Source organism: Mastigoproctus giganteus, chromosome 10 (assembly GCF_048544385.1).
Source record: "Mastigoproctus giganteus isolate SK-2022 chromosome 10, ASM4854438v1, whole genome shotgun sequence".
Taxonomy (NCBI): Eukaryota; Metazoa; Arthropoda; class Arachnida; order Uropygi; family Thelyphonidae; genus Mastigoproctus; species Mastigoproctus giganteus.
In genome coordinates this window covers 73,853,107-74,141,464 of record NC_143584.1, presented here as the reverse complement: position 1 = coordinate 74,141,464, position 288,358 = coordinate 73,853,107, and the positions used below count along the sequence as shown (strand labels likewise).

General features: G+C 38.2%; 1 protein-coding gene across 1 annotated transcript; it reads left to right on the top strand.

Annotated features, from left to right (window-relative positions):
- The first annotated feature begins 93,543 nt into the window (after window positions 1-93,543).
- Window positions 93,544-261,496, top strand: LOC150079086 (beta-alanine transporter-like). The gene is made up of 11 exons (XM_090382827.1): window positions 93,544-93,968; window positions 198,508-198,611; window positions 200,783-200,937; window positions 202,199-202,367; window positions 210,354-210,480; window positions 212,163-212,287; window positions 240,276-240,490; window positions 244,011-244,189; window positions 247,133-247,311; window positions 254,599-254,661; window positions 261,271-261,496. The coding sequence occupies exons 1-11, from the start codon at window positions 93,579-93,581 to the stop codon at window positions 261,386-261,388; spliced, it is 1,824 nt and encodes a 607-aa protein (XP_090238953.1). The 5' UTR covers window positions 93,544-93,578; the 3' UTR covers window positions 261,389-261,496.
- The last annotated feature ends 26,862 nt before the right edge of the window (window positions 261,497-288,358 follow it).

Below are 288,358 nucleotides of genomic sequence, written 5' to 3'. Positions count from 1 at the left end.
CACTCAATTAAGGTTATTGCGGGAACGCTTAACTTTATATTTCGCAATACGCGCAGGGCTGTTTAGGTCGCACGCGGAATGTAAGTGTCACAAAGCCACGATGTGTGGAAATTACGGGAATTGATACAAGTTCCCGAAAATTTAATGACGTGGCCGTCCAGCGTAGCAAGCGATTCTTTGAAGCTCGAGAACTGTTAGATTCAAAGCCACGAAGTGTAACGTACAAACGGACTTAATTCTCGCTCCTGACAGCTGCATTCCGACGGAGTAGTAACACTTCTGTCAACCACTCACAAGTGCGACAGGCAAAGTGCGAATTCCAGTTGAGAAATGGGGAGCACCGCGCTACCGTTGGCTCCAGCGCATGCTTACTTAGCTGTGTAAAGAAATGAGTAATGGTCCGATGCATGCCGACACGAAATCGTTCAACAAAAACTCACGACATCTCGAAGAAAACACCGCTCACTTGGTTTCTGTTTTTTAAACGGAAAAAGAATTTTTTCCTCACTTTTTTGCTCTCTCTAGATGGTGATATTTATCCCTCAGGACAGCTAAAAATTATTCGTCTGCAAAAAAAAACCAGAAAGTAAAATAACGTCGTACGAAAGGATTCTTAAAAGCTCTCAAGAATACTTAAATATACCTAAATTTACTAATTCTATCAGTTAAATTAACTTAAATGGAATTAACTCTCAACAGCTATTGTTTCTTCGCAGTTTATATCAACTGGTTAGGAATCCCAAGTAATTTTTGGGTAATTGGCTCGTACTCAAAGTTATAAAACATGATTGTTGCTTTAACCATAATATTTGATAGCTTTCGGTTGCATGAGACATTGGCATCAATCTTGATTCATTTGATTTTATTAAGAAAGCCAAACGGTAAAACTGTTTATATGACTCCTACACGTTCTCTCATAAATAATGCGTTATTAATGTATTATTAATTATTGGATGCTTAAACAACAACTTATGCACGTCCATGACCAGGCTGTTGGGTGCAGACACATTAAGACATGTGTTTATCCAGTCATACTCTACGTCTGGACTTCAACTGTTACGACGTATATTAAACGGATTTTCGCGAGAGAATTCTGTCTATTGAAGTGGGTCATATGGAAATTTCGGCTTCCCCCTGCACCAAGGACCACCCAGATGGCTACAGCTCTCAACATCAGACGTCTCCCTGCCATTGTTCACTAGAGAAGACTCGTCTTTGCCGTCAAAATGATGGTTGGCATTATTTCTGAATCAGACTTCTGGAGTAACTGAGAATGAAGGATCCAAATCCCAAGCCTTAGGGCCACTCCAATCCTTCAGTTCGCTCCAAACCGGTTAAAGTTATCAGATCGGTTCTAACTCGTGCAAATGCTGCAGTACATACAATCATTGGAGCGACCTCTACAAGTTCGCAGTCAATAAGAAATATAGGCAGAATTCCCGAAGACCTGTCCATCACTACCATGGATCTATTACTCCAATGTTGAAACCTTTCTTTAGTCATAATGCTGTTGTTGTTTTTTTTATTCTTCTCATCTTAGTTTATTATGTTGTGTTATTCCTTTTATGTAAACCCCTGGCTTGTGAAGGGTGTCGTGTACAGCCTTCTGTATACAATAAAGAAGTTCTTTTTCTTCTTCTATTATTTGCTTGGTAAGAGTAATCCTGGCATATTACGGCGCAGACCACAAAATCTTTAGATTATACGCAGATACAAGTAAATACAGTAATACAATCACAAATGTACACAAGTGGACGCTCAAATTCTTCCAAAAAGCAGAGAATTATTGAAAATTAATAACTGCTTGCTTCTTTGCCTACAGCTAGGAAACTTGGAATAGAGCACGTTCTCGAAGAGGTCCAGCAAAGAGAGAAAGAAAGAAGATTGCTTGCAATGACCGTGAGAAGAAATAGAAAAAGGGATTTTCGGCAGAATCAGTTATACCTATTGACTGGACAATGAAGTTATTATTCCTAATGGTTAAGAGTCTGTGTGATATTGTGATTAATTCATCTGAGTGTAATTCATCTATATGTATAAATATACTGGGGCTAGGACAAAAGAGAGTATGAGTAATCATGGATAGTTGGAAATAATCAGGATTATGCAGTTGATTATATGAAAGTTTAAAAAGAAAGTGTTGTGTTCATTTTGCATATGCTTTGTGTTATTCATTTAAATGGAGTAAATGTAATAAATGTCCGGTCACATTGACAAGGCTGGCTAAGGAAAATTCTAGGAAAATCCTAGTGAGAGCTGTGCATCTGCCATGGTCACTTTAATAGGCTCTTGGACTAAAAGATCCTTTCAGGCGCAAATTGTTGGAAAGGGCTCGAATGTGGATTAGATTCAGGAGATCCACACAGATAGTTTCAGAGCTGCGAATTTTGAGGCCTGACCCTTTACTCATACCTTAGTGCCGAGAGGGACATGATATTGAAAAGGAATGTGTAGAGCTCAAAGCAGATGATGTTATGGAAAATAACCTCCATTTTTTCTTCATAGCTATTTTATTATTTCTGGCAGAAGAGGGTGATGATCTAACTGCTCTAAATGCTGCCCTGGTTGTATGATTATTCTTCAAGGAATACGTAAATTGTTACATAAATACTTAGGTTGATGATGTGATATCTATGAAGGAACCCGAAGAGCGAAAATTTACTCCAAGGCCGTAGATAATAAACACGACTGAGAATGTTACCCAACAGATTGCATCTATGGGAGGAAGAGCAGTTTTCTGTCTGTCTCTGAAGTAGAGGATATGGCAATTTTCTATGTTTGTCTCCCATACCATTCTGTTAGAAGGTCAAGTGATCTATGGAGGTCTAGAGCATTCTTATCATCCATGATGGCAGCGTATCTCTTATGATCATAGGTTGAGCAACGAACCTTGGGGGGATAGCACAAATTTTCACTACATCATTCACGAGATGCAGAACGGCAGGGGTCCTTACCGGACGCCTGTAACCCTAATGAATGAGTTGAAAGTGTAATCTTTCACTACAGCTTTATTCTGCCTTCTAATAAGCCAATTTTTGATCAGCTGAAGAGAGAGATAATCTCCCTTGGATTCTGATATACCAAAAAGGTCAGAAGAATCCTGAACAATTTCCTGAAGAATTTTGAAAAGTCTCCAGATTCTGAAGACTTTTATGGATTTTGGATTTTCCACTTGTCCTCAAAATCAATGTTTCAAAGTTTGCTCCTTTTTTGTATTACTTATTTTACACACTCTTATTCCATTGGTGTTTTCCCCTTCTTCATAAAAATGTAGTAGTAGTAGTAGTGGCAAATGATGCAAGAAAGCAAAGTTATACAGTATCAGCCCCCCCCCCCCCCCACACACACACACTTCACCCATCCTTATCCTCCAAGAATTTGTCTAGTTCTTCCTTGAATACATAAATTACAAATGGAAATCTATTCCAACAATCAACCACTCGTCGGCTGAAGACAAGCTTCTGTACCTCCATCTTGAGGCCTTAAACACCTCAATCAGATCAACGTCTGGTGCTAGTTTCCAGCCGTTGCAATTTGCAGACTTAAGCCTTTCTTCGTATGAGCACCTCTCTGTTCCTTTCACCAGTCTGGTTGTCGTTCTCTGCACTTATTCCATCAGATCTGCATCCTTCCGAAAGTGAGACCTCCAGCCTGTATACAGTACTCAATATGTGGCCTCGCGGCCTTATACTAAGCGATAATCACCTCTTTAGCAAAGTTTCTGTATATCATTGACAAAACTCCATGAGTGCACCTGGCAGCCTGTCTGCACTGTCAGACAATTTTTATATCTGACTGCACAATTACCCCCCAGGTATTTTTCATTTCTATTATCCTGAGTGTAGTTCCACACAGCTCATAAGTTACTCTGAGATTACTGCTACCCATATGCAGTACCACGCATTTGTCAAGGTTAAACTTCAACTGCCATTTCTCAGCTCATCTACCTAATTTTTCTAAATCTTCTTGCAGTAGCATGCTATCATTACTGTCGTTAAACACCCTGAAAACCTTTGCATCATCTACAAACTTTGACATTAAGTATGATATACCTTCTTCAGTATCATTAATAAATACTGAAAAGATCCTCTGAATATTTTCAGAGAAATACTGAAAAAATTCTCTGTTTACTTCCACTTAACAATCCCTTTATTCATGGCAATAACTTTCCCTTAATCCTTAATTCATGATTCGAACATTGTTATTGTTAATAACATGTGTGAATTCTTAATTCTTTCTCCTTTTCCAACAAGACAGTGATTGGCTTGTCTTTATTTATTCAAAACAGCCTAGTTTAAAAACAATACTCAATAATGCTTACTAAAGCCTATGTTTCAGCCTCACTCGGGTTTTTGAAAGACGTGATCTAATCCACAATTATTAAGGCGATATTAACATCGTTAAATGTTTCGGGATGACTGTCCACACAAAAGGACAAGAGTATGGCTGAAACTAATTTAATTAAACAGCACCATCAGTAATTAAGCCCCGTCACTCTCGATAATTGCTTATTCAAAGTAAATTGGCAGAGGGAAATCTGCTATTTAAAATTACTGGGGAAGTGAGTTTTTGGTTCAAGTTATTGGTGTTTTAATTTCTTTCTATTTTATATTTGTGGTAACTGTGTGTTCGCGTTAAATATTTGTGCGCATTAAATAATTGTTTTGAAATGTCTGTTTGAATTTTAGCAAAGCATTTGACTCGGTCCCTAGCAGAAGATATACACGTGTAATATACATTTCTATATTATAGATTTATTTAATTGTATTATTTTATATATTTTTTTTTTTATTTAGTTATGTTTATTATTATTGGTTGTATAACGGGCCACAAAAACCTTAATTAATGGTTACTTTTCAGAATGGGCTTGGGTTAGAAATGGTGTCCCTCAAGGATCAGTGTTTGGACCATTCCTGTTTATGGTTTTCTTAAATAACAATGACGAACGGCTAGAGAGCATGATGTCACAATTTCCAAGTGATGTAAAGATAGAGAGGATGGTTAGTGATGAACACCGATCGACACTCCCTCAGGACGACTTGGAGATGCTTCAGGAGTAGTTAGATGAGTGAACTAGATTGAAAGGAGGATTCAGTGTCTGTCTTATGATTGCTAGTAGGGATAGGGAGATAAGAAACATGATTTCAGGGGGTATCATGAATTCAAATTAGGGAGAAGAAGAGTTATAGACTGGATTCTCGGGAGTTTTCTTTTAATCAGCGAGTTGCTAATCATTGGAATAAGTTGTCTGGAGAAATTCATTGGAATAAATCTGGAGAAATCCAAAGGCCAGTTGAATTGGTATCTACAGAAGGAGAAGGCAAATACACAGAGGCAGAGAATTTTTGTTTTGCTTGTGCAACAAAAGTCTTTCATCCATGTACCATATCGTCAATAATATATTAAACCTCATAAATCATCCTTTAACTCTTATTTGAATAAAAATCATTTGTTGTTTTTCTTCCTGCTGTGCAAGTTCGTTCTCAGGAATTCCAGTGTGTCATGAGATCCAGCAGAATCGAATTATCTGATGTTTTCTGTAAAATGAGTCAATCGATATTATATGTTTCATGATAGAGTGAGATGGTGATTTATTTCATATTCCTGTGGCAGTTGTGGCACTTACAGTATTGATAAATTATTGCTATTAAGTTAGACAGATTGCTAATACTGTCTAATGTTAACCTGATCGCATACAGCCAGGGACTGCATTCAGATGGAAGAAAGACATACACTGTGCAGGTGGGAAGGATTACAGCAGAACCTACAGATATTTCCATTTTTGGGCCGTTAATATATAACTGAAGAAATTCTGAGTGCACCAAAGAATATTTTCATGTAACTTCCGGATATTTGGGTTTGTGAGGGTGTATTTTCCCCCATAACGAAGGTGATTAGCATTAAAAAACATGTATATATATACTATGGAGATTCTGCATCTTCTGTGCTTTTAAATATTTTATCGAGGCGAACATTCCGATTTGGCATTAATTTCTGTAATTTGATCCCTGGTAGTCTGACTTTATTAAGCTTGTTTCTGTAATTAATCTTCCATTGCTGATCTAAAAGACATGGCCAGATGGGGAGGAAAGAAAGGCTTCGGATTTTATCTGCATGGTTGAACAAGAGAATTTTTCTTCCAAAAGGTAACGGAGGTTTTTTCTGTACATACAGGCTCTGGACTGCAGATAATGTTCTGAAAACCCCAAGGCTATCCTATGATGATGGTGTGCTGGATTGTATTGAGCCAGCAAGGTGCTCGCTCTAGAGGTGTCATAAACAGGAGCGCCAAAATCTAATCGGGATCAGATTACCGTTCGATACAGGTGGAACAAGGTGTATCGATCAGCTTCCCAGGTCATAGCAGGGATGACTCTGTTATGGCTCTCTGCCTAAAGAAGAATATTTAATCGAATATGCATTCAGTTAAATATCTGGAATTTAGTAAAGGAATGTCAGTAGTGATAAATCCTACAGTTCAAGAGTAGAGAACACTTATTTTACTCAGAGTGGATGGCGAAAAATGCGAGTGATGGCGAGTTTCATGAACTTTGAACTGTGGGCACTTCAAAAGTAATTTGGAGTGCCGCAGAGGATAACGATTCTCTCATCTGAAATGATATTTATTAATTCGCATTACAGAACAAATGCAGGGGGAACTGGCGAATTAGAAATGTGCAAAATTATAATTTCTGCAGCTCTTTGAGAGGGGAGATAATAGCCACTTATTTTCGTACATCGCTCTATTTCCAGGGAGAACTGACATAATTAGTTACAGCTGCTACATTCCTAGAACGTTCTCCAATTAGCTTCATCATAAAGCACAAAGAAGAGAAGAATTAAAACCCTTTTACACATTTCCTCCACATAATAATTAAATAAAAACTTACTGCCAGTATTAAAATGCTTTGGTAATTTCTTTCTTTACCCTTTGGCTTACATTTGCAGTCTCGCAAATAAGTGGTCCAGAAAATTTTACTAAAGACATCTGCTTCGCTAAGCAGAAATTTTTCCAAGACCTCATTTCCGTTGTTCGGTACACCTTCTGTTTACTCTACTTTTAAAATTTGCATTAATCTCTTCTCGCGGTGCCGAAATCAGAACGGATAGCGGTTAACTGATAGAAGAGTGGAATCGCAGAAATATCAAAACAAAGGACGAGAGAAAGAGAGAATAAAAGAAGTACAGTTGGTAAACATTAAAAATCAAGAAATAAAAAAATGAGAATATGTAGATCAAAGTGGAAAAAAATGGAGGAAACCAAACGAAGAACTACAACATAATTTGTTGTTATCTTGCACAGTTCTGAAAGTTTTTGGTTGTGCAACACCGCTACTAACTAATCCAAAGAGAATATTCAAATAAAGCCAATGACAAATAAATAAAGCCAGTTACTATACTTGTATCACTGGCTTTCCTTGAGTGCAATTTCTTATTTATTTAAGATAGGAGTGATGTACAAACCGTTCGCAAGACTTTATTCAAGCAGATGCTGATATTGTTGGTTAGGATTTCAAGAAGAGTGGAATAAAAACGGAATACGCCTGTTTCGAAAACAGGAGTGCTTTCTTATTAGTATGGAAATCGTATAATAAATAAGTCTGAAAGATAGCAATCTTATTCGGCTGTGGTGGAAAAAAAACCCTCATATTATTCCCATAGTCAAAAAGTGCCTATCCAATTCTTGCTTCAATTTTGTCAAACGATCCACCTCAGTCTCCGCCGTAGGCAACTTATCCAATGTTCCAAAACATGCTGCCCAAAGATAAACACTCATAAGGCCTAGTCTGCTATTCTTCCCCTAAGATTTTAAGATTTTATAATTGCGTCATCTGGTTTTTCTCCTTCTCATTCACCATGAGGATATTCCTCCTAATTCCTTTTATTAATCACTTCATTTAAATCCCGTTAGAAGTTCTCTTTTATTGAATGTAGGTTCTATACATTAGGTTGCTTCTAAAATGGGCCAACAGCAAACTCCACCTTCCCCCAGCTCTCAGATCAACGCAGTTAGCAGAAGCTCTTCAACTACGCAGGCTCCGGTCCTACATCGCAGAAAGAAGGCTGCTGTTCACCATCAAGATGGCCACCGGTAAAATTACAGAGCCGAACTTCTGGGATCACTGCTCTTGGCGCATTCCTCCCCCTTATCTCCCGTCTTCAGCACAGCTGCTAGCAAACCGTAACCGGCTAGTACTAACCGACAGATTCCTGCCAAAGCAAATGCTGCCCTCACTCCAAGCCATCGACGGGGACCTCCAAGAAGTGGTCAATAATAAAAAATACAGGAAGGGTATCCTCGTCGAACTGAAAATGTAAAACTGTGCTTTGTTAATAATCTGATGTATATTTTGTAAATATGTTTTGTAAACCCCTGGCACCACCATGCCGTGACGGGACTAATTGTATGTCTATCATTGCTGCAATTAAAGATTCTATTCTATTCTATTCTATACCTGGATACAATATTTCAAATGTGGTCTTATCACTCTCTTACGCAGAAGGATAATGATCACCTTCGTGCTACTTGAACAATTCAAATAAATCAAAGATTGCAGACAGCTTCAAGGGCACAATGTGTCCTTGATGCCGTCTGCTTATAATGGACACGTTAAAACTTTGTCTTTATGTATCGCAATCCTCAGGTCTTTTACATGCAGTGGTTCCTCTTCCTTCTTCCTTGCATTTTTCGATGTTCTACTTCAATTGCCATTTCTCAGCCCATCTGCCTATTTTTTTTTTTTTTTAGATCTTGTTGCAATAGCTCACCCGGATCACTGTCATTAACCACCCTGCTAACCATTACATCATCTGCAAACTTAGACATTAAGCCTGATATTCCTTCATCAATATCATAGATAAACATCGAAAACAACAATGGGCTCGGCGTCAAACCCTGGGAGATTCCACTAAAAACATTAATCCACAAAGAGCAGTGTCCATTGATAACCACTCTTTGTCTTCTCCCACTCAACCATCCCTTTATCTACAGCAGCAACTTGCCATTGACGCCACAATCCTCCAATTTGTTCAGTGGTCTTTTATATAGCTTGTTTAAGTATATAGGATTGTCGATTGTCTCACAACTTTGATCGTGCAAGGGGGCCTATCGAATTGACACGTTCGGACGAGGTTTACTTTCTGCATCTTTGCATTCATGTATGAGTATAACTCCTTTTTCCCTGTTCTTAGTTCTCTTCCCCAGCTACCTTTCATGCTCAGATGATTTTGCAAGCCATACCTCGTCAATAGTTTTTTACAACTGTATCTGCCATTGCATTGTAAGAGTGGACCTTACATGATCTGGTGTATTTGAGTCTAGGCGAGGGAAAGAGTAAGTAAAGAAGGTTTAATTTAGCATCAACTAAGATTTAGTATAAATTTAAGTGTTCTAAATGATAATGTCACTTAGAACAAATCGAAGTCTGACAAAGAGGGCGATTAAGAGCTCAGGCATAGATAATGGTGACTAAAAGGTTCACTTAAAATTGACAAAGGGACACCACACCAGAAATAAGGGCCAGTAAGGAGCCTGGCAAAAACCAAGCAACAGGAAAGGATTAGTGGACACGCCGAATCAGTGAAGACCCGTGACAAATTGTGGAAGAGGGTTGCTCTAAGCGATTCTCTGGGAGGACTGGAAGGAAGAAATTTTAAAGACAATAAGAAATAGCAACAAAGAATACGCTATTCTTTGTAAGAAAATATGCGGAAAATAAAAGTTAAGAGAAAGGAATTTGACGCGATTGGTGGAAGAGATCAGGCGGTGAAGGACGAACGAATAGATGAGAGAGAAATTAACATGTGATTTTGGGGGAAAAAACATAGTGGATGAGACATAGAGAAGTGGGAGACAATGGAAGTGGTAGTCTGAGTATAGGCAGCAACAAGATCGGTGATGCGAGAGAAGTAAAAGAAATTAACGATAGTGAATGAAAAGTTAAGATAATTATGTGCTTTCAGTGAGAAAGAATCCCCAAGTAAAGTGATGTCCTTACGGAGAGATGGAAACCATTCGAGAAGTGAGAAGCTGGTCCTTATTCGTCTACCACAATCCGCCAGCAGTACATCTTGCTAAACTGGAATGAAGGCCAACTCTTAGATGTAATAATCGCCGATCACCAGAGGACCTTCAGAAAAGTGGAAGCAGCAGCAGTAAATACCAGAGGAAACACCAACTTAGGACAAAGCAAGAGCAAGATAGAAATAAAGTGGACTGTTACTTTCATGCTATATAGTAAACAATATAGCATGCTATATAGTAAAGCCACAAAGTAAATTCCAAGGCATAGATATACACACAGGGTGTCTCAAAAATATTGGTACAAACGTTTAGGGAAGGTAGGTGGTTGTTGTTATTTTTGGTTTTTAGGAGCATTAGCAACTAAGGCCATATTGCTCCGGGGATATGCGGTGGTCATTCCCTGACCTTTCCGCATCCTCCGTATTGGTGGTCACGGGCTCGAACCCCGGTCTGATCAAGAACCGTGTGCTACGCACTGCTGCTCCTGCCCACCTGGCTACGGAGACGCCGCACCTAGTGTATGGATTAGCAGAAAGCAATGGACGAGCCGCTCAACAAATTTGTGGAGAACGCTTCCCAGACAGACATGTACCCGACCACCGTTTGTTTGCGCGTGTGCATCAAAATTTGTGCGATTATGGGTCATTTAGAGGTAACAGGAGTAGTGCGGGCAGACCACGTTCGACGCGAACTCCCGCCATGGAAGAAAGTGTGTTGAATGCCATCCAGAATAATCCTACTACCAGCACACCTGTCGTTGCCTCTGCCTTAGGAGTGTCTCGTTGCAGTGTACAGCGTGTCTGGCACGACGATTCCTTACACCCCTTTCATCTCCAAAGGGTTCAGTTACTGCTCCCCCAAGATCATCCTGCACGTGTGGCTTTTGCACAGTGATTTCTCCAAGAAAGTGTTCAAGAATTGAATTTTCCAGCCTATGATTTGTTCACGGATGAGGCTTATTTCACTCGGAAAGGCTTATTCAATCAGCACAATGCTCATGTGTGGGCTCACAACAATCCACACTGTGTGCGCCCCCATGCGGCACAAAATCGCTTCGCAATAAATGTGTGGGCAGGTATGGTCGGTGACTGCTTAGTCGGCCCATACCTGTTACCATCCCACATGAACTCCGTTAAATATCGGATCTTTCTTGAACAAGTTCTATCAGGGTTACTTGACGATGTTCCAGCAAATGTGAGACGCAACATTTGGTCTCAACATGACGGGGAACCTGCCCATTATGGAAGGTGTGTTCGTGACCATTTGAACAGGCGTTTTGGGCGTCGATGGACCCGTTGCCTGGCCTCCACGCTCGCCTGATTTATCGAGCCTTGATTTCTTTCTGTAGGGGCCCTCAAATCTATCGAGTATGAATCGCCTGTGGAGACGGAAATGGATCTCGTGGCGAGACTCGTCTGCGCTGCTGCTACTGTCAAAGAAACTCCAGGTGTATTCGACCGTGGTCGCCAATCAATGCTGCGTCGGTGTCACGCATGCATCGCGTCTCATGGTGGAACCTTCGAGCATCTGTTGTAACATCATGAAATGCATCCATCTCGTACTCCATTGTTAATATTATGTCAAATAAATGTTTGCCACTAATTACTGTCTTGTGTCATTTCTGCTTCTTGTGCCTCTGCTACTACTTTCCCGTGACGTTTCCGGTTATGGGTTCCTATGCGATTTACATTCCTTTAGATGTTACCTACCTCCTCTAAACGTTTGTACCAATATTTTTGAGACACCCTGTATGTGTGGGCCTGAAAATGGGCAGTATAGAAAAAAGGAGTGTGGCAGCGAAAATGGAAATTGTAAGACAGCATAAGTGAATGTACTAGGACTAAAGTACTTGTATGTTTGTATATATGCATATATTAAGGCTCTTGTATCCCTGAGTAATAGATTGAGTGCTTTAGGTAAATGAAATGACTAAAAATGAATAGCAAGTGCTTAAAAAACGATACTCACCTTGTATAAATCTGCAATAAATTTTTTGGTAGATGGTGGTTAAATTTAGGTTGGAAGGTGCATTAAAAAGAACTAAGGCGCAGAATGGGGTGAAAATATTTTAAACAGATTTTAAAATTAGCGCAAGGAAGTAGAAATGCAGATCTCCAATCCCTATTTGGTTGTCGTAAAGAGGTTAAAGGACATAAGTGAAAAAAGACCGGTGATGCCAATAGTCGTTACGAGGGACTTTCGTGGAATAGAACGTCATCAGTTGGAAAATGGGAGAGAAGTGAGCACGTGTTGTATTTAAAGTTTATCTATACTCTCGCGATGCTCTTTTTGACACGTGGGAACTTTAGCCGCGAGAGGTTCCAAGCCGGTGAGAGGTTGAAGGGAAGTTTAGCGTTAATAATATTGAGATCGGAATGGTGTCGGTACCATTCAGTGGTGAGGGCTTCGTACTGAAGAATTCTGTAGCTCGATCTAAGTTTAATAATGGTGATAGCAGAGTCGACAAGATGGCAGAGTCCACAACCCCCCCCCCGTTAGGATATCGGGGGCGGTGGTTGTGGATTTGAGCGTGGATTATTAACTCAGTGCAGGATTGACCTGTCCTGAAACTGTTGAAGTGATAGTATGCGCGGGTATTGGAAGTTGTCACCCACAAACAAGTTCCCTCGGGGGGAGGTTGTCGCTGCTACTAGAACTCCACAAGGTGCCATGACTACAAACTGGGAAAGCACCATAAACAATATTCTTGACGTGGTCTTTCAACCACCGGCTGAATCACAGACTGATGATCAGAAGAAAATGTGCCAAGATAATGCGACCTACAATAACCAAGCAATGGAAATGCCTTTCACCAGGGAGGAGCTAACTGCAGCAGCAGCAGCAGCATCAACTATCAGAGGAAATAAATGCCCAGGGCCAGACCTGCTAGAACCAGAAATTGTTAAAAAGACAGTAGAACATGCCCCTGACCTGATGCTAAATCTTTACAACAAATGCCTCCAGACAGGAGCCTTTCCAACATCTTGGAAGGTTGCCAATGTTAAACTTATCCTAAAAAATCCTTCCAAGTCGCCTATCCTCCCAGACTCTTACAGGCCTATAGCCTTGCTCTCCGTGGTCAGCAAGCTCTTCGAGCGCCTATTACATGCTCGTCTCCAACATCACTACAATACTGCAGGACTAGCAATGCCCAACCAGTTCGGCTTTCGACAGGGTCATTCTGCCATAGATGCCCACCAGCACCTCCTGGAGAAAGTGGAGAACTGCAACAGAAAATACTTCTTGGTGATCTCTGTGGACTTCGCTGGGGCATTCGACACACTTTGGTGGCCGAGCGTCCTGGCCAGACTCAGAGCTGCAAATCTTCCCAGTAACCTCTATCAGACCTTACAGAACTACCTATCCAACAGATTCATAGTAGTGAATGCGCCCTATCAGACCCTCTCTAGAAGCATCCACCGGGGCTGCCCGCAGGGTTCGGTCCTGGGACCATTCCTATGGAACATCGTCTTGGACACCTTCCTCGTCTCGGACCTCGCAGAAGTGGATGCTCAAGCATTTGCCGATGACCTCATTCTCTCCGTCTCGGCGAACTCAAGGGCAAAACTGGAAGAATCTGCAAACCTGGCCTTGGAGCTACTGCAGAACTGGGCAAAACAGAATCACCTGAGAATATCACCAGAAAAAACCAACTCAGCCTTGCTGAAAGGGAACTTGGACCTAAGACGGCCTCCTCAAATTAAGATAAACCAGAGGACAATAAAATTCTCCAAACAACTCAAGTATCTAGGGGTCATCCTTGACCACAACCTATCCTTCAAAGACCACCTACAAAACATCCGAACCAAGATTAGGAAATATGCTGCCCTCGTTGCTAGGGTGGCTCGAAGGGACTGGGGCCTTAGCCGGCGTACGCTACATATCTTCTACAAAGCCATATTCATACCTATCATCACATATGCCTCTGGCGTATGGTATCACAAGGCTACTACCGCAGTCAACCGACGTATCATCAACTCAACCCAAAGGTCGATTCTACTATTTACTTCTCGTGCCTGCAGCACGGTGAACACCCACGCTTTACAGGTCTTGACCGGAGTCCTCCCCCTTGATCTGGAGATTGTGGGCAAAAGTTTACTTTACCATCTTGCAAAGGGCACCTCAAGGACCTGTCTCGGACATACAACTGACCCAGCAAATAACCGCACCGCTGAAAAGAAGAGGCTCTACGCTCACCTGCTGCAGGTGTGGCAAGAGAGATGGACAAACTCCCATACAGGGGAGATAACCAGAAAGTTTATACCTGACGTCGGCAGGGTCTACCCTAAGTTCCCAACGTGGTTCTCACCTGGACTCCATGCAGCATACCTTCTCACCGGACATGGCGCCATCAATGCCAAACTTTGCCTTTTGGGAATTGAAGAGGACCCTACCTGTGTTTGTGGTGGTCTAGAGAGCTGGCAACATCTAATGTATGATTGCCAGCTTTATGACGACCACCGCAACATCTTAATAACAAAGATCTTATATTGTCCTAGAGGACGGGAACACAACATACTGGAAACAAAACAAGAGTACCTGGCTTTCTCCTGCTACGCCCAAGAGCTGTTCGCAAGAAGACGAGTGCTCGCTGCAATGGAGCAGAACTGAACCCTATACATGACAACCAGGAATAACAACTGAACCTACTTAATAAAGGACAAGAACTGACTTACTAAACTGGACGGGACCTTGTCCCATGAGTGATATCCCAAATGGGAACACCAAGGCCACTGAAGACCAACTGCAGCTTGCTGCTCGCCATCTTGGCTCTCAAACCATGCTCCCTTGCATGGTCCTATCTTTTCCTCTCTCCCCCGGCAGGGGGAGGGGACGGTATCTTCCGTCCCCTCACCTCCTTGCCCCTCCCCTCTTCGCCTGGTGGGGCATGGGCCTGCCCCGCCGATTATCTGGGGTCGCCTTCTCTATCGTCCCCATATTTCTGTCTTTTCCCCCCAGCCTTCTGTCTCCCCCCACCTCTACCTAATACGCAAGTGTACCCCACATAACTTAAAATTTAATAATGACTAAATTTAATTCCGTTCACAGTAAACTCATTTGGCCTTTCTACACAATTTTCTTAACCCCCACTGAGCGAAAATTTCATTTTATTATATATACATATATATATATATATATTTTTTTTTTTTTTTTTTTTTTTTAAGGTCCTAGCCACTGAAATCTCAGGAAATTAGGTGGCAGGACCTGCCAGAGTAAATATTTCAATACTAGTGTACCTGGTCTGCCTCCACGAGGCATAGTGTGGACAACGTTAGGCCCCAGCAGGGGTCTAGCGGCTAAATGGCCAGAAGAACAACGATACACAACACTACACTCATACAATATCCATACACTTTTAAATCTCTGGCCTTTACAGTGAACTGTTACACAAACAATGAAAGCAACGCGGAGATGGGAGAAACCCCTGGTGCCGTTAGACACGAACACACTATACACTATACACTACACTATATTGGAAGTTGTGGAGGAACCGAATTTGGTGGTAGTGCTGCCGGTGTAACAGGTGTCGCAGTTTGGTTGGTATTTTATGAGATATATTATATTATTGAGATCATTGATGGGATATTTGTGTGTATCTTTATAAGAATTAAATAGGGAACCTAGTTTATTGTAAGTAGAGAAGGTGAGGGAGATGTCGGTATCTTTGAATATATGGCGGAACTGTGCTGCGTGTTCACTATGGTAAGGGAGAACTATGCGAGTATTTGTCTTGTTACTGTGTCTGGTGGGGTTATTAATACTGTTTTTAACTGTGGATATTGTGTGTTGGATGAGCTGAGGGGGGGGGTAGCTCCTTGAAGTTCATTGTGTAGAACGTTTTGTGAAGAGTTGAATTTGATAGCGTTGTAGATTTGGTTGTGTAGGACGGCCTTTTTGGTACTAAGGGGATGATGTGAAGCGAAATGTAGATATTTAACGGTGTGCGTATTTTTCCTAAAAATCTTTGTATTTAAATTTGTGCATGTTGTATAAATAGTAAGATTAAGAAAATTAATCTGATTGTTTGTTGCGATTTCGAGGGTAAGGTTTAGCCTGTCATGTATTGTATTGAATTTTAAAAAGATATTGTCTATGGTTGTTCTGTTGCCTATTATTAGGATATCGTCGGCGTAGCGTGTGTATAATTTAATTTCAGAAGGGAAAGGCTGTAAAATTTGATTTTCAATAGTGGCGAGATAAATCTCAATATTATTAACGCTAAACTTCCCTTCAACCTTTCACCGGCTTGGAACCTCTCGCGGCTAAAGTTCCCATGTGTCAAAAAGAGCATCACGAGAGTATAGATAAACTTTAAATACAACACGTGCTCACTTCTCTCCCATTTTCCAACTGATGACGTTCTATTCAACGAAAGTCCCTCGTAACGACTATTGGCATCACCGGTCTTTTTTTAACTTATGTCCTTTAACCTCTTTACGACCAAACCGAGGATTGGAGATCTGCATTTCTACTTCCTTGCGCTAATTTTAAAATCTGTTTAAAATATTTTCACCCCATTCTCCGCCTTAGTTCTTTTTAATGCACCTTCCAACCTAAATTTAACCACCCTCTTAAGGGTATTTAGGAATAGGATAAGTGGATTTTGTGTTAAAACTGAATTTGAATGGCTTCAAGAGTATAATTCTTTATTATCAAACGGCATACAGGAATAACTCTAGTTAATAGAGCTCAAGAAATACCCCAGTCCATCTAGTCCCCGCCTTCATCTAATTCAAGAAAAACATGGTTAAAGAGAATTTGACCCAAGTTATTTTGGTTGGTTTTTACAGAAACTAACAACTTTTGCATTTCATCAAATTGTTAATGTAGGATAATAGTTAGAGCCATCTGTGGAAACTGAACCACCTGGATTTTCATTAATATTCTCAGTTACATTCGAAAATATAAGAACTTATCTTTAATATGTCTAGAATTTTTCATATTTGAAATAAATTGGTTGAACGTGTAAACATTTAATTTTCGTTTAGGAATTGTATTTTTTTCTCTTCTCTTCTTTTCTCAGCAACCTGTTAGCCAGTCGTTTTACAAACCTTCCATTTTTTTGGGTTCTCCGACGCTTCAAAAGTATAATTTTATTGTTAGGTGCGGAAAATAAACTCAGTACAAGCTGTTCCGAACTATTTTCTTCGTAGAGAAACAATTCAGCTTTATACCGATCCAGCTGTACAGGATGGGCATTTAAGTGGTGAAATCAGAGCATATATGCTCTGACTTCACCATTAAGTATGTTGCCCTCATGTTGATTTCTGATTGTAATAGGGTTTTAGGCGCATCAAAAACTTAGGCCATATTGCGCCGTATATAACGTCTATAAATTGCATGTTCTGTGGTAGATTTGACTTTTTATGGACGAAAAGTCCAAGGTTCCGGGAGAAAAAGCCATGCTAATGTCAGCTGAAACCGACTAGCTCAACCATATTGCGAAAAACACCCATTAGAATTCCTCGAGTCATTGACAGGATTCGAACTCTGGTCCTTTTCCACCCGATGTTGGGAAGACGGTGATTATACCAATTGTGCTGTCCACAAGGGCTTATTGCCCTCCGTTCTCCATACATTGCTTGGATATTCATGTTGTGTTAGATATTTTCTTCCAGTTCAAAGACTGGACACTATGAGTCTCGGATCTCGAACATCACAAACATTAAAACCTCTTTCATCGTTTTACGTGTTGGTCCGCGTGATCATATATGATACTGGACGATCAGAACGCTTCCTGTCAAGAATACACTTCCTGTTTAAGAACGCTTTATTCTTCCATGCCGTAACGTTTCACATTTGGGAGCATGAGTATTAAACTGCTGCAAAATTTGCGCTCTTGTGTATTCACAGCGATCATTGATCGCGATCAAGAGACTAAACTTAGCTAGTTTAAATGAATTACGAAGATAGAGTGTCTAATAATCTCCTAAGTATCGTTTCTTAAATGTAGAAAAACAGCACCTGACAAAAACCCAATAAAAAAAACTATGCAGTTTTAGGATTTCTTTTAGAAAGCGCGTACAGATGTGAATAATTAATCCATAAATAAACCACTTCAATCAATATAAGAAGTAAGACGTAAATGGACTTCAGGCGATGAAAAGGCGCAATAGACCAGTTCATTCTGATGCTCGACGTAGACAGAGATGGTAAATACGGTTAAATAAAGTAAATAAAGCGTGGGGATTACAAAGGTTAACTCTACATGGGAACCTTCAGTTTAATTTGGACTAGCAACGATGTTGGAAATGTTATTGAGAGCTGGCCAGTTTCCAGGGACTGGAAAATATTAATTAGCGACATAGAATTGCAATGTCACTATGTTTATTGAAAGTTACCGCGTCTCCATTGGGCCAACGGGGACATTAGTCGTGAATGGGTTAATGAATATGCGGTTGTACGTAACTGTTCATCGGCTGCAATAGCAGTGCTTTCATCTAGATATCGCCATTCGATCTTGAAATCCCCTGACCTTCCTTTTTAAAGTATTCTACATTTTTATTCGGCTAACAACATCATTCTTTTACAAAGATTTTAATTATTCTGCAAATTTATTAAGGCGTGATCACAATCTCTCCTGATTAATGAAAGTTTGTGACGTATATGAATCAAACGTCGTACGCGTCATTTTATTTCCAAGTGGAGTTCGACTGTAATGTCCCTGGCACGCTAGAAGTACTTGGAAAGTTTCCAAGTGATTTTACTCTGTTTTGTCACTTCGTTATCCTCGAAAGATCCTGTTACATCTAGCTTTCAACAAGATGGAAGACCATCCCATTGTGGGAAAAGATTGCGTGTATCCTTGATCATTATCTAAGGTAGAGTGATTACAGCAGAACAGAGATAATTTTACTGCGCTTTTTTCGATACTTTTCTGGACATTGAGGAAAATGTATTGCGTCCATTAATTGGATGAACTTTTAGAAAACTCGAAGAAGAAGCGGTTTAAAACAATTTGGTGGAAACAACTGTATCTTAAATCGGGTAGTTAAACCTGTTTTATCGGCGCGAGCACGTACATACACTTACCAATCACAAGGTTTTTAATAAATAAGGTGGTCAACGAGTAAATGCAATAGCACACGCGTTTCAGTTAAATGTAGTTCGAGTCCACGTAGTGCGGCACATAAAGCGATCGAATTCGGATGTACTATCAGAAGGATTTTGATTATGGGGTGCTACAAACAGGGCATTTTATTTAATTAGAGTATAACTGGGAGGGGTTGTTACAAGTACTGTTGAGAAATGGTACAGGACTACTCCTGTAACGCTTCTCAACAGTGCTTGTAACAACCAATAAATCAGTATTTATTTAACGATGTACAACAACTTGAAGATGATGTGAAACAAAGTCCTTAATGGTGCCATCGATTCCAATGGGAAATGTATCACTTTCCTTGTTTGGCAACGCGAAACCTCCCAACCAATCCACTGGTTAAAATGTTAAGGTTCTCTCATAATCAACGTCATAACAAAGTGAATTTTTCGAAACAGCAAACCGGTCTGCGACATCTATCGAATTCGGACGTATCTTCAGAGTGATTTTCTGAATCTTGATGGCTTAGGAAGCAAGCAGATTTATTTTCCTTTTTTCAAGTAAGAATATTGACGTTACTACAAGTAATGATACGTTCTTTCTAATTAACTTTATTTGCTTATAAAATACTGGTAGATAAACTGTAAAAAAGTTACATATTAAAAGAATCGCGAATACTTTAACATTCCTCAGGATTTTTACAGCAGCTTCCACCAAGTTAGTGCAATGATTAGATCAAATATCGAACTTGGATTACTAAAAACATAACTATTACTAAACTTAAAGCATTGGGTAGTAGCAAAAAACTGTAGAAAAGTGTTCCCTAAAACTGCAACGTTTATTTTTGCTGCTTCCACATTATTACTAAATGGAACTGCAAGAAGAATATCAAATGTCTGCTCAATCTGTGGAAATTAATTCCTCTGTTAACACCAGCATGCCGGTAATCTGTTAGTAACTCTGAGGAAATCGCTCCCCATTCATTAATTTATTGAGTAAAGCGGCACCTACCAAAAAAACAAAACTGGCAAACCCGCCATACATATAGACATGGTACAGTAGAGTATGCAATTATTAACAATATTCTTATATACATGAGACATTACAATCATTAATCAATTCAATTATCACAATACAAATCAACTATACTGTGCAATGGTCATCCCCTCAGCTACAGCACAAGGAGCTGGACAAGCAGGCTACAAAAGAAACCGATGAAGAGACACTGTCCACAGATGAGCAAAAGCATCACATCCTAGAGACTGATCATCGCTGATAATCTCCAAAGATGAACAGTACAACGAATAGCCATCTACTAGCAGTTAAAATGCTCAACAGAAATTACTCATATTAATCAGCAAAACCAAGCTGGAAGAAGGTGTTATTGCAGGATGGATTAAATCAAAGAAAAACAACAAAATCTACTTTTTCCAACTGCGTTGATAGGAGCAGAGGTGGACAACAACCCATGAAGGAAACAGAGTACCAACATCCTGTCCACCTCTGCATAGAACTTTCTCTGTTTCTCTATAAAATATAGCATACTGTTCCATGTATAAAAGAGAGTACAGTCCATTCATCCATTGCTCAACCTTAACTCCTCCAATTGCAAAAGATCCTTCTCACGAAAACTGAATTTGCAAAATTTTGAAAGGCAATCAAATTTTCCCTTGTTTTAATAAGTACTGGTTCAATCCCATCCACCAGACAAGTTAGATTATCAACATTATTCAGTAAATCCACACGCAAATCAGCATATTCCAAACAACTAAACACAACATGTTCCCATGTTTCCAGATCACAACACGTACGATTACATCTTTGTACGATTCGAAGACTATTCAGTTTAGCAAAAAAAGTCACGAGGTGCAAGTCAACGTAACTAGGTACCCAGATCTGGCAGCCACCCAGAACACAGAAAAATAGTTAACAGTGTAAGTAGAAGGAACGGTATATCTAAAAGTTCCATACTTCACTCTTCATGTCCATCTCAATATTCAACTCGCAACATTTTCTAATTTTGCTAGTAGAAAATTTAATTCCGGTCGAAGTCGTAGTTGCGCTTTCGGGTCTTCCTTTCTACAACCACTGGATTGGCAAAAAATTCCCACTCCAACACTTCTCTAACCAGGTGATTCTACTCATCATCTGACAGACAATCGACCCATCCTCTTACTTCCTTTTTAAGACTATTAAATCAACTGGTTCCTGACATCTGCCAAGTCGTTCTCGAAACCTGTGCTCAATTTAGGGTATTTTACGCAGCGGTGGGTGCCGGTAGCGCAGTTTCTACCAACTCAGTAAATGTAAGTACTTATGTAATACAGTATTTTGTATTCCTTCGCTGCGTGAAGTGCATGTGGTAGGTAGTGGTATTGTGGCTATTAGATGTTTGATCACTTCGTGATCTACTGACATCCAGCTGCATACGAGCTATTGTTTAAATCATGCGTGTTGGATGGCCAAAGATGATTACTGCATAGTTCACAGAACATATGCTTGCAAGCGTGATCTATAATATTCGTGGTGGCACGTAAATCGTCTCCGTGCAGCCAGTGCGTGTTAAATTTGGGAAGATGGAATAATGATATTTGAGCCTGTTGTAAGACTTGAATGTGTCTGACAAAGTTCAGCCTCCCACCTATAAAAATCATGTCACTGATAGAGGCTCCACCAATCATAGTGGCATAATGTTTTGTGGAAGGCGCCACCGGTGGTTTCCCACATCTGCACCATGGTACTTTGTGAAGAATTACAGAATCTCTGTAAAAGCCAGAAAAAGTTTGGTGGTGTCTAGTTTCTGACAGAGTAGTGCTATGTTCTGTCGTTCTGTCTCTGGCTGCTTAGCCGCAGGGCCCCTAAGGGAACCCCACGTTGCCCGCCACCACCACTGGGAGATAAGCCAGGCTGCCCATTATACTCTGGCTGGCCTCCGCCAGGGTTGCCTGAGCCTCCTGACAAAGACCAAATAAAAAAATAAAAAATAATAAATAAAAAAATAATAATAATAAAAATATATATATATATATATATATATATATATATAAATTTTTAAAAAATAAAAAAATAAATAAATTTTAAAAATAATAAAATAAAAAAATAATAAATAATAAAAAATAAAAATAAATAAATAAAGTAACAGATAAAAAAAAGAAGAGAGAGGGGCATATAAGAAGAGAGGATTTGAGGGAGAATGAATTTGGGTGGGTTGACGGGGGAGAATAAATCCATCCTAGTTTAGGCGAAGTATAGGAAAGGGTGTGGGTTTAAAAGCCACAGGGGACAGGATCCCCTGTGTAATTTCCAATGGCATAGTGCCTGTAGATCCCGCACTGTGGTCAGTGCCAGCAATCCAGCCCTAGATCGGTGCCAGCAGTATATCCTACCCATTTCGGGTTTGCGATGACTTTTAAATCCCGCACTCCGAGGAGTGCCAGCATCCCGCACCTTGGATGGTGCCTGCAATAGATCCTATTAGGGTTTGCATGATCATGACTGCGTTGTTCTGGGGGGATGGAGAGTTATCCCACGCCGGTCCGGTTTAGTTCTTGGGCTCTGAGTTCTGCAATCTTAGCTCGCCTAAGTGCAAATGTTCCCTGCGTGCGTAGGTGGTAATGCCTTATAGGTATCTTCCTCGAGTAGCAGAGTGAATTCTTGATTGCGAGGGTTTCTCTGTATTGTGGTGAGGAATTTAAGCCTAATGTTGTCGTAGCTGGGGCACTCATACATGAGGTGCCCCCAGGACTCCTCTTCGCCGCAGTGGCAACGTGGATCATTCTCGATTCCCATGGCGGTCAGTTTTTGTTGGAAGGATCCATGGCCGGTGATGATAAAGGTCACATGGAGGCCAGGCGAAAACCAGGGTGGAGGTTCTGGGTGAGTTGAACTTATACATGGAAGGATTCGTTTTGTGATGGCCTCTTTTGTTGTAGTGTCCCAGTCATGTTGCCATATCTCTTGTAGATGTTGGGTTATCCGTTGTCTTTCCTGCCTGGTGCCGTTTGTGGTGTCAAATTGAAAATTAAGCAGTTGGTTTGGAATCCCTTCCTAAAATAATAAAAAAGCCTCTTTTAACCACTTCTAAGTATAGTGGCTGACATCCAGTTAATACCTGCAGAGCAGGGGTGCTGACGGCACGGCACGCCCTGCAAATTGAAAGGAGCATGAACCTCTGGATTGAATCCAGCTTACGTTCATTTCTTGCTAGGATGGCTTTTCGGTACCAAATGGAGGCACCATAACACACAATTGGCATGTACCGCTTGATATATGAGAGTAAGAGCTTTGTGCTTCAGCCCCCAGTCTGCCCTGCTGATCTGCCTTATCATAGCACTGTACCTTTGAATTTTGTTGTGTTATATGAGAGTAAGAGCTTTGTGCTTCAGCCCCCAGTCTGCCCTGCTGATCTGCCTTATCATAGCACTGTACATTGAATTTTGTTGGCTAGATACTTTAGGTGGTGGTGGAAGGTAAGCCCCGAGTCTAAGAAGATACCTAGGAGCTTGATTTCAGTGTGCAGCCGTATGGGTGTAAAGTTTAATTTTATTGTAGGTGGTCGTGTGATTTGTAGCCTGCCTTTAAGGAGTATGGATTATGTTTCTCACCTGAAATGGTAAGTTGTGTGGGGCTGCCCAGTTCTGGAGTTTTACCAGTGCTCCATTTGCCATTTTCTCCAGGGTCCTGGTGTTAGCATGTACCAAAAGGACAAGATCATCCGCGAAGGCCAAGGGCTCAACACCTCCCAGGTCCATGCCCAGGAACTCATCCAGGACAATAGACCAGAGGAATGGGCCAAGCACAGAGCCCTGCGGACAGCCTCGATCGATGTACCTAGTCACTGTCTGGAATCTGTTGGTAACTTGGATTTTTCTACCAGTTAAATATGACCTTAAACTGTTGTATAGGTTGTTGGAAACATTTGATTGCCGAAGCCTCCGAAGAACACTGGGCCACCATAGTCGATCAAAGGCTACAGCGAAGTCTACCACGATTACAAGGTAGTACTTAAAGGCTGTGTGAGTAATCTGTTGATGGCATCTTCTGTGCTGCAACCTGCTTTGAATCCACAAATTGCTTGTCACTTGGAAGTTTTTGTTTTTCATATCTGGTGGTTAAGCGAAATAGGAGCAGGCGTTCTTGTAACTTGGCCATTAGAGAGAGCAAGGCAATCGGGCGGTAGGAGGTTAGAATTTGTGGTGACTTGTCGGGATTTTTCAATATGAATTTCAGGGTTGCCGTTTTCCAGGATGTTGGAAAGATGCCTTCTGTCAGGCACCTATTTAGAATGCTTAGGAGAGTAACAGGATAGTATTCTGCAAATTTTTTAACCACATCCACTTCCAGCAGATCCGCACCAGGTGTTTTTCCTACTTTCATTTTGTTTATTGCCAAGTCCATCTCAATGTTAGTGAAGGGGGATTCCACAGAGGCAGGATGATAGTTGTGATTTTCATCTACTATTTCTTGTTATTGTTGAGTCATAGCTGCAGCTTCAATGGGACAAATGGTGTCTAGAATATTGTTAATGCTATCCTTCCAGGTGTAAGTAGAGGAACCATCAATCTTTAGTGTCGTATTGAGTACCTCTCCTCGCGGCAGCTTGTTTGTTACGATCTTGAAAACGATGCTCCAGAGGTCCTTATTCCCAGAAGTGAATACCAGGGTTTGCCACGTTTGCTTTTTACTTTTACGTAATAGCTATGTTTATTCATTTCTGATAATGCGGTAAGCCTCCCTGGCGGCATCTACCTCATGGGGAGGTAGCCTTGATCGAGCCTGCAGGAACATTTTTCTTGAATGGTGGACTCTTCTTTTGAGATCCTGTAGTTGGTGATTCCACCAGGGAACTGCATACGGGTAGGGCCTTCTGCGTGGGATGGAGAGATCACATGCAGATCTTATGGCAGTGGTAATAATCCATACGCAATCGTCTTAAGGGAGTGCTTCAGGGAGTGGAGTGTCTTCAGGGAGTCTTCTTGTTAGCTCAATCCGAAAGCGTTGCCAGCCTGCCTTTTTTGAATTGTACCATATCATATCTCGTGGGATCGGAAGGGTCCGTTCCACAGAGCGAACCAGAGAAAATTATATCACCGTGTGGTCCGGCGTGGTCCAGGCTTCTTGTACAGTCCATTTGGCTAGTTTGTTGGCAATGTCTGGGGTGGCTGCTGTAACATCTATGGTGCTCTCCCAAAAGGGGGCCTCTGTAAGTTGGAAGTTGATCTGGGCGGTTTATTACTTGGAGGCCTGTGGCTAGGAAGAATTCTTTTAGTTTTGCACCATTTCTTTGCGCAGATCTGTCAGGAGTGCGACTATGCCAGAGCAGAGATCTGCAGTTTGCATCCAAGGCTATTAGTAATCGTCTCCCCCCCCCCTGGAGAAGCTGAAGAGCCGTTTGAATGGTTGAGATCGCTGGGGTGATGTCTTCACCAGGGTGAATATATATTGTTAACAGGAATAAGGACCCTAACTGAGTTATGATTTGTGCACAGGCACTGTCTGCAGTGCAGAGTGGTGTAATCTTTGTTGTGCTGATTTCTGGGTTTCTGATGATTACTGCTGCCCATGGGTTTTCGGTTTTACAGTAGACCATTTTATAGGATGCAGGGTAAACTGTAACCACACCTGAGCGAACATACGGTTCCTGTAATAAGGCCACATCAATTTGGTTTTCCTTTATTTTCACTTTTAGTTGGTCAGCTACCAGCCTCGCTCTTTGCGCGTTCAGTTGAACTATTTTTATTTCATGGTGGCAGTTTGTAGATGGGCCTCTATCCATAATTTATTTTCATTTGGTATTGGCTTTTAGGTATACCATACAGTTCCCATCCCTGATTGAGTGTTGATGAGGAGCTTTCACTGCTTTGCAGTTTGCACAGACTTACAGCTGATCTTTTGCTGGGCAGTCTCTGTACTTGTGCCCTTTCTGGGCACAGTGGCCACATGTTCAATCGCGCTGGTTGCATGTGTGTGATGTGTGGCCAAAGCGAAGGCACTTGTAACATTTCGTAACTGAAATATGCTCCTTAAACCTATGGCTTCCCCAGCCTATGAAAATGCGACTCTGTGTTTCTAAGATTTTTCCATGCTCGCGTGGAGAGCTGGATTACCCAATTGACATTTGAATGCGTTTTAGATTTAGTACTGTATTTTGGGCTAACGTCTTCTTCCACAGTGTCCTCAGGTAGGTGCAGACAGGTTTTTGTGGTAAATTTCCTCTTTGAGTTCTTCTGGGGTTACACCTTGCTGTATGTCAAATAAGACAATTGAGGGTCCTTTTTTTCTTGGAAGCCTCTGCCTTTAAACCGTACTTGGTCATATTTTCATTACTTAAGATTGTTTGTGCCTCTTCTCTGGAGTTGGTTTCAATTACCACGCCTGGGTGTCTAGTCTTCCGCATACTTTCGATCTGGATCATCTTCATTTGGTCTTTTAGATTTTTTGTTAAGGTCTCATTTAAAGCGTGACTTGTGTCAAGCTGTGCGTCGTCTGTCGGCTTAATCAGGATTATATGTGATTTTGTCGTTCTTGTTAGTGTTTTGGTTTGGGGTCCATCTGGTTTATGGGATGCGACTTTACCACCATTCCGCAACGCCTCCGCGAAGGTAGGGGGCGTTGTTGCATTTGTTTTCCCCCTTTCTGAGGGCGAACCTCCCATTTCGCTTGTAGTTTTTCGTATTCGATGTAGAGGTTTAAAATCACCGTCTCCATCTTACTGAATATGGTAATGAGGTCAGTGCGGATAGCAGTAGTAATTTTGTTCGATTTTCCCACATACTCCTCAAGCCATATTGGCTATCATGGCTATCAGTTCCTCTGATAGCCATAATTTGGTCAACTGGGATTCCAGTTAGAGGGGGTAGAGTGGGGTTCGGGTTTGCAGCTGGTTCTGGTACTTCGTTTTTTTCTTGATGTGCATCTTTGTTCACCTCTTTGCTGGTCTCTTCAGTCACGTCCGGGTGCGAGCGAGTCAATTGTTGTGAATCCTTGGGTTCACAACTGCTTCTCTTTCCCTTTTCTGGGCAGTAGATTTCGCCTAATCGTAGCTCTTCGATAGATAAGTCCGCATGAGTGGGAGAGATTTGATCAGTTGTTGTGCTGTCTCTCTCTGCGTTGTTTTTTCCAGCACTTGAAATGCTGCTTTTGCACTGGCTGCAGTAGTATCTAGCTCGAGCCGTGGAACTTATCTTTTGAATCGTAGAACTTCCAGAACAGCACTCCCCGAGGGTTCTTTTGCAGGGGCCATTACAGATAAAAAAAACTTTAATATTTTTCCGCAGCAATCACAAGTTTGTTGGCTTGCGCGACCAGGCATAATGATTATTAAAAAGAGGGAGAAATTGGCAAAGAACAAATATTTAAAGTAGCACTACAGTTGGAGCAGAAGGCTTCTGCAATTTTTATTATTTTTATTTATTAGAAAAAGTACTGCAAATTCTATTTAGTTTCTCAAGTTCCTTATTTTTAAAGTGTTCAACTGCTAGGCAATAAAAGCACTTCCTACTATTAGCGTCCGCATGATTTTCCCTTCTTTAAGTGCCCCAGCAGGTAGCCGATCTCCACTGCAGTGAGACAACGTATACAGACCACCTGCCGGTTGACCTGATTAAGGTGATCTCTAAAATGTTGGTCAACGTGACCTAGTGCTGTAATGCTTGGCTGAACAAAATAAGATATGTATTCAAGTTTTTAAATTGAGAATAAAGTTGTTTACCTGATCATTTAGTGAGTACAACTTGCCTCAGGAAAAAGAACACCAGAAACTGATTCGCTGGATATCAGAAACTCGACAAGACGTTGAGCATAATCCTTTAAACTATTCATTGAACAGGAGCCCGAAAACACGTGACCGCACAGTGAAAAACTTTGTAAAGTCCCGGCTCCACCAATCACCATACTTTTATCTTACAGTCGCTAGCGGTTAAAGGTTAGCCGGAATTAGAGAGGTTACTTCTAATTTTCTACAGATCGATGTACGCCCAAATTTCAGGAAGTACAAACCCGTGCTGTTGAAACCTGCTCAAACTCGTGCTTTTCAATGTTTATTATTGAAATTTGGACGTATTACTTGCCCTCTGGTAACCCAATCGATCAGCTCATCCGTTATGATCAGCTCGTTGAACTTAAATTCCCACTAAACTCAAGGTTTTATATTGGACCCTCATCTGTTTAATTCTAAACGGTTTCTTGACCGGGTTGGAGTCTACTCACAGCGAATGGCCGCTAAGGTAACTGGATCAGACGAAAAATTTGAAGCATTGAAACTGACGCTGGTCTTTCCCACACTGTTCTTAACGAACAGCACTCAAATCGTTCAATTACCAAGCCTTAATAGAAGGAGATGATACCCTCAACTTTAAGTGGTCGTACTTAAGTGACTGGGGTTGACTTCATTTTGACATGGGGGCTGTATATGACATCGCTGTCGATCCACGGACAGCAGGAAGTGAGGTGTACTTATGTCACTCGTAAAAAATGGAAAGGTTTGTAAACCTTTCCATTTTTTGGTATAATCGTACGTTTGATCTTTGGCAATTAACATTTTTCGCTCCTCACTACCTTTCTTCTGATAAGCGGGTAACTCTGTTCAAATCCGAAATCCACCAACGCCGAACTGAACGAAAAAAATTTCTACTCTTCATTTGTTTCTTTCTTAAACTGTTTTTTTCCCTTTCATTAGCGTTTACTGAAAATAACAACTTGCAGAAATTAAGTCGAAGAATAACAAATTTCTTAAATTATCGTTCCGACAGGGCCAGCCCAAGCTACTGGATCCTAGTGCAATGTTCTAGACGTATTTCCCACAAATAGGTCTTGGGTGACCGGCGCATTTACTTTTAAAAATCAGCGCTTAGAGCAGGCGACGTCAGAATAATGGAGTTTTCTTAGAATCAGCAGCAGCTGGCTTATAAAGTGACAGGAGAGGAGGTTAGTATTTATCTTATTTTTTCGTACTGTCCATTATGTTTAATTTATTCTTGAATGTGACATGTTATTTAGTTGATTTCCAAGCATTCAATTCAATCCAAAGGACATTATTCAACATCTAATCTAGGACAGGGGCATAAAACTCGAACTGGCACTACGTGGGTAGGCAGGATCGGCATCCTCCCTACACCGAGTGGAAATGACCTGAGCTCGAGTCTCGTCGATACTGGGGAAGAATTTTTATCGGCCTTTTTCACAATGTGACTGAGTTTAGTCAGTCTCATTCGAGAGTAGCATGGTTTCCCCCCCTCACGGACACTCGGGTTTTTCCTCCAGCTAACAGAAAATTCGCCTCAGAACACACGCAGTTTATCGACAATAAATGGAGCAATTTGGCCTTAGTCGCTGATGCACCTAAAACCCTACTACAATAACAACAACATTACATATTGGTTTAACGATCTTTCGCGTCCGGTGTAATCAGAAAAATCCTAATCCCTCCATCTGAGATCGGCTAACTACAGCCCTGATTTTGAAGAGACCTGTAGAAATTACTCCAGTCATCGATGGGATTCGAAACCAGACCTCACCGAACGAGTAGCCAATGGCGAAACCACTATATCATCATGAAGGGCACGATGATGAGATAATTTTATCGACGTTTCACACCATGGTGGAGTTGGTTGCACGGTTTTCAGCATTTTAAATCTAGGAAACCATAAATTACGAACAATTCACGGGTTAAATTTGCTAACACGTCATATTCTTTGTCGCCTTTGGTGAAAAAAATAACAAAAAATGCAAAACAAACAACCTCTCATATGGATTTTACCTCTAAACATTGCATAAAATAAAGACGACATAGGATTACTCCACCTATTCTCTCTCATGTTAATCTGCAGAGTCTTTTTTTTTTCATCTCCCATGTGTGTCTGGATTATTTCTAATATCTGTTAATTTTTTATAGGTGCCGACAACACCTGTTTCGGCCTTGTCTTTAGATAACAAACAACATTTTCTGGCTAGCCATAAATCATTTCCGAGGCATTCTTCTTGTAGAAACCCGGTGTTTTCTCAGAAAGAAAAATAAAAAACCTCTCGTTCGCTAGTTGTTTGTTTGCCACGCAAACACTGTGCTGTTATCGTGTTTGGCGAATTAGTCGACCTGGCGGTACAATACTTCCTCTTACAGCCACTCATTTCTCAATTTCTTTAAGCAGAATTATATCTTTGGAAGAAAAGTTGATAACTATTAAATTATTCAGAAGGCTGTTGCCGTGTAGGAGTTGACAGAGACCACCTGTTAGCATAGAAGAGAAGGCTTGGTCGAATACAGCTTGGACCTTGATAAAAATTACAAGGATGGTGTTTTATTCTGAAATCTTTTTGGCGGAAGTGTTGGTGGTGGTAGCAAACGATGCAAGAAAGTAAGCTTGTATAGCATCAGCCAAAAAAAAAAAGAAAAAATTACACACTTCACCCATCTATAGTCTCCAAGAATTTGTATTGTTCTTCATTGAATTTATTCAAACCATCCACTTCCTCAATTCCAGATGGGAGCCTGTCCCAACAATTAACCACCCGCTGGCTCAAGGCAAACTTCCGTACATCTATCCTGAAATCTCGCAAGATGAACAATACCATTCGCAATCATTTTCATTCATTCGTTTATTGAGCAAAGCGGCCCCTAAGCAAAACAAATCTAGCAAATCCGCCATACATATATAAACAGTATAGTACAGAATACTATTATTAACAATACAAATTTCACATTCACATTACAAATCAACTGCACTGTGCAATGGTCATCCCCTCAACTACAGCAGAAACAGATAAAAAGACACTGTCCACAGATAAGCACAAGCATCACATCCTAGAGACTGATCATCACAACGACCTGGACAAGTAGGCTACAACAAAAACCGATGAAGTGAGCACAAGCATCACATCCTAGAGATTGATCATCGCCGGTATTCTCCAAAAGACAAAGAGTTCGACGAACAGCCATCTACCAGCAGCCAGAGAGTTCAACAGAAGTTACTCATATTAACCGCAAAACAAAGCTGGAAGAAGGTGTTATTGCAGGATCAAATCCAAGAAAAACAACTAAGGCTTCTTGCCAACTGCATTGGCAGGAGTAGAAGTGGACACCCACCCATTAAGGAAACAGAGTACCAACATCCTGTCGACCTCTGCAAAGAATTTTCTCTGTTCCTATATAAAAAATAACATACTGTTGCACGTAAAGAATAGGGTACAGTCCACCAATTCATCCATTATTCAACCTTAACTCTTCCAATTGCAAAAGTATATTCTTTCTCACGAAAACTGAATTTGTAAAATTTTGAAAGGCAATAAAAATTTCCCTTGTTTTAATAAGTAATGGCTCAATCCCATCCACCAGACGAGTTACATTATCAACATTATTCAGTAAATCCAAATGCAAATCAGCATATTCCAAACAATTAAACACAACATGGTCCCATTCACAATCAGCTTACTCAATCCATTCAAGGCTTTAAACAGCTCAATCAGATCTCCCCGTAGACACATAGACTAAATTTCAGTTGCCATTTTTCAGCCCATCGACCCACTTTTCCTAGATCTTTTTGCAGTAGCTCACCCTGATTACTGTCATTAATAACCCTGTCAACTTTTGTATTATTTGCAAACTTAGACATTAAGCATGATATACCTTCATCAGTGGCATTAATAAATTTTGAAAACAACAATGAGTCCAGCAATGAACCCTGTGGGCTCTCTTAATTTGTCCACGAAGAGCAGTATCAATAATAACCTTTCTCTGTATTCTCCCATCTAACCGTCCATAACTTATCGATAGTATGAATCAGAGCTATAATGCTCAATACGTTTAATTCTTTTCGTTTTAATTTCTGGAGAGTATCATGTGGAAGTGTTTTGCATATCGTATTGAGGTAAACTTTTCTTATTCATTTACAAATAACTTATCCATAGCAGTAACTCGCCCTTAATGCAACATTGCTCCAGGTTGTGCAGCAGCCTTTTATGTGCAGCAATATCAAAAGCCATCTTTAAATCCAAGCATATGATATCAAAATAATTTTTTTGCATCCGGTTCCTTTGAGACTAAATCATAGTATACAGTCAAATTGGTCAGTCAAGATTCCCCCCTAATAAACCGTGCTCTGAATGCAGTATAATTGCATTCATGTCCAGATGGCCCTGCATTGCTTCTTTAACCAATGACTCCATTGTTTTCCCTGAAACAATCATTAAGCTAACAGGTGTGTAATTAATCATGTCGCCCCTTAATCAATTTGGGACATAATCGCACATCTCCGGTCCATAGGGACCTCACCTGAATCTAAGGATGCTCTCATAATTATGGCGATGGAATATCTAATATAATTGGATAGATTCCATCTATCCAATTATATTAGATATTCCATCTATCCAATTATTCCATGGCGCATTTTTTATGTTCAGCTTCAAAACTTTCTCTTCCACTTTACTTTCAATTATCACAAAGTCATTTAGCTCCCTCAAACAGTTTGATACACTTTTTGCAATCACTCCCCCTAAAGAAGTCTTCATGTGTGAACGTAGATTCAAAATACCTATTCAATTTGTCAGCAACCTGAGCAGGGTATTCAACAGTTAACCCATTTACATCAAGTGGCCCAATGTGATTCAATCCCATTTTTCTACTGTTAACATAAGCGCAGAAGTCTTTGCTACTTTTCCTTGCATTCTTGGCATGTCTAACCTCCTTTGTGACTTGATTACAGACTAATTTATATATATACCACAGGTTTCTGTATCGTTTGATAATTTATTTGCATCCATGCACTTTTCTTCTCTGCCACCTCTCTCAATATTTCATCTGACATCCATTTAGGTCTAAACCAGAATTTCTTCGTTGGTACGAAAAGCCTATCAGTAATAGTAGTTGTTGAGTTTTAGGAGCATCAGCGACTAAATTACATTGTTCGGTGTATACAGTCTGTAAATTGCATGTATTCTCTGGTTGATTTTCTGTTTGCTGGACGGAAAAACCCGTGTTTTCGGGAGGAAAACCATGCTACGCTCGCCTAAGACCGACTAATTTAGCCACGTTGTGAAAAACGCCCATAAAAATTTCTCACATCATAGACGGGACTCGAATTCAAGTATTTCCCCTCCAGTGAGGAGACGACGGCTATTATTTTACCAACTGCACATCGTTTTAACTCAAACTGCCCCACAGAATTGTTGCTATAACTTTGGAACAGACGCCCTGAACTTTTTCAAAATTTCAGGACGTATTAAAATATTCATAGATATTCTATCGACATGTGATTTCATATCGATTGGTTAACCCATTTACTCTGTACATCTGCCCAATCCTTAATAAGAATCCTTGCCACAAAATTCCACTACTTTTTTGGCTATCCATCACTTGGTTAAGTTCACCAAGCTGATCCTTCCAATGTTCTTCCTCAAATCCATTTCTCATTACCTAACAGATCAACAACTACTAATCACCTGGCCAACAAACATAGTATCCTGTTCGCATTTGAGCGGAAAGAAGACCTTGCCACCTGCTACACAGACATTAGAGCTTTTGATGCCGTTCGAGTATACCCTGCTCAAGGACCATTCCACATAGGCAGAGACATACTGTAATTCATTTTATCCTTACTTGTTAGTCTGTCAAATGCACTTCATGCTGAGGAGAATTTTTTCAAACGAATATCTTCAGGAATCTCTCAAAGAAGGACCCTATCTGGTCTCTCCTCTACTGCTATAATCTCCCCCATTTATACACTGGTGTGCAAAATTTAAGGACCAGTCCGGTTTTCACCTGTAGCTTCTCATAAGAGTGTCCTGATTATGGGAAAAGCATATCAAAGGAACCTCGGAGGGTACAGAAATGATGAAGGAAACAATACCGACAAAACAACGGAAACAAAAAGGTACAGAGGGACTTTATTCAAACATGGCAACATAGCACAGGCTGCTATGATACAGATTCACCACTGCCAAAGATGGAATAAAGGGAAGAGAGGTGGTCCTCAGCTGGAGATATGGCCACCCCTAATATTGATGCAGGCTTCGCACCACCTGTCCATACTTAGAACAATGTTGTTGATAAGTTCTTGCGGTAACATCGTCCATTCCTCTGTCATCGCCATCTTCAGCTAGTGAACATTTTCTGGTGGGTATGGACGTGCCGCTAGGCATCTCCCCAGAGCGTCCTATATGTGGTCGATGGGATTTAGATCTAGAAAGTACTGGAACGGGCAGGCCAATCCATACAAACAGTGTCCTCACTTTCCAAAAGCATATCAACAGCTGCAGTGCGATGTGGTGTGGCGTTATCATCCACAAACACGAATTTGGGGCCAATGGCACCTCGGAACAGACGCACATGGGGAAGGATTACCTCAGTACAGTAGCTTGCACCGGTTACAGCACCGCCTTCCAGTATCTGTAGTTGTGTACATCCATCCAAGATAACGCCTCCTCCGACGAGAACACCTCGACCGCCATATTGATCGCTTTCAGTGATGTTTGCGAGGTGATACCGTGTGCAAACTCTCGCCAGATTAGCTGACATCCAGAATCGCTGCCGAGACTGAATCTACTCTCATCAGTAAAGAGTACCTCAAGTAAAGATTTTGTGGTTGTAACCTTTAGAAATAGTGTTTGTCCTTAAGTTCTGCACACCAGTGTATAAATCTCAAAATACTAAAATTTACTGGAGACTTGAAATCTAACATAGATAAAAACCAATGCCGATCTTGCTAAGATCACAGAAGATATCAACGGTATCTGTATCTCTTGTTTTTCTAATCGTTTACTTCAAACAGCCTCGATATCAACGCAGCAAGTCAAAATGCATGCTACCTACCTAGAGAGAAACACATATACCACTTTACTCATGCTTGAAGAAGGCACTGTTCCAGCCCTACTCACTCACTGTGATTTACTTGCCATCTTAGATATCAAACTGAGATTTAACTGTCACAGTGACAAACTCCTCACTCGCGCTGCATACCTAAAGTGCTAAACAATACCTAAACTGCGTCTCAGATAAGGCCACGACAGTGTAATAATTCGCAAAGTTTATGGTATACTGTCCACTTTACGCCACAGAAATCTGGGCAACGGCAGCATTAACGGCCATCAACATATTTTTGTAGCAGACATCTAGCGCCTAAAGTGAGCAGTCCACAAAACTATGATCCCATCCCGCCTTCATAGTACAAGTCACCGCCCTAGCCCTTCATATTCTTCGACTCCCCTCATTTATATGTTTATAGACCTCATTTTATTGGTGGAAGCGGATTCCAGAACGGGACATGAAACACAGGCCAACAAAGCGCTACAAACCCTACAGGATTGGTCGAAAACACATATGTTAAAGATTTCACCAACCAAGAAACTCAGTATTACTAAAAGGCTCTTTAAATATCAGACGACCACCCAAATAAAGATAGAGGAATCCACCATTAAACTAACAAAGAAAATAAAGTATCTAGGTATTATCCTGAATGGAAACCTGTCCTTTACACCTCACCTCACCTACGTGAGAGAGAAACTGAAGAATTATGCAGCACTTGTAGCAAGAGTATCTCGCAGGGACTGGGGACTCAACAGGAAGACCCTGTGCCTGTATTATAAAACAATACTCATCCCGGTGATCACCTACGGATCGCCAATCTAATTCAGGAAGGCCGGAACCGCGGTCAACAGAAAACTGCTGGATACTATCCAAAGAAACATACTTCTAACTGTAACTAGGGCCTGCAAAACGGTGAGCACCCACGCTCTGCAAGTCCTGGTGGGAGCTCTTCCGCTGGACCTCGAGGTGACTAGATGTGGACTCATGTATTTACTGTCCAAGATATGCCTGCCTCTATCTATGACTTTACCTTGGACCTCCTTGGTGGAAAAGGCCCGGGTTCGAATCCCGTCGATGACGCGAGGAACTTTGAGGGCTTTTTTCACTCTGTGGCTGAGTTAGTAGGTCTCAGGCGTAGATAGCAAGGTTTACCCCAGAAACTGGTGTTTTTTTCGTCCAGCAAACAGGCAAATCGACCAGAGAACACACGCAACTTACAGACAAAATAAATATAAAAATAGATGTAATCATTTACAGGGGACCCTAATATAATAATTTTTTTTTTTTTACCTTGGACCTAACCAACAGCCGGACGACAGAGAAACAAAGAATGGTGGCCCACATGTTGAAGCTTTGGCAGCACAGATGAGAGATGTCGCCAAAGGGTCAGGTTACAAGAAACTTCATACCAATAGTCGCAAAAATATACCAAAAGGGCCCCCCTCGTGGTTCTACCCTGGGCTAAATACAACCTTCCTCCTGACGGGCCACGGCTCATTTAAAGCAAAACTAAACGCACTCGGAATAACAGAAGAGTCCACACGCACCTGTGGAGAACCTAAACCTGGCAGCATATTATACACGACTGTGAATGCTACGAAGAACACAGAAGTAGACTTATAACTGAGATCCAATACTTGTCGAAAAATCAAGAGCACCATCTCCTGGATTCAGAAGATGAATACAAAGCCATCAGCCGATTTGCACTTGACGTCTTCAACAGACGACGAACAGAAATAGCCATCCGAAACGAATAGATAAGCACAACAAATAATAAATAAAGTCAATTTCAAAATGAACATCAACACGGAGGAAATGACGCCAAAATACCAAGGACAAACGCACAAAGAGCAGACCCTTACGGCGTAATATGCAGCAGAATAAAGGGAGCACCAATACATGGTATTACTGAAACAGCATCGACCTAGGAACCAATGGGAGTGGCACCGGCCAGGATGTGGTCACTCCCAGGATGAACCCACACCAGATAGGACCCACGCACTTAGACATCGACTAAGCTCACCAACGAGTGAGCATCGGACTGCACTTGCTGGCGGACACTGCAAATTGCCGCTATGGCGAACTGGGCAGGGCTCCTTTGCCCGGCCCACTTTCTTTCCCCATCTCTAGCGGGGGGAGGGGACGGTTTGTCTGTCCCCTCCCTACCACCCCTTCTTTTCCTTCTGGTGGGCATGGGCATGCCCCACCGATATACCTGGGGTCGCCTTCCTTATTGACCCCATATTTCTGTCTTTCATCCCAGCCTTCCGTCCCTCCCCCCTACACTACCTATATCGCCAGCGAAAAGCGAATGCCCCACACAACGAAAAATTTAAAATGCCAAACTCGACACAGTTGGAACCTCTTTCAGCCTAACTAGATTCTAGCATTTATCCCCCCCCCCCATTTTTTTATATATAGGTCCTAGTCACTGAAATGTCAGGAAATTAGGTGGCAGGACCTGCCAGAGTACTTATCTAAAAATACTGGTGTACTTGGTCTGCCATGTGTGGGCAACGTTGGGGGCCCCAACAGAGCTAAACGACCAGATGAACAACAGAACATAACACTACACATATCCATTATCCACACACTTTTAAATCTCTGGCCTTCCCAGCGAACTGGTACACCCACAATGAAAGCAACGCAGAGATGGGAACCCCTGGTGCCGTTAGACACTAAATATACTTTACCCCCTCATTTATAGATGAAAAAAATCCTCATAACATTTCATCGAATTCGTCATATTTCCTCATTCCGTAATCTCTATGGCTAAGAGAATTCCTGAAATCCGCTCTATCCGGTCCTGCCAGTTCTTCTCGGATCGCTTCTTCCTTCATCAGATGCTTAAACAAGTACAGAATATCGATGGTGACATAAAATTTGCTACCAATCGCCCTTAACAGAAAGCGCATCCTCAGGCTTGAAGACTCCCATGCCACCCAATCACGTATCGAAAACGTCTGCACAACACCAGTTACGCCCACTCCATCATCACTGGAATGATTCTAAACAGGACCTACAGATTTCCTTGGCGACAACCTTCATGTGATGGCGAAATTCCAACATCCTGTCTTTACCCACAATTATCTTGATATCATTCCAGACCACGGCTTTCTCTTGATGAGAATACAACATAAATTATCTCAACCGCTGTGCAAACCTCATTCAGTTTGATAAATCACTCAACAGCTAGATCTTTCCGAGGTCGAGAGGAGTGTATTGCCAAAGTTTGATAATTCACGTTGTGGCGATACACTAGACCTCGGAAAGGTCTAGATGTTGAGCTCATCTTGGCCATCCCCCTTTCTCTTCTGAAATGAGTGCATAACTTTGTGTATCCTTCATCTATTCTCTTCCTACTTTGTATATACAAATCAGTTTGTTAATTTTAACCCGTTCTTTATTCATATTTTTCTTTTTAACAACAAGTTCAACCAAGTGTGGAATGGAAGGCCTGCAATAAAGATTCTGTCTCTTTCTCTGGAGCGCAGTATGGAAGTTTTTAACTTCTCAGATACCGTATTTGATAGTCGAATGGGCCTGAAATATAAGGCGGTGTGCACATTACCTAACTTGTCCAAATATGCTACCTTTTTAGTTTCTGTTGCACATAATTTAATTCTAAACCGTGTAAAAACAAAACAGCGTGATAGCCACAGACGTGACCTGAAACGAAACAGTTCCCCAACCTGAAAGTTGCTTGGAATAATCAGAAGGCACGCTGAGTATTCTGCTTTTCCAACCCACCCTTTCAAAAGAAACAGGGGCACGCTTTGGACATGCTGATAAAGTAAAAGAAAACGTTGCACCACCCACTTGGTTTCTCGCACACCCCGATATCTGATAAGCCTGTCCCACCTCAGCATGAAATAAAACCCGCACGCAAACCCTTCATCCCGGTTACTTCATCACGCACTATAAACGATGTGGGCAATTCAATTGCGACAGTTTCCTCCCACCACCCCACGCACACGTGCATTTCACATTACACAGAAGTTCATTCGCTGCTGTATACGAAAAGAGACCCTCGGCGCATTTGGCCATCATTCATTACTTCTATTTGATGCGAGATGATTTAAGTTCAATATTATTTCCTCGGTCATCATATCACTGTAATAAAAATCGATTACGCATTATTACATTATTAAAAATCAATTATTATAGATGGAGTCCAAAGCTGTGAATTATACTGTATTTTCTGAGTCTTAATACACTACAAGCAGCAGAGAAAGGCGATAAATCACATTAATGGATTCTGCTAAATATGGCAGGCTAGAATGTTTAGTACACGAAGTAAAAGATGTCACTCCTTATCATCCAATATCCATTAAATAATAAGAGTCAAAAACAAGAGCACCTGAGTTGAATACCAAAATAGTCGTACTCTCGCTGCTGAAAAAAACCGTAATAACTCACGGGAAAACCATACTCCTCCCGTGACGCCAAACTTCCACGGAGGGCTTTGGGCTCTAATAATGGGATCCGGGATTCCTTCATTGTCACGATGCCATTTCAAAGGAATGTTATCTGTTTTCATTCTACTTAAACCCTCTTAGTCAGCCAGGATGTACAGGAGTGTTTCATTGGAATAGATAAACGGATTTAATAATAAAATTAAACTACAGCCTTCATCTATATATTATGATGAACCTCACTTTGGCTTGCTTTATTCTTTCGCATTCGTGTGGTTGGTAAACCAACGGAAAGCATGCTCCACAGACGAACTTCGTACCCCAACGAAGAATGCCTCAAACATTCTTGAGTACTGAAATTGATGTTCTTTCTCTACCGGTCCATAATAAAAAAACAAATTACTGCGTTAACGGTTCCCAAGTGTGTACTTATATCTGCGTGAGTGTATTGTGTCTGTACGAGTGTGTTCTGAGGCCTATTTGCATGTTTAACAGGCTGAGAATTCTGGAATTACACCTGAGATCGGCTGACTACAGTCTCGACTGAAAAGAACTTCAGAAACTCCTCCAGTCGTCTAGGGAATCGGACCCAGACCTCTCCGAAAGAGCGACAAGCGTCTAAACCACTATAGTGACACGAAGCACTAGAACGCGCCCAATATAAATAAAATAGCAGCGAGGGATTTTCTATAGACTTCATAAATAGCATCCGAGAAACAAGAAAGAGGTCATTGGTCGTGCACTTTGGCGTCGTTGTAGCAGTAATTAATACCTCATTGATATATGTATGTAGTGATAATGAGCTGCGATTGCAGTGACTCTGCAAAACATCGGTGCCAGCATAGCGAGGGATATAATTAACTCAACCTAGCGAGGTTCACCTTTGAATGACGGTAGTGGTTTAATTAACTCTAAATGAGCCCGATTTTACATCATTATCTTCTGTCAGGCTGCTTTTTCTACCTTCACTGCCTTACACCTTTCACTGCAATCTATTGGTAGAGAGGCTCACCTTTCACTTAAATGAACTTTAAACAGTCCCAAAACAGATCGATTGATAACCTTCAGCTGTTCGCTTATAGTACATTAATGTTCCATTCAGTAAATTGAGGAAAGTTGGCAGAAGGCAGTACGTTGAGACAGGAACTTCTCCGTAGGATAGTGGAGATGTAGTCCCAGTCTCACTGCATCATTTCACTTAGATTAAAACTGCATTTAAACAGATTAAGCCCTTTCAATGTATGTATTTATTTGCGTCATCTAATCCCATGTGCCCTCTTCTCCCCTAACAACAATAATAATCTTGTCTATATCGAAAATAAATCAAAATAAGAACTTATTTAAATAAAACAAAAACATTTCTAGTCCCTGAAGCATCTTACAAACATTCTTCCAGGTGTGGGTTCATCAAATTATCCGTCTCTCTCTCTCTCTCTCTCTCTCTCTCCTGAAATAATCATTACAAGAATTAAGACGAACTAGATGATAGAAAACTTGCCTGTTAGGAACAGTTAACTATTTATCAGGTTCTACGCAATTAATTGGTCGCAATCAATTCTATTCCTCGGTGGGAGGAATAGAATTGATTGGGCTCCGACATAACTTCCATCATGCAATGTAATCAATATCTTTTGAGGTTATGGTGGACATCCTGGCGAGATCTACATTTCCAGGGTACAGCTCTAAAACGGTTTTCGCAAGAACGCCACTAAATAGTCCACCGGACCGAACCTATTCTATTGGTACCTGTCTAGGATGTACCTGGACCAGACAGTGTATAATCTTGCTACCTCCATTTGTCAGTTATCGGAGGGAATCCGATTAGTGTGTATGCGTGAGGCATTGTATCGGAATGAAGGTAATGTGTTCTAAACCATTTAAATACAAACCCAGCTTATTCACTCAACATTTGACCTTTTCCATTTTTATTTTCTCCTTCCTGCTCATGCATATTCACCTTGCACTGTAGCGCTTCTCCTCCGCATTCAGCGTACATCTGGTGCCAAGCATACATTTAGAGCCTGCTCTATAAAGTGCATTTGCACAACACATTGTACGTACTGTCAATTGTTTCTTTTAGGGACTGTCACGATGCAACATTTTAAAAGAACCCTTTTTCTAAACAATCTATCTGATTTCGTTTTCGAAACTTATAATTTCGAATTTTTATGCAGATGAGATAACACTTAATTTGGCCGATCTTCTCTTCCCTGAAAGAGAAAAATGCGGCGCTCCTCTGGAGTTTAATAGCTTTCATTTTTATTTCTGCCTCATAAATATTTACATATTAATGTAAATGAACCCAGCTGCGAAAACTACCAAATTAACTACGGAGAAAATAATTCATGAAAAAAATCCATTTCCAGCCGCTAACTCTCCCACACACAGAGAAAACTTTGAAATCAAGTGGCGTATATATTAAGGGACTATTATAAAACCAAATATGAATTGCAAATAATTTTAAACAGATCTCATTTATAAAGAAGGCTGATTACAATAAAAAATGAGAGGTGCTCGAAGAAATGAGATAAGAAAACTTCGGCATCGGCTCGAGCTGTTTTCATAATTATCGGCCGCGATCATTTTAAACTCAAAGCCATTAATCGGAGTTTCATCAATTATAAACGATGAAACTCCGATTATTTGAAAATATCGAATGTTTGAAATTATTCGAAACTGCCGATAAGTTTTTGAAAGTGAAAATACCAGACCTAATTCAGATAAGTGTGTCCTGAGCACATGTCGTTTTGATTTCCACTTTTATACACTGTTCGGTTGACATTTAGGCATATCTTTCAAGACCCTCAACGGTTTCTTGCATATTGTAAGAAATCTCACTTTTCTGCCACCGAGTGTGCGACGAAGGCAGCGCGACCTTTGCGATGGGGAAGAAATAAGACACGAAAAATGGAAAAAGTTGGTGGGGCGAATCTAAATTGGTTCTTGAAGTCGCTGGAAGTCTCCTTCGCGCTTTGATGGAAGGCATGCGCGTCTGGTTTCATTATATTTCAGTCCTTTCTTCACCCCCCCCGAACGTTTCTAAGAAGCTTCGTAGTTTGTTTAACGTTCCGTCGGGCACTATATCATCGGATGCATCCCTCTTCAATCGATGCTAATGAGTTCTTTGTTAAATGGAGAGGAGCCACCTAGAAGCATTTCCTTGTAGCTAATCTGTACATGTGTCGCAATACAAAAGGACTCAGAAATATCATTTCAATGAAGAACGCTTTCTCCATAGTGCATCTCCCTGTTTATGCTGCAAAAAAAAAAAAACAAAAAAACTTTTCTGTTCTCATGAATAAGTGCATAATGGATGTTTTTGTTGTTGTTTTTCATCTTCCACCCCACCCCACACCACCCGCCTAACCAATACCGTCTCTAACAACTTCCCAATTTTACATTTGGAGTTAAAGTGTCCGTTTTACTTCCTTTCGATTTTCCCCTCAGCAGTTTATAATTTTCAGTTACCATGGTAACTTAATATGCCAGTTGATGTTCTCAGAGTTCATCCGCATCTCGCTAAATGTAAGTCTTCGATCGAACCCTTGCAGAGAGAGAGATGAATTAATTTTGAAGCGAAATTCCCCTAAGACAAGTGTCCTCTTACATCTTATTCCAATTATTCCACGAACCTAAAACCGTTTCAATCGGTAATAAAAAAGAAAAGTAAGAATAATCTGTTTCCAATATTCTGCATGTTTTCCACAAGCTTCAGGCAACACATCGGTGTTCGGAGTTATATCTTCTTCTTTGCGAACTTCTTCTTCACGTTAGACGTGAATTTCATAAAGATTCATTGATTTTGTAGAAGATTTAAACCATGATAAATAGTAATAGTTCTAACGAGTGATTTTATTTATTTTAATTAATATCAATCTGTTTGGGAAGCTTTTGGCAATAATGAAAAGATATTTCATGTTCAAAAGAAATAAAGCGTTCTTTTCAAATCACTCCATTTTTTTTTAAATGGAATACCCTGGTCCAGAAGCAGTTATGAGTCAACGCAAGCAACAACTTCGACACAATTAAAGTTCACCTCGCTGATAAATCCCGCTGATAAAAAAAGAGAAATCATTTAAGAAACCCAGCTCAAATTAATTGCATTCAGGACATCGTTACGGATCTAAACCATATTTTCGACTGATTACACTTCAGAGTGCAGAGGTCGCTCCGCGAGACAACAAAAGCGAAGACAAATAACCACAAATGATGGAGGATAACAATCTGTGTAATATTCCCGAACAAGAAGCTCGAGACAGCAGCACTGACAAGCTAAAAACTGATCGAATACCATAAAACCAAGATACCGAATGGGCCATTTCATAAAGCGCACTGAAAACCACGCGACTAGAAGAAAATGATCACAAACGTATATCGGAGAACCATACCCTCATTTACGACACAACTATTGCCATGAATCAAAGGTAATAGAACCTATTTTTCTTTGAAAAACTGAACTCTTTTCCAAAGCAGCGAAACTTTAGTTTATCTTCAAACCAGTCTCGATATTTTTCTTCACAATCGCATTAATGGAGTGTGTGAATCACTGAAATGGAAACTTCAGGCGAACTTCGTAATTGTTACAAACCCACCACATTCCGAGTAAACCTCGTTGTCTATCGCTTTCTTTATCACGATCGTGTTTCCATATCGGCTACATGCAACACCACCATTAATTTCCAAAATGTGCTTTGACATACGTCAAATTACTTAGACTTCAATGATTCATTGAATTTTAAGTAATTCAAACGGGTGATTCGTTGACTGCTATTGATATTTGGGTTAGTATATAATCCAAATATAAATAATATTATATATATGTTATTTAACAGCAAACTACAGATGGGTGAAATTGTATCAATGAAGAATGAATTAGAAAGGAACTCGAATTTCTCAATTCAAAAGATAAAATCCAAAACCATCAGAAGATCACACTTTTCACTTTAATGTCCAATAAGTGGGAATGGGTGCACGTTGCTTGTGGAAAGCCATCCTTACAGATTCTGAACTTCAAGAAATCCTTCACAAATAATTTTCAACAACAGGAATTCACGTAGTCCATTGCCAAGTTAATTTGCTGCAATAACACTAACAATTTCTTTCTTCCTGTATAATTAGCGCTGCTTTTCACTGAAGGATTGTTTTTCTAGCTTCAGTTAACCATAAGAATAATTTATATGACCCTTAGTTGGCAGACAACTCTATTCCCTTTGGCTAATTCATAATACGCTTAAACTATTAATTAATTTTAGCGCTGTGCCGATAAGAAGCCATTTTAGAAGAAGGAAGTCACGTCGTGTTTATTGTGTAAGAACGGTGACCAAGATTATCCCAATGCCTGTTTTGATGCGAGTTGTCCAATGCATTCAAAAACGACATAATCGAGTTTAAGCGGCAACGTTTGTTGAGTGAAATCGAGCACGCCGGGCTCTCTGGTTTCCTTTGTGTCTGTGCAGATTCACTGGTCAAACAAAATTCCAAATAACACCGTTATAATTAAGAAATTTAGTCATAATTAAAGCCCGCACATCCATTTCCTACTCTTAAAGAGGTATTCAAAAGCAGTTGTTAATTAAGCCAGCTGCACGTGCCCAGATAAATGGAACGATGGTTAAAGTTTGCGAAGCTTTCTCGCTGTGTCCTTAATTATGCTGGGCAAAGAAATCCTCAGTCGTGAAAGGTTAATAACACTCACCGAAACGGTTTAATAATGTTGAGGAAAAACAACATTTTTTTTTTTCTTTCTGTTGGACTCTAAAAGAGGAAAAGCTTGCTTAACAGTAAACAGATTTCTTCTCGTTAACACTGGGGTCTAAACGCTCACGTTCTCATACCAGGACTGAAATAGTGAATCATTTAACTGACACTGGATTTTATGTCTTTATAATTAATTGAAACTAATTTTCCTCTTTCATCTTAATGCGGAAAACACCGTATAATAATAAAACTTCTCACAACAGACTGCAGCACTAAATATCCGCTATTATGCAACATCATACGATACATCTCAGTGATGGAAACAAACGTCAAAACAGGACAAATCCAATATACTAGAAGAGGAATTAGAACGTAAGATTTCTGGAAGATATAAAAGATTTCTTCGAGAGATCAGGGAACTGGTGGAGATTTACTTTACTAGGAACGGGTGCAATGAGATTGGTGAGGGAATAAAAAGGGTGGTCTTACCAAGAAAGGCTTCAGTTCTACAAATTGCAGCGTCTGGAGACTAAGCACCTGAGAGGTGATCTGATTCACCCTTTGAATGGATTGAGCAAGTTTAAGGATTAAGGAAGGATAGTTGCAGAATAAATGTACAGAAGTTTGCCTTCAGCCAGGGAGTGGTTGATTGTTGGAACAAACTTCCACCTGTCGTTGTGGAAGTGGAAGTTTGAGTAAATTCAAGTAAGAACTACACAAACCATTGGAGGGGATGGACAGGATGTGAGACATTTTTTTTTTCTGGCTGATGCTTTATAAGCTTGAGTTCTTGCATAATTTTCCACTACTAGTACTAATACTAACTTAAGAGTTCTTAGAACTTCTAAGTTACTTTAATAAACTCGACTACGCAGGTTCTAGCAATTTCTGGCTTTCTTAACTTTTATAAGTGATTAACGCCTTAGGTTTAGTTCCTGCAAACTTTCGGGGGTTGTCATCCGCCGCGAGATTGCGGACCATTCTTATCACCAGCTTGTCAAAACGAAACACTTCGGCTTTAACAGACTCCTTCATGCAGAATAATTACGGGTGTTTCCTTACAAGTCTTATCGTGGCCACTTCACCGGATATAATACCATCGTACACACTGTCGGATGTGAACGAATGGTCCAGCCCATGTGGAGGTAGGATAAACTGCGCTTATCCTGTAATGATGTAGAAATTAAACGTTATGTCAACTGCCTCCTTAGCCACACGTGTCCACCTGATTTCCTAATTAATGCCGCGCGCAGTTCTGTGTTCGAGTTTATGCTGTCGCCAGGCGTAAATCAAAACGTGTAGAAAACTCCTCAGTTCCCTCTTAATGTTTCCTGCAGTGCCCGGTTACTGGCTTTATGACATATTACTGCAGCCTTGTATTCCAGGATGACCTGCGCGTACTCAAGAAGCTGAAAACCTTAACACGGACTCGTTTAACTTAATTGGAATAAGGAAATAGGCATGGGATAAATTCAATTGTTTCTTTTTTTATTTAATTCATTATTCGGCATAAATATTTTAAAATTAATGTTTAATGTTAAAATTAATATTTTCGAAACAAAATTAAGAGACTGGTGTCAGTGAAAATTAATAATTTAGTTCTGATCATTTTTGTTTTAAATTTAAAATATTAGAATTGGATGAAACGACAGAACGAGCTTGCGAGTTCAAATTTTCGCTCCATCTTGGTTTTCCTGGTGATTTAAAACTTTCTCCTCTGTTTCTTGTACAACACAGCATGCCAATTTGCAATCAAATTGAAATTAAACTTGCGCTAACTATTTAAAAATTGTAACTCATAGACTCCAGTACAAAATATGAGTTATACAACTTAAGTTCTTGCATCCTACAATTTATTTCTTTTATTAAACCAAACGGAAACCTTAGAACACTTTTTTTTACAGCATGACCTCAAAGACTGTGGCAGGTCCACTCAGGCCTTTATTATCTCACTATCCCAGTGAGTTGGACTGCTGAAAACCTCAATATGAAACTTGAGATAAGATGACAACATCTAGTGAGTGGGACTGCTGAAAACTTCAATATGAAATTTGAGATAACTTGAGATCAGATCACAACAACATCTAGTGAGTGGGACTGCTGAAAACTTCAATATGAAACAATATGAAATACGAGTATAAGAGTATAACAGCATGTTTGTGCTAATAATGCAGCTATCATCTATCCACAGGAACCATTCAGCTATGACAACAGCCTACCAAGAAGCTACAATATTGTCTAGAATAGCCAACAGGCTAGTTGTTGGTTATAATACTACCTTTTGTATAACAGGATCAATTAACTTACATCTTTTGATCGCGAAGCTGTTGCAAGTCGAAACTGAATGAAATCACTTAAGATTAATGAATTAATTTCTGTTTGAGGCTGGGTGTTCAAGAAATAATCGAATAAAAAGTAAATGTCAAGGGATTAAAAGAGAAACAAAGGGAAAAAATCAACTTTTAAAAACGCCATCTTATACTTCATTAACTGCTCGCTCTGCTCAACAGCGTTGCTTTTTTTTTAAAACAGTTTAATCACATTTTTTGCTGAGGTTCAGAATGGTCAGAAGAAATAATGACAAAACTAACGAACAGAAGCTGAAGAAGTCAATCACTTAAATAAAGAGGCACTGCGTCGAAGTGCGTGCTATAATACGATAGATGGATTTTTTTAACATTCGTCTTCAGAGAAAATAAATTGGCATCGTTTTAAGTTAATTTATTCTTACCTTCTTCTCTCACTTATTCTGTCTACGAAATATTTTTTTCAATTCATAATGAAGAATTAAGAAAAGAAAAACAAGTTTTCCGTCAAATTACAAAAACTCTTAATGGTTCATTGGAAATTACTGAAGTTTCTGCAAAGTTTTAAACGCATCTACAACAGTCACAAGAAGAGAGGCACGACATACTCACGTACACGCAAGAATCCCTTTAAGTTTCCGCCTGGTTAAGACAGAGTATTTAATGTCGTCCATTAGCACGCTACAGAAGAGGGGGAGGATAATAACGATGCACCTGTAAAGACAAGGACTGTCTCTAAACTGCGCTTGAAGAAGCCAAAATGAGTATGTTTTTGCTTTTCTTTTTTAAATAACCAACGTATCGGATGGAGAATGGGACGAAGAGTCAAAAATATACTGGGATCCAAGTTTGTTCCTCATAAATGCCAGCAACAGTTTTCGATTGAGATAATCGCATTTTTGACATTAATTGTTGAATTTTAGTTTTAGTATGTAGGCTCTTTTAGTGCTCACCATTTCGCACAATCATGATTCATTGATTGTGCATAATAACTCATGATCTCTGCCACGCCCTTCTTTCTGTGGAGCATCTGGTAGAGTTCTTCATTTCTAAAGATGTCTTTTAGTTAACACGTTATTTCGTAAAGCTGTACTTCAACACGAAATTTAAAAGGCTTCGCGTGCCCACATCATTTTTAGTTAACTAGTACGTCATCTATTACAAAGTGTTTCAAATGAAAAACTACCTCCTTTAAACCTTGATATCCGTTTAAACTAAGTTCTTGTATAAATGGTTGTAACCATTTATACAAGGTTAAAAAAATTAAGCAGATACAGCTAACAAAATACTACTTTATTTTGCATATAGACTCGGACTCTCTTTTTCAGGATGCATCTTGTACGTGTATACCGAAGTAGCTTTTGTAGTAGAAGAATGTATGAGTAGCTTTCATCAGTGTCCCACATCATTAACTAAGCTCAAAAAAACAAATCACGTGGAGTATAATTGCGTTATTAATTACGTTAGTTTCTTTAAAATTGCCCACGTTAAAATCCTTTTCTAAAATCTATAATTTATTACAAGTATTATAAATATGTAATGTATAAAATATGGCACCCTGGCAGAACTATTCACTTTCGGAAGATGTTCACCCTCCCTCTTTAAAAACTCTGCTTTTTCACTCATTAAAGCAGGAAAACCGACAACAGAATGAAAGCAATTTACAGAAAAATAGTGATCCTCATCGCCTTGGTGTCTTTTCCGTTTGGGACAATTTATGTTTTTTAAACGAATGGATTTACACTTCCACCTTTGTCTCCTGCTTCATTTCTGCTTCTTTACATGTAAAAACACATTTCAGTTTTAATTTTAGAGTCTTAAGCTCCGACTACACCTGCCCCATATTTGTGGGATTCATCCAAGCCTGATTCCTGACCACTCTCAATTCTACAAATCAAAGCTACGCATTCATCACTTATATTTACCGTGCACTTAGTCTCGGTTCATCAAACCGCGTGCACAACTAAATCATGTAATTCCGTACAAGGAAACGACTTCCGGCCGATTGCGAGAGTGTAAAGAATTCCATCAATCTTCCTCAGAAGTTGTAGCAAATAGGAAATGGTGCAGGAACCAACGTTGCGAAGAACTGAAGAATGAGGTCTTAAAGATAGACTCCTAACCCCGACTCTTCACCCAAGAATCGTAACCGAGGACCTGACATGTGTCCAGCTTAAGATTAATACGAATTCTTCCCTCCGTAACCATCTGTAATATTTCTTGCGCATATGTCCGGAAAATTGACCTTTGACCTGTTATTACTCTGTGTAATACCTCGGTGGAAGTGATCCTGGCAACACGCTGCTTTCGTATTGATTAATTTCGGCGGCTGAAATCCCCCATGAAGTTAAAGAACACAAGAGAATCATAACAAAGAGAATCGGAGAAAGTTATTTCGCTGTATACGTGTGCTGATCCTACTGGTGATTTTGCTGAAGCTATTGTTCAATTCAAAATTACTTTTATTGAGCGGTACTTGCACATACTTTATTATTTAGAGTATTTTATTATTACAATATTCATTTAATAGATGACTTTTTCGATGAGAACATCTTTGAAAAAATATTTAAAGATGCTGTACGTTTTTTTCTGAATTTGAGGAAGAAGAAGATCAATAACTTGGTCTAACCTGTTCTACAATTTAAAGAGGTGTCTTTTACAGTCCCTCAAGAAACCTTGAAAGTCAGAGCATGTTTCATAAGAAAGTCGACCATCATCACGTTTTATCGCCTAACCAAATAAATTGCTTTACCATTTATTGTAAAAGTAAATCTTTTAAATAATTTTAAATGTTTTTAAATATTTTTTTAAAATAATTTATAGGAATACAAAACATAAAACAGATTGAATATAAATAATACTGCAAGAGAATAACTGCTGGTGATGGTGGGATCAAGAACGCAAAGGAATCGCCACCCAACTTGCTGATTTTAAAACCTCCGAGCGGGCAGAACATTTCTGAAAACAGTATAGCATAGACCTGATGAGTCCCAAGACTGCAAATGATGCTTGCAGGCCAGATAAACCTAGATGGCGCGAATCTTTATACCTAAGTTTAGTTTAATCTAAGTTTAATCCTTATACCTTTATAACCTAAGTTTGGGCAGCGGTGCCACAAAAATGGGCTCCAGCATCCACTCCATTTTTAAGACATATTTCGATGCAATCAAAGTCGGAAAAAGTCCAAGGGTTGTGAGAGCTGTGAAACGAACCAATTTCGTAATTTTTGGGGGATTCTCTTGGTGTTTCGTTTTTTTCTCATGGCTGTCACGAATGGCATCAGTGCATTATGTTTGTAAATTGCATGAATTCTGTAGTCGGTTATCCTGTTTTGTGGAATGAAAAACCAGAGTTTTCCGAGAAGAGGAGTAGATCATGGAAATCTTGCACGAGACCGACTAACCACTACAGAATGAAAAAATACCACAACTCCCTCCAACCCTGACGAGGTACGAACCCAGGTCTTTTCCATAAGGCCTTGATGCGACTGGTATAGTGAAGATGCTCAATGACAACAGAAAAAAAGATAATTCTTCTTTATGTGCTATGAGAATTTCTTTTCTCTGTTATGAACTGCTTAAATAGTGATCGTAATAATTTTAAATGAGGAGAGGGTGTCTCCGCTTTTATGAGAATCACAGTTGGTCGGTCTCAGGCGATGGTTTCTGGAAACGCTGGTTTTTCGTCCAGAAGATACGCGAAATTTATACAATATGCAGACGCCTCATAACTTTCGTTGCTTTGGCGCTTAATGCATACATTTTCATATACTTCAGAAACACACACATAATTCCATTCATTTTTACTAGCATTATTCCTTAAAAACGCAACATGTGAATATATATGATGCTTGAAAGCGTGAAGTGTTTTATCGTATAAACAGTATGCATAAACTAAGTAAAATCCGTTAAATCTATCAAACTTCTTTCTCCATCTCCTTCCCTTGTAGACCTCAAAATATCCAATAGTAGAAAACTGGTGACCTATCATGTAGCTGCGGAAAAATGCTGAACTTTTCCTGATGACGGCAAACGATAGGAGCACCCAGGGATCTCCTACATAAGCATTTATTCCAATCCAACAGGCCCGCTTTCCATTCTGACAGATGCCACCGCCTGTAAAAATATGACGTTCCTCACGCGAACGCCGCGTTATACATCACAAGTGACTGCTTGAAATCAAGAACTGAAGGCCTAAAGATGCCGATCACGAATAGGGATCCAGCGCCTCTAGAAATTTTTCAATTTAGAGAAACGAGAACAACTTGAGCTGCTGGGCTCCTTCCAGGCGGAGAGATTTGTAACGGAATTTACTTCGCAGTAAACCCCTCGGAATTATTCCATTTGTGATAGAGTTGGGATCATTTTAATACCATCAGGGCGTGTGAGCTGAATTTGAGAGCTTCCCTCTTTGCCGGATCACTAAAGAAAGTTATTGCAAGTTAGCTGTGGAGAATAATCGTGAAACAAATCCATCCTCCTCAGCACTTCCTCTGATTATCATTTAATTTTGAATAAAGAAATTCCATCTTAGAAAGGCGTCCTTTTTCTAATACAGTGTATTAGACACAAGGTAAGTTTCATAGAAAATTAGGTAATCGTGCATTTCGGAAGATATATTAGTAAAAGAAAGCAACGATTTAAAAATGGTTGCTTTTGACACTGCAATCAAATTTTACTGCCTAAATTCTTGAGCGTTTCTTTCTCTATGTGTGTTGCAAAGCGATTTCTGTCACATTTTGACTCAACTATTTAAACTATTATTAGATTATACTAAGTGAATAAGGAAGGTTTAAATTCATATGGCGTCTCCACCATAGTTTAAGGACAGATGCCACACATCAATTGGCTGTTTTAATTAAGTGAATATTGTTCAATTTAAACACACCAGCTGCTGATAAAATTTTGCTAATTGTACGTGTCAGTAGTACTCACTGCATTACATTTGAAATTTTTCAGACAGTAGGTATACATGATGTAATTATTCTTTATTTCTCGAGCTATACCATTCATCACGCACATCTTGATTCTATTCATATTTCAGTCAAGAATATCATCATCAATAAATCATAAAGATATGAAAATTGCATTATACCACGAGGCGTATCGATTAGGAAAGGGCTGCATCGGTGAATGTCGCACGGTCTGGATTTGAGGTTATATAAATTTATCTAAATGTCATCCTAAATATCATTCCTGACCACGTTTTTCAATTGCGCAATAATTCTGCGGGCACTCTACAAAAGCATCATCAGTTTCTTTCTCCTCCATCAGAATCATCATGACATTCCAATCAAATTTCATTGTTCTTGTTACAATAGGGTTTTACGAGTTTCAGCGACTAGGGCCATATTGATCCGGGTTATACTGTCTGTAAATTTCGCGTTCTGACATCGATTTTCTCCTTGCTGGACGAAAAACCAGAGTTCCCAGGAGAAAAACCGTGCTGTATTCTGAGGTCGATTTTCCTGTTTGCTGGAAGAAAAACTCGAGTTTCCAGGAGGGGAAAAAAACATGCAACCCTCGCCTGAGACCAACTAACTCAACTACGTTTTGAAGAAAGCCCATAAAAATCCATCCGGTCATTGATGGGATTCGAATCCGGATCTGTTTCACACAGTAAGAAGACGATGACGCTTTATGCATTGTTCTGTCCCCAAGGGCTTTGTTTTCTATAAATTTTTGACTGTTAATATAGAGTTTTAGATTCAATATTATTTTTATATATAAAAGAGATATGTTATTGATTATACTGTATTAAATTAATGAATAAACACTATTTTTCTTAATTTATTCACACAAGGATCTGACCGTCGTGTTCGACTCCAAAATATCATTCAAGGAACATAGTAACCTGATACAACAGAAGATGATTTCTCTTCGATGGGTCGCCAAGGGACAGCTGCTCAATAACAGTGGTTCACACCTGCTAAAAAGATATATTGTATTTAATCTACATCTTATTCCTACATGACTTGGAGATATGGGCCTCGGCTGGCAAATCCAATCTTTAAAGAATCTTCGAGGCGGAATTCTGGCTATTAAAATTGTGGCAGATTTTAATAGCCAAGCGCCGACAGGGCTAGCCAGATGCGTAAAGTGCCTGCCTAGCAATCCAAAGGTCACAGGTTCAAATCCCGCCTCTGATCAGAGTAAAATACAAAAACCGTGGGAGGTGCATTATGGCCACAGAAGCCGATGCGCTAACAAAGATGATCTCCGGTACAACTTATCTTCAAACGCAATGATACAGTATTTTGAGTTGACCGTGGTTCTAGCCCACGTGATTGCTAAATAAGGTGATGTTCTTGTATTCTTTGCAGACTGTTTTGAGGGTTTATTGAAAAATTTAGGAACATTAATATCAATTTGCGACGTTAATGTTAATTAGTTAATTACATTAATATCATTAATGTAATTAACTAATTACATTTTATATTCTATACCCTTAATTATTATCTGAGAGTAAATAAAGATATCCGATTATATTTAATTACATAATGATTGTAATTAACCGTAATGATAATCAGTTTCCTCCCCCTCCAAATGCAACATATTTTGTCATCAAGGTCTGAATTCTCTGAAATTTATCGATCCCAGGTAATATTGAATTTGTTATCTAAATGAGACACGGAAACTCCGGCAGAGGTTAAACAAAGGAGAAAAGCATTTTGGATTACTTGTTATTATGCAGAGAGACTGAAACCGTTTAACAAAATCAAATTTTTTGAAAGTTTGTCTTGTTATACATATCTACGTGTACTACAAATGACCCACCATGAGAAAAAATAGCCTAAAAGAAACTATATTACGTTTATCTACACTTACTGTTAGATGTCCAGAAGGTTAATTTGTTGAAATCTGTTTGAAAAGTGAAACAAAATTTAGTACAAAATATAATAAACTTCACATAATAAATGTATAACAGCGCCCTGACTGATTAAGGCTAGGAATTGAGCAAAATTTCCGATGGGAAATCTCGTTGAAGGCTATGGAATGAGAGGTAACACATTAAAAATTACTTTATATCAATGCTCTATGAGATAATCATAAATGGCCATTTAAGGAATCTTGACTACTGTAAGCATTAAGTTCATTTCCGAGCAATTTTATGGAGTAATTTATAAAGATAATTTCCCTGGATAGGTCCGAATAAACTCTAACAGCTTGGCCACCTCTGTCCATCTCCACAGAATCAAGCTACCAAAAGGATACAAGGCTGGTTGCAATGACTCTCCAAGGGCGAAATCCACATTGTTCAAACAGCAAATATAGTGGTCAAATATGCAGAGAGGTTTGAATGTACAGTCTTATCTAATATTTATATATGCAATTAATTAACGAATGATTGTATCCAGTATTTAGTGATGTTATTAATTAATCTACCAGGGTATTGCGTTTATGAACTAGTGTTATGGGCAATTTTAAAAGAATTTGGGTGCACATCTTTAGTGAGAGATTTGTTTTAAAAAATGGTTCAATCAACGGTTAAAGGAAAAGTTTCCATAAAATAAGCGGAATATTGTCCGACACTCTTGCATAATCGTTCTTTAAATGGTTAAGTGCATACAGTGAATCAGTCTAATCAATTGCCAGAGTATAAAGTAATTCATTGTGCTGAAATTTTAAGCCACAAGTTGAAGTAGCTTATATGTTTTTAGAATGAATAAATCCAAAATAATCAGCAAAATTCTCCACATTGTCGTGAGGAACGGATGTTTTGGTATAATTAGAAGAAAAGAACATTAAGGAATTAGGATTTCGACTCCTACTTGAGTTAATGTAGTTCCAGAAAGGAATTACGTTAACTCAAGTGGTCTTTATTATTAGTTGGTGGTTAGGAAAATTATGTACAGGCTTCCTAGAAAAGAAATACGTTTCTTTAATTTCCTATGTGCTTTATCAAAGCCATTCTTATCAATACTTGATTTAGTTTGCTTATATACAGGGATGAGTATTGGGCGGAGGATTTCTGCACATCAATCATAGTCCCCTTACCCACGAAGATGTCACCAATATGCCAAGACAACAGAACTCTAAGTCCTATTACCCTTGTATCCAATATTGTGCTTTAAGTTATCAAAGTTAGTATGGAGAGTCATATTGAACAATTTCTGCATGACTCACAGCGTGGTTTTCGCAGAGGTACGAGAGATGCTACTGGAACGTTGAGAGCGTTGGGCGAGAAAATATATAACAGGGGAAGAAACCTCTATGTGTGTTTTGTGGATAACGAAAAGGCGTTTGATAGAGTAATCTGAGAGAACTGTTCCCATTACTTGAGAAAATCCAATGAAAGAAACCATAGACTGATCTATGGAATATATAAGACAAAATGTGGTGATAAGAGTGAGGGGAGCACTAACAGAAAAAGCTAAAGTTAAAGGGGAGTAAGACAGGGATGCTTACTTTCACCTGGTTAGTTCAATCCTTTTGTCGAAGTGATAATACAAATTTGTAAAGGAGACACTCGAGAATAAGAAGTGGGGGATCAAAATAGGTGAAAAGTACGTACAGGCTATTAAGTTCGCAGTCGATCAGGCCATACTAGCAGGTTGCCCTGCTACGTTGCAAACAATGATCAATGAAAACGCTGAAGCTTTTCAATGCAAATTATCAATGAAAGCGCTGAAGTATGGAATGAAGAAAACCGTTATGAAAATTAAGGCAATGATGATTGGTAAAAGGTTAATTCTCTTTTGAATTTAGATGGATGGAGTAAGAATGGAACAGGTAGAGCACTTTAGGTATTTGGGGCAGTTATTTGCACAGGACATTTCATGTCAAACTGAAATTCAACCCAGAATTGCAATGGCAAAACAATCTTTCGAAAATAAACTGTCTTGATTACGCAGAAGAAGATGTCACAAGAAATTATGAAGAAGATAATAAAGACATATATCTGGTCAGTGACACTATATACAGCAGAGACATGTATTCTAACAAAGAGAGACAAAACGAGATGCCCTGCTGGCGCAGAATGGAAAATAATTAAATGGATTGAAAAAGTTTGGAATGTGGAAGTCTTAAGACGTGTCCAAGAACAAAGGTAAAACATTTAGGTAGAATAAGATCAACTAGACTAAAATGGGTGGGCCACGCGATTCGACATGGTGATTTGCTTATCGATACAATAGAGGGGACTGTGGAGGGAAAACGCCCTAGGGGTAGATCAAAAAAAGGCCTTCATCAGGACGTTGCTGGATGAAGCAGCACTTCAAAACTTTGAGGAATTAAAACAAACGGCACGGGAGAGACAAAGATGGTGACAGCTCATCAGAGGAACTGACCAATCACAAGACTTAATTACTGATGATGATAATTTTATGGAGTTGTTCCTTCAGTTTTAATGATCTCTCAGGTCGTTATTGAACACTGTTCATTAATTTTGTTTCCACTCTCCTTGTATCTGGCAATTTAATTTAATGATTTTTTTTAATTTTTACAAGAATTTTCGACCCGATCTCACCTGATATCAAATAATGCTATATTTGATATAAAATGCAACAATGTAAAATTTTACAGTGATATGTTTATTCCATAATCTCAAATCGAGAGTGCTTTCTCAGTTAGTGTGCTTTAAATCATTACTGTTCAGCATATTGAGAAGAACCTTTGAACAGCTATCAAGGTTTGTTGGTTTCGGAAACGTTGGTTAAATGAAAGTCCTCCAAAATAAAGTGATAAATGCATAAATATAAAACTTGGTTCGAAATAAATTGTTATTAAATAATAAATTCGTATAAGTGATATATAAATTAATATTATTTATTATTGATATTAATATATAAATAGTAAATTTAAAATAAATTTCGTCTGAAGCACTATAATAAATTCCTACTAATTTCGGATAAATTTTTCTGATAAATTATGCCAAATTTCAGATAGATTGGTATATCGAAGCCTTCTATTGAATTATTATTTAGAGAAAATTTCCGATATCCTATTGTATTGCCGTTTCAAAACTTCATTCTTCGTTTCTCTTTGAGCTTAAAATATTTTCGAATTCATCAACATAATTAGAAATTTTAATAAGAGTACTGGGACAACTTCGGTCTTAGTGTAATTAAACTTTTCTTTTTTTTCACTTTTGGCATACATCTTTCCTAACCCTTGAGCTGCTGTTGCCATTTCTTCTTCCGTTATCATGAGATATCCGACCTCATCTTCACATTCTTACTTCTCCCAAATTGCTATCCTTTTTAACACTGTTGTGCAACACACTTTGCCACTCCATCATTGATTCCGTCTAAATTAATAAAATCATTGTCATCATGTAATACACTGCTCGACAAAATTAACAGAATAAAATGTTTTTCATGAATATTTTATCGTGAACAGTGTGGCAGAAGATGAATATTTGATATAATAGGCAGCACTCTGGCATGCAAATTCTGAGTATCCAATAGAAATCGATCTACCATCTTACAGAGCCGCACATTACGCATATTATTCATGCACCTAAAAAAAAACATGGGTTGCGATCACATCATCCCCGATTTTTTGCTTGCTCAGTGGGAACAAACTTAAAAAAACCACTTCCATATTAGTGCAACCGAAAATGCTTTGATCTTCCCATTTGTGGACATAATATCCATAAATTGCGTTTGTTCTCTGGTCGATATGACTTTTTCTGGATGAAAAACCTCAGTTTCGAAAAAGAAAAACCTTTCTGGTCAACGCCTGAAACCGGCCAACTCAACCACGCAGTGAAAAAGCCCATAAAAGATCCTCGGATCACTGACGAGATTAGAATCCGGGCCTTTTTCATACGGTGTCCGAGAACGGTGATTATAATTACTACTCTTCCCGCGCAAACAGCATTAAACTTTTGCTGCCATTTTCGGACCATACTTTCCATGCGCATACCATTATACCCTGCTAAACTTACAAGTATATATAGCACTTTAAGTTACAATTATCAATACTGGCCACTGTATTTTCTCCTGTTATGTCCTTTTCGTGTAAGAATAATCAAAAATAAATAAATAAATAAGCACTATTCAGTTATTTCTGCTGTTTTCAGCTGCGTGTAACTGACCGATTCACAGACTATATGAAGGATGTGGTACTGGGAGTTAATAAAAAGCACTTGATATTGCCATCGTCAAGTGCCTTTTATTAACTCCCAAATTTCAGCGAAAGGCTATGCACATTCATTATCTTAACAATAACAGTGCCTGGATGTAGCTTTATAAACGTTTTGGAGGCCAATACACTATGTAGATGCCAAAAATAATTCAACACTCCACACAGTGTACTGAGATTCATCGATATCCCTTCCTTTCTGTAATTTTAAGTAGATGGTAAATGAAACTTGTACGCTTCTTTTGATTCGGATCAGAAATATGCAAAGAAAAGTGAGTGAGAGAGAGAGAGATGTGCGTTACTAAGAACTGGAGTACGAACAGGAGTATAAATGTCGTCATCAAAGTTTTTTTATCAATTGCTTAAGACACAGTTTGATCAAAAACATGATTTATCAATCAACTGTGAACTAATCAAAGTTTTGCATCAATATATATATATATATATATATATATGAACCTAGTATGAACAAGTAGGTGGTAACTAAGGGATGTGATATCAATCCTAGCTGACTTTGGTCCATGGTATAACCTAGTAGGGAAACATATAATTGTTATAGGCAAAATAAAACAAATAAATAAGGATAATTACTAAATTCCCATGTCAAGCCAATTGCAGTATAGATTGGTGGATACACATTACAAAGGACTTTATCGAGGGCTAACCCTTGCAATGTGTTTACCTACAATTAGCGAGCTATCAGTTTCTGTTGTCCTCTGCTTGTTATACCTGATGAATCATAAGGTATCATAAGGATATATAATTCGTTAAGATATACTAGATTATAGTATGAGATATTTAGATAAGGTGGGGGGGAAACAATTTTAAGGTGGTTAACAAGCTAGATGACTTTAGCCCGACCGATAGCCCAGACCATGAAAACAATGTAAAAACCAAATAATGGTGATAGTAGAGAACCAATAATGCTTTATAAACTTGTTATTTGATGATAAAAGATAGTCAGCTATGCTAAAGAAAGGAGAACGGAAACAAGGTTATAGGAAGGTGATAGTACCTCAATCCCCCTCGAATTGCTCTAATAGTTCTTGAGGTATGAAATGTAGAAAAAGATAGTGTATAGTTAAAGTGAAGGACCTTATCTAAATATCTCATACTATAATCTAGTATATCTTAACGAATTATATATCCTTATGATACCTTATGATTCATCAGGTATAACAAGCAGAGGACAACAGAAACTGATAGCTCGCTAATTGTAGGTAAACACATTGCAAGGGTTAGCCCTCGATAAAGTCCTTTGTAATGTGTATCCACCAATCTATACTGCAATTGGCTTGACATGGGAATTTAGTAATTATCCTTATTTATTTGTTTTATTTTGCCTATAACAATTATATGTTTCCCTACTAGGTTATACCATGGACCAAAGTCAGCTAGGATTGATATCACATCCCTTAGTTACCACCTACTTGTTCATACTAGGTTCATAGTTATTAAGACTGATGTAATGTTTTATCTAGACATTGATGGCATTAATCAGCTCTTCTCACCTTTATTAGGTCTTTGATTTTTTGGTTTTTGCTATAGTTTCCACTGTTTGCATCACCTTCACAATTGAATATTTTACCTTTCAACTGTTAACTATTTGCCATATCTACTATATATATATATATATATATATATTTTAATTATCAGATATATATATATATATATATATCTGATAATTAAAATAAATATGATATTTAAAATAAAAACATCAGCCAGTAGTACGGCAATAATGCAGAGCGAAACAAAACGCAATTTTTACCTCACATAATATATATATATATATATATATATATATATATACAGCGAAAAATCCGTGAAAACAATTCTGATATCTTTCCAAAGCTTTGGAAAGATAGCATTTGGAACTCGACACCAGATCCACTTAGGAATCTGAACGTTTTCATTCCAATTTGATTTTTTTCTTATTTTCATTGCGTTTATGAAAAATCTGTGTGCACAAAGTACATGATGCTACACCACATTGCTTTACTGTCATGCGGGGAAGCCAGCTAAACAACCGCTTTCAACTATAATTGTCACTGATTTAGAGAGATCTGGATTTCAAATTACGTTAGTAATTGGAGAAATTCTTTAAGACCTCTTCAGCCGGGGTGTTGTTAACTGTGTATTATTAAGGTCACTCGATTTACATAATGCGCAAATCAGTCCTTGCACATTAACCGTATACACAAACTGCATCGGAGCAATATGGCCTTAGCTGCTAATGCTCCTAAAAACCAAATAACAAACAAACAAACAAACTGCACACTAACCGTACTGTACTAACAGTCGTCCAATAATGGGTGAGGAGTTGAGCTATAACTATGGAAGAAAGTAAATTTTTTCTCTACACAAATCTGCCATTGTAGTATAATGGAAAAGGAAGTCACTTAAGACTCAACTAAAGTGAATCGGTTGACTCTAAAACATGTAGTTGTAAAAGCGTGATGAAATTAATATTATCCAAGCTGATGATGTGGCTAATAAGACAAATATAATTATAGACTCCCTTAATGGTTACATTATCTTCTGGACTAATATAGTGTGTAAAATAAAGTAACGTTATCAAAATATTTACGAGATATATAAAACCTGTAGAGTAGCTTATAATAAACTAGTCAATCGCAACTTCCGGCACGGATTACCAAGAAATATTAGAAACTTGTTGTGGCACGCGCTTAACGACATCATCCATCACTGTCGATCTTGTTATTCGAGAAATTACATTCAGAACAGAAAAGACAAGTTGTGGCACTAGTGGGTATTTTATCTACAGAAATATCGACTTTTGAGAAAATTAATAGCGTCCTCATAGCATTTCGTCCACAAGCCACCCCCTTTTATATGCACTTTTCCTTGAAAATTATGGAAATAAAAACTTTGACGTTGATGTACGAGATGCGATCAGAATGTGTAAGACTTTTTTTCTTACCTCGCAGAGTTTTCTATTCCAAGATATTTTACCTACAGTTAATGTGTTTATTGTGTCTTTATATAGATAGCCAGGGAGACGGATCTCTCAGTTTGGATTTTAAAAGGCAAATTTTAGAGTTTTTAACATGTATTTATTTTTTTACATACAATTTATATTCTTATTCGAACTAAAAATCTATTTAATAGTGTTTCTGGAGATTTTTAGGTTCTTTCATCCAAAATTCTCAGACCTGTTCTATATCTTGCAAAATGGATTCTTCTGCTCCTATGCTTATTTTCGAGGATACTCCGATTTCTACGAAAAATGATATATCTCTTTTGGGGATTACCCTGACTTCTAATCTCTCTTGGCATAAGCACATTACAAATATTGCTTCCTCTGTATCTGAGTTTTTTTTTTCTTTCGCTCTTACTTACTTTTCTTCTAAACAGCTGCTCACTCTGTATAAATCGCAAATCCGCCCTGCCATGGAATATTGTTCCCACATTTGGGGCGGTGCCCCCAAAACCTCTTTCAGGGTTCTAAATTCCATTCAGAAGAGGTTAGTTATGTTAATTAATGACTCATCTCTAACAGAGTCTCTCCACTCTCTATCTCACAGACATTCTGTTTCTGCTGCATGCCTTTTCTATAGCTACGTCCATGAGCACTGCTCTTCTGAGTTGGCTTCTATAATTCCTGTTTGTTTGTTTGTTTAGTTGGTTTTCAGGAGCATTAGCAACTAAAGCCATATTGCTCCGGGATATCCGCTGGTCATTCCCTGACCTTTCCGCATCCTCCGTATTTTGTGGTCACGGGCTCGAACCCTGATCTAATCAAGAAGCGTGTGCTATGCACTGCTGCTCCTGCCCACCCGGCTACGAAGGCGCCTCTATAATTCCTCCTCTCTCTTCCAAAGCAGCCCGAATAGGTGCCGTAACAAGTCCTTTTACTGTCCAACTTCACAGAACCAACTTTTTTTCTTCCTAATTTATTAGTATTAGTATTAGCAATGGTCACATGGTGCGAGAAAGCCTATGGCTTATGCTGCACCACACAAAAAAAATAAAAAATTAAATTAAATTAAAATAAAAATAAATAATAAGAAGAAGAAGAAGAAGAAAAAGAAGAAGTAAAACGTCGATCAGGAACACCCACAACTGGCGAACCCCGGGAATTGATAACATCCACAACTACTGGTACAAGAAGCTCATCTGCACACACAAGCACCTAGCAGCGCAGTTCACTCGAATGATAAGGCACCCGGCGACAATCCCGAAGTTTCTCACTGAAGGAGTCACATATCTGAAGCCAAAAGACGAAGATACAAGAAACTCGGCGAAATACAGGCCAATCATCTGCCTCCCAACGATGTACAAGATCCTGACCAGCTGCATAACCAAGAAGATATCAGACCACTTAGACAGTCAGAACATAATGGCCGAACAGCAGAAAGGATGCAAGCGGAGGAGCAAAGGATGCAAGGAGCAATTAACCATAGATGCCGCAGTTATGGAGCAAGCCTAAAAGAAGCACCGCAACCTATACACAGCCTACATCGATTACCGCAAGGTTTTCGACTCCGTACCTCATAGCTGGCTAATAGAGACACTGAAGATCTTCAAAGTCAATCCGATAGTGGAAACTTCCTAGGAGCAACAATGGCGAAATGGAGTACCACCATTAAGTTCGAGAACATCACAACCAGGCCAATCCCCATTAGATGAGGAATCTTTCAGGGAGATGCTCTGAGCCCACTCTGGTTCTGTCTACACTCAACCAGCTATCCGCCATGCTTAACGGCAGCAAGTATGGATATAACCTCAAAGAACGAAGAAAGAACCTGTACACCTTACCCACCTGATGTACATGGATAACATCAAGCTGTACGGGGCAACCGAGAAGCAACTCCAGCAACTACTCCGGATCACCAAAGAATTCAGCAAGGACATCAGGATGGAATTTGGTCTAGACAAATGCAAGACCCACACACCGCACCAGGGATAATTAGTTGGCCGAAACTATTGACTGATAAAGAGATCGAAGCTATGACAGAAGGAGAAACTTACAAATACCTAGGGACGATGCAGGCTGAGCAGTTAGCGCATAAGTAAATCAAGAAGTGCCTGACCGAAAAATATCATCAGAGACTCAGAAGCCAGCTGAGAGCAAAATTGAATGGACGGAACACAGTTAAAGCCATAAACACCTATGCAGCTCCAGTACTAACATACACCTTCGGGGTCATAGATTGGACTAACACCGAGCTTGAAGATATCATGCGAAATACAAGGGCAATGATGACCAAGAGCCACCAACACCACCCAAAGTCAGCAGTGGAGAGACTAACAATAGCTCGGAAAGAAGGAGGAAGGGGCCTGATAGACCTGATAGAGCAACAGAAAACAGCAATAGTTAACCTGAAGGATTACTTCGAGAACAACACAGCACCACTCCACCAGGCCATAAGGAAGATAGATAAGTGGTAAACCCCCCACTCAACCTAAGCGAGGAACCCCCCTCCCACCCAGACCGTACAAGAAACGAAGTTAGAAAGATGGGCAAAGAAGATACTCCATGGCAGACACTACAATGACCTCCATCAAGATGACATCGATAAAATTTGCTTCCAGTGCATGGCTCATAAGCGGGACGCTCTTTCCCTAGACTGAAGGATTCATGCTGGCCATCCAAGACCAGGTAATCAACACCAGAAACTATAGAAAATACATCGCAAAGGAGCCCGGAATGTCAGACGACACATGTCGACGATGTCGCCTAGCCTCAGAAACGATCCAACAGATCACCGCGGGGTACAAGGTGATCACCCAGACTGAGTACACTCATAGGCACGACCAGGTAGCCGAGATAATACATCAGAAGCTAGCGAGGAAATACCAGTTGACCAAAGAAAGTGTACCATACTACAAGTAGGAACCCCAGGCAGTGCTAGAGACCAGAACCAACAAGCTGTACTGGGACCGCGCCATAATAACGGATAACACCATCCCGCACAACAGACCGGACATAATCCTTGTGGACAAGATGGAAAGGCTACCTACCTGATTGACATAGCAATGTCCAGAAAATCCCATGAGGAAAAATTAGGAAGTACACGAACCTGAGGCATGAGGTCAAGGAGATGTGGCATATGCAAGAAGTATCGATCATCGTGTCAACCACCAGTATGGTACCATGATCTGGTTTGTCCTTCCCTTCTTTGCATTTATATATGTGAAGTATTCCCTACCCTCCCCTCTTTCTGCAGCGATTTCTCATAATCTGCCTTTGCCAGCCTAACATTTTAGTGGCATTATTACAGATCAATTTGTAGCTGTTATAGGCTTCAGTACTTTTTATTGTTCTGTAAATTTTCCATGACGTCTTTTTCTGCTCGAGTAATCTGGCAACTTCATTATTCGTCCAACTTGGAATCCTCCTCGTGGAGTATTTTTTATGATATATACGCATTCAAGGCTTCTGTGATTAATGTTTAAAGGAATACCATAATTAAATTGTATTCGCTCTCTGTGAGATATATACAGGGTGTCTCAAAAATATTGGTACAAACGTTTAGGGGAGGTAGGTAACATCTAAAGGAATGTGAATCGCATAGGCACCCATAACCGGAAACGTCACCGAAAGTCGGTAGACGGCGCTGTTCATCAGTTTGCGAGAGGGAAAATTTCTGGTTTATTCATTCAAGCAGTAGTCGCCGCACGAAGAGCATGCATCGATATACGAACTGTGAGCTGACAGACATGTACCTAGTGTATGGATTAGCAGAGGGCAATGGACGAGCCTCTTAACGAATTTATGGAGAACGCTTCCAAGACAGACATGTACCGGACCACCGTTTGTTTGCGCGTGTGCATCAAAATTTGTAAATATTTAGAGGTAACAGTAGTGCGGGCAGACCACATTCAACGCAAACTCCTGCCATGGAAGAAAGTGTGTTGAATGCCGTCCAGAATAATCCTACTACCAGCACACGTGCCGTTGCCTCTGCCTTAGGAGTGTCTTGTTGCAGTGTACAACGTGTTTGGCACGACGATTCCTCATACCCCCTTTCATCTCAAAAGGGTTCAGTTACTGCTCCCCCAAGATCATCCTGCACGTGTGGCTTTTGCGCAGTGGTTTCTCCAAGAAAGTATTCAAGACTTGAATTTTCCAGCCTATGCTTTGGTCACGGATGAGGCTTATTTCACTCGAGAAGGCTTAATCAATCAGCACAATGTTCATGTGTGGGCTCACGACAACCCACACTGTGCGCCCCCCATGCGGCACAACTTCGCTTAGCAATAAATGTGTGGGCAGGTTAGGTCGGTGACTGCTTAGTCTGCCCATACCTGTTACCATCCCGCATGAACTCCGCTAAATATCAGATCTTTCTTGAACAAGTTCTACCGGGGTTACTTGATGATGTTCCAGCAAATGTGAGACCCAACATTTTATTTCAACATGAAGGGGCGCCTGCCCATTATGGAAGGTGTGTTCGTGACCATTTGAACAGGCGTTTTGGGCGTCGATGGATTGGCCGTGGTGGACCCGTTGCCTGGCCCCCACGCTCACCTGATTTATCGAGTCTTGATTTCTTTCTGTGGGGGGGGGCCCTCAAATCTATCGTGTATGAATCACCAGTGGAGACGGAAATGGATCTCGTGACGAGACTCATCTGCGCTGCTGCTACTGTAAAAGAAACTCCAGGTGTGTTCGACCGTGTCCGCCAATCCATGCTGCGTCGGTGTCACGTATGCATCGCGTCTCATGGTGGAACCTTCGTGCATCTGTTATAACATCATGAAATGCACCCATCTCGTACTCCATTGTTAATAAATGTTTGCCACTAATTACTGACGTTTCCGTGAGTGACGTTTCCGGTTATGGGTTCTTATGCGATTCGCATTCCTTTAGATGTTACCTACCTCCCCTAAACGTTTGTACCAATATTTTTTGAGACACCCTGTATATATCCAGTTAATTGAGGCCATGTAGCACCTTAAGGCATCGCAATTTCCTTTCCTGAAATTATAACACATTCCTTTGTCTTTAACTACTGCTACCTCTCTCTTCACCGTCCACCGTAGAACTCCGTGATCACTTCCTGCTACTGGTTCCTGTACTGTCAGCCCGATTATGTCATTTGGTTCATGGGTCATGATGAGGTCTAGAGTATTGTTTTCCCTGACATGTTGATACGAATAACAATCATCTAGTTGATTTTAAAATTTTGTCCCCCATGTGGAGTTTTCCCCCCATTTGCTCCAATCAATTAGAGGAAAATTAAAATCACCCATAATAAGACATTGATGCTTACTTGCCCATTGCCTTTGCATGTAGAGGCTCTCATCATACTCTTCACAATCACCTGGCCTATAGGCATCACCTCCCACTCTCATTATACCTTTGCTTCCAACTATCTCACACCACACAGATTCTACATTAGCATGCGAAACGTCTGAATCCGGAAAGCTTTCGTCGCGCTCAGGCTGCTTTTGATAAGAAGCATGACCCCCATCACTCCGCTATCTTCCCTAAATACATTACCGTACTGAAACTCGTTATCCCCTATCTCCATTTGGCATCACGTTTTCGTAAGCCCTGTTATGTCAGCGTTACTTGACCTAACGAGCAGTTAATTAAGACAATGTTCTTGTATAGTTAACTACTCTGACAAACCGTTTCAAATTATTTAAGCTCGCTTCCCTGGTATTAGCTGCTCGCTCATTTGAAACGTTTCTGCCCTCAGAACATCTTGCTATGTTCTATTGGGGTAACAAACAAGAACTGTTGAGGTATGTGAAAGCGTTAATTTGACCAAGATTATCAGATAAACGCGTATCGAATATTACCCTTGCCCCCCCCCCAAACTAGCAGTTTCCCTGAACCTTTAAAGTATCCTCAATAATACTGGCAAAAACATTTGCACCAATTTGGTTTAAATATATCCTGTCTCTACAAAACAGATTCCTTCTACCAACAAGTGCGGGCCAAGCTGAAAGAAATTTTTCCCCCAAGAGCCTTGCAGAGTCCTTCAAGTCATGAGTTAATCACACAAGGCTTTCAGCATATAATCCCTCCAATCGTGCCTGGGCAGAACTGGAGACATCGACATTGTGACCTAACTCGCGGCATTTCCTCAGCATGGTCCTGTATTTGTCTAAAAAATCGTCAGATAATATATGGTTAATGTTATTAGTCTCCAAATTAATAATAATATTCTCTTTACCCAACTTAAAATCTGACATTCTGTTGGTGGCATCATTAATAGTTGCTCCCGGCAGACAGACATACCCTGGTTCTAGCCCACATTATCTTTATTACAAAAAATATTTCCCGCTTCCCTGACAATGGAGTCTCCTAGTAGAACTAAGTCCCTTTGAACCACAGTAGTTTGCACCTGGTTATTCTGTTCTGGGACCCGAATCGGGAGTGCATCACTCGGTATGTTGCTAGAGTCTTGAGTCGCTGACGACCTCCGAGTTCCATTATTCTCGAGGGCAAGCGCCCTTCTTTTCAGCGACTCAAATTGTTCTAGCAATGCACCAAATTGTCATATTCATTCAACTTCCATTTTCTGGAACAACCTTCCTTCCTGAAAATTAGTCTACAGAAGTTCAAGTCTAAAAGTCAACAAATATCTTCTTTCGTCTTCTCAACCTTCAACTCATGCACGGTACTAAGTACTGTAGGTACTAATACCTCTCGTGTTTCGGGTTTTCATTACATGCCATTAGTATTGCGACTCGAAACATTGCAAAATCTTATTCGTAATCTTAAAGCAGGTTATTCTTAATTTTAACAGAATTTATCTTATTAATCTTCTTCTATATGAGTAGTGAGGTCACTTTTTCCCACTTAGCATGCATAAGAAAATAAAATTTCAGTTTAGTTAAATATTTAGAAAACAAATTATTCTTAACATACGGTAAAAATAATTAAATTTACAGAAAGCGAATCATCTTTGTAATTCAAATCTGCAGCTAGAAAATGCCATATACTAGCTGATTATTTATGGCTTACAATTATTGCAGGAAACCAATAAATCCAGCGAATTCTGTGTTTAATCAAGCAAATACAGCTCGCTAAGATATAGAGATAGTGATCCATATTTCGTATTCGTATATTCGAACGTTTATAAAACATTCGAAATTAAAAACGTGGATAAATATGATGAATCCACTAATAAGATGGATTCTGTTGTAGAACTATAAAGTAACCAATTCATCACCGACCCGAATAGGAATAGTTTGCGAGCCATTGCAAAGGAACAACCATGCTCGCTTTTAACAATCTTTCTAGTACAAAACCGTGTAAGATCGATAAATCTCTTTTAAAAGAAAATGGCAAATTTTGCTAGTACACAGTGAATTCCAAATAAGCCCAACTTCTTTGTTCAAGAACACTAGAAGGCCTATTAAATTATTAAAATAAAGTTTAATACATCGAATATTACAGCAGCGTCCTCTGGAATCGTGACCTCATCTGTGCATATTTATCAGTGATGAACAAACTAATTTATAGGTTTCTCTTAAATAAACAAATGTTTGTGGCCTCCAGGGATTTAAGCTTTTGTTACAAAGATGGATGAGCGATTTCCGTCATTTCCAAGATCTAATTATAACGAGGAGACTCTGTCCGGTATGTGAGACAATGAATATGGATGGATGGATGGGATGGGAAGCAAATAAGAGCTTCTGCGAGTCTCTCTATCGAAAAATTGCTAAGCATAATAGATGATCCAGTTAATTTCAACGTTGGACAACAGCTTATATCAATGAACGCTGCATTAGCAGGGAATTAGGATGCTGCATTAAAACGACTAGATACTGTATTTCTTCTCAAGGATTTATTGGGTATTTTAAGACACTCGTTGAGAGTATTTAAAAATGGAGTTTTGGATTAGATGCGTTATTCAAAATTAGAAACATTATTAAGAAAATAAAGTGATAAAAATAGAAACAGAAAGAAGAAATTTACCGAACTATAGATCAATCAAAATGAAGATTCATTATCTCAACAATATAAAAATTAAAAATATGATAAATAAGGACTCCTAAAAATAAAAAGAACCTTATTTGAAAACCATCCATCCAGCAAAATGCAGCTACTCGGCAAGACGAAATAAAACCAGAAAAATGGCTGTGGATTAATCGAGATATGTTTTTAACAGATTTCGAAAGATACGCCATTTCGAAAGATACGCCACTTAATAATGTTTATTTTGTGGGGAGCTTATTGAGCGATTTTCATGTTCTAGCTATGGGAGAAACCGAAATAGCTATGGGAGAAACCTGTATTTCATCCACATGAGATGGGTTAATTACAGTGATAGTTCAAAGGAAAACAGCAAAATTTAATAAATAATTCTTTATTGACCCCCTGTGGTAAGAACCAGATCACTTTTTAAAGTCTCCTTTTGCAATAGACGTCTTCCATCGCTTACATATGGTCAGAGAAGAATTCCTTTTGCAACTTGCTGAGTCAAGCACGGGTGTTTGGATCTCATTATCAAAGTGGAAGTATCCCTTCACCCCAAATTCTCTTTGAGTGATCCAAAACGATGACAGTCGCTTGGGACCATGCCAGAAAAATAAAGCAGGTGTAGCAAGACTTTAAAAGTAAATGATGGCTCCATATATCTGGATTAGATTCGGTTATGTTAGCTAAGCAGGACAACGCATTGGTTTCAGTTCCCCCTTCATGTAACTGTCAAAAATAATCTCATTTTTGTTCCAAAATACGGCTGGCATCACGCCTCCTACAGATGCCATGGCTCAGAATTCCTTCAGCTGGAAATTGGAATAAAGCGATACTCTACTGGTCTGCTTACTATCATGCTGAGAGTGTACACAATGATCACTTCCATTCACTGTAGGATATAGGTAATCAATCCCTTTCAGCTTCATATAGAGCCGGCTGAACTTGTCTATAGTTTTAACGAGTAACTGTATATTGAAAATACGAGTGGCTGCTGGTGGCAGGGGTTTAAAGAGAACGTTTTCCTATAGTCGTTAACCCATAACCACGTTGCAATAAAGGCAGCTAAGCGTGCAAATGTCTCTGAGACTTGTCCTAAATTCTACACTTCGAACAAGGTCACGCTGAAGATTTTGTTGCGGCAGTAAAATCTTTAGAGAAATTTAATTTCCAAAGTACGCACTTCAAGTTCTTGGGAACTGGACAAAAGTAACAAAAGTAAATACGCAAATCACTAGACTGATTGCAGTGTTCAGTTGGAAAAAAAAGTTAAAATTCAGTTCGGCTGTCGAAGCGTTTTTTTTTTTTTTTATTGTTATTGTTTTTATTTATTTATTCTGTGTTTGTTTATTCAAGCGTACATTTAAATAACGGTTGCAGTTTTCATTATGGAAATTAATGAAAGGAAGAAGATCATTAATGTGATCGCTTCAGGGTTGTCTCCAGGAAAATAAGAGTAAATAGATTGACGCATCTTCATCCATCAGTAAATCTTGTCTGCTCACAATAAAAGTCCTAGCGCTGCTGTAAATAATAGCCCCGATAGTACACTTCCAAGTGGCAACCCAGAATTTATTCTTCTAGCGTAGATTATGTGGTTACGCTGTTGTATTGAACGAATATAACTCTATCGATTAATAGTGACCATAAAGAGGTTATCATGTTACCTTTGATATGGAAATAGCTCTCAGGCAGCACCAGGAGAGCATTTATATTTATGCTGTCAAATGCTGCTTCTAGGTTTATGTACACTACCGCTAGTTCTTTGCTGTTTAGGTTTTAAGGGTGCTATTGGTTATGGCCTAGTAATTTGGTCACAGTAGAGCGTTTAGGGATTACATAGTGACACTGTGGTGGCCGAGAAGTGTTCTGTTAGTATTGATTAGCAATGCTTTTTCTAAGACTTAAAATAGTTGATGAGACGGGCAAACTGTAATGTTTAGGCATTGTTGGGTTATTGGTCTTTGGTGTGAGTTTTATTGACTTATTCCCTGTCTCACCAGGGAAAGTTTGTCTTCTCGTACTGAATATTGTTTCTAGCACGTCAATCATAAACGGGCTGAGGCATTTATCAATGATGTGTGGCATGCGATCAAGCCCCGCGTGGCAGTTGGCTATAAGCAGTTGACTGCATCAATTATTTGCTGTCTGCTAATACGAATTGTCTGTAGCTCCAGGAATTTTTTTTCATGTACTGGCAGATCTCTACCTAATGATTGGATTGGATTTGAAGCATCTGGCGACAAAGTCTAATATTTGGATCGAACTTCCAAACTGATTTTCAGGCTGATTTGTATAGGGTTTTTTGCCTATTTTAACTAGAACATTGATTAGTCTAAAATGCCCTCTATATTCGTGACTGATGTGTGGGCCCTACCACCCACCATTGGGAAGAATGTTTGTGTTTTGTTGATAGGTGCCCGCCCAAACATAACTGCAGTCGGGGGATGCTTCTATTTCGGATGTTTCCCCACTGTCTACAGCTAGTGTGACCAGTGTGAGATGTTCTTTAGAACTGATTGCCCGACAGCGACCATCTGCCCCCACATAGAGTACTCTAATCCTATGCCTTTAACCTCCTTCACACACTCAAGGCATTGCCCATTCCTCTCCTCCCCATGACCCAACCCAAAAAATTTCGCCTGATGGACCCTAACACCCACTAATGAGAAAGAGACCCTCTTATGTTTTTAGCATTGTTGTAGCAGCCTGTTTTGTTAGATCTTTAAGGAGCAATTATTTAAATCTAACAATCTTTGATTGTTTATTCGGATACCTATTTCAAAAGCTGGTGTATTTTTGTGGGTAGAGAAAATTGCCATCAACGACAGATGTTCTTAACTTTCAAGACTTGGGCAAGGTAACTTCCGCGTGGTAGGATATGGAGCGATTCGTTGTGACACCATAAGCTTGACTCCATTGTTACCATTGGATATTTATTTGAGCTTCAAGGTTGGGCTGTGCATTGCATTGCAAGTAGTCATAAGGCACCAGCGTAAATATGAAAAATATTTACGTGTCTTGCAAGAGGCGAAGACTAATGAAGTTCTTTACCCTCATATATCTACTAACACCCTCAAAGATCTCCAATTGAAGGGGCCTTTAGAAGGTTTTCAACTATGACCGAATTTTAACCCAGACCTCTCCAAAAGAATGACAAGTAGCGAATCCACTGCACACAGGAACGCAATCTGAGAGCATCTCACAATTCATCGTTATGTCTAGACCGCGCCATCAGGTTTCGAACGCACTGACTGGAAAGACATACCGATGCGACATCCTATCAATAGTCATTTATACCAATTGTGAAGGTAATTGGTGTACAGTGATGAAGAGGCCTCTCCCTTTTCTGACTAAACTGTTACCTTGAATATGAAGTTAATTTTTGGCATTTCAGCGGCACTGGATCAGACAAAAGTGCCGCGTACGCAAACATCCATCGTATGGTGTACAATGTCTTCTGTAGTATTTATTTTCAATTAGGTGTTTGTTGCGATCAATGAACAAAAGTCGTTAGTGGGGAAAAAGGCATTGATGTACAGAAAGGAGTAAGTAAGTGAAAAATAGATCTTGGGCCACGTCACTGGTCGCGAATTCTATTCAATCATGTACATACTATTCCCCGACTTTCATAGCGCATATAGATAAAGTCCTCGAGTATGCACCATGTTTGCTTAAGCAGCAATCTCCATCTCATTTATTCCAATGATTGAGAATACACCAAGATTTTTATAAAATAGAGATTTCTGTATTTGAAATAACCTCTTGATGCAAATATATCACATCAGTTTCTTCCACTGTGCGAAAACAACTAGGTTTCCTCTCCCTGAATGTGCTAGTATTTTTCTCAGCAACTTCTTATCAATATACAAACTGGTTGGTTGCTGAGAACTGACATCGCAGCAACTGAACCCATAAGGATTAGCGTATCAAGTTCGTGTATCGAAGGTCTGTTTGGCTGCGCTGATGGACATGCATTCTTGTTTGAGATCAACTAACTCGGCCATGATATGAAAAATGTCAGAAAGATTCCTCGCGTCACGACAGATAAGAAGTATTTCTGCACCTCGGAAAGCGGCGGAGCAGAACCCAGACCTTTCTCCACTCGATCTCGCTGCATACCATGCGTGCAGCAAAGATCCTCTACAAATTGAAATGGGAATTTCATTAGAATATTGCTTCTACGTCTGGGATGCTTCTTCAAATCTCTTAAAAATGTAAGTTTTTGCGAACTGATATTTTTAAGAGATTAACCTGAACTGTCTTGGTAAAAACTAAAAACAATCCACGTATGAACCAAATAAATATTTTGTAGAGTCTAAACTGTCCTTGACAGGTAAAAACTCAAGTATTGATTTAGGATATATCTACTGATGATAGCTCAGGCTTCTCCAAATTCTGAGCATTGACATTGTCCATCAATATATTTTTAATTTCCATTCCTCTTTCCTGCTGAAACCATATCGACAGCTGGACAAAGACGTACACCCTTTTATTATTCAAATATTCAGAAACAGGGAGTCAACACGCACACGTGAATGATGATTATCACCTTACTGACAAAGGGGGCAACCACGCAACCTTACAAAGTCGGCAAACTACACGCATTATTGCGATTGCTTCTATACTAGGTTTAGAGGTGATGAACGGTGCCGAAGATTAAAATTGTCCCCGTCTGCTCCCCCACCTCCAACAGCATTTCTAATTCCAGCCAGCGACATTGTATAAACATTTATGCTACGCTCAATCATGTAACTCTGAGAGGAAAAACAAAGGAATAAGGTCGCACTCACGCGCAATTGCAATTTGCATTCATCTCTCGCGTCTACCTTTAAGCTTAAAATAGCGGAACTAAAAATAAAATTAAATCTCATCAATTAAAACTGCCTCACTTCTCTAACCTTGATGTAGTAATCGTCGTAATTAATTATTTTATAAACAAACTCGCACTGGCCTAAACGATAACACTAATCTCCTTAAATAGCGTGCTGTAATATCTTAATCCGAGACTTGTTTTTGTTGTTTACTCAACACCCGTACCATTCGAGCGATTTCGCTTTCGTGCTAAGATAAAGATTAATCTCGAAACCGATCAAAGAACACCCCCCGCTGGTTTACAATCTAACGAATTCCACTATTCTGCTCAGATGGGACGCCATTCATACATTCAGCGAACAGATTAGCTATAATCCATTGACGTACAAACAGCGGCGTTCAGGTGCTAAACAGACCCCCACTAAGCTAGTCAGAGCGCCATCTATTATCACTCCCATCCGCGATCACGCATGCAAAAACCCCGCAAGGTTAATTTCACTCACCTCGTGCCATAAAAGATCTTGCGAGTATTCATTACACAGTTTAGCATTACCACTGCATCGCTCAAGGATGGTAGCTGCCCGGTGATGGATTATGAGACGCTAGCTCATTAGCCATCCCTCCTTCTTCTTTACTTGCCTCCACCTTGTTCTTTTTTCCCATCCAGACCAAACTAATTACAGACTCGTGCAGAAACTTAATTCCTTCCGTCTTCATTTGTAGTTTGTCCTTCTTCCTTTACCATTGCCGGGGTGTTAAGCCTCCCTCGTATTCCAATCCCCGTACGGCCCGTAATTGCCCATAATTGTTTTCCTACAGGTGTTCTAATATTAATTTCTTGCTCCTAATTCTCTGGTTATCGGATATGTGACAAGAAGAATGCGTGGAGGTTGTGCGAGCATCCTCTACACGCGCTACAAACCTCTCCATAAATCTCTCTCTCTCTCTCTCTCTCTCTCTCTCTCTCTCTCTCTCTCTCTCTCTCTCTCTCTCTCTCTCTCTCTCTTTCCCCTCCCATTCCCTCAACATTCTTTAATTATACAGAAGCGCTCCATAACTTACGACAAACCAAATGGTACATTACCCCACAGAGCAATTTAAACTGGCTCAATTTTCACGATGCAATGACTACATAGCTGTAATATTATTTCCTTAATTCATCAATTAATCGGTGATGAAAACATTATCTTTACCTTGAGTCACCACGCATTTATAAACGCGATCCACGTCATATAACACGCGAACCGTTCAAGCAATACGAATTACAAACACATTTTCATTTGTCTTGATGTAAAACGTTTTCGCATTATTGATCCTCCAACAAAGCTCTTGTTCAAAGATCTACTTGGAAACGTCTTTCTTCCAGATACCTGAACAACAAGAGACACTTTATCCTGCGCACTTTCAGATGAAAGTTTAAAGCCGACCACTCGCGTAGTTCATATATAAAAATGGATCTTGCTTCAATGAAGTAAAAACAGAAGGTTCGCAGGTGATCAAGCTTGGTCACAGTACCTAGGAGTTCAGGGAAGATCTACGTCCAAGTTTCTGAAAATTTATTGTCATCGATCAGCGAAATCCATTTTAGTGTGTGACAGTCAATATTCTTCCCATAAAAAGTGTTACATTCATACAGAGGTCATATCAATCGCAATGATAGAGACTTTCATATTTCTCCGATTCACCAGAAGATAAAATGCTTTAGTTTCTTCATTATTTCTTTAACTTATACATTTAAAATCGATAATGTGCACGCAGTTAAGAAATATCAAATTAAATTATAATAAACAGCAGTATGTCACCGGTCTGAATCGTGTTAATCGAGACATTTACAAGGCACACGCGTTTAGATGAAGTCAAATATTAAAATTTTCTTCGCCTGAAGCGCAACCAAAAAATATTGCAATAATCGTATTCTTTTTGGAAAAAGCGGAGCTAGTTTCTGCTCTTTGGTAAGTTTCGTTTTTTTTCTCTTACATTCTTCTTAAAGAATTTTCTTTAACAATTTCCAAAAGTATGTAATTTTTGCGATGTCTACGTTCAGTTCTCTTTGTTCGAATACACTCGAATATGAAATTTGACCAAAGATGAATGCATTTTTAATGGGATGAAGATACCCAACCCATATCACGTTTCCAATATTCATGCTAATAGCTTCCTAGGCAGGATTTGTTCCATCGGCATAGAATATTCTTTTGACGTCGTAAAAATGGATGTATAAATTCCTCCTCTTCCATTCCTCATCCGTTTCCAATATTCGCCACCACGTCAAAACCAATAACTTCATAGCGCTCTGATTTCTGTATTTTAAACTCTTCGCAAAAATGTTTCATTCTTCTATATTTTAAGAAAAGCTCGTGATGACACACGCGCAGGATAGAGCACAATATATCACTTCGCCATTTGTTACTGCTCCTTCAGAATAACTATATTTCCAGCGCAACACACAATGAAAATGTAACAATTTATTCGAATACCAGCATATTGTTACAATATCTGAGCCGTTTATATTGTTGCTTCTGCATTGTTATATAACAATTTACTATTCTGCTTATTGAGTTCTGTTCTGCTTATATGGGAGGGATGGGATAAAATCCTTACGGAGTAGAGAGCTTAAGATATTTAAGATGAAGTATTTCCATTCTTTCTTTACCTTCAAAGAATCTCAGTATTCTAAAACTTGAAGGCACATCCTCGCAGTACTGTCTGTGCAGACGCAATTTAATGAGAAATGTCTGTGTACAGCAGCGTTGCATTTCATTAGCCAGGCAGATTCTATGGCGCCTAAAAGAACTTTGCTTTTAATATCTTCATAATCCAAGCACGGAGAATTATCTAAGCGGCCACTGTCATCCTTCTTACAGAGATAGAGAGAATGAGAGAGGAAGCGAAGTGCACTATTCTCGATCTCTAGGACTGTTAGTACTTTTGCGTGCGTAGTGCTGTGTTCGTATGAAATACCGTCCTCATTCGTAATGCTGTTCTTTTAATGCACCGACTTCAGAAATAAAGCTGCTTTAGTTTATGCAGTCTTTTAATGCACGTTTCGCATAAAATTAAATATATTTACTGCATGAATTTTCGTGGCTCAAATCCATTCAAAAGCGCTACCACAATAGAAAACCAGACAGAAGACACTGTGTGAAGCCTCTGACGTCAAGGCTGGTTATCAGACTACAAGCCACCAGGGCCTCAACACTTCAGATAATCCGACACTTTGTTCTGCCATATACTCCATTCGTTTCTCTAGTCTACGCATGACAACAAGCATAATATTCAGTGCTTCAGCTAGGATGCACGATGTACGATTACTATGTCATATATATGAAAAAATAAATATTAATTAGAATTTCTACTAGTCCGATTTTAGTGAAATTTAGGAATCTTGGACAAATCGTCCTATCAGAGCGAAATATAAAATGTCATGCAAATCCATTCAATTGAAGTCCAGTTATTACATGCGGACGGCCAGACAAAGAAATAATAATTTTATTGGCCCAATTTTAATTAAAATTGGACCAGTTAGTTCGTTCATTTAGAAAATTGCATGGATTATGGTAGGGTTTCCTGTTTTCTGGATGAAAAACTCTAATGTTCAAAGGGAAAATCCGTGCAGTCCTTTCCAGAAGTCGACTAGCTCAGCCACGATGTGAAAATGGACCTACCTTAACGTTTTGTAAGATGTAAAATCTTACAAAACGTTATGGGGGAGCGAAACCCTACGTCAGAATATTACTAAGATCACTGGCAAGGATTAAATTAGACAACGTCTATACAAGGGGAGCGGTAGGCTGAAAAGCTATTACCAAGCTAGGTACACTCAACTCTCAGCTCACACAAACAAACCAAACAATAGAAACTAGTAGCAACTGCTATTAGTAGAAGGGTCAACTCTGGTAAACAATAGCGCGGTGGACCATATGTTGTTGGGACATTTCTTTAATCGATGACTCCTGAAGAGGATAATAAGGTGGTAAAAACGGAACAAATGCTGGGAATTAGATTTAAGGCTGTCTGGCTGGCAATGATGGCAAGTTTTATAGATCGTGGGAAATTAGTCTGCTACAGTATAACTATAAGCGACTGACTTCAAAGGTACAGACAGCCTGAGAAATTTTACAAATTTCTTAAAATAAGAAGTTGGATAGAGCACTAAATAGACAGCGTGAGAAAGATTAAAATTAGCGAATAAGAACAGAGAGAAAGTTGATAAAATGAGTAAGATTGGTTAAACTAAAACTAAGGCGGATTTGACATATGTAGGCGGTACAGAAAAGGAGATGAACAAAACGTGAGTGAAGAGAGGGGAAGACGGGGGAGTCACAGAGTTGAGTTTTATGTGTGCGTTTATGGAAATGAGTTAGAGACACAGAGTTGAGTTTTATGTGTGTGTTTATGGAAATGAGTTAGAAGACTCAGAGTTGAGAATTTGGGAGTGTTTTGCGAAGATGAGTTAGTCACAGATCCCCGAGTTGAGTTATGTGAGTGTTTAGGAAAATGGGTTAGTGGGATTCTAAGTTGAGTTTTTGTTGGTGCTTGGGAAAATGAAATAGTCAGTGGACACAGCAGTCGAGATAAGTAAAATAAGTTAATAACATGGACAGTTGAGGGTTCTGTTGTGATAAGAAATATGTGTCAGTTAACAGTTGAGTGTTTGGTCGTGGTGGGGAAAGAGAAGGGTAGCGCCCTGCGAAGTTTTCTTCTAAAAAAAAAGTTCTTAATAGGTGGAGCGGAAAAACGAGGGTAGCACCCTATGAGTTTTTCCTTGTGATAAGTTTTAATAAAGTGGAGAGGAGAAGGGGTTAGTGTGAGATGCCCTAAGAGTTTTCCTTGTGATAGGTTTTAATAAGGTGGAGGGAAGGGGAGCGAAATCCGCAGAATCAGTAGCTCGAGAGAAAGGAGCGAAAATGCGAAATTAGTAGCTCGATGAGAAGGAAGCAAGCAGTGAATGGATGGTAGCCGGAATAAGGTGGAGAAAGAACGCCAGTCCCATGCAGCCAAGAGTTCCTAAAAAAATTATCTGTAGCAAATTCAGGTGAAAGCAGATGAAGGAGATCCTCAGTGAACCAAAAATGGAAGTGTGAAACTGCCCCGGAAAGCAAAGGAAAGAAAAAAAGATAATAGTAAGTACTGTAAGTTAACAAGGACTGTTAGTGAAACAATATATTGATTAATTAACGAAAAAAGGATAGCACTAGAAGTAAATTGATAGATAACTTATCTCTTAAGTAAATTATATATATACTAACAGAGCTTAATTAATTAAAAAAGGTTATTGTAAAATGCAAGAGAAATGAAAGATAAGTAATAGATTAAATTGCTGTTCAAATGATTATAATATGTTAGAAAGATAATAAAGTTTATAGTGAGAATCTTGGAATGTTCTAAAGATAGATAATTGAATATAGCAAATTTTATATGAGAATATTTGAATGTTCTAAGGATAGATAATTGAATATAGTGTTTGTATTGATGAAGAACTGTTGATCTAACTGAAAGACTAATAACAAATAGAGACTTTAGGAAAGTTATGATTAGTCTTCAGTGTATTGTAACAGAATGGCGAGAACACAGAGTATAATGATGAAAATAGCATATTGATTGTTAATATAAGAATAATATTTGCAAGGTATCCTATATTTAACCTTGTATGCATATTACATGTTTTTTTATTCAATTGCATATTATTTATAAGTGTAAATAAACTATGTCATGTTATATATTAATGTGTGCGTTGTTTGTCATTCCTGAACACTCAGCCTTTCCGAAGGGAATTATACACAATTGAGAAGTTCCCACGAATCTGGAGTTCTCCTAGGAAGTAAAGTCAGATGCGTAAGTGGGGGAAATAAGAATAAAGTGGACAAACACATAATAGGGAACAAAACGAAATATAAATAAGAACAATAACAAAAAATATATAAATAATCATCTTTGTTTTCCACCCCCCACAGCTTTATAGTAATGCCTGCCAGTTTCCAGTGGAAGCATCTCAATAAAACAGATGCCCATAGAAAAGAAGCCAACGATGGTGACTGCGCCGATTTCCAACTAGAATAATGTGAATATTTGTTCTTTGACCAACCAACAACAGCTACGAGCGCATTCCAATTCGTTTAATTTAAACTGCAAGTTAGCAATTACCTGTTCATCACAATCAAAGAGACCATAATTTTTACTTGGCCCCAACCTTTAACTGTCTTTGCGTGTGCTTACTCCCATTCCATCCGCTATTTTGTAGCTAATTGAGAATAATTAGCCATCCCTGCTGAGACGTTCCAGATACACCAGACCAGAATTATAATGCCAATTACTAACTACTCTAATTAAGAAATCGGAGCAACATACCACCGAAATCATGCTGTAAGCTTTGCCCTGCAACTGGAATGAATAGAAGTCTTTAACTAAAGCCAATTCTTCCCAAGTTCTTTTGTTGCAAAAACTTCCTTTTTCCATACGACAACAAATGTCATTAAATATTTGAAAAGACTAAAGTGTAAATGCAACAGACAGTGAAACCCTTCTCAGTGGAATTCGATCGCTAACTTCTGTTTAATGAGCGCTCTAATCCGGCTAAGTAACATTTGTAGTCTAACAATTAACTTGACAACAATACGTGGCACTCGCACGTGTCAGCTTCTATGACTTCGTGCGTGGTCATTAACACGTGCATGAAGAAAAGTTAGCGCGAGCATGACTACTCAAAATGCCACAGGCGTTTATTTCGTATGAAATAAACGCCTGTGGCGTTTTGAAGTACTTTTTTTATCTTCCAACGTTGATCCACGTCCGCACAGATTAACTCACTTAGCCAGAAATGCATTTTACAGTTATTAAAGACAAGTTACTGGATGCATCGTCTCTGAAGTGGCACACGTAAGAAATCCTGGGGAAACAAATCTTTCTAATACGTTTCCTCGTTTTTTTGTGCATAAAAATGAAGCGATATTTCATTTAAAACTGTCTGTTTGAATTAGAAATCGAATGTTAATTGCAGTCATTCATCTCTTTAAAAATTACTAATTTTTAATTTGCCAAAAGCACAGCGATGTTTGGGAAGAGAAGTTTACACGAATGCTTTCGACTTTTAATTAGTTTACGCAATTTAGTAAAACAGAATTAATTTTAAAAATAATTATATAATTAAATGTTGCAATTAAAAGTACGTTGCTGGAATTAACGTTAATTAACTGTCTTTAAATCAATACAAAGGTAAAAAAAAAGAATTTAAACAGAAGGCGCTTGCAGGAAAAGTAACTTAAAATAGTTATATATTTCCCTTTATTAAATTTTCTATAAATAACGAGGAAAGTGGAAGCGACAAGAAAATTGAATTACTTTTCTATAGATTCTTTCTTAATTGCTGAAGAGAGAATGCTCCTAAGAGAGAGAGAGAAATCCAAGACCATGTTATCTTTCTCGTTGATGAAAAACAAATTCCGGGATTTTCTTTGTAATTGTAGCATCGATATTCTCTGGCAGGAGAAACATAATCAATTTCAGTTCCACTATCGAAGGATTTCTGTTACCTGATATGGTGAGTGTCGCATAGAAAGAACATTTATTTTTCGTTTAAGCGCTTAGCTGTTGTTAAATGAGATTTAGTTTTAATAAAAATGGAACAACGTCATCTGACAGAATTGAGTTTCATAATAGTTCCTGGTAAGAATTGCTTTGCTATCTCTTGGAGAAATTAGATATTTTATACGTATTTCTTGACAACAGAATGTTGTGACACATTGTTTGCTGTGCATCCTTCCCTCGGCTACTTGGGACAGGTTCTGGTTAGATGTTTTGGGTGGTAAAATATGAAGTGTTTTTACTCCCATTTCTGAACTTAAGTTAGTTTATTTGTGGAGATGTCATGCCTTGTCAACCGTTTTGAGGGTTACTGCCATCTCTTCCACGAATGGCCAGAACCTGACCAGTGGGACGGCGTTTGGATGTCATACATAGATCACTTTAAAGGTGTCTTTGGGAGCTCTGGTGGAATGTTTTGCGTATTATTCCCCGTGGATAATTTAATAAATGCATCAGTATCTTTAGGGCAAACTCGATAGCTTATAATTCAGCTGTATCGATGCTGCATTCGGTGGGGAGTGATACAGAGATGGCTGCGACACCCAGACTTTGACCCATCAGCATATATTTTTTGCAAAATGCAGGTAATTTTGGAGGATAGCAATATGGAGATATGTTGCACGTTGACATTTGCAAGGGAATGTTTTCCCCAGTTTAAGAAATAATTTCACAGGAAGGTGTAATAGTACTACAGATAAGGTTAGAAAGTCTAGGGCTACGTATGAGAAAGAACTGACTAAGAGAGCAAAGAATGGTTACAAGAAATTTTTCATATTTGTGAATACAAGGAAGAAAAAGGCGAATCAGATCAGCCCTTTGTGCACTGGGTGTAGGAAAGTCTGGGACAACCCAGCTCACGTTGCGAATGAATTGAATTGGTACTTTGTATCTTTCTTTACTGAAGAAAGGACCTTCGTGCTAAGAAGAGGATATGCAAGTGAGGCTGAGTCATATGAAATTAGTGATTCTGAAATTACAGATGGCTGTTTATTAGAAAACGTTTCGAGCATAAAGGCAAGTACTGCTCCTGGGGTCGAGGGCATAAACCCAGTAATTTTGAGGGAGCCGCGTCATTGAAGTTAATTATAAAGACATCTTTGGACTCGGGGAGAGATTCCTTTGGATTAGAGAAGTGCCGACGCACCACCAAGGCGGTTCTAAAAGCGAAGGATTTCTTTAAAGGATCATCCAAAGCCGGGCAACTCGCATGGTGAGATGGGCAAAAAAGGCGACCATATGAGGAAAGACTGTATATGTGGGCTACAGAGCTTAACAACCATGTACCTCAAAAGTGACCTGATTGAGGTTTATAAGGCTGAGAAAGGGGTTAGTAAAATGAACAAAGGCGAAATTTTTACTGTTATAGAGAATTTCAGAACTCGGGGACATAATTCAAATTATAGAGGTTGAGATTTAGACTAGATTGCAGGAAGTTTTCTTTTAGCCAGCGCGTGTCGTTTGTTTGCTGCAAAAGGTTGCATTCACGGGTAAATGAGGCTGACAATTCGAATAAATTCAAAGGTCAACTGGACAGTTGAGGAGATAAGTAAATAATTTGTATTTTCTCATCTACTCGTTCTTTTTCTGGCCAGTGCAGCATAATCCTGTGGCTTCCTTGCACTATATGGCTATTACTATTACTATGAGATCCAGGGCTGATCGATTTTCCTGAAACTAAATTGATTATCAGAGATTAGATTTTGGGACTAAAGATACGAAGTCAGTGGAGAGTGTATAATTTTTTGTAGGGTTTTACTCATGCAGCTACTAAGAGAAAAGGTTGTTGTTTGTTTGGTTTTTAGGAGCATTAGCAACTAAGGCCATATTGCTCCGGGATATGCGGTGGTCATTCCCTGACCTTTCCGTACCCTCCGTATTTGGTGGTGACGGGCTCGAACCCCGGTCTAATCAAGAAGCGTGTGCTACGCACTGCTGCTCCTTCCCACCTGGCTACGGAGGCGCCAAGAGAAAAGGTTCTATATTTGTGAGGAACAGAGTGATCTTTTCCTGGCTTGGGGATTAGAACGACGCCAACAAACGGGAATAAATGTTCAGTGAAGATGCGATTGGAAAAGATCAGCAGCGAGGATAATGATTTATTATCTAAGTATTGGAGCATTATGTAATATATTCCGTTGGGATCAACACCACTGTCCTTTGAGGTAGATATAGCTTCTTGAAGTTTAAGCACAGTAAGTGGTTGACTGTAATGTAGATGTGACTCTGAAGTTCAGTTGGAATTTTTCAACTAAAGCTTTAATCTTCTGAAATGATGGATTATATGCAATCGAGGCAGACAACTCAGAAAATATGGTCCCTAGGGTACTCGCAGTCTCTACAGGAGTAGAAGGCTGCTGCAGAATAATGGAGGAAACTTGCCGTTTGTTTGCTTTATTTTTCTCCATATTATTCTTACATAGGTATTATTATTTACAGATGTTGCAAATCGAATCCAGGAGTCTCTTTTAGCTTTCTTCCTTATATGGCGGGCTTTGGCTCTAAGTCTCTTATAATTTATAATATTGGTGATAGAGTGTTTACGAAATAGATTCCATGCTCGTTGTTTTCGCTCTTACGGTCTTCGTTCCACCAATAATTTACAGATTGGATGACTGTGATTGTCTGATGGCAGTAGACGCAGCTGCTAGTATTTGTTTCGTAATGCTCGAGTTAATAATGTTAGGAAAAGAAACAGAAAGGTGGATTTCCTTTCTAAGGCTTCTGTCTACTTCTTGTAGTGCGAAAGAGCTACTCTAATATATAAACAAAGAAAACGACAGTTGAAGCAAATAAAATCTATTCACTGAAACGATCTTTAGAGATAACGCTTTCAAGAACGTGCTGAAATCACTTTGCCACGGAACGCTTGGCACCCGGAGCCTGTTTCGAAGGACTACTGAGTCTCTTCGGGAGAAAATGATAGCGTTAGGCTACTTTTCTTAGTTCACACTAGTCCTTACTGGTAGTAAACCCTTAGTAAATTCCCTAGTATCTGTATGTGTAGAACCATTATCGTGTACTAGAACGATAATATTCAATCCACAAAGTCAGGGTTATAATAAACTGGTTTGATGAAAAATGATTGATCTGAATCCATAGTACATCTCTCAGAAAAACTGGAACAACGGATCAGGGCAAGACTTCAGGCAAGACGTACCACTTCTACTTTGCCAACGAAGAAAGAATAGTACCAAATTCCAACTGGCCACTGTCGTGATCTGGTCGATATTGCGTTACGTTTAGACCAAAGACAGAGGCCAATACATTATTAATTTCATTAATAAGAATTTATTTTCTCTAAGTGCGCTGATTTCGACCATATTTGAGAGGATACTGTTCGAAAGGAGAATGGCAGTCTTTAGTAAAATTATACTTTTAGTAATGACCACTCTTATACCACGTAAATATTAAGACAATTACTATCTTAATATTCATGTGGTATAAGAGTGGAAAATCACTAACGTAACGTCCTTGCCCAACTATATTAAAAAAAAAAACATGAATAACTCACGAAGGAAACCCTACTCCCTCCATCTAAAATTGGTTAACTACAACCTTGACTCAAGAAAATCTCAAAAAGTTCTCTATTCTACGACGGGATTCCATCCCAGAACTTTCCGGATGACCAACAAATTATTTGACCACTATATTGTCATGAAGGAAGCGAATGGCATTCCTTTACCTTACGAGGATGGTGATCTTGATTTTCAAAAACGGAATATTAACCTATTGTCAAGATTTTTGTATATGCAGAACCCATGTGCATCCGAAAACGAGTTCCATTGCAAACTAGCGGGCTCTGTGGATCGCCGTTTGGAAGCCATTGATACAAAATATCAACTGCAATGAAAAACAGTTTCAGTGCGAGTACCCTTTTGCAAGATGGCGTCACAACAATGCGAAAGTGATGTTCACTGAGAAATGGTATTACCAAAATGGTAAGTATTAGTGACAGCGTGAAGGAAAGTTTAAACGCATAATACATCCAGTGATAAAGTACTCTGCATTCAATTCATCAGTCTAAAGAAAAATGGATCTTTAAGAATAACACATGTCCTCACACAGCCATACACGTTCTTCCTATGTAGGGCAGTCCCTAAACATTAGTTCAACTCCATCATGGTTCTCTATGGTGATATAACAGAACTCTGTAATATGATCAGGAATGAGTGCAGTGCGTGTTGTTGCTCTGTTTTAGCTATTTCTGCCCACTTTGCTACTAGAAAGCAGAGCTCACCATGAAGGCTGGTTCCCAGTCCATGCACACGCCACGAGGAGGCGTGGCACAACGATACACGAACTGTCCTAAATGGATTATATTCAGCGCCCATAGAAAGAAGCGCAGGTCGAATGGGTGCAATAGTCTCCTATATATTATATTATATAGGAGACTATATTATTATATTATAAAACCACAAAGAATCCCTCATCCACTGGTGAGGGATCCCTCATCCTCCAGCAGTTCCCGTTCTACCCAGGAAGCCCAAGTCTGGGTACGAGAATGTGAAAAAAATCCCGTCTCAAGTAAACTGGAGACCTACGAATTCTACACCCGAAAGGGCTGGCATTTAAAATGAAAAAAAAAAAACAAAAACACAAATTCTGTCTCCAAAGGAAGTAGCATAAATAACAATTAATTTTAAATATAAAAAATAAACAATAATAACAAATTTTAAAAAATACGATAAAAGATATAATCAAAAATTAAACAAAACTTTAAAAACGTTAAATTAAACAAAACTTTTGTTTAAGAAATTGAGCAAAATTGAACTTCAAAACAGGAGGGGTTTCCAAGTCAGGTTGTAAACGCAGTCTTCAAAATAAAATATCGTTCATTTCCAGGAGAAAAATTATGTGTTTTACTAGATAACAGTTGTCTTAGGGGTAAAGGGAAGGGTTATTGCTTCCGTAAAGGCGACTACGATGGACTGAGACAGTATTTAAATTCTATACAGTGGGATCAACTGATGATGTTACCAACAGCAAATTCAAAATGGGAAGCATTCAAAGAACTTATCTTGGAAGCTACTAGGCTTTACATACCAACTAAGAAATACTGTTCAAGGTTTAGGCCAAAATGGATGTCAGATGAACTAATGAGACATATGGCAGAGAAGAAAAATGCATGGGATACTTACAAATTAACACATGACACAGAAGCCTATGATAGATACAAGTTGATATGCAACCAAGTTACAAAGGAGGTTAGGCAGGCGAAGGCAGATTACGAGAAATCCTTGGCAAGGGATGCAAAGAAAAACAGCAAAGAGTTCTTTACTTATGTAAACTCTAGCAGGAAGGGGATGAATCAGATTGGTACACTTGATATTGATGGGTCAACTGTTGATGATCCTGCTCAGGTAGCTAACAAACTAAATGAATATTTTGCATCGACATTCACACATGAGGAGTTATTCAGCGAGGGGAATGCCAGAGGTGTATTCAACTCTAGCAGTAAGCTACAGAATCTTGAAATAACTGGGAGTAAAGTGGAGGAGAAACTGTTGACGATAAACACAAGAAAGGCACCCGGGGTGGATGGGATCTATCCAGTTATATTAAAGGAGGCAGCAAAGGAAGTAAGCAAACCCTTAGCCATAATTATGAGAGCTTCCTTGGACTCAGGGGAGGTACCCATAGACTGGAAATGTGCTAATGTGACCCCAATTCACAAAGGAGGATCAAAGGCTGACACAAGTAATTATTGACCTGTGAGCTTAACTTCTGTTCCAGGAAAATTAATGGAGGCACTGGTTAAAGAAGCACTGCAGGATCATTTAGACAAGACTTCAGTTATAGCTCGGACACAGCATGGTTTTGTTCAGAGGAAGTCTTGCCTGACCAATATGATTGGATACTACGATGTAGTCACAAAAGAACGGGATGCAGGGAATAACTTTGATATTATATATTTGGATCTTAGAAAGGCTTTTGATACTGTTGCACATGGAAGACTGCTACACAAATTGGAGCAGTGTGACATTGGAGGCAAATTGCTGCTATGGATAAAGGGGTAGTTGAGGGGGAGAAGACAGAGAGTGGTAATCAATGGACACTGCTCATCGTGGACTAATGTTATTAGTGGAGTCCCTCAGGGCTCAGTGTTGGGTCCATTATTGTTTTCTGTATTTATAAATGATATTGATGATGGTATATCAAGCTTAATGTCCAAGTTTGCAGACGATACAAAGGTTGGCAGGGTTGTCAAGGACACTACTGACACTATGCTGCTGCAACAGGATCTGGAAAGGTTGAGCAGATGGGCTGAGAGGTGGCAAATGAAGTTTAACATTGACAAATGTAAAGTACTATACATGGGAAACAGCAACCCCAGAGCAACGTATCAACTCTGTGGTACTACACTGACAGTGGTAGAGAATGAAAGGGACTTGGGGGTGGTTGTGCAGGCAGATATGAAGTTCTCTGAGCAGTGCAGACGGGCTGCAAGAGTAGCTCATGGAGTATTGTCAATGATATACAGGAATTTTTCCAGCAGGGATAAGGAGGTGATTATTCCATTGTATAAGGCAATGGTCAGGCCACACCTAGAGTACTGTATACAGGTCTGGAGGCCTCATTTCAAGAAGGATGTAGAGCTGCTGGAACGAGTACAGAGAAGGGCAACAAGATTAGTGAATGGAACAAAGGGGTGCTCTTACGAAGAAAGGCTTACGTTTTGCAAATTACAGTGTCTGGAGACTAGGCACCAGCGAAGTGATCTGATAGAGGTGTATAAAGCCTTGAATGGTTTAAGCATGCTCAATGCTGATGGGATTCTTCCACTAGCTCAGAAAAATCACCTGAGAGGGCATAAATTCAAATTGAGGAAAGACAGATGTAGGATAGACGTGCGGAAATTTTCCTTTAGCCAGCGGGTGGTTGGTTGGTGGAACAGACTCCCATCCCTTGTGGTGGAGGTTGATAGCCTAAATAAGTTTAAGGCTCAGCTGGACAGGTATTTTGAACGAACAGAGGGGTGAAGTGGAAGTGGGGTTTTTTTTTTTTTTTTGGCTGATGCTGCATAAGCTTGCTTTCTTGCATCAAATGCCTCTACTAATGCTAATGCTAATCTTCGTAAACCGGAAAAAAGAATAAGACACGACTCTAAACTTCAGAGGGGCTCTGCATAAACAGGACCTAACTAGATTGAATTGAAGAAGATGAAACTTCGAAGAACCAAGCCCAGTTTAAGAATGACAATTTTTAATAATGACAAAAGTTCTATGGGCTATCTGACTGGTTGAATTTGCACCAAGGAAACTAAGGCTGAATATTCGTCAGAATATTCTATTTAGAAATCTTGTGCGCTTATATAACAATAAAAAGTATATCTAAAAATGAATAACAGCAGGTATCGCATCCTTCTGACAGAATAAATTTATTGCTTTCGCACCTACTTATTCTCCCTATTCGAGGGAAAGGTCAGGATTCATTACGAGTGTAGATTCCTAATCCTTTTAAAATATTCTATTTCCATCGATGACTGCTCTTAACAAACTCGGTGACACGCGCGCACCACAGTTAAAGAAATTTCCACCATACGAATTCTTAAGATGTTCTCGAAGGACAGCGAGACATATACGTCTAGAATATTTAATGTCTTTATGTTTCAGGATGAACAGAACCTAATGAAATAAGCGAGACTTCAACAGCTCCAAATCTGTCAACCTGACTACATAACTAGAACGTGGAATTAAAGAACGTTCATTAACAAAATTAGCGTTGATCCCCAAAAGCGCTTGCATTACGACTACTTGACTGTCTTAATGTCTAATCAGAAACTGACCGTGCTGGCTCTAAGAGCATCTACTCTAATAAAATTTGGTTTTTAGCGAAAAAAGAAGAAAAAGCCTTCAAAAATTAATGCGTCGCTGTTCCACTCTGCACGTGGAACTCAGTGCATTCTAATTTAGTACAGATGCACCAAGTTACACAAGAGGGCAGAGTTGTTTGCGTACTTTGAAAGCGATACGAAAACCTTTCCATTTACTTTTTTTTATTATTATCTGAAAGTGCTTTTACAGCTTCTAGCCAGAGACACCCCGAAAGAAAAAGAAACTTTATCAAAGTTGGCACCAAAGAAAAGTCGGCAATGCAACGCACCTGAAAATGTTCGATGTTTACTGTCACCGTATCGGAGGCACTGTAGGAAACGCCTTAAAAAAAAAAAAAAAAAAACTTACCTTCGACTCATAAAATATGGAAAGGGAGAAAGTTCGAGTCTAAATGAGTCACATGACCACCGTCCTTTCTGTAACTTTCCGCACTTTATCCCAAGGGAGCGCACGTCTATGGAAAAACATAACGTAACCATTCTACCAACACGGATCACGTAAAAAGGTAAATTCCTTTATGTGCGAGTGCCATCCACTCCAGAAAGTGGCTTCTCCTTTCTTGTGGTCACAGGTTTCGACAGTCTACGACTAATTCCATTACAAACATTTCATTCTAAAACTCGCGCTTTCACCGCAGCACAATACACGCGCAGGAACGACAAACCTGTTACAAAGAACACGCGATCCACGCATTTCTCACTGTGGAGCCAAAATTATCTTTTAATTTTAATTCATCGCATTCCAATCGAACAGTTTTCTATGATTCAATGCATTCGCTAAAAATGCAAAAATTGGCACAATGCCAACTAAGAACAATTAACGTGGTAACCATGGAAATATGATGTACTTTGCACTGTTCCTCTTTTGACTGTAACTGGATTAATCTCCAAAATAAAACTAACCGCTGTCTAGGAAAGTAATTGCCTTTATGCGCGCACCATCTTATAAAATTCAACAGTTATTGAAAAATATCTCGACGAAATCACTTTATGATGAAAATGTTGCAATAAACTGAAAAACTGCTTATTAAAAGGAAGAGGAGAAAACTAAGAATGATAAAGTTGCTAGGACTGAGTCAGTTCTTCGTCTATAAATAATATCGCGGCCACATCTGGAGTTCGGATTGAAGAAGCAGAAGGAGGGAGTGAGGGGGGGGGTAGGTAATCTATTTCATTTATAATTTATTTTTCGCAAAAAAATATTTTAAAAGAGAGTATGGGAATGCCCTGCGCGCAGTTCACAAAATCCATTATTTGTATAAATAGCTGCCATTAATCTCACTTAATATTCACGGAAAGGCAAATAAGCGACAGAAAAAAATATATTCAAATAGAAAATAACAGATTCCATCTTCGGAGCTACTTTCTTAGCTTCCGTTCGTTATTGAGCCAAAAAAGTTCAATGACCTTCCGAATTACATGAAAAGTCAATAAGGAAGTGATAAGATTTCATTCGGAGAGTTATTAATCAGATTTATGGAAAATATTCGCTTAGAAAGTGAAGGATGTACAGCCATAAAAAAGCAACCATTATGACTTCGGGGTGCATTGGCTACTGTATATGAACTAACAACAAGTAGACTAACGATTGATTTTTTTTTATGTTATTGTTAATAAATAAGAAATGAATCTGGATACAAGATGGTTGGTTTTTCTGGGAGTTATTGGCCTTTCGACCACTTTGGTCAGAATAGTCGATGGGTCAAAAACGCTAATTCACGTGATTTATCAGGTATTATGCCTGTCCATGTGTAGTGCGCCAGCGCAAGTGCCAATTTGCAAGTTGTACGGTTGAAAAATTCGGAATACTTCGCAGGGGACTTCCTATATAACCTTGATTTTAAGCGGTGTTTACAATTCTAACGGTTTACGAGGGGATTTGAACCCAGACTTCTGCAAACAAGTGATGGACCGATGGAAGATGGAGAACACAGCGTGTCAAAATGTGATAATACTGTATTTGAAGGAATAGGGAAAGTTTCTTAAACTTTCTACTGTATAAGAATGCAGCATAAGCCTATTTGTTCCAAATATTATTTCTTTTATATTATTTGAAAGGTTGCTGCTTCCTGGAAAAAATGTGATATTCCTTTTCAAGGAATTTTTCAGGATTGTATGTGCAGGAAGTTCTGCGAAATTTGTTTAATAAAATGGTTTTAAAATAAAAGTTTTAAACTATTTAAAATAATTTAAAAGTCACCTTTAACATTTAGATATGCGTCTCATTGTTTCACTAATCTATTTACTTTTTCTTCAGAAAATTCTTTCAGTTGTTGATGGACTGAGAACTATTTTTACTTAACCACTCTTCGAGAGCTATCTTGACTTGACTATTCTTCGAGAGCTATCTTGACTTGACTATTCTTCGAGAGCTATCTTGAATTGACCATTTATCGAGATCTATTTTGACTTGACCATTCTTCGAGATCTATCTTGACTTGACCACTCTTCGAGAGCTACCTTGACTTGACCATTCTTCTAGAGCTACCTTGACTTGACCATTCTTCGAGAGCTATCTTGACTTGACCACTCTTCGAGAACTATCTTGACTTGACCACTCTTCGAGAACTATCTTGACTTGACCACTCATCGAGAGCTATTGTGACTTCGGCGTTCAAATTGAAGCGACGTCCTTTTAAAACGTCTCTCAAATGACCAAAAGAGATGAAAGTCGCATGATTACAAATTCGAACTGCATTTAGGGCGCCTGAATACCCTCAAGTGCACCTTTAGAAGCAAGTTTTAAATCTAGACAGTAACGTGGAATCCGTTAACATGAAACAGGATGACTCGCTATTCTTTCAATTTTTCCCGATTGCTTGCGTTTGATGCCGAAGAAGTATCAGCATGCCATTCCCAATTTATGTTAGTATCACGATCTTTAAAGTTTAATATAGAAAGACCACGGCAGTCGACGTAAACGGTCACGGTAATTTTTCCTGCAGAAATCCGGGATCAAGATATTTTCACCCTTAGTGGCTAGGGACTTCCAATGAATCATTGATCATTTTACGACAGCGGTTTTTGAGTATCATCCTTCTTCGTACACAACCAACGTTCCGTTATGAATTCCATGTGGTTCTTGCAGGTACAAACTAAATCATGTGCATGCCGAACGAAGAAATTACACGCATCTCCAACAAAGAGCAAATAGAACGTCAGCAGGTATTTTTATGAGTATACTAGATAAAAATATATCTAAAAAAATTGGCTGTGCAGATCTAAAAAACTAAACAACGTGAACAAAGAATTAATACTTGGTAAGTCCACAAAAGACTGCAATATGTCAAATATATGTTGCTTGATAAAGCATTGTAAAAGGAACAGAGACTAATTTCTCAAAAGCCTGTGTTGCTAATAGTCGATTAGAGAAATAAATCACATCTAAAAATAGCTTACTTCAGCTAAATAGGATGGCCTTCTTTGATCTCCATTCCACAACAGGAATGTTTAGGATAATTTGCAAATTAATTCTCCCGAAATGTTACCCAGCAACAGTGGTGATGAAATCATTAACTAGGTGGAGAAAGAAATAAAACAATTTTAATAAAGTTCGGACAGTGGTTCTTAATTTTATTTCAAGTTAAAAATAATAATAATAATAATGCAACGTAATTATTTAATCCATCTCATAATCAACGGACATCGTTAAAGATTAATGAAAGAAATTCATAAAAATCCTTCAAAGTCCAAACAAGGCAAAGAATAGATAACTTCAATATTCCTAAAAAAGTGTCGGCTACTCTGTGTGCCTGAACTTCCTATCGATCCTTTTTAAAGAATCTCTAGCTATCTGGCACACTCAGAAAATTTAATTCAGATTCCTTTACTATCCGGAGGTTTTTATCACCCTGTTCACACAAGAGAGTTAAAAAGTTCATCGTTTGATCACTTATCCGCACTCATCTCCATAACAACAAGTTCCCAAACTTTTTGGCGAAACACGCGCCAACTCGTGGCGCTGACAACCCTCGGTAGCGTTTTATTTAACGATTCCGTCGCTGCCTGCCGCCTTTAGTTGGCGAACAGCACGCGGACGAGGCAGGTCTCAGCCCCGGGTGTCTACCCGCAGTCGCTGCTGTAATGGATTTCGATGAGATCCTTGAGGAGGTGGGGGAGTATGGGAAGTTCCAACAGATGATGCTGTGGTTCGTCTTTCTGCCTGCCCACTTATCATTTGGTTCCCACGCCTACAGCCAGGTGTTCATGTCTTGGAGTCCGGACCACTGGTGTCGCGTTCCTGATCTGGACACCAAAAACATCAGCGAAGAGTTCGTGCGATCATTAGCGATACCAAAAGAGGACGGGGTGTACAGCCAGTGTTCTATGTACCGATTTAATGTGTCATCGGTGTTCTTCACCAAGGGCAAAGTTCGCCGTTATCCCAATAGCTCGTGGACGAGATCACCGTGTAAGTACGGCTGGCATTACAATGACACCATGACGGATGGAGACGAAACCGTTGTGTCAAAGGTGAGCTGTTATAACTGTGGGATGGGTAAGTTTTTGTGTCTGTTATTTGAAGCGTTCCTCGAAGTGGGCAATGCTAAGTGGAAATTCTTAAAAATATTAAAGTTTTTTTAATAAGAAAATTTGTTTTCCCGCTGCGCTCTCTCTCTCTCTCTCTCTCTCTCTCTCTCTCTCTCTCTCTCTCTAGCTGCTGTCTTTACTGAAAGATAGATGAAGAATAAACAGAGAAAGTAAATTTCCATTAATTTATCATCTTTCTTCTTTGAAACAGCCCATGGACCTTAATGATAATGAGGTCCGGAACAGTTTTTGTGTTTTAATTATTATTATCCTAAAATGACAGATTTGTTGCGCTTTATTTTAGAAATTAACAACTATATTTCTTTATTTTTTTTTTTTAATTTTCTTTTCTTTTTAGGAAAGAATAATATGTAGAGTTAGAAACTACAGATGTGGTAATTTAATATTAAATAAATTACATTTATTGAAAAAGTCATTTAAAGAAAATTAAATTCCCTTCAAGAAAAATAACTAGTTATTAAAAAAAAAAAACTAACTCTCTGCTTCTGAATTAATTCCTTTGATTTTAATTCGGATCTTCCATAAATAAAAATTATAATTAACGTTATTTTTCAGCTATTAATCACATTAAGTATTTTTATTTTCTAATTTACTGTCATTTGATTAAATAAACTTATGATAAAGTTGAAACGAGTTCAACAACTCCAAAAGTAGTTTTAAATAAAATCACGACTGATTGTAGCTGGAGGCCATTGTTATAAAAAGAAGAGGGGACCAAATTCTTTTAAACAGGGATCAATATTCATTCGAATGCAGGAAAGAGGTTATTAATTATTACAAGGCCAGTTAACAGATTTATCTGGTTCAGCGTTATTAATATTCAAGTTTGATTAATATCATACAAATTCTAGTGAATTATTCGCAAGAATGCGCTGTGTGATAAATTTTAATTTTTGATGCAAAAGGAATGTGTGGAAATGCTAATTGTTATTTGATTAGTTTTATATTAGTTGAGCAGTAACGAATATCGTTAGGAGGAAGTCATGTCGACTTTCCTTGTGCACATTCATCAGTTAGATAAGAAGCTCATCTGTTACCATGCCAATCATTCAGGATAATTTCTGTTTATACTCATTTTTCGGAGTATAAACCGAATTTCTATTAATTTAAATTTGAAATTTTTGCTTAAAATAATAATTTAGAGAAAAGTATCTCTCAGAGAAAAACAATGATTTAAAAAACTAATGATTTAAAATCATTCCATTACATCAAATCGTAATTTGAATTTAAAGAAAGAAGAAGAGAAATTTCTCTTCGTTTCTTCTTTCTCACTATCTTTTCACGTACTTTTTCCTTTCTTCTTAATTCGTAAGAACGTAAAGAAACAGCAAGCATGGACTGCCTCGGTCCATCAGCGCGGGATTACTGCTCCAAAATGAGTTCATTTCTCGGTGAACTCTATTCCTTAATGATGGTCATGCGGGTGCCTTTTTTACTGCTGGTGTCGTAAAAGTGGACGAGTCGGATCTACAGCAACCTGGGAAACATCTCCGAATGGAGGAGAAGGGGAGGGAAGAGAAGGCAATCACAAAAATACGGCTGTAGACTTAAAAGTGAAGTTTTCGTCACGCTGTACGATTCTATCGTTCCACTAAATGCCAATGCCCCCTCTCTCGCGCTCAGTTCATTATTCTTACATTGAAATGTAACCTAATTACCATTGGAAATATGCTTACACCTGGTATTACTTGGCATTAAGATGTTATCTCACGGTGCGTGCCCTGATGGGAGCTTTACTACACACAACGCAGGGTTTCCGGACTCTAATTATGTCGTGCACAGACCTATGTGAAATCAGTACCGATTACGAGAAAGGAAGGTATTAATAATTAATATAAATCGCCAAATTTTAACTGACATTCGTACTTTTTGATTTATCCCTGAAGGGTCAGGAGATTTTCTTTTATTTTTATGCCACCTGATGTAAACTACCCTACCAAAAGTACTAGGGCACTATCATGTTTTGATGAACAAACTTAATTTCTTTGTTTCTATGTAAGTGCGCATTTCTATGTAAGTGCGCATCAATAGGAAAGAATACTCCTTTGAGGTAACACCACATGCTCGAATCAATTTCAAAAGAATAAGGAAATAGTTACAGAATTCTAATCTCGCCTTGCAGCTTTCGCCTTTAAGGAAACATACAAATGCCTTTGTAAGGAACCAAGTTTAGCTCTTCATGATGTATATGATTTAACAAATTGCCAATGCATTTCCTACGTTTGCCAAAAATTTCTACATTTATAGCAAGGATATTCTCTTAAAGAAGAAAACATCCTTGCTATTTTGGAGTATCTTTGGTAATTTGAATATTTTATTTTGGAGACACGGTGTGTCTTCTCCTAATCCTCTCCTGCCAATATATTGCATGAAGTTCCGTTATCTTTATTCAAAACAGCAGATTCCACGATCCATACCGAATTAACAGGTTCTACTTCCCAGTAATCAACCAATTCGACTTTCTTGTATTTCTGGATGAAAAACCCGAGTTTCTGGGACTTCTCTATCCACGTCTGAGACCGACTAACTCAGCCACATTGTAAATAAAGTCCTTAAAAGTTCTTCCAAGACCTGTAGTTGGTTTAATCATCTTTTCCATTTATTTTATCTATTGATTTTTTAAATTTTTGTTCTAGAGCATTTGAGAGCTTTCTACAACATTCCAGAATATTCCAAAACATCCTAGAATATTGTTACGTGGGGAAAAGGTCGGAATATTCCTGGAAGGTTCTAGAACTTTCGACGGAGTTCTCTAGAAATATTGTGAGCATTCTAGCAACTTCTCTATAGATATATATACGAGTGGATTCCGCACAAAACAAGCATTTTCGTATTTGTATTTCGTAAGAGTATATATTTTAGAGAGCGAGTGATGAACAAAGTGAACAAGTGTTTTAGTGAATAAGTGTTTGTAAACAAGTGTTGCATGCATTAGAACATATTTGAACTGTGTTTCACTTAGAAATAAAACTCTACAATTTCTTAATTGTGTCTTATGTCGTGTATTTTAACCGTACATGAAATATGTCGTGTTCTTTCCGAAATAAGCCTGATAGCTTTTGCTACATTTGCGAAGAAGTGGTATTAAAATAACAGCGGAAGCCACTGTCACAACTTGTGAGAAAAGCCTTTAAACTTTATTTTGGATGTAAGGTCGGAGATCAAGATAAATTATAGGCTCCGAAGATTTTCTGTAGCTCATGTTCAAGGACATTAAAAGGATGGCTTAGAGGTAGTCATGAATTGATGTCTTTTGCTGTTCCAGTGATATCACGAGAACCTCGAGACCACATACGCGATTGTCACTTTTGCATGATCAATATTTCTGGTTTTTCTGGGAAAACCCAAGCATAAAGTAGAGTATTCCAACGTACCTTCTACTCTAAGGCTGGTTCCTCACGATGATACCATGCCAATGCCAAAGACATCAAAAACTGATGGACTTGACTTGGGATCGGAAAACGAGCCTCCAAGAGATGCAGAACCCAGAAAGAGTACAGATCCAGACATTTCGACTCTTGAGACTGTAAAGCAGCATATAATCACTCAGACAGAATTGAATGATATGGTCAGAGATTTGAACCTCTCCAAAACCAAGGCTTCAGGATCATGGCTTCAGCAGTGGAATCTTCTTGAAAAGGGTGTCACGGTATCGCGTTATAGGAAGAAGCAATCTAACATAGGCAGTCTATTACTTCATGGATGGTGCTTTGGTTTATTGTAACAATCTCCAGGAATTAATGAAAGAGATCTTGGTTGATTGATTCAACCAAGGTCAGTTTGAAAACAGTTTTACTCCATAATGGAATTAAATATCATCTATACCCATTGACCCATTCACATGATGGAAATGTGCGAGAACCTTCAGGTTCTTTTGCAAAAAATATGCTATCAAGAATACAAATAGAATATCTGTGCCGACTTAAAAGTGATAGCTTTGCTAACTGGGTTGCAAGAAATACACCGTGTCTCTCTCAAGGTGGATACACTAAATACTGCTGTTTTTTATACGAGTAGGACAGCCGACTGAAGGGTTGCCACTGCAGAATAAAAAAAAATTGCCACACCGTTCAGAAACTACACTAGGGCAGAAAAATGTAGCACATCTTCCTTTGATGAATAAGTCAAAAAATCTATTTATCTCCATTTCACATTAAGCTAGGTATGATAAAAAAATATTTGTGAAATTGATGGACAAAAAAGGAGTAGAATTTTCCTGTTTGAAGCAAAACTTTCCTCGAATCAGTGAGGCCCAGATAAAAGAGAGAATTTTGGTGCTTGCTCAAATCAAACTGTTATTCCAAGATGATGAATTCACAAAAAAATTAAATGCTACACAAATAAGAGCCTGGAGAATATTCAAAAACATCTGCCGCAATTTTTTAGGCAATAAGAAATTACAAAATTACAGTGAAATTGTGAATGAGCTAATTTTAGCGTACAGGGAGTTGGGATGCAACATCTCATTAAATCTCTATTTCCTACTACTTTCCCATTTAGACTTGTTTTCCTGAAAACTTGGAAGTGGTCTCCGATGAATACGGCGAAAGGTTTCACCAAGGTATTTCTGAAATGGAAAAAAGATACCAGGGAAAATGGAGTTCAAACATGTTGTCAGAATACTGTTGGAATCGAGTACAGGAGACACCGATGGACGGTTATAAAAGGCAAAAAATGACAAAATAAGTATTTTGTTATCAGATGAATATTTTTGTAAATAAGATAAGTTTAATAGACCCATTTTTTAACATTTAGTACTGCGTGTAATATTTTCTTAAAATATATGAAATCTTTTTTACTAGAAACTTTTTGAATTTATTCCCTTCTCCCTTAAAATTGGTGAGTGTCAGAGCAATACGGTTGCCATATTTGAATTCAGCAACGTAAAATCTACAAGAATCACCCTGAATTTTAACAGGGAGCACAAAAAATGTTTCTCTTTTGCCGACCAGTATAATTTAACTAAATATAATTAGTAAGAAATATCGAAGTAGCAATGATAATTTTAACATTTTGTGGAGTAATAAATAAGAATATCCTTTAAGATACGTTTTGAGAGAGAGAGAGAGAGAGAGAGAATTTTCTTTCTCATTTCATCTTCTTTGATGTTATTATTAGTATGTGTTTCGTGGAGGATCTACCAAAGAAGGAATAAAAACCAGTTAAAAATATGTTAAAATATGACAGGAATTCTTAAGCATTGTGTCCCAAAGAACGCATCTAGTAATATTTGACTTAAGATGTGACAGAAAGTAACAGCAACCACACTGGAACATTTCGGTACTTGGAGTTGGAATGCACTTTTTTTTCCAAAAGAAAAGCAGAAATATATAGGCTTACTCAGAATGTGTAATTTTCTTTTATTGCGTGGCCAAGCAACATAACTCCGTTAAAAGAAACTAGGATTTTCCTCATTTTTTGGAACGTCTAGCTGAATGAGATGACACGCATTCCATTTCAAGCAACACAGCCAAGTTTTCTGCTCAAGAAACACTGCGATGCGACCCTTGAGAGGATCCAGCAGCGTCAACATCAATAGCTTCGGTAGATGTGGTTCTGCCACTAAAACAAATTAAACTCTAGCCGTCTTCTCGAGAACGACTTCCTTTTAATAACTGCCCGCTGTTTGTACAAAAACGTATCAAAATCTGTCAAATGTTATTAAGAATCGGCGGTGAGAATCCGCTTGCTTATCAATCATTGAGATCATCATTGCGAGCAGAAATTCTACTAATTCCAAAAAAACTTAAAAGGTACATCAATTTATTATTTAACATTAAAACCTGAAGTGGCAGAAGGATGCCTGAAACTAAAGATCGAAAGGAAATTTGACTAACAAGTCATTTATTTTGGATTCAGTTCTGAGCAATTTAAGAATTATAAAATGTTCAAAGCTAAATATGCAGAGAAACTTGTTTAAAAACAGCGAATTATAGAACGGTAGCAGTGAATACGAATATTTTTTCGCTGAACTATTTCTCGATTCTTATAAACAAACTATTTAAGAATCTGTTATTAAATTACGTATTCATAAACTTATTTTATTCTTGCGAGGTCTTCAGAAAATTTTAATTTTTAGTTGGATATTATGTCTGAGATATAATATACATATACGTATATTGGTACTTCTCTGATAGTGGGGATTAACCTTCGTAATGACCTCTAGGAAAAATAGAGTTAGCATTCGTGAATGACTGAGTGTCTTGCCCCCGATGGCTGGGATATAATCTCAATTTTTCCCTGGAGTAATCAAGACAAAGTTACAAACTTCGGATCTCCAGTGTGTTAAAGCTCAATAATAGTAAGGTTTAAATATTTCTTCCCTTTTTTTGCAGCAGAAATAGTTTGGACATTGAACTTCACGGATTTGATAATAAAATATGCGTTTGTGTCTGTATCTCTTTTATTTCAAAAGTTTGAAAGCAGGAATATTATATCAGATGTTATGTTTGTTTGTTTAAAAGGTCTAGAAAATGTTTACATATTTTAAGAAATTCTGATTCGCAGCAAAACGAATTATAAAGGAAAGGAAAATTTTGCATTTACAAAAAGGAGCATATCGACATCGTTTAGAATGTTCTTTCTATATTTCCCATCTCTTCGCTGGCGGTACATAAAATATTTATTGAACAGAGACAGCCCAAAGAGCAAATATTCGGCATGTAAACTTCTCTACAATCTTACATTTTAAGAAATTCCAAATACATGACAGCTTGGACGTGAATTCAGTCCCCAGCAGACACAACAGCCAATACGCGTCACTGAAAAGAAACATCCATTCAGAGTTTTCTTAAGAAATATCCAAATAAGAATTGAGTCTTGCTGCTGCATTGATTTTTAAAGAATAGCTGACATTTTTGAAATAAGATAAAAAAACATTCCTCGATATATAGAAATGTCGATTGTAGATATGAAAACTGGAAAGAAAACTGTTCATTTGGTTACAATAGTTTTCAAATAAAACAAACAGACCTACAACAGACTTCGCATATTTCCAAACATTTTATTTTGAAAGTTTCGCATCAAAGTTACAAATACATAAAGAAAAACACAACCGCTCAACTAAATAACCAGTTATAAATATTCAAAAATCTCCATTTTGGAATCATCATATTTTTTTCAGAAAAAAACTTGGACGCTTTGATACGATTAAATCTGGTCAAAAGAAACTGACCACTGTTAAAAGAAAATGCTTCTCATTTCCCAATATTCAACTCATACTCTATATCAGAGTATTATTATAGGTTTCAGCAACCATCCATGTCGGATTTTTGGCTTTTATTCATAATGTGGTCAAGGATTACCGTCCCCTCCTCAGAAACCCTGGTTTTTCATCCAGCAAACCAGACACTGACCATAAAATACGCGCAATTTGCAGATACAAAATACGCTGATACTGCACAACCTTATTTATGAGGCGTCTTCGTATTGTATCTATAAGTAAAATGAATAAAAACAACAGCAGAAACTTTCCTGCATGGAATTATGATGAAAAAAAATAAGTCACCTTTTACAATTATTGTCTAGTAAGATGCTAACTACTTAAAGGTAGGTATTACTCCTGAAATATCAGTCTTAAGCTATTTAAAGCATGAAATTCATTTTAAAGACAGAAATACATTGCAAGGAACTAATTTTGAATTTCTGCCTAGCAGATTTCTTTATTATATTTTTTTTTTTGCAGTTTAAAGTTTGTAAATACTCTTCCAGCTGAAATATTTAAATTGATGCTGTGATAATTGAAGTGATTCTTTGGAGTTTCACATCGATGATGATGTTTTAACAGTTAGGCAAATTTAATCCATTTTATTGGATTCTTGCCAAACTATTTTTTAGTGGTACAATGACGAAGTAGTCTAGTGCACTTGGTGCTCGAATGAAAGTTTCGTACGATGACCTAATGATATAAATGCGTGGTAAACACCAAAGAGGGCGGAAAACAAAAGCAAATGAAAAGTATCTTTTGCTACTACTATATTTATCGTAGTACATTTCTATATTGATCAATTTTAATACTGTTCCCAGTGGCTGACTACTCCTAATTGTGCAACTAAACAATGGTTCTCAAACTCCAGCTGAGCACACCGTTATTATTAAACCTGGTTCATTAAGTCGTTCCAAATATTTTTATTTTTAACTCAATCACATTGATTTAAATATCGTTTTGCGAGCGAACAACCGCGAAAGAGCGTTTGTTGAAATTTAACTCGAATTTCAATATTGCAATAGATCGCATAAGATGATGGAATGCTCACCTGGCTGTATTAGCAGGATTACGGATATTAAGGGATATGACATATGAGAGGCATGCGGAAATGATGTAGGATGATGGATGGATAACTGCTGAATGTGCTGAAGGGCTGTTCCTGTGTATATATATATATATAACTCCTGGAGCAATCTGTTTTAATGACAGAATTAGTAGAACATCCGGATCATTGACGCTCACCGATACTTTAATAGAACTTAACCGGAAATGAGGCGGATTTTACAATAATGGGGTTCTAATTCTGATTGCTTACTTTAATGTGTAGAGAGTTGATCATGCCGAGGGGATATATTGCAGAAGTTATGTGAGGTGTACTAAATACAGGAATAAGCATATCGTAACAGTCGGAATAATTACGTTTGATAACATTGTCTGAGTTATATTTAATCCCTGAAAATTCAGTATACACTTCGCCTGGGTCTAATTTATTGACTTTCCCAGAAGAATTTGAAGACCAAAATGTTTTTTTTTTTCTTTAAAAGTTTTTCTTTGTGTATTTAATTACATGGCTCTAGTGAATCGGCGCAACGTTAACTTCTACTATCTTTACTTACTGTAGAGGAAGTTTAATGGAAAAAAGACCCTACAAAAACGTAAGATGTTTGAGATGGTTGTCTTAGAAAGTAACCTTCCCGCAGATAGTGTATTTGTTCTGAGATTTTAATAGGGTAAGTACACATCCATGAAAGGTTTCAACAAAGCAAACACAGAGAAAGAAAGACGGAAAGAAAGAGAGAGAGCCGTCTGTTGCAATTTATTTAATCGAATGTCTGGGTCTTTGTTATTTTGTGACTCCTCTTACATATTAGTAGAAACGTTTTCAGCATCATTCCAGTCTTTTTTTTTATATTACTTTGTTATTATTGACACTAATTTTTTATAAAACAGACAGCTCCAGTTAAAAAGGAAAAAATATCAAAGTAGGGGTTATTTTAAATATTATTTATTTCGTACCTCACATTTTTTTCAGTGGACAAAGAAAGAAGCAGCCTGTTAGTTCTCTGTCCTGTTTGAATTTTTGTTATAATTTCCCGCTATGCGTGGCCAGCAGGTATTCTTCATTAGGATTAGTCCAAGAAAAACAGAGTAAACAACTTTCTTTGCTTGAAAATCACAAAAAGCGGTCCCTTAGCAGCAGTAATTCCTTATTCTAAAATGTCTTGATGTATAGAATAATGGAGTTATCTTTGTTGTGGTGATGTATGTGGAAAAAAACCGAGGCCGAATGAACTTGTCATCCACCATCCGTTTGGAAATATCGCTGTCCAAATTCTGCCGATGACAGAACTTACTTTTTTTTCCCCTCCCAAAATGAACTGAGTTAATGGCCAATCTCAGGTGAAGGATCTCCCACTATTTTTCATCAGACAAACAGAAACCGGCTAAGAGCCAACAATCTTATCTTTCATGCGTGTTCACAGATGATTTTTCACACAAAGACTGGAACAGCCGTAATTAAATCTAATCTGTCAGATCAACATTAATTGGCCATACAGTTGCAGTGTCCCAGTTACTGGCATTCACGAACGCAGTCTGACAGATGGAGGATTCTCCATTTGAGATACTGGAGATAGAAAGCTACTTAAAATTAATAAAAATAAATTACTGCACTTAAGTGTAGAGGAAAAAAATCAAGTACTCATAATTAGTAATACAATTATTACTAAGTAAATTACATAAATGATGTAGAAGATTTTGTGAAAAACGTGCGCTTTTTAAATAAAAATTTAAACGAAAATTCCGTTTCAAATGACAGAATTTTAAGAGACATTCAAGTTGCCTTCGCAATAACTAATTTTAGTAAATCACTAGAGCATTTATTCTCCTGTATTCCAAGGATTTCGTGGAGAAATCGTTGGAATAAGTACAGGAATATTGTAATTAGAGGAAATAACATTGAATAGCTAGCTTTATGCTGATAGCTTTAATAATCTTTAAAGATATTCAATCCTGCATTGTTCAAAAAAGAAATCAAAAGTACAATGAATTATTTTTAAAGTTCAACTTTATTAAATAACTTTAAAACTATAATTAAAGTGTATAAAGGCTGCATTTCCTGTTGAGAGTAAAACGATTATAAATTACTAACCACCGGACCCACTGAAATCAGCAATCTCCCGATGGTATATCACCTGATTAAATTCACATTTAATCAGGTGATATACCATCATTATCTTTCCCCATAATGCATTATTTATGTATGTTAACAATATATTATAGGGTGGACACTGGATTAATAAACACTGCATCGTTATGATAATACTTAATACTCCATATCGAAGTGCATCACGGGACATGTGATGAATAGACTTCAGAGAATTATTATAACTAGCCGAATAACCAGAGTTGTCCCAGGAATTGAACTATCTTAGTACTACACCTTGTAAACCGCTTATGAATAAATAAATAAATAACTAGTTTATTCAAGCCCTACACAGCCCCCAGGGATTGAGGAAACAAGTAATTATCTACGAAAACAGTTAGATGAGATGACTCTGATGACTCGTGGGTCTGGATTATCTGCTGTTTCAGGTTATTTGTTGTTAATTTCTTTCTGTTGTTAGGCGTAACCCTATGACCGCTCTGAATAATTTCTAAATTTGAAAACTAAAAAGCTTTTCGTAATAAACAGTCATCTTTTCGAAACAATTTCGGGGAAGAGGGGAGGATTTCGATCCGGCCTCAACCTTTCGGGTCAAAGCGGAGAGATCACATGATCAAAATAACTAATCGATCACCTTTTACTGACTCCTCATGCGAGTTCAAAAATATTGGAGCTGACGAAATCCCTCCTTTCACTGGATGGAAAAGGAGCAAACTCAATTTTTGGCTGCATTTTTGGTTCCTTTATCTATTCTGACTCCTGTGGAGTCAGAATACACAAAGGAACAAACTTCATTATATATTAAATATTGATAGTTAACCAGTTTAGTTGAGTCATAAACTTTCGCTGCTGTTTCCCAAATTGAAGACTTAAGTGAAACATTTTCTACAAATAAAGTTTTTCTATACGTAGATAAAAGACTATCAAACATCAGGAATTTTTATTAAAGACACGCGTATTCGTGACATTAAATACATCTTGATTACACTGATTTATTGCGCATCACTGAGACCTGGCTCAACAGTGAACGATATTTTTTTTTCAGTTGCTGTCCTCCCGCTGCATAATCTTCCCTTAAATCTAGATATCGGAGGAGAATAAGTGGTGCAAATGTCATCTACTTCAAAACTTCAATATTAGAATAGTCACACAGACATCCAGTCATTCACGTGATTCAGCTTTGTCTGCTTCATAATTAGTCCCTCACTCACCATGGTACCTTCATTTCTCTCATAAGGATCTTTATTCACCCTGCGCTATCAACTGAAATAATCCAGAATGTCTCCAATTATATAATAAACCAGCTTCGCCCGTTACCATCCCTCTATAGGGACTTTAATCTACCATCCTAGTTATGCCCTCTGAAGCAGTTTATTTCTCTAGCCTTGCCTGCACTGGATTTCAACTTATTAATGAATTTCTCATGAGAGATAACAATCATCTTGATCTCTGGCTGGCTTCCGTTCCTTTTTGGTCGCTTTCGCCTTCCATGACTAAACTTTAGAAAAACCAGCTCCATCACAACAACCACAATAATTGATCTGAAATTTCCCAATATCTCAAAATGTATTGGAGGCAGCCTCCGTATCCCCATGGTCTGTGCTAGAACACTGTGACGTATTGTGGCACCTTATGCTGCTTTAAAAAAAATCAACACATCCCCATGATCTAGAGAATGGTGGACACCCCATGAGGAGGTACTCCAGTTTATCATAAAGTCCCACTACATCATTGATCTCTTCTGACCATTTACAATGTTCTCTTGGCTAACCATTTCTTTCCCTCTGTGGAACGTTTACAGTACAGTATAAGACCCTTGCCATGAGTTAATCTTCTCACACTGGAAACGCACACAGACTCATTTCAAACGCTTTCACTCTATTAACAGCTCTTTTTTTCCCATTATAATCAAATTTATTCTCCCTAACATATCGACAAAGAAGCTGCTGCGTTCGATGCATTTCAATTTTTTGCTTATTTATGCAGCTGCTTCAAAAGCATTCCTAGATGGAGGAGAAACATTTTTCACTTCATCTTATCATTTAAGGAGGATTGGGTGGCCGAGTTTTATCACCAAGTGAAAATGTCTTTAGTAGACGTATTTCGGCTAGATTCAGTTCCGGAAATCTAACTGAGCATTCCATCTGAAGAATCTCCTCGCTTATAAGAAATTCATCAACCAATTGAGCCTTGTACGGAAGTACAATATCATCCATGACAATAAAGTGAGAAATTACAGAAACGCTTAAAATCTATACAAAGGTTTCTATGTCACGAGAATTTCAACCCTATACTGTACCTCTGAGTAATTAAGATATCCACTCTAAAAAGCGAACGTTCATTATAATCTCTACCCTCAAGACAGCAGGCTCCTTTCTTGACAGAGGATGGGATCATATCTCTTGTTCTCTCTCTCTCTCTCTCTCTGAAGAGAATGGGGAACATGACGAGAACCCATTGAGATCCATTCAAGAGACAGTTTGAAGACTGGATCTTGACCCAGAGAAAAGGGTTCTGCACCAAGTCGAACAAACCATGGATCGTGTCGGTCGCATAGAATCTTCTGTGCTAAACTTTAAACTTTCGTTCTTGCAGCAGCTCAGAACGGAAAGAGCTGTTTGGCTGCAATTTCATTATGGTATCTCATTATAAGAACAAGTTACAGGTACACGTGAGATGTTAACAACTCTTGGTCGACTTTGAGTCTGCCTAATTATCTCATCCTAGCGCGTAGCACAGCAATTATAATCACTATTCTCCCCACGACGGATGGAAAAGGCCGAGGTTCGAATTCAATGAAGTGAGGAAGTTTTACGCGCTATTTTTACTCCGTAGCTAAGCTGGTCTCTCAGTCAAGGATAACAAGGTTTTTTTTTTTTTTTCCCCAGCCAGAGCATATATGCAATTTATGGAAATAAATACATATAGGTGGATCAAGTTGTTTTCGGGTAACCCTAATATGACAACTCTCTTTGTCTCCTCATTTCATCAATTTGCTCCTGGAAATAAATGCGATTTCATTGCAAATAAGATAGCTTTTAAAATCTTTCAAGATTTTTCCCAAACAAATCTTTTTTAACAGACGGCATCAGCAACTCACTCTGCCAATATCAGGATATCTGATTTAAAAAGCAATGCAGTATTTTATCATATAGTTAGTTGCTATGCCTACTTGAAATTTCATTCCTAACAACATCTACCTGGCTAAGCCCTCCCGATTACATTCTTTCTACACAGTTGACTCTGCTTTTTTTTTTTTTTTTTTTTTTGCTATTCCCTTAACGGGCATGATTGACTGATCACTGGAATTTCAGCAGGTCTGGTGCTACTAAAATAATAATTTGAACTTGTGTTCTTAACACCGAAATTACCTTCCTGATATTTTTAAAAGCTATCGCCACCTGAGCTTCGGACTGTACGGACATCCACCGCTCAGTATGTTACAAGCGTCTACCTTACATTCTATAATATATAAAATTATACTTATTATTTTAACGGTCCCTGGGTATTATCTAAATGCGTATGCGGTGTCTGAGAAATGTGTGTTCAGGCCGATCTGAATGTAGTGCGGGCTGAAAAAATTGTGTGAGCTCATGAGTCGGGTGTTTGCATATCGGAAACAACACATCTTCTCGGTTGCTCACGTCTGATTGCAATTAAGATGCACAAAGGATGGTATTTGACGGGGTCACACCATCTCCCGCCGACAGAATTGTAAACGATTGTACAAGGGCGATGTCCGTGGTAAGAGAAGTTGCAGCGCGTTGTATGGGCTCAACGGCAGTTCATGCAACAATCTACATCGCAATACAATATGGAGAATGCAAAACTCATGTCCCAAATGATGATGAGCCACACACCCAGACGTACGGATTTGTGCAGGAGCAAGCCTCTCCTCACCACTGATCGTTGTGGACAGTGAATGCTGTGGTATCAACAATACGCTGGCTGGGCACTGGTAGATTGAAAACGATTGCGCTGGTCAGATGAGTCCAAGGCAATATGCCGGGTTCGAATCCCGTCGATGACGCGGGGAACTTAAAATGGGCTTTTTTCTTTTGTCCAGCAAAACGGGCAAATCGACCAGAGGACACACGCAATTTACAGGCACGATAAATCCCGTCAATTTGTGCTATTATCCCTGCGAATGGCGGTCCAACACGGTATTAGGTTGGGTAGGAGTTCAAAAAGTGCGGCCCGCGGCCGTTTTTATTATGTTATGTATAAATGTGAAGAACATCTTTATTCAAATTTTATAGAATCATAAGACTTGTGCGCTAACTACACTGGAAAACAGTTAATACGAAATGCGTATGATTTTCACAAATATTAACTGTTAACCGAATTTCGTGGTAAACTTTTTGATGACTGATTCCAAGTAGGGAGAAAAACGAAAGAAACTGGGCATATAGGTGGGTATTGGTTTGCAGAAAATAATTAGCTGACCGTTGGGTACTGCGAAAATCCTCTCACAGTCGCGTTAACAAGATGAACCTGCAACCTCTTTCTTTCCAACCATTCTTTCACGCGAGGATGGTAGTGATCTTACAGCGATATACGGCCCACCCACAATTTCTATCGTCCTATTTTCATCGATATTGGCACGCTGACGAAATAGTTTGAGAAACGCTGAGATAGGTGGTCACAATTCAATGATCACTGAGTGTAAGTAAAGGCTGTTGTAGTGTGAGCTCTTATTGCTTGTTTAATTGCAAATTTTGTAGCTTAAAATCTTATTCTGATATCATAATTGGATTTAAAAATGTTTCGAAATTAAGTTTAATAATTAAAAAATATGGCTGTAACTTAACTTATAGACACTAATATATGTTATCATCCAAACAATTTCCCCGAATACTTAACTGATTGAGATGAGGTTTGTCCAATCATTAAGCTACGTGTATATGTGTCTATTAAGTGCCAAAGCAACTATAAGGCATCAGTATATTGTACCTTTAAATTGCACGAATTCTGTGGTCTGGTTGCCTATTTGATGTATGAAAATTCGAGTTTCCGAGAGAATAAACAATGCCACTCTCCCCGAAACTAAGTTAGTCAGCTACGTTATAAAAAAATTCTGTACCAGGTACATAATGTGTCCTGCCGCTAACATATTTAACGTTTTTACATTTATGAGTCATCGGCAGGCGTTAAAAACGTTTTACTTTTCAGATATTAATAAAATTCATGTATTCAATAAGATAACAATGTTTTTATTTTATTAATAATAATTATATATCGGTTACCGAAAGTATTGGTATGTGATGGCTAAAGTAGGATATATATAATTTTTACATTGAATAGTTCACGACTAAATACATCATCTGTAGTTGTTCCATTACGTGTAGTATTTATCGAAAGATCTGCCCAAGTTGAAGAATGTTTTCATAAATGTGCACAACTCTTTTCCAGCCTCACAGTTTAATTGGAAATAAAAAAGTTACATTCAATCTGAAAACATCAGGTCACTTGAAACCAGATGCGTTTTCGAATTAATGCATTTCCCAGTTTCCGAAAGATTTTTTGTAACTTAAAACCTTAATATTTCTATTTCTAAATTCCTTAGCTTTCCAACGATATGCTATACGTTCACATTATCCGGTTTATTACTTGAGAAAATTTCCTCGATCACATGTTCATATTTTCCACTATCCTAGAAAAACTACTGCAATTTTCAGAGGTTTGAAAATTTTTCCTCTAGTATAGAGCTAAGATGAAGCTGCTCGCAAAATGTCATTAAATTTGGTCCAGTAGAAGATAAATTATTGTTGCCATCATTCAAGTATTGATCGCAACAATACAAGTTACAATAATTCGCTTCTGGCGGAAGATGAAGGTGACGTCACGTCCGTAACGCTTTTCGCATGACGATTTTTCGTTACAAAATTTTTGGGATAACGCCACAAAAAGGGTTTTTAACGTCAAAAAAAGCCTATAAACCTTCCTCGCGTCACTAACGGGATTGAACGAGGGCCCTTTCCACTCGGAGTGGGGAGGACGGCGATGATACCACTCTGCTACCCACAAAGGCATAGACTATATAAAACAAAAAAGAAAATATCGTTTAATTATTTTCTAATAAAATTAATGTCACTAGAAGGATACGATAGCCCTCTTCTCTGCAGGTGAGAAAACGTTCACCACTAAAATCTTACATCGCGAAAGCAACCGATTCTATCCCATATCAGACTATTACCTATAGAATCCTTTTAAATATCAATAAATTATACCTTTCAGACTATCTTGTTATCAGAATGACAACGCCCCCTAGTAAAAAATGATGAATTATATCGCCGCCACCGAAATGTAATTTCTGAAATAGTTGATCTATTATTGAGTCCTGGATATGGAGTTTAAGACTTCACGGCTTCAGTTTATTCTTCGGCTGGCTGGCAGATTTCCAGTTCTTTTATGGAACTTTGAACTTCTCCATATAATTTATAGCCGTGCCGGGATAGAAAACTTTACAGTCTTAGAAGATGGCGACAGTGCACTGTACCCTAGTAATTGCTTTCCTGAGCTAATAAAATAAAACGAATATTCAAAACGTAAACACACTTCTCCGGTAAGTAAGTAAGCTGGTCTGGAATTCTTGCGACTTACAGATAAGAAAACTGCCAGGGCTTGCAGAATTAATCCGGTCATTGTTCGTAGAATAAAGAAACCGTTTTTTGCCTTAGATGCATTTGAGTGCCGTTTTGAAATTATGACGTTTTAATAGTTTGTTTAATACCGAACACACATCAGAGTTAAATCCGTTTTGTTTATCTTAGTATTCTTGATGATTATATCTATAAATATTTCCTTATAATAAGTTTAAGAGTTAAAAGAAACGTCATAAATAAACGATTTTAGTTTCTATGGGTACGGGTCTGTGACCGATTACGAAACTGATTAAGATATACTTGCGACAGACCGAAATCATTTTGTCGAAGAGTCTGTCAGATGTTGGCAAATATGAAATATTCATCTTCTCCCTCAAAACCATTTTTTGAAATGCTTTCACATGCAAATATAGCTCTGTTATAGTTCAATCCATTAGGGTTACCATTCGAGGTCGATATGTACATAGAAGAAGAGCGAATATAAATAAATAGTTATGAAATGCAAATTTCTCTTCATTTGCAAGATCGCAGATACTTCATGCAATGTTTTGCATTCTATCTGGTCTTCTGTGCTGCCAACTGAGATTCACCAATTAAGACTTAAATATTTGCTCAAAGAATGGCTTTTTCTGGATAGATTTAAGAATTTTGCATTATACTTGTTTGGCACGAGGTTTATCGTTCCAGTATCCCGCAGATCATAACCATCCATCACAATTTATCTACTTCCCCTCGAGGTCGGAGCTCTCTACGGTTATTAAGCCGCAAGACATTTTGCACGCGGAGATAATTTGTTCGATATGACGAAACCACCACCAGCGTTTTCACTTGAAAGTAGAATATTTTCCGCATGACTATGATTTTACATTCATCTGACAGAGACAGGATCAGCGTGGAGATAGTGACAGGTGACCATTCACCAAACAGTGCTGATAAAGCAGAAGAGTGCAGCGGGTTTTTACATATAATTTATGTAACGATTTTGGAACCAACTGCCCACAATTGGAGATTAAATTCCTATTAGAGATAGGGTTCAATTTCTTGAACACGTTTGCTTTTAGAATACGTATTTACTCGAGAACTTTTCTGTAGATTGGCTGTAAAAAAAGTGAACTGGATCCTCGAAGAGAAAGGGAGAACGCATTTGCAATCGGACTCAGCCCTTTTGAATAAGTATTTTTAGATGTATTTTATTTTAAATTGTTGGAAGAGTTCGCAAAAATACAAAATACCACTCCGAGGAAAGAAGCTTTCATAGAGAATTCAAACAACCGGAAGAGTATTTAGGTTTGATCAAAAACGTTTTGAACCTGTACCATTGCCACATGAGTTTGAGAAGTGGGTGTATCTAAAAGGACACCAAACCACCTCCAGTCAATAAATATAAACGGGATAAAACCCATTTAATTGTTATTATAAAAGCAAACATCCGCTTATGTATCCAACAGAAATTGAATGCAATTGTTATAGTTCAGTCTTGATAAAGCATCATTTGCTTTATTAAATTTATAAAATAGTCCTTTAATTAGGCTTCATATAGCAAACTACTTCTTAAAGTATTTTTGGTGTGAAAGTAACATCAAAATAGTCCTTAAAAGAACATTTGCTTTTAAAATAGGTTAAAGCTACGGAAATAAAGGAATGATTTTCAGTTTCTGTCCGATTTGTTGATACTTATTGTAGAAGTCCTGGGGTAACGTATATGAACGCGATATGCTGAAACGTGCATTGCAAGATCGAGCCTGATGTTGCCTTAAAATGTATAGTCCATTAACTGTTTCCGTAAAATTGGCCTTAATAACAGTTTCGACAAAGTTAGGAGCTCCTTTGGGTCATAGTGGAATTTTTATAATTCAGTTTCCTCTTAGATGAAGCAGTCATCGTCCCGAAACGAATATTCCATTTTAATTAAGCGCTGAATGCATTTTGTTAGTCTCTTGGAGTAGCAGTTTGTAAGTTCATCGTATCTTTTTTACATCAACAATTTCGAAAGCTGAATTTTACGACCATCTATCCCGATCGCTATTTTGTACTGCGTAGGTCCGCGTCATAATCATGTCACTGTTTAAATTTTAAATGGTTTTCGTTTAACCAAAATTCATCAAGGTGTACGAAGTTTTTGATGACTCCCTGTAACTGCGTATCTGTTTTAAATGGCGATGACCTTCGATCTTTCAGTGAGAAGTTCCGATTCTCAATTATTCCATACTTTAGATTCAATTGGTTGCTTAAACTATAACGAGTGATGTTGCAACTAACATGGTGTTGGGCCACCCTTTGCTTTTAAAAAACAGCTTGCATTTTGCGTGGAATAAAATGAAACAAATCTTGAACTGTCTTGAGAGGAATGTGGGATCATTCTTCATGGAGGAACGTTTCAAGCTCATTGAGTGATGAAGGTGGAAGTTATCTCCTTCTCCTCTCCAAATACGCCCATAGCCTCAACAGGTTTCAAGTATGGTGATTGTGCAGGCCACGGAAGATACGTAGCCTCAGTTTAATGCTCCTAAAACCGGGATTGGACACATTTGGTTTAGTAATTTGATGGTATTTAGATTTGGTAATTCAGGTTTGGTAATTTGATGGTAAATCGTATCATAGACAAACTGAAACTGTCGAGTCCACTTAAAACAGCGTTATATCAGTGTGTTTCCTAATCTGGAGAATAGGTCTAGCCACAGCAGGATGGCTGTTGTTTTTCTTAACAGCTACAACAGATACAAAAGATTTAAAATTAATCATGCTCGGAATTTAAACTGTCTTTTTAAAGCGATTCTTTGTTTGTTGATTGTTCCTTTTTCCCATTTCCCAAAATAGGTTTAAATTTATTCATTTGAAAAATGTAGGAAAATGAAGAAAGGAAAAGAGAAATGGCTTATACATTTTCCTTTTTTCTCCAAACAAGTTTTCACCTATTTGGGGTAAGGAAGAAGAGGTGTAAACATTATAAAATATATTCCAAATCGCTCAGTGCGCATGTCTGAATAATCAGAGTCACGTGGCGCGCGGTTTATGTCAAACAATGCAATTCCAACAAATTCTACAACATTCTACCTTGTAGGTGCGTTGCTAATCTGGTTTTATTATATTATCTGAAACAAGAATAGTTCTTAATATATCTCATTAACCCATGAGCGTGAATTTGCTAGAATTTCTATCGCCCAAGATAAAGTTGGCAATTCTCCAAACATAAGTCTGTTTTTATTATTACTGACAAATCAAAAGCATAGCATAGGGTAAGCTCATTAGACATTTAGCTTTTCCATATAAAAATAACATTATTCCACATTTTAATTCCGTTTGCCCCAATTTGTACGAGATAAACAAGTACAAAAATAATTAGCTTCACAGATAGCGCCACATAATTCTGAACAACGTAATAGTGAAGTACATGCCGCTCGCTCCAGTGGAAATTGGCTTTCAAGAAGAAAGAACAATAAAAACAGCCGAAATATGCGCAGATTTTTAAAGTAAAAAAAACGAGAAATGAGAAAAAAAAATGAATCCTGTTATTTTAAATTATTTCGAAGCGCACAAGCGATTCAACCTCTTTTAACTCTCATTCTCGTAATACAGGGGAACTTAATGTACAATTCTCTAAACAATATGTGTTTTCAAATGGAATATGTTCCCATTCATTGGGGCCGAAGTGCACAATCGTCATAGAAACCATTAATAAATGATAATTATCTGTCCCATCCTCACCGAACCCATTCAAACGTATTTGTCAAAACGCAATGTTTGTATCTCAGCTGGGCTGCTTTGTAGTTAAGGCAGTAACTGCTTGCTGAAGTTTAAATTTCTTCCAAGAAAAGATTCAGCTGTGCTTTAAAAGAGGAGAATCTTTAATTACCCTTAATCGAATTGGAACATCTGAAAGCTGCAGTTCAGTAAACAACGTAATCAATTTCTGGAACTCGCGTGATATGTTTTCTGATAACCAGCAATAAATGCTATTCAAAAAGCAAATAATATGAGAATAAATGCAAAGCATACTCTCATTTCAAATAAAATAAATTTTCTGTTTATACTCCTGGACGACCACACGGTCAGAGGAGTTATATATATGGGTTTCTGTGAGAGAGGGGAAACTGGGAATTGGATTTAAAAATTTTCCAGGGACCAACGAAGTAAGTTCTGAAAATTTCTTACAAAACATCTTACATTTATAATATAAATATAAATACTGTATATCTATATAGATAACTGAAGATTACATAAACACCTTGATTTGTACTGTCCTAATTTTAACGAAATTTATAATGGCTGGATAATTCTTTAGAAAATAATGAAGTATAGTCTTTTAGAGAAAATTTTCATGTCTAGTTGTTACATGAGAACGGACTGCCGGACGTGATGAAGATAATAGCCTATTTATGCATCTGCGAGTGCACCTAAAAATAATTATCCACAAACACGTTTATGAAACACTCTTTATCAACTTAGTAACAGCAGATGCTACTGTTTTGGTGTTGCACTAAGGCAACTTAAACCAACGAAAAGTTCAGTCTAGAATGGCGGTAAATAACCTGTATTCTATGATCACTTTGCATGCTTTCTGGATGAATAACTTGCTTTTAGGGGGAAGGAATCATAGAACCTTCGTCCGATGCAAACTATCTCAGCCACAGTGTGAAAAAGAGCGTTGAAACTTCCTCGGTAAGAGCAGTTAATTACTGCATGTATTAGTTAATGTTCGAAACTAGGAAGTAATTCACTTTTTTATCGCAATTTTTGAAAAGTTTCTTAAAGTTAGCTGTACTCACCATCCACATGATTTTCATCATCTGTTCGGAGGGAGAGAAAAAAGCTGTCATGTTTTAACAAGTAGTTTCTACCGTAATATTTAAATATATACGAGTAAATTAGGCCCTCCAGGGTAGCGAAGTGGTTATAATCACCTCCTCCCGTACGGGGTGGAATATGGTCAGGTTTCGAAATCCTCTCAATGACGCGAAGAATTTTTATAGTCTGTCATTCACACTGTCACCGAGGTCGTCGATATCGGACATGGCCTGCATGTTTTTCTTCTTCTAATTTTTTTTTATAGCAAACTGACGAAGCAAACAAAGAATGTTGATGCCCCGCAGCCACAAATGCTTCAACGCTTAACATAAGAGCATAACGAGTAAATCAGATAACTAGAAGTATTATTTTCTCCTTTCAGAAGCAAAATACGTACACAGCATTTTTAAAATCACTTATAGTATATGACTAAGTTTGTGAAAAGTGAGAGTTCAAATTGATAGGTTAAAGGAAGTAAAAAAAAAAAAAAAGAACAATTACCTATTGAGAGAAAACTCTCTTCAAAGATTATAAACGTTTCATAAAGTTCATGAAAATCTGCGAAATATATATTCAGTGGCCAAATTATTAGTATACAAAACGAAGAGCTCCTTCAATGGTTGGTCGGCTGGTTGTCGTAGGGTTTTGCATCAGTAACTTAGGCTCTATTACTCCATATGTGTTATGTCTGTAAATTACATGAGTTCTTTGGTCAATTTCCTTTTTTCTGGAAAAAACCATGCTACCCTCGTCTGAAACCGAGTAACTCAGCCACGTTGTGAAAAATACGTATAAAAATTCCTCGCATCACTGAGATTCAAACTAGGGTCTTTTTCATCCGGTGTGGGAAGGTTGGTGATTATACCAACTGTGTTACCCACGAGGGCAGCCCTGCGGTCAGAAACAGCTCCTTGATTATGGATGTCACCGGAGGATTACATGACTTCTGCAGGGTAAGAGAAAGACTACAGTCAAGTAATAATTCTCTGCAACACCAGTAACTAAAGAGGTATTTCAGATCGCACAACTCGTTTCATACGCTCTTTTTCACACCGAGGGATTTGAAATCAGGCCTTTTCCAGCCGATGTGGGGAAGGATAGTGATTGTATCTACTCTCCCATCCACGAAGACGAAACCCACACGAGTATATGGGCAGATCCTGCCAAGTAACAACAGTGAAGGCTGGTGGTGGCAGTGTTAAGGTGAATTAGTTTCTGTGGTGAACGTTGGGCCACTTGATGACAGTGAAGAAACATTTGAGTTCACAAATGACCTGTGTCTCTACCTTTTTGGGATATCAGAAGGCAAACTCTCTCAAAAATTTCAGACATCCCTACAGAATGAATGAGTGGATTGCTAATTAGAATTAGTAAAATAACGTGTCACAGACTTTACTGAAGCTCGATGTCTCGTCGTGTAACAGATTCAACCGAGTTAATTTCTGCAGATGGCGGAAGTGAAAATTTTATGGGTTTTTTTCTCACTATGGTCGGCTTAATCGGTCATGTAAGAGGGTTATACTGAATTGTCATCTGGAAATTCACGTTTTTCGTCCATTAAATAGACAAACCAACCGTTGAATACATGCAGTTTAAAGACATAATATACCTAGAGCTTCGCATACACACCATCAACATCAGATCACTCTCGATCATTCCTTAATCCTCCTGAAACCTCTAGTCCCATCTTACTAAAGCTAACTTTAACACCCATATTTCGATACACAGCTCACTAAATCTAATCTCACTGAATTTGCATGTTTGTCTGTGCAACAAAAAGAAGTCACAGTTACCCGAAGAGTGCAAAGGGCGGAAGAGCAGGTACATATTTTTCTTGGCCACTAATCTTTGTGCAGAGAGGGCAGAGTGAGTGAGTGCGTTCTCATGCAGTAAGCAATCTCCAGTGTACCATTTTCGTAGACATTCATTCTAACAGCCTCTCCTAGACACTGTACAACTCCCTTCCTAAAAGTGCTTGCTAACAACGTTTTAACTGTGTGCAGATGAAGGGCTTTTCTGCTGAGAAGACTGCTGCTTTGTTTCAGGTTCTAAACCCATGTCTAATCTCCTGCGATGACCGTCCAAAGAAAAGCTGAATCGTTCTAACATGTTCGTGAAGATCACGACGCACCGACTTGCTTTTTTTCATCAGTCACCAAAATGTCCGTGATTCCTCTCATTTTTTTCCTTAAAAAGACTTTGATTTGTTTCTTGGGTAAGTCTTAGGTGTTCCATCAAGTCATGGAAGATAGACGATTTTTTTGGTGAATTAGCTTCTGAACTTCAACAGGGTCAATCAACATATATTTGAAATTCGCAAACCACTAAATCGTTTTTCTACTAAATCTACTCACTGCTCGCTCTTCAAACGCTGTTTCAACAAATTGTATTTTGTTTCAAAAGCTATTTTTTTCAAACTTTCAAATCCGAATAATACAAAGAACTGTCGTTAAGGTACTCAACATGATCTTTTTTTTCCCACACTATGGTCACATAATTCAAGGCTCAATTCAACATGTAAAATAATACACAAACTTAGCAAGTGAGATTTCTGATCTCGAAATGTTCACAAAAGTATGAACTACCACCATTTAGCAGTAAAATATCCCCATATCTCCATACAATCATCCATCCGTCTGTTACGGCAAGGTGGGGGAGGAAGTACGGATACTTTTGGATAGTGCCTCGTATTCGAAGTTATTTTTTTCAGAAAAGGAGAAATATTTTTCAGCAAGTTTTATCTATAAGTCGTTTAAATGAAAAAGGGCTGTGCGTGATATCAAAACAAAATACAGGGCCACAATAAGTGAAATCCTGTATTTGCAATATCCAATTAAAAGAAATAAAATTATGTTTGTTGTAAAATGTTGCGTTTTGTTTTTTCACCAAAGAAACTTGCGACTATGGAGGAAGAATGGGATTTGTTGCCGCATAACCTTACAGACACTCTTATGTTGAGCATGGTTCACCGCTTTCGCCGTTGGAGGGGATCATACGTCGTAGTGATGTCATGTGACCATATTTTCGAGCATCTTGTATCAACTTCTGCAATGTGACCTTTTTGGCAAAGCTTATACAAGCCCTATAAATGTCCCTTGTCCGAAGTTTCTCGTTGTCCCCCCATTTTATACTTATTCTGTGGTACACCACCATACCAAATTTTGTCCAGCTTCATACAAGCTGCACGAGTTTCACCACTATGTTTTTTTACGTGTTCAGTTAATTTTGTCGGGCAGTGTATTTAACGAAGATAGGTTCTTTGCGAAGTAGAATAAATATATGAACTTTTCAACTTTCTCCTGAGCTTGTGGCTTGCCCATAGGAAAAGAAAAAAAAACATAAAATTCTTTCCTTCTTGAGAGCATTCGAAAATTCCAGGCCTCTTTCTGGAGTGTACAGAACAGGGGAACTTACCAAGCTTTGGTTCTTTAATAAACCCCATTGTTATGCATCTCTCCCGTTTATTTCACCCTATGAATCCGTGTTAGATGTACCTAATGGGTACACCAGTCCGGTTCCTTCCTGGGAGATACTCACCAAACAAACTTATAGAAATTTATATTCTCTAAGTCTACACTCATATTTCTTTGTTGTTTTTACGACATCATTTTCTATTTACACTCCCAAACAGGCACATGGGATTAGAAAGATTGCCAAGTCGGCTGATTATAAGATTATTATTGTATGCTGCAATCATCCACACGGATGAAATCCTCATCCGTGTGGTTGATTGTTGGTATGCTTTTCCCATATCCTGGCCACTCCTATGAGAAGCTACAGGTGAAAACCTGACTGGTCCTTAAATTTTGCACACCAGTGTATTACATTGGATAGTGCATTTGAATCGTTACTACATGGTTGAATTTTTTCGATAAACCGAAGTTTGTACATTGGCATCATTATTGTAACATATATATTGTAAAATCCTTCACAACGAGTTGCCCTCCTTATACTTCAAATAACGAACGTTTCTCATTGCAGAAGACTGCTATTACTTATTTTCAGTCGAGTACCACCACTCAGACAGCACTGTTTAGAAGCTATTTCGCTTCGAAATAGTGCGTGGGTAGTTAACCACAGGTATAAGGGTTGACAACCGAGTTGTGATTTATTTATCCAATATGAGAGACACCAAATAGCTTCGAAACAGTGCTGCCTCAGTGGTGGTACTCAACTGAAAATAAGTGACAGTAGCCTTCTATAATGGGATGTTATGAGATCTTAGGCCCCTGTGGGTAGCACAGTTGGTAGAATTGCCGTCCTCCCCCACACTGCGTGAAAAAGACCTGAGTTCGAGTCCCGTCGATGACGGGAAGAATTTTTATGGGCCTTTTTCACAACGTGGACGAGTTAGTCGGCGAGGGTGCCATGGTTGTTTTCTCCCGGAAACTCAGGTATTTTCATCTAGCAAACAGAAAATCGACCCCAAAACATAAGCAATTTAGCCATAGTCGCTAATGCTCCTAAAGCCAACAACAACAAGAGGTGTTTCAATAATGATGCCAATATACAAACTTCGGTTTGTCTAAAAAATTGAACTGTGCAGTAATTAGGAAATTGCACTAACTAATATCATATTTCTAATTTTACACAATTTGAAGCTTTCTGCCCTGAAATATTATTAATGTTATTTAACTTAAGCTTATTAGGCTTTCAAAAAATGAGCTTCATAACTTTTGCTAAAGAGAAGTTATATCATCAACATCAGAAATATCCATTCTTTCTACACCCAGCAACATCATTTTTTTATTTATAGTTTTGGGCGGTCCCGAAAAATCCCGCCCTATTTACAATATCTTATAGATAAAAGCCATATTCCACAGATAAATCATATAGATAGAAAGAACAGAAGATAGTTTTTGTGCTATCAACATCTAGATCAGGAAGGTAATTCTCAGAGATAAGATATCACTCATACCATATTGTAGAATTTGTCAAGGGTATAAATGACTGTAGTTAGCGCATTATTAACCTCCACCACTAATTTTAAATTCTGAGAAGCTTCTTGTGACGGCTGTGTCCACTTCAGGAATACAATACTCAGAGATAAGATGGCAAATTCTAGATATTATTAAAGTAGGGATGACGTACCGTCTTCATCTGCAGCACAGGGAATCCTATTGTCCAAACCATTTGAACTTTGAGCACATGTCCCAGTCGATTTTCGGGCACTCAATGAGACACAAAGAGAACCTACGCTATGACAAATCAATTAGCAACATCAGAAAGTTTTTTGCCGAATATTAAGTACGCTGCACTTAGTTTGGTTCTGGAGTGTTTCTCTAAAAAGAATGTCGGTAGTGGCAGACATCCTATTTGTGTGTGTTTGTGTAAAAGGTCAAAACAGCTAAGGCTATGAAGGTAATTTTTCAAGTTTTTCTCATTTTGTGTCAGTTTTTATCAGTTATTTTAGATTAAACACTGACTACCTACCTGTGCTTATATATAACCTACCTGCTCCAGTCCATCCATTATAATAATGGATACCATCAATCAGATGATTAATCTTCTTCATAATGGAAATTGCATTCGGCCATTGTTGGTCTAACGACTCACAGAGAGTTGTATCTTCGGCCTTCTTTATTAGCTGCAATGGGCTCTGGTCATTGAATTATCAATCTGCTACTGCCAACCTAATGCACTTTATTACTCATGACGAGCGAGTATAGAATTTATCTCAGGTATCATCATTTTTCACACTGTCTTTTCTGTAAATTACTCCAAGGAAATGGGCCATTATGTGTGATTCTCCCCAATCTTGAGTACTATTCTTTCGAACTGACAATTATGCTTATTTGAAAGGACCACTTGCATTTCTCTTCCGGTTTATTTGTTCCAGCTAACTCGTGATATACATTAAGTAGTTTACCAGTAATCGGTGTCAATTTATTTATTTACTTATTATTTATACACCATGCCCGATTCTCAATTTTGCTGTTATTGCAGCCGTCCCGAGTATCACAGTAGATATAACCACCGTTCCCTTTCACATGGTGGAAAAGGCTTGAATTCAAATCATATCAATGAACGTTTTTTGGACTTTCTGTCACAAGGTGGCTAAGATGGACTGTTTCAGACGAGGATGGTTGATGGTTTTTATTCTTGGAAACTCGTACTTTGTCGTTCAGCAAACAGGAAAATCGACAGAATACACGCAATTTACAGATACAATATACTATGGCCCCCAACCTTAGTTGCTTTGACTCTTAAGGCAAACAGACACACAAAACGAACACGCTGTTATTGAATAAATTCTAATTTGTGCTTCCCTCTACCCAGAAGTACCTTGATTTTCGGGTTTTCAATAAAAATCTACAAAGTACAAGGAGTACTATAAAAGGTTACATTGAATATTTTAGGGTTCAACTTCGAACTTTGGTGGAGGACCCTCGCATTTTGAAGTTTTGCAATAAGATAGCTATGTCACCTTCTGTGCTCTTCTAAACGTGATAAAATCTCTTAAGCTTTTGAAGAAAGCTAAAAACACAGTAGAAATGTTTGGACAGCTAAACTATAATTATGTCAATGCTCCAGTCTTCGACCAGTATGCACGGAATGCATCGCCCCATGATATTTGGGACAACATTGTGTTCAATGCAGTTACGTAACTGATTACAGATTTTAATAAGTAAAATGTGGAAGTAACTAAACTGCATAATGACCAAAATTCGAAATTTCATGACATAATCGATGAACTCGGTTATATTTTCTGCCTATAAATCTGCAAAATAAAATGGTTTGATGCGCTAATTTACTTCAATCCAATTTAAGCACTTTAATGAGTTACTTTTATTGCTTAAAGGAAGATCTAAACTTGATTCGGTTCTCTTGTTGGCGTTCCAGCATAAAAGAGCAATGGAATTAGTAATTATAAGGAACTAGCTGAGAGCTCCGATAATAAAATTCGCAAATACCAATTAAAATTTTTATCAAATTATCCCAAATTTTCCAAGTGTATTATTTCACAGAAACACGTATATTACTTTATAGAAAGAGACAACTAGTTTATGGTTACTTTTTCTAATGAGCAGATTTAGCTACAGGTTATAAGTTGTTTCACAAAGATCAAACGATAAAGGGATGTTCTTGCTCTTTGGTAAGATCATCTTATCAAATCTCGTATGTATATTTCAATGTTTTTTTATGTTTTATTGAAATTAGAACGTGTACTGCAATGCCCCCAAAAGAGTGCATGAATTAACAGTGTTAGTAGGCCTACAATTCGGAATAGCAGATAGCTGCTTTAAATACTTAATAATGCTATTCTGCTTCTGCTGATTACACTTCAATTCACCAAGCTAGTCGAAGAACTGAAACACATTACCGAGAACATCATCCCATGAACTCAATTAATACTTCTCAGTAACTTTAATTTTCCCAAAGCGGATTTTACGAATGGAACAAAAGGAAAACAACTGGAACTTTTAACTGTCTAATCGATTTTCTTCTCTTGAAATAAAAACCCAAAGTTCTTACCCGAAAGACAATATTTCTTTTATTCTGGCCAGAATGCTAGTTTCGAACAGAGAAGGATGAATAAAGTAAGCACTATCGCATTCTATAATTTTAGAAATTTAACTGGAATTGCATTAAAATGGAACTAGCAAAAAAGAGGAGGGGCATGAATTGTGCATATGATCTTTTCCAAGATTTTTGACACGTTGATGTATTTCTGGACATACTTGTAATGTTCTGGTGCTCTATTGCGTAATTTTACGAGATTCGTTTAACTATTTCGGGATGAAAAGGCCAAGTTATCGGGAAGAAAAAGAAAATGGCTGAATTAGTCAAGAGCAAATAATTCGACCATAGCTCGCAAAAATAAATAAATGAATAAACCCTAAAAATTCCAAAAACCCTGACATAAATCGAATCCATGCACCCTAAGGTAAAATAGCAATCACAGGGCGCAGATTAGCGTATTTTAAGTGCGTCCAAGCTACCCATATGCCCTATAATGAATGGACTTGCCTGTAAGTCACAAGAGGCCTCAGAGACAGCTGTATTAATGAGCCGAGATTGATGAATCTCAGTAATCCAACAGATTCCTTCACTTCTTATCAGTGATGTGTAAAAACTAAACTTCCTTTTTGTTCTACCACATTTTCCGCTTCATATATCAGGGAATAAAGGAAGGCGTAAGATGTAAAAGCTCCTGTAAGTCTACCGACAGATTTGAGTTAAAAATAAAGTGTTAAGAAGAGAAGTTCGATGGCGTTAAACAATATATGAAGATTTTGACAAAATGATTTAACATGAAGCAGCAGGCAGAATAATTCATAAACTATTTGGGATCTTCAACATAAAGATATCAAAATATGTTTTAAAGGAAACAACCCTAGTCAACAGGAACTGGAATTAGCAATTAATATCTGGATGTTTTATTATAAATTTCATCTGTTACTGCAAAAAAAAAACGAAATCTGACCATTTTGGAGCCATATCGAATCATCGTTGTTATGGATACCAACGTATACAAACAGCAATCGATCTGACAGCTATTAAAATGGTGTTGACAAAAATGAACTCTTATGATGACGTACAATGCATTTCTGAACATGTGAGGAGCAATTACTTGCTGAGGCGCACTTCTATTGACATCTACTCAAAGGGATGCAGTTTTGCTAAACAAAGAAAGATGAAACTTTGAGCGCTGTAATTCGAAACAACTCTTCGTTTCTTTTGTGGAGCGACGAAGCTGGAAAATATTTAGATTACTCCGGTGAACAGAAGGCTTTGACATTTGACACCAACACATGCCAGTCAATACACAAAGCACTTTTCTAAGAGCAGTTTATCATTAAACGTTAGTTACAATTCAATGTTCTGTTTAAAAGAAACCAGAAAAGGAGAAAAATCCAAGGCTTACCAATGTACTCAAAGCCCAAAAATAGTCCTACGCTTTAGAATTTCTTTCAGAGTTCTTTCTGCGCACTTTTTATGGGAGCCTGTTTCCTCGACTTAAACCATGGCTATACTTTGCCCATCACGGCTGCGTGTGCTTAGAGAGCTTTCCTTTCAAATGTCTGCTTTATCAGGAGTACCGCCGTGTGTATTATTCTTGGATGATTCTTCAACTACGTACTGTGGTGCTTTCAAATAGCTACGTGACAAGAAGCTAATATTGTTACTTGAGTCTGCAACCTACAGAATCTCTTAAGTATCTTTTTAAAACAAAGTTTTCCGTGTCTACTTTTCTTCTTGGAGGTTTATGTTTGCTCTTCGGTGTGTGCGTATGCCGAATTGATGACGGATTTTATATCATTGTTTTACGTTCTTGTTTCGGTTTTACCATTTTAAATCCCCCATTTGTATTGTAGATTCTATATATGGCGTGAAGATCCGCGCACGCTCGGGAACAGTACTCCTAACTTAAACGTTTATAGGGGCCATAAGTGAAGAAAGTGAAAATATATTTATTACAACATTTATTCTACAGGGCGCCTGAATATCTTCTTTTATCAAGCAAAGAAAGACATCCTAGATGAAAGTGAATTGTGCAAACACATATTGGCTTTTGGTTGTTTTGCTCTGGAATAATCTGAGCATTTGATCATCTTCCTGGAGAGGATGGTTGAGGGAATATATGGGAAACGCTTATCTAAAATAACATAAGACTTTACCATCCAGACGGCTCTACCCATGAATAAGTGAAACTCTTTCACAACATATAAAAGGACTTTTATGTTTTCATGTATTTTTTTAAAATAAATTTTGAAAAATTAGCAGAGAAAGTTATGTTTATCTCTCCATTTATTTAAAATGAATTTTTGATGTCTATATAATGGTTTAATAAATATTCGAAGAATCATTATTTCAAGCTCGATGCGATATATTTTGCTATATCTTTAGATGCATTATTTTATGTTTTATTCATAGATCATTTCTTGTTATTACGATTTAAACAATCTGGATTTTCTTCGCTCATTTACATCAAGTAATGAAAAAGCTTTTTTAACAACTACGAGTCTCAATAGCTTTGTCCACAAAAGTATTATCCCATTGCCCTCAGAAGAAAAGTCGAAGCATCATTAAAGACCAAAGTATCTTCACCCTGCTTGCCACCCAATCGCTGTCTTCCTCAGAACCATTTGGCAATTGTCATTCTATTTAAATCCAAGTTGGTGTAATTACTGTGCATTCTAACCTGGTAATTGATCTCGCGCATTCTGCATAAACAGTTTTCGTCATAATGATCATCGGGCTTCTAATGATATATCATCATTGAGCAGAACGACTTTTGTGGTCCATGGGGTCATTATTTGCATCCTTTCTGTCACCTACATGCTCATCAGATAACCAATGATGCGTTCTGCTACTGACTTGCCAGCCGATTTCTTAAAGATAACGCTTCTTAAGTTTTCGCCAGCTTCTTGTAAATGGACCTCTAAGAATGATTAACTAAGTCAACGTCTGTTAAGGTCACTCCCATAGTAGATTAAAGCGCGGCTTCAAATGTAATTATCACAGAAGGGACTGATAAATAAAAATGTGGCATTCTTATAACAAAGCTAGCTTGCTTATGAACTAATGAAATGGATCCACTCCTTTTCAAAGAGTTCGCCATAGTCAACGTACAATTCTATACACCCTCCTGTAGTGGTACTCAAAGAAATAGGATGACGCAACACTGTTTGTTGCTGACGCAAGAACGGAATACTAGTTTTCTTCACAGAAAGCGACGTGGGAGAATGCATCGAAGATGCAAGGGTTACAGGCTTATATAGAGGCTTATGATTCTCAAAATTTATTCAATTGATTCTTGACATTGTGAAACAAGTAATATCCTCATTTACTGGCCATATAGCTGTAAAAGTAGCTCTCTATTTTTGCATCATCCGCATAGTAAACATGTTGGCTGAGACATGGAATGAAGAATTACCAAAAATGTCACTTTTCAGACATCGATACAAGATGCTCGAAAATATGATCACATGACGGTGTATGATCCCCTCCAATGGCTAAACAGGCCTGGCAGCAGTGAGACATGCTCGATATAAGGGTGTCTATAGATTCTGTGGCAACAGATCCCAAATCTTCCACCAGCGCAGACCTTAGATTACCCAGTGACCGACGAGTTGGTTGTCGCCGTGAAATGCCACGCCCGAATGCGTCCCACACACGTTCGATTGGATTTACGTCTGGTGATCTTGCTGGCCACGGCAGTCGTTCGATATCTTCAGTTTCAAGATATTCCTCCACCACTTGAGCTCTAAGTGCAATTGTGTTGTGATACATGAAAAGAAAATCTGGGCCAACCACACCCCCTAAAAAGGCGCACATAGGGTTCGGGGATCTGTTCTCGGTACCTCTGTGCAGTTACGGTACCCCTATCAAGAACGTGAAGGCGGGTGCGGCCATTCATCATTATTATGCACCACACGAGAACACCTCCTGCACCAAAAGTGCCTTTCTCTGATGTTGGAGGGATGGTACCGCATTCCCCGTTGTCTCCAGATGAAATAACGTTAAAATCTGTCGAGCTCTGGTCGTTTTGGGTTAATGGGATAAAAATCACTGGCTTCCTTGCGTAGAGTCCACTTGAACTGAACCTTCTTAATACAATCCCGTTGGAAACGTTTTCACCTGTGGCCGCGGCAACCTCAAGTACCAGTAGTCTTGATATCACAGTATTATGAAAAATTTATTGTTGTAACTGATCCACAGTATTCTCTTCATAAACATATAACTGGTAATGAATTTAGCAAGTTTAACATTTTGGATTACAGAAATTAAACAAAGCATTTCTTCCAGTGTATGTACTGTTATACGCACTGCCATTTTCAAACAGCGTCCGAACACCCGATAAGGACTTTATTAGTGCTGCCATCTAGTGAAGTGACACAAAAAGTGACATTGTTTTCAAGTAGTTCGTTCAGTTAGCTTCTATACTGTAATGAGAGAAACACAATTCTAGTTAATGTGATCACGCCTCGTATATTTTGTCCTATTTAGAATGAATGATCAAGAACGAATAGAGTTGCCTGATGGTAACTCTATTCATTCTTGACTATAGCACACATAAATGATTACGAACTTAAGGGCAATTGCAGAAAAGGTATATTTGCATGCAATAAAGAAACGGGCAAAGAAATTATGTTAGTAATATAGAAACATATCATTTAAACAGTTACTGATTTATCATATTTATTTAACTTCAGATGATAATACTATTTTTATCCTAAAATATTTCTTCACCGCATAATTTTCTCAACGCTTTTTGAGAATAAAATTTAAGTAAAAACAGCTTTCTCTATAATTTTGTTTTGAAATATAACGTCAGTAATGATTGAGTTCCACGTTGTTCACGCTGTATACGTTCTTATCCCATGTTGTAGAGTTTATAAATTCGCAAAAAGGAACGCAAACGAAACTTGCGAGTTCATACTTTCTAAAAGATGAACACGCGGTTCAAGAGTTATGCATCTGTCATTATATCGGAATTTTTATTTGGCACGCAGTCAAAGCTTTGAGTTCATCGGTAGTTTGTTATGAAATGCGTATTTTTACAAAGGATAGTTCGTTATAAACAACATTTCACAGTTTTCTTTCTAAACATCGATTAACTACGCAACTGATCTGATGTATTATGAATCATTCTTATAATATACAATTAGTTTTGCTGTTTATCTAATCCCTCTCCCAACGATTATGAACAGGCGAGTATAAATAATTTCAGTAGAGCAATTAAACTATTTTTAATTTCAAAAATTCTAATTTAGAGGTTCTGTCAATCTTTCAACGTCCCCGTATTGCCGAGGATTTTATTCGCAAGAGACTTCGACCTATATTTCTCTAGGAAACATTTCCCGCTTTCACAACGTGTTTAACTTCAGATACGCACTCGTGAAGGCGTCGGGGAATAAAAGCAGCAACCTAAACAGAGCTGGTCACTGTCCCCACGTGCTGTTAGGGCTCCCCAGCCGTTTGAGACACGGACTAGTGATGGAAAGAAACGCTCCCTAACAGCTGATTTAGAACGGCGGGAAACAGCTGGCTGATTTCATCGTCTGTGACCGTAATCTCGGCACACTCCTTCCCTCCTCCCCCCCTGCAGCATCTCCCTTCACCCGGTTCAGAGTTCGTCAAGAAAAGAAATCCCATCGTCAGCTCAAGAAGGAGGACACTCCGAAAATTGAACTGTCAGTCGGGTACGCTGGGTGCTGTAATTTCCAATGAACATTAATACGTCCACTGGAGGGAGCTAACAACAGTAATATGTCAAGGCTGGAGCATCCTTCATGACAAACGACACGAAGAGCTTTTCGTTCTCTTCAGCCAATCAAAGATAAGCGAATTACCGTATTAGAAATTTCCTCGAGAAATCCCAGTACTGCCCTCCATCTCAGTTGCTTGGAAGAGGATTTTTATGCATAACTGAATTAAGTTTAAAACTTTGACATTTAATGTAGTCTACTATATTCTCTCTCTATCTCTCTATTGCTTTCATTTGTTTCAGCTCTCCTTCTAAGAGTGATATCGCCCGCATTTCTGTTCACTTTCTTCCTCAGTCAGTTTATTTATTTGCTGTATAAATAAATGTCCCGGAAATTTGCAGAGCAGTTGATCCTCTCATGCAGTTGTTGCAACTTCCCCTGATGTTCGGGTTTATTCAGAGTTTGGTATGATCCAAGCACTGCGATTTACCTTTTTTTTTACAAATCTTTATCCAGATGGAACTATCAAAATCATTTTCCATATTTATCATAGAGAACGAAACTTAACCACTGTAAAATTCTCCAACTCTGCTTAGCAATACGCCACAAAAAATATACCTCCTTCCATTTCCATTAAGATTCCGCTTCTAAAGAGTTACTGTGTGGACTTAACGCTTGTTCAGAACGCAGGTCACAACCACCTTATCTATAAATAAGAAAATTTCCTTACTTATAAGAGAAAAGGCACAGCCCAACGGCAATAGTATTGTCACCCTTTTCTTGTCTTTAATAAACCCCATTCTCCTCTGCACAATGCATGCTTCCGGCAGTGATTTCCTTCCATTTGAGTAACCCCGGTCAGAAGAGATCAAGAACTAAAGTAGCCCTCCAGAGAGGCCGAGGTGCAAGCATAAAAATCAATGTTAAGCATTGGATAGATATCCTGCATGGAGTACAAGGTCGTTATCGAAAGCAATTGTGTCCGGAAGCACCAAGAATATAGTAACGAGAGCATCATATTCCGACTAACAAGGCACTTCTTAGCTACATGGCATGACAGCTCTCGGATAATAACTCATCCCAAGATAATGTATCTTTCTTAAGATAACAGACCCTTTTTATTTTGCTTTTCAACGTTTTCTGTAAAATAATTACGTATTTCAATAGCAAATAAAAAGATGAAGCATCTCATAAGAAAATCATAACGGCAACCAAGATGCTGTTTTTTGTTTTTTTGATAACCTGCTCTGAAACCTTTGATGAATTAAATTTCTTTATGAAGACTTAAGATGCTTGTGAATAAAACAACAGAATTTATATAAAGTATTAATAAAAACAACACCGGAACAGAGCAGATTACTCCTTGACGCGTTAGTTAATTAAACTGAGTTGCCTACCTGGTATAATTGAATATTCAACATTCCAGGGTTGAAGGAGTTGAACAAGTTGCATAATGTAAGCATCAGTTATATTTCAGGTGCACTTGATTTTTTATTAATTTTTTTTCACTTTCTATGATGAATGAATAATTAATTTTAATTATTCATCATTTGATTAATTACTAATTAATTCATTAATAATATATAAAATAATTCTTTTCACGTTCATCCAACCTTTTGCAATACTTTGCTCAATCCTTCTAAATTTAAAAAAAAAAATAGAAACGATGCAAATTTAATTGGTAATTTTGTGTGTCAAACACAACTAGTAATAACTGAATGGAACTTAATTACAGATATGTATCGAGGTTCCACTTCTATCTTCCTGGACAGCATTTGTGATAGACTTCGATATAACACGAGTGAGAAGAGACACATTAATCAATAAAACTTACAGTAAGCAGTTATAATAGATGCTTAAGAGCTGTAAAAAGTAAATACGCGAACTTTTTTTTGTATGGTAGTGCTCTGATCATCTTTAACAAAAAGAATTAATTTATGCTGCTGCTTTTCAAGCTTCCAAAGCTGATATAAACTGATTGAGCCATGGTGTCATCCTTGAGAATGGAGATGAAGAATTTCATTATCGTGATTATAATGTGTTTGTTAGAAATATAGAGGGTTATAGGTGGGAGTTTATGTTTCTTGTTGAAAAGGGGCTGAATAAGATTGTTATCAAAGTCCGATTAAGCCCATGTATTCGCAGAATCAGTGGTATGAGTTCTCTGATGATAATGTTCTGATGCTCAAAGCCTGGAGAGCAGACACCTTGTAGATGACATGATCGATGTGTTTAAGCCCCTTAAGCTGAATGAATGAGGAAGCCATATTCTCGTTGGCAGGAGAAATTAGAATAAAAGGACATAAACACAAAACTTTGGGAAGCAACAGAAAATTAGATCTCGTGAAATTTAATTTCCTGGTTCGAGTCGTTGATCATTGGAATAAGATGTCTCCTAATTGTTTGATGAAGAGTCTGAGTTCAAGATGGAAGTGGGTAGTGACTTTTAATCAATGAGCAAAATGTAATCGATTCAGTTGTTTTTTGTTTCTGGAACAGAATAAATTCGGTTCTTTGTACATTTGACTTGATTACTAGACGCACTAATTTAGTTATATATATTTAGAAAATCAATAACAAAGAACTTCAACATATTAAAGTACTTCAAAGAAGTGCTTTAATATGTCATTATATACGCAGCCACGATGGGTTCAAGACAAAGACTAGTATGATGCGTCCATCTGGTGCTCGGATGGACTCATGGCATAAGAGCGGTGCATGGGCCATCGATGATTGAATTCCTCTTTCTACTTCTTCCTAAGTATTTCAATGCATTCGTTATGTACTACGCACAACTTCTATCTTCACTTCATTGGACAGACTTGATTTTATTCTCTCTAACTCCATCATTTCAATTTGTGACAGTTTTAAGCCACTAAAGGATATTGGGATCGTTAATGTCCGATTGTAAGTCGACATAGAGATAAATACCGTCTGGGCTGACTTTTCAAGCTTCATTGCCTATTTGGTCGGCGTAGACAAGAATATAACATGTAAGAACAGTTTATATATAATGATTTCGTTTTTGTCTAATGTTCCGTTTCTTTTTATATTTGTTGCTGTATCGACATAGAAAATAAAACGGCCAATAGGCTACACAACAAACTCGATTTCTCTTCTTTGAGCAGTCATTTATCGTTGAGTCCAATTTGCTTTAGATAACAAATACGTATATCATAAAAGTCGAGAAATTTCACTCGGTAGAAATATCGAGAGCTTAACTCGGTTAAGCTTTTATAGTTGTTGAAACTTTGAAAAGTTTCGTGAGACTTGGGTTTTCCCTTATAGAACCATGTTATCTTTTCAGAGAAACCAGTTAGGGAAGACAGACTACCCTGACGCTGGCATTTCTTGTTTTTCGAGCAGAGGCAAGGGCGATAGGGGGAAGTGAAAGCGCACTAACTGAAAATAGAAAAAGTTACCATTATTCTTTCTCGCAGTCAGATGATAAAGATTGATCTGCTTTCTTCCTCTGAGTCTGGATTCTGTAGTGAGCTATTTACTTCTATTTACCCAGCAGATAATCTATTATCACCAGGAGGCCTGTTATCGAGCTCTGGAAGTTACACAGATATCCGCTTCTTTGTTGTTTGTCAAATTGACGCGCTCGGACGCAGGACAGTTCCCATTGTTTTCCAACACCTAATGACCTTACCGGTTGACATTTGCAACGCTTCCATTAGATCCGAGACCATGACAGGTCACAGCTACATTGCAATACCATCCTTCTTGTTGTGATTTAAATTACCGAGCTCTGTTGCATTTCTACCATCAACTCTGGGTCACAGGCCAACGCGTGAATTCGTCACTTTTCCCTTTATATTGTAACAACCGTATCCTGTCCATTCAAGTGCAATGATCTTTCCAATGAATTGTAGATTTTCTACACTTAAATTGTCATCCTGGTCACTTATGGTCTCGCGATTTCCCATCATTTGGTCTGCGCTGTACTTTCCAGAACGGCGGTATCCGTAGGTTTTGTTCTCTTATTTTTGGCGAGGCACCCTCAGTCGAAGATGGAGAACTTTAGGGGGACAGAATGCATTTATAACTCCCGTATAGTTCCTAGTGGAAAAAACCTTGTAAAAGAGCACAAAGTTGAGTAATGTTGATTACCACAATATACCACAAAGTTCAGTTTAAATATATTTTTAAATACTGGAAGGTTTCAGAAATAATTTGCGTTGTGTGATAACATTTATTCACAATAAAAAGCGAATCATGAAAGCAGAACATCGATTTAAAAAAAATGCTGTTTTAAAAAAACTAAATAGCATTTTCAATTCCTTTTATTATCTGGAACTCATAGAATTTATGACATGCAAAGTCAGTCAGTCAGTTAATTCTTAATTACCCAGTATACAACAAATTTCTACTTCATTATAATTGTAGACGGAAAGCACCAATGTAAACTTTGTCCCTACGTGATTTCTTCCAGCTACAACATCTCCTTCATCTACAATAATGAACTCCAAAAACACTTTCAAGTAAACAAAAGAAACCATCCTTTACATATGCTATTAATTAACGCACCGAGATTCTCCATCCACTTCTGAATTATGAGCAGTGAAAAAAGAACCATGCTTTTGATACGGATCAATAATAGCAAACAAAATCACAGAAAAACGTGAGGAGATCGGCTAAAGAAAATGTCCACCTTTACGGATTCATTCTCCCGGAAACTGTTTCATAAAATATCATAAATAGAATGCCACAACTCACTGCGACTTATATAAACAAAATCATCCATTTTGCATTTCCAGATAACGCCATCCAGGGAGTGTGGCATCATCGTGAAAGTCACAATTAGTATCGTTTCTAAGGGCACTGTACTGCAACTTATATATGAAGTCGTTCTTATTGTCCCACTTTCAGATTTGCTTTTATTAATCGCCAACCCCCACCGATGACTTCCGAAGGTTCACCGTTTCATTTAGTAAAGTAACGACTCTCTTTCTCTCTTCCTGTTGAGGATGTCAGTTCCAAAAATGTCGGCAAGCTTTCGACGTTGGAAGGAAACTGATGACGAAGTCCATCTAAGATGACAACTACTTCCATTAAGTCCAAGAACTGCGATTAAATTAAATTTTCTTTTCACTAATATACGTAGAGGGCTTAGTTCTTTCGATGTATACACTTTATGCTGTGCTTCAAATAATTTTGGCATGGCTATTGTTAAGTACACACTTACGGATGACCTGCGTGCCCGAAATACGTGGTTTAACAGCATCTGTCGTCTTATATTTCTTCAACCAGATCTTAATGAGGTGATGTAAGATGACATGAAAATCGGGCTTTTTGTAAAGGCCTCAAAACTTCCTCTAAAAGTAGTCAAAGGCACAATCGACTTTTTTTTTTCTGCTGTTGACTTAAATTTGCAGTTAAAGCACAAAACACGTCCTTCATTTTTGAAATAATTTACAGTTCGAATTTTAAGCGCTGCACGAATATGGATAGTACTGCAGTGGCAATACCAATATCCAGTTGCAGTGGAAATACTAACTTGAATGGTCTTACATTTTCTCGATGTCAATGTCCTCCTATGTTGATCTAACTTAATTCCCTTTTCTTGTTGTACACATGCTGGCTACTGTTCCGCACGACGTTAAATTATCGATTTAGCGAAGATAACATGATCACCCGTACTGTCTCAGACAGTTGTGTTGACACTGGAAATATGACTTCGCTTTACTGAGTGCTACAGAGATAGCGTGCGATTAGAACTCACAAGTTCCTTGTCTGATTGCATTTCTACAGTACAGATCACCATTTTTAACCATCGCACTCGCGTTAAGTTAGCGCTATTTCGACAATCAATAGTTCAGTTCACCAAGAAAATTTAAGGAAATTTGATGTCGATATTTTCTTTTTAGGTTTCCAAGTCGAAATTTGTGTCCAACAGATGCAAACAACTTACTGGAAGGAGAGTCTGAAAAACGAATTCATTTATTTGGCAACTCCTATCGGTGAATCGATCTATGAATCTCACCAAACGTTTCTTTCTTGTAGAAACACCTAATTATTTATTTCTCTACTTCTTTCCAAATATAAATTATTCTCCTGAGGGACACTTATTCCTCTAAGCTTCTGAACGATTTTAGAAAGAACAAAAGTCTTGAAATATTGCCAATATTGTAGTGGCTTTAAGTACATTTAATCAACAGCAGCAGATGTTTCCAGTACTAAAGGAACGATCAAAAAATGCAGGTCTCAATTGGGTAAAGAGAAATACAATGAATGTGGATACTGAGAATCGATAAAGCGTATTTACATGTTACATATTGTTCTAAAATTTTAATGAGTTCATTATTCATGAATTTATTTCATTAAAAACACTTTTAGAAAAATCTATGAATAGTAAAGGACAGAAAAAAATCCTTAGGAGTGAGGTGGACATCTTAACCAGTGAGAAAGCTCAGAGTTTGCTGTATATCGTGTATTCTGAGAATTCATAAAGGCTGCTGAAGTTCGGATTTCGTGAATTCAGTCCAGAACAAGTTCGGATTTCGTGAATTCAATCTGAATTTAATCAATACAATTCAACAAACCCTCTTAAATGTGGAGACGATGATGTTTTCGCATCCCACGTTATTCAATAACGATATAAGTCGAGAAATCACCATGGTTACTTCCGACGAGAGCCAACTGAATATTTAAGCGAGTTCCAAGACGAAATTCATCGATTTCCTTACAACCTCATTCAAAAGCCCAGGACTTCAAATCTTCTGTCACAGATCTTGCTCTTTCTCAATTCTTTACTTATTTTTAGGATTAAATTTGAAAGTATCTTCCATTCTGCCAAAACATGACAAGAGGAGTACGTGATGAGAGCGTTGTTAATCAATTCATCTGGAGAGGCCGTGTAAGGCTCATGGGGGTAGAATTTTTCCTCAACATTCTTTTGTGCTTAGGTGGGTCGAAAACTGCTAGCTGAGGTGAACGTAATTCTTATACCGCTGCTACTGTGACAAACAGCGACCTGGAAAGCAAAGTGTGGTGAAATATGACTTCTGAAAGGGGTTATCACGCGATAAGGAAAACATGGGCTGTGGTATGATTATTAAGAGCAAAAACAAGTTCATGTATATTTGTTTGTGCACGTACAGTAATCGTAAGAGTGTGTTTCTAGGTGATATGAAGGTTGTTAGTAGTGTGGTTAATAACAGCAAGAAGGGTATACTACTGGAACAAGATCCAGAAAATTTGGCAGATGGGTAGAGAAGTGGCAATTGAAGATTTAACGCTGAGAAATGAAAGGTACTGCATATAGGTAAGAATAATTCAAGATTAACGTAATAACCTTATACCACTATACCCAGGGTGGTAGAAAACGAAAAAGGCTTGGAGGTAACTATGCAGTCCTTTGAGCATTGCACACAGGCTGCTAGAACAGCTGAATGTGTTTTGTTAATGACATGCAGGAATTTTCCCAACATGAATAAAGAGATGGTTATGCCTTTGTGTAAGGCAATGGTCAGGCTACATCTTGAATACTGCATACAAGTCTAGAAGCCTCATTTTAGGAAGGGTGTGGATCTGTTGAAACGGGTGCAAAGAAGAGAAACGAGATTAGTGAGGAGAACAAAAGGATACTCTTGTCAATAGAGGTTTCAATTCTGCAAATTGTAGCTTCTGGAAACTAGGCACTTGCAAGAGATCTGGTTGAGGCATAAATGTAAATTGACGACGATTAACGGTTCAGGACAGATATGCGGAATTTTTCTTTCAGCCAAAGTGTTTATTGAAACAAGCTTCTATCTGGTTTTCTGAAAGTTGGTACTTTAAATAAGTTTCAATGATGAATTAGATTTATTAATTTAGTGTTGGTTTTTTTTTATTTTTTGGCCAGTGTGGTATAAGGTCGTTTCCTTGCATCTTTTGTCAATGCTAATACTAATAGTACGCAGCCCATAGGCAAGCGAAGCAGAGGAAGATCAAGAAGAACAATATATAGAGATTATCTGTCCTAAACCTAAAAAGCAGGAGACTTCATGGGAAAATAAAAAGGCGAAGAAAATGTTATTAAATATAGAGTACCAATACTTGTGCCCCTTGTAGCAGGAGGTCAAGCAGACAAAAATTCCGCAATCAAAACTTTTAAAACAGATGCATTATCCATTTATCTTCTAGAAATCGTTCGATGTAAAAAATATAACGGCAGAGATCTGATGTAGCCTGGGCAGTACTAAGCCAATTTTCTTACAAATCTAAGAGATCAAGATTGTTATCATTTAAAGAGTTATGGTCCAAGGGAAGATTTATTCCTGGTGTACTGGCTTTGGTATGAACCTTGGAGCTTTCCTAAAATACATACAGCAATGTTGCACCCATTTTCTCCCGGTTACGCTCTTTAAATTAACCCTTTTCCAGCTTCCCGTTTGTTTTCGATCTCATCGAATTCGTGGGAAGGTACTTTCTCATTGATGACAATCGGTCAGCTTACGCTTGAATATAAAGTTAGAGACACAGAAGCTAATTACCATATATTTCTAAAAGTTAATTTTTAATTAATGCGTCTGATTCTGAATTAATTGGTGCAGGAGAATTATTTACGATCTATTGTTTTTAATATGGTTTCTTGCAAATATTTGTCATCCTTTCCAGGTATGTAGCTATCATTCTACACTTTAATTACACTCGATACTTAGCATAATGTGCCCATCCGTTTCAGAATATAGTTTCTGTCCGCTCTCCTTAATATGCATTTATGTATGTTATCCTTTTAATAATCAGTTCTTTCTTTTATTTCTCTCGGAAGTGCAACCTTGGTTTTTTTCGCAAAGTTATTTTTATACTCTTTTGATCCATATTATCTATTTTTTCTTGTTTTCATTTATTCCTTTTGGACTTTATAACGCACCTTGGAATGAGCTCAAATACGTTGTCAAAAATAGCAAGCTAGTGTGGTATGTTTCACATCTGTTATATGGAATTTATTTAATTTCCAACTACATTTGGTGCCAATTTGTACACATCAAGTTTGTGGACGAAGATCTTGCCAAGATACTGATTGGATGAACTTCTACGCATTATGTCCTGTGCCCACACACTCTCACTCTTGGCGAGAGATGTACATGATCTGGTGCTTTTTAATTTTAATATTATAACTGCATAAGTAGGTGTACAGTATTAAAGTGTTTAAGTAAAATTTCGCAGCCAATGAAGAAGTAGTTCCATGCTTTATTCTCAGTTCCAGAAAATGCACTTGAAAAGGAAAGAAACTGTTAAACATTTCCAGTCGGCTTTCTTCTTTACATATCGCATAACCGTATACTAAATCTTGACTGATAAAAACAAGAACCTTCTGGCTTAACGCAGCTCGATCTGCAGGACGCAGATTGTCCCCCCAAAAAAAACTCCAACGAATACTCTCGCAAACAAAAAAAACTGCAACAGAGTTCTACTTTTGTGTACCAAAATGGAGAGAAAAAAATCACATAATGAGGACGAACAAGAAACGGGCAGCTGATAAAATCACTAGCGACCCCTACTGTACAGGAAAAAAAAAACTTGGAAGTTCACAAAAGAATGTTCGTTATAAAAAGTAACGCGTTGCAGAGAGCAAGAAAATGCCTTTTCTCTACACAGTAACCTCTCGTAGCTACAGCTGAAACAGAAAGATAAATCCCACACGTGACTTTTAAAATGAAGATTTATTAGCGTCTAGCAGTTCTCGAACTTGTCAGCGAGGGGCCTGATCCGCTTTCATTTTTCTGCATTACCCCGATCACTTCTTTTGCCCACTCGCTTTTTGCTCCCCTGCACTTCTCGCAAAGCATTTCCTCTCCTCTTTCTTCTCTTCCTAAATGCACTCGTAATATTCGATAAACCAAATCATCACTGACGGCAAGCGTATATTTCATTCTGAACCAACCATCATTAAGCAGTACCCAACCCCCTTTCACCTCTGTCACGAGCACGTGAGTACTGTAAACACCGAAGTCGTTTTATATATGAAACTTTTTTTGACCCAACTTTTGCTCAAAGTTAGACGAAAGTATCGAAACTAAAATTCTAAGAAAGTGCCGTTGTCATGACAACAACACACCCGCGCTACTGGTAACTCCGCGAAGGAGATGTGACAGATGGAAGAGGCGCCAAAATAGAGGTCGAAGGATTGTTCCGCTGATTTCTGCCTCACGCTCGCTGATGAGATTTTGTCGGAGATTTTAATGACTGCAAATGTAACGAAACACACATTTTTAGAGATGCAAAAGGGAACGGCTTTTCTGAATTGCTTCAATAAACAAGAATCTATAATTGTGTCTAAATTACGAAGCAAATATTGAACAATGGAAAGTAAATACCAAACTGTACGCTTAGTGATATGCATAGAGATGATAAATTAGGCCTGTTAGACTTATTCTACTTTTCAATTGTCTTTATTTATTATTATTACCATTATTTTATTTCCACATCAGTGGGCACCCTTGGAACAGCCTGATTCGGGTAGGAGGGTGTACATTATGCAAATTTCAGTTGATTACATTGATTGGAATTGCAAGAAATCAAAACAGATTGAAAATACACAACAAAACAAAATAATAAATAAATAATAAACAATAAAAAACGCAAACGGTGAATCCAGGGAAGTCTTGGTAGGGATTTCTTTTCACATAATGCTTATTGTTCGTGTTTATATTCTTTCACTATGTCCTATCTATAGCGCTTCGAGCCGCAGAAAGATGAGGCATCAATTCCCAGGGTGTTATATATTCCGAAAGTATTCGCCGGAAACACTGACCTAAACTCTGCACGTTTTGTAGAGATTGTGGACACGGTGTTGAACTGCATTGGGTTCGTTCTGAGGTCCGAGGGTTTGCAGAAACATCTCAGATGTCAGGCGAATCCATTTGGCCGCATAGAAGTTGTGCCAAGGTGTGTAGATTCCTCTCTCAGTGATGATGGTTTTCCACGGTTTAATGCCAAGTTTTGCATAGAGTATGCTCCCAGAGATGGTGAAAGGGTAGTATATCTCCCTGTATGGCCATCTCAGGAGCCAATATTCAACCCCCAGAAATCTCTTTAGTTGAGCAGAGGAGGCTCCTTACCAGCGTACCAAAGCGTAGAGCGGTACGGGTGTCAAATTCCTCCGGACGTATTTCAAAAGAAGCCCTCGAGGCCTAAGACCGACCAACTCCTGCCGGATTGCCCAGAGAGCCGCAAGCGTGTTTAGCCTGGCCATCTTGAGGTGGTCTTTGAAAGTAAGCCCGTCATCCCACTTCAACCCCAAATCCGTGTGGGAGTGAACCTTTTTAATGGCGGTCCCATATATTGTGAGCATAATTTCATTAATAGTCTTTTTTGTGAAGGTCATCTGAGTTGCTTTCTGAGGATTCAGTTTTAAGTCCCAGACGTGCTAGATAATCCTAGAGTTAAAACGGTACTATCTGATTTTCATAGGCGACTGCCTCAGATTTTGCTAGATCGTCAGATATGACCAGCATCTTAAGATCATCAGAGTATGAAATGAAGTTTGGGTGTTTCGCAAGGAACTGAAGTGCTGCGGCAAAAAAACCACGATTAAAGAACTCCCCCTTGTGGAATGCCGACAGAGGTTGTGGTGGTCTTCCCCAATCTATGGTCATATTTAATAAAGATCTGCCTGTTGCTGAGGAGTTGATGAAGGATAGCAAGAAAGTTATCTTCGATTCTGAAATAATGCTTCAAAATTTTAACTAGCTCTGTTGTGCTGAGTGCGTCGACAGCTGTTGTATGTCCAGGAATAAGATTTCAAGTTGTTTCTTATCGTTTAGGGCTTTTTGGGCTGTCGAGCTGGTCATTAATAGATTTGATAGCGTATACTTACTACGAATAACAATATGAAGATGCTGTGGACGCCCATTGAAGCAGTAATCGACTAAGATGGACTATATCGTTTTTTTTTCAAACACTTTCAGTAGTCCACCACAGTATATAGAGATTGCTCTGTAGTGTAGCCTCTGGGATCTTTTGGTTTATTAGTTTTTGGAACTAAAGCATTGTAGACATTCCAAATTGTCTGTGTGATACCAGTCTCGAGGATACGGTTGAAGATGTGATGTAACAGGTCAAATAGATAGGCACTGCATATTTTGAGAATAAAGAGGGGAAATCCATCGGGACGTACTGTATATTTATTGGAAAGGCTGTTTATTGCTTTCATAATCATTTCCCTTGATATCTTAACATGCGCAAGCTCAGTCCTGACCTTATCTGTTATGGCCGCTACAGGGAGGGACGGATGTTTTTCGTGGTCAGAGTGGAAGGCTGACTGTGTCCACAGTTTTATCATTTCTTCATCCATTTCCACCTGACGACCAGATGGAACGATACGCTTGGAATGTCTAAGCCTTCTCTGGATATATATATTAACAAACAGTTTAAACTCTACCAATCAGCAACCAGAGCTATATATATACGCAGACGAATTTACTTACCGACCGAAACACAGAATATGTTATGCCCAACAAGTCAGTCTAAGCGTACAGAGATCATACTGATAAACAGGCATTAGGTTATAATACGAGTCCCGCAGCAGCGATAAACAAAATATGACCAATTTACAAAGAGAGAGAAACAAAACATATATTAAATGTAAAATAATACAATAATTTTGAAAGAGTGAAAATTAAAAACAGAGCTTCAAAACATATATATTTATTATTATAAACTTATTCTCCTTTATATGAGATTTTTGGCACTCCGTGTGGGTGCTCCGATAAGTGCACGGGGTGGTTGATTGTATCCGATTGCTATTATTATTATTATTTTTGTTACTGCTGGTCGAAGAACTGTCTTACTGTCCTACAGGTGGTCAGGATGTGACTTTCTGGAGTTCCATGTAAATGTTCTTTGGGAGGCCTATTGCTGCTCGGTTCTTATGGAGGCTCTCTGGCACCATGCCGGTGTTTGACACGATGATCGGGATGGTCATTACTTGTTCCATATGCAACATCATATCTTTGACTCCCTCTCTTAGGTCTGAGTACTTCTTGATTTCATGTTTTCTGGAGGTTGCTGGTGTTTAGGCGCCGCACTGTCCATCAGCCAGGTAGTTATTTCCGTCTTGTCAATGAGGCAAACTTATATGGCATGAGCTAAAAAAAAAAAAAAACTGTCCACCTCATTCATCCATTCCTCTAATAATTTGTCTAATTCTTTCAAACTACCCACTGCCATAGTACCAGCTGGAAGTTTATTCTAACAATCAATAACTCTCTGTCTCTGGCTGAAAATAAATTTTTGCACATCTCTCCGACAACTTTCCTTTCTCAATTTTAATTTTCCTCTTATGTATGTGCTATCTGTGCCAGTTATGATGCCATCTACATTTAATTTACTCAATCCATTTAAGCCTTAAACAGTTCAATAAGATTCTCCGGAGGCGCCTAATTCCCAGATTCTGCAATTTGTGTGGGATCGTCTTGTCCGTTATTATGGCACAGTCCCAGTACAGTTTGTGAGTAGGGATCTAGTCTGAGCGGGTAGCACCGTGGTATCATCACCATCCTCCCCACGCCGGATGGAAAAGGCCCTGGTTCGAATCCCGTCAATGACGCGAGGAACTTTTATGGGCATTTTTTACTGCATGGCTGAGTTAGTCGGTCTCAGGCATAGAAAACAAGGTTCCCCCTAAACGCTGTTTTTCGTCCAGCAAAGCAAACAAGTCCACCAGAGAACAAACGCAGTTTACAGACAGAATAATCACCGAGCTGGTTCAAAGGCCTCTGCGTGGAAGACACATTTGTTCAATGCTATTTAGACATCCACAGTTATGGGTCGTGCTACAGGCAACATGGTAGATCATCCCTTTCACGAAAGCGATGTAACGATGTCATTACACATCAAAGGGTCGCCAAATATATTATTAGAAAACTGTTCTTATTTAAATAAGCGATAAATGTACATTCGTGTCCCCAGAAGTCAAAAGTATTTTTTTTTTTTGCAGATTATCCTTAAGGAAACAAACACTGCAAAACTTCCGACATATGCAATATCCAACAATTTGTAATTTCATTATTCTATAATAAAACCACTTTAGGAGTTGGTCTTCATGTGTTTGTTGTTCTCGTTCCTGGTTATTTTGCATTAAACTTTAGAGAATTGTTTCCAGCTAATCAAGGGTTATCGTTGGGCTTTCAAAATGTCAAGATTAAAATGCTTGTGGTAATTCTTAACTTCTCTAGATAGAAACGTTCCTTGAACCTTCAACTACAAGACAGTTTACGAGTATGCAGTCAGAATATTTAAGATTTGCTTTAGACAGCCTTACGTATACCTGCTGCCATTTCATCTTGTCGAAATCCTCTTAAGCAGTTCATCAGAAGTTCATACTCATGACAATTAACACAGATTAAAATACATTTTAATTTTAATGAAAATACGTTCTAATTCATCTTTCCACCACTCGGTAAGCTCTGTGAGCAGTGCAGTAAACAATTTTCACTTCCGAGCAATAATAATACATTCTGTCTTTTCTCACATTTTATATCATTCATTTCTAAGAGGGAATTCCTGCATGTCTGCTAGTTTATTTATGGTTAAACAATATGGCCAGGAAGCCTGTCACTTGAATCATACGTTATTCAAAATAAAACGCACACAATAATACTTTTACCGTTACTTAAAGACACCTTTCCAGTTTTAAATCAGAAAAACATTTAATGGATTCTTCGAAATCAATTTTTATAATAATATAAACGTTGAAGATAAATAATCCATAATCCGTTGAAGATAAATAATCCATAATCCGTTGAAGATAAATAATCCATAATCCGTTTAAGATAAACAATCTATAAATTTATAAATAATCCATTGAAGATAATCCATAATTTTATAAATAATCCATTGAAGATAATCTAGAAATTTATAAATAATTCATAATCCGTTGAAGATAATCCATAAATTTATAAATAATTCATAATCCATGAAGATAATCCATAAATTTATAAATAATCCATGAAGATAATCTATAAATTTATAAATAAACCATAATCCGTTGAAGATAATCTATAAATTTATAAATAATCCATAATCCGTTGAAGATAATCTATAAATTTATAAATAAACCATAATCCGTTGAAGATAATCTATAAATTTATAAATAATCCATAATCCGTTGAAGATAATCTATAAATTTATAAATAATCCATAATCCGTTGAAGATAATCTATAAATTTATAAATAATCCATAATCCGTTGAAGATAAACAATCCATAAATAATCAAATCGAACACTTTGCCTCAACAGAAATGTCAGCAAAAATTTCCAAGAAAAAATAAATCCTTTTTGTGTCTCTGGCAATTGTTCCACTGAATACAACCATTTTCTAGCATGTATAAGCATGGCACGCATGCGCATCCTTTAATACAGATTGCAGTTTCTTCGTTTGGTACCAGCTCGTCTGCTTTGTTTAATCACGATATTTCTTTGAAAATTCGTGCTTAACTTTAAACGCGAAAATATATCTAAGAATTCTTGATTATGATTCCTGAAATGACAATATTCCCCACCGGTGATTTGGGGGCCACGTATATTTCCTAAAACCCTCCGGCATCAAAGCGATGAGCTAAAAAAGTTACCGGATCGGTAAGAGAAAAAAAAAAACACCATACGAAGAACACACAGGTCTTGCTGGCTGGACGAAGTTCATACGCTCGCGTGATGTATCAATCAAATCTCTCTAGTAGTGCGTGAGTTATTCGTGACCCAGTATAGAGACGAAACTCAAGTCGGCAGTCACTCTTTTGGACGGTCGGAACATTCGCGAATATTATTCTCAGCTATTGGCACGTGCTATTAAATTACATCGTGTCAGCTCAGCTTTCAAGGATCAGTCATAATTTCTTAAACTAGAGATTGATTGACCTGTCAACTGTTTTTCTTTTTGGAGGGGAGAATTCATTATTCAGAGGGCAGGTTACTCACCTCGCAGTAAAAATGTTCCTTACACGAGAATTTCGACGTATCGTGTAGCCTCTAAACCTGGATAAACGGAATCTCTTGTTTAAAAATATCAAAAATTCTAAAACGACTTCAAATTTATCACATAGCTTTCATTTGACTGCTTTAAAATAATTAGGCCTCTTTATTAGTGTTTCAGAATCTCTAGGAATCCGAGCAGCGGTTTCTATTTATAATTTGTTAAACGAGAAAAACGTCAGCTTGCGTGTTTGTAGTGAAAATACTTTAATTGTTCTAATTAGCCGTGTTTATACTGATCAATTAGGTCGCCATATGGTCAACTAATTTCACGTTGTTTGCTTAGCTCTGAAGCGCAAAACACTCTTCTTTTGCTATTTGTCTTCAGGTTGTTCCGCGTGTTCCGGTAATTATTTGTACTTCAACGACACCATGATAAATGCTGACAAAAGGCGAAATAATCGCAGAATCGTGCGTGTGGTGCATTATTTCTGTAAAATAATGCCTTAAATTGAGTTCAACCACATCAGCGTGGATTTATTTATGAAACCGATCTTGCGTGGTCATTAATATCATAAAAGTCGCTGATGTGCCTAATAAGGGACCAACAACGGTCTTAAAATGCTTTTATTTTGAGAATAGCGCTGCGCAACATATCGAGGTTGTTAGGAGTGCCAGATGAACTATCAGATATGTAAAATAGGGCCTTCAATTTTCTCGATGGCCGCAGTAGAGATGCTGTATGGAGGAGCGGAGGAGAAACGAAGCTACACAATGTGTGCGTGATGTAGCATTTAGAAAGGCTCCTTAAAGTTGCGAGTTCTTATACCGATTTTGCGATTAATTAGGCGAACTGAGATCGTGCCCTAAGGAAGATGTATGAGAAGGAAACGATAAACAGAAGTGCTTGTTAACAACTGCAAGTTTGCAAATCGCGTGGCAAAAAGCTTTAGTTCTCATATCCCTTTATACTTAATGTTTTTTTTTTATGTATGTAGCCTTTTCTATTTTTATTTATTTTTTGCATATTTCTGAATATTTCCTTTTCTTTCTCTTAGACTGTCCTTTCTTGCGCTTCCTTTTTTGATTTCTCTCTCTCTCTCTCTCTCTCTCTCTCTCTCTCTCTCCATATATAAGTGAATTCCGAAGAGGAAGTGCATTGTCAGTTCTCAAAAGTAAGTCTCCTCCCCAAACGAACTCTAATCCTTTAGCAACGCTAACAGAGAGAACACTTCCGTCTCTTTATACATTAAAAACGAACGTGTTTTCTGTCCGCTTAAAATCCTCGCTAATATCGTTGATAACTAAAGCATCAAAATGAACAATCGCTTACAGGAGCAGCCCGTCGTTCGTCCACCCGTGAAATCGGGCCTATCTGCAACATAACCACTGTGTCGTGAGGCTTTTCAAGCTAAATATAGTTATCGATAATCCCTGGCTACTTGGTGTAATGGTCCACTCCACGCACCGAAAGCTTATATCAGAGTATCGGTCTAATGACTACAAACACAGTTATTGTCAAGGCACTTGAACTGGGTTTGAGAGTGGTCATTATTGGAACGTGACCAACATGCCATGGAACATGTAGTGGATAATTACGGAAATCGGTTGCCAGTTATGCCATTTGAGCACGATGAGGAGTTAAAATTCTCTTTTATATATACCAGCCTCGAATTTCTAATCTTCCACTAGATTTACTGCGTGTATATTTGTTTTCTTCTTAACCTGCTGGGCCCGCTGCGCACCTTTCTTAACCGCTATGTCCTTTTGTTTGCTTCGCTAAGCAATTCAAAATCCTCTTCTCACTTTTAAAGGTATTTAGAATCCTTCTTAGTGCTGATTGCGTCAACAGTATTTAACCGATATTAAGAGAACTTCATCGAACAAAAAATCCTTTCGCAGAAATATTCAAGCAGATGCTTGTTCTCACTAAAATTACAGCTTATGCATCTTCCATTTTCATATAATAAGCAAAAATAAATAAGTGGACATTTCAAAGGGTTCATATACTGAGCATGAAAGATCATATGTTTCCGAAATATTATTGTTTATTTTCCAGTATGGTTTGTCTAGTTCCTTGTTGGTATCCTTTGTATAAATTTTTGTATACGAGGATCAGTCAAATGCCGATAATTCGGTTGTCTAAAATGGTCCTACTGAAAGAAGAAGATACGTTGGTTACACTGTGTGCGTGGGGAGTGATATATAGTAAAAAAAGGTAATATGGTGTTCACAGTGACGGGCGTGCCCATAATAACCTATATAGGGTTAAGTTTCTTACAGTTCTCCGGCATATGAAAAAAAATTACGTCGACCACTGTAAGACACGTCCCAGAGCCTCTCTCTCTCTCTCTCTCTCTCTCTCTCTCTCTCTCTCTCACTCTCTCTCTCTCTCTCACGGCATGTTTTTCACAGAAGAAAATGTTGTCTTGGTCGACAAAGTCATCAAGGCGAATTGGTGGTGTCAACAAGAAATTACATCAACAAAAAGATTTGTCATACTGTATACCGACAAAGTCGTTACCCCTTTAAATGTTTCTTCTCTGCTCTGCAAAAGTGCATTGCAATTAACGCACTCCAGTAATGTCTAAAAGACTTCTTTAAAGGATATATCTAAATTTTTCCTATTTCCTAACGAATATTATATGGGATTGATGCTCTAAGCATCAACTGTTGAAAACTATTTAACCTTGGGCGCAAATGACAACAAAAATCAAAAATTCGATGACACTCGCGGCCTATTAAAATAATCGAAGAAGTTTTTTAGGTAATAACCACCTCTTTACTTTGAGCAACCAGAAGAATTTCCTTTTCTTCAGAACACGTCTCAGATGTCGCTAAAGGTTTCCCACAGAGGAAACTGCTTATCGTGAACTGCTAATCACTTCAACATTACCTGCTAGCGTTGCGCTCCTGCAAGATTCTTTCAGAAGTGATCCGCACAAAGAAGTCGGGTGCGTGACTGTGGAAGGATTAATCAGGCATGAAATTAAAAGCCTGTAGACACTGTGAAAGACGGCTAAGTGGGAGCTATTTTTTTTTCTTATTATACAGCTTTTGTTCACATAAGCTTTCATATTAAATTTAAACTGAAGCATGCTAAACTAAAAAACTCGTTCAAGTGTTTTTGTATATTAAGGCAAAGCTATACTGCTAAGTTTATTACAAGACTCATAAAAATTAACTGGTGGTTAATTACACAATATAATAATAATGAGATTTTCTGAACTAAAGTTTGCGTAAGAATGCATAGGTATCCACACAGTAAAAAGGGAAGACAAAACAATGAATAACAGTCAAAAGTTGTTGTAGTAGGGTTTTAGGAGTACCTGCAAACAGATTTTCTGTTTTCAGGAAGAAAAACTCGAGTTTCCGGGAGGAAAAACCTTGCTGCCCTCGCCTGAGATCGACTAACTCAGCCAAGTTGTGAAAAAGACCTATAAAAATTCCTCCCATTATCGACGGGACTCGAACTGAGGTCTTTTCCACCCGGTGTGGGGAAGACAGTGAACCCACCAACTGTACTACCCACGAGGGCACAGTCAAAAGTAAGTGAAATCCAATCAGCTTCGACATTGCTATGACTGGCAATGACATGTACAACTTTTCCATTTACAAAGTGATCCATAATATATTCATGATAGCACCTGTCAATCAACCAAAGGTCCAGATCTCTCACAAAGACATCGAGAGTTTCAAGTACCGCATGTGAGGAGACGTCGCTTTAAGATTTGTAGTATCTGGAGATTGGAGCATAACTCTGAATGCTTCGCAGGTGTTGACCGGGAATTATTCATCTCCCCAGTGTTCCTGATAGTGACGCGATAACACTTAGCTGAACAAAGGCTTGTGCTTTCAGCGCTGTATCTTTGATTAGTGTTTGTTGAAGGGTGCCTCAGAAGCTCGTCTTCAAATTGGTTTAAGGTATCCATTCGCTCGTCCTCTTCATTGTCCAAAACTCGAGACCCAGAATTTCCTGAAGGAACTCAAAGAACGCCACTACATAACACCAAACAATGCAGATGTACCATATGTGGTAATGAACTTCCTGACAACCAATTTGCTATGCGCTTTACGGCCGTTAAGTTTTATGCACAGAAGGCACATATGACATTGGAATCTTGCAGTATCTTATTTACCATTTGGATTAAAAATGAACTACCGAGATTTTCAGAATTACTGAGAGGCCAAAGGATTTGGCATACTCGCCGAACGTGTTTAAGTAACTATTAATTGTAAGTCTTAATTTTAATTTAGCTTGAAATGACACAAACAAGGATGTGGCACGGAAATATTTCTTCGCACAGATCAACAACACTGGAAGCTGATTCATTACAGATATAAAAACAGTAACAAAGAGAAAGGACTCGGTGCTATTTTAGGGGTACTTCAGTATTTTCTCATTATAGGCCCTAAAATTGAGTTTTAATGAGCTCCAATTCGTTTATCTGATTATCGATTATAAGACACGAGAAAAGTTATGATTAAAATGGTGATATAATTCATCTGTAAAAAATCTTTAATATGCAAATAATCATTTTAATATTCGCAGGTGTACTTTGATGAGTTACAATAATGTAAGACTTTTATGGAACTCTCTTCTATCTAAAATAAATATAAGTTTCAGAAAACCATTGGATTGTCCAGTACTGCAACGAGCAGTTCAATTTGTACAGAGTCAAATGATGCATATTTCGAGAAAGATGTTGCATAGCTTTTTATTTTAATTTTTAGCTTGGATTTTGTTTTGTGTTAAGGCAGTTGACAGCTTACCATTTATCCTTTGATAGGACAAGGTGGGTGTAAACGGAACGGATCTGAAGGACAAATTCTGCTATGAACATGTCCCAAAATCCACTTTCTAGCCATCTGAATAAAGTAGAAACAACCTACATCAACCTGACGTCAGTTAGTACAACAGGAAATTAGCCTACATTATTATTCATTTATAGAGGGGAGAGCAAGTCTCATAAAATAGACGGACACTTCGCTAATAAACAAAAAAAGCTGCTTCAACCACTTGGGTGGGGGTTTCGGGAAACGAATTAATCATTTTAATTAGCTGATCTCCGGAAATTATAGCTTTTGAGAGAGATAAAGTAACGTGGAACGCATCAACCAAGGATCTAGTTGGGTCACGTTGTCATCTGTTTTGAACCGCGACACGTACTCACTCTCTCCCTTGATATCGGACGACAGCTTGATGCCTGAATAATCTTAGGAGCAAACTCACTTTCCAGGAGACACGCGCCTTCGTAAATTCATCAGTGACAAAATATTTAGCAATTGGAAGTTTCGCCTTACTTCGGTTAAGATAGCATATAACTTTTATGAGAGCAATCTTATAAATAATATGTGGATGTACACTACGTATACTTTAAGGTAGCAGATAAAGCAGTTCGTTCTAAGACGGTGTGGTATTGGGGGGATATTCAGAGCCATTTTGAAGGATCAGATTTATGGTTGTATATTCTTGTCACCGTGATCGCATCTTAGGGGGCGATAACGGTGACAAGTTTGACTCTGGCTAAAATGAAAGTATTCTATGGTCGATTTGTGTTTTTCTGAATAGAAAACGAGAATGTCTGAGAGAAAATGGAAAAATAAATTAAAACTTTGAAGGTTTCAAAACGGAACAACAATTTTAATTTAATATGATAATCAATTCCATTTTATAATTTAAAATTAAACAGTAACTGATAAAATTATTTTTTCTCTGAGTCCATCTTTCTTTTTATGTCAGCCTAGAATACAAGAGTTCATAATTCATACAGAGTGGGTTTAATTGTTCTATAGTTCTCCTAGTTGTTTTTTCTCATACGGCCAAAGCTTTTGGCATACTAGAGTATCTCTGAGTATTCGTTCATGATTCATTTTCTGGGATTAATTTTCTTTTTCTGGGCTACCGAATTTATGTCCCTGTGATTAAGAAGTGACACCAAATAACTGCATGGAGTAAAAACTTTTTCTTTCTTAGTACTCAGGAAACGGGCTCTTCTCTGACCGTTTCCTATCGCCCGGCTTTTCTATGGACAAACTTCTACAGCATCTAAACTGTACACATTTTTTAACATTTGTTGAAACTTATTGCACGATCGATTTTACATTTCCCTATTAACCTTTTATTGCCTTCGCGAGTCATGTCCGCTCTCTGACCCAGAAGAACGACAGAAAAGGTCAGAGAGTGAATGTTTGGCTCGCCTCTTCATGTTCATTTCCCGTGTCTTCATCTTTATCGGCCAAGCTGACTTTTTGTGAAGAGCCGCTACTTGTGTTTGTTCCTCTCTTTGGCCACTGCACTTATTCATCATCCGATGTGATTGCCCGATGTGTCTCGCTTAAATCCGGCCAACTGGGACCAGTTGCCAAAATGTGTGGTTTCTGTTTCATGTTTACCTTGTAACTGTGCACTTCTTTAATCGGATACATTTCTTCTTTTGTGGCCTTCAGGATTTCTCTTCTAAAATTTGGCGTCATTTAATTATTAATTATTGATATTCCATTATTTAATTAGTACCTTTTTATTTTTCGTAAGAGTAAACTGTTACAGTTCCACAACTGGCGTGAATTATCCCGAATTCCATATCTGACCCCATAGAACACTTTTTTAAATAGCTGTATCGCCATCAGGCACAGTCAGTCCACTCCATTTCGATCTTCTACGCTGACAATGCAATGAAGATGGGATGACCCGAAGTTCCAGCTTTCTTGTTTCATAAAATAATCAAAATCCGTCTAACGAAGGACCAGTGCTGTCATTCAAGCCAACTTAAGTCCATACATTACAAAATATACTAATAAATAATTAATCTTGGCGGTAACATAGAGGTTATAATCCGCAAACCTCTCAGGCTTTCACATCCTTTCCTGCTCTTACGAAGAAGTCATTTGTGCGAATCGTCCAAGAAAAAACAACTTCCTCCAAAATGATCCTCGTTCGCTGTGATGCCAACTTAGGTGTTGCAGTTATCATCAAGTACGCCTTGATGTAGCGTTCGGAAGACAAACGGCCACTGGACACTTGCCTCAAATGACCGTTCTCCATTTACGAGCATAACACCAGACTACTGGGCAAATGGCTCATAAAATGGAGCGACTTGTTTGGGTCAGCACGACAACGTCTTATTTCAAGTTCACATCATTTAGAATTTGATGGCCACTCTATACGGCTGTTAAAATTCCTTTCTAGTCTTCTGAGACGTTGTGATGGAGAGATTTCTTATTCATTAGGACTCCACCATTACAAATAAATTACCATTTAAACATGCACTTAAAAGAACTGAGTTGGCTTTTGCTATAATGAAGATCGCACAAGGGACAATAACAGATAAGAAAAATAATTTCACGTAATTAACAGTGCATGCAGTATTTTGCTCATTCGTGTTTACAGTTATATAGAAAATGTTGTTAATTGGTTTCGCATAATTGCCAGTGCTGCAAGAAACAGACCAGACGATACCTCGGTCATTTATTCGCTTCTTTTCCCCAAGAAAAATGTAAGGAAGATTCTTTTTCTTGGGAAATCTCCTAGTCCAATGAACACTCATCTTTATTGCGGTTAAATCCTTTTCATTTTTCTTCGCGGTGAAGATAAATTATAAACCCAAAATTCTGTAGCCTAATGATCCGATGCTTGTCTCTTCTTAATGAAATCCTTCATTAAAGATGCAATAGTCTAATCTTATGCTATTAGCCAGTGACTCAAAGTTATTGTTGTACTTGTTAAAAAGGATGTTCCATATTAATAAACTCATTTCTCTCGTAATTTGTATTTTAAGTTGGTCTAAAGGCGCATTTGCAGCTCGCATCAAAATTCATAACAAGCTGGTCACATGACGTGAGATCCAGATCCAACGGAAGCAAGTGAATTTCATAACCACCCTGTTTCTTATCTGTAACAATTTCCGGGTGCTGTTTAACGAGCCTAAGCAGGAGTGATGGATTTTCCAGAACAAACCAGGCACTCTCTATGCAGTATTAGAATTGGGAAAAGGAATTCCACGCAATAGTGAATACGGAAGGATAATTAGCGATGTGGCCTTTTTAAAAACTTCTTTTCGACAGCTTAAGTAAATTTCTTGTAATCAAAATTTCGGTGTAATCAAAATTTAGGTCTGTGCGGATAGCACAGTGGCATTGTCATCATCCTTCCCACACCGGATGGGAAAGGACCGGGTTCGAATGATGCGAGGAACTTTTATGGGATTTTTACACTCAGTGGCTGAGTTAGTCGGTCTCAGGCGTAGATAACAAGGTCCTCCCACCCTCATAATCTCGGGTTTTTCTTTCAGCAAACAGGAAAATCGAATAGCAGATGAAAATATATTTCGGGTGGCCCTAGCGTGATTTTTTTTATATATTTGAAGGAGTTGGCATCACATTTTTTTTATTTATTGTACTAGGTGGTCCCAGCCAAACTTTGGCAACTCTGCCATATATTTGTATTTACAAAAACATAGATATATATTGAAAATTTTCAGATTTACTCCTAAAAAAATCATATTCGGGTCTCAAAGCCAAATCAAGTGTTCAGAAGAATAGATTGAACACTTCCTTCTCGTATTACCCACATGAGCAGATCTTTCTTGAAGCACTAAATCCGTACAGAGACGCCACTAGTAGCACAAGGAGCCACACGCAGGAACCACATTCTGGAGTATGATAAGAGGAGACATCCCAGGTTACACCCAAGGAGCATAAAGAATCACAATCTCTTAGCCCTTAAACTAGTGTCTCAGAATTCTTAGATCTTTGCAATCTAACGCAAAAATACGCAGATAAAGCAGTCAAGCTGAGCGAGCACTATGAACAAGCCAGCACAGAGACCCCAGGTGGCTAAGTACCATGAACCAAGTCGACTCAGAAACGCCACACAGAAACATCACATGACTTGGCACCATGAACCAACTCAGCACAGAGACTCCGGATAACTCAGTAGCATGACCCAATTCTTCATCCAGCAGAGGAGATTCCCAACAATGAGAATACGTAGTTGCAAAGTGGAAGTAGACGCATACCCTTTAATAAAGACAGAAACCTAGTCTATGCCAACTTCCACCACTTTGTAAAAACTCTGTCCTTAAAATTCATACTGCAACTCTCTGAACTCCAAACTGGCCAAATGCCGTCTTTGCTCTCGAAGACATAACCCAAAAAAGATCACTGGCCACAGCAGTCCGGTCTGTTGCTACGTTCTTCCACGCTGCTATTGCCCCAGATTTCTTCAAGCAGACCGCATCATCTATCACAGGAAGACAGTCCAAAGGATCACATCCGCAAAGACACAAATCAGAGAGACCATTTATTCAGGACATCCATGTTCATCAATATTCATATTCTCCTAAAAACCACCAGAGAAAACTCGCCGAATGAGACGAAATCTTATTTTGACCCACCCAAATAGTTGAGATTCAACAGCCACCTCCATACGACCCAAAGAGATCCCTCAGTATCATCAAATCATCACCAAGCTCCTAAAAAGTTGGTTCCACAATTATTCATTATTTAATATCATATGTAAGTAAATAACCATTGCGTCTTAGTTTCTAATTGACTGCATAAGTATTTGTAAAAACCGCTGGAAACTTTTAAGACACTAAAAGAATAACTCTTCCTTTGAGCATGATTAATAACTGCAAGTTATACAAATACAAGAGATGCATGGAAAGTAAGGTAAGAGATACTTTGAAAAGAAACCACGCCTCCCCCGATAGTGAAACGCCACATAATTAAAGGCATATGCATAAAGTTTCAGCTGTCCTTGTTACTGATGGCTGTATACTTTTATTGGCATTAATTATATAAACCAAAATGACCACCCATCCTATACGACACGTAGATAAATAAAGACGTGGGTGCAGTTATCCGATTTCTGTATGCTAAAGGGGTCAACATCTACAGAAATTCAGCGACTGTGAACTATATCTAACTAAATAATCAAATCCTCTTAAAGAACTTTTTCCTGTATAATTAAAATTTCCTTTTTCGTTTTATTCTCATATTTTGCTCGTTCTTAGTCTTAATACTGATTTTACCTTATATTTGTTCGTCTTATTTTTAACTTTGATGACAGCCAAATATCAAATCGACGTTTATTTCAGTTTCTATTTAATTTCATATAAAGATGCCTTTCTCTTAGTTACAATTTATGTCACATAAAATTCAGTTTCATTGTTCTTCAACAACTTTGTTATGAAAACTAATTCTCAAGGGAACTTAGATAAAGTTTTTTTCCTCTTTCTCGATGAAATGGAAGATTAAAAAGCAAAATACTCTGATAAGACAAGGCGAATTACCCTCATTGAAAACCAGCTGATCATCCGAGAAAATCGGATGATCAGCTGGTTTTCCGCTCCACACGTGATTAAACGCATCACACTCTGGTGGCACAATCCAGAGAGTATTTACGACGTGGAAAACCTTCTATAGATTTTCAGTGTCTTGGCCAACGAAGAAACTTTCGCTCTTGGTCAAACAAAACGCCCTTAAGCAGTTCCTGAGGACAAAGACAGTAATCCAGTTACGCACATCATGAAAGCAGTCACGCATAGAGGGGGGCGAACAGATCAGAGATTCATGTAACCACTCTTATGACAGCCATTATGCTTCTCCAATAAACGAAACTCTTAACAATAAAAAATAAACTTCTGTTCTATATTAAGTATAGATTTTTCTTATCCTTATAATAATTTGTTCTGCCATGTCTTCTATCCACATTGCTTTCCTGAGTCCAATCTCCAAAGCTCTCAAACCGTGGATTTCAACTACGATGTCTCAGACAATCAGGATGAGGTTGAAAGTCAAAAGGTGAAATGTAAGGCATGCAGCCGTTTCATGCCCACTAATTCCAGTAGTAATATAGTTCATAAATTAATAGCCGCTGCACCTTGGCACTAATTAAGATAATGCCTTAAGTAATTACTTATTCGCCACTACTCCGTCACTTTCTTGACTGTGCAGCTTTGAAGCTGACAGCAGAAGAGAACACGAAGCCGACAACATTTCTGCCTCATTTGATCTTCCTCCCGTAGGTGTTAAATACACGCACGCACGCACGCACACGCAAGCTCTGCCGGCAAGGTGAAAGAAAGAAAGAAGCCTTTGAACGATGCTGTCGAGACATTGTAAAGATGACAAAGTGTTTCTGGAGCTTCACGAGGGAGGATGCCGAAACGGAAATAGACTGCTAAGCGGATTATTAATCAGTTGAACAAATTAACATTCTGGAATTATTCGTTAATAATTAATCCGCGAGGTATGTTGGGGCGGGGGGAATTCTTATTAAGAATGCAGAGGTCACGTGGGAGATGTTAAGATATCAAAGGCGTTATGTCACGAAAGGCTGAAGTGGGCGATAAGTGATTAGAGAACTCCCGCGCCGAGAACGCTTAACAAAGACAGTTCACTTAGGAGTTGGAATGTCTCTACGAGGATGTCCTAAGTGCTCGCAGGAGACTACCGTGAGAGATGTCTCTGAATGACGATACGGACGCATCGATCATGTTCTTAACACTTCCTACAAATTCCCATAAAGACTAGCACAACTCTTTAATGTGCCAAGTGATACATAAGAATGAACAGAGAGCATAAGCAGGGGCACAGAAGAATGGAAAATTGAACTGCTTTGTAAACTTTTTATGGCAGTACTGGAACCAACAGTCACATAAACACAGAGTATGAAAATTTTAAATGAAAAGTGAGTTAAATAAATAGATAAATCAAGATGGATTCCTATAAAGGAGCTACTCCATAAACCGTATAACATTTAAAAAGAAGCCCGATATTATAAAAGATAACAAGTCCGCAATTGCGTATATTCTTCGTCCGGTTTATTGTTAGCTGGACGATAAAACCGTGCAACCCTCTCTTAAGATCGAATAACTCAGCCATGCTGCGAAAAAAGATAATAAAAATTCCTGGTATCACTGACGGGATTCGAACCCGGCCTTCTGGATCTTTAGTAGCTTGCCGAACACTCACCTCGATTCACCGCGCTTGCTTTACTGCTGTTCTTTGAGTTGAACGGCATCTGACAGGTCAATGCCACCTTCCGAAAAGAATTTTCCAATCATTTCAGGTTTAAAGACCCTTCGAATATCGATATTGCGGTTCACAGTGTGTGCAAGCTGATTTTATTTTTTAAAAGTTGAAAACCGCTGAAGATTTGATGGTGAGAAGACTTGGACTTTTTGAATTTCTTTTGCTTATGTTCGTGTGCCGTAATATCAAATTTAGGTATTGAAAATACAGTATTTATATCCAGAATTATATTACATGCAAATCATTTCCCTATCACGTTTTATGTACCTTTTTAATAATGCAGCATAATCTCCATTTCTATAAGTTATGAATTTATTTTAAATAATAACTTTTAATAATCAACTCAAATATCACATTCAAATATCGTGTGGCAAACTGTAACACCGATATCGTACCGACATCGTTGGGCGCGCTGCCAAACATTCAACCAGTTGAATAATGATTCTCCCTTTGACATTTGTACGAAACCATCTGCAATAAAATTTCATGGATGAGGTTCTAAAACTTGAAAAGCTAGATTTCTTTATATCATCCATCTGCGGAATGCAGCAGAAGCAGATTACTGAATACAAGAGAGAGAGAGAGAGAGAACGGAAACGAGCTAAACATCACAAAACCGCCCCGCATTGCTCAAAGACCCAGTTCGCAATTTCAAAAACAGCCGTCTCTTTAAGTTTCAATAACGAATATTCGTGTTATTGAATTTCAGAGACGAAAAATGCCTCGTGCGCATATCGCGAACACAGAAGATCCCCGAGGTATACGGTTCGACAGTATGAATATAACGTACACCGCCGCTTTTCGAATTATGATTCATGGATCATGTGGGCCATTTAACGTGCCTTTCAACGTTCGGGACATTGAGAAAGTTCAAAGGTCAACCGACGCAGCATCAATGCGTATAGTGAAGTAGGAATGTTTAGCGTAATGATTTTAAAATGACACAGTTAAATCAGTTGAAAACATTTCCAAACAATTGAAATTGATTTTGAAATAAAAATTATTAAATTAATAATCGATGACAATCATTAAATAGAAATCTTGGTTATTAGAAGGAACATTAGAATTCTTTCCACTTCTCGCTTGAATTAAACGCTACAGTAGTTATAAATTAATTTTGTTATAATGGCTGTAATGATTATAATAATTCAATACAAACTCAACATTTAAATCGAATGCTTTCTCTTCATATATTCGGCAAGTTTTAGTATCCACAGGTTTAAATCCTTTATTTTGAAATCAAGAATTCTTTCGCATCCTTTCAGTTCTTTCAAATTTTTTGTGGATAATTATAATAAATGCAAAAGCTGCACTATTTTTATATGTAAGTTATACTCTGCTTTCATTTTTCTTTCAGTATTAAATTATCACTTGTTTTCGAGATGCGTTTGAATTACTTCATCTGCTTGAACGTTGGCAAACATTTGGATAACTTCAGATAGACATTTATGCCTTGCTTTTTAAGATTTTTCACTGAAAATGCATTATTTTATTAAATTTAGAAAACGCCCATAGTTTTCTAAAAACGATGTAGCTGTCCTCTGCTACAATTTAACATATTTAGTTAATCTTTACGATAGCCTTAATCTACTTCTAACGATATTCTAAAATTGATATTCTTCCTTGAAGATTGTGATATTGCCTATAATATGGATAACTTTACTGTTAATTCTAATTCTGCAGACTTCTTATCCGATTTCAAATGCGATTATTTTTCAATATTCTTTAATGTATCAATTACTTTGCTCTCCTTACTAAATGACAGAACGTGGTTCAAGAAGTTTTTGGTTGAGGAAATATTATGCCCACGTGACGAACAAATTTAGTTTATTAATTTCCTGACAAAATTCCAAGGTCCTCTAACCAGTACACTCAATTATTAAACTTTTGCAGACTACATTTCAGATAAACTTTGGAAACCTGTCTTTGAGCTAAAAAAAAAAATGAATCAGGAAACATTTTGCAATAATCTCCACAGAAAAACGAATTGATGAATCAATCTTTTGGACTTAGTGTTGGGGTGGGATATGGGATTCGACTCAAAGAACGACTAAGTTAATTATGGTTCCTCGTTTCCTCAACCCAGGTGTGCACAAGCCTTGTTTTATAGAACGGAGAATTATCGTGTTTGAATATGAAGAATCCAGTTCCACAGAACTGGTGGAGTGTAAGTACCACTCATGTATCTAAAATGTCAATTCGATGCAGTATTGAATATTTTCGGCACAGTGATAGAAGTTCCTGTCCCATTCGCGAAAAGTGGCCCTTACCACTGTTTAACTCCATAATCACATTGGTTGGGATCGTGAACTGCAGTAAATAGCGTTCTCCCGGACATTCATCACTACCTTTGAATGTGTGGGTGAGCGTGTGGAGGAATTTTAGTCCAGTTAGGACCAGGAGTGACTATTGCAGACAACTGGAACATCTCTGTAAGGTTTTGTAGAATAGGATTCTGGGAAGGGTACTGAAATACGGCCTTCCTAATGATCACTGCTTCCTGGTAGCAAAGTAGTCATAAACAACTGAACACAAAAAATACTCTGTTTGAACATAAAAAACTGTCATATTAGAGTTACCCGAGAATAACCTCGTCTATGCATATTATTTCCAGAAATTTAACACTCGTACACACATTTCTTGCCTAGTAAAACAGTTGCTTCGCGCCACTTTAGACTATGACCACATTATTTTCCGGAACTTTGCCAGTGCTTGGCTATCTTGTTGTCACGATTGTAATCCTTTTGATTATAGGAATCCCACGTCCTCAGGTGTAGCACAGTAGTTATATCACATCCTCCATTTAACTACTGTGCTACACCTGAGGACGTGGGATTCAGGTGTAGCACAGTAGTTAAATCACATCCAACATTTTCGAATCCTGTTAATGACGCGAGGAACTTTTATGAATTGAGTTTTAATTCACTCCATGGCTGAGTTAGTCGATCTCGGGCGAGGACAGCAAGGTTTTTCTCACAGAAAATCGGGTTTTTGGTCCATAAAAATCGGCAGTCCTATTTGAGAAGACATGCAATTCATGGACATAAATTGAGTGCTCTCTGTCTGAGTTAGAGAAAGTGGACCGTTCAGAGAAAATCTTTCTGAAAAAAAGTTCTTTGAAGAATTTCAAAGAACTTTTTTTTTCAATAGTGAATGAGATACATCGAGATTAAAACTTTTACTGCATATAAGGATAATTATTTCGCTGCACGGATTCTTTGTCCGCCAATTGGGAAATAAAGAAGAAACCAAGTTTTTATCATATTTCTAAACAACTTAATACGAATATTTTCGTTAGAAGTTTTGTAACATGTAAGCCCCGATAGTTACTTGTACGTGTGGGGGGGCGCGTCTTTGTGTACCCTTAAATGAAAAGTAGCACTCAGTCCAAACTTCATTATCAACGAGATGAGTCCTCTTTTAGAGGACAAACAACAGGCTTACAGTTCCAATGAGTTTCTCGAGACACATTTTCTCTTACATGCAACCGTGACTCTTTTATAGCAACTTCTCCAGAGCCCATTTACTTGGCTCAATAATACGTAGCGGCCATAAACGCAATACGGTAAGCTTTGGTGTAAATGGAGAAGACTAACTAAAGTAAGTTAGCACTTACTGTGAGAAGCTCTGTCTTACCTTCCTCCATAAAAGTGTAGTGGAGTGCTTGAGGAATCTTTATGGTAGACCACGTTTTCTGCCTTAGAAATCTGAGCGGTACTTAATCCTCCCCCATGAACACTTAAGCACTTAGCCACCGTAAAACTCCCTCTACGTGCAGGAAACTCAGTTCAGAAGGAATTCCATAAAATGAGCATCTTAAGGAACCTGTTAATTAAGATAGGTAGCAATATTCATGTGTAAACACAAACAGCAAATTCATAAAGGTGGCAATCTTTAAAAAGAGCGCCATTTGTCGGAGATTCGCATCCTTCCACTAGGTTTGTAATTTTTCCCTGAAAGTAACTTAAGAATATGCGAACTGTGTGGACCGACAAAAGAGCTTTAACTGGCCTCACGAGAGGATTTCCCGCTCAGACATGTACTGATAGCTATCGACCACTAGTAGATGGTCCTCTACACCGTAGCGGGCCTTCTGCAAGAAGAAACAATTCACTATCGAACTCAGAGTTTTGTAAAAAGACCAAAGAGCCGTTGATAAGCTCACATTCGCTCACCTTGGTATAACTTCGACTGCAGCAGAGCTGTGTTACAAAATGTCAGCGGTTCCATGTGGACCAGAAGAAAAGACGTGTTTCGGGAACAGGGAATCGACAGATGACTTCCGGTTATTATTTTCTCCCATTTGTCCTTCAGCCTTTTTCCAAAATGAACGTTAAATAAGAATCCTTCAGTAGATAACGACAGGAAAAAATCATTTCCATCATCAACCATGAAACTGATCGTGTGGTGTTTCACAACCATTAGTTAGCCAAACAGCCACGTAATAAATGCCATTAAGCCTTCAATAGCTCTCTAACGATGGCACAGCATTATTCGGAAATATTTTGTTAGAATTATTACATTAACAACCAGTTGAAAATAAAGTAGTACCACTGTTATACCTTAATGATCTACAATAACCATACAAAGTTAACAGTTTAAAGCTGAAAATGATAACGCACTAAAGAAATCACGCTTTTATTATTTTTATAAAATCTGACAGCTTAATGGTGACATTTCTCATTAATAGCAGAAAGAGCCTTGGTTTCTAATAAATGTGGAAAATGGTTGGGTTCGAGCCGCGGCTAGACAGGAACTTCTGTGAGCTTCTGTCACATTGTGGCCGGGTTAGTCATTCTCGGTCGAGGGTCGCATGTTCTATTTTCTCCAGGAAAAAAAAAAACATGTAACCGCAATTTTTTTTAATCCAAAAAATGACAAACTGACGCTGAAATACACCCAATTTTCAGACAGAATACATTAAAGCCTCTCAGCCTTGGTTGTCTTTGTGAAAAAAATCTAAATGACAACGAAACTTATCCATCCTAATAAAGGGGGCAAAAGTTTCTAAAACCTTGTGACCTTCAGCATAAACTTCACATCAATCTTTATTCACAACTAGTGCTGAGAGGTGACGCTTCGTAACTGCTTCTTGTTGGTGGCTACTGACACCACAAAATGTAAGAACATTTAAACATATCAATATGTATAAAACTATGCATGATTTTTGACACATATTTATCGAGTAATACACTCACTGTCTATAAAACTGGGAACGGTTATTAAATATATAGTAGGACCATCTTTCTTCGAATTACATGTTGTGGTGTGGATTCCACTAGGCTCTGAGGGAGTTTAGCTTCAAATTGCACCTTTCTTCCATCAGGATATTTGTCAGGTGCTGTATTGTGGTCGGCAGAGAACTGTGAAGCCAAAGTGCTCTTCCCAATTTGACTTCAGGTCTGCAAACATAGGCGGCCAGGGTTGATGCTGAAAATCTTGGGAATCTTATTCGAACAATTCTGATATAATTTTGGTATGGTAGACAGTTTAGTTCGTCTTGAAAGAACCCATTGAAATCCAGGAAAAACTGAGGCATTGAAGAATGAAATTGATCCGATACGATAGAAACAAATTCATTGGAAGATAACAGGATCTTCTAACGGTATGAGCGGAACTTAATCCGTACAACAGAACATACCCCATATCATACCACTTCCAGCCGCTTTATGATGTTCGCGCGCACTTTTACCTTACCGCTGCTATAAAAAAGTAAGTTTAAATCGATATTCATCAGACCACACATGATCGTTTTTTTTCACTGTTCCACAGCACAGTCTTGGCATTGAGGGCAAGTCGATTCTAGTCGATTCTTTCGACTTTTTACAGAAAGAAGTGGCTCTTGTAAACGAGACTACCAAATTCCAAATTCTTCAACTTCCGCCGCATAGTTCAGTTGGAAATGGGCTTTTTTCCAAGTCGAGTTGTGCGTCAGATTCTTCTCTTCTGATGCACAATTCGACCTTTAAATTGCTTTTTGGATTACCGCCTTTCTGCATATTCTTCCTTTTAGAACTGCAATCTCTTTTCGTCTTCCACTCATTGTATACTTTTGAGATAATTACTATTGACACATAAGAGATTCTTTTTGTTTTCCCAATTTATTCCCTGCTAAACTTGTTCCAACAACTTTCTGAAAATGGGAAAGCTCACCTTATCTTCCCTATGACCATCGACTAACAATCCTCAGAAAAGCGTACAGTATTTATCTGATAGCAATGAACATGCGATCATACCATATAACAACTTAGATTTGCATACCGTACGTTTAATTATCTGTTGATGCCATACAAGAGTTTTCTAATTTTTTTCGCAGTGATTGTAGTTTGTACACAGGTGTAACCTTAAACTGTGCTATCGAAGTTTCTTCAGTGATAACTTGTCCAAAAACATCACTATAGAGTAATAAATAAATAAAATAAAAATATTGTAACTATAATATTAAACAGCACAATATAGTCAGTGTTTTTATATAAAATTACGATGCTGTGCAAGTCATCAGACTGCAGCGTTCTGTTCCATAATTCGTCTTAAATTTACTAACCTTAGAAAAGTAACTTCGCTTCGTATTTCTCTAAGAAACAAAAAATTGATAACTCCCAGAATAAAGAAGAATAATCCGACATTCCATTAATTATTTTAAATGCAAATAACTGGTCTTGTTGCGGTCGACTCTTAAATAATGGACTTTAATTTCGTTTTAAAAAGAAGAAAGAAAGAAATCAAAGTTTTAAAAATAAACTGCATTATGTTACTTAAAAACTCAATAAAGTTGTTTGGAATAGCGTCTAGCTTTTATTTCATATTGCCTATTAAGACGTCCAGACATTGATAACACCGTGTTTGCATAATTTAATTAAAACTTCGTGTTTTCTTTTAATCACGATATTTTTCGTTTAATGAGCAAGTGTTAATTAAGAGGCTCTTTTAATATCCAACTGAAGCCAAAGTTGGATATGAAATAAACACCAAAATTTCCTTTTTAATGTTACTCTCTCTAACATTTTTCCATCACATAATTCTGAAGGAATTGTATATCTCTTTGTCCAATGGTATTTCAAGTTAAATAAAGACGAATAGACTAGCTAGAATGATGGAAAGAATGGACAAACTTCAGCCGGAAGTTTGCCCATTCTTTCAGAGTTATCCTGAAAGATTAACACATTCAGGTCCATGACAAAAACAGTTTTCAGGCTGAATCCTTTTGAATTTAATAAAGTCCCAACAGTCACATTTCTAGTCCTAGGGCGAGACCTAAACAGATGTCTAGCAAGAGTGTGGGGCGAGTCTCTCCACGATAATAATGGTGTAAATTCATATATTCAATTGGGCGGGGGGGGGGGATATGATTCGAATTTTGAAGATTTGAAAAGTTCTGATTACATAACGTGTCATTCTCCAACGGTTCGCTTTCCGACAATTCGTCTATCTGACATTTCATTTGTTGCATTCACTCACTTATGAAGAGCTAGATCCAGTTATCTGGCTTTCTATACAATAGTATTACAATGCCGTTAGAATAAAACTAGATTATCCAACGATTTCTTTCAACATGACCCCACAGCAACGAACTATTGTATAGCAGTTCATTGACCTGTCCACCATTTTTTGTGCATGCCTGCTAGTTTCAATCATAAAACCTTACAAATACAGAAGACTTACTAACATTCCATTTTAAAATCGAATCTGGAACAGAAATGGAACTGGACCCTTGACGAATTATCTTTTAATTTAAATCATGCAATTGATCTGTCCAGCAGCAGCACTGTGATTTAGTGTAGCGTTCCAACTGGCCTCTAATAGATCGTATGAAAGACACGTGGCTAATATTAATCAAAAAGGCAACGAGTCCTAGACGATCCATTTTGGTATTCACTGTTTGTTATCCCTTAATATAATTTCAGAAAGACTTTACATTAGCCGACCGGGCTAGCCGAGTGGGTTAAGTACCTGCCAGGCAACCCAAAGGTCGCGGGTTCGATTCTCGCCTCGGGCTTGGATCAAAGTACTACCAAAACCTTGGGAGGTGCAATATGGCCACAGAAGCCGATGCGCCAACAACTACCAAAAATCATCAAATCACTTTACATTATTTTCTTCAATTAAGTAGATCCGAAATATTTACTATATCAAAAAAACTTACCCTTTCCGCCTCAGAAATAATAGTGCAGTCACATGATCTTGAAATCCACTCAATGGCATGTGAATTACTGCACTCTCGCTCTTGACCACTCGACTGTTATTTTGGTTGGCAATTTATTCATCCAAAATTGACGTCAGTTTTCTTTATATCTATTTCGGAGAGACGCAGATGAAGGAACCTCGATTCAATATAAACACATAATTGCATCCATGTGTGTATATATATGTACGCTCTGAAAGAGTTTGCGACTTGCTGTGACCAAGTACTACAACCAACACCTTATCAGCATTTCTTTAAGTAAATTTCAAATCTCCATTTTCTTGTTTATACTCCGGCACTGCTACACACAAGGTTAGAGGAGTTTAAAAGGTAAAGAATACAAGAACATTACCGTATTCATCAGTCACATGCTCAAACCACGGAAACTCAAATATATGTACCACTGTATTCAAGTTTCCGATTGAATCAAATTAAATTTTTAATTTTTTTTTACAACTATACGTGTCTCAGATGATATTTATTTCATTTTTCATTGATAAAAAGGCGCCCTCATTCAAATATAACATTAATTAATCGATATCGCAAATTTATCAAGAAAAGTTATGTAAATCTATATTAAAATTTGCAAATATAAACAACTGTCATAATCCGTTCATTTATTAAGGACTTCGTGCATCCACTGCTGGATACATATAACGGCAATATCCCGAAAAAATTCCTTCCACCTCAAAGGGACTTCTACAGTACCAAACGATGTCAAAAACTCAAATGCAAACTAAACTGCATCATTTCAGACCAACTGATAAAGCCACGAACTGCTTAAGCTCCAAGGGAAAATATTATTGCTAACTTAAGCATCCGCTTTGGTCACCCCAAGCCGTAGATGCAGATCATAACAAGCTGGCTTCAGACCACCATCATGATTATAAGCGAATTTGAAAAGAATTATGAAACTGTAATAGTTTTCTCAGAAAAATTTCTCTGGAAAAATAATCTCAGAGGCCAATATTCATCAAAATCTTGGAATTATCCTTGACGAAAAGCTCTCCTTCTCAACCCATACATTTCTCCGCACCAATTAACACCCCTTGCAAAATAATACAACAATAGAACATGTTTAAAACTCCTCTGGCCATTGTGATCATCCCAACAGTATAAACAGAAAATTTATTTATTATTTACTCGTATTTAGAGAATAATTAAGCAGTGCAGAAACTGGGTATCAGCAAACGGTAGAAATATTAAAAGGATTTTCTCAATACAAGGAAAAAAAAACTTCGCTTGCAAGAATGAAAAGGACAATTAAAATTATAGCGACGATATTGATCCTGGTTTTCACTTGGAAGGAAGCTGCTACAATTTCCAGTGAAAAAAAATATATATTTCGCATTGTACGGGCTTTCGTTGAATTAGGGCCTAACTTTCATACAACATTTCACCAAAACTAAGGGAAAAAATTCAATCGTGTGACAATAAGATGGGAACTTATTGGAGCCAGCAATCAATATACTGCTACTCGGTATATTTGAACATACCTTGTTCCAAATTCCATGTATACCTCGCCTATATGGTCCTCTGCCTCATTCTGTAATATCAAAAAATTCCTGAGCATCGACTACTGTTTATTAAGATATTTGAACCGAGTAACTGGTTATTCAATGACCATTTCAAGATCTGTTGTATAATAACCATCAACCTCCCTGTTTCGTATCAGTTGCTCATTGCAGGAAATTTGTGTATCCTCTCTCAACTCATCACTGATCGTCTTAACGCCCCTAACATCTCATAGCATGCCCTATGCCGGCTTGGAGACATCAGATGACCGGTGGAGTCTCCAAAGAATCGTCAGAGAGTTTAAAATACTTAGAAGTCTTTTGTCTGCTAGGATCTTCCAAACTAAGAGCACCCTGATGATTGACCCATGTAAATTCTATGATAATAAAGTCTAAAGCGCTCAGAAGATAAAAAATGTGCCAACTGAACTGTTTCAATTTCTCGTAAATCCCTTCAAGACGACTATTAGATAAGAAAAGCATGGTAGTCATATACAAACAGAATACAATGAAAGAGGCAAACAATCGCAAGACAGTAGATTCAAATTAGTTGACTGATTCGCGAGCCAATCCCGAGAAGATTCTCTTGTAATCAAAACACACAAATTCTTCGGAGGTGTTTCAAAACACAGATGGGACTACGATCTGCCCAAAAACTGCCAATATGCCGTTAAGTAATCATAAGCTTGCAGATTGAGCCCTGGTGAGTACATTAAATTGCTTAGACGCCGATTAACATGGTATAAGGAGCGCTAATCCTGGACTGTAGAGCAGTTGAAAACAGTCCTATGGGCAGACGAGTCGAGGTTCGCACTCTACCAGTCCGATGGACGTTCCTGAGTGTGGCGAATGCCAGGGGAACAGTTCGTTCCTAATTGTATCCCTCCCAACAATAAAGTTTGGTGAAGACAGTTTCATGGTATGGGGCTGCTTTTCATGAGTTCGCTTGGGCCCATTAGTCGTTATCGACCAAGCTGCGAATGCTGTGCAATACCAGGACAATTATGCACTACCAACATTATGGCAATACTTCAGGGAAGGCCCATACCTGTATCAGCAAGACAACGTGCGATGCCATACTGCTCGGGTCGTAACAGGTGGTTTGAGGACATGGGTGTGGAAAAGTTGGATTGGCCAGCCCAGAGTTCTGATCTGAACCTTATCGAGCATCTTTGGGATGTATTGGATTTTCGGGTACGTACACGTCGAGATCGCCCAAAGAACAAGGCCGAACTGGTGGCTGCGTTAAAGGCAGAGTGGAAGAACATATCATTTATAAAAAGCTGGTTGAGAGTATGCTGCGAAGACTGAAGGCCGTCATAAAAGCAAAAGGTTTCAGCACAAAATATTAAATTACACAATAAAAGCTCTATTTTGTCTAAAGGCAGGTGTCCGAATATTAATGGTAGGGCAGTGTATATCTGTCTTATGGAATATTATCTGTATTTAATAACACATGTATTTATTCCATGCGCATTACGTGTCACATATTACGCGCATATAATATTACGTGCATATTATATGCACGTAATATGTGACTGCATGTTCTTTTTATTTGATACATATCTCATATTATTATAATAACTCAAGAATATTACATTATCACTTGAGGGAATAGCTTTAAGAGAATTATAAGTTGCATCCAAATATGCGGATAGAAAAGACGTAACTGCAAAGGTCACGAAAACAACGCGTCTAAAATGAGTAGAAAATTGTGAAACATGCAAACCCACGAATATGAAAACAGCATGATCAGGAGCGTATATCATTAGAACAACGAGATTAGGAAATAAGGTCACATAATCCGCAAAAAGTTGAAAGCTGAAATAAAAATGCGTGAGGCAAACTAATTATAAAAGTTAAACCCTAAAAAATTAAAACTTAACTATTTAAGACGGTGGAAATTTATAAAAACAATGGCTTTGCAAGTCAAGTGAAGTAGGCGGTTGTTTTTACAAGAAGATAAAGGATATCTTCTTTTAAAAACAATAAAGCAATTTAGGCAAATAAAAATTTGAAAGAAGTCCATAATATCGTTATAAGTTTCATCCATAAAAATGAGACGTTCGATGGGTTTCTCTTGACTAATTCTAAAAGAAAATATATATATTTCTAATTCCCATTAGATAGCCAATATCCAGTACTCGTGAAATGAAAACAGTCGTAACTTGCGCATATATATAATCCTTCTGTCTTCCTTCAGGAATGAACATCGTTCCTTTATGATGTCAAATAAAAATTTTACGGATGGTCCAATTTCATCCAGTAAAGAGCATTCTTAATCCAGTCACCCACCATGTGATGGGTACCTATGGAAGGAAACCAAAGGATTGCCTGGACAGCGTAAGTTGTTGTACATTAACGTGATTCTGCACACTTCAAAAGTTTTGTGTAACTGAACCAAACCTTTTGGTCCACTTGGGACTCATCGGCTCGTTCATCTACTGAAAAATAAATGCGGCTATCAGTGGAGCGGAAGAGACACTTCGGAGAGAAATTTCCCTAAGCACACAGGTGGTAACGACCGTGGAGAATTTCCTCGCCAGACCTTATCCTCTCTTTTGGAATATCCGCATCATTCCCGGCGGAAGTTTAACGGCTCGCTAATTGCGACATTCCCCAGACGCCGTCATGATTGCGCAGCGTCGTGAAGTAATGTGGACACTTTGAACCGGGGAAGGGGGGGGTGGAAAACAGAGTGGGTGTAGAGTGAAAACTTATGCGATACGTCCCATGATCGCCGGTGCAAAGGTTCTTCTGAAGTGTCCCAGAGAGTTTAATGAATGCCATTTGCAAGGACTCTGCAGTCATTTAGTTCGATTTCAGTCCCATAAGTGAGCGTATGCATATTACCGAGTTTAACGCCAATAAGAGCAGCCGTTTTCCGTTTGCTACGCGAAAGGTTGAAAGGTGAAATCAAATTCAAAACCAGTTGCTTGGTTACAGAAAACATATGCATAATTAGTAGGCTGCATTCATAAAATTAAATTTTCTCATTTTCGATGTTGTTTTCATTAGCGGCCACTAGAAACTAATGCGCTGTTGGGTCTAATTTGTTGATTTGCTTACATAAAGTATAATTACTGAATTTTTTTATTACAGAAAAAATTAATTAAATGAATTTTATTTGCCATCTGATTGTAATAGAACCATTTCTTGAAGATTAATCGTATGGAAATGGTCGCTATGTATACGACTGTACAAACTGTAACCATTTCCATACTATTAATCTTCAAGTGACCATAGTAACCTATAGATGGACTACTTCAAATGTAATCGGCTTCTTATACGAGGGATAATCCTTAGCCTCACTCAGAAATATTTCAGTTAGTGATTTGATTGAGTGCGTGTATATTCGACTAAGTCTCATAAAATAAAGTATAGTTACTTGTTTTGACGTTAAGAACGTTTTTACTGGCGTTATTCCGAAAATTTTGTAACGAAAACCCGTCATGCGAAAAGCGTTACGGAAGTGACGTCATCTTCATCTTCCGCCAGAAGCGAATCATTGTAACGTATTGCTGCAATCATACTTAAATGATGGCAACAATAATTTATCTTCTACTGGACCAAATTTAATGAAATTTTACACAGAGCTTCATCGTAGCTCTGTACTACAGGAAAAACTTTCAAACCTCTGAAAATCAGGATAGTGGAAAATATGAACATTTGATCGAGGAAATTTTCGCACGTAATAAACGGGATGATGTGGACGTATAGCATATCGTTGGAAAGCTACGGAATTTAGAAACAGAAATATTAAGGTTTTAAAATACAAAAAACTTTCGGAAATGCGTTAATTCAAAAACGCATCTGGTTTCAAGTGACCTGGTGTTTTCAGATTGAATGTAATGTTCCTTTACAATTAAACTCTGAGGCTGGAAAAGAGTTCTGCACATTTATGAAAACATTCTTCAACTTGGACATGTCATCAGATCTTTCGATAAATACTACACATAATGGAACAACTAGAGATGGTGTATTTAGTCGTGAACTCTTCAATGTAAAAATTATATATCCTGCTTTAGTGATCACAGACCAATACTTTCAGTAACCGATATGTAATTATTATTAATAAAATAAAAACATTGTTATATTATTGAATCCATGAATTTTATTAATATCTGAAAATTAAAACGTTTTTAATGCCTGCCGATGACTCTTAAATGTAAAACACGTTAAATATGCTAGCGGCAGAACACATTATGTACCTAGTACGGATTTTTTTCTAATTCTATCAGTTACTGAACTAGAGTCATGAATATGGCGAGAGGTGAAACGCTGGAGAAAGTTGAGGTCTGATCCGTTATGAAATTTCTTTATTTGTAAGGCAAATAATGAAAACAAATCCACAAGGAAATGAAAGAGTACTGTATAATGGCAGGACTACGCATCATATGAGACTGTGAAAAAACTGGAAAGGGCAGTTCACGTGTGAGCGAAGCAGTATGCACAATGACCCACAAAGAGGAAGACCAATCTCAGCCACAAACCCTGCCATTATGGCTAAAGTGGAACAGCTAGTCCTTAAATATGTGACTATACATTTTATAGCGAATAAAGTGAACATTAGTCATAGGTCTGTTTGCACATACTGCATGAGTTCCTGGGCATGTGTAAGGTGGCAGCCAGATGGCTCCGAGTTTGTTGACACAACTCCCCAGAAGCTATACAGGAAAAAGTTCCGTACAACTGTTGGAGAATGTAAAGAAAATGTTGATGATTTTTTGACCGAATGTTTGTTGAGAAAGGATGAATGCTGGGTATATCATTATTATCGAGAAACAAAACAGAGGAGCAAATCATGGAAACATTCAACAAGCCCCCCCCCCCCAAAAAAAAACCCCAAGGATCAATTGTCTGCCAAAGAGATACGTTGTCATTCATTTGGAACTCTAAAGGTACCATCTTGCATACTACCCAAAAGGCAATGGCGTCACTGGGGATACTACAAAAAACCTCCAGGGAAAGCTAAGAGAAGCTACCAAGTTGAATAGGCATGGAGAGCTCTCCAGAGGTGTCCGCCTTCTAGCCGACAATGCTTCTGCTCACAAGACTAATCTCACAATGGACTCTGCAATCAGATATGGCTTTGAAAATCTGCAGCACTCTTATTCTCCCGACATTTAGACTTACTCCTCTTTCCCAAAATGAAGAAATCATTACGAGGCTTCAGATTTCAGTCTAATCTGAAAGTAATTCAGATTATCTTTAGAGGAGGTAATTAACGAAGTGTAAGCCTGGTTTTCTGTTCAGAGGGAGGAGTTCGAATAGAATTCCTATCTTTGAACACAAGGGGCCCGAAAGAGCCAAGTTTAAATTCGTAAATCAAATATTTCTAGGCGAGGACGAATACTTATTTATCGCCCTTCGTAAATAAATTAATTCTTTGCAGAGCAACGACAACTACGAATCGAAAACAACACCATCACCAATGAAAAAAAACGAGTCCAGTTAGCCATTCAATAGCAGTAATGGGTTATTTGTTTAGGACGAAAACAGACCGATGACTTTTTGATTCATTAGCATGCAAATTGAAAATGATTTCGATTAAAGTCAAAGCAACCACCACCGAATCTCAAAGCATGCATTAAAATTCATCTGAGTCCTAATGATTCCTCTTAAATCTGCTGCTTCCAGATCGCATAGCTACAGATACTGTGTTGGTGATAATTAGGTACCCTCATGAGAATCTGAGAGCTCCGTATAAATTATTTCCTTGTGGCCCTTGAGATATTCGATACAGAAGAGTGTCAACAAGTGAGAACTATTCAAACAATCACTCTAATTATCGTCAGGGACTTACCAGCTTAATTTCTCCACAAAACAAACTATCATCTTTGTTATCTTTGGCTAATGCTCGATCGCTGCATGGATCACTGAGTGTCTTCATAATTTTCCCTGAAACCGAGGGAGGCAGGAAGTTAATTAACCTGAGGAATTGAAATGAAAAAGTCTTTCTGTAAAAAGGACAAAAATCAAAGAAAGTTTTTAATTAATTCCTTGTACAGATGTGTGAATAAAACAACTCTGTCAAACAGCTGAGATCTGTTATTCAGTGTACAGACCCACCACAAAATGGAAAACATTATCGTTTACATGAAAGCGATGTCATACAGAACTCAATCGAGTTTTTCACTTTGTAAAATATGCTTATTTTGTATTTTTCCCTCTCTTTCTTTATTGCATTATCTAGCTTTCACACATTTGGCTAGTCCAATAAAAGACTAATTAACAGAATTAATTTGCAGCCATGCATATGTAAAATTGGCAAAATATGAGTATAATTTAATTGTATAATTAATATTTTTCATACAAGTTCGGAAATCAATAACGGGTCTGGACTGGACTCAATTATGAAAGAGCGTATATGAAAAATTAGAAAGGATTAGTATTAGTATTAGAAACGGCCGTATTGCAAGAAAGCCTATGGCTTATGCTGCACCAGCCAAAAAAAAAAAAATGATAAAAAATAATAAATAAATAAATAATAATAATTAATAAAAAAAAAGGAAATTAAACCTATCATCCTATGCGCTTCCCTTACCCGAAAATACTCTCCAGATGACCTTTGAATTTCCCCAAACTGTCGGCCTCTACCACCCATGAAGGCAACTTATTCCAGTAATTTATAACTCGCTGCCTAAAATAAAACTTCCTGCAGTCCAATCTAAACATTTCCCCCCGTAACTCGAATTTATGTCCCCTAGTTCTAGCATCATTTATAATCTTGAAAATTTTGTCCTCATTCATTTCACTGATGCCTCTCAGAGCCTTAAACACCTCAATCAAATCTCCTCTAAGGTGTCTAGTTTCCAAACTCTGCAACCCACATATTCGAAGTCTTTCTTCATAAGGACGGCCTTTTTCCGATCTCACCAGGCGAGTTACCCTTTTTTACACCCTTTCAAGAAGCTCGATGTCTTTCTTTAGGTGCGGTCTCCATACTTGAACACAGTATTCTAAGTGTGGTCTAACATAAGCCTTATATAATGGGATTATCACATCCCTATCTCTACTTGCAAAAGTTCGATAGATCATCGATAGGACACCATGGGCCTTCCTTGCAACCTGTATACAATGCTCAGAGAATTTCATGTCTGACCGTATCGTAACACCCAAGTCCCTTTCCTCCAGTACTGGGTTTAGTTGAACTCCACCAAGTGAATAAGTTTTTTTGAGATTACTGTTTCTCAGGTGTAATACCTTACACTTTGTTGGATTAAAGCACAGCTGCCATTTTTCTGACCATTCCTGAAGTCTATCTAGGTCTTTCTGAAGAAGCTCAGCTTGACAGTGATCATTAACTACTCTAACAATTTTAACATCATCTGCAAATTTAGACATCACGCCCTCTATCCCTTCATCAATGTCGTTTATGAAAATTAAAAACAACAGTGGTCCTAATACTGATCCTTGGGGAACCCCACTTCTTACATCAACCCAATCTGAGGAATAGCCATTTATCACAACCCTCTGCCTCCTGCCCTGAAGCCATCCTTCTATCCATCTAAGGATTTTCCCAGTGATTCCAACCTGTTCCAGCTTATAAAGCAACCGCTCATGTGGGACTGAGTCAAAAGCTTTGCTGAAATCTAAATAAACAATGTCGAAATTATTCCCTAAATCCAGCTCGTGAGTGACCCTTTCGAAATAGCGAACCAGATTTGTTAAACATGATTTTCCCTTTACAAAACCATGCTGAGTATCCTTGAGAATTTCAATTCGATCCAAATGATCCTGAATTCCACCCTTGATCATTGCCTCCATGATTTTCCCTACTACTGAAGTCAGACTGACAGGTCGATAATTTCCAACTTCACTTTTAGAGCCACCATTATGTATGGGAGATACATTTGCACTTTTCCAATCCAAGGGAATCTCCCCCAGAGTCTAGTGATGCTCGCATAATTAGCCTCAATTGTTCAATGCACTCGCTTGCCGCCTCCCTTAAGATTATAGGGTATATTCCATCAACTCCAGGAGCCTTACTGGCCTGTAGGCCCGAAAGTGTTTTCATTAAATAATCTTGCGAAATTTCAATATCATTAATTACATATTTTTTAACTTCGCTCCCACAATTTCCCATTGCCACAAAAGGCTTTTCATTTGTAAATATCGATGCAAAATAACTGTTGAGTTCATCTGCAACGGCAGCTGGTGTATTTATTGCTATCCCCTTTCCCTTACGTAAAGGTTCGATCTAGTTTGTCTTGCTCTTCTTGGCATTTATATATGTGAAGAATTCTTTATCCCCCCTCTTTTCTCTGTTTGCTAGTGATTTCTCATAAACTGCCTTGCCTGTCGAACCTTTTCTGTGGCTCTATTACACATCACCTTGTAGCTGTTATAGGCTTCAGTACTTTTTATTGCTCTGTAACCTTTCCATGCCACCTCTTTCTGCTCAAGTAATGTGGCAACTTCACTATTCATCCAACTTGGAACCCTCCTCGTGGAGTATTTTTTAATGGTAAATACGCATTCAAGACAGCTGTGATTAATGTTTTAAAAGCATACCACAGTCCAACTGTATTCATTCTCTGAGCGATATCTACCCAGTTAATAGAGGCCATGAGTACCTTAAGGCATCGTAATTTCCTTTTCTGAAATTAAAACCCATTCCTTTGCCTTTTACTTCTGCTACTTCTCTCGTCATCATCCATCGTAGAACTCCGTGATCACTTCCTGCTACTGGTTCCTCTACTGTCAGCCCTGTTATGTCATCTGATTCCTGGGTGATGATGATGAGGTTTAGGATATTCTTTTCTCTAGTATTTTCCCTGACATGTTGATACAAATAACAGTCATCTAGTTGATTTAAAAATTTTGTTCCCCATGTCGAGTTTCCTTCCCATTTACTCCAATCAATTAGAGGCAAATTGAAATCACCCATAATAAGCTATAAGGCATTGACGCTAATAAGGCATTGACGCTTACTTGCCCATTCTATTTGCATGTAGAGGCTTTTGTCATAATCGTCACAATCACGTGGTCTGTAGATTACTCCTACTCGCATTATACCTTTGTTTCCAACTATCTCACACCATACAGACTCTATACTAGCATGTGAAATGTCTGAATCCGGGAAAGCTATCGTCGCACTCAGGCTGCTTCTGATAAGAAGCATTACCCCACCACCCCTTCTATCTACTCTATCCTTCCTAAATACATTATACAAGCCGTACTGAAACTCATCATCCCCAATTTCCGGGTGGCACCACGTCTCTGTAAGCCCTATTATGGCCGCGTTACTTGTTTTAACCAGCAGTTCGAATTCGCTCATTTTATTGACTGATAAATTGACTGATTTGAACTGATATAATTTTAACATGCACTAGTGCGGCGTTTAATGAAGCCATGTAGGATCAGCATGTAGTGTTAAGGTCATGTATTCTTATCTCATTTTGAGGTTAAAAAAAATCTGAGTTTCAAGAGAGTAACGATGCGACCCTCTCCCGAGATACACCAAATTGATCATAGTGAGAAATAAGCCCATGAAAGTTCCCTCTCCAACCCAGGCCTTTTCTGCATTGAACTGAAGGATAATAATCGCAATCATTGTACTATTCACAAAAGTTTATGCTCTGGAGGGAATGTTCATTGCAAAATTACTGTATTGGATTTAGCTCAACTATTTAAAGCGTTAGGAAGAAGTAGAGTGAATACGTTTGCTGCTCTCACACACCTCGTGGAAAAGATTTACAATTGATTCTCGTCATTGACAAATACTTCCTTTCGGACGGGAGGAATTTTTATGCGTTATTTTCACTCCGTTGCTGAGTTAATCATCTCGAGCGAGGCTGCACATTATGGTTTCTCCTGAAAGCATCTTTACAATGCGAACTGCAAAGCTTGGCAAGTAGACATCTTACGGGGAATCTGATAGTAAATTTAGAGATTTCCTTCAGACCCTGGAGAAGATCCGTAAAATGAATAAGCGAGGTACGTTTTCGGTGGTAGGAGAAGAAAGAACCAGGAAACAAGGCTGGATCTAATGAAATTTACTTTCGGTAGCATGTTGTATATCATTGGAATGAATTGCCTGCAACCGTAGTCGAGGGGGATACTTTGGTAAAGGTCAAAACAGAACTTAAGAGGCATTTTTTGGCGAATGGGTAGGTACGAATGATATTTTATTTTATTATTTTTTGTAGATACAGAAAAAGCCTTCTTTCTTGCACCATAAATGATGCAATGGTCCTTAGCCTTTATGATCCTAACTCTGGTTTTTCATTTCGAAAAACAAACAAACTGACCATAGAATACATAAATTTACGCAACAACATATTGAAGTCCCATGGTCTTAGTTATGCCCATGAGGGCTCGTTATAAGTACGTTATTTTGTAAACGTTATTAAGCGAAAATGTTCGGCAAAGGTTGTTTGATACAATTTATGATATAGGCCTTATATTTTATTACTTCTTTCCCCGTTTTCTTTCTTCCACCTCCTCCCTTCGTTAATATTTTTCGACTTCATTTTCTCTCCTTGCTTTTCTTACAGTCTTCTTCTTTCTCTTCAATTATTTTTAGTTTACTTCTATTTGTTCAGAACCTCAAACGTCTCTGGCGAATACAATTACAATAATTGCTTCACATCTGACGTATCCATTTAATTATATTATTGCCATCCTATTTTGAATGGCTGACTTTCCCCTTCAGCTTCGGCTCACCCTTCTTTCCAAACATGAATTCTCATATCGCTCAAATACTGTGATTATTGGATTTAATCCTGTCGGGTCTTTGTAATTTAATTGGCTAAAGTAAAATATCAATCCCTTGTACACACAAAAAAGGTGATCAATAATGTAAGAGGCGAAGCGACTTCAACGTTAAATTTCGTTGTTAATAGCGCACAAAACAGCAGCAAATGACTTTCTAGAAGCGCAGAAAAATAAGATAATAAATTAATCTCGAATTTATTGAAAAACATGATAATTAATTAATCGTGAATTTATTAAAAACAGCGAAACTTTCATGTAGAAGAAATCGCTTAGGATTGTAATCTTTTAAAATTATTATAAAATTATTATATTTGAAATATAATACAGAACACATACTGTACTAAAGTACTGTTACTCTTTCCCCTTATTTGCAAACTGCTTTCAACTACTTTTTTTAATTTTTTTATACGCAGTAAATTAATTTCAATTTCGAGCTTTAATACTACAATATTTTTAATTTAACTTATTTCATGTTTCTGCAGATATCCATAAAGTATTACAAATGCATACATAGCGCATATCATTCTCATCAACTCAAATATATTGTCAGAACTATTAATATATAAATTTAATACAAAAATACCTGATTTCCATAGCTTACTGTGAAGTAAAAAAAAAGAGTAAACTTTTGACTTCGTTATTAAATTATTAAATAAATAAATATAAGTTATATAATTGGTTTAGTTAATATTAATTAATTATATTTGTACAGGTATGATTCAATTAATATATTTAAATAACAAAAACCAAGAGAAACGCTTAAAATTACTTCACCGAGAATATTAATGAAAATTCACCAGATGGCATCTTAGCGTTACTTCTGCAAATTAATTTACAATCACAGAGCTAAAACTAAGTGATGAAAAATAAATACAATATCTTCTGATAACAACGTTGGACCTGATACTGAAATATCCTCAAGAAAATCTTAGTACTGCAATTGCTTAATAAGTTGTTAAATGAGAACGTAACTACCATCCTTTAAGGGCAATGCGTGATAAAGAAGATCTAATTCTGTCTTGCGTGTTTTTGCAAAGACTGATTATTAGCTTGATTTCTTGTGGAAATGAGGGTGTAGGTAAATAGCTGAGTTAATTTACGTCATATCCAATTAATGTCAGATCTTAATTATCTCATTACACTAATATATGTGTAAACATATTTGCTTAAGTTCATTACTTTTATGGAGATCTTCCCTTCATTTTTCTTGTGAATGTCCACGAAAGAGTTTTCAGATGAAGGAGAATTATCTAATTAGATAATCTCTAGATGAAAAACTGCGTTCTACGCATTTCAAACAAGACATGCACGGCAAAAGAATTAGTAAAAAAATCCAGCCGACCTTTTGATAAAGAACTCAATGAATTCTTAAAGAATTCACTGGAGAATTTCTAAAAGAAAGTTTATAAGGAAAGAGAAATTATCAAAGCAGCAAACAAGAAAGGTCCATGGCAACTGTTTCGTCTGAGGTGTTGTTCCACGGACAAAAGAATTTCAGATAAAATATAGTTCCAGAAATTTCCATCAGGGGTCTCCATCTTCATCTCCAATAATTCCTTCTAAGAGTGGTAAGGTACCGCATGGAGCAGAAAACCAGATCGGAATTTTCTATAACTATTTCTTTTCAGTAATTTCTTAGATATTCCTTATCAATACCATTATGTGAAAGGTGCTTTAACAATCTGAATTAAAGGAAAATTTCAATCTGGAGTTTACAACTTGACACCTCCGTTCGATTCCCGCATCCGAATTGGCCCAACAGCGAATTCTGAAACTTCCTGAATGGATGAATGCCGCGAATCATTGCATACACTTGATCACATCTGGAATATGTCGCTGTTTTTCCTCCCTCCTGTCTTTGATCTCATCATGGCGACATTTCTGAATTCCACGAAGTTATTTGGAGGGTTACGCAAATCACTTAACGGAGCCCTGGTGAGACGAAACACAGGCACGGCAAGTAAGTGAAAACAAACAACGTCTTCATAAATATGAAATAGCAGAACACGGGTAGATTTTAACCGTAAAAGATAGGAAATATCGCGGTCTTTGAAAACAATGAATTGGAATATAAACAGAGAAGAAAAAAGCCGATAAGGAATATTGCAAATCCATTCATCTCCATCGCAGCAGAAATCGCCCAATTTGTAAAGTAAATGCGACTTTTAAGTCCTTGAAAGTTTTCAGTGAATCGAAAGGCCTCTGCTTGTGTCTTCACAGAAGGACTTTATTTGTTTGAATAGAATACTCATCCGAAATATTTTTATTTGCATACCTTTCTCTCTAAGAATGAAATAAGATTATCATCGACTGTGCGCCTGTTTACCACGATGCAGGTGGCATTCAACTTTGCTAGTCATTCTTATTCTGATTATCTTTCTCTTAATTTTGTCTTCCCTCTGAACTTTTATTTTAATATGTCCTCGCTTTCTCTCTTATTTCAATAGTTTATCTTCTCTCTCTCTCTCATCTTTATTTTTGGTTTTCGGCGGCGCACCTTTCATGTTGAATAGAACGAAGGAGGCAGAATTCAACAAGAAGACGGGTTCCAACACAAGAGTATCGAACTTCAGAGCATCCCCTTCGCCTGAGAGGACGGAGCAGAACGAGACATTTATAACTGTTGATGTAGCAACAGAGAAGCAATTTGTTTCGTGTGAGTTAGGTGATACGACACCGGCTACGCTTCAGTTACCGTAATTATCGAAGAATTCTCTAAACTAACTTCTCCTTACGCTAGTACAAATTGTCTATAGCAACAGGCCATTTCCAATCACTTCTTGTTTGCAACAAATGAGAAGCGCATCTTTTGATGTCGTCGATAACAAAGACAAAGTGCGAAAATTGGTCTCCTCATCCATCTATGCCGAATTCTAACTTTTATGTTTCAATTAGTGAAATCTGTTTGTGCTTCTAATTTATCCTAAGGCAAGACTTGCAAAGATCGAAATACTCAGAAGATAATGAAGTTGTGTGTGTGTGTGGGCGCTCTTGTGCGAAAACGCTGTTTTTCTTTTGATTTTGCACCTTAATTGGGATGCTTATATATATGTTTGTTTCTTGAGAAATATCGTCTTCTTTCTTCGTGACTTGCCAATATTCTTGATAGTAACAACACAACTACAAAGATTGATACAAAGATTGATACACGGCCCCCAGAACGGCTTAGATTCGTTCTGGCATGGATTCAACAAGATATGGAAAGCTTGCCGCAGAGATGCTGGTCTACGCTGATTCAACTGATTCCCGCAGTTATTGCAAATCGGATGGTTGCAGATCTCTCCGAAGAGATCGCTCCACAGCATCCACAAATATTCAGCTGGATTGCTACCTGGGGATTCTATCACAATTCACTCTCATGTTCCTGAAACAACTGTTTCAGGAACAATATACACCGATGATCCAAAACATTATAACCAGCAAGTTATGCAAATCGAAACAACTGCAGGTGAACTACGGCGCGTGCGCGGGTCGGGACACGGTATAAAAAACACCTGATACTGAGCTCTGTTAATCAGTGTTATTTTTGTTCTTCAAAGGGGAAAGGCAGCGGACTTAAGCGAGTTTGACAAAGGCCAAATTGTAATAGCCAGACGACTGGGTCAGAGCATATCCGAACCGGCACGGCTGGTGGGATGCTCACGGTCAGCCGCGGTTAGTACCTACCGAAAGTGGTCCGAGGAGGGGGAAACCCACGAACCGCCGGCGAGGTGTTGGACGAACAAAGCTCATCGATGCTCTAGGTGAGTGAAGGCTCTCCCGGATGGTACGTGGCAACAGAAAGGCGACTGTTGCGCAACTCGCCGGTAATTGGAATTCTACTGACGGGAGTAATGTGTCACAACACACAGTGCATCGAACCCTGCTTAAAATGGGGCTGCGTAGCCGCAGGTGGCTCCTAGTGCCCATGCTAACCACGGTTCACCAGCGACAGCGCCCACAATGGGGACGCGAGCATCGAAACTGGACCTTGAGTGATTGGAAAAAGTTCGTCTGGTCCAATGAATCACTTTTCCTGTTGCACCGTGTGGACGACCGGGTACGTGTGCGTTGTTTACCTGGGGAAGTGATGGCGTCTGGATGCACCGTGGGATGAAAACAAGCCGGTGGCGGCGATGTCATGCTTTGGCCGATGTTCTGTTGGGATAACCTGGGTTCAGTCATCCATGTGCCGGGCACTCTGACGTGTACCACTCACCTAAGCGTCATTGCTGACCAGGTACACCCTTTAATAGCAACGGTCTTCCCCTCTGGCGGTGACGTCTGTAAGCAGGATAATGCGCCATGCCACACCGCCCGGATTGTTCGAGACTGGTTCGCGGAACATGAGGAAGACTTCCAGGTATTGCCCTGGCCTCCAAATTCCCCAGACATCAATCACATCGAGTATCTGTGGTTTGTGTTGGAACAGCAACTCCGATCTGCGGCGGCTCAACCACGGACCTTACATGAGTTAAAGGATCTGCTGGTTCGTGTTGGTACCAGATACCACAAGACACATTTAGATATTTTGTAGCTTCAATGCCTCGCCGGGTACGAACTGTTTTGGCTGCACGTGGAGGACCAACATCATATTAGGTAGGTAGTCAATGTTTTGGCTCATCGGTGTAAAATAAATGTCCAGAGAATATCACATTATAATCAAGAATGTTTTCATAGCCTTCCTTTTTAAAAAAATTCCTTAAATTCCACTCCATAAAAGTAGAAGCTACCCCAGATCGTGATGAAACCACCACCGTGCTTGACGATAGTGGTTTTCGTGATCTGGGGTTGCTTAGTAAACAATGTGACACTATTTTGATCCTATTAATCGTCTCACAAACTCTATGCTTCGATCAAAAAATTTTAAATTTGTATTCATCCGTCCGCAGTATGTTTTTCCACTCTTCAAATATCAAATGGTGATGAATCTTAGCGCAAGCCAGCCGTTTCTTTCTATTTTTTTTTTTTTTTTTTTTTGGTTTTAATAAGATTTTTTGGACCGCTACACGCCCATGGAATCCTGCTGTTTAAGACGAAGTTTTTTTTCAATGGATGTAGACACGGGAGTTTCTCTGATTCTGTTGAACTCAACTCGGATTTCAGTGCAGTAAGTCGCCAATTGGGTTTAGAAATCAGCGTTATGGTCTTATCTTGTGCTTCCGTTGCTACGCACGGTCATTCTGACCGTGGCCAAGTTGCTCCTATTTTAATAAAAACTTTGAAAATTAAGATAAATGAAAGATGATTAGTTACACATACCCTTCTCATTTTATGAGAAGGGTATGTGTAACTAATAAAGTGGAAACTGAGTGTAGTATAAGGCTTGAATATCAGAAGTAAACAATTATTTATGTTATAATAATAAGTGAACAACGTTATATTTATTTAAAATACATTTTGGCGAATTTATAACCACACTGATGAACGAATTTCCAGTTGGCATTAGTTTATTTACTCCGATTTAGTCGGTGGAAAACTACAAGGAAAAAGTCAAACAAGCAGCGCACCACAGCTGAATACCATATGGTGATTTGAAAAGAAAAATAAAGCCTACAAAACTCTAAGAAAAACATGCTTCATTTTCCCTGTGGGAAGAGTGTACATGAAACGAAAACAACAGAAATAGAATTTTGGACCGTTTCTCTTTCTATCCAAAGAATTCCCTTGCCTTAAGCATCTTCAGTCAATCCACCAGTAAGCATGCACAGCAGAGAGAGAGAGAGCGAGCTGAACGCACTGTTCTTTAATGAAAGTAGACAACGAAGATACTTTCCGATAGAAACTGCTACCTTATCTGCATCCCTCCCATGAATCTCCCTTCCCTTATCTCCATCCTCGAATCAGCTCTTCCCTTATCTGTAGAGTGAAATCCTCGAACTTGAAGACAAAACGTTTTAGTTTCACGATAAATACTAAAAACACTCCGAGTGTATGAAAGCTTCAGATAAACAGAATATTTATTAGTTGTTTATGCTACGATAAAGAGGAGCATAAACACAATGGCGATATCAGAATAGAAATTGCAAAATATTCGAAAAGTTCGTAAACATTAAAGTATTCTCGCAGCAACCAGAACGAAACCGATCGATGCCGGTGACATCGAGCAGTGCTGAAAAACAGAGGTAAGAACACAAAAGATTCTGTCCGACAGAGATGGATTTACGGGCACAAAACCGCGTAAAGCTTTCCAGGACAGAAAAATGAAATCCTCTGCATGGGAAGTACCGATGGTAAACAAAGATGAGAAGAAAAGATGTGGCTCGCGTATTGTAAGAAGGCATTTCCTATCCCCCAGATGAAGGGGATACCTATAGGGTGGTCAAACGGAGGGATGAATTTCTACCCGAAGTTTTTCACTTCGATCTTTAAATTATAATGCGTATAACGGCATAAACAGAAGGTGGCTCGCACGTGCATTAGGAAGAGCGTCTCGAAGTTTCCAGCAAGTTTCGAAATCTTTATCGCATGGGGCGCTTTCTCAAAAAAAAAGCCAATTGGAAAGAGTAAAAGACACAACAAAGGCCATTTGTAAGTGAAATACCATCGCATTCTTGTAATGAGGGCAACATCTCCATGGCAACCATGGTGGTTGTTGTTTACTCTTCATGCTCATTGCTGCGAGAGGAATGCGAAATACAGAAACGGGACTCTTCTGGGTAATCCAGCACAAAGAAACACTACTGTTGCGAGATCAGGGTAATGAGCATTCGATATAGGATCAGCAAATACTGGATGAAGTTGATAGTTTCCCAATTCTTTTTTTTTTCGGTCTTAATATTTTTCTCTCTCTCTCTTTCTCTATCTATTTATCTTTCTCTCTTGCTTGCACTTTACGCGGTTTTGTATTCCTCCGTATTGATACTTTTCCTTCTTTTCTTTCCACATTTATTTTCGTCTCTCACTTATCCCCTTTTCTTTCACATTCTCTGGTCCTTACTCTTTTTTTCTCTGAAGTATATTCCTTTTCTTAGCTTTTCTAAAAAGCGTTTGTTCTTTATGCAATTTTTTGTCTTCTTTCATTATCCATTTAAGTCAGTATTAATTTTTGTAGAGGTGAAAGCGCTTTAAATCCCAAAGATATATTTCTTCTTGCTCAATATCTGAAGGATGAAACCATTGTTCTCTTTTCTTATAAAAGGCGAATTTTTTTTTGTTATTCTTCATAATTGATTTTTTGTTATCTCTCTCTCTGTGTTTTTTCCAGTTACAGTCATTCGGGTTAATTCTCATCAATAACTGTAAAGCTCCATTCAATAAATGTAGAGCCCTGTAAAGCCCTTTGAGCTACATGATTAAAATTAGCTGTAAACAAAGTTCTTATTCAACGGCACTAATCTTTCAAAGAGAGATGATCTCGCGATGAGTTGCCTCGGTACCACATCACTTAACAACAGCATTTATTCTTTCGAGGTATAAGTCAACATTTATCCATAAACCGGTGCTACCATCACAGAGGCAAATCTCATTGTTCCATCTCATCATTGACAACAGCTGGCAACACCCAATTCAAGAGATTAGTACTTTCCTATAATGAATTTTGTGTTTGGATTCGCTTCCTATTGCAAATGAACGTAAACCCTCCAATTATAAACGAAAGCCGAATAAATAATAGACTATTCCAGACGCTGCATATCGAACAGCGTACACAGCATTCTAAATAATATATCTTCTCCTTTTTTTTTAAATTACTTGAATTGGAGACCGGATCTCATCATATAAAATGGTCGCTAACTTCACTGACGATAAGATTTGTGATAGAAAGAACGAAAGAAAAGGAAGGAGAGTGTGACCGTTAACAGAACAAACGTTAGAAGAAAATTTGATTTGATATAAAGTTAAAATGGGAAATCGATATGTAAACTGAAATAACAGTTTCGTAAGGTCTTGTCTGTTAGACGGAACATCAGTAGTCTTTCCGTGTATTGTCGACTGTGTCGTCAGCTGTTAATATTGTTTCTTGTAACTGAGATCCCGATCTTTTAGTTAAGAATCTTTTCTCAAAATTGCGCAACATTCCTGTGCACAGTTTTAACAAAACTATCAAAAGAAACGGGAATTAAAAAAAACCTTATCATCTTCACAAAAAACCCCAAATAAAATATGTTTTTCACTCAGTTTCTTTACCTACTTTAATTTCTTTTTTTAACTATTTTTCCAATTCTTCTCTCAATTTGAATAAACTTCCAACCTTCCCAAGATCAGGTTTTTGAGCTTATTCCAAAAGTCAATCGCTCGTTAACTAAAAGAAAAATTTAAACTTCTTTCTATAGTTATTCTCTTTCGATATATGTCACGCAATAAGTTAAAGGTGCTTTTGAAGTTTTCAGTAGTTTGCCCAACCCTTTTAAAATCTTAAATCCTCGATCAAATTGCCCTGCAAGTGTCTGGTTTACAAACACAATAACTTACAGACCCATCGTCTTGATACAAATCTTGTGGCTCTTTTCTGTACATCCATAAGGTCCGCATCTTAACTAAATTGGAATTTCCAAGTCTCTGTGCAATATTCAGTACGTGACCTAACCATCTTTTTCTCTATGGCGAGTTCACTGTATGTCACTGATAGCATTTAATGAGCTCTCCTAGCAGCCCTTCAACGCTGTTCAGAAAACTTCACATCAGACTATACAGCTATTCCAAGTCCTGATTATCAACTTGAATTTGCTGATACCCAAGTAATACGTTACTCTACGATTACTGATACCGAGAAGTAAAAACCTTTCATTTTCCAGCGTTATACTTCAGCTGCCATTTGTCAGCACATTCAAATAATTCATGTCATCCTGATTACTCTCGTTAACCATCCTGTCTATTTTGAGACATCGGCAAACTTAGACATTAAACTTTAAATTCCCCCATTAATAAACATTATAAAGAGCCTACGCCGAACCTTATGGAATCCCACATGTGACATTAATTCAAGAAGAACAATGGTCATTTATAAATATCCACTGTCTCCTTTCAGTTTCACTCCAATTAAATATTCGAATGAAAATGATATCTTTCTTAACCAGAAAGAGAAAAACCTGATCAAGTAAGTTGAAAATAGCTATGATTGGTACTGAATATATGTTTCGAATTATTATATCTATATTTTTAAACGTTGAAATTAGACTACAGTTTATGTTACGGGTGAAATAATTAAAGTATATTTAGAGCTATTTGGAGACCGAACTAAATACGACTAGTTTTGATAGATATGTCTTGCGGAGGATTCGGAAAAATTGCACACAAAAATCAAATTTGTTTCAAAAAATTTCACCAGCGGAAAAGTTTTGTTATCACAATTAATATATTACGAGATCTGTGTAGCTATGCGTACCTTCAAATGAAGGAAATGCCATTAATATCCGTTTTCGCTTGTAATACAGTTAATATAATCACCGTCCCCCCCACACTGGGTGTAAAAGACCCGAGTTGGAATCCCATCAATGAAGTTAGGAATTTTTATGGGGCTTTTTCACAACGTGGCTGAGTTAGTCGGTCTCGGGCAAGGGTAGCATGGTTTTTCCTCTCGAAACTTTGCTTTTTTTGTCCAGCAAACAGGACAATCGACCACAGAACACACACAATTTACAAATACAATATACTAATGTCTTATAATTACTTGCTTTAGCGCTTTACACACATTGCAATACAATTTACACCGGTTATATCTGTATATATAGCTGTTATCAAGCACGTTAGCCTGACGCCAACAGTGCAGTGCCTCCAGTTCTTCCGAATGGCCATATCGGACTCAGCAATCAGTACTCGATATGTGTCTCAGTGTGGTCGCCATTGTCTTCCTGAATTCCTCAAACTGAGTAACGGATTTGAGGAAATTCAGAAAAAATAAGAACTTCTCATAACAACTGTCCATCACTTCCAGCTGTTTTCCTTGAATTCCATCAAACTATCCACCTCTGCAACATCAAGATGGTAGTTTGTTCCAACAATTGACTGATGGAAAATTTCCGCACATCTATTCTATAATCATCCTTTTTGAATTTGTGCACCTTCATACGTGTAGTCTGGGTTAGAGGAAGGATTCCACTAGCATTGAGCTTACTCAATCCGTTAAACACCTCAATCATTTCTCCTCGTAGGTGCCTATTCCATAGGCGCTAGTTTGTAGGAAGAATTTTTGGTTATTGATATATGCCCCTAACTTCACGAGAATAATTTTAAAAGATCTTAAATACAAGGTTTACATTTCAAAAATTACGTTACCCACTTAATCGGTATGATTTCATTTGACCAATGAAATCCTGTGGTCTGATGAGCCAATTTTCAAGATCAGTTTGTCGAATCAAATAAGCAGCCCAATAAACACAGTTATGTTTATTGCACCAACGAGAACCCTAATATCCGAACTGAAAAGGAATTAAACTCTCCAGGTTTGGACCGGAAAAACAGATATGTTATTTTAATTATTAATGAAAAATTCGCATGAATATTACAAGATTTCATCCTGTCCCAAATTGAAAGAAATGCCGTTTTATTTTTCGTGCAGGACACATTGTTCCTTCGAAGTTAAATCGGAGTAGATCGGATGTGATGGCCCTATCGAGTGATTGTAGACGTCATCAGATTTAGCTCCTGCAGATTTTCTTGTTTTATAGAGAAGAAGGTTAAATCTGAGTTATTCGTGCATTGAGTATAAAGGAAACCATTGCGAAGTTTAACTAGAGTTTCAATATGGCCATAAAAATTTTTGGGTTTGTTGCATAATAAAAGTTTACTTTCTATTATAATGTTTATATACTTTTCCAGAGAACTTAAAATTAAAGTGCATCCTTTTGGCTCATCTTATTCTTCCAATTAACTGTTTTTGTGCATTAATTTATATCAGTACCTAAAATAATTAACTTAGTACCAAAAATAAATCAGTAGTCATAAAATAAATTTTAAAAAGCATAAACGACACTCCTTATTAAAAACGAACTTTACTCAGTAAAATGACTCCGTCTAAAAAAATCGAAAAATACAAACGTGCAAGCAAGTACAACTTATATTTTTCGAACTGTTCGGAAGTAATTTAAAGAAATTAACTAACCACTTGCAAGTGCGCAAAGAAGCAAGAACGAGAAAGAAAAATAAAGATAAAAGCAAAGCCCACAGCTCAATGCGCCTCGCACCTTAACGTAGTTCCACCTCATCTCGAGTTGGAAGAAAATGTTTCCTTCATAAGCGCTTCAAAGTCGCAGATGTCACTTCGCAGACGTCATCGCGGCAGCATCCGTAGCTTAAAGCAGCCTGTGTCTGTTCCATCTTGGATTAGCAGCGTCAGATCGCGGAGAAGGAAGCAGTTGCCTCGTGTCCGAAGAAATAACTCGGACCATTTGCTATTCCCTTGACAACTCGGTCACAATATCCTGACCTCGTCAGAGCGCGAGCAACAAACGGCGGTTCCTCTACCCCATCACCCCCTCCCCAGTTCCCCCTGCCGATATCGACCGCCTCTCGTATTCATCAGTCATACTTATCTGGCCAAGCAAGGTTTCTCTTCCGTTGTGCGCCTTAATATGTCATCAATAATGCTTTTGAATAACGCGTCTCTTTGAAGACATTGGCAGGCTTTCTTCTGTGAGTTTTCGTGAAAAGATAGCAATGACCGGTGTCCATCCTCCATTGTACGGACACAATAAAATCCTGATGTGACCTAAAAGACTCCATACTTTGGGCTTAGTAAGCACTTGTCCTTGTTTTTCTCATCGTTCCTTAAGTCTCCTTAAATCTAATGGGGCAAGAAATACCCTCTGTTTAGAGCGTAGCCGTGTACCTTTTTTTAAACTAATACGGTTTTAGGCATCGCACAAGACCAATGGACGTAAGAGGAATTGGGATATTTTCTGAGTCGAATCTTACAGATCTTGCCTATTTCCTGTTAAGGTTTCGCTAAATTCCCAGACAAGTGGAATAATACCCTATGCCCTAATCCTATTCATTTATAAATCGTGTGTTCAAAATCTAGTTTATTTGTAGCGGGGTTAAAAAGAGCGTCCCCAACGGAAATCTCCTGGATTCTATGGTCTAAACAGAAACAATCTTTTCTGCTCAGCAAGTGAGTTTATTGTTTTGTTGGGCACTGGCTTTTGGATTAAAAGAAAGTAAAGTTGCTCAAATCCTGTTCCTGAAAATCGTTTGAGACTAAAACAATCTCCACTTTTTGAAACTTCGCTAACAAACATGAAGGTTAAACTCTGAGATGTACAGAAAACGTTCAAGCGAATATTTCCGAGTTGTACGGACAAACACGCCAATGGATTCTTCTATCGTGTTTCTTGCGCTAAACATCCGAATGTTTTCATTAATTGGAAGTATTCTGTTGACTAAGAAAAGGACATCTGGCTGTTGACATCGCTTATTTTTATAGAGGTGCTCGCCTTCCCTATGGAATAATAAAAGTCAAGGAACTGGTCACGAATGGTCGTAAAACTTTGTTCTGGTTATGTGGAAAGTATTCATCGAGTTTTCTTTCTGTACCTTTCGTTCCTTTACTACCCTCTTCTTATACTGACCGAATGTAAAAATCAAATGTAATACGTGTTTCTTAGGGAAAACAAGTGATAAAACTGTTTTACGATCCCGTTTATGAGATCACGCATAGTTGGGCTGTCGGACGAATGAGGCTGGGAATATATTTATATCACTTGCTTGGGAATGCCACGCGCAATTACCATCAGAGGAATATTTACTCTGATAAAAACGAAGGTTCATCTGCTTTATTCCAGCGACTAAAGCGGATCCAGTTACCAAGTTTAGATATCAATTGCATTTCAATTTTAAGACTGTCCTAATGAATATTAGGACAGACTTAATCAGATCGAAATCATCGTATACAAAGTAACGTGATTACGATCAATTGGCGTCTAGTTTTACCCGCGATTTAATCACGATATTTGCCCATCAGCTTGGGAAGTTTGGTAATTAATGGATAAGCAATCCTTTTATCAAGATTGGTCACCAGTGGAGAAGATAAAGGTATCAAAATACAATAGCGTCTATTCCGGATTATTTATTTTTATGTATTTTATTTTGCTTTTAATAATGACGTCACCCGATGAACTTTTCAACATCACTACTCATAAGTGTGACTATTTCCTTCAGTAGGCGGTTTCGCCAAAGGAAAAGATTATGCAGAGAGTTAATACTTCCATCATGAATCTGTGTGCATCCAGTACTCTTTGGAAACCGTTTCCCTGAGTGTTCTTATCCGATTACGCATGCGTTTCCTTTGCTGCGCTGCCACAGGAAATGTCAGAAGCGTCCTCCAATATCGCGGTGGTAGATAAAATTAATTGTCCATTCACGTCGCATACATTGCCAAAACAAGGGAAGCTCACGCACGAATCGGTGTGCTAACAATTTTAGACGCATGCAGTGTGTCGCGAGCACTAACTCCTGCATTTACTTTTAACCACCAGGGCGCGCGTATTAAGTTGATCTACGCTGAATTCATATAAGCTTTCATTGGACAGATCGTCTAGAAATCTTACCTAGAGAATGGTGTAGAAGAAAATCTTCATGGTAGGAAGAGGAAGCGCGTGCTTCTTTTAGGATTTTTTGGCCTATTCTAACAAATCCTAAAAGAAGCACGCAAATCAGAGAGATTTGGAATGGTTGCATACATGGTGCATAAACGGCAACTAAACGCTAATGCTTCTATATATAAGGTTAGCATTCAGAGAACAGAATCCTGTAGTCACATACAAGTTAGGAAAAAAGAAGCCAAAAGTGGTTCAAGACGAAAAAGACTTAGTGTTACGATTCAATCTGGCATGAAGCTTTCCATGCAGTTTAAACAGGCACCTAGGAAGACATACTGTGTCCTGTCTATGCTTTGCTAGTAAGGGAGAAGGACGTTGGTTAGACCGCATTTTGGAATACTGTATTCAGATCTGGAGACCGCACCTAAAAAAAGACAGAAAACTTCAGGAGATGATTCAGAGAAAGGTGACTAGATGGCGATGAATTAAAAGCGGTGCGCATTTGAAGAACAGCTTAGAAGGTGTGGACTGCAAGGGTTAACAACCAGACGTCTAAAGGAGATCTGAGGTGTATAAAGTACTGAAGGGATTGAGTTAAATGAATGGAGAAGGTCTGTTCTTCCTCGTAGGTGAAACACGAAGCAGGAGACACAAATATAAAACCTCAGGGAATGAAAGAATATTGAATCTCGTGAGTTCATATGTGGCAACGGATTGTCGAACATTGGAATAAGTTGTCGCCAAATTTGGTGGAGGCAGTGGATCTAATTACGTTTAAAATAGAATTGGACGGGAATAGTAAGAATATTCTATTTAATTTTATTTTATTTATTTATTTTTGGTTGATGGAGAAAAAGTTCTCTTCTTTGCATCATTCAGCCTTACTAACTGTATTAATCAATCAAGACACTGTCAGTGTCATTTTGGTTTCTGCTCGTACCATTTACTGTTGAACAAGCGCCGAAAATTTTCTGGAAGGTTTGGTCGCCAGCCAAATTCTAAATCATTTAATGATCGTTAAAGTTTCCTCTCCAGCATATTTGATTATTTGACCTGATTTTTCCCTCTTTCCTCAATTCAATCAGAGTTTTAAGTGAAATAAAACCAAAAACAAACAAAAAAATACTACACCAGGGTACAAAGCAAGAAATATAAAAGATCCGAAGTTGGTGATAATTTTATTACAGCTTAGAGTAATCAGATCAAAATTCTGAATATTTGTGGAAAAGGCATAATAATAATTCCAGTGTCATATCATTAATACTTTTAATGATACGCCCAAAATATCATCAAGGATCGAAAATTGTGATTATTCAGTAGCCAATGACGACCCATTTCAGGATAAAAGAAGTCAGGGCATGCCCTGCCTACTTTTGTCCTGAGACAATAGAATTAAATACAGAGTACAATGTGCTGTGGATTTTTTCCCAATGGAAATTGAATTGGCTGATCACGTGCTCCATTTGTCTTTTATTCAGCCAACCCGAACATATAAATTAACTTCATTTTTAAGCCTTAAAAATATTATTATTGGTCCACAACGGCAGATCGCGGTTGTAGATAGAGATAATGATGCCTGCAATTTCGTATTTTAATCTCTTAATAAAAATCTGTCTTTGCTTGTTAAAGATCGAAAGAATACAACCCTTACAACGTGAAGCAGAAGTTTAAAAATACTTTCAGGCAGCTGCACTCGGAGAATCATTATAAAAGACAATGGAAAATATCTGGAATCTCTCTGACAGTCTGATTTCTCTTCTTTTAAATCTTCTCATTACTGAAAGCTTAGGAAAACCCAAGATATCATCCTGCCGGGAGTTTTCAAACAGTTTGATATCCGCCATGATATGCTCATCGATTTATCTTGAGGGATCCCGCGACAATGCAGTGCTAACTGCTGCGATTCGAGATTTCAAATATCATTTTCTAGGCAGTTCGATTTCCATGTTGTGTTTACCATAGGGTATAAAGACATTTCGTTTTTCAATGATCCATAGCTTCTTAGGAAAAACACTGCAGTTTACTTGCGGAGGACCACGTCACTAAAGTACAAAACACACTAAAGCACACTGACAACACTGTATTAGAGTATTTATTGTATTCATCCAAATGTTAAGTGCATCCAGTTTTACGAAAAATGAATTTAAAACAATTTTAAATTTTCTGATTACCACCAATTCTCATGATCACACCAGGGATTTTAAATTGAATTTTTTCCTTAAAAAATAATGGTATTTTGGATAAATTCGATAGATTTGAGCATCTTATGGAGCAAACCATCTGGATAAGTTCTTGTATATTAGTTGGGTTATCGGGTTTTTGTATTAAGAAGAACAAGATCGTTTTGGTTTTGTTTTGTTTTTATTGAGGAAAGAAACAAACTGAAAACACTGTGGACTAGGAATGCATTCACGTTCATATATCTACAATCATGAACTGCATCTTTCACTTATTAACATAAGGAGAACGAGGCATTGCAGATAATGAGATGTTTCCACGATGTTATCTGTGGGATTTTGTAGTCTCATCTGCTTTGATGCATGCAGATATAATTTGAACAATAAACGAAGTCTAAGTATCGCATACTACTACATTTCTTAAACAGAAAAGACTTTTCTTACCTTATTTTTAAAACAAATCTTTGATATGGGTCAAACAGCCCCCACAAATCCAATGTGCACTGCCACACAGATCAACTGTGACCAATCTTCTCGCAACTAATAACAGAATCCTCACAGCGTTTCAGAACAGAGAACTAGCAGCCACCTATGTAGCTATCGGGTCCGCATTCGATGCCGTGCGCATCCCATCTCTCCTAAGGCTACTAGAGAACCACTATCAGATAGGTGGGACATCTTAGTTTTTCTCTCATCTTTGCTTCAGAACCGCATAGTGAAACTGCCCTAAATAATGCTCAATACTGCAAAGTAATCTCTGTAGGAGTCCCGTAGGGGGCAGTACTATCTGGCCTCCTCTTCACCGTCCTCATTGCTCCATTGGTAATCCTAAAGCTGAATACCCTGGTATATGACGACGACCTAAATATACTCACGCCAATTAAAGCAAACCAAGATCCTCACCAAATCTTAGAAGAGCTAACCTCCACTTTCTCATCAATATCTACCTACCTCAAAAAATTTGGTCCACCCATCAATCCTGAGAAATCAGAAACCGTGGTTTCTGATTTCTCAGGAATCACAAAACCCAACGACAATCCATCCAGCCCTCAATGGAGTTCCCGTCTGACTCGTTCAAAATCACATTGACCTAGATATCAGATTCGACCCAAAGCTTCTGTTCAGCCAAATTTCAGTTTCTGTTCAGCCTTCTGTTCAGACAAATTTATCATGGTCAGATATATCGCAACAATAGTTTACCTCCCGCTTCTCTAGGCTGCAGAGTTCTAAGCATCTGCATCTCCCTCTACCACCAAACCTCCGAGTATTAGCTCCTCAAGTGTGCTTGCCACAAGCTCAGCCTACATTCCCAGCTACGAACCACCGCTAGGGCCAACGCACTCAACATTCCAAGGCTCATGTGACTCATTGATAAAAATATACTTGTCATTACGGTCAAGTTCACGACTGGTCTCATCTCCTATCCCTCCTTCTGGGACAACTGTGGATGGAGGATTGCCGTGGCGCATCTGCGAGCAACCCTGCAACTATGCCCTCTTCAAACACACATTCACCTGTCGGACCGGTTCCTTCCTCAGCAGTTGTTATCACACGTCCAGGATCGAGATGTCGACTTCAACAAGTTTAGTTAGGATCGACAATACAGAAATGAATAATCCGTAGTTGGTCGCCAACGCTACCTTATTATAACCTGAATCCCAATCAATATATTCTCTTACTCAATTCAATTGGTCTGCACCCTCAATGTTTAGTATACTCAATTCATTTCTTTATTTTGTATTTTATTGTATATTTTTGGTTTATTCAGGCAACTTCGTCTTTATTTTACATTGTTAACTCCTGGCCATTGCGCCATGACGGGAAGTTGCAACCACACCATTATGTAAATCATCATCTCCGTATTGCAATAAACATTTCTCTCTCTATCAGAATTCCAGAATGGGAAAACTGTTCATGAACGAAATGGATTCCAGGTGTCATTTTTCTAAAACCAAATAAACTAAAGCAAAGCAGAATGTTTAATATAAAATAGAATACAAAGTAGAATGTTATAATAAACTAAAGCAAAGCAGAAAGCAGAATGTTACTGAATGTTTAAAGGTTAAAAGAGACTCGTCTGCGTTATTTTATTTATTGCCTTGAACATCATCGTGAATAGCAAAAATTACTAATAGAATTGCGAAATTTTCGCAATTACGCTCCATATGAACATGCTTTTGATGAAACAGTTTTATAAACAAGTTCGCTAATGAATGCAGTGCGTTATATTTCAGGCGTGTTATATTTTTCTTTAATTTTTGCGATTTTTTAAAATTTTTCCATACAAACAAATAATGATTTACAGACTTCTATTTTTCTGATTTTAATGAAATTCATGACAGACGAACATGGTGAATGGCGTTAGGCGTTTATCATATATATATATATGATAAGCGCCTATTTACTTTCCATATAGAAAGAAAGAAAGAAAGTAAAATAAAATAAAGAATAAATGACAAACATCGGTGGCTGCTTAGTATAACAGATTGGCTTAAAAAATAGTAAATACCCTAAATATTTGGGTGTTACTCTGGATAGAACCCTATCATATAAACAGCATATGGAAAAGACTGCAGCAATGATAAGAAATTATGTGATTCGATATGGGGATCCCGGGGCAGAGACGCTTCGCTGTACTGCAATAGGCTTAGCGTATTCTGCTGCAGAATACTGCGGCCCTATTTGGATAAACAGTTCACATGTCAAATTAATCGACACCCAATTAAACTATGCTATGCGGTTGATTACTGGGACAATAAGATCGACCCCTACTTTTTGGCTACTAATTCTAAGCCACATACCTCCTCCACATCTACGTCGATCTGCAGCTCTTCTCCGGAAATATAAAAGAATAATGGAGATCCCAAGTTTACCAATCCATAATGATTTTGCTAATACCATAATGGAAAGACTACCTTCTAGGAAACCTTCAGTCAGAACAGCATTGAAATTGATAAGTGCAAATTTGATCTGATTACTGAATGGAAACCCCACCGATCACTAGATATAGCAGCCTTAACATGCATAACCAAGAAACCTGATGGATTTGATCTCCCTAAGAAGAATATGGTCAAAAGTGAATTGAATTAGGACTAAACATGGAAGATGTGCTGATGCATTGTACAAGTGGAAATGGATTGACGCCCCAGGATGTGATTGCGGTGACGGAAGGCAGACCATCGAACACATCATACAGGACTGTCCCCTTAGGGCTTACCAAGCGAATCCGAGAGACTTCCTGGAATTAACGCCCATGTCAATTGATTATATTAATAACTACTTGGACATACAATTCTAGTAGTCCATATATATTATTATATATAAATTTTGTATAAACGTTATACAGTTGTTAATTTTTTTTAATAATTCTTATTTTAATATTATAAATATGACTAATTGTGAACTTAAACAGAATTGAGTAGATTTGTGTGGTCTGAGATGTGAGATATTGTAATTTCTTCTTGATTGATGGAGCGGTTGTTGTGAGATGTAAGAATTTCCATGCGATAAATAAATAAATAAAATAATTCAAAGGTCGATCTGCAGTCTGGAAATCCCTGGATGACTCCTGTGGGAACCTAGTCCTTCTTCCCGAAATCGCGTAACCACGGACTTGAATCGCGTAACCTGAAGAGGAGAGTTAAATTGGAGTCGACGGTCAAAAGCTGCGAGGCTGATAAAACAACAGTTTCTATTTATATTTAATAAGTAATATTATTTAATATATAATTAACCAGGTAAGATATCATAACCCATTATACGTCGTCATCGTAATCTGTTACTGTGTATATTGTTCGAGAGCTCTTGACGAGAAATCGAGCGCATGATATCACCCAGAATTAAGCAGATTAATTTGTAATTACGAAACTACTTAACTGAATGAGACGGACTGCTTTTGACCGACATCAGAGAGCTTTGGAAGTCGATCACTTCAGCATTTTAGCGTGGCAGTGTTTTAACCAGTCTGTGTCCAGCATTCCGTGGATAAATAAGTTCAGGGCACGTTTATTGACACCTAATGTTGTGAGAGTGTCGCCATTGTCAGTAGCAAAGTAGATATAATCACCGTCCTCCGAAAAGGCCCCAATTCCGATCTAGTCAATGAAGCGAGGAATTTTTATGGGTCTTTTCCACAACGTGGCTGAGTCAGTCGGTGTCAGGCGAAGGTTTTCCGTTTATTCCTCCAGGAAAGTTGAATTTTTCTGAAATTGGAGAAAGCCTGGCTTTCGTTCAGCAAACCGAGCCATGAATCCACGCCATTACAGACACCTGGTAGCCTGAGTTGCTTTGGCGATTAACACGCGCCTAATTGCGAGAGCGTCGGTTGTTATTGGCTGTCACGCGTGCATTCCAAACTGAATCCATTCCATGTTAAATGAATGGATGAATAAATAAAAACTCTTGGTCTGTGCTCGTTCTGCAACCGTCCTCCCTGAGCACGGTTCCAGAACTGGACAGATAAAGTTTTATTTATTTATGTCAAGTATTATGAACTAACGCATCTTCCGAGGTGCAGCAAAAATTAGTTCGTCTTTCAAAAGCACGTTTTATAACGTGCTTCAATAATGTGATACGTTACCTCTTTTTGTCGAATAATTATAATTTTTTTATTACTCAATAATTAGATAATTTAATTTAACTTCGTGTAATTATTAAATAACTATTTTTTTTAGAAATTAAATAAGTTATATTTAATAAAAATTCAATGGAATTGTTTAAGTAATTAATTATTAATAACGCTGTTTTAATTGATCAGTTATATTAATTAAGCGATAGTTATAATTAAATTAAAATAAAATGAAGCAAATTATTACTAAATCATTATGCAAAAGTCAAGTGTTTTATATTAAAAGCTGCAAGCAAGCTCGAGAGAGAGTCCACGTGCTTGCGTTTTAGAGGACTGTGGTTAAAACTCGAATAACTGCTAAATGCGGTTAACAATTATGTATTCATCGTCGAAGTGGTTGGTTGTAAACTCCTCTGAATTAAGTGATCATGTAAGGATATAAAACAGAAACTAGTCATATTTTTAAATTCAGTTATTCGAAGTCTTTTCTTTAACGTACTCGGCCATTTCTTTGTCAGCGAAAAAATCTTGTTACCGGTTGATTGATTGGTTGGTTTCTCCGATTGATTGACTCTGCACCAAGGAACGTAAGAACATGAGGCGTCAAAGCATTGTATCCGTAAACTGTGATTTTCTATAGCTGGCTTTGCCTGTTTCAGGATGAAATATCCGAGTTTTCAGAAGTGCAAACTTCGTAGCCCTAGACTCGAACTCAGTCCTTTTCAAGAAGTTGTGGAAAAGGCCTGGGTTCGAGGATTTTTATTTTCCAAGGATTACATAAAATTCCTGAACAGGCTTTTTTTTTTTTTTTATTCTTTTTTTAACGTAAACTGAATTTTAACGTAATTCAGAGGTATTAAGCATCTTCTCTTTGTCAGTAGTCATTATGTATAATAAATCAGCCAATCCACGCATAAATTTTCCAATTCCCTGACACGGTAACTCATTTCTAACAGAGCCTTCTTTTTTTCGTTTCCGTCTAGTGGGACCTGGTGTGCGATCAAGCATGGCTTCCAGTCTTAGCCCTCTCTTTGTTCATATTTGGAGGTCTGCTGGGTCAATGTTTGTACCTCGTGCTTTCCAACAGGTGAGTTTGTCCCTTTTTCAATTCTGTTTATTATTCGTACTGTTATTATCTCCTCCTCTTCCGTATGCGACTCATTGAACTGTTTAATGACTCGTGTACGATTAGATATTTACCTGTTAGATAAATTTCATTACAAGTACACTTCAGGGGGCGGCTAGTTACTACCCTCATATACAATATCTTTTCCTTTGCTGAATAACTAAATGAAATATGTTTATACATTTATATATATTGCTGAATAACTAAATGAAATATGTTTATACATTTATATATATTTATTTATAATTTTAATTATATATTTTCATACCGTTTTTGTTTAAGAATACATTAATGGATAAAAAAATTGAAAGAACAGAAATATTCTTTTAAAAATAAAACAACTTATAAAGCCTAAAGTTTAAAAAAATAAATAAACTGCAATAAAATTATACAATTAAATTAACAGTAATAATTATAAAAACTATATTCTCATAATACGAATTAATGGTATAACATCCATAAACGATTTCATTACAGGCGAAGTAAAAAATGAGGTAAAACTTGTTTTGGATTTTTAAAATCTTTGGATGGAATTTTCTATTCTGAATTCTCTCTCACGCTTAGATTAAATTTTAACTAACTTTACGCCTTCCTTTTTCCTTTGCGTTCGATCTCTTTAAAAGTACATACCGTATTGCTTGGGTATCTTTCAAGAGAGAAAAAATTTATAAGAAATTCCGAGAACTATCTCCAAATTTATAATTTATCTGAAGCCATACGGTATTAGCTATTATAATTCTGAAGTTAGAGAACAGCGGAAACTTTATTTACTTAAAAAATTCAAAATAATCAGCTCATTATTCTTAATATACACTCAATACCCACTTTATTAGGTGCACCGACCCTTTTTATGAAATGGAACATTCCTTCAATAAGGGAAGCATGTCGTGTTCGTAACATGCCCTATAAAGCAGGCGGACAAAACGGAGGGATGCTTTATGCGTACAGTTCAGCTCGAGAGTGAACAAGCTGAAAAAGTGACTTTAAACGTGGCATGGTAGTCAGTGTCGGACGTTTGATACGAATATCTCAGAAACTGTAACCTGGTATGGTTTATAAGTGCGACCGTATCTCGAGTGTACCATGATTGGTCCAGTAACTAAATAACATCCGGCCACAAGCGATCCTGTGGTAAAAAACAGCTAACTGATGCGAGAGGCGAGTGGAGGCCGGCAAGACTTGCGCAAGATTACAGAAATATACACTCAGTAAAATAAAAATCGAATACAACAGTGGTAACCAGAAACATTTAGAACGCACAACTCATCGTACCTTCTCACGGATGGGATATCGAACCGACACCAGGTACCAGACCTGTCGACAAACCAAAAAAACGTGCGGTTACAGTGAGCTCAAGAACATTAACATTGAACACCAGACGAATTAAAAAAAGTTACACGATCTGAGAATCCCATTTCCTTCTGTTTCACTTTAAATGGGGGGACCAATGAATATGTCGAAAACAGCATGGGTCCATGGACTCATCCTGCAGGGTATCAACAATCGTGGCGTTGTAATGGTGTGGAGAGTCTTTTCGTGGTGCACAGTGATCCCCCCCCTGGTACACCTGTTGAGGAATACCCGTGACATTCCTTCATGGCTGCAGTGCGTGAATTTGCGAATGGGTTCTTCCACAACAAGATAATGTCACACTGCCAGAATTGCCTAACGGGTTCCAGCAACATGAGCTGCAGTACCCTCCACCATCACAGATCTCAATCCAATTGAAAACTGTGGGATGAGGCAACACGAGCTTTTCGGAGTAAATATCTCCAACTATCCAATTGGAACAATTGAGTCAATGTGGACCAGCATCCTTATTTTATCCTTGTGATGCGCTTACGACACCTCATTGAGTCTGTGATCAATGCAGGCTGTTCTGAGAGCTAAGAGAGGGGCTATTCATTTTGGCTACCTAATAAACTCCTCAGTGTCCAACCATGTGTCTCATTAAAGCAAATTTTTATTTACAAAATAAATAATTATTCAGGGTCGCTATATTAAAATATCTACAGCGGGGCAATTTGATCTTATGCAAAATTTAGTGATTAGGAATCTCACATATAAAAATATAACGGATAATTGATTACATAATTAGATTAGTAGATACAGTCCATGGTTTACTATTGCAGGTTTGGAAAGAGGATGTGTTTCTTTCTCTTTCTGTCCCTCCAGAGTACATTTGGAATGGTCACTGCCTTTGTACCTGACTTCTTGTGGTTCGCGATTGTGCGACTTTTGCTAGGAATAACAGTTCCAGCAATCTTAAATACGCCGTCCTCTTTAGGTAAGTAAATATTAAATATGTAAGTAAACATTAAGTAAGTTTAATGTGCTCAAAAATGCTCTTTCTGTTGCTATAATTGCTAAAATCCACTTTTAAACTCTATTCTCGTCATCTACCTGTCATTCCTCCCTTCACATCTTTTGAAATCTGAAATAGTGCACAGATTATTACTGCGTGCGGTCTCTACTGCCCTTCTAAAGACAGATGATTACTTGTTCTTCAGATATGATGACATAAACATTGTGCTTGTGTTTGTTTTATGATTCTGAGGAAGCCTCGAGACCTTTAACTACGTTCCCTTACAAAAATCCGATTCCGATAAATCAACTCCTCCTCCTCCTTGCTGATATTAGCGCACTCGGGCAACAGACTCCACGCTTTGATCTCGCAGGCGACATTTTTTTTTTTCTGCTAAATAATGTGGAATGCATTTAGTGGGCAAAACATAACCAGAGTTGTGGCAACGACCAGAGACGTGTCGTATTGATTTGAAGATGCAGCGGGTTTTTTATCCTGCAGTCATCATTTGGAAACCAAATAACTTCTGCTAGATAGATATCGCATTACCTTACACAGACAGACATACATAATTCAGCGCATTTGGAACTGAGATGCTGTGAAAAGGTTAAACAAACGCGTAAGACCGGTTTGGTAAAAAAAACAAAACAAAACAGGTAATTAAATCAGATGTCAAAACTCTGAAGGAAATTCCAAGTATGAAGTTTAAGCAGCGTAGGCTTTGCTTATTTTTCTCTCTGATTCTACTCCATACTTGCTAGCATAATTAGTAATTCAGAAGACAAATTCGGACTTCTAGTTAAAGTTCAATGGCTTATATAATTGTACTACGGTGATGTAATCTTTAAACCGTGCACTGATGGCTTCGGTGAGAAAGATGTTCAATCATAGGAAGTGATGATTACTATGCTCCTTTCTTAGTCGGTTATTCATGGTGTTTTCATGTTTTCACTGCGAGTCATTTGGGAGAACACAGAGAAAATTAAAGCATCGTGTCAGTTCTCATTTTTAAATGCAAAACCGACTGACGAACAAAGCTGTACTCACTCACCAAGCCATGGATCACCAAGTCGATCACTCAATCACCAAGCCAACGAGTGAAAATTTAAAATTTTCACGCGTTGGTGTTTTTGAAGTATTTTTAATTAATAAAATTTTCCATCATCATTAAATGTCATTTTGTTTATAAAACTTTTATTATATGAAACTGTCAACTTTACTAAGCAAGATGTTTTATATATAGCAAGGGAAATAGTCGGTCCAAGTCTTCGTGGACGTATGTGGATCTTGAGCAGTCTTGCACGGAGTCTAGGAGTTTTACTTCTATCAGTTGTAACCCTGTTCATTAGAGAATGGTCTCATCTGGCCTTAGCTAACTCAGTACCGTTTCTAGCCTTCTTCTTGTACTGGTGGTAAGTTAGCCATAATTTGTTCTTCTCAATTCATGTACGTTTTGTTTGTTTTGCTGAAAATACAAAGCTTTTCCATTAAACTCTTTCGTTCAGTTGCATCATTCTTGTGATAAAAAAAAAGAAATCCAATTAGATGCAGCAATCAATGTCTTATTAATGGAATTCATACGTTGTAGCCTGAAATAAGCAGTTTTTACTTTGTCCAGCAAAAGATAAAATCATTGAAAATGGTGATCCACATCCCTTTCCCATCATACTTTAATAGGCAACTATTAATTTAATGAGGTTTGTTTTTTATTTAGATTTTAAAGTATAATTATTCTTTATATTATTTTTAAATATTTGTCATTTTTATCTGTAAAGTTCATTTGAAAGTCATGGAGTATTTTTTTCTCATTTTTAATTCATTGGGGGATTTTCTTTCCCCTTCGAATTTTTCGAACAGCTTTTGTACATCGAGCTATTCATTATCATGTCACTTGCCACCAGTGCAGATAAAGATCTAACTTCGTACACCGTCGCTGACGGAAAGAACTTTTTCTGGGATTTTTAAGCTGGTCTCAGACAGAGGAATATAGAGTTTTTCTACCAAGAGAAAATAAACTGTGACATCGCCCCATGCAGCATTGTGGCTGTCAGTTCCCTGATATCACTACTCCAAGTACAAAACGAAATAATTTTTTTTAAAAATTGAATCCTTAAGATGTTTTTATTTAAATAATTAGATGCTGGACTTACCAACATAAATACACTTAAAGAAAAATTATTTCTTGCAATATTTAGTAAGAGAGGATCGCCGTGTGACATCAGAAGGCCCATGTTGTAGTTGTGTTATGTGAGTGTTCCAAAGCAACTGAGGCTATGAGGCTAAACTGTCTGTAATTACATATTTTCTTCGGTTGGTTTTCTGGATGGAAAAATCCGAGTGTTTCTCGGAAAGAAAACCATGACCCACGCCTGAGACATATATAATATGTCTATAATGTCTTATAATATGTCTGCAAATTGCGTGTTTTCTGTGGTCAATTTCCATTTGCCGAAAGAAAAACCTCAGTTTCTGGGAGAAAAAAACCATGCTTCCCTCGCCTGACTAATTCTCAGCCACGTTGTGAAAAAGACCCCTAAAAATTCCTCGCCTCATTGACGGGATTCGAACTCTGGTCTTTTCCATCGGGCATGAGGAGGACGATGATTATATCAACCGTGCTATCCACGATGGTCCTCATGCAGGAAACTCTGAAAATTGTTCGATGTTATTAGATTAATGTGCACATTTGACATAATTAATTAACTAATTCTCTTATCAGTTGTCATTCTGGAATTAAATGTAGCACTAGAAGTAATAAAACTTACTTTAGCCATCTCCTAAAACAATTACACGGAATTTCACAGGGTCACCTTTATAGACTGAATTATCAGTTGTCAAAGAGGAATAAATTATCAATTAAATTCTGTCGAATTGTAGTTAAATTGGCAATGAAAATTTGTATTAAAATGCTACATAATTTCAAGTGGTTCAGTTCTTATTTTATGTCAGTAATAAAGAATTTAATGAAGTTGAATTATGTTAGGAAGTATTTCTAATTTATCCTTTAAATATTAAATTCTCGTTGTTTAGGAATATTATTAGCAATATATAGTATTTAATAATATAAAAAACATTGTTTGGGTGTACTAAGCTTGTAAACTAAGGTTTGTATTTAAAAATAATTTTTTGAATCGCTTTTTTAAACAAACCATTTAGGCACATTTAGGTTTTCTCGTAATATCATCGTGTTTCTTAAGCAGGAAGCTTTTCAAGCTCTTCTACCCTACTTTCTAAAAGTGGCAGGTGAGCTTGCTATATTTGTGTGTGGCCCACCATTAATAACTTCTACGTCTGCAGGTCGATCCAAACTAATTCCGCAGTACATGTGAGTAGGAGGTGGACTATCTGGTATCCCGATAAATGAGATTTTATCTCGAGCAAGGCAGAAATCTTCATTAGTTCTACTTAGAACTTCTTGATTAAGTTTTTACTTCCGCTATCAGCTGACGTGTTTCACACAGTATCTTTATACACGAACAGAGCTTGGCCAAATTTGAAATGATTTCATTCCTACCGATTATTTGATGGGACGGCAATGCGATCAAAACAGTCGTCAAGTTGGTAGCAGCTCATTACAAACAAATGGCAATAATATTCCTCATAGGGATGTGCTACATATTTGGAGTGCAATATGTGGACAACCTATTGCTGGGTTCTTCCGTCCATTCTTATCAAGGTTGTTTCTTTTAATACAAATTGCAGTTTCTGCGACTAATACACCGAAAGGACATAATTCATGGGATACCTGGCTCCTTGGCAATGCGACGCTGTCACCCCTTCTCGTTAGTGGACGAACCCACCGCTTGGCAGGTATATAGGTACGCTGCATCACTGTACTCACGTAGACGATAATTCGATGTCAGTGTGGATAAATGTCGTGAGTTAACCGACTTTGAAAGAGGGATGACAGTGGGTGCTCGACGCATGGGTCACTCTCTCGCAGAGGGGGTACAGAAATTGCACAACCCCCATTCGTCAGTATCAAGAGTGTATCGGGAATACGCCATTTGCGGAATAACATCTCCTCGTGGACAGCGTTGTGGGCGGAGAAAGGAGGTGGATGAACGTGGCCGTCGACATCTGTCTCGCATTGTTTCAGCCAACCAGAAAGCGACAGTAACACAAATCACTGCTGAATTCAACGAGAGAGGTGCCGAAAACGGGCGAACCCGATTAGATATTATCTTCTTAGACGTTGCATCCGCTTTCGACAGTAAATCCATCTCGGCTGTTACTACCATCTTGGAGGAATATTTCCATATAACTGGGCACGTATTAGCAATAATAGAGAGTTCTTTGAGGGAGAGACACATCACTGCCATAAATGGAATTTCCAAAGGGACCTTTTAAGTTAACAGGGGAGTCCCACAAGGTGGTGTCCTCTCTGCTACTCTCTTTGCAACAGCACTGCATCCTTTCCTGACCCAAAATCAAAAACAATTTGTCGTATATGCAGACGACTTGAAATTTTTTATCACCTCGAATGACCAAAACACATCCTTACAACGCAACAACGAAGCAAACTCCAAAATCACCGAGTTGCAAGAATACCTTAATTGCATGTGGCTCCGATTAAAGGAAACAAGACAGCACAAATGGTTTTCGCCAACAAGGTATTAAAGAACCACATATCAATAAGCGTGAATGGCAGCGTGGTCAAAAAAGTCAGGACACATATTGATCCTAGTCTGCCATTCACGCTTATTGATATGTGGTTCTTTAATGCCTTGTTGGCGAAAACCATTTGTGCTGTCTTGTTTCCTTTATGGACTACTATGGACCTCCAGACAGGAACTGGTAGGTATCAGGAACCTTGATCTTGTAAAACAATGTATTTTAAGATGCGTCATCCGCTCTACACATCTCAGATTTGGTCTTCTGCCCCAGATGCTACCATCAAGGCTTTCCAGGGTTTAGAGTACTGAATGCTGAGATGGTTAAACAGGATCACTACGCAGCCATTTACAATCTCCAGAGCTATTTTATATGCCAACTTGGATGTCACGCCTTGGTCTCACATAATTGTCACCAAGAACATTTTCACGCTTGCAAAACTGCTGACCGGGAGACTCGACTCTCCGAAAACTGACTACCTGATGACTCGGCCCCGTATGACGCAAAGGTGGGCGAATAGGACACCATCCCCTCCACTCAGTAGCGCACTCATACAGCTGGGAAGCCTTCAGCGATTTTTTCATTTTAACACCATTAAGATCTACAACGATCTTCAAGAGGTTCAGTCCTGTACGTCATCTTTGTGCAAAGCTTTTCTTTCCAGAAAAGCTTTGCACAGAGAAGAGGTACAGAACTGAAACGTTTCAAAATGCATTACTCCACCTATAAATGTTGAGCGAAGCCCACAAATGAAAACAGAACAGAATGCAGGAAATGAAGAATGAACTGGTCGGGACTGTTTATGCTCCTGTTATGTTTACATTATACGTCTTATCTTTCGGTGAACTCGCTGTAAATAGTGGTATAGATGTGCACATCCTCTAATTCCTAGTAAAATTACAAATTATGATTGTGCTCTCTTTCTATCTGCCTGTCATGTAAAATAAGGCAATGATATGTATAATATAATTAATTATACAATGTATGATTTGTATAATTTATTGAGATAATGATATGTATAAATTATAAATGGATAATTATATTTATAACTTATATTTGTATATATGAATGTGCACTCCCTGGTTAATAGCCGTAAGCGGGTGTCTCTTAGGAGAAAATAAAGATAATAATAATAATAATAAAACGTCTCCACCAAGACCATCAGGCGATCATTAGCAGAATAGGTTATGGGAGCCTCCAATTAGCGCCGAGTCCCATTGCTAACACCACGACACAGGACTCTACGCCTCAAATGGGCGGAAGAACATTGGCATTGGACCTTGGATGATTGGAGACAGGTCTCCTGTAACGATGAATCCCATTTCCAGTTATTTCGAGGGGACGGGAGGGTGCGTATCTGGCGAAAACCGCACAAAGCTATGCACCCGTTATGTCAACAAGGAACTGATCAGGCAGGTGAACGGTCGGTAATAGTCTGGTGAATGTTCAACTGGCACGCATTGGGACCTCTGGTACGTCTAGACCCATCTCTGAACAGTTTAGGTTACGTGTCCATCCTTGCTGGCCATCTGCATCCCTTCATGGCCATCGTGCCATCCTGTTCAGCCTGCGCATTGTCCTGTGCACCCACAGGACAATGCGCCTCCCCACAGAGCGTGGTGACTATAACATGGTTCGAAGAGCATTCCGCAGATTTTACCACCATGGAATGGCCTCCTCTTTCAGCGGACATAATCCTTGTGGAGTATGTTTGAGATGCTGTGGAAAAGTCCGAGCTTTGGATCCTCCGCCCAGGAATGCGACGGAATTATGGACAGCAGTGCAGCAAGCATGGATGGATGGATATACCTGTGGAACGCTTTCGTGAACTAGTGGACTCAATGCCTCGCCGTGTGACTGCCCTTATCCGGGCGAAAGGTGGGCCTACCAGTTAGTAGGTAGGTATCCCACGATTTCTGTCCACTCAGTGTCTAAGAGAAAGGGTGTTTTCTCTTCTTTTATAATATTCATGTCTTTCCTTTGTCTCTGTATTGTACAGTAATAATTAAATTCCAAAAAGCTAAAACTATTTTCGAAAGGTTAAACCATTTTTAAATTATTAAATTTAAAATTTGATTTAAAATAAAATTTTAAACTTTTATTAATTTTAATTTAAAATAAAGAACTTTAACTTTTAAAACATTAAATTCATAGGAAACAATCTAGTTTTGCAAAGTTTTCAAATCTTATTATTCAGATTTTACTGAAAGTGAAATTTGAATGATACGTTAATTTCTTTTTTTTTTTAAACTGAAACCTCTTTAATTTGGAAATTAACTTTACGTAGTCATGGTTTAAATTGTAATCTTAGAAGAATGAAATAGCGTTTAAAAAGCGAGAACCACATAGTTCTATAGTGCTATATTTTCTAAACTCACTGTTTAAAGTATTAAATCGAAAAAATAAAACATAAAATGCAGTTCTAAAAAACTATTCGTTGGTTTTTAAATTTATCAGGTTTTGAAGGGTTTGAATTAGAATTTAGATTAGAAATTTAGTCATTTCTAATTTTAAAAACCTAATTTTAAGAGTGCTGCAATGAATATAAAGCCACATTACTAGCATCTTTATAAGCTGTTTTACTCCTCTGGTCATAAGAGGAGTGAAACAGCTTATCTTATAAAGATGCTGGTGATGTATAGATCCAAAATACACGTAATCATAACAGTTGCTATACAAGATTTTTCGTTTCCATTATCCATCCAATTTGTTGCTCGTATGTATACTCAAAGAACATTGTTATTTTTAAGCATCCAGCGAGCTCATTTACAGTTCAGCTGACGTAATATAGAATGGTCTCAACGGCAAAAGATATACGAGGATGCGTACGATATGAAGTATTTCCTTACAAAAATTGGCACTTAGTAAGTCCGCCCACTACAGGAGTTGTTATTCTGCAGTAACTATCCACATTGTGTTCGTTAATTTGCAACACAACCTGCGGGGTAATTCATTATCAGTGCAGCGGCTATCAGGCCACCAGACCGATCGATGTTGGTGACACTCGAAGGCATGTCGATGCATCGCTAACATATCAAGTGGAAAAACGAACCCCAGAAGACTAATACAGTTTTCTTACAATCTTTTTAAGTGGTTCTTGCAGCATCTCTTCCACACTTATCTTATCAAGAGTAACCGCACTACGGAGTGATGTCCTCTTCGGAGGTAACTCAAAAAGAAGCATAGCCAGAGTCCTTGCTGAACTACACTGATTCGCAATTTAATTAAAGATAGACGTCGACTAATACCTGTTTCTTTCGTGTTCTTTAGTGATCACTTTCCGTGAGGTAGTCGACCAGTAATGCAGGGTGTTTATCACGTCCGTGTGTGCTTTTAAACGCAAGAACTTTATTTCTGGACTAGAAGGAAGAAATCCGACTAAGATCTTAAAAGTTTCTGTTTTATCATTTAATTGCGTTACTAGAAGCTTCGGAAAATCCTCCCAGTGCAAAAATAACATAGTTTGGTTGACAGGCGGAAGTTTTAGTGATTAGCTACCCGACTTGTGGTCAATGCTTCCAAATTAAAGTCGATTAGAAATGAACAACCTTCAAGTCCTATAAGATGGTTACTCAGCCCAATGTATGGAGAAAGTGGAATTCAAGTGAATCGACGACGCTCGTATAATTAATAAATTTTGACCAGTATCCATTCTTCGGTTAATATCAAAGTCACTTGAGTCATCAAAATCCAAAAAGAATAATTACGTGATTTTTGGAGACAAACTGCCACCATGAATGATCCTTGTTCGGACTCTTGTTAGACTGTGAATGCGCATACGTGGCTATTAAGAAGAAACAAAATACTGGATGTACAAATGTTTGAATTCTTATAATTTGTAAAATACACTTTCAAAATTGGGAGGGGTTATCTGATAACTTGGAGTGTCTTCTAAGAATTTCTAGATGGTGGTTACCATCTCTCATAACTGCTTGGCGAACTGCTTTACTTCGATTAGTAAAGCATACACTCTACCTTTTCTTCTGTTAATATTTCAAAAATGATTCACGATCAAGACGCTCCTCAATGTGTAATGAATAACTTGGATAACAATTTTGTGTAATCATTAACCTAAATAACAAATCTGAAGGATTTGAAATAAAAGAAAGGTAAACTTTTCTTTTATTTCAAATCCTCGTGGCTCCATTTTGCCACAGGGATTTGCCAACCTATCTAGAAGAAATAAATGTTTTGTCAGTAACCCTATTTAGCAACAAGGCAGCTGATGTACACCTGTGTGGCTATTATTTTTGTCTGCTTCTGTATGAAAGAAAAAACCCGAGGAACTGTAAGTAAGGAAAAACTCATTCTTAGACAAATTGCTATTTTCTAAGAAATGTGAACTGACTCCAGACATTGGATATTCGAAAACAAGTTTAATATTGGATTCTTCCGAGAGAAAACTCACTGAATATCCGTTTGTTATATGAGGAAAGGATGTAGTAAACTGATACTCAAGTGATTCTTTTATTTTGTATCTACTGCAGAAGTTCTCTTCACAAAAGTCCTCTCCCAGGTTCTGTTCGAAAATATGTTATTATCTCTAAGTTGCTACAGGGAGCAGATACAGACTAGAATAGTCCGTAATACCGTCGTTCTCAGGTACACATTTTTGTTCGATTCCGATGCTAGGAAAGGTTAAGTAATCAAATATGATTGCTGAGGTATAGCCGATCGTGCAGAGCAATTTCTGGTGTGTCTTTAGCGCATTAAGAATTTGTTATTTAATGTATGCAATGTACTTTCATCCGGTGGCCTTTCGCAATAATTCAGCAGTCGATCAGGGTTCTTCCAGAGTCGCCGCGGTGGTTACTAAGCAACGGACGATACGAGGAAGCTGGTCGTTTGATGAGGAACATCGCCCGAACAAACGGAAGGAGTCTTTCACCGGATTACGTCATAAATCTCAAGGTACCTTTCTATGAAACTTTAAACATTGCATGTGTGCGTACGTGTGTGTGTGTGTGGCTCTCTTTTTTCCTGTCCTTTTTTTTTTTTTCTTTTCTGGATAAATTGCATATCCCACAGTTTTCTGTTTCATTTAATTCTTTCTTATTCCTTTTCTTTCTTCATATTTCACATATGTTTCTTCTATTATTTCTTTTATCTGTTTTCCTTTCTTTTCTCTCTCCCTTTCCATTTCATTGTATGCTTTTAATAATCTGTCTTCATTTATCATATATTTTTCGGGAAAGAGATATTATTATTGTAACATAGGAGTGCTAATCAAAAAGTCAGGTCCCTAATATTATAATTTAAAATCTTGATGTGTATACCCACGAACATCAGTCAACGTTGTGAATTTTGCTAAAGTTGTTTTAACTTTAGCAAAAGAACAGAACGGCTGTGTAGTTCAATACTATAGAATTACAGGGACATATTTCAGCGCAGTTGTTTAAATCAAATAAAATTCGTACGTTCTACTGTATTAGGATTTCGATCATGGAGATTATTTTGCTCTCACTGAAGACCGAGTCCGCGTATTCCGAGCTAACATTTGGACTTGGGTTTAACTCAGATTGAAATATCGCCCTGCAAAGGACAAACGTATCCGAGTTCTAGTGCTGTGTGTTTAAATGGAAATTTTACTTATGTACACCACTTGGTTGTGTACGTAGACAAAATGTATTCACAGTTCGGCATACGTTCTCCAATTGAGACCATCCGCCACCTGATGAGAAGCCAGTAAGTTTCGAAACAGCTGTCCTGGCATTGTCTCAGATTTTTAAATGTGCAGCGCATTCACCTTTTCAGGTATACAATTTAAAAAGATATTAGCAACTTAGGTAGAACCATAGATAACGGTATTTGTCTCTAAGTTAAAGATGAGCCTAAGCTTTAGTGCTTAGTGCTTGGTGCAACCTCGGTCTTCAGTGGGAGCAGAATGAGCCCCACGATCGAAAATCGAACGCAGAAAAGTACGAGTTCGTATGGTTGAGAAATCATCGATGACGTCGAAGCACCCTAGATCTCTAGAGAATAAAAATTCAAACAAACACCTTCTGCAGGAAGAATTGTGTGCGCAATTTCCTTGTCAAGCAGAGAAAATACTTTTAGGATAGATTTCGCAGAACATAGTCACACCACCATAGGACTGCAGGGGGATATTTCATAACACTAGCTTTTCAGCTACTGCGTTGAAATCGAATCGAATAAAAATCGAAATTGAATGAAAATCGAATGAAAATCGTACGCCTTACTGTGTTCGATTTTCGATCATGGGGATTATTCAGAGAATTATTATTTGTGCGATGCCTAAAGGGACTGTAAAACTCCGCAAGCATTGAGAAATGCGATGAGAAGAAATCAATTTCTTAAAAATGGAGTCATCACCTTGCATCATTTGCTGCAAACCGCACTGTTTACAATAACTAAATAGACTTACATTTTTACTAATTTTTTTATATTCCACAAAGTCTTATGAACTGCTTTTGGCAACTTAATTGAAACTGGGGTCACACATTATTTGGTAACATCGTACACTATCTGACTTGAAAATCTCTAACCCTAATATAAATACTGCTATCTTCAGATAGATATAATCCTTTTCTGTTCTTCTACTTTTGTGTGTTAATCAAAACCCTTTTTCCTAGCGAAGGTTTCGAGTAGAAAGTGCCCTTCAGGATGCCCGACAGAATGGGACCAGAAAGGAAGACTGTTTTGACCTTTTTCAAACTCCGAACACAAGACGTAAGACTATCCTTCTTCTGATACTATGGTAAGTAAATCAATAATAGTCTTCCAAACACATTAAAATAGAAGAAATTGGTTTAAAAAATAAAAATTTAAGTTGCCATTACTTAGCTATTGATATGCCCAAAATGTAATGTGCGCGAAATTGATTATAAAGTTTCTCGGACAGCTCATATCTACACATATATCTCTGTAATCCTTGCTGCAGATAGTACTAAATGTGCGCGAGCTTTTTGTCAGAGATACGATCCAGATTTCTGAGGTCAAAATTTCAGTAACACTACTGTCATTTCCTTCTACAAGGTGTGCCCACTACTGGTTTATATCGACAACTCGTGTTGTTGTTGTTGACTATGAAGCCAACATCATTGTCACTTTCTTATTGCGACCTTAAGACAAAATAAAGATACACTCGTACAGGCATAGTTTAGGGTCAGGCGCCACCTGTGGTTTCCCACATCAGGGCCATATGTATGCAAGGAAGAAATACAGTACTACTGTAAATGCGAGGAGAAAAATGTTCTGTTGACTCGTACAGGCAACCAACTAAAATGGTCAAAGCTTTCGAAATAAACAAACTTCCAACAGAATAAAGAACGATTCTTTGCAGCATGAAATGCGTGTCCGCCACTTCATCTACTTTCAGCTTTCAAGAAAATGCACCAACTGTAAACTCCTGGACATAAGAAATATGAAATATTTATGGCGCTTCGTGAAAGGCTTTCCACACCCTACGGAAAAGCATCTACATCTTCAGCTTCTACTCGAACTCTGCAGGTTTCGCCATAGATGTAATGGGTTGCATTAGGTTATATTGAGCTGGACTGATCTTTCTTCGGCAACTAAGACCATGAGACATTGGTATAACTTGTAAATTGCGGATATTCTCTAGTCGGTTCGCTATTCTGCAAGTTACCAAACCTATAACCCTCGTCCGAGGTGGAATAATTCTTTGACATTGTCAAAAAAAGCAGGTAAATTTTTTTCTGTCCTAACGAGAAATATTTCTTAATGTCAACTGGCTGCCGCGAAAATAGAATTAAGGCCTTTTCTACCCTCTTTTTTTACAGTATGAGTGAGACACCAACAACACTAATTACTGCGCTGCCGGGGAAGACATACTTGATGGTCCTGAACGTTCCTCTCTTCAGCCATATTCAGGACAACCGGATGGTTGATCACACCTCTCCTCTCTTTTTTTTTCAATCACCATCTATCTATAGATTATTTTATCCATTTGCTTTTAAAACCTTTTTTAACTCCGCAGTTCCCGTTCGCAAAAAACTAAGATAAATCCTTCTTAGAAATTACGTTAGATTTCAATTTAAATATCTCAGCTAAATTCTTCAAACTTGTATTAAATATCTCGTCATAAACCAACCGTTTTTAAACACTTCAAATAAATACCTTCAAATGAAGATCGATAATTGATAACATTTTAAAGATGTCTGAAAGCATTTGATGCGTTACACCGTACAATTCTTTCGAGAAAACTATACTTCTATGGCGATTTATTTATTTATTTATTTCTGTCATACAAAATGGAATTTATTATTTATACTTATCCCACCATGCAATGTAAAATGGACGGCGAAATAAGTATAAACAATAAATTCCAAAATAAAATAGAGCATACCAATAATTTATAATTTTATCTAACCTGTATGGATGAACCCTTATAACGGTTCATCGATCAATCTCTATAATCTGTCTGGGGTTGAAGTCACTTGTGAGCCATCTTTCGCGTTCACTCTATCTTCTTGTGTTACATGAAGTGCAAGGTTTCCTTCCCGGTCCATTATTATTCATTGTGTACTTAAACGATGCGGTTCAGTGTTACAGTCTGCCAGAGACTCGCAGAAGACTTTAAAATCTATGAAGTTATTGAAACACTATCTCAGTGAGCGTAGTTAGTCGAGTTTAGACCAAGACATGAATGAATAATATGTCCATAAATGCACCATATTTTCAATGTGTATTCATATTGACAAACGACCAAATGATGTACAAGTTCAATGCTTGTACATCATTTGGTCGTTTCTCACAGTCACTGATCCTGGTGACTTCAGAAAATTTTGGCTTCGGAAATGTAAAACACATTTTATATATAAACAAAGTCCATATAAAATTTCAACTTTCTGCACAAGTACTTGATGAAATATGTTACCAATAATCCACAGAAGCAGCTTTGAGAAATGAAGATTTAAACCTGAAAAGGTGTGTTATCTTTCCACCACTTCCTCTTACTTTCGCCTTCATTACCAAACTGCTGGAAATAAACCACCTTCGTTCGTCGAATACCGGGCAACGATATTGAAAATGCTTGAATGATTGCAAAAAAATAGCGAGGCCTTTGGCAAACAATAAATATACGTCAGTAAATGGCTCCGTTCTTCCAAAAAGAGGCTTTCTCGTATAAAAGAACTGTTTGCATAATAATGATGCAGTTTTTCCTTTGTTTATTTGCATCAACCTCTATTATACATGGCCTTTCTCTTTATGAAACTCTCCTGCTGTTTTGGTTTCTCGCTGTGACACCATACCATAGAAAAAATGTGAAAACAGTAAATACGAAAGAAAAAAAGTCAGGAGAAAGAACTCCTGTTGTTCTTGGGTGGCGAATTCTATCAATATAACAACATAAATAAGACGATTTTGGAACCTAAGCCACAATGCACAGGAATGCCAAATGTCAAACAAGAAATGCCATATTTCAAATATACGTAGCAATGAATAAGTACGTAACGATCCCCACCCCCACCTCCTTTCGTCCAAGCAAAATGTAAAACTTGTTTCGTATTTTGCTTGAATAAAAAATACAGGGTATGTGATTTAATTCTTCTCAACACCAATGAATACAGTGGAATAAAATAATCACAACAATGCATACTCTACAATATTTACAAATATACCTAGAATGCGATTTAAAAAATATAAAATTATTGAAAGCATAAAGCCGATGATAGTCTCCTATTAAATCATCTTCTTTATGGTCAGTCTTCTTGTGATACACTCGCCATGTTTACTGAAAGTAGCCGCATATATATTATAAAAGAACCAAGTGACCATTTACTTGTGCAAAGACGTATATGAAATAGATATCGAGGAACTACTCAACTATTGCATTCCAGGACCAAGAGCCATCTCCCCCACCAATGTCGTCTATGTTTCCGTTTTTAAATTTTGTAAAAAAATAATTATTCAAAAATGGGATGAAACGTAATGTCCTCAACTTCTTTAATATGAATATGGAGATTTGATGCAAGGAAACAATTGTTTTCTTGCATAAAAACTCCTTTCATGAACCCTTTTGTGAATAATTAAACACGAAACAATCCTAATTTAAAATCCAAATTGGTAAGTTAAGTTTAGTAATATCCTCAAGATCATTCAGTGAGAGGTAAACCCAAAACAGAATTGACCATAGATTACTTCATTTTTGGTCCTCAGAATTGTGTACGTAACCTGCTTACCACAATGCAATTCACATTTAGTCACCTTGGCAACTTGGGTCTGATCAACTTTTGTTCTGCCTATTACACTCATCCTCCGATAATCTTCTAAACGGTGTTGCTTTGACATCTGTAAAAGTTCATATGAGGCAAATCTAGCGGCGTCTACTCAGAATAGAAAAGAAAGCAGGTTGAGTTCAAAGCACCGTGGTCTGTCTGCTTTCTGTAATTGAAATAACTTAGGTAAATTAGTCAAAGTTCATCATATTCGACATATGAACAATGTTAAAATTCCGGCAGTGGGCCTCTCTTTCAACTTTGATGACTTTCTGTCAATGTTTGAAAACTTTCTGTGAATGTTTACGGAACTCAAAGATTCTATACCGTTTTGAAGTTCCTTGCAATTTTCCAGATCCTGGTTCAAGGAAATGTAACTACAGCTTTCGGAAATTTTGACTTCGGATATGAAAAGTCCATATGAAGTTATTAAGGTTTATATCAAATATGTTTATACTCATGTGCCGTGATTTCAGTATTTTGGATTTTTGGAAGTCGTACATAAGAGCTGCAAAAGCCAAGTATGAAAAACGCTGGTAAAGATATCTTCGAGGGATTTCCAAAAGTAAGGTAACACATTTTTTCTCTCGATGATGTTTAATAATAAGAAGTTGAAATTACACACCAAGAAATAAGTGAACATGCACTACTTCTCCACAAAGTCTCCAATTTTATTGATGCACTTGTCCCAACGATGGATCAGTTTATCGATACCAGTACTTAAGACGTCCGTGCCCACACGCAGTAACCAACATCGCACCGCCTGATGAACTTCCTCATTCGTGGTCAAATGCTTTCCTGAAAGGTGTTTTTTCAGATGGCCAAACAAATGAAGGTCCTACGTCTGGGCTGTAGGGGGGGGGGATGTGACGGAGTTTCCCAACGATTACGGCACAATCACTCGCGAGTGGTGTGGGCAGCGTTTGGAGTTGCGTTGTCGTTCAAAAAGATCACGCCGTTTGTCAGGAATCCTGGTCGTTTGCGTCGAATATTGGTTTTCAGTTTTTCCAACGTTGCACAGTAAAGCTGTGCATTGATTGTTCCTCCCTTCGGCAATACATCCACCAACAGAACGCCTTGGCGATCCCAGAATACTGTAGCCATGACTTTCCGGACACTGGGAACAGTTTTGAATTTTTTGCGCACAGGAGATTGTGGATGTTTCCAGGTCATGGAGTCTTGTTTGCTAGACTCCATGATAAAGTGATGAACGAGATAAAGTGATGAACCCACGTTTCGTCTGCTGTGACTATGCGAGCGAGAAAATCCTTTCCTTCGTCGCTGTATCGCAACAGGTTCCCAGACACATCCCCATGCGTTTTGTTTTGTCCTCCTCTGACAATTGTCGGGGAACCCAGCGGCAGCACACCTTTTGAAAGCCAAGGACATCGTGGGAAATTTCGTGAACAGTCGACTTACTCATGTTCAATTTTTGTGCAATTTTACGCAGTTTCACTCGCCTGTTTTCAAGAACGATGCTATTAATGCGCGAAATATTGTCTTTTCTCTTGCTCGATGAAGGCCTGCACGACCGATGTCGACTTCAATGTCAACACGGTCCGCTTTAAATTCATTGCACCAAAAACACATCCTCTTTGTCATCACCTTTTCGGCATGCACAGCAACCAGTTCACGGTGAATATCACTTGGTGAAGACCCTTTTGCTTGCAAAAAGCGAATAACTTAATGAGCACCTGTTTTGAACCACACTCGCACGGTAGCCGCCATTTTGCAACTGGAATCTGCTATGAGGCGACAGTACCGCAACACTGCACTGGCGGTCCTTTTGAACGTTATTAATGGGTCTATCTGTCCACCGCGTTTCATCTCATTCCCTTTCACTATTATTAAGAAAAAAAACGTGTAACCTTACTTTTCGGAAACCCCTCGTTAAGAACGGGGAAATGAGTTCTGCTCATACATGAATGCAAAGACGCAGACAGTAAATTCGATATGCCCCTCTTGCAAGCTCAAAGCATTAGGATAATCGACAATCCATCCGAAATGGCCGAAGCTGAACAAATACTTGCAGCTGTCTTCACTATTTTCATTAATTTTCAAAATAAGTGACATAATGATATCAAAGAGGCACTATCTGAAAAGTTATTGAGGTGAAGGGAGTACAAAGTTCCAGAGGCAGATGGTTTACATCCAGTTACAATGAAAAGGGCGGCAGATAAGTGCACCAGTCGTTAATAAGATCATGATTAGATCCACAGATTATTCTCTTTTGCGGCAAAAGTGTAAATGGTTCCACAATCCATAAGGGAGGAGCCAAAGGAGTGATGAGCAATTATAGACTAGTAAGTTTGACTTCTGTGGATAGTAAGATTATGGAATCTATGGTTAAAGACGCAATACAGGACCATTTTTTCAAGAATGGTACCTTAATATGGTTCAGCCTAGTTTCATGAAGGGAGGGACTTGCCTGACTAATCTGGTAAATTAGTATCCAGAGTTTATAAAGCAGTTGGAAGAGAAGAACAACTTTGTGTTGTATCTAGATTTTTGTTAACCAATTGATGCAGTTCCCCATAAGAGATTATTGTATAAATTAGAGCAGGTTGGGATAACAGGAAAGATGCATCAGTGGATTAAGAGTTGGTTGACGGACAGTAGACAGAGGGTGGTGATAAACTTGTATTCTTCAGAATGGACTGGAGTAGCAAGCGGTTCCCTCAGATCTGTCTCTCTCTCTCTTGTTTTTTTATCTTTCTACATGATACTGATGACAGAATAAAAGGAAAGCGTCAAAGTCTGCTCACAACTAAACGGGTGGAAGCGTAGTGTGCTATGTTGCTTCAAAAGGATTTGTACCCGCTGTATGTACGGTTTGAAAAATGGCAACTGAAGTTTAATGCCGATAAATGCAAAGTATTGCACCTCGGGAAACAGAAAAACCAGGAATAGTTTATATTAGTTTATAGAGTAAAGGATGTACTGGACGGAAAGACTTGGGGATTATAATACAAAAGGACAAGATGTTCAACATGCAGTATAAGCGGGCGGCAAGATAAACAATTGTTTCTTTGCATAAAATCTTCTTTCATAAAGACTTTTGTGAACAATTCAGCTCGAAGCAATTCTGGGGAAATCCCGAAACAGTCCTAACTTCAAATCCAAATTGGTGTATAGTAAGATCCTCAACATAACGATCATCCAGTGGAAGGTAAACTCAAAACGGAGAGGTCACGACTGATAACATCATTTTTTGTCCCCAGAATTGTGTACGTAACCTGCTTACCACAATACAGTTCACATTTAGTTACCTTGGCACCTCGACTTCCGTCTGGTTAACTTTTGTTCTGCCTATTAGACTTAATCTCCGAGATTCTCTAAACGGTATTGCTTTCACATCTGTAGAAATGCATATGAGATAAATCTAACATTTTCTACTCAGAAAGGGAAAGAAAGCAGATCGAATTCAAAGCACTGTGACCTGCCTGCTTCCTGTGATTGAAATATCTTATGTAAATTAAGTCCATCATGTTCGGCATATGCACAACGTGATATTCTACTCATGATTTATCGAAATATTTCGATAAATATTGTGGTCCATCACGTCATGGAGTAGGATTAGACTTACTCCATGACGTGATGGACCACAAGCTTAGGCCCTAATGCAAGGTAATTATTTTCAATTATTTAATATTTAATAATAATAGAAAATAACTTTTCTATTATTATTTAATGCTGATAAATGCAAAGTATTCCACCTCGGGAAACAATTAGTTTATAGAGTTTATTAGTTTATTAGTTTAAGTATCCAAAAAAATACTTCGGGTTTGTTCAGCAATAAATGTCCTGAATAACCAGGCAGTCGAATTCACAATGATCTTCAAAAATATTCAGTTTTGGACATCAATGTGTAGTTTGATAACTCTATCAGTGTTCTTCTGCTCAAATCGTATATTATGTTTGTTAACCTCGCCATATGGAGGGTTACTATGCCGGAAGATAAAGAAATGTTTTGTATCAACTAGAATCCGTCTTTATCAAATTAAGTAATTCATTATACAAATCGATTTAACGGGCGATTCATAAAATTCATTCATAAAAGTGATTTGGTAAAAATCCATAAAATAATTCTTCCATCATCCAGTGACATAAAAAAAAAATAAAACTTTTAACTTATTCAAAGAAAAAAAGACGTTTCAGGACCTTTCAGGTACCTTTGCTAACAAGAAGAGTAACAGGATCTCCTGTGGTTAACTTTATCCCCAAACTGGAGAGTTTGTCATAAGACAGCTACGCCCACTGATTAATAAATACGCGATCTTTCCCAATAAATTTCTCGTTCATTCCTGGACAGGCAAACCACTCGAACAACATCCAAAGAAGTTACTACATGAAAATCTTTCACGTCAGAACTATTAATGGTAACACACAGCTCTGTAGGAACATTAATTCCATGGTGTAAAGGCGCGGTGCTTACCGATTCATACAGCCTCTGAAATTTTATTGTCTGCCTATATATAGCATCCAGCATAGACTCGTTTAGGCGTTGCTCAAGGAAGCAACAATGATTAATCGGATCCGACCATCCGAGGTGATTTTTCACCCAAAGTAACACCAAGAAAGTAACTTCATGTATTGAAGTCAAACTACCCCCTTGTGCCGTTCATTATACCGCTCGGCTCCCACGTGGCGTGAGAGTGTTTATCGACCGTGAACGGGGGAGTGCTGAAACGCACGTGTGGATGGCTTTAATGGCTTACACATGTAGGAAATGCTTGTAGATCACACCATCACGCCAATTTCTCAGCTTGTTTATCAATAGGCTACCCGGGGCACAGGCATTCGTAACTCTGATAAATATCTGCGTATAACACGCCACTTCGATGAATTCGTGGCACTTATACGGAATTTTAACATTCCTTGTCTTCTCCTCGGGCTTCCATAAATAAATTAGTCCTTTAGTACACCAAAGATTGCTTGTTAGCGTGTGCTAGTGATACAAATGTAGACAAAATTTATAGTTCCTCTCGTGGCGCCATCTGGCTTCGTTAGTATGCTACTAAATCGAAAATAATAAGATATCCAGATGTCTTATTCATCAAATAAAGACGCTACAGTTTTGAATGGCTTGTTTTTCTTTTTGGGCCGGCACTGGCGAGTTTGGTGTCATTAAGAGCCACCGGTTACAGATACGCCCTAGCGGAAGATTCTATAAGCAAGGTGGAGTACACTACGGATCAGCACATTTTATTGCGCTGATAAATAAATATATCTTAATTTGTTCTACCAAGATATATAAGTGTTTCATTGGTGAGTCAAATTCCCTTCACGGCAGTATATGCCACGGGATTTACATATAAAGGAATACAACAAAACCACCACCTAATACGCTATAGACGTGATACCCTGTTCACATAAGCACAGCCTTGAGTACCATGAAGAAGTACCACAGGACAGTGGAAGACAGGTAAGATAGCGGGGGATGACAGAGTGTAGCATCCTCCCAGGCGAAAAGGAGCAGGAAGAGTGCTAGGTGCAGTTGTGGGAGTCCTGGAGAAGGACTGTGGGTAGGAAGAAGAGGATAGGTAAAGTTCAAATTAAAGAGTCCAGGATCGTCACAATGGAGAATCACGGAGCGGCGTCGGCAGGGCTGGCCTCAATTTTCAATTTCATGACTGGAAGTTTCCGGTGCTGGGTATCAGTTGCTGTGTAGAGGAGGTTATCCAGGAGTAGTGTTTGGGAATTGCAAGTGATGCCAGCGACGACGAAAGATCTCGTTGGCATAAGTGGTTAGTGCACGGAAAGCATCGTTAGATTCCAGTAACTTGGTTTCTGGCCAAAGTGATGTAGTGTGGAAGTCTAGGAGTAGTTGGATTCTTAGATCTAAGTATATGTTGCATGAGTGCATCACGTGGTCCCTGTCTTCAGGTTCTCCGCAGGTACAGAGGGCATCTTCGACTAGGTCGAACTCTAAAAGGCGTCTCTTGAAGGACCCGTGGCCAGTTAATGGGAAGGAAGCATAGACGTTAGGGAACAACCAAGTGGAACGTTGTTTGTTGATGTAGGTTACCTCAGGGAGGAAAAGTTTGGTAGTCCCACCACTTGTGGAGTTATTTCACCAGGTTTGTCATAGGTTTATCAATTCTAGCCACACACGTTCATGTTCCTGTTTGATGTCGGTATCGGTACGGGTTTGAATAGCGAGGAATTCTTCTTCCTTATTCTTCTTGATGGCATGAGAGAGTCCGATAAAAGCGACGTGGAGGTCCAAGGGGAGGCAGCCTGTTAGTACCTGTAGGACGGCAGTTGATGTCCTTCTACATGCGCGGGTCATTTGTAGTAGCATAAGTCGTTGAATTTTACGTTGACCATGCACTAAAGTCATTCGGTGGTACCATACTGCAGCTCCATATGTGACAATTGGTATAATTGTCACATATACTGCTGAATATATAATAAATACTGCTGAATATAGAAGGCGTTGAGTTGGTCCTTTAAGACCCCAGTCCTTGCGGGTAAAGCGTGCTAACATAGTTACGTAATTTTTTTATCTTTTTTTTGATAGCTTGGACATGGGGAATGAAAGTTCTCCTGTCGTCCAAAATTACTCCTAGGTACTTCACCGATCGGTAGTTTTTCAGTGGGCGGCTATTAAATCGTATGGTAGGAGGTCTGGAGAAGTCCAATTTGCCTTTCAATAGGAGGGTTTTGTTCTTCTCAGTGGAGACAGAGTTTATTTCAATGGCCCATACGGACAGAGCAGAGAGAGAACAACTGCAGCCCGGGTTTCTATAGTGGCGCGGGTGGGGTCCTCGATGGTGATAACCATGTCGTCGGCGTAAGAAAGCTGAGTAGTGCGTCGGTAGTCCCTCAGGAGCCAGTCGTCGAGTATCATATTCCAAACAGCTGGCCCCAAGTGGAGCCCTGGGGACAGCCTCGGGTTAGATGTCGGGTGATGCAGTGATATTTTGTTTTGATGCTGACCTTGCGGTTAGAGAAGTAGCTTTTGAGGCAGTGGTAGAAATTCCAGGTACAGTTAGAGACTCTGGCCCTCTGAAGAACGATCGGCCACTACACTGTGTCAAAAGCTCCTTTGAAGTCAATGAAGATTGCCAGTACATAAGTTGCATCCGACTGTTCGGCAACTTTGAGGGTTTAGATAGAGCATCAATTGTGGAGCACCCTTGTTTGAATCCAAATTGAAGCGAGGATGCCAAACCGCTAGCTTCATATCGGGTTGGAAGTGGGAGAGCAGCAGTCTCTCAAAAACCTTGCCGAGAATGGGAAGCAGCGCAATGGGGCGGTATGCCTTGGAGGTACCTGTGGGATCCTTAGGTAAGAGCCTCAGGTTAACATGCTTCCAACGTGATGGAAAGTTACCCTCATTCAGACAGGTGTTGAAGAGCTGAAGAAGCATCATTGGAGCTATGACCCAGAGACGTTGCACAGTCTCTCCTTCATTAAAATCTAGACCAAGAGCTTTACCTTTTTTGCTTTTTTTAATTGCAGCATTGACGTCCTCCTCTGTGAATGGTTCCTCCATAATGTCTGGCTGGAAGCTGGAATTTTGTACTGCTATCTTCCTGTGAATGTCAGTGTCAGAGTTGGTGTTGTCCTAATATATTAGTTCATCCAGAATCCGGTTGATTGTATCTTCCCAGTGTGTAGTCTCAGATGAGTCATCAGAGCGGACAGATTGTATGGCATCCATGGATCCCAGCTTATTCCTCATGAGTTTGTGGACTAAACCCCACGGATTGCGGTTCCCCTCAGTCTCGGCAAGGGAACGCCAGGAGCTCTGCTTGGCATGGTAAATTTTGTTAGTATATTCACGGCGGACTGCTTTGAATCGGTCTCTATACTGTTCTACGATGTGAGCAGGTTCAGTCCTTCTCTTGCGTTGGTACTCTTTGCGAGCGCGCTTCAGAGAATTGCGCAGGTTAGCGAGTTCCTGCGACCACCATGGTACAGATCTTGGGTTTCTGGAACATTTTTTCATGGAAGCCTCTGAAGTTTTGAGAAGCAGACTCTGCACAAAGTCTGTTTTCTGCATACTGTTCATTGATTGGTAGGAGTTGCTAGCGGTAAAGAGGAGTCCAGAAAAGACGCCACCTTGTGAAACTCCTGCATGGACTGGTCGTTGCAGGATCTGACTGCTTGTATGCAAATAAATGGATTGCCAAGTTAGTAGGGACTGCAGCAACTACCGCAGGTTTCCTTTTATTTGGAAGGCGTGTTCCGGAGCAGACATAGTAGGGCATGTACATTGAGACTATCGAAGGCGGCCATTATATCAGAATATTTAGTAGTTTCATCAAACTGACGGTTTTGTTACAATGCAGAGGGAGTTTAAAGTGAGATTTGGTTGGAGCAATGCTCCTTAAAAATCAACAGTTTCAGAGTTAGTGAAGAAGTTTGAACGTATAATTCCGGGGGAAGAAAACAATAAATTCCTGAGGACGCCTGAAAATAATGCACATACACAGCAAGCGATAATTCGCAGCCGAAAGAAATCTTTGAAACAATTGTCCCCAAGGGCTAGAGATAAATTTTGCCACTTCCCTAGTAGTTATTCAAGTGTTTTCTCAATCCAAAACCAAATACTTCACATGATTTTGTTTAAATGCTTGTCATTCTCGGACAGGGGCGTCGAACAACAATGATCTAATCCCTTTTCATAACTTTTAAATTAGAGATGAAACTCAATCTCCTGCATGTATTGAAGGCAGGGGAAACTTATCGAGCGACTTCTAATCTAAACATTAAAAACTTGCTGTCTTGCCAAAGTTACCATGGGAAACTGAAGTTTCCCATCGTAACTTTGGCACTGCCTCTGCTGTTGTTGCACTGCAGTAACTATATTTAGCACCGAGAGAAAGAAATACCGTATTTCCCATCGTGAGATGTTTTCATCATCTTAATGGCCAATTGGTCCTTATCACAGGGCTGCACAGTTTGGCTACAAATTTAACAGCTGTGAACTATTTAAGCTGCAGGGGATAAATGGCGTGGAACAGCCGTTGTGACTTGGGTAATTGGCAATAAATGTCTGTATCAATCACAATGCATGTGTTATTGCGGACATGCTCCTTCCTGCCCAACAAATGATTCTTCCCGATTCCTTGCCTTTGAACATGGGACCTCTGATGAATGAAATGCTGTCAGTATCGGGGAGGGGGGATTCCTCCGCATCTTGACGCCTATTCTTCGCATTTCATATGACTCCCATATCACTAAATCATCCAGCTCGATGAAATTAGGCGAAAAATAGACTCGAACTTGGTTATACATTTGTAATTAGTGGAGTGAAAATAGAAAATTAATGAAATAATTAACACTTTCGGTAGTCATCATCAGTGATTTACTTATTTTCATATTTTTGCGCGTTCACATATGGGAAAAGCGCCTATTGTCTTCACCCTTCCTTCTATCCGTTAGCCCACATGGAATAATTCCACTCCCTGTAGACGAATTTGAAGAAATATTCAATTAAGCTCTTTTAGAAATATTACTAGAGCCTCCTCTCCCCTCCACAAATCGGACAAAGAAAAATCGGATATTTAATATTTCTTTTTTTTATATACATATCATATAATCTATCATCATACCGTACATTGTAGCTAAAGCGCAGAATATTATGTTTGTTACCAACATAATAATGGCGGATACGCAGAAATTTCTCAATTCTGGCATATGAAACTCGTTGCCAAATGTGTGAATGGAGTTTGTTCCAGAATTGTAGAAGGGGAAAAATGAGAAATAAAATAAGTTAGTTTTGTGAGTTAATCAGTGAATGGACGTTGACTGATCCGGGTTCGTTTGGAAAAGAGAGAGAGGTGAAATTACGGACGCCAGTTCAGAAGAAATGTACCCAAAAAAGTACTAAAAAAAGTATGAGCAAAAATTGAGTCAGCATTTGAGACAGAGAGTAAAGAGACTTCGAAAGAGGCAGTCATTAAATTAACCTGATTGCCCACTTTTCAACAGAATCAAGGTCTTGCGGCAGTTCAACGTTTCTTGCCTTCTTCCGAGATGTTGGGACAATATTCCATGGTAGGGTGGATTTGAAATTTGTAGAGGTGAATAGTTATTCAGAAGAAAGTAACGCTGAGGGCGAAAGAGAAAACCCAGTTTTTTGATGCAGAGGAAGCAATATTTCTTATGCGATTATACTAACAGAGATTAAAAAGCAGAGTAATTCCCAATAGAGATGTGTGATCTTGCCCAGAAATACGAGAATTATCGAAGATGAGAACAGGAGCAAAAGACTCATTTCTGAGAGAAATAAGAAAGGATTGGGTTTTATATGGATTGAAATTATCTAAGTTTTCTTCGCTTCATTGGACAATTGGCATTGAATTATATTACTATCTAAAGATAAGTAACATAATCCAATATATCACCAGTCGATCGATACTCACGGAATTCATATTGACGATCATTGATCAGAAGGAAGGTTTCAAGGTAGTGTAAAAGAGTTGGCAGCTGATGGATTTCTCCATTACTTTGGAAAGAGTAGAGATAAGTGCGATCGGCGATAATTTAAAAGAAGAGATTTAGCATCCACTTTTGGAACTGGATGAATGTTAACAGAATTACATGAATAAGGAGTAACACTCTTGAAATAAGAAATTTTTGAGAAAAAGAGGAGAAACTCCATCAGGAACTGGAGCTTTCTTGGCATCATGATAATTCAGAATTCTTCTGATATCCTACTGTCGGAAGACCACGGTTGGCATTGAGTCGATAAAGTCCTGCATTTCATTGTAAAGTGCCTCAGTCCAAATGTCCTTGATGCTCTGCTCTACTTGTTCAACTCCGTCCTCTCTCTCATAGAGAGAGGACGGAGTTGAACAAGTAGAGCAGTTGAACAAGTAGAACAAGTAGTTGAACAAGAATTTCCTGTATCCTGGAGCAAATACGCTCTCGCCCCACTACTTAAAGTTCAACTACCAAGCCAGCCGAAGCACTATAGACCGATATCCACTGCATCCACGCTCCTAAAGCTGCTGGAAAAAGTCCTTCTTCAGCATATAACACGCCATCTTCTTCTACAACCATCAAAGCAACTCCATTACGTTCTCCCTAATAGTTCAACTGTCTCCAACCTTCTGGCAATCCAAACGGCAATTCTAAACGCATTTGAGGCCAGATCAAAAATGGCGGTTGTTTATGCCAATATCGAAGCTGCTTTTGATAGCCTCAACATCTCAGCCCGTCTGAATCTCCTAACCAATTTCTTTCTGATAAAAGGTGACGTTTTCGCTTTTCTGCACTCGCTCCTCTGGAATAGAACAGTGTACCTCACTCATCGCAACCCTCTCCTATACCCGATCCATCAATGCAATGCAGGTGTGCCGCAAGTGGCGTTTTATCGGGGATACTAGACAAATAAAACCAGCTGCAGTTGTAAACATTAAAATCACCAAGAAAAATTAGCTCATTGTTAGGAAAGTTATATTGGAGAAAGCTGAGGTTCAAAAAAAGGAACTCAAACAGTTCAGTGTGATTGGTAGAACAATCGAAGCAACAGAACAATTTGTTTGATGAGGTGAAGCGATTTTAATACAGAAGAAATCAAAAAGATGAAACGCCAGATTAAGAACTCTCTGACGAAGAATATCCGAGCAGACGTATGCTAAAGTGTCACGTTTGAAGGGAAAGGAATCATTAACTGAATAATTAGGACAACTGAGATGGGTGGCAGTTAAAGCAACCAATATCGAGATAGATTCTGTCATCAAAACTAAGTGAGGCTTGGTACATTGTAGATGGAAATTGACATCGTTGAGACTGGAACTGAGACCACGTATATTTGTGAAATAAATGAGAAAGTTTTTGGGAAGTTTAGATCTTTTCGGGTGAATGTGTTCCAATTGATTTGACTATTTTTATACATTCAGTAGATGGATTAAAACTAGAGAGGTGAGACTTGTTGCATGAATTAATTATTCTGGATACGACGTACAACACAGTAAGAATATATCCAGCTCCTAAACATAATGTGGCCTCGACAGTGCTTCCAGCATACACTATTCGGACTTCGTTCAGTCTCTACGTTACCACGGAATATCTTGCGACATGCCTGTGAAAACCATTTTATAGCTATAACCTCGAAGTGTAAATAATATTGGATCTCTCCGTGATACCCATCATAACCTCGAAGACAGCCTATATTCGAGAGATGGAAGAGGTGTTGCAGGAGCTCTGCTCTAGAGACTAACATGGGTTTCACCACTTCAAGCTTCCAAAGCAGAGCGACGGATAAGTAACCTACCACCTATCTATGCTAGGTTGTAGCAAGGCACGCCAGTTTTATTGTTCAACCCTAATAACTGCAATATCCTCGGTAAATTTTGGCATCATGAAGCTTGTGATGTATCATGAATACCTTTAATGAAAAGTAAAAATAAAACGTTTCTAAAAAAAGTAACACTAAAAATAACACTGGTCTATTTGAGGCGCTGCCCATTTATGACTATTCTATGTCTCCTTCCAGTTAACCATCCCTTTATCCATTTTATCCACTGTATCATCTTACGCCAACTTATACGCAAGGAGTTGATCTGAGCCTGTGTCAAAGGCCTTCTATAAAATATAAGTAAATCATTTTTAAGTTTTTCTTTGAATGCAGTTCCTTTATGACTTCCTCATAATACATTAACAAGTTACTTTTTGTTTTTTTTTTTTTAAACAAACTTCAATATATTGCGTTCAAAACCAAAATAAAAACGAAATTCAGTAACGGTTTATATTTACAATGAGTGGATTTTGAGGCACAAATGAGAGACTCCACCACACATTTGAATTCCATTCCCGTTACCCATGGAGGAATCTTATAGCGGCTTTTTCACTGTATACTGAGTTAGCAGTCTCACGCGGAAGCACAAGGTTTTCGATGCAAACAGAAAAACCAACTCAGAAAATAAGCAACTGATCGATAATATGAAACCAGTGACCCAGAATTACAGTAGCCAAGAGGGTGGAAGAAAGGAAGACGAAGAATATGATCAGAAAAGGTAATTCCTCTATTACTTTTGTTTCTGTATTCGCAGTTGTGAGTAAATGAAGGTGACATCAAGTCGTAACACCCAAAGAAAAACTTTATTTACTTAATTTGTTACTATAAGTTCTTAAAACAAGATTATCTTTCTCAAATGAGATTAGCGCATCATTATTTTAACCTCCATGTACCATGAAAGCCGAAAACGTTTTTAAGAAACTGTTTACATTAGGATTATTTTAAAACACGTGTAAGTTCCAGTCCATTTATGGGGATTAAAGCGATCATTATGCAAATGATAAATCGATGCTGTTTATTTTGGCATTAAAAAAAAATAAATTCAGCCCGAAGAAGAAAGATAATATTCCTCGTGGGCCTGATACGAGATCTTGTGGTCATCTACATTCAGAGCGCATTAACAAGAAGTAGTTGGTAGATTACTTAAAGAACTGATGTGTACTTTACAAGAAAAGATGTATTAGACAATCTATTACCCGTAGAAAAAGTCTTAAGCAATTACAAGTGTGCACTGTGTGTGTGTGTGTGGATAATGACCGTGGCTGCACTGATCCTCAGGGACCCCGCCAAAGTAAATCATGCGATAATGATAAGCTCTCAGCTCATAATGGAAAATTTCTTAAAAATTTGCGGTTAACGCATTCACAGTAGGAGCCGGCAGCAAACATGAAACCAAAGAGACTTAGAACACTATTAACCTCGCCCTTAGCGCATATCTTTTCAGGCAGCTTTTCTTTCATTTTCTCCTTCTCTCAGAGTGGATATTAATCTGCAGCTCTGATGCCAGTCGAGAAACAGGCCAGTGGAGAAAAAAAAAAGAGTAGTAAGGGTTCCTAAAGAAATGTCCGCAAATTATCATACACAATTTCCACCATCTGCAATTGGGATGCGATAAAAAAAAAAAATGCTCGTGCAGTATGCCGAATGCACGCATAAACGTAAAATCCGATATTTGAAAGCGAAAAAAAAAACGAAAGTCAATAAAACAAAAACTCGATTCTGAATAATATTTCAATAATTAAAAAATAAATCTATTAACGAAACTATCATCATAAAGAATATGGCCGTACTAATTAAATCATTTCTTTTAACTCTCGCTGCAATTTAACTTAATCCCTTAGGCAACCAAGGCCATGAGACATTAACATATGGTGTCTATAATCGAACCCGTCTAGGTTCGATTATAGACAGGGAGAAACAGAGAGAAAGATCCGACAACATCACTCTGCACTCGGAAAGAAAAGTGATACCTAATATCTCGAGCACTTAAAAAGAAAGAAATTGGAACACAAATTATAAGAAAACATCCACCAAAAGGAACTATTATCGCAAACAAACGAAAGAGCGAAAGCGGACCGCAAATGAGAAATGGATATCATAATGGCTGGTGCAGCAACATGATCGTGTCACGGCGTAGTTTTTTAATCAACCATTCGGCATACGGTTAGGCAAACGGGGAATGATTACCTTTCCTCTCTTCTATTCATATCATACATCAGTCTCATCACGATGATAGCAAAGTAACAGGGAGCAAAAGTTAACCTTTGATTATTTCTCTCTTGTAGCGACAGTACACTACTTTCTGATTAATGAGGAAAGAGTTCGTGTGTATAATCTGGTCTTAAGAAACAGTGGAAATTATTACTGGAACAGTTTTTTGCAGTCTTGTACGATTTTTAGATTTTGTTATGTGTGAGGCATTGCTTTCTCTTTGCAGAAACCTGCAGTGTCTCATCACCACCTCACCCCATCCAATATCTTTGAGGCATTATTAAGATATCACGGTGGAGCTATTGCCCTGTTCATCACTAACGTCCCCTAAATTTCCGAGAAGCCCGAGTAGGAATGCAGGAAGCATTCAATGTTTTCAAAGAGTTTTTTATAGTGTTATAGTGACAGAATTGAGTGATCAGCTCAAAAATGCAGTAGCACATGCATTTGAAACTATCGTGATTCGAGCCAATGTGTCTCGAATAGGATATCTCTGGTAGCTGTTGATAAGTTATTTTCACAATAATTATTTCCAAAATGATAGTTGTAAATCCTTCTAACCAGGTGATCCTGCTCGAATATAAAAAAAAACACTTCAGTATCACTATCTTGCAGTTCTTAAAGTTATTGTTTCCTAAACATCCTTCAACAGCATCCTCAAGATTTCCACACAAATGATTCAATATTGTTTAGCTTTTATTCAAACTGGGAATCATGTATGAACTTCCTGACTGGTGATCCAAGGTCTTCTCTAAGTTTTGCATCATTTAAATTTGGAAGCATTTGTCTTAAGTAGCAGAAATCCTTCATCTGCTTAATCTAGTGCTTTCGAATAAATCTTTTTATTAATTCGGTTTTATCTGAAGAACGGAGTAAGCAATATCATTTCTGGATTTATTAATTGGGGAAGGGAGGATATTTCACATCCTTTCTACCAGAAACAAATTCTTTCCCTTATTGCCAACCTTCAACACAATGTTTTTCAATATCATGTCTATTGTGTCAGAAGTTTCCAATAAGTCCAATAACCTTTGAATCCACACGTCTGCCAAACATGATTATTTTGTAGTTGATGTCAGTTGGTATCAGCAAAACATCAAAAGTTTATTTTATGCCAAATGAAGGGTTTCTTATTGCCATTCTGCAACAAGAATACTTTTAACCTACCCGTTGAAGGGTCTGTGAATGCACACTATTGATTATAATTGCTCCAAAAGCCCAGGAGACTTTTCATGTCCAATCTCACACAAGCTGTGAACTCTCCAATTTTTTTAGACGAATATTCATTTAATTCTGAATAATGAATTTTCTGAAGGACAATCGTACATAAAGTTTAATGGATATTAGGCAGTTATAAAACAGTCTTTATTGAAATAGGGCTGCCAAATCTAACAAAAAATATGAACGCAATCAATTTACTTGGGCTCTAATATTTATGTATTTATTTAACTTACCTTCCTTTGCACTGACTAAAAATAATCTCAGAAGTTTAGAAGGCATGATGTTTTTTGGTCAAATCACAAAACATCGAAGTCTGCCAGTAAAAAGAAATGCGGGAGAGTGCTATACCGCTGTAATCGCACGTGTCTGTAGACAGTTGTGGACTCCTCCCGGATGAAGGAAAAATTCTTCGACTGTACTACAGGGAATGGAAGCAATTAAGAAAGAGTAACAGAACTTCGGCCAAATCCTCAGTACCTTAAGCAGCGATTTCTTTTGTCGACTTCTTTTCTACCAGTGGGAGTATTACACGAGCGCATTCCTGTTGAGCGTGTTAATTACACGAAAAGGAATCGCTTAAGAAGAATGTCGGAGTTCATATCAGAGGTCAGAGGCCTCAGCATTCATTGTGTGAACAGCCATATGTTGATTTTGTCCAAAATACGCGGTGAGATAACAAAATAATGGAAACTACAAATCACCATAGTTACTGCTAAAGCAATTACGCTGTAGTCGCGCGTTCTTTTATGTTTTAGAACCATTGGGGAGTTCTCTGACGGATTCATTAAGCCTAAACATAACAGCTGAATTCCTACAGTGGAGTTGCTTCGGAAATAATGAGAATATCAAGGTTTCCCTGCGGATGCACGATGATGCGTGCATGCCTCTGCTTACAGGAGACACACGAGAAAGTATGTATATTCGGGCGTATAAGTCCTAAACGTAATGAGCCCTAAAAGTCATCTAAAAGTTTTAGGTCGACTTGTAAGCAGGATATAAAATCCTACTATTTGAATCAGAGACACGTGCTCAGGGTTGAAAAGATACGAATAACACCAAAATATTATATTTTACATAAATTTACACTATTGCTCTTCTGATCACAAGAATCTTTTCAACTTTTTCATCAGATAAAAGCAGTTCATGTCCCGAATTTTTGGAGACTGACGATTTCTTATAGCAAAGAAATTATCAGTCTCTAAATTGAAGCATTGTTCACAGAGAAACCAGTCTATCATTTTCACAGTACTAAACCAGCAACAAGAAACGCCTCAATCTTTGCCTTTAGTTTTTGGTTCATCATCAGCCATTTTAAATCCACTGCAGGATGAAGGCCTCTCCAGCAATTTTTCAGTTCCTTCTGAGAAACCAGTCTATCATTCACAGTACTAAACCAGCAACAAGAAACGCCTCAATCTTTGCCTTTAGTTTTTGGTTCGTCATCAGCCATTTTAAATCCACTACAGGATGAAGGCCTCCCCAGCAACTTTCCAGTTCCTTCTGTTTTGTGCAACGGCCATCCATTTACTACCCACAAACTCATGAATTTCATCTGTCCATCTCCATCGTTGTCTTCCAGGTTTTCTTCTAGCCGTTTGGTTTATAATTTATAGTAATTTGTACTATAAGTTATGAACACTACAAATTATGAATAATCCACTTCTCTACATTGCTCATAACGACAAGAATCGGACTAAAACTGCTCATGAAAGATTTGCCAGTGTTATTCGGGAACAGGCACAATGCCAAACAGCTGACAGGGTCAATACTCTAGCTTATAGTTTATAACAGGTTAAAATTCAACCGATCGTAAATGCGTGCATGTTTATATTTACAAATGCGTTAGTCAAAATTTTATAATTGTTTTCCTTCTGTAAAATGACCCTCTATGGTTGCGAATAAAAAGAAAAGATGGACATATCACCACATTTAACTGTCATTATTTCTAAATCCTTCACTAATATTTGTTTTTATACATAAAATCATGTAGAATAGCATACGGTAACGACTTTTCCAGTGCGACCCAAGTAATCGCCTCCAGAGTGGTCAAAGATGGAGTGTTAACCTTATTAAAAACAACATAAAATGAACAAGAAATTAATAAATTAAGAGTTGAATAGGAGGGTACAAGAGACAAAGAAACAATATATACATGAAATATTAAGGCAAACCTGAATAATTAATTGAAAAATTAAAGAAAAGAAGACTTTTTAATTGAGTTTTCTCTAAATCGTGAGCATTATTGCATGAAGGATTTCTTATGCACATACCAGAGCTTTCTAATTTACACACATACATTTAACTCAATCTTATGTGTATGGGGGTTTCTTCACTACGATAATATCACTTACTTAGAAAATGCTAATGTTTTTACAGTTATACGAGTGAGCCTACTGTTGGGAGGTGAGTGATGTAGTAAAGTGAAATTTATTTACAAGAAAACAGCCTAACTTAAATCATAGTTAAAATAAAAACGAAATCAAAATATAATTAATAAAATAGTTCCAGATGAGCTAATGCTGAACGTATGTTTGGAAAGCTCTCATCTGCTAGTATGAACAAAACTGAGATTAGAAGACCGATGGGAAGCAAAGAGATATCAATAATATTCGATTGGTGAGACCTTCAAGGATTTTTAGATTCCTGCCCGTGTTAGTAATAAATAAATATTGGTGCCAATGTAGTCAGCTGACTTGTCTGTTATCAACTGCTGGTGCTTTGACCTGATCAAACCCCTCGTGGGCAGCATACAATCCATGAAGCGACAAGACCTGCTAATGCACTGATTTAGAGATTGAGGCAGTCATACTCTTGGTCTGCTCCCTCTAATAATCTGTTCCATCTCTTTTCCTCCTGGGACTCTCCGCGGGCTGCTTCGTAATCCTATTCAATTGTCTTGCCCAATCGCTGCTTTGGAGAACACCTCTACTCCCCTTATCTCATACTCTTTACATCTGCGACGTTAAAAAAATCTCTCTGCGAAAGTGATCACATTTCTGCATGACACCAGTTCCCTTTCTTGGAAGAGAACATCCACCTATCGAGATACAGTAGATTTGAGTGGAATACCTTTACACAAATGACAAAAAGGAAAGAGTAGAAAATATCCACTTTTCAAAGGTATTCAGAAACAAATTAGACAAATGGGAGACGTCTGTTTACAAATTCTTTCCTTCCTTAAAAGCGAACATTTGGTGTATTTAATGTTGAAAAGCATATGATATGTCTTGAATATTCAGAAACTTTCTGGTAAAAGGAGGAATTTCCCATATTGCTTCAATTTTTTTTCAATAAGGCTTTGAAAGTTCGTTTAAGTGTCAATCCCACCTCCTCCAGTAATAAAAGGAGTAGGAAATATCCCAAAGATCACTTTAACATTGTTTTTTGCCCAGTTCATAAGAAACAAGGCAAAAGGCGATAATAACCAGTGTGCTACGCTCGTGGACTAGCGAGGGAAAAGGAATCTTACGGGTCAGTGCACCGACCTCCATTTTTTCTAACAAATTAAATCAATAAATTTCAACTTCATATGTAACTTGATTGCAGCTAGTGCATTAACAACAAGCGACGCATTTTTTGAGACAGTGTACAGACTATCTCGCTATGTGCGGGCATACATTGACCAAGGACGAAACCCTCAATCATTCCTTGGCAAGTGCCCTGCTATGTAGATTTCATGCAATCTCATGCATATGTTTTCTTAATGATCGAAAATACAGAAAATACTTAAACTACAGGTAGCAAGTATCATTAAAGATGAGCGATTTGCTGGTTGAACACAAATATCGAATTGATTATCCCGAGAAAATAAAAGCATTTTTTGTTTGAATCTGTAAGTAAATCTACCAAGGACTTTGGCGAGAGTCCAGAGAACTCATTACTGAGAGAAAGCTAAGGCGCACAAAGATTTCTCGGTCCAGTGAGACACTGTCGGACATCAACCATATTCACGAGATCCCACAACCACCTCCCAGAGATTTCCGTCTGTTCAAGAACATTAAAAAATACCTAAGAGAATGGATTGACTTTGTAGTACCGCTGAACCAAGGGAATTTCAGTTTCTGGGATCTATGTTGAAACAGTAAATTCCTTTGGATGCATCATCATAATACAAAACTCTAGAACGCCATTTGTAATAAATTATAATTTAGATATGTATTATTATCATGATCATAAAAAAACTTTCTTCTTTATGGGATTTTTCCACCCCATGGCAGGTACTGGTATCAAGTGCATGGGTGGTAATAAATAAAATTAATAATAAAATAAATAAATATAATAATAAATAAATTTATTACTGTTGATCGATGAACTCTCTTATTGCCATACAGGTGTTCAGGATTGCGGCTTTCTAGAGTTCCATGTAAGTGTTCTGAGAGGCCTATGGTTGCTAGGCTCTTATGGAGACTCTTTGGCACCATGCCGGTGGTTGACGCGATGATCGGGATGGTCATTACTTGTTCCATATGCCACATATCTTTGGCTTCCTATCTCAGGTCTGAGTAGTTCCTGATCTTTACATCGTATGTTTTCTGGAGGTTGCTGGTGTTGGGCACCGCTTTGTCGATCAGGTATGTAACACTTCCTTCTTATCGATGAGGGTTATGTCTGGTCTGTTGTGTAGGATCGTCTTGTCTGTCATTATGGCATAGTCCCAGTATAATGTGTGAGTAGAATTCTCTAGTGTGGCAGGAGGGTCGTACTTGGGGGACACCAGCGTGTAATACGGTAAAGTGGTTAGTATTATTATCACCTGATTAGGGGTTCAGCCCGTGATGGGTACTGCTACCAAGTACACAGGGTGGTTATGGGGGAACTCTGGTTATTCTACGGGTGTTCAGGAATGCAACTTTCTGGAGTTCCTTGTAGCTGCTCTCTGGGAGACCTATTGCTGCTAGGTTGCTATGTAGGGTCTTTGTGCCCATACCGGTGGTTGACACGACGATCGGGATGATCGTTATTTGTTGCATAGCCACATCTCTTTGATCCATATCTTAGGTTCCTGTACTTCCTGATCTTTTCCTCATGGGTTTTCTGGAGATTGCCAGTGTTGGGTACCTCTATGTCAATTTGACAGGTAGCCTTTTCCTTCTTCATTTTTATTATATGAACTGTATATAAGATGATATAATCTTATCTACAGTTGGAAAAAACTTAACAAATATGACTTGATTTACAGTAGGATATTATTCATTTGCGGAGTTGGCTACATGACAATAAATCAGCACTCAGTTTTGAAAAAAAAAAACTAAATTTTTGGTAGTTAAACCCTCTCATAAAATTTTAGATCCTTCTGTTAAATTACTTGATCAGAATTTCCAGAACTGCGAATGTCAAACTGTGGAAGAACTTTCAGATCACTATTACCTTGGGTTATGGGTTGACTACAGTCTTAGTTGAGCAATTCATAACAAATTTGTACAAAAGAATGAGATTTTATGTGTACTTTTTTTACTGCATTAAACATAAATTAAATCTTAGAACAAAAGTTACCTTATATTATGCATTAGTGGATTCCCAACTCGATTATTTAGTCTAGGTATGGGCACGAGCAAATTTTTTAATTGAAAGCTTTCTGAAGTAAGGATAATAAACAACTTAATTAACAGGATTTTGAGACATAATGGGAAAATTATTTGGAATGACTTGAATAAGAAAAGGCAATTTTGTTAAAATATAAAATTCTGTAACCAGTTCAAAAACTGAAGTTAAATTTAATTTTTAAAAATCTGAACATTATTTTTGAAGAGTTGAATGAGCAAAGGAATTTTTCACATAATTTAAGGAACCCAAATGTAATTGTTTTGCCTCATCCTAGGGTACTAAATAGATTTGGAGAAAGGCATACAATGAATATAATTAAGAATTTGTTGTCTAGTGTTGAGTTTAGACTTGGGAGACGTTATCCTATTTTCAAATTGAAAATTTTGATATCTGATACTTAATGACTCATTAGATTAGAGTTTCAATTCGTATAAATAATACTCTCTGTTTACAGTTTGGAATATATTAGGTGTAGTAATTTCTTTATCTTTTCTGTTAAATAATAAATTTGTATGGAATATGGAATAATGATTTATAACTTGGCAAAAAATTTAAGTTTCTTAACAAGTTTATATATTGTAAACAAATGTTTTAATTAATAAACTGTATTGTATTATTATTATTAGTGTAAAATTAAATTCATTTAGTTAATTCTGTTATTCTGTATTGTGCCCATGCAGTTCATATAAGCCTGTATTGTTTTGAAATTTTCAAGATTTCTGCAACTTCATTTTGCTTCTACATATTCGTGGTTTCCCATTACATAGAAATACATTTTAGCATGCCATTCTATCTAAATTCATTGATTTCCATCTAAATGGAGTATTTTTCCACTTATAAGGCATTTGTAAGACCACATTTGGAATACTGTGTTCAAGTATGGAGAAAAAAAAAAACACTGAGCTTTTTGAAATGGTTCAAAGACTGAGCTTTTCGAAAGGATCCAAAGACAGCTTTTTGAAATGGTCCAAAGACGAGCAATTCGAATGGCGAGATCGGCAAACCGACGACCGTACAACACTCCGATTATGTGGCCTACAGGGCTTGGCAACCAGACACCTCAGAAGTGACCTGATTGAGGTTTAAAAGGTTCTCAGAGGGGTTAGTAAAATGAATGAAGGCAAAATTTTCACTCTTATAGATTCCAGAACTAGAGGCCATAAATTCAAATTACATGGGTTGAGGTTTAGATTAGATTGTAGGAAGTTTTCTTTTAGCCAGCGAGTCCTCGATTGCTCGAACAAGTTGCCCTAGCAGGTAGTTGAGACTGACAGTTTGAATAAATTCAAAGGCCAACTGGATAATTACCAGTAGGGAAACAAATAATTTGTGTTTTCTTATCTACTCATTTTTTTCCCGGCTAGTGCAGCAAAAGCTTGTGGCTTCCTTGCATTATATGGCTATTACTATTACGTTTATACCGACCATGTAATCTCGGACTTAGTCAATCATGGTTGACTAAGCTAATTAAATCAAACCCAGACAAGATCTCTACTCTGCAAAATGTTTTGGAAAAAAAAAATCGCCTATGCGTTTTTAAATTGATTTTTCTACTTTATCGGCTGTTAAAACTTCTACATCATTTCTATAGAATATCTGAATATTAAAGAAAACAACAAGTACGGCCTACATATTGTATGGAGTGGATGGTGAGGTATATACCATGATTAGAAATTGCTGCAACATGTGCAGGATCCCTTGGTAACCATCCCATCGGGACGTTACCATGGAAACCATAGCTTTCTGTTTATGTGCATCTCATTGGTTATCGTATTCTAACATTCTCATACGTCCTTTTCATTCCTTCCAGTCGGTGTTCGTTCACTAAGAGAGCCGGAGGCTAAAAGCCAAACTCATCTGTCCTATAAATCATAAGAATTCTTTCCGAACATCCATCAAAATACTTCGCATTCCTTAATGACAGCTATTCCAGGCAATGTTTAGGCGCTGCGGGGGGAAAGGGAGGGTGGAGAAAGACAACGAGGTTAAAAAACAAAAAAAATCATCTTAAAAGTAAACTCGCCGTTTCTTTCCACACACTTACACCGTTTCCCTGCCATCTCGCGCAGAAAGAATAAGATGCTTATAGCAGTCGTCTGCCACTCAAGTCGAGAGCATTTGTTTCAAAGAAACATGCGCTACTTCTGCATCATTCCTTTAGCTGTCTTGATCCCTGATGTCTCCAGTCGTGTTCTCGAAGGAATTATTCGCAGGATGGATGCGCCTAACTTAAATCCTTTTCCGTGATAATCTTTCTTAATATGAGCTGTCTTGATCGGTTTCGTTTTTTTCTTTCTACTTTTATTCCATTTACCCGTAGAATCTTTCCCAGTTAATGACGAAACTCAGTTTAGAAACCTTTTGTTTTCAATTTATGAGTTCCTACATTTCCATTTATTAACTTGGTTGATAGAAATGTCCTTCCTCCATCTCTCGTTCATATTTATCGTTAACTACCCGTTTCGTTTTGTAAAGCAGTGTTCAGTGACATCTGCGGATGTTTTCTCTTACATCAGGTTACTATTTTTTTAATTGAAAGCTTTCATTAAATCGACAACATCTTTGACAGACCATTGGTCAACAATGGTCTGTAAAAATTCTCAGTAAATCTTTCCGTGGCAAATCATTCGCATTACATAATGCTGCATGTGAATCCTCAGACCCAGGAATACATCGCATCTTTAGAAATTTTTGTATCAGATAAAGATAAGCATCTCAACTCTTTCAAACTTCTCAAAATCTGAGAGGGTTAACTGAAGCAGCGTTCAATAACGCTTGAAGGCGTTGCATAACAGTTAAATTGAGCTTATTGTCTTGTCTTTGAGGCCCAGTATAAAGCCGACTCTCTCTCGACGAAGTACTTTCGTTCAACTACAAAACTCCTTTCTGCTGAAACAAAAATGCGAGTGCTCGAAAGCTTTCGGCATGATAAACAGTCTCCCCTTTAAGGAGCCATCTCTCTTATCCTGCTTGATATCATTAGTGCTTCTTTCTTCATCTACTAGCCTCACCCAGCATTTATATTAATAACACGTGCCTTCTCGTGTGATGTGATCTCTGTTACGCTATTACTCCAAATGAATATTGACGCACGCATCAGCCCTCGAGACCCACAATGTTTTGTTCGCTTCTATCACCTTAGTTCTCTAGTCTAATATCTTGCGCCACACTAATTTCCACAGCTTCTGTCACATCTTTATTGATATAGACCATTGGCTTTATCCTTTCTGTATTTCATTAGTAGCGTGTATCTCTTTCTTTCACTTTAGGTTCACTAGTACTACAGCATGTATTGGATTAACCTACTACGCTGTGGAGCTTCCTGGAGATATTTATCACAATTTTTCCTTTGCGTCTCTCTCCGAAGTGTGCGGTGTAGCATTGTCGGCGGCGATGCTATGGTGCTGTGGAAGAAGATGTGCCATGTTCCTTAGTTGTGCCTTAGGGGGAAGTTTGTGCCTTGTCGCCGCAGGTGGTCGAACTGGTAAGTTAAGACGTAAAAATGGAGTTTGTGTGTTGTCATTTCTTGTTAGTTTTGAGCTCGTCATGAAAATGACATTGCCAACGTAGGATTAGAGAGTGGCTTGTTTTATATCTCTGCAAAGTCAGTACAGAAAAAATCGGAAAATATTTTTCTCTAAACTTTTAGCTTTCAATAATTAATATTTCATTAACACCCAGTTGAGTTGAGTGAGTTCCTACATTCAATGGACAACTTATTAGGAACACCATTCCAGTACTGTATTGAGGACTCCTGTCTTTTCTATAGTATCATAGTTTTGCTTCGGTATGAGAACCAGAGGATGACGTTGATTTTCCCTCCTGGATGGCCAACAACCAGCTTCACAGTGGATGGAAGTAAGTCTATGATACTGGTAAATCCGTTTTCCATCATCCTCTATTAGACTTAAATCCACAACTGAGAAAATAAGGAGAGGCCAATGCCAAACAACCCTGTTTAATGACATGTAACAGAGGGTGATTATAAAATAACTTCCACGTTGAGGCTTTATATCCCTTGAAATACTTGTTGAAAAGAGTTGGGATATTCCTACATTAGGCATGTACTCGACATACAAACTTTGAGAGATATAAGACTACAAACCCTAGAAGTTATTTTATAATGACCCTCGTACAGAGTGATTATAAGATGTACCTGCATACACATCTTCGATGTGGACATCCCATGCAGGTTATAGATGAACAAATGACATTTAGGTAGGGAGAAGGTAAGAAATGTATATGCCAAGTTGAGGAACGTGATTAGAGTGGAGGTGGTGGTCAAGGGTAAAACTCTTGGCTTCTTATGAATGTATACTTCTTCCTCTGATGACCTTTGCATGTGGGAAGTGGGGACATAAGATTAACATTGTGGTAGTTTCAAAGGTTTATTATATCAGCATAGAGATTTTCCTTTCTTGGGGTGACTCGGACCTGCAGAATTCTCTCTAAAGATACCCTACAAGCGATTTACCGGAAGGGAGCCGACTAATTCTGGGGAATCAGACCTTGTCCTCAAGTCAAAAAAGTTTATGGAAGGGCTGATTTGAAGAAAGAAAGGATATAGCAAGAACGTTGAGACTGTTCTGACAGGAGTCGGATCACCTATGCCTTTCTCCCTAAGAAAATATGGTGACGCTACATTAAAATTGCATTACGGCAGTACCCAGCCGCCTTCCCAAACATGGCTGGTGTGTCGAATGTCACTATAACTGTTCAGCTCCACAATATTCTGCACCTTTCTTGAATACACCTTCGTGTAACACTCACAGGAAAAAATCGAGCAGGATAAAGTCAGGCGATTTCAATGGCCAGGAGATGGAAACATCTCTTGCTTAATCAGCGATTTATTACCCAGGCATTTAAAAGAGAATATCCATCATATACTAATGAAGAGAAACTTCATCCTATTGGAGCATAAGTTTAGTTGGTTAAAGTTTAGTTGGTAGTTGGTAGTTGGTTAAAGTTTAGTTGGTAGTTCTCTAGCTGTTGTGCCCTCGTGGGTAGCACAGCTGATATAATCTCTTCCTTCTCACTTCGGGTGGAAAAGATTCGAGTTCGAATCCCATCAATGATGAGAGGAACTTTTATGAGTCTTTTTCACAGGAAGCTGAGTTAGTCGATCTCAAGCGAGGGTAGCATGATTTTTCATACAGAAAAACAGCAAATCGATCATAGAAAACATGCAATTTACAGACAAATTATATATGGCGAACATTTCCCAAGTTGTTGATGCGCAAAGCCTACAAAAACCGAACAAACTCCAACATTATTTACGGAGGCTGTCAGAGATTTTTCTCTAAAGAGATTCGGGCCAATAATCCTGTTTCCATTAAGTTCTGGGTTATATCTTTCAACCTCCTGGATGCCATGCAGCTTCATTATGGCGAACTCACGCTTGTAAAATGTTGCTTTATATGACAATATGACCCTGTTTAGGTAATCAGAAATGTAGTCGTGATTAAGGTAAACACGTGTGTAGAAAAATTTTTCCATATGCTAAGATCATCCGGTTTAACATTCCAATTTTACTTATACACCAGCAGGCGTGTGCGCATGATTCTTACACACATTTTAACCTCGCACTTGCAATTCTGTTCGGGTACGGCAGGTGGATTTTCTTGGGTCTCTTCGGAAGACATCAAGCACGCGTTAAACGTCCTCTTTCGATGTGCTGGACTTTCCGCCACCAGTCGTTTTTTTTTTTTTTAACGCTGTCAGTCTCTTCAGATTTTTTCATTCACCCCCTGTAGTTCCCTTTGACTCTTCAAATAGGAAGGGAAAAGGAGAACTTACGTGGCATATTTAACCAAATAATTAAACCGAAATGTTAATTTCTTTGACTCATTGGCTGCTTGTCAAATTGCAGTGAAAAATTATCCTTGCGCCAAAATAGGCATCATCAGTATTTCGCCTTTTCTTGAAGGATCATCACAATTTATTCAGAAAAATAGAACTTAAAGTGATAACCAAAATACACAATGCGTTATCTGTGCGAGCGTCATCATTATTCACATTCCTACCTCAATCACAAATCTTCAAATTTATTACATATTTTCTAATGCTCTTGATCACCATTATCAACGAAATTTAATTTTCTGACCTGTTTTTCACATTACTCGTTCCTGAAGAATGAAAATCCGGTAGCAAACTCAAAGATCTGACTCACTGGTCCGCAACAACACTTAGATGCGCTCTGCCATTCAGGAGATAGTCCCAGTGAGGGATGTCCCACTGTTTTTGAAATATACTCTGAACCATAAGACACCCGTCACCGGCCTGCAGTGACTCCAACAACCAAGCATAACCGATCTTTTTCTTTCTGTTTTCACCGTACCATGGCCTGCTGTGATAGACCAGGAATGAGAATCCGTGGGGGCAGATGAACCTTGGTTCATTGCAGGAGTTTCATTCCGTAGCGTTCAGACAGTAGAGAAGTGTGCAGACACCTACAACTGTAGCCAAGATTTTGTATTGTGTCCGAAGTCCCAGTTTGACGGGGAAATTTGGATCAGTGGAATTGATCTGTGAACTCGTATAATACTGACCAATCGCCGTTGTCCTCTGAACATTCACCTCTTATTCACACTGTTCGTTTTCTGTGGTCTGAATCATTCTTAATACACTCCTTAATACTCGTGTGGGGTAGTCCGTGTGATAATGAGCCTACCGAAGTAATAATAACTTAAAACTTGTTTTTGAGCGTCGCCTTGTCCATTTAGCCATGGCGAATTGCACAGTCATAAACACAGATAACAGTGGCATATTTCATCAGGGTCGCTTTCCTTGAGGAAAAGAAGACGTTCCCAACAAATTAATACTCTCTCAGCAAGGCACCCTCTATTAATAGACACTTCATTGTAAAATCAGTCCAAATTATTTTTATAAGTCCCCCCCCCCCTATCGTTCACTATATTGATTGCTTATCACGAGCACCATGCTCTGTGTGTTTATACTGTGAAATGTAATATTATTATTATTTAATGAATATGTTTTTTTTCCAGGTCCCACATTGTCTCTGGTGCTGTATATACTTGCCAAACTTTGTGTTCATACGTCCGCAGCGGTCATACCTCTCTGGACCAGCGAGCAATTACCTGCGGTCGTCCGTGACTCAGGTCATAACATGTTGGATATTAGCAGCCTTGTTGGCCAAATTTTCGTACCTGTGTTGTTATATAAGGTGAGTGAATGATGATAATTGCTCTTCCTAGTTGCAGGTCGTTTATGTACTGTAACATTAGGCGACTGTAAACAAACACACGGCACTGAAATAACATCTCTATTGAAAGCTATTCTGACGCATATTTGATTGCGCAATTTAATTTCTTACTGTCACAATGACAAAAGTTCTTATCCAATGTTCAAATATAATACAACCAACATACGCCCCCGTGGGTACCACAGTTAGTATAATCACCGTCCTCCCCACAAAAGCCAAGCGAGGATCGCATGGCTTTTCTCCCGAAAACTCTGGTTTTTAGTCTAGCAAAACAGCAAATCGATCGACCATAGAATACACACACAATTTACAGATAAATTATGTATGGCGCAAAATTGCCTAAGTCACTGACACGCCTGAAACTCTACAACAACCAACTGACAGACAAAACACGATACTAAAGAATTAATAATAATAAGCATATGCTTAAAGCTAACACACAGTTTATGGTAACACAGCTGCAGTACAGTAAAAAATTCAGAAGAAATACCATTATTTCTTAGGAGGACAAGTGAGACGCTTAATAATATTATTTTCTGAAACACCAAGATACTAGAGACGTTTGAAAAGTTCGTGGCCTGAGTATGAAGAATTTTTAGGAGTCTGGTTGTAATTTGTTGTAATAGGGTTTAAGGAGCATCAGCGACTGAGGCCATGTTGCTCTGTGTACACTGTCTGCAAATTGCGTGTGTTCTGAGGTCGACTTTCTGTTTTCTGGACGAAAAAACCGAACTACCCTCGCCTGAGACTAATTCAGCTACGTTGCGAAAAGGCCCATAAACATTTTTCTCCCGTCATCGACGTCATCGAACTCGGGTCTTTTCCACCCGACTTACTAACTGTTCTACCCACGAGGGCTGACTAATTTTGTCTATCTTTTCTCATTCATACAACTCTGTTGTCTTGCAGAATCTGCTTTTTCCCTCACGATATCTCCTGAAATTAGAATTGGGGAACTGCATTTCCATCCGTAGCCGAGTGGTCAGGAGCGGGAGTGCAGTAGCACACGCTCTTTGAGTAGACCGGGGTTCAAGCCTCTGACTGCTGAATACGATCGATCTGCCAACCCGCACTGGACCAGCATGGCAGATTATGGTCCATTTTCCCTCAGTATGAATTGTTGAGGAGGCTTCCATCCTACAGTGGGTTGATAATGGCTGCAATTTACTTTTTTTTTTTTTACTTTTTTTTATTTCCAGCCGACAACAGTGTCGGCTGGAAATGCAGCAGTAATTGCACCAAGGACGTTACGGGTTGATCAGTGGACGAAGGTTAACAGTTCTTCTTTAGAGTATTAGGACACATTTATTAAAATAAAACGTTGCGCTGGCGCCTGGTTTCGATATACGAAGAAGATTGCCATCCAAGAGAAACTCTCCCCTATCCAAAGACGTGTACTCTTAATGATGAGTCATACCTGTCGCACTGTCTCGACAGCTGCGCTTCAGGTTTTAAACGGTTGCCTACCTCTGGACCTCCACATCGCTTATCGAGGTTTTTGCTAATACTTTAGACATGCCATTCCAGTTGACTTTTTAGACTTAACAATTAATATCCACTGCGATCCTAAAACCGAAAAAACTCGTTGCCGGAACCACGTGGTTCAACTCTTGCAAGATCGATGGTCTTCTTCTTTCAAAGGTACGGTCACAAGAAAGTTTATTCCATCTGTATCCTTTGCCTTACAAAAGTCTATTCTAAAATGGCTCAGTCCAAGCCGCCGCACTCTTTCTTCTAACTGACCATGGTTTCCGTCATGCTAAACTTGCTATGTTTAACCTCTCTGATTCTCCTCTCTGTAACTGTGGCAGCCCAGAAGACTGGCAGCACGTCCTTTTCACCTGTCCCGTCTGCTGTGTGTCAACCATTTTCTCCAGGCAATGAGTCGTCTCTCTTGGACTCTAAAGAAAAATTTCATATTCTGCAAGACTTTGCATATAAAGTCTTGCCAGACGGGGACAACTCATCAATAATGCCCCAATTTCAGGAGCTACTCCTGTTCCAGCTCTATCTCCAGTCCAGACCAGCATCTCCATCTCGTGATACTGCCATTTTTTAGCTCAAGTACTACCTTCACCACCACCTTCGACTTGAGTTGGTAATGAAACTTGTAGGAAGCCGAATGATATCACTGTCTTTTTGACTTCTATCTCCTGCTGGCCTCAGGCTGGTCTTGAGGCGGAATCGCCTGTTGGCACCACCTTGCACTGGCGCGGGATTTTTATTCATTTTATTTACTTATTTTTTCTGAATTTTATTTGTATTTATTTACTTATTTGTATCTTTAATTTTTCTGATTATTATTTTTTTTTCAAAAATTTATTTTTCTTTAAATTTTTATTTCTTTAACTTTTAATTCCTTTTATTTTTATTAATTTACTGTTTTATTTTTTATTTGCCCATATTTTGAATGGTTTGGCCATTCAGTATGACGCACGAGATTTGCTGCGGTTAGCGCGCTCAGTTGTGGCACGCCTCCTCGCGGCATACACGGGTATCAGGAACAGAATCGGCATGTTTTAAATATTTAACGGACTACAAATGCACATAACAAGCAGGGGCAACATTCATTAGGCAACTGATAACACTGAACCGAAAGAATGCTCAGAACCGGTTGCCAATGTCTTCTAAAGTGCAACTAAAATATAAATTATTTTTGTCCTAATTGACCTAAATAAATCGGTGTTTGAAAATCTTGACTAATTTCCGTTTCAGACATCGAAGTCCCGCAAGTGACATTTTCATTTTTATTCCCTAATTTAGAAGCAAAAAATTGAGTATGTTTATGCAATCGCTTAATACTTATCTATTAAGAACTTCCTGCACTGCTTGATTTTCTTTCTTTCCTTTTTTTTTTTCTTTTGGACAGCTGAATTAAATATTTCGCTCTGTTTTTAACTTTAGGGGAGAAAGATGCCATTCCTACCCCTAGCCACGATGGGGACCCTGCAACTCGTAGCTGCAGTAGCAGTATTGGGTCTCCCTGAAACTTTCTATCTAAAATCTTTACAAACCCTACAAGATGCAGAAGAACTTGGGAGGCACTGGACTTGGAGAGATTACTTCAGGATTAGAACTCTCAAGTAAGTTCGTAATGAAAAGTAGGAATATAATTTAATTAAAATAATTCAATGTTTTCGATTTTATATGAACCCACTAAAATTCAAAAAATAAATATAAAATTTACTGATAGGTTAGAGATCTGAAGGCTCAGAAGTGTGACCAAAATTTGCTTTTTTCGTTATTTATTTATTCCGTCCACCCATTTCTACACTTTGTTGCAAAGATAACATAAAAACGTTTTGAGAATTTTTACGGTAAACTACAAAATGGACTACATAATCTTGGTGTTTCTCAATTACATACAGGAATTTTTCTAACTGGGACAAGACGGTATTGTTCCATTATATACGGAAATGGTATGGTTAGACCGCATTTTGAGTATTACTCAAAGGTCGGGAAGCCCCATTACACGAAGGATGTTGGAACGGGTGCAGAGAAAAGCAGCGAGATTAGTTAGGGGAACAAAAGGATACTCTTACCAAGAAAGACTTTAGTTCTACAAATTGCAGCTTCTGGACTCTAGACACCTTCCAGGAGATCTTACTAAGGTATTAAGAACTTAAATGAATTAAGTAATATAAATGCCGATGGTAACTTAACTCTTGCTTGGACGACACACATAAATTCGAAAGAGGATGGTTGCAGGATGTGCGAAAATTTGCTTTCAGCAGGGAAAATGATAGCTAAATCTGGTGTTGTGAATATGGGTAGTTTGGATAAATTTAAGGAAGAAGTTGACAAATTATTAGAGGAAATGGACAGATCAGGTGGGTAGTGTTATTATTTTGGCTGATACTATATAAGCTTGCTTCCTTGTATCATTTGACAGCCACAGGATGAGAGGAGTGTCCAAGACAGAGCGATACAAGAAACCGCAGCGTGTTTAGTCAGGCAGGCGTGAACCACAGTCCTTCAAAGTACGTATAGTTATGTACCCTCGCGCTTGACCTATTATAATATTATAATTCTAATACTAAATTCCCCACAAAAACCAAACTATTATATTTAGGCCACCCGAATAATTAAATTCATCTGCCATGCTGTGTATCTTATGTCTGTTAATTGCGTGTGTTCTATGGTCGATTTGTCTGTTTTGATGGACGAAAAACCCCAGTTTCTGGGGGGGGGGGGAAAAACTTGCTATCAATGCCTGAGACCGAATAACTCAGCCATGGAGTAAAAAAGCCCACTAAAGTTCCTCAAGTCATCGACGGGATTTGAACCGTAACTTTTCCAACGGTGTGGGGAGGACGGTGAACATACCACTGTGCTAAACGCGCAAACACTAAATTTCCCACAGTCAGATAAGCAGTCTATTTAAAAAGTAAAGGGATTAATGAAATTGAGAAAAGAGGCGAGTGCAGATATTATATCTGTATTAACTTGATTTTGCCCTAATGGAAGCCGAGCATTCTGGTCTCTTGCCAAAGCTATTGGCCACATTTTTTGCCCATCTCTGCTCCCACTTCTGTCCAAACCACATGGTTCTGTTGTCACTTCAGTCAAGGATAAAGCTGACCTGCTAGCATCCCATTTTACTTCCAACTCATGTATTAATGTTCTTAGTAAAGCACCTCCCACCATTCCCAACACGCTCCATTCAATGCCTCCTGTGGTCTTCCGTCAAAAGGTCAGAAGGATTTTGACGAATCTTGATGCTAAGAAAGCTCGAGGTCCCGATGGTATTTCTACACTTGTTTTCAAAACCTGTGCTCCTGAACTTACTCCAATTCTTTGCTGCCTTTTTTCACTTTCTTATTCCAAAGGTGTTTTTCCTTCTGCTTGGAAATTTGCTCATATCCAGCCAGTTCCTAAAAAGGGTGACAAATCCCTCCCATCCAATTATTGTCCCATTGCAATTACTTCCATTCTTTCTAAAGTAATGGAGAAATCAATTAACCGCCAACCCTTAAACTGTCTAGAAACCTTCCGTCTATTCAACGATCGCCAGGATGGTTTCGCCAGTGTCGATCCACTGGTGATATTCTAGTTTATGTTACCCATTTATGGAAAAACTCAATGGAAAAGTGTGGTGAAACACAAGCAGTTGCTCTTCACATCTCAAAAGCTTTTGATCGTGTTTGGCATAAAGGTCTTCTAAACAAGCTCCATCTTATGGTTTTCCAAATGTTTTTTGCAATTGGTTATCCAGTTTTCTCTCTGATCGCTCACTGAGGGTGATGGTAGATGGCTCTCTGTCTTCTAACTTCTCCACTAATGCTGGTGTCCCCCAAGGTTCAGTTCTTTCCCCCACTCTTTTCCTCTTGTATATTAATGACCTTCTTCCATTGACTGGAAATCCTATCCATAGTTTTGTCGATGATAGCACATTGCATTCAACTTTCCATTTTGAGAAACCTTTCGCTGCTCAATCAGCTTCAACTTCTCGAAAATCTGCTACCAATTCCTTAAATGCCGATCTTCAGGTAATTCTCCAGTCGGGCAATGAAAATTTAGTTGATTTCAACCCTTCTAAAACTCAGTGTTGTCTTATTTCTCGCAAAAAGGATTCTTCTGCTCCTATGCTTATCTTTGGTGACACTCCGATTTCTACGCAAGTTGATAAATCTCTTTTGGGGATTACCCTGACTTCTAATCTCTCTTGGCACAAGCACATTACAAATATTGTTTCCTGTGCATCTAAAAAATTTGGTTTTCTCCTTCGCTCTCGGCGTTACTTTTCTTCCAAACAGCCGCTCATTCTGTATAAATCGCAAATCCGCCCTTCCATGGAATATTGTTCCCACATCTGGGGTAGTGCCCCCAAAACCTCTCTCAGCCTTCTTGATTCCATTCAGAAGAGGGCAGTTAATTTTATTAATGATTCATCTCTAACAGAGTCTCTTCACTCGCTGTCTCATAGACGTACTGTTTATGCTGCATGCCTCTTCTACAGATACTTCCATGGGCACTGTTCTTCTGAATTGGCTTCTATAATTCCCGCTCTCTCTTTCAAAACAGTCCGAACATGTGCCGCCACCAGCCAACATCCATTTACTGTCCAACTTCAAACTCACAGAATCAACTTTTCATCTTCCTCGTTTATTCATTCAACTGCCGTTTTCTGGAACAACCTTCCCTCCTTCATACGTATTTCCTGAAAATTACAGTCTACAGAAGTTCAAGTCCAATGTCGACAAACATCTTCTTTCGTCTTCTCAACCTCCAACCCAAGCACGGTACTAAGTACTATACGTTCTAATACCTCTAGTGTTTGGGGTTCACATAAAAAAAAGAGATAAGAATCAATTCTTTACATTGTTTTGTTATTTGTATAGCGGGAAAGGATGGAAGAAAGCAAGCTTATATAGCTTGAGCCACAAAAAAAAAAAAAAAAAAACTACACACTTCACCCATCAATACCCTCCAAAAATTCGTCTGGTTCTTCGTTGAATTTATTCAAACCATCCACTTCCAAAAGAACGGATGGAAGCCTGTTCTAACAGTCAAAGACCCGCTAACTTAAGGCAAACGTCTGCATATCTATCCAGCAACCATCCTTCCTCAACTTGAATTTATGCCCCCTTATGTGTGTGTTCTCAGTAAGTGGTTGAATACTATTAACATTCTACTTATTCAATCAGCTTATCAATCCATTCTAGGCGTTAAACACGTCAACCAGATCTCCTCGCAGGTGCCTGGTCTCCAGATGCTGCCATTTGCAGAACTGGAGCCTTTCTGGGTAAGAGCACCCTTTTGTTCTCTTAGTCAAACTGGTTGCCCTTTTCTGTACCAGTTCCAGTAGATCTACATTCTTCCTATAGTGAGACCTACAGACCTGTATACAGTCCTCAAGATGCGACCTAGTCATGCCTTGTACAACGGGATGATCACCTCTTTGCTCCTTCTAGCAACGTTTCTGTATATCATTTACAAAATCCCATGGGCTGACATGGCCGCATGCCTGCACTGTTCAGAGAATTTCATACCTTTCTGTACAATTTCAACCCCCAAGCCTTTTTAATTTTCCACTATCCCGAGTGTAATACTACATAGTTGATAAACTACTCTGGGGTTACTGCTACCCATATATAGTAGCTTGCACTTAATGTTAAACTCCAACTGCGATTCTCAGCCCATTGACTTAATTTTCCTAGATCGTGTTGCAGTAGCTCACCTTGATTACTGTCATTAACCACCCTATCAACCTTTGTTCATCTACAAACTCAGCCATTAAGCCTGATACCCCAACAATATCATTGATAAATATTGAAAACAACAATGGACCCAGCACTGAACCCTGGGGAATTCCACTAATAACATTAGTCCATGAAGAGCAGTGCCCATTGATAACTACTCTGTCTTGTTCCACTTATCCATCCCTTTATCCAGAGCAGTAACTTGCCCTTAATACCACGTCACTCCATATTTCCATGTGCAAAAGTATCAAAAGCCTTCCTGAAATCCGAGTATATGATAAAAAAAATTATATTTTGCAACCAGTTCCTTGGTCCCTGCATCATAGTAACCTATCAGATTGGTTATACAAGACGGCCCCATTACAAATACATGCTGTGACTGCATATCTGTCTAGGTGGTCCTGCATTATTTCCTGTGGCTCCATTATTTTCCCTGGAACAGTAATTAAGCCAACAGATCTGTAATTACTCATGTCACCTTGTGATCCCCTTATAAATTGGAGAGAGAGAGAGAATCTCCAGTCCATATGGACCTCCCCCTGACTCCAAGGATGCCCTCGTAATTATGGGTAAGGAGCTTAGCTATAATTATGAGAGCAGTTTCAACAATTTCTCTTCCGCTTTCCTTTCATTCATCACAAAGTCATTTAGTTCCTCGTTACAGTTTGATAAACTTCTGGCATCCCCTCCCCTATATAACTACTTTCGTAGATTTATATGACTACTTTTGTTTTAAAAATAAAAATTAAAGTACCCTAATCACCTCTTTATCCTAAAACAGACTGCATGTAGTGGTGATTTTCAGTTCATTCTCGTGACTTATTTTTCCTTATATAAACTTTTGATTTTTAGCCTAATTATTAAAATGAAATTATGCTTGATTTTTATTTTATTTTCTCTTAAATGATTTCTTAAGCTAAAAACTACAACTTCTTCAAGTTAATATTTTAACCAAAAGATGGCGCCAGTTATATGTCGAGCTAACCAGATACATAAGATTACAACATCCATCGTACATGCATACACTCATAACCAAAAGTTAAGTTACAATCAATTTTATTGGGTTTTAGGTGCATCGGCGACATACGCCATATTGTGCTTTTTATATGTATTATGTCTGTAAATTGCTGTTCTGTGGTTTAATTAGCTTGTTGCTCGACGAAACACCAGACTTTACAGCAGAAAATACTGTGCTACCTTCGCCTGAGACCAACCAACTCAATAATATAAAAAATGCCGATAAAAATAGCATTGCATGGTTTACAAGTACTTGAGAAAATTTCCTTTTGAATTGTTATTTAAGATCTTGATGAACCATTTTCATCAAAAACCAAAACCGCTAAGAATCTGTGGAGTTATTGTTGCATTCAGAATTATTTCCCCTTTGGGTTTTCCTCTGGATTTCTTCACACTTTAAAAGGCTATAATATTGCGTACATTCACCCTATCGTGAATTGGACTTGTGGTGAAGCTCTGTGGAAATCTCTTGCACCTTTTTTTGTAAACAATAATTAATTTCTGCAGTCAACGACGGAAATAAGTAATTCGAATTGAACTTCTTCTTCTTCGCTTTAAAACCAAACTCTTGATTTTTCACGCTCCTTTTTTTCTTTGTCCATTAAAGCGATCCTTAATCAATCCCCTTCGCCAACGAAATAGTTCGCAATTATCGCCAAAGTGCTTTTAAACTTGGCAACATCGCAACACGTATTCAGTTTTCTTGAAGTCATTTATCACGATAATGATTTACGAAATAACAGTTGCAGCTCCCTCTATTGCGATGCCTCAGTCCATTCTAGTAGACTTTTATATCCGAAACAAACTCAGTAATGGCCGGAATTATGTTTCTTGCACACAAACTTCTTACGTCGCTTTCACGTCATAAATCAAAGACATAACCTCGTTCCTTTTCTCAGTGTATAAATAAAGTTGGCGATAAGAGCTCCCGAAGAGACTACCAAGATTTGGCGACTTTTGAAAGAAATAAAATCAAACCGATTTACGACAACCACACAGTTATGAAAAAATAAAAGTGTTGGATTGATTCGATTTCACCCAACAGCCAAGTCTCCTATAAAAGACTGCAATTTTGGTTGAAAGCAACATACTTAGCAGATCCAACACATCCATTACCTTACACCACTGTCATGCGATCACCAGTTTCTCTCTCTCTCTTACACTCAGAAGGACTTTTCCTTTGTTCTTCGTATGTGGACGTAGAATTGTCGCCAAATGCAGTATATGGGAATACATTTAACTAACACGAGTTCACTTCTGGAAATTTTAAAAATCTAACGAAATCGTTCATAAAATTTAGTAAACATTTAGATATTTATGAAGATCTGCTCAAAAAAACCGTTCATTCTGCAATAGGAGAACCCATCTATTTGATTTTTAAAATATTCTCATTGCAAAGCAGGAATAACGAGATTTACTAACGTAATAAACTGTGGGGGAGGCAACTGTGTAGCCCCTCGCAGCCATTTTATGTTTTGGATGATTCTGTTGCATATCGACGATCATTATAGTTTTTAGGCGCGTTCACATATAACGAGATCGAGCGCGTTCGGTCTCGTTATATGAAAATTATATTTAATATACGAAATTCGTATATTAAATATAGTTTAAATGCAGTATTGAACGTGATATCGCTTGTGAAAAGATACATACTGTATATACAAAAAGGAAACATAGACTTAAAAGAAAAAAGAGTAATAGGGGAGGAGAGCAATGAATCAAATACAGTTGTAATTAAACTGAATGGCTAAGTTTCGAAAACGTAAAAACTATTGAGTTGTTATCCAAATAATTAATTTACATTCCATCTGGAATGTAAATTTAAAAAAAAATTCTTTCACTTCAATAAACTCAATTATTTGCCCAAACTGTATGGAGCATTTAAAACTTCCCATAAAATTACGGGATTTAATTTTTAAATATTAAATTAAAATTGATTTGCATTATTATAATTAATTATTGCCCGAGATTTATTTAGTTTAATGAAAATTTATTTTACCAATTTTAAACAATTGTGAATAAAAATTAAATAAATTCGTGATGAGAGCTGTCAATTAACTATTATTATATGTGTAATTAACTATTAATTAAGCTTTACTTCTGCATGCCAGACAAACTGAATAAAATAATGTTTTTTTCTGTTTATTTCAGATTAGAACACAAAAATGGAATCCTTAAAAACAAAGGTCAGATGCCTCAGTCTCCCATATTGAGGTATGGAAACTTGACTATATCACAATGACTTAAATTTTATTCCTGAAAGTTACAACTGTAATTATCTGAAATAATGTTCTTTCGTAAACAGTCATTACTTCAGAAGAGTTATGAAGAGAATGTTAGTGCTACATTTCAATTATGAATTTAAATATTTTACAGTTTAATTTACAATTTAACTATTACATGCCCAATAAGTTATTCACGTTGAATGTGATTAACTTATCGAACTCTGAATTACCTAAAAATGTCCAATCAGATCGTAAATATTCAAACGAAATTTAAAATTGAAGTAAGCAAGAAGGAAATATTATCAGATGTCAAAAATTGTCCATGTGAGAAATTTAGAGAATAAGACTTTGAGTAGAGTGCATTTTCCTTTAAAAGTGCACTTGTGTTGGTGTATAAAAAGAATAATCTGGACTTGCAGTGAAAAGGTTTTGAAGAGGTAGATTGTGGAATGATTAACCGCTAGAATAGAAAAATTATACACATGACCTGACACACGAAACCCATAGAGGGGGAGAAAGAGACAGGAGAGATTAGCAAAAGAAAAACTGTAGAAAAGACAAAGACATCTTGTGCCAACCCCAGACTGTGCTGCCCATCAGATTTCATTACTCCATAAGCACCTCCACTCGTTTTAGTATTTAGTATTAGTATTAGTAACGGCCGTACGGTGCAAGAAAGCCTATGGCTTATGCTGCACCAGCCAAAAAAAAAAAAAAAAAAAAAAAAAAAAAAATCCGAACAAAACAATGATATAAACAAAAATTAAATAAATAAATAAATAATAATAATTAACAAATAAATAAAAATAATAAAATGAAATAAAAAATAAATAAAAATAATAAAATGAAATAAAAAATAAATAAAAAGGAAATTAATCCTATCATCCTATGCGCTTCCCTTACCCGAAAGTACTATCCAGATGACCTTTGAATTTCCCCAAACTGTCGGCCTCTACCACCCATGAAGGCAACTTATTCCAATAATTTATAACTCGCTGGCTAAAATAAAACTTCCTGCAGTCCAATCTAAACATTTCCCCCCGTAACTTGAATTTATGTCCCCTAGTTCTAGCATCATTTATAATCTTGAAAATTTTGTCCTCATTCATTTTACTGATGCCTCTCAGAGCCTTAAACACCTCAATCAAATCTCCTCTAAGGTGTCTAGTTTCCAAACTCTGCAACCCACATATTCGAAGTCTTTCTTCATAAGGACGCCCTTTTGCCGATCTCACCAGGCGAGTTACCCTTCTTTGCACCCTTTCAAGAAGCTCGATGTCTTTCTTTAGGTGCGGTCTCCATACTTGAACACAGTATTCCAAGTGTGGTCTAACATAAGCCTTATATAATGGGATTATCACGTCCCTATCTCTACTTGCAAAAGTTCGATAGATCATCGATAGGACACCATGGGCCTTCCTTGCAACCTGTTTACAATGCTCAGAGAATTTCATGTCTGACCGTATCGTAACACCCAAATCCCTTTCCTCCAGTACTGGGTTTAGTTGAACTCCACCAAGTGAATAAGTTATTTTGGGATTACTGTTTCCCAGGTGTAATACCTTACACTTTGTTGGATTAAAGCACAGCTGCCATTTTTCTGACCATTTTTGAAGTCTATCTAGGTCTCTCTGAAGAAGCTCAGCTTGACAGTGATCATTAACTACTCTACCAATTTTAACATCATCTGCAAATTTAGACATCACGCCCTCTATCCCTTCATCAATGTCGTTTATGAAAATTAAAAACAACAGTGGTCCTAATACTGATCCTTGGGGAACCCCACTTCTTACATCAACCCAATCTGAGGAATAGCCATTTATCACAACCCTCTGCCTCCTACCCTGAAGCCATCCTTCTATCCATCTAAGGATTTTCCCAGTGATTCCAACCTGTTCTAGCTTATAAAGCAACCGCTCATGTGGGACTGAGTCAAAAGCTTTGCTGAAATCTAAATAAACAATGTCGAAATTATTCCCTAAATCCAGCTCGTGAGTGACCCTTTCGAAATAGTGAACCAGATTTGTTAAACATGATTTTCCCTTTACAAAACCATGCTGAGTATCCTTGAGAATTTAAATTCGATCCAAATGATCCTGAATTCCACCCTTGATCATTGCCTCCATGATTTTCCCTACTACTGAAGTCAGACTGACAGGTCGATAATTTCCCACTTCACTTTTAGAGCCACCCTTATGTATGGGTGATACATTTGCACTTTTCCAATCCAAGGGAATCTCCCCAGAGTCTAGTGATGCTCGCATAACCAGCCTCAGTGGTTCAATGCACTCGCTTGCCGCCTCTCTCAAGATTATAGGGTATATTCCATCAACTCCAGGAGCCTTACTGGTCTGTAGGCTTGAAAGTTTTTTCATTAAATAATCTTGCGAAATTTCAATATCATTAATTACATATTTTTTAACTTCGGTCCCACAATTTCCCATTGCCACAAAAGGCTTTTCATTTGTGAATATCGATGCAAAATAACTGTTGAGTTCATCTGCAACGGCAGCTGGTGTATTTATTACTGTCCCCTTTCCCTTACGTAAAGGTCCGATCTGGTTTGTCCTGCTCTTCTTGGCATTTATATATGTGAAGAATTCTTTATCCCCCCTCTTTGCTCTGTTTGCTAGTGATTTCTCATAAACTGCCTTTGCCTGTCGAACCTGTTCTGTGGCTCTATTACACATCACCTTGTAGCTGTTATAGGCTTCAGTACTTTTTATTGCTCTGTAACCTTTCCATGCCACCTTTTTCTGCTCAAGTAATGTGGCAACTTCACTATTCATCCAACTTGGAACCCTTCTCGTGGAGTATTTTTTTAATGGTATATACGCATTCAAGGCATCTGTGATTAATGTTTTAAAAGCGTACCACAGTTCAATTGTATTCATTCTCTGCGCGATATCTACCCAGTTAATAGAGGCCATGTAGTACCTTAAGGCATCATAATTTCCTTTTCTGAAATTAAAACCCATTCCTTTGCCTTTTACTTCTGCTACCTCTCTCGTCATCATCCACCGTAGAACTCCATGATCACTTCCTGCTACTGGTTCCTCTACTGTCAGCCCTGTTATGTCATCTGATTCATGTGTGATGATGAGGTCTAGGATATTCTTTTCTCTAGTACTTTCCCTGACATGTTGATACAAATAACAGTCATCTAGTTGATTTAAAAATTTTGTTCCCCATGTCGAGTTTCCTTCCCATTTACTCCAATCAATTAGAGGCAAATTGAAATCACCCATAATAAGACATTGACGCTTACTTGCCCATTCCATTTGCATGTAGAGGCTTTTGTCATAGTCTTCACAATCACCTGGTCTATAGATTACTCCTACTCGCATTGTACCTTTGTTTCCAACTATCTCACACCATACAGACTCTATACTAGCATGTGAAATGTCTGAATCCGGGAAAGCTATCGTCGCACTCAGGCTGCTTCTGATAAGAAGCATTACCCCACCACCCCTTCTATCCACTCTATCCTTCCTAAATACATTATACAAGCCGTACTGAAACTCATCATCCCCAATTTCCGGGTGGCACCACGTCTCTGTAAGCCCTATTATGTCCGCGTTACTTGTTTTAACCAGCAGTTCGAATTCGCTCATTTTATTGACGACACTTCTAACGTTACTGTATAAACAATTAAGATTTACTGTTCTTGTATATTTAACAACCCTAACACAACCCTTGAAGTTTTTTAGGCTCTCTTCCCTGATATTAGCTACCCGCTCACGTGAAACATCTTTGCCCCCAGAACATCTAGATAATACGTCGAGTTGGGGTAACAGATAAGAACTCTTAAGGTATGTGCAAGAGTTACATTGACCAATATTATCAGATAAACGCGTGTCAGTATTACCCACATCCCCCCTAACTAGCAGTTTCCCTGAACCTTTAAGGTATCCTCAATAATACTGGCAAAAACTTTTGCACCACCTTTGTTTAAGTGTATCCCGTCTCTACAAAACAAATTCCTTCTACCTACAAGTGTCGGCCATGCTGATAGAAATTTACCCCCTAAAGCCTTGCAGATTCCTTCAAGTCTTGAGTTAATCCACAAGGCTCTTAACATATACTCCCTCCTATCGTGTCTGGGCAGAATTGCAGACACATAGACATTATGGCCTAGCTCGCGACATTTCCTCAGCATGGTCCTGTATTTTTCCAACAAATCGTCAGATCGTGTACGTTTAATATTATTTGTTCCCACATGAATAATAATATTTTCTTTACCCCCTTTAAAATCTGACAGTCTGTTGGTGACATCATCAACAGTTGCTCCCGGTAGACATACCCTGGTTCTGCTCCACCTATCTTTATTACAAAAAATATTCCCCGTTTCCCTGACAATGGAGTCTCCTAATAAAACAATGTCCTTTTTAACCAGGGTAGTTTGCACTTGGTTTTTCTGTTTTGAGGCTCGAATCGGGTGTGCATCACTTGGTAGATTGCTGGAGTTTTGAGTCCCTGACGAGCTCCCAGAAGCATTATTTTCGAGGGCAAGCACTCGTTTTAATGCGCTTTATCCTATTCGGACTGAGATAGTTGTATTGTCAAAAGAATTAGGATTGGCATGTGATCCACCCATTTTTTCATCAATCACGATGAGGCAATAGTGCAAGGAAAACGAACTGTTGGGAAACTAGAAACTCTTCATATCTCAGAGACTTATTTGCAGCAGCGTGTTATGAAGGAAAACAAACGTCTTTATACAATATAAAGAAACAAGATCGAATGAATACCATTTCGAAGTGATTTTTCCAACTATTACTGAATCTTGAGGTCGTTTCATAATCATTTTCTTCGACCACTTCCTTCAGAAGAATATGTGCCATGGATATAAAGTAAAAGTAAGTTTCCATCTAAGTTTCAACCGTTAGGCAAAGCTTCAGAAAGAAGAAATTCTTCAAAACAACATTTTAGTCGTATTTCCCAATCTATTCCATTTGACAACATTGTTCTGAGCATTTCCTTGGCCTCAAGCGCAAAAAACATAAGAGAAATAAAACAAAATCCCTGGTGTAATACCAGGGATTTTGTTTTATTTCTCTTATGTTTTAGGCATTCTGCACCTGGTTAGCAACTTAATGCATTCTGCACCTGATTAGCAAGAGTTCTCTCCTCTATTGTCTGTGCTGCTCTTTCGTTATTTTTTCCTCCAATTTCATTCATTATAAGAAATCCGTTTTTTCGCCTGCAAGCCGAATTTAATAAAACTGATATTGTATACGAAAAAGCGACTACATGTTTTTTTTTTTTTTTTTTTTGAAGTATTCTAAATACTTTGTGACCACTAAGGAATTCTAAAATCCTTCTGGCATGAATCTCTGTGAAGCTGCTGCTAATCTGCGTTTCAATTAAAATCATCACTGTACCAACCCTTAAGTTCTTTTGTTTTCTATTACTTTCGATTAACTGTCTCTCTCTCTCTCTCTTCAGAGCAGCTGATCTTGTACTTCTTCACAGATGCGCAACAAAAGTTGCGACTAACGTAATGTTCCTTAAACTTGTGCACCCAAGCACTACTAGATTTAAACTTAAGTACTGAAGCGTTTCAAAGTTAAGTAGAGAATCGTTTGCTTTTGCTCGTCCTTAATGTTGCCTTCGTCAGCTGCTTGATTTTTCCATACTCTGAGAGTCTGGCGACTCTCAAAACATTTTCGAATATTTATTTATACTTTTCCCGAAGTGATGTACAGCCTTGATCTTGCTTATTCACTTCTACTTTAAGGCGATTAAATTGGCTTTCATTTGCTAGCAACTATAAGTGCTTTCCAGTGACTTAAACATCTTACAGACATACCGCTAACTCCATTTGGTTGCCTAAAATCTTGAATCCGATACCTGACAGCATTTCGTTTTGTCTCGATAGAAATATTTCCTATGATTCATAGTGTTTATTCCACGCCTTGAGATTATATGATTCCTGTATCCTCCATCCTCTGGACCAAAATTAAAGCTCCCCTGCCCATCTCTTTGGGCTCTTCTTCCCTAGTCACTATTGCGTTGCCTTCTGTAATGTCCAAATCAGTTTCAAAAAATCTGCTTTCTGAAGAATTCGTTGTCTTCTAACAGTTGGATTTCTTTCTTAATATCCCCTAATTCTGACTTACTAAAGTAGCCATTTAATTTAAATCGAATGAATATCTAGAGAAATTGTTATGGGGGAACTGTGGATAAGATTGAAGTGGTCTGAGCACATCGTGAAACGCTAAGTATTGCGCTACCCCAGATGTTTCAGTCTAGAATGTTGTGAATTGCAAAATTTAAAACATTCAAACTAATACATCTGTGATGCCTTCTTGTAAGAAGTTATCATATATATATAACACATATACTTTTTTTCTATCTAAGTTGCGGTGCATCTTGTAGCCCAAAATATATTGTAATCCTATAATACATTATGCTAGTATAATTTTATTCGTTTTAAATAATTTTAAATTACTTTTCCAATTTTTCTTTCTTCTGCTGTTTATATGAAAACTGTTTAATTCCAAATCTCATATTTTTCTGTAAAATACTATCTGTATCGGCGTCGCCGAAGCTGGTTTAGCGAGGCATCTTAATATTCTGTTTCTTCTTCTTATAGCTTGCTGAGGAAGCGAGACAGTCTCCGTTGTGCTACAGGAGGGAGTGACATCGAGGTGTATGACTCCCATTTGCAACCCATCTCCGCGGAAGAAGCAGTTCGGGTCACTGTACTGTGATTTACACCGCTGTTTGATATACCCATATGTCAAAAAGACAAAAAAACGCGACACCTGATAGCTGAGAAAGAACTGTGTATGTTTTATGCATCGGTACACAACAACGCCAATTTCTGATACTGTAATGTACGTGTCCATTTTGATATTCTTTGCTGCCATTTTGGATGTTCAGCCTTTCAATACTTTTAGTATCGTTGCTAGAATAAACACTTAAAATAAATGGTTGGAAGTTTCTTGAGAAACAGCCGCAAATCTGAGCAGTGAGCGAACTTTAAGAAGGAACTTTATACTTCAAGTTAGTTTAGGGTTTACTATATTCACGGGATAAAAATCTTTGCCTGCATATACTACAACGAGCGGTATTTTTCTAAAAAGAAAGAGTACCAGGGCCTCAAAATGGAGAGGAAATAAAATTTTAATTATGCCTGAGTTACTAATTAATACGCAAATTTAATTTAACTGAATACATAATTAAATAAGCCTTTTAATCTTCAAATTAATCAAAATACTATTTAAAAGATGTTAATTAGTAGACAATTCACTTTTATTATTTTAATGTGACGTGAAAAGGGTATTACACGGAAGATTTAGGGAAAAATTAATAAAATATGATATACTAATCATCCCCGTTTGAATTTAATAAATTAACAATGAATTCTTAGATGAAGAAGTACGCCAATTAGCAGATATATGCTCCAAACTCAGTTATACCTCAAAGATAAATGACAACGTTTCCGGACACCTTGTGGAGTCTTCTCATCGTGCCAAAGGAACGATCAAAAAGGTTTAGAGATTCCAAAAGTAAAACTCATCAGAGGTTTAGTCTTGGAAATAAGCGTTTGCACCAATAAAGAGTCAACTCAAGCTTAAATTATCAAAGAAAGTACAGGAGCGACACCCTGGATCAACTATCCCCCTACCTGTGAAACCCCACACAAAAGACACAATAAGAGCAATACAAGATACTGCAATACAGAAAAGAAGCCACTTTAACTCTGTTTATAAAGCAAAAAAAAAAAGAACATATTATGGTCACTGAGGGATTTATTGGCACATCAACATCAGCTACTTTTGAATTATTGTGAAGCATTTCCTAAATTATTTCATTTATGGCCTTATACCGCTAGTAAAACTACGCTGATCTCCTCTTTTTTTTTTTTTTTTTTTTTTTTTTTTTTTTTGTCGATATGAAGAGAACTGTCTATTAATAACACTAATCAACCTTTCTTTTCTTTTTTTTAACCTCCAGGGGCAAAAGTTGGATAATCAACGCAAATTAATCCGCTGATATTTGAAATCAGTGGATTGATTTCAGTAACTTACTGAACAACTAAGTTTCAAAGCCATTCCGCAGCCCTCATCTTTATAACATTACAGCAATGTTAACTCCAAAAATCCGTAATTATTTTCGTTATTTCTTCCAAGAAATCCATGTACAACTTGTTAAATAATCCTCGGATTCTTCTCTCTAAAAGAAGCGTTTCCCAATTTAATAAATGCAAAACTGTAAGAAATTTTCATTGCTGGTTCAGTATCCTGAAGCTTTGTTAAAAATACATCATTTTTGAGCAGTTCTTTCATTTGAGACCCAATGAAAATTTTCTTCTTAAACTTTTGCATCTATTAAATTGGGAAACAGTTCCCTTAGGTAGTCGAGTCCACTTCCTTCTTTATCCAGAGCCCAAAAACTGCTATATTAATCCAAGCTTTATGTACAAACTTGGAAGAACTTTTTTTAGTGCAACCAGTGAACATATTTCATATCACTTGGCAATCAGTCTTTTAGCATCTGCAAGAAGAAGGGATCGGCGTAAAGGTCTTTCCGACTCGAACGTGGAATAACTGTTGGAACAAAACGAGCAGGTGCCAGTATTTCGATAACAGCCAACATGGATAAATGTTTCCTTTCTATGGTGTTAGGACACCACCGGTACATCTCAACAGCGGTCGGACAACCAGGCAAAGGTCACACGTGGAACAGCCACGTGGGACCAGAGCTGGTGGAGAATGTCGTGTGTCTCATCACTTAACAAAGCTGCAATGCAGCATAGTGGCCCAGGTAACCACCTAGCACAACGTCAGAACAGCAAGGCCAATATTCAGATGGACTACGCACGGATATCAGCTCGTATAGGCTATGGCACTCGACAGCAAACACAAATGCTCAGTGCGATTTGTTGAAGGGTTTTAGGCACAATTTAGACCATATATTGTGGTACACACTGAAAGGAATTCATGGCATACCTGGTTCCTGAGTAACGCACGCTGCCACCCCTCTCGCTAGTGGACGAACCCACCGCTTGGCGGATATATGCAGTGATGCAGGTATACAGCATCACTGCATTCACGTAGACGGTAATTCGATGTCAGTATAGATAAACGTGGTGAGTTAACCGACTGTGAAAGAGGGATGATAGTAGGTAAACTACGCATGGGTCACTCTATCGCGGAGATGGTACAGAAATTGCACTATTCCCGTTCGACAGTATCAAGAGTGTATCGGAAATACGCCATTTCCGGAATAACAACTCATAGTGGACAGCTCTGTGGGAGGAGAAAGGTGGTGGATGAACGTGTCCATCGACGCATGTCTCGCATTGTTTCAGTCAACCAGAGCGCGACAGTGGCACAAATCACTGCCGACCCACCAGAGTCCCATTGCTAACACCACGACAGAGTACTATACGCCTCAACGGGGAGAAAGAACGTCAGCACTGGACCTTGGATGATTGGAGACGGGAGGTGCACGAAACGATGTCTATATATATATTTTTTTTTATGATAACCCAAAACACGAGATGTATTAGAACCTATAGTATTTAGTACCGTGCTTAGGTTAGAGGTTGAGAAGACGAAAGAAGATATTTGTTGACATTGGACTTGAACTTCTGTAGACTGTAATTTTCAGGAAATACGTATGAAGGAAGGTTGTTCAGGAAAACGGCAGTTGAATGAATAAACGAGGAAGATGAAAAGTTGGTTCTGTGAGTTTGAAGTTGAACAGTAAATGGATGTTGGCTGGTGTTGGGACTGTTTTCAAAGAGAGAGCGGGAATTATAGAAGCCAATTGAGAAGAACAGTGCCCATAGAAGTATCTGTAGAAGAGGCATGCAGCAGAAACAATACGTCTATGAGACAGCGAATAGAGAGACTCTATTAGAGATGAATCATTAATTAACCTAACTGCCCTGTTCTGAATGGAATCAAGAAGCCTGAGAGAGGTTTTGGGGGGGCACTACCCCAGATGTAGGAACAATATTCCATGGCAGGGCGGATTTGCAATTTGTACAGAGTGAACAACTGTTTGGAAAAAACGTAATGCCGAGAGCGAAAAAGAAAACCAAGATGCAGAGGAAGCAATATTTATAATGTGCATATGCCAAGAGATATTAGAAGTCGGGTTGAAATCAACTAAGTTGTCTTTGCCCCACTGGAGAATTACTTAAAGATCGGCATTCGGTAGCGGATATTTGAGAAGTTGAAGCTGATTGAGCAGGGCAAGGTTTCTCAAAATGGAAAGTGGAACGCAATGTGCTATCATCGGAAAAATTATGGATAGGGTTTCCAGTCAATGGAAGAAGGTCATTAATATACAAGAGGAAAAGAGTGGGGGAAAGAACTGAACCTTAGGGGACACCAGCATTAGTGGAGAAGTTAGATGACAGAGAGCCATCTACCATCAGCCCAGTGAGCGGTCAGAGAGAAAACTGGATAACCAATTACAAAAAACAGTTGGCAAACCATAAGATGGAAACTTGTTTAGAAGACCTTTATGCCAAAAACGATCAAAAGCTTTTGAGATGTCAAGAGCAACTGCTTGTGTTTCACCACACTTTTCCATTGAATTTGTCCATAAATGGGTAACATAAGCCAAAATATCACCAGTGGATCGACACTGACGGAATCCATACTGGCGATCGTTGATCAGACGGAAGGATTCTAGGTAGTTTAAGAGTTGGCGGTTAATTGATTTCTCCATTACTTTAGAAAGAGTAGAAGTAATTGCAATGAGACGATAATTGGCTGGGAGGGATTTGTCACCCTTTTTAGGAACTGGGTGGATATGAGCAAATTTCCAAGAAGAAGGAAAACACCTTTGGAATAAGAATGTGAAAAAAGGTAGCAAAGAAAAGGAGTAAGTTCAGGAGCACAAGGGGATAAATATCATCAGGACCTGGAGCGTTCTTGCATCAAGATTGGTCAAAATCCTTCTGACATCCTTTTGACGGAAGACCAGAGGAGGCATTCATTGGAGCGTGTTTGTGAATGGTGGGAAGTGTTTTTCCAAGATAATTAATACACGAGTTGGAAGGAAAATGGGATGCTAGCAGGTTAGCTTTATCCTTGGCTGAAGTGACAACAGAACTAACTGGTTTTGACAGAGGTGGGAGCAGAGATGAGCAAAAGCTGCTGCCAATAGCTTTGGCAAGAGGCTAGAATGCTCGGCTACCATTAGGGCACGAAGCAAGTTTTCTACTCGTTCAAGTTTTGAACAAGTTAAGATGGTAACTAAAGAGTTACCATCTTAGCCTGTTCAAAATATAGTTTTGATTGATTGATTAATTAATAACTGCTTTACAATTGTTGCGAGCTTTGGTGTAAGCAGAATATGAAACTGGAGATTTGGAATCAATCCAATTACGATATGCAACATTCTTCTCTTGAACAGCCTTAACACATTTATTGGAAAATCAAGGTTTAGATAAAGGCGAGATTTTCGAGTGGAGTGTGAGATAAAGGATTCCATTCCAACAAGAATAATTTCACTGACACGATCAGAGCAAACGTTGACATCAGAAGTTTTGAAAGAGCAATCGGGCCAAGGAAAAGAAGAAAGGAAATCACGCAGGTCATCCCATTTTGCATTTTTGTAATGCTAAACAACACGAGGTTGGGACTAGCCATGAGATAAATGCTCCATTGGAGAAGAGACAATCACCAAGTTGTGATCTGAAGTGCGTAAAGAACCTCTCACTTCGACCGTGTACTTAGAAGTGTTGTTTGTGAGAAAAGGATCAAGCGTGTTGGCTGTGTGATTAGGATTGTCCGGTATTCTTGTAGGTAAATGAACAATCTGTGCAAGGTCATTAGTAATTGCAAAAGCCTCTGCATCTTGACCAGCTGAGTCGGTGTGACTAGAAAACGGAAGCTTTCTGGATTTGTGAACATTAAATTCACCAAGAAAAATTACCTCACTGTTAGGAAACTTGGACTGGAGAAAGTCAAGTTGGAAAGAGAGCAAATCAAAGAGCTCCAAGTGATTAGTGTAGTTGGGAGAACGGTGTAGTGATTAGTGTAGTTGAGGGAATTTTACAGGAGGGAGAGAGGTTTTAAGCCAGAGAAGAACGAAAAGAGGAGATTCCAAATCTCTGACAGGAAATATCGGAACGGACATATGCACGAGTACCACCATTGCGGTACTCGTGCAATAGTTGAATCAACCGATAACTGAGATTCTGTCAGAAAAAGTACATGGGGTTGGGCAGACTGCAATGGAAATGGACATCGTTGAGATTAGAACTGAGACCACGTATATTTGTAAAATGTACTAGAAAGTGTTTGGGAGGTTAGATCTTTTTGCAGATAAGCTTACTCTATTAGTTTGACAATTCATGGCGTATTCAATAGTAAGAAAAAGTGGGGGGAGGGACATGCTGTATGAAGTAATGAAATTTTTGGATATGGCGTACAAATGGTAAGAATATACGCAGATCCTTGACATAACGTGGCCTCGACAATGCCCCTTGCATTCATACTACTCGGACTCCCTCCATCACTATCTGGTAGAGTAGAGGTAGTAAGATTATACACTAGCTGATCCGGAAGCCTTCTAAAGAGTTACCACAGATTCGGTCCGGTGTACTAACTGGCGGCTGGCCTGCGAACACCGTTTTAGACCTGTACCCTCGAAATGTAAGGAATAATGGATCTCGCCACGATGTTCATCATAACCTCAAAAGGCATCAGTCATCACGTATGATGGAAGAGACGGGGAAGATTTGACCGGAACTTAGCTCTGGAGACTAAACATGGGTTCCACCACTTCAAGCATCCAATAAGTAAAGTGGTGGTATTGCACCGGTTAATGAGAGTTATCTACCTTCTAGAATATACCCATCATGTCAACAAGGAACTGTTCTGGTAGGTGGACGGTGGGTAATGATCTGGGTCGTGTTAAGCTGGCACACATTAGGACCTCTGGTACGTCTAGACGCATCTCTGAACGGTCCGGGTTACCATTCTTGCAGACCATTTAAATCCCTGATCATTGTGCATCCACAGGGAAATGGACTTTTCCAGCAGGGTAATGTGCCCCCCAACAGAGCCGTGGTGACTAGAACATGGTTCTAAGAGCATTCCGCAGATTTTACCACCACAGAATGGCCTCCCCGTTCACCGGACGTGAACCCTGTGGAGCATCTTTGGAATTCTGTGGAAAGTTCCGTTCGATCTTTTGATCCTCAAACCGTCCATTGTTCCGTCACATTGTTCCATTGTCCCGTCACATTGTTCCGAATGTGACGGAACAATGGACAGCTGTGCAGCAATCATGGATGAAAATACTTGTGGAACGCTTTCGTTAACAATCGACTCAATGCCTCGCCGAGTGACTGCCCATACTCGGGCGAAAGGTGGGCCTAACCGTTACAAGGCAGGTATCCCATGATTTCTGTCGACTCAGTGTATAATATGCCCATAAATTTCGCGTGTTCTGCGGTCGATATGCTGTTTTCTGGAACAAAAATTATAACTTCCAGGGGAAAAAGCCATGCTACTCTCATCTAATATAAACTATCGCAGCCACGTTGTGAAAATAGCTCATAAAAATTCCTCGCATCATTGACAGGATTCCAACTCGCGTATTTTCCACTCTCTTTGGGGAAATTTGTGATTATACCAGCTGTGCTACCCACGAGGGACTCACTGGACAAAGTATTGCACTTTCTCATTCATTTCACAAATATACGTGGTCTCAGTTCCTATCTCAATGATCTCCATTTCTACTTACAGTCTGCTAAGACCCACCTAGCACACCAATTATCGGATGAGTCCGCCACTGCTCATCTCAGTTCTAATTATTCGCTGCACGATTCCTTTTGCTTCCAATGTAGTATTCGTGCATATGTGCGCTCTGATATTCCCTGTCAGAGACGTAATAATTTCGAATCTCCTCATTTGGATCTTCTCTAGCTTAAAATCTCTTTAAACCATTCTGTCAAATTTACCTGTTGTCTCTATCGATCACTGAAATCTACTAATCACTTCCAACTCTAACTTCCATTCTTTGAAACTTGACTTTCTGGAATTAAAGTTTCCTAATGGTAGGAAAATTTGGCAATTTTAATTCTTAATTCAAGCTGACTTCAGTTTTCTAGACACAATCTACCAGACAGTTCAAACCACACAGCCAAAGGCTTTGATCTTTTTCTCACAGATAACCCATCCAAGTACACAGTTGAGGTGGACAGTCCACTGTCCTCTAGGCACCTTAGATCACAAATTGGTGATGGTCTCTTCTCCAAAAGAAGCTTTTTTCATAGCCATTCTCAGTCTCGTGTTGTTTGGCATTGCAACAATGCAAATGGGATAACCTGCAAAATTTCTGTTCTTCGTTTCCATGCTTGGATTACTGTTTTAAATCTTCTGATATGATGTTTTCTCAGATCATATCAATGAAATTATTCTTGTAGGAATGGAATCCTTTATTCCAAATTCCATCGTAAAATATCGTCCTTTATCTAAACCTTGGTTTCCCAATAAATGTGCTAAGGCTCTTCAATATACGAATGTTACATATCTCAACTGGCTTGATTCCAAATCTCCAGATTCTCCAAAGTTTAATTCTTTCTCCCGCTCTTTTTCTCTTGTATATTAATGAGCCTATACCAAAGGTCTCAACAACTGTAAAGCAGTTATTAATCAGTATAAACTAGATTTTGAACAGGCTAAGAGTACAAAACTTGCTTCTTATCAAACGATAATCAAGCATTCTTGTCTCTTTGCCAAAGCTATTTGGCCGCAACTTTTGCCCATTTTAATCTCACCTCTGTTAAAATCTAATGATTCTATTGCCACCTTAGCTAAAAATAAAGACGACTTAATGTAACATCCTACTTTTCCTCTAACTCTTGAATTGACGATCTTGGTAAACTACCTCCGAACATTTCCAACACACTCCACTGAATTCCTCCTGTGATGTTCAATCCAATAGGATATCAGAAGAATTCTGAAAAATCTTGATGCTAGAAAAGCTTCAGGTCCTAATGATATTTCCCAACGTGCTCTCACAACCTGTGCTATCTTTGGTTCTGTGTCGCCTTTTTGCAATTTCTTACTCCACTGGTGTTTAACACTTCTGCTTAGAAATTTGCTCATATCCAAGCAGATGCTAAAAAGCGCGACAAATCCCTCCCATCAAATTATCTTATTGTACTTACAGTTCCTCTTTCTAAATTAATTAACTGCTATTAACTGTCATCTCCTAAACAATCCAGATACCTTCCATCTGATAAATGATCGCCAGTATGAATTCCGTCAGTATTCATCCACTGGTGATATAATGGCTTATTATATCCATCTACGGACAAATTCAACGTAGAAGTTTGGTTTTTCTTCCATTGACCTGAAATCCTATCCATAATTTGTACAATGATAGCACATAGTATTCCACCTCCAGTTTGTGAAACTTTCCCGTGCACAAACAGCTTCAACTTCTTTTATATCCACTAGCAATTCCCTAAATTTCAACAGGTTACTCAACTCTAAAGCTTACAGGAGTCAGATTTTCAATCAGATGAGGAGTAATAAAAATAGCAGCATGCCTTCTATTCTGCAAATAAATGTGCAATTCTGCAAAATATTTTATTAATTCATTAATGTAATTCCTATTCATTGAAAAATGAATATATAAATTCTCTATGTATTTGATTATTTTTATCTTATTTCCTTGTACCGAAAATTTTTGCCCCTAGCCATGTGCTGTGTTGAGCTTGCTGCATTTTCATAAATGAATATTTATTTATTTATTAAATGCTGATCCACAGGTAATTCTCCAGTGGGACAAAGTTAACTTAGTTAATTTCAATCTGTATAAAACTCAGTCCTTTCTTATATCTCGCAAAAAAAGGATTCTTCTGCCCCTATGTTCATCTTCGATGACAATTAGATTCTCTAGACATGATCACATATCTTTATTAGGGATTACCCTGACCCCTCTCTCTCTCTCTCTCTCTCTCTCTCTCTCTCTCTCTCTCTCTCTCTCTCTCTCTCTCTCTCTCTCTCTCTCTGCATAAGCACATCGCAAATATTGCTTCCTTTTCATTTAAAAAAAAACACAGCTTTCTCTTTCGCTCTCAGTTTCCAAACAGCTGCTCACTCTGTACAAATCGCAAATCCACCATACAATGAAATATTGTTCCCACATCTAGAGCGGTGTGCCCATAACCGCTTTCGGGATTGAAAACTCCATTCAAAGCCTTCGTCGGTAGCACAGCTGGTGTAATCACCGTTCTCTCTACACCGACCTGAAAAGATTAGGTTCGAATTCGGTTAACGACACGAGGAGTTTTTATGAGCCTTTTCACAAAGTGGTTGAGTAGGTTGGCCACATGCGTGGGTACCACGGTATTTTTCTCGCAGAAACTCAGGGTTTTCGTCCAGCAAACAGCAAACCACAGAACACACAAGCAATTTACAGACTGATTATATGCGGCGCAATATGGCCTAAGTTGCTAATGCGCTTAATTCCATTTTTTTCCCTTGACGTTCCATTTCTGCTACATGCTTTTCCCATTCCATGGATGCTACTCTTCAGAATTAATTTATTTCTGAGTTCCCCCTGCCCTCTCTCTCTCTCTCTCTCTCTCTCTCTCTCTTCTAAACCAGTCCGAACACGTGCTGAAACCAGTTGTTGTACGATTTTAGGCGCATCAGCAATTTAAACCATATTGTGCCGTACATGTCTGTAAATTGTGTCTGTTCTGTGTTTAAATTCTGTTTGCTGGACGAAAAATCCGAGTTTCCGATCTAAAAACCATTCTGCCCTCGCTTGAGCTGATTTAGACACTAATGAAAAAGACCCATAAAATTCCTCTCGATGTAGGGTCGTTGTTATTGTTGTAGCAGGGTTTTAGGATCATCAGCGACTGAGGCCATATTGTGTGTTCTGCGGTTGATTTTCTGTTTGCTGGAAGAAAAACCCGAGTTCCCGGGGAGGAAAAAACCATAGAACCTCGCCTCAGACCGAATAACTCAACCACGTTGTAAAAGAGGCCCATAAAAATTCCTCACGTCATCGACGGAATTCAAACCCAGATTTGTTCCATCCGATGTGGGGACGACGACGATTCTATCAACTGTGCTACCCACGAGAACTCCCGCAACCAGTCAACATCCAATTACTGTCCAACTTTAAACTCACAAAACCAACTTTTCTTCTTCTGCATTTATAAGAAGAACTCTTTATTGCATACAAAATCCCTTCAACTTCCGTTTTCTGAAATAACCTCCCTTCACACATATTTCCTAAAACTTAGTCTACAGAAATTCATGTCTAATTTCAAAAAGTATCATCTTCTTTTATCTGCTCAACCTTCAACCCATGCACGATATTAAGTAATATAGGTAATAATACCTTTTGTGTTTGGGTTTTCATAAAAAAAATGACGCATGGCGTGGGTACATCAGCACCAAAATGAACCACGGATATGTGTAGAACTGTCAGCTAGTCTGACTGGTTTCCACACGTTGGTGGTTCAGTCTATCATGTTGATGGGCATCATGTTGATAGTTGATTTCGCAATTATCATGCAAATCAACATGATAATTGCGAAAAATAATGCATCTTGGCTTAAAATAGTGCATTTTACTATAACCGAAGTTGTCACATACACCTCAAACCTAACACCCATGTCCAGTATAATATGAAACTAAGTAATAATAACCAACATAGAATTCTTCTAAATTACATTCCTTCCTTGGGCTTATTCTGTGCACTGTAACTCACACGCATAGCCATTCCAGTCACGTGAAGTTTCTCTTATTTATCGCGTTATATGTGACTAATAATAATCGTAATTTATATAACAGGACTTCATTCTTTATTAATATATATTTTTTTATTTATTCATTGTTTATTTGTTTTAAACTTCCATACGGCCACATAAAGCCAGATATCTTCCAATCACAGTAATCGACAAAATTTAGAAAAATATTTACAAATATTTTACATTTTGTGGTGTAATACAACTTGATTATTATCAAATGATCCTCTACTTTGTTTATTATCAACTTTTATTATGTATTTATTATGAGATCATTAAAGACGATAATAATTATTATTATTACCTTGCTATCATGAAATTAAAATCTAGTGATGATACAATACAAAAAACGGCTCGATGTCTGTGTGAGTACACAGACATCGAGTCGTTTTTTGTTTTCCACTATTTAATACTTATAGCGATAATGCAAAATGGTTTTGAATAATGCTTCAATGGAATATTATAACCGAATGGTTTCAATTAATCATGCGACTCTAAAGGTGGCATTATTTAACTTAGTATATAAGAATGCAATGAAACAAAAGTTGCATTCCTTGACTAGCTTTTTCCACTATCGCTAAACCGCTTCCACGACTTTATCTTTTGTAGTAGCCATTGTTAGTCCTTCGGAAAAGATGATTCCTTTACTAAATGCAACCTCAACTAGATGCTCTGAAGCAGCAGCTTGAGAATCGATAAGAAGCGGTCAAGTATTTTAACAAACTCATCGTAGAATAAGTTTAAGGGATGGTGAAATCTGTGAATTTCAGACCTTTTGTAAGTGAGAATTTAATCTTTATATTGCAATACTAACACTACTCATTGCAATAGCTTCAACATCGGTTAAGCCGTAACAAATGGCAATAAAAATGTTTTATGAAGTAGTTAATAACTCCAACGATATAATTATGTCTGAGAATTAAATAACACCCACTATAGAAATTGCAAAACAAACTCAAAGCTTGTTATCGTGCAATCTGCTGCAGGGTAAGTCAGCATCGGCATAACTATATGAATTTTCTCAACTGTCTAGGCAATCCTTTATGACAATTGTACACTGTACTAAATACCCTCAGTTTCTGAAGCATGTTTAGAAGTGCAGAGTCACCGCAGTTGGAAGTCGTCCAAGGAACATTGGGGAAAAACAAATAGAACGAGTTTAACAGGATTGTTACCACACACGCGGAGAATGGATGAACTGTATTTTTCAGAAGAAAGGAGTAGATGTGGTAAACTTCAGCCATATTTATGTAGAAAATACAGAGAAGTGGACAGAGCAAGTTTTTCAATTTGCTGAAATTTAAGAAGTATCGAAGAACAAGTCGTAAAATAAATAAATGAACAGAAAGCTGATGCAAAAGTTGGTTCGTGAACAGCGCCAGAGTGATTTACTTTTTAATATTAATATTTAAGTGAACAGTGATATTCTATGCAAAGAAATTTGTGACATTCATGGCATTTAATAATTCAAGATGGATATTTATAGCTGCCACTCTTTTTGATGGTCTCGTAGAGTGAAATCACAGGTTCCACATTCGTTTTTATCTGAGCTTGTCATTAAGTTAAGCGGCACTGCTCTTTACACCACTTTCGCTATTAAATATGTTAATTTTTATGCTGAGAAAATTGTGTCTCCTAGCCTTTATACAGCACATATCAACAAAAATAATTCTCGAATATGATTACGCATTATTTAGTACGGCTGAAAGGGTTTGGAATAATCGATATTTATTGATGCACACAGAAAAAGACCATATCCGTGACCCTTGACGTGACGTGACGTGACGCTCTCAGGGTAGAGGTAGTAAATGAATGGCGCCAAAAATTGTTCCAATAACAATCTGGGGATTTGAATGGCCTAGTTGATCCTCCGTTATTTTAGTGTACGGAGAGTTCAGTAATAGTTCTTAATCGTAATAGTTTTAGATCAGTGGCTTGTTAAGGAGAGTACAGAGTTTTGCTAAGATAACTTATGCTGATGACCTTGTGATTGGAGTTTCTGGGCGCTCCAGACTTATATTGGAAAGAAAAATACAGTCAGTTTTAGATGATTTAATGGAGTGGGCCAATTTGAACAAATTGAAGATCTCTGCAAGTAAGACCTGTTTTATGGTTTTTAAGAAACAATTTGATTACGGCAGGCCTCCAAGAGTTCTTTTAGGTGGTGTTCAAATTCCTTATGTTGCTAAAACTAAGTATTTGGGATTAATCATAGATGACAAACTTTCCTTTTTCCCACATGTTTCACACCTAAATGTAAAAGTAAGACACTTTACAGGCTCCATTGCTAGGATTTCTCGTAAGGAGTGGGGATTGAATAAGAGAGTGTTGTCATTGTATTATAAGACTATTTTTCTCCAGATAGTGGCATATGCGGCTGTTGTTTGGTTTTCTGTGGTAACTAAAACTAGGATTCGATCGAAACTTTTATCGCTTCAGCGCTCTATGTTATTAACTTTATTGAAAGTACCTAGAACAGCGTCTACAAACGCCCTACAGGTAATTGCTGGTACCATGCCATTGGATTTACTTATTGTCTACAGAGGGTTTTTGTACAAATTGAAAAAGGGTACATCAGTAACGTTTTTGGATATTACAATTGATTTGGAGAATAATATTAAAGAAGAAAAACAACGAATATGGAACAAATTAATGGATTTATGGCAGACCAGATGGGAAAGTGGTGATGTTGGAGCTGTGACGAGGAAATATATTCCCCAGGTGAACTATGCATTGGCAAAAACCGTGGCATCTTGGTTTACGCCTTCTATGTACACTTCTTATTTGTTAACAGGACACGGCTCACTTAGGGCCAAATTATATGAGAGAGGGTTGGAGACAGATCCTTTCTGTACATGTGGCGAGCAGGAGACTTGGATGCATGTAATTTTTTTATGTCGGGAGTATAAAGACCAAAGGCGGATTTTGATGGCGCATATTCCTGACTTATCATTTGATACAGTGCATTTGCTTATTGCAAATCGTGACTGTTTTAATTTATTTCAGGAGTTTTCAGCTGCTGTTTTTGCAAGAAGAACTGTTCTCAGAGCCTTTCTTCAGAGGCAAACCTAGTGTCTTAATTGTCTTCATGGAGTTTCACTATTGGTTTCTGCATCTGGCTGGCGGCTGGGGTGCTGGACCTGATTCATGGTGTTGGGTCTGGTGCTCTGGTTGGTTGTCTTTTGTGCTGCAATCATGAATACTCCATTCTGGATTCTGCCGTGCTGGATCAGATTCATTGCGTCGGGTCTGGTGGTCTAAAGCGTCTATTATCCATGGCGTACAGTTGGAGATTGCTGGATAGTACCGTTATTGGTTTTGGAGGTTCCAGTGCATGTGAAACAGCAGCTGAGGAAATATTCAATTGAACTGTGATTTTTGAAGTTTATAGTTGTGCCATCCAGACTATTGAATATTATTGTTGTTTTATTATATATATATATATATTTTTTTTTTTTTCCCTGCTGGCTCCCTAGTATGGCCAACCCGGGGCGCGGGATTGCTGGCACTCACTGGTATTGCACTACCTCCAGTGGGTGCGGGATTTCAAGTGCGAATAGCGCTACAGTAAAATCAGACTCAAGTAATTTAACATACTTTTTGAGGACTGCTTTGTAAAGACTATATATTCCCAAGTTTGGATTGGGTTGATGTAAGAAGTGGGGTTCCCCAAGGATCAGTATTAGGACCACTGTTGTTTTTAATTTTCATAAACGACATTGATGAAGGGATAGAGGGCGTGATGTCTAAATTTGCAGATGATGTTAAAATTGGTAGAGTAGTTAATGATCACTGTCAAGCTGAATTTCTTCAGCGAGACCTAGATAGACTTCAAGAATGGTCAGAAAAATGGCAGCTGTGCTTTAATCCAACAAAGTGTAAGGTATTACACCTGGGAAACAGTAATCCCAAAATAACTTATTCACTTGGTGGAGTTCAACTAAACCCAGTACTGGAGGAAAGGGACTTGGGTGTTACGATACGGTCAGACATGAAATTCTCTGAGCATTGTAAACAGGTTGCAAGGAAGGCCCATGGTGTCCTATCGATGATCTATCGAACTTTTGCAAGTAGAGATAGGGACGTGATAATCCCATTATATAAGGCCTATGTTAGACCACACTTGGAATACTGTGTTCAAGTATGGAGACCGCACCGAAAGAAAGACATCGAGCTTCTTGAAAGGGTGCAAAGAAGGGTAACTCGCCTGGTGAGATCGGCAAAAGGGCGTCCTTATGAAGAAAGACTTCGAATATGTGGGTTGCAGAGTTTGGAAACTAGACACCTTAGAGGAGATTTGATTGAGGTGTTTAAGGCTCTGAGAGGCATCAGTAAAATGAATGAGGACAAAATTTTCAAGATTATAAATGATGCTAGAACTAGGGGACATAAATTCAAGTTACGCGGGGAAATGTTTAGATTGGACTGCAGGAAGTTTTATTTTAGCCAGCGAGTTATAAATTACTGGAATAAGTTGCCTTCATGGGTGGTAGAGGCCGACAGTTTGGGGAAATTCAAAGGTCATCTGGATAGTACTTTCGGGTAAGGGAAGCGCATAGGATGATAGGATTAATTTCCTTTTTATTTAATTTTTAATTTCATTTTATTATTTTTATTTATTTATTAATTATTATTATTTATTTAATTTTTGTTTTTATCATTGTTTTGTTCGGATTTTTTTTTTTTTTTTTTTTTTTTGGCTGGTGCAGCATAAGCCATAGGCTTTCTTGCACCATACGGCCGTTACTAATACTAATACTAAAGTTCTCAAGGTAGATTTGGGCTTATGCCTGGGAGCTACCCTGAATAAGAACACACTTGCACACACACACATGAGAGTTTAATGTTTGTCAGAGCATATAATTATATGTAAATATATCTTGTATATAAATCATGTATATACTTTTATGTACATAATGTTGAGACTATATTGTGTGTAGTTAATAAATGAATGAATGAAAAAATGAAAGTTCTTAATCTAATTAGATTCATATCATCTTTCGAGATTTTCCTTTACGAAGAGTCTGCTATTTAGTTTGTCACGTTTAGTTCTTGAATGCGTGCCTAGTCAGGAGGGATTAAAGGACTCCTCTCTTTAAATATTAAAATGCATATATATATTCATAAAGTTGCTGGAATGATCAACTAATGACTTTGAATTTTCAATGAAGTCAAACTTCTTAAGCACGGGAAAAAACACACCAGAAGGTAAATACTCTTGAAAACCTGGGTACCACTTTTCTAAATCTTGAATCCAAATAGGAGTGCCTACAATTTTCATTAAAGTCGTCGCTGTCTATTACCCTGGCGAGTAGAATAGTGTTTATAATCACATTCCTCCTATACAATGGAAAAGGCCTGTGTTCAAAGCCCGTCAATGACGCGAACGATTTTTATGGGCATTTTTTCACAATGTAGCTGAATTGGTTAGTCTCTGTAGAGGTTTGCATGGTTTTTTCTTCCAGAAACACAAGGTTTTCTATCCAGCAAACCGCCGAAGATTATGTGCAATTAGAGACACCATATATTGACGCCTCACAGCTTTGCGTGCTTTGGGGATTGCCTTCTTCTTCTAACGCATATCCTTTAAGTCTTTCTCCTCCCAAATCTCTCACTTTCTTCCCTCTCTCTCCCTCCATTCTTGTGCATTTATAAGGGTCCCCACCCCCATATTTCCTTCTGTCAGAAGGGAGGCTGCACCGTAAGAGTAGTACACACTGGCCCATTTCCTCGCGGCAATGATGGGTACCCGAAAGCAGCCTTCAAAGTGATCGCTGCTTTCTGGTAGGGAAGTGATCAGGCCCCAACATAAAACTGCTCAAGAACATGGGGTAATTGTCGATGTAAAAGCTATCGAAAACCAGGACCCAGGTACCTACTTACTTTTCTTTATTATTTCCTGCTCAGCGAATGTGAGGTCTTGGACAGAAAGTGGATATCCTCCTGAAGCCATTTCAGGAGACGAGTAGAACCACTACGTCCAGAGAACCAGCCAGAAAATAAAAGCATAGCAACCAAAGGACCACACACATCCAGGACCCTATGAAGGTAAGCTTATTTGAGGCAGAATGACTGTAGCGTAAAAATAAATCTTCCGCTCTTCAGATCCTCCTAATTCTAGCAGAGTTTGATATGATCTGTTTCACAGAATCATGGCTGTCAACGGATATCCTATTCCTAAAAGACCTCTGAATTGCGCTGGGAATTTCGGTGACAGGGAGAGATAGAGCACTTCAAATCTTTTTTTAGTGATCGCCTGCACCAGCCCAGAATATAAGCTAGTCAATTAAGCAACTTTGAAGCAATTAAGAATGAAGCACTAAGAATTTGGTTAAGCGTGTATTAAGCACCAAATGCTATGAGGCGTCAATATATTGTGCGTATAATTGCGTATACTGTATTTTATTTTTGTTAATCATCATACAAAACAAGGATTGAATCCCATATAGAATCTATTAAAACAGAAAACCACAATATAAGAAAATTGTAAATACAAAATTCTTCTCGAAATGTGTTTAAAAAAACTACTTTTTATGTGTAAAACTAAAACAGCATAAAAAATATAACAATGAAAATATACACAACAACAGGACTTCCATATAAAATGTATAAACAGGAATAAAATAAAGTTCAAACAGAACATGCTAATTCCTCTCTATATAAAACGTTGATAACATTTGAAGATTAAATAACAACGTTCAAAAGAACAGATAAAATTTGAATTATAAACCATACTATACAGCGAAATTAAAAGCAGGAAAGAAAATATACCGAACCCTGAACAAAGTAGTAGTTGCTTAATAAACGTTTCGATTTACAAAGAAAAAAACAAAATAGACTTGAACTACAACGTGCAGAACGGATAACAACAAAATTAACTTGATTATATCACTGGCTTATCTCATTTTTAAAGCTGTTACATTTCTAAGAGGATCCAAATGACTCATTAATGAGTTTAAGCATTCGTATATCTAATATATCTAAGCTGTAATACATGGCAATGATAAAAATTAAATGCCAAAAAAGCCCAGCTATCCGTACATCCAGAAAGAAATAACGGACACATTTGAAAAAAATAGCATATTAAAAAAATTGACATCTCATTTATTTATTAAACTTGGCGCATTCTGAGATTGAGAGAGAAGTAACCACTTAACAAAGCCCGCCTCATATTCTGAGGCGGGCTTTGCTACGTCAAAGTACGTCAGCGTTTCCCAGATAATAAAATATATCATTAATATACCAGCTGAAGAGCATGGAATCAAGGCTACTCCTGGGACAGCGGAGTTGAACTAACATTCGGGAGTCGCTATGCATAAGCTACAATACAAGCTCCTGGGACACAACTACCCTTAGCACGAGGGAGTCGAACATACTCCATTTATGAGTACGAAATACCACCTATTTAAGGGGTAACTTTGTACCCATTTAAACAGAAGGTCGCGAAAACGGAGGAGCCCAAGCTCCTTATTTATTCTGATGACCTCAATTAAGTCCCCACGAAAACTAGACAGACTACTCAATCATTAGTTGACATACATCTACTTAAACTCAATTTTCTTCCGCATTAACCACAGTAAATCAGCTCAACAGGCCTCCCCCCTTTCTTATTTGACTACAATCGGGGCACCTATTAGGAAATCCCCTGCCTTGCTGATGTCATGCTCCCTGATCTGAGGCATGGCGTGGGATAGGCTGACACTGGCTTCAACTGACCTGGCCAGCGTGGGATTACTTACAGAAAAACACTGCATGCCCGTATTCGACCTTATAGAGTGCTCTGGCCCTATGACTTTACTCCCCTACAATCCCTGTTTCTCTTCCCTTACTCCCAAACCAACCTTTTGGCCTGGTAGACTCTTCCAAAACAAATATTTCTCTATTCTTAACAGTCGTCCTCCTCCCCGTGAGGATGAGCTCCTCTCACTGGCCCCTCTATCCCTTTAATTTCCTGTTTCCAGATGAAAAGTCTTCCTATCCACCTTCTCTATCTTCACCTGTTCCTCCCCCGTCTCCTATCTCCCCACTCCCTGTTTCACTCTTAGAGGCTCCCCTCTAGAAAGTAAAAAATGTTTTTAATCTCCTGGTGCCTTCCCTGGCAAGCTTAGGAGTCACCCAGGGTTTGTCCTTCCAGAGACTTTTCTATTCCCTGCTACACAGGGCCTGCCTTTTCAGGTAAGGACAGGCAATATGAAGTCCCACCAGGGGGCCCTCGCGACTAAATGGCAGGAGAAATAACATGCCAACTCAACTCAACCCAACCCTGCACTACACAAACCAACACTAAAACTCATATTATCTCTGGTCTTTACAGAGTTTGTACTGCGACACAGAGTATACAAACGTGGAGTTAATGGGGACCTCGGTGCCAATTGATAATCAACAGTGTACACTATACCCCGACATTTTCAAAGTTCTGACCGACCCTCAAGCAGAAGGAAGGGAACACTGCACCTGTGACACCCAATGGCGCTCTAAGCTCAATAACTTCAACTGCTTCGACCACTTCTTCCCAACTAATACAGTTCCTCTGTACGACATATTCTGCCTGGATGTCGAAAAGATGGGCAACTCCAAGAAATACAGAGCCCAAGCCCTGTCAAAGATATCCAACTCATTCTTTTCTAATGGTTAACTGTATGTTAAATGTGTGTGATCTAATTGATATATTACGTATGCATGTGTTTAATTTATTATTTCATATGCTGTTAGTCAAAAAATAGCTATGAAACCTATAAATCTACTAGCACAAACTGTCCAGAGGTTAAAACTAAATAAATAATAATAAAGGTGCGTAATTAGCCAAGTGGTTTCGACGCCAGACCGCCAATATCAAGGGGTTCGAATCCCTCACGAAGGAATAAAAATGGAAAAAAAAAATTCGGGTAAAAAGAAAATCGAGGGTAAAAATATAAAAAAATAGAGGTAAAAAATCGCGAAATCGGACATAAATTCCAAAGTCGAAATGACGGCTGAGGCAGACAGGGGCCCCATTTGGTATCGCTCCCATAACAACCACCCACCACTGAATGTCAAAGCTAAACAGGTCCACCTCCATAGCTGGATAACGATGGCTTATAAAAATATTGAACATACTGCATCGACTGTGGTGCAGGATAAAGTCACTCACATTCACGCGTTAGGTAGAGGGGTCAGTTCGAAAAGACGGAGACAGTCACCCGCGGACGATAGTGGAGCCACTGCAGCTTATCTCTACCATAACTGAAGGGCTAGACCACCCATCCAAACCACTGGGAAGTGCTTCCTGCGTAACTGCCCTAGTGATCACCCAGGTTTGTTTGTTTGTCATTTGGTTTTTAGGAGCATTAGCAACTAAGGCCATATTGCTCCGGGAATATGCGGTGGTCATTCCCTGACCTTTCCGCATCCTCCGTATTTGGTGGTGACGGGCTCGAACCCCGGTCTAATCAAGAAGCGTGTGCTACGCACTGCTGCTCCTTCCCACCTGGCTACGGAGGCGCAACTCATGAAGTAAAGCATCGAAATGATACGTTCATCATGGGCGCATACTACTGTACGAAGTAACGAAGTTAAAGACAGATATGACAATGTACAGAAAGAAATTATACACCAGGAGGGCGGAACAGTTGCCAACTATTAATGTCGCCAAACAGCGAAAAGCGGTCAAGACACGGACCATCGTCAAGAAGAACTTGATAGCTCCTACAATCTTTGAAAAAAATTAAGCAGGATGAGAGCGACCAACTACAAACAATAACAAATATGGACACAACGGAACCACAACTGGAGTAACAGCAAGTACAATAACTACAATCCGCAGCAGCTGAAGTGAACGAAAAAAAAAAAAATACACATATATATCACATCACAATGACTCACATATATAATACTTCACAATGACTCACACACCATACCGAAACAGAGACCAAAAGAATCCTTTTGTCAAGACAATTTGAAAAGTCTCATAAAAAAAAATCCATTTTTTGATGAGAACCAAAGAATAGATAACATCCACAACAACTGGTACAACAAGTTCAACTGTACACACGTTAGCATAAGAATTAGTAGACGCACATGATGCAAGAACAGCATCAGCAAAAAAAAAAAAAAACATTCCTATTTCACTGATCCATTCATTCCAAATGCTTGTCTAGTTCTGCCTTGAATTTATTTGAGCTATCAACTTCCACAACAACAGATGGAAGTTTGTTCAAGCAATCAACTACCTGCTGGATAAAGGCAAACTTTGGCACATCTATTCTACAATTGTCTTTCCTCAGTGTGAATCTATGCCCCCTCAGGTTTGTAATCTGAGGAAGAATCCCATTAGCATTGAGCCTGCTCAATCCATTCAAAGCCTTATACACCTCAATCAGATCGCTTCGCAGGTGCCTAGTCTTCAGAAGCTTCAATTTGCAGAACGTAAGCCTTTCTTCATAAGAGCACCCCTTTGTTTCCTTCACCAGTCTTGTTGCCCTTCTCTGTACCCGTTCTAGCAACTCTAAATCCTTCCTAAAATGAGGCTTCCAGACCTGTACGCAGTGCTCAAAATGTGGCCTGACCATTTCCTTATACAAAGGAATAATCACCTCATTATCCCTGCTCGCAAAATTCCTGTATAGTACTGACAAGATCCCATGATCTACTCTGGAAGCCCGTCTGCACTGCTCAGAAAACTTCATATCTGACTGCACAATTACCCCCAGGTCTCTTTCATTCTCCACTACCCTGAGTGTAATACCACCCAGTTGGTACATTTCTCTGGGGTTACTGCTACCAATATGCAGTACTTTGCATTTGTCAATGTTAAACTTCAGTTGCCACTTCTCAGCCCATCCACCCAACTTTTTCATATCCTGTTGCAGCAGCATACTGTCATTACTGTTATTAACAACCTTGCCAACCTTTGTATCATCTGCAAACATAGCTGAGCAATTCACCCAGATAATAAGGAAACTGGACACAATCCCAAAGTCTCTGACTCAAGGAATCACCTACCTGAAGGCTAAAGACAAAGACATCAAAAACCCCAAAAATACAGACCAAGCGCCTGTCTCCCAACGATGTACATGATCCTGACCAGCTGCATAACTAAGAAGATATCAGACTACTTGCATAGCCAGAACATCATGGCCGAGTAGCAAAAGGAATATCAACAATTGAGCAAAGAATGCAAAAAGAGCAGTTGCCATTGACGCTGCAGTTTATGGAGCAAGCCTACAAGAAGCACTGCAACCTGTACACGGCCTACATCAACTACCGCAAGGCCTTCCACTCCCGTGTCCCATGGCTGGCTGATAGAGACACTAAAGATCTACAAAGTCAACTCGACACTGATGCACACCGTACATGGATAAGCAGAAGAAAGAAGATGCTCGTTAACATTAGACTTGAACTTCTGTAGATTGCAATTTTCAGGAAATACGTATGAAGGAAGGTTGTTCCAGAAAACGAAATTGAATGAATAACTGAGGAAGAAGAAAAGTTGGCTCTGTGAGTTTCAAGTTGGACAGTAAAAGGATGTTTACTGGTTGCGGAACGTGTTCGGGCAGCTTAGTTCGAAAGAGACAACGGAAATTGTAGTAACCAATTCAGAAGAACAGCGCCCATGGAAGTATCTGTAGAAAAGGCATGCAGCAGAAACAGAACGTCTAAGAGACAGGAAGTGGAGAGACTGTTAGAGATGAGTCATTAATTAACTCAACTGCTCTCTTTTGAATGGAATTTAGAAAGGTTTTGGGGGCACCACCTCATATGTAGGAATAATATTTCGTGGTAGAGCAGATTTGTTTTTTGTACAGACTGAATAGCTGTTTGGAAGAAAAGTAACGCTGAGAGCGAAAGAGAAAACCAAGTTTTTCAGATGCAGAGGAAGAAATATTTGTAATATGCTTGTGCCAAGAGCGATTAGAAGTAACGGTAATCCCAATAGAGATATATTTTTTTTTATTAAGAACAAGATACACAACACATAAGCATTAACAGTGTATCTGAGAGCAGAACAACGAACAGAGTTGATAATAATAAGATAAACACTGATAAAGATTGAAACATTAAAATCATATGTACAAAAGAGGTATGCATTAAGTTAAGTTACTGGTATATATAATAAATTAATTGGAGAATATAAAATAGTAAAACAAATAATAATTATAAACTACAATAATTAGATGAGAGTTAGTAACTTTGCAGTTCAAGCGAAAAGAAAAACTTGTGGGTGGAGTTCATCAGTGATTGGGAGTTGTCAAAAAAGTCAGTGAGAGTCATTAGCCGATTTGCTGATTCTTTTCAGTGGACTGAACTTCATAAAATCAGTGGTCGCAGAGTCAAGGCGAAAGAGTGTAAGGTTCTTGACTTGTCTACAAGGAGCATTAAAGTTGATTTTGCTAAGGATATCAGATGCTTCTTAAGTTCCAGTGATTATTGTGACTCGAAGGTTGATGTCAGCAATAACTCTTCTAGCGCAAAGAGACCTACAGCGATTCATAGTACACTGTGTGATAAAACAGAGGATTGCGGAACATAAGGCAATGGACAAAATTTTTTTGGACTGTTTCAGTTTTATTTAATTAAAGTCTTTGTGTGAGGATTCCAGATGGGTGAGCTGAATTCAAGGATTGGGAGAAGAACAGTTTTATAAAGGATAACAGCATATCTATAGTTTTTGAACTTTTAGGCGTTCGGTTTGATAAACATCAGTGTTTTGAATGCTTTGCTGGTGATTTTAAGGACATGAGCATCGAATTTAGAACTTCTAGAGAACAGAATCCCCAAGTCGTTAACTTGGCACACTTTTCGATGATCACAGAGTTAGTGTACTCCGTATTTATTAGTTGTGGAGATCTACAGGATGAGAAAGAGATTACTTTGCACTTCGAGGAGTTAGCAGACAAGCCATTCAGAGATAGCCACAAAGAGAATTTATTGAGGGCGCAATGAAGCTTTGAGAATCGGTAGTTTCATTTACTGCTGAGTATATATTAAGATCATCTGCATAGAGAGCAACTTGAACATTGGAGGTGCAGATGAAAGAAGGAAGATCATTTGTGAAAACAATGAAAAGTAAGGATCTATGGGGAGCCTTGGTTCCCCATTTTATACCACTCCACTTAGTGGTATAAAATGGTCCGAGTTCACTTGATTGATGATAACGCTCAAGGAACGATGCGTAATACAGCTCCGTAGCCATGAGAGCAAAGGGTCACGGACACCATATAGTTTGTTTTTCAAAAGTTGTTCGTGCGGCACTTTATCAAATGCCTTACATATATCTGTGTAGACTGCATCGACTTGAAGGTGGTTATCAAGAACTTCAGAAGTGCATTGCCAGAAAGGAAGCAAATTTGTGACTACTGACTTGCCACTGCAGAAACCATGTTGATTGTGATCAATGAAAGGCCTGAAGAATTCGAAGAGATGTTTGTGAACGACTGTGTCGAAGAGTTTAGCCAGGTTGTTTTGCAAGGATATGTAAGTTCTGTAATCAGTTACATCATTTTTATCACCTTTTTTTTGAAAATTGAAACTATATTAACTTGCTTAAAATGCTTAGGATATTTCCCCAGCCTGAGAGACAAGTTGAAAATCCGAAGTATGAAGGGAGTTTTAAGGTAGTGGTAGTAATTTTCCAAAATAAGCCAGGAATGTCATCTGGATCTGTAGTATAGTCATTTTTCATGCTTTTTAATGCTGACTTTAAATCTTCATCTGTGATAAAGTGGTTGATGACGATATTATCTTTAGCAGTTGTGAAGTCAGGAAATGAGGCAGGTCTCAATGTGTCACTTGTTTGAATTCTGTAAAAATGTTTGGCAAACTCGTGAGCCATACTGAATTCGTCCGATAAGAGAATTCCATCTGCGTTATGGAGTTGTAACTTTCTTCTTGTGCTTCATGAAATTCCAGAATGGTTTAATATCTGTAAGTAGACTATCCTGAATTGACTCTGTGTACATATTGTAAGGTTTTAATATGAGCGTTTTCATTTCTTTGCGGAGTTGGCTGAATATTTCATAGTATCGACTGTAACCTGATTGCTTATACTTGTTGCTATATAATTCTTTGGATTTAATTTTATGTATTAGTTCGATTTAGCACCAGTGCGGGTAGGTAGAGCGTGCCGTCAGATCGGATTGAGGGACAATGTTGGATAAAACTGAGTGAGCAAAGTTGATCAGGTTATTGGGTGAGCACATCGATGTTATCAACAGCATCAAAGAGCTGCTTGTCCATATTGCTGAGAGCTAGGTTGAGCAGAGGCCAGTCAGCCATTCTGAAATTGAATCGTGGAGAACGGGAGCTGTGGAAGTTATGAGAAGTCACAGTGATGTCAAAAGTGATTGGCGAATGATCCGAGTTGAATATAGGATTGTCTTTGCGAACCTTTACATGAGTAGAGGAGAATATTAGGTCAAGGTAGGCATTTTCTCTGGTTGGAAAATTGCAAACTTGTTCAAAACCATAACTGTGAAGTATATTAAAGAGAGATCTAGTCTGCAGTGATGGAGAAGAAGATCCTAAATTGGTCAGTTGGCAGTTAAAAAATCACCCAAAACCATTGCTATGTCAGCAAATTGAATTAGCGGGAAGATAGATTACAGCGAGCTTAATAAGTACATAAGGTTACTATTAGTTAATGGTAGTAGAAAATGAATTGATATTAATAAAACTTTTAACTTCTCAAGATGGAGCAGGCAGTATAGTGATTCAGTATTTGAGAAATTTTATGCAATTTCACAGAGTATATGGTTAGAATGTATAATAGCTACTCTACCTCCACAGAATGCTCTGTCTTTTCTATGCCCATCTATAATCTCCTGGCCATCAAAAGAGCCAGGTTTCAGCGAGCATGTAAAGGTCATAAACATGTGAGCCTTGGATTTCTCTAAAGTGGTTTAGTTTACTAACCAGATAGGACGGAGTTTAAAAGGACTGAAATCAAATATGTTATCTTTGCCCCACTGAACAATTACCAGGAGATGAGAATTTGAAGCTGTCTTTAAACGGGGCAAGGTTTTTCGAACTGGAAGGTAGAACGTAATGTGCTATCATCAGAATAGCTATAGATAGCATATCTGATCAATGGAATAAGGTCATTAATATACAGGAGGAAAAGAGTAGGGGAAAGAATTGAACCTTGGGGAACACCAAATTTAGTGGAGAAGTTAGAAGACAGAGAGCCATCTACCATCACCAGCGGTGAGCGGTCAGAGAGAAAACTGAATAACGAATTACAAAAACAGTTCAAAACCATAAGATGGAAGCTTATTTAAAAGATCTTCATGTCAAAGACGATCAAAAGCATTTGAAATGTCAGGAGCAAGCAACTGCCTGAGTTTCGCCAAACTTTTCCATTGAATTTTAGTTTAACAATTGGCGATTAATTGATTTCTCCCTTACTTCAGAAGAGCAGAAGTGCAATGGGACGATAATTTGATGGGAGGGATTTGTCACCCCTTTTTAAGGAACTTGATAGATATGAGAAAATTTCCAAGCAGAACAGAAAATACCTTTGAAATAAGAAAATTAAAAAAGGCGACGCAAATCCGGAGTACGTTCAGGAGCACAGATTTGAGAACAAGTGGAGAAATACCATCTGTACCTGGAGTTTTCTTAGCATCAAGATTGATCAAAATCCTTTTGACGGAACACCACAGAAGACATTGAATGGAGTGTACTGGTAATTGTAGGAGGTGGTTTACCAAGATAGCCAATACACGAGTTAAAAGAAAAGTAGGATGCTAGCAAGTCAGCTTTATCTTTGACTTAAATGGCAATAGAACTATCGGATTTTGACAGAGGTGGGAACAGGGATGGGCAAAATTTGCCGCCAATAGCTTTGGCAAGAGACCTGAATGCTCAACTACCATTTGAACAAGAAGAAAGTTTTCTGCTCTTAGCCTTTTAGAAATTTAGTTTGGACTGATTAATAACTGCTTTACAATTG

Coding starts and splice junctions, on each gene's coding strand:
- LOC150079086 (XM_090382827.1), top strand. CDS start 93,579: ATGGATTTCGATGAGATCCTTGAGGAGGTGGGGGAGTATGGGAAGTTC. Junction 198,612..200,782: donor TACCTCGTGCTTTCCAACAG/GTGAGTTTGTCC, acceptor TTACTATTGCAG/GTTTGGAAAGAGGATGTGTT. Junction 212,288..240,275: donor ATCCTTCTTCTGATACTATG/GTAAGTAAATCA, acceptor CTTTCACTTTAG/GTTCACTAGTACTACAGCAT.